Raw genomic sequence first — 288,358 nt, forward strand, 5'->3', positions numbered from 1 at the left:
AAGATCACAGAGACACATTGACTGGCACACAGACATTGTGGAGCCAAGAGATACACGCTTGACCTCTCCCCTCTCTCCGGCCCAAATAACTTAGTCTTGACAGAGAACAGATACTGCAACCCTGCCACAGTATTATACAAACACATTCTGATGAGAAGTAACTTGCAAACATATGATGAATATAAAACATCTTACCTATGTTACCAACTAATTCTGATTATTCCCCAACATCCTGTTTGTGGGTGAGTACCAGAAAGAAGGCCAATTATCTACAAATTCTATCTTTTGGGAGGTGCAGAAAACAGTTATCAAACAGCGATTGAGTTGTGAGACTCTGCTGTAGAGCTCATCACTCTCCCTAACTGGGACGGGGCCAGAGACAATTACTTGACGCCGACACATCTTTTTAGCTGATTTACACGCTGAAGCTATGCTGCGCTTGGTGACCTCTGACTGTTTCATCCTAACATCGTTGGTGCCGATGTGGATAACAATATCTCTATACTCTCTACACTCACCAGTTTTAGCTTTAGCCAGCACCATCTTCAGATTAGCCTTAACGTCAGTAGCCCTGCCCCTGGTAAACAGTGTATGATCGCTGGATGATTAGTTTTAAATCTAATGCTGAGGGGACAAAGATCATACTTTTGGAGAAATGTCCTCTGTTCTGATGAAACAAAAATATAATTGTTTGGCCATAATGACCATCGTTATGTTTGGAGGAGAAATGGGGAGGCTTGCAAGCCAAAGAACACTATACCAACCGTTAAGCATGGGAGTGGAAGCATCATGTTGTGGGGGTGCTTTGTTGCAGGGGGGACTGATGCACTTCACAAAATAGATGGCATCATGAGGGAGGTAAATTATGTGGATATATTGAAGCAACATTTCTAGACATCAGTCACGTAGTTAAAGCTTGGTCGCAAATGGCTCTTCCAAATGGACAATGACTCCAAGCATATTTCCAAAGTTGTGGAAAAATGGCTTAAGGACAACAAAGTCAAGGTTTTGGAGTGGCCATCACAAAGCCCTTACCTCAATCCCATAGAAAATGTGTGGGCAGAACTGAAAAAGTGTGTGCGAGCAAGGAGGCCTACCAACCTGACACAGTTACACCATGCAAACCCGGGTGGCAGTGTGTTTTGGTCCGAGCAGACACTTTTCCGGCTTACAGACATCGCCAACTTATTTCTATGGTACTACCCATTCTAGGGTTAGGACTGTACCACTAGAGGACTTGAAAATGAGACGGAGCTGAGAGGATCACCAAAACTTGGTTTCAGTGCATTTTCTTAAAAACAAAAATGTATGTAGCCGATCAATATGTAGGCATACTTTGTAATAAAATCGACAATTGTGTACTATAAATGTGAATGTGTTTTTGCACAGCATACAACCATGCCGACAACCATCCGTGGAGATCAGGGGACAAAGAGCTAGACAACAGGCCGCAGCAAAAAAAATGCATGGTTCCACAGAATACCAATTGGGATGGATCCCGAGACAAATGTGGCTTACCAGTGAACCTACGGGTGTTCATCATTAATACTGTGTCTCAGAAGTTTCTGTCCATGACTGATACAACCCGAAAAAGCATTAAACCTCTTCAGGATTGGTATCTCATCCACTGGATGGTTGAGCTAATGTGCGCTATTATGATTAGCATGAGGTTGTATGTAACAAGAACATTTCCCAGGACATAGACATATCTGATATGGGAAGAAAGCTTAAATTATTCTTAATTTAACTGTGCTGTCCAATTTACAGTAGGTATTACAGTGAAAGAATAGGTCCTGAGCTACAGACAGTTAGATTTGGGTATGTCATTGAGGTCACTTGGAAAGTCTGGACATAGCCTGCTCTCCCTTATGTAAGGAATTAGGCACTTTACCATATTTACTACATAATGTAGGCTATGTTTACTTGTCAGACTGCACAGTTGCCTAATAAATGTATGCAGGCAGTTTCCATCTTCAATATGCTTTAAATGCTTTATTATCCAAATGTTTAAAGTGCGTGTGGGTCGACCTCATGCAACCGCAAAATGTCGGATAAAGCATATACTGTATAGTATTTCTTCATCAACATCTTTATGTTTTCGTTAATAAAATAAATAAAAAACTTTGAAAATGCAGATGTTTATGAGGTTGGGAATAAATATCACTGAATGACAGAAATATTGGAACAAAGTAGGCTAATGAAGGTAAACAAATTGTTGCTTACTGGAAAACCGAAGTCAAACTAGCACTAACAAGCATTAATTGTAACAATGGCTGACACTTAAATAACGTGCCATAACGTGCCATAGAATTATGCTGCAGCCCAGTTTCTCCCATTCTTCTCTGCAGATCCTCACATGCTCTGTCAGGTTGGATGGCGAGCGTTGCTGCACAGCTATTTTCAGGTCTCTCTAGAGATGCTCGATCGGCTTCAAGTCCGGGCTCTGGCTGGGCCACTCAAAGACTTGTCTCGAAGCCACTCCTGCGTTGTCATGGCAGTGTGCTTAGGGTCGTTGTCCTGTTGGAAGGTGAACCTTCGCCTCAGTCTGAAGTCCTGTGCACTCTGGAGCAGGTTTTAATCAAGGATCTCACTGCACTTTGTCACATTCATTTTCCCTCGATCCAGACTCGTCTCCCAGTCCCTGCCGCTGAAAAACATCCAGACAGCGTGATACTGCCCCCACCATGCTTCACATGTAGGGATGGAGCCAGGCTTCCTCCTTGACATTCAGGCCAAATAGTTCAATCTTGGTCTGAGAGGCTTTTAGGTGCCTTTTGGCAAACTCCAAGCGGGCTGTCATGTGCCTTTTACTGCGGAGTGGCATCCGTCTGGTTACTTTACCATAAAGGCCTAATTGGTGGAGTGCTGCAGAGATGGTTGTCCTTCTGGAAGGTTCGCCCATCTCCAGAGAGGAACTCTAGAGCTCTGTCAGAGTGACCATCGGCTTCTTGGCCACCTCCCTGTCCAAGGCCCTTCTCCCCCGATTGCTCAGTTTGGCTGGGTGCCCAGCTCTAGGAAGAGTCTTGGTGGTTCCAAATTTCTTCCATTTAAGAAGTATGGAGGCCACGGTGTTCTTGGGGACCTTCAATGCTGCAGAAATGTTTTGGTACCTTTCCACAGATCTGTGCCTCGGCACAATCCTGTCTCGGAGCTCTGCCATGCACTGTCAACTGTGGGACGTTATATAGACAGGTGTGTGCCTTTCCAAATTATATCCAATCAATTTAATTTACCACAGGTGGACTCCAGTCATGTTGTAGAAACATCTCATGGATGATTGATGGAAACAGGATGCACCTGAGCTAAATTTCAAGTATCATAGCAAAGGGTCTGAATACTGAATAATTCTGTTTTTTATTTTTTATAAATTTGCTAAAACTTTTAACAACCTGCTTTTGTTTCGTCATTACAGTGTATTGTGTGTAGATTGAGGCTCTCAAAAAAATATTCAATCAATTTTAGAATAAGGCTGTAACGTAAAAGAATTTGGAAAAAGTCAAGGGGTCTGATTACTTTCCGAATGCACTGTAAGGAATGAAAATAGCTGTAAGCAGCAGTAGAAGACATACTGTTGTCCGTTAGTTTATTCTAATCAGGGAAGGATGGTAGGGTTGGGGGAAAAATGTAATAAGGGGGTTGAGAATTACGCACACAACTCATTTGATTGAACCCAAAATGTATCTGCAATATTAAAGTTGAGAAATATCTCTCGCTATATTTTTTAAAATATTTTATGAATTATTGCTTGAAGCATCTATTCTGATAACAACAATATTCTAGGGTGGATTTATATTTATTTATTTAAAGAAAGCTAATCTCAACAAGTCCAATCTTTACTTACAGGAACCAGTAATCACATATCACTTGAGAGCAAGGACATATTCAAGATATGACATTTAAATAATACCTGTATCAACACACCCAAAATGGTAAATCAACCCAAAATGGTTTTGGTCTGTGGCATTTCACAACATTCTCATTTTGTGTAAAACAAAGAGACACATTTCAACTTGACTGTCCATGACGACCAAGGAGAAGGATGATTTGAATTCACTTTTATTTAAGCAGGGTAAAAAACACGTTGAGACCTATGTCTCATTTGCAAATGTGCCCTGGGAACAATACAGAAAATAAAATTGCACAATATAAAACACCAAATTAAATAAATAGCAAATATTATATACACAATAAACAATCAAACAATACAAACACATTCATGATTATAAAAAACCTGAGCCTTTCTCCTAAACTGACTCAGAGACAACAACACATTCAAATTAAACGTTACTTGGAGATTATTCTACATGATAGGGGCCTGGTAGATTTAACCAACTCTGGTGATACACGTAGAATCTCCAGCATTAACCAACCCTGTGATCTATTGTTGTAATCAGAGTTTCTATATTTCAACAGTGATGTTAAGTAAATTGGTAGTTTATTGAGTACGGCTTTATGACAAACTTAATGATAAAGGATGCAGTGGTGAGTGTCAAAACTGTCAGATGTTATAAAATGAAGTGTGCTATGATAAATTGTGTCCATGGGCTTCAAAAGACTGGGTGCTGCATTCATGTGTATAATATCATCATAATCTATAACAGTAATAAATGTAGACTGAATTATCTGTTTCTACTATTTAATGAAAGGCAAGCTCTATTGCCATTTAACTTCTTAGAGATAGGGGGCAGCATTTCCACTTTTGGATAAATAGCGTGCACAATTTCAACTTCCTGCTACTCATGCCAGGAATATATTATATGCATATGATTAGTAGGTGTGGATAGAAAACAGTCTGTAGTTTCTAAAACTGGTTCAATCATGTCTGTGACCATAACAGCACTTATGTAGCAGGCAAAACCCCAAGGAAAAACTGTTCAGAATTTAAAAAAATTCCTCTGACAGTTCCCTCGGTTGTCTTTGCCAAGGGAAATTAGATAGCGCCCATTTTACAGTTCCTACGACTTCCACATAATGTCACCAGTCTTTGGAATTAGGTTGAAGTTAATCATTGGTGAAACGAAGAAGAGGCACATCCTGGAACAACGTTACACTGTCGATAGTTACGCAAGAGGGAAAATGGTGCATGTTTTGTTTGATTGCCGCGTAAACAATTTGATCGATTAATTAACGTTTAAAAATACCTAAAGTTGTATTATAAAAGTAGTTTGAAATATTTTGGCAAAGTTTATACGCAACTTTTGAAATGTTTTGTAGTGACGGTGTGTTTTGGAAAGCTGTTTTTTTTCGGATCAAACCTGCTTCATAAATGGACATTTTGGGTATACATGGACGGAATTAATCGGAAAAAAAGGACCAATTGTGATGTTTATGGGACATATTGGAGTGCCAACAAAGAAGCTCGTCAAAGGTAATGCATGTTTTATATTTTATTTCAGAGTTTTGTGTAGCGCCGGCTACGCTAATTCTTTTGTTTACAACTCGTTCAGGTGGTTCAGGGGGGGAGCATGCTATCAGATAATAGCTTCTCATGCTTTCGCCGAAAAGCATTTTAAAAATATGACATGTTGGCTGTTGGCTGGATTCACAACTATCCCTACGAGGTTTTAATAACCTCTTGCGACAAGCAATCCTGGATCCGGGATCGTAATCATAGCCTCAAACAAATTAGCATAACGCAGCGGACATAAATACCCCTAGAAACGTTTCCTATTCATGAAAATCGCAAATGAAATTAAATAAATATATTCAAACACAAGCTTAGCCTTTTGTTAACAACACTGTCAAAATATGCGTTACAGCCAACGCTAGATAAGCATTTGTGTAAGTTTATCATGGCATAATGCTATGCTAGGCTCTGCTGGCAGCAGGCAACATTTTCACGAAAATAAGAAAAGCAACCAAATTAAATCATTTACCTTTGAAGAACTTCAGATGCTTTCACTCAGGAAACTCCCAGTTAGATAGCAAATGTTCCTTTTTTCCAAAAATATTATTTTTGTAGGCGAAATAGCTCCCGTTTCTTCATCATGCTTGGCTGAGAAATCAACCGGAAAATGCTACAACTATAACGCCAAACTGTTTTCAAAATTTGCTCCATAATATTGACAGAATCCATCCTCAAGGTGTTTTTAAGGTGTTTTAACATATATATTCAATAATATATCCGTTGAGGCAATTGGTTTCTCATAAAAAGCGATTGGAAAAATGGCTACCTCAGTATTTTACGCAAGATTCTCTGCGGGAAACACCATGTGACCACTTGCTATATATGGTCCCTTAATAAGGCTATTCTTCAATGGAATCGCGTAACAAGACGTCACAATGCTGTAGACACCTTGGGGAATACGTGGAAATGTAAGCTCATTCGTAGCTCATTCACAGCCATATAAGGAGACATTGGCATGAGGCGGTTTCAAAAAATGCTGCACTTCCTGGTTGGATTTTTATCTGGGTTTCGCCTGTAATATCAGTTCTGTGGCACTCACAGACAATATCTTTGCAGTTTTGGAAACGTCAGTGTGTTTTCTATCCAAAGCTGTCAATTATATGCATAGTCAAACATCTTTTCGTGACAAAATATCTTGTTTAAAACGGGAACGTTTTTCATCCCAAAAATGTAATAGCGCCCCCTAATGCATAACTGGTTTTAAGAAGACCACCTTAATTCTTAGTTTTTTTGACTAACTTGTCAAGATGCTTTTTAAAAGATAGCTTTTCATCAATCCAGATGCCCAGATATTTATAGGCGGGGACACGATCAATAAGGGCACCATCTAACGTACTTATTCACAAATCATCAGTTACATTATTACATGATTTGGAAAGTAACATGTACTTGGTTTTCCCAGCATTTAGTACCAACTTCAGGTCAACCAAGGCTTTCTGCAAGGTAGTAAAAGCAGATTGAAGAGTCAACAGAGCCTGAGCTGCCGTAGGGGCAGTAGCATATACAACAGTGTCATCTGCAGACAGATGACAGTTACAGTTTTGTACAGATAGACCAATGCTGTTATTATAAATAGTGAAAAAAACTGGACCAAGAATCAAACCCTGTGGGACACCATTTGTTAAGTCGAGAAATCCTGATTTAACGCCATCAGTAAGTACACACTGTGTTCTGTTTTTTAAATAATTATCAAACCAGCTACAAACAGGCTGATATAAGCCAATCGAAGAGTTTCTGAATAAATAAGGTGTGATCCACAGTGTCGAATGCCTTGGACAGGTCAACAAAGAGGGCAGCACAGTATGTCTTCTTATGTAAACAATTTATTACAATTTAAAACCATAGAAGTAGCAGAGATGATGCTATGACCTGGTCTTAACCCTGACTGTTCTACATTCAGAAAATATGTAGCAATTAAAAGGGATCTTTGCTGAGTATTAATCAATGATTCCAGGAATTTTGCTAGGCAAGAGTTTGGAAACGGGATGATATTTATTTAGATAACTCGGGTTGCCACCTTTATGTAGATGAAGTACATCGGCCGCCTTCCAAACTCTACGGATGCTACTTGATATAATTGTCAAGTTAAAAATATGTGTTAATGCTTCTGCAATCAATGGAGCAGAAAGCTGTAATAAGAAGGGATCAAGCATATCAGCCCCAGTAGTTGTTGTTCGAATGCTTCAAATGTAATTGGATTTGTCACATGTGCCGAATACAACAGGTGTAGGCCTTACAGTGAACTACTTGCTTACATTCCCTTAACCAACAATGCAGTTTTAAGAAAAATATGTGTTAATTATGGAAGTTGAGAATTCATGCAGCTTTTCGCAGCTTTTTGTTAAAAATCGCGCAACATTTCAGCGCCCTGCTATTCATGCCAGGAATATAGTACATGCATATGATTAGTATGTGTGGATAGAAAACACTCAGACGTTTCCAAAACTGTTTAAATCACGTCTATGGCATTTACAGAACGGGCATTTCATCCAAAAGTGCATGGAAATCTGTTCACTGGAAATGGAAAAATATATCCTTCCGCGACTACAGGCAATTGTTAAAAGTGAACCGAATTAAATAGAGCCAAGTTTGATTCTTGGTCTACCCCAAACAAGGGACATCTTCCCTGATGGCTCCGCCCTGATTTTTGGTCGACCTCTGGTCAGACATGTTTTTCTACACGGACAAGATACAGATTTAACATCGTCTCCTGATCAATTTTATCGCCTATTAACGTGTACTAATACCTAAAGTTGCATTACAAAAGTATTTCGAAGTGTTTTGTGAAAGTTTATCGTCGACTTTTTGAATTTTAAAAAAATTACGTTACGTTATGAAATTTACTGGCAACGTAATTCTTAGCTCGATATCTAGGCTATATATGGACCGATTTAATCAAAAAAAGACCCTAAATGATGTTTATGGGACATTTAGGAGTGCCAAGAAAGAAGCTCGTAATGAATGTTTTATATTTTATTTCAGCGTTTTCGTTTGCGACGGCTAACGCAAAATCTGTCGTTTTAGGTGACGGTGCAGTATTTTGAGGGTGCATGGTATCAGATAATAGCTTCTCATGCTTTCCCCGAAAAGCATTTTACAAATCTGACTTGGTGGATAGATTCACAACGCGTGTAGCTTTAATTCAGTATATTGTATGTCAATTTTAATGAAAGTTTGAGGTTTATCAACCTCTATGGTGGCGCTCTTGAGCATTTCTGCTGATTGTGGTCCCCACTTCGGTACCACGTCCTTAACAAGTTAAGTAAAACATAGGGAAGTAAAAAATAAAAATAACAAATAGTTAAAGAGCAGCAGTAAAATAACAGTAGCAAGACTATATACAGGGAGTACCGGTAAAGAGTCAATGTGAAGGGGCACAGGTTAGTCGAGGTAATTGAGGTAATATGCATACAGTACGTAGGTAGAGTTAAAGTGACTATGAATAGATAATAACCAGAGAGTAGCAGCAGTGTAAAAGAGGGGGTTGAGTGGGGTGGGCAATGCAAATAGTCTGGGTAGCCATTTGATTAGCTGTACAGGAGTCTTATGGCTTGGAGGAATAAGCTCTTAAGAAGTATTTTGGACCTAGACTTGGCGCTCCGGTACCGCTTGCCATGAGGTAGCAGAGAGAACAGTCTATGACTAGGGTGGCTGGAGTCTTTGACAATTTTTTGGGCCTTCCCCTGACAGCACCTGGGATATAGGTCCTGGATGGCAGGAAGCTTGGCCCCACTGATGTACTGGGCTATTCGACTACCCTCTGTAGTGTCTTGAAGTCAGACGCTGAACAGTTGCCATGCCAGGCAACCATGCTCTCAATGATGCAGCTGTATAACTGTTTTAGGATCTGAGGACCCATGCCAAATCTTTTCAGTCTCCGAGGGGGAATATGCTTTGTCGTGCCCTCTTTACGACTGTCTTGGCGTGTTTGGACCATGATAGTTTGTTGCCGATGTGGACACCAAGGAACTTGAAGCTCTCAACATGCTCTACTACAGCCCCGTCGATGAGAATTGGGGCATGCTCGGTGCTCCTTTTCCTGTAGTCTACAATCATCTCCTTTGTCTTGATCACGTTGAGGGAGAGGTTGTTATCCTGGTCTCTGACCTCCTCCCTATAGGTTGTCTCATCGTTGTTGGTGATCAGGCCTACCACTGTTGTGTCGTCGGCAAACTTAACAATGGGGTTGGAGTCATCACTGGCCATGCAGTCATGGGTGAACAGGGAATACAGGATGGGACTGAGGATGCACCCCAGTGGGGCCCACATGTTGAGGATCAGCATGGCAGATGTGTTGTTACCTACTCTTACCACCTGGGGGCGGCCTGTCAGGAAATCCAGGATCAATTGCAGAGAGAGGTGTTGAGTCCCAGGGTCCTTAGCTTAGTGATGAGCTTTGAAGGTACAATGGTGTTGAACGCTGAGCTGTAGTCATTGAATAGCATTCTCAAGTAGGTGTTCCTTTTGTCCAGGTAGGAAAGGACAGTGTGGAATATAATAGAGATTGCATCATCTGGGATAATGATGTTGATGTGAACCATGACCAGCCTTTCAAAGCACTTCATGGCTACAGACGTCAGTGCTACGGGTCAGTAATAATTTAGGCAGGTTACTTTGAGTTCTTTTGAGTACAGGGACTATAGTGGTCTAATTAAAACATGCTGGTATTACAGACTCAGTCAGGGACAGGTTGAAAATGTCAGTGAAGACACTTGCCAGTTGGTCAGCGCATGCTCGGAGTGCACGTCCTGGTAATCCATCTGGCCCAGCGGCCTTGTGAATATTGGCCTGTTTAAAGGTCTTACTCACATCGGCTACGGAGAGCGTGATCACATAGTCGTCTGGAACAGCTGATGCTCTCAAGCATGGTTCAGTGTTGCTTGCCTCCATCGCGAGCATAGAAGTAATTTAGCTCGTCTGGTAGGCTCATTTCACTGCGCAGTTCACGGCTGTGCTTCCCTTTCTAGTCTGTAATTGTTTGCAAGCCCTGCCACATCCGACGAGCATCGGAGCCGGTGTAGGACAATTCAATCTTAGTCCTGTATTGATGCTTGCCTGTTTGATGGTTTGTCTAAGGGCATAGCGGGATTTCTTATAAGCGTCCGGGTGAGAGTCCCGCTCATTGAAAGCGGCAGCTCTACCCTTTAGCTCAGCGCGTACGTTGTCTGTAATCTATGGCTTCTAGTTGGGGTATGTAATTACGGTCACTGTGAGGACGATGCCATCGATACACTTATTGATTAAGCCAGTGACTTATGTGATGTACTCCTCAAGGCCATCGGAAGAATCCCAGAACATATTCTAGTCTGTGCAAGCAAAACAGTCCTGTAGCTTAGCATCTGCGTCATCTGACCACTTCTTTATTTACAGAGTCACTGGTGCTTCCTGCTTTAGTTTTTGCTTATAAGCAGGAATCAGGAGGATATAATTATGGTCACATTTGCCAAATGGAGGGCCAGGGAGAGCTTTGTACGCATCTCTGTGTGTGGAGTAAAGGTGGTCTAGAGTTATTTTTCCTCTGGTTGCACATTTAACATGCTAGTAGAAATTTGGTAAAATGGATTTATATTTCCCTGCATTATACCCCGGCCACTAGGAGCACCGCCTCTGGATGAGCATTTTCCTGTTTGTTTATGGACTTATACAGCTCATTGAGTGCAGACTTAGTGCCAATATCGGTTTGTGGTGGTAAATAGACAGCTATGAAAAATATAGATGAAAACCCCCTTGGTAAATAGTTTGGCCTACATTGAGACTTCCAAATATTAGACTTTGTGCACCAGCTGTTGATTACAAATATACACAGACTGCCACCCCTTGTCTTACCGGAGGCAGCTGACCCATCTTGCTGATGCAGCGTAAACCCCGCCAGCTGTATTTTATCCATGTCGTCGTTCAGCAACTACTCGATGAAACATAACATAAGATATTACCATTTTGAATGTCCAGTTAGTAGGATTTTCGTCAATGTAGCTTGTCTATTTTGTTATCCAATGATTGTACGTTGGCTAATAGGACTGATGGTAGAGGCAGATTACCCACTCGCGTTGGATCCTTACAAGGCACCCAGACCTACGTCCCCAATATCTCCGACTCTTTCTCCTGCGAATGACGGGGATGTGGGCTTTGTCATGTGTCTGAAGTAAATCCTTTGCGTCCGACACGAGAAAAAAAATCTTTGTCCAGTACGAGGTGAGTAATCGCTGTCCTGATATCCAGAAGCTCTTTTCGGTCATAAGAGACGGTGGCAGAAACATTATGTACAAAAATAAGTGACAAATGATGGGAAAAAACACACACAATAGCACAATTGATTAAGAGCCCGTAAAACGACAGCCAACTCCTCCTGGCGCCTTTCATCTTCACAAGGTAGACAGTTGATCCAGAGAGTACAAGGATTCACTGGGGGTTGTCTGGTCCTCTATCAAGTTGATTAGCATCTGAGAGAGGGACGAGCAGTTTACTGACTGACCCAGGTCTATTAAACCAACATTTCTTTCAAACAAAAAAAGTGGACAGAAAATGTTGATAAAAAGCATGACCTATCTCATTTTTTCAGTAATGATGTCAGAGTTCAGTATAACCTTCTTGGGTAGGGAAGCATTTAAAAGGAGCGTGTTTATCTGCAAGTGATATAAAAATAGATGAGAAATGCTCAATTGCTAATTCAGGGTCAGGTATACACTTGATGGTACAAGTCATGCATAAAAGCATGGGCAGAAAAGTTTTTAAAATGTATCTTCCTAATAATACAGGGATCAGAATTATGTTGTCTAGTATCTCCAAAACAGGCTATAGGACAATGATCACTAAGTTTGCAAACACACCAAAAGACACATACTTATGTGGGTTATTTGTGAAAATGTAATTCAATCATGAGGCTCTATCTAGATTTTTCACATTTAACTGAGTGGGTTTTGTGATCAGCTGGGTTATATTAAGATCAAAAGAAATGTTCTTAAAGTTATCCGAGATCGGTGTCAGCCAGTCCGGGTTAAACTCACCTAAGACCACCAGTTCAGATGATAGAAAAGGTTGTAAATGCTCAGCTAGGATACTAATCCCATGAATTAAAGCAGCAGGGGGCCTATACTGTACACTCCAGCAACAAATACATTCACATTTTGTCTCCTGCTCATATCTAAAACCAGGATTTCACATTTCTGAGGTATAAGAGCACATGATGCTACAAAAGTGGATTTTAATTACATCGCCACCCCTCCACATTTTCTCTGAAAAGATCAAAAAATCTTGTAATTAGCAATGTCAATATCAATGTCCTTATCCATGATCAAATCATTTAACCAAAACAAGAATGTCTGTGTTCATGTCATGCATCCAGTTATTGATAAAGTCAATCTTTTACATCATACTTTGCACAATTAAATGTCACAAACCCAGCCCTTCGCCAGACTTAAAAACAGCAGGGGTATCCATATTTACCGTAACCAGGTCGTTATAAACTTGATCATTAAGTAAGTCAGGAAATTTCATAGGAATAGAAATGAGATTATCAAAGCTTGCCCCGACGGGCCTGCGGCTGCATCTATTTGGTGGCTGTTGAAATGAAGACAGGGATAATGTACATTTCCTTGACTTGACTAGAGTATTTCAACGTGAGGCATCCTCATTCAAAATTAGAAACTCATCCAGATGTTTAATTTCCTCAAGTAAAGTAATGATCCTCTTCTTGGCAGCATTTAGTTTGTGGCATTTGACACAGGTGAAGTTTTCATAAAAGTCCTTCACTGGGATTACTGTGAACATGTCACATAAAAAGCATTTAATTGCCTTATGGTCAGCGATAGAGTCAAAGGAGTTTTCACTGCTTTGTGCTGATTGAACACCCTTTACCCAATTCAGCCATTTTGCTTACCAGCCAATAGGCTGCTAAAAGGTTACTAAAATGATCCAGGGACAAATATAGCGGTCCCAGCACTGTGGCTATCTGCGTCGCTGGATCCAAAATAAATAATAAAAACTGGATATAAAATACTAGATATAAAATAAAATGATATAATAATCATATAATTCAAAGTATTCACTAAAACTGTTTGTCAGAGAACCACCATGGCAGCATTCATCAGCTGTTTCCGTTGATAAACCGAGAATGTGAGAAACCCGAGAATTCGCAGTTAATAAATTGTCCCTCTGATAATTGCGACAATATCTCACACTCAGTTATAACAAAAGCAACATCAACAAAGTTTATGCAACTTAAGAGTATAGTTCCCCGAAATTGAAGTCATTCATTTGTAATTTGGGTGAACTGTCCCTTTAATGTGAACTTCCTCTGACAGTGAGAGCGTCTTGGCGGTGCAGATCCTGAGTCATTTCCTTCAATGGCAAATGATAAACAATGTAATTTCCAGATTCCCTGCAGTGAGCTGTCATCCTGCTCTAACCAGTGGCTTATTTACACTATTAGAATGTGTCATAAATTAGCAATACCTGAGGCATTAACCAAGGACTGACTTTTGTCCTCAGCGGGAGAGGGCATTAATTGGTGCAAATATGTGTCATAAATAAGACATATTTACTGTGATTACTGTATTTCTCCAAACCGCCTCTAACTATAACAGCGACCCTTGTAAAGCATCAGACTCATTTCCACTTACATATTATTAGTTACAGAATTGCATCACCTAGATTTTAATGGTGTCTGGTGAAGTGCTCAATAATATACTAATATACGGACAATGTTATGAACCGGTGTAATTTTCGAACTTTTATTGGAGTGTTACAACCACACAGAGGAACATTTACAATGTAATTTTCCTACCTGAGTTTCTCATAATTGAATCACATGGAAAGATTTGGCTTATCAACACATAAGGTGAAATGAGCTTGACTAATAGGCAAAGTCTTTGATAGAAAACAAAAGCAAAGCAATCCCTCTGAAAATATATCACTGATAACCTTCCAAGGTGCTTGGGATGTACTCATGACTTGAGTCAAAAGTGTATTTTGTCCATAGCAAAATAATCAAGCCTAAAACTTCTCCAATGGTACAAAAACACAAAACATTAATAAAACTGTCATTTTACAAAAAAATCTCACATTTATTTATTTGTTAAACAAGTGTTGAACTTTACATTTGTCTTTATTGATGGGCCCCTTAATAGCATGTTTACATAAAAAGAAGGACTATGTATACCAGTGCTGGAAAATATTACATTTTCCAATGTATAATCTTTTGAAAATATTTCAATAAATAAATGTCCATACCCAGGCAGAAGAAATACATGTATAATGAATAAAAATGTTATGGTAAATGTTTTATCTCGAGTGGATGTTCGTCTTGAGTGGCCCATTTCTATGTCATGATTGTTTTTCCAATTAGATTATTTGAATCAAATTCACCCCCCAGAAAATGGTATTGCATGACTTTCATAGGGCACTGTTGTATTCCCACTTTACTAAAATAACGACCTTTTAGCAATATAAAATCATATAAATTTCAAATGGACAACATACTGTATATGAATTCAGTATGGAAAAACACTTCACAAGTGGAAAAAATTAGTATGCACTAACCTTGTTCTTTGTAGACTTATTTTGTTTTCATCTGCTTTTTTTGTTTAAACATACGATCATGAATGATGTGTAAGAACTATAAACACATTTTATAACATATGTGCAACTTTTACACAATATTCTCTTCAAATGTTACATTTTCAATTAAAAGGTTTCTTTATATTTACGGGTTTCCATGAATTGTATTTTACACTAGCAAAATATATATTAATTTTGCCATTTCCCTTGACAACAGCTCAATTGAGAAAATATAAGGCCTGGGGCTTGATTGCTAGTGGTTAATCCAACCTTCACGGTGATGGGGACAACTCTAGGATCCAGGACCTTATATTCCTAATTAATAGTCTGATCAGGAACACCATCAAACAAATAAGTCCTTATCCTGGTCCGAGAGCTTCATTTTGTATGTAATTCGAAACAGGCTTGACAAGGATGGTGGGAGTGTATGTACAACCTTTTGCCAGAAAAAACTGCTGAACTGGATTGGCCGATAACATTTTTTAAATAGTTTTTATATCCTTTTTAAAATGCAACAGCAGCAGAATAATTAAATACAGAAATGGCATGTGTCTTAAATTGAACTCTGCATTTTATATACAGTCTGTTTAAAACTCCACTCCAGCGGTCGGGGTAATGTCGCACTGCCATCGCGGTGCACTTAAGTCTGTTGGTTTGTGAGGAGGATGGGGTGTGGCGAGTCTGGGGGGAGAGGAGTGACTGTGTGTGTGTGTGTGTGTGTGTGTGTGTGTGTGTGTGTGTGTGTGTGTGTGTGTGTGTGTGTGTGTGTGTGTGTGTGTGTGTGTGTGTGTGTGTGTGTGTGTGTGTGTGTGTGTGTGTGTGTGTGTGTGTGCGTGCGTGCATGTTGGGGGCTCTAAGGCTCTTCGAAAAAAAACTTCCCCAGCATCTCTCAGAGTACAGTACTGTTTGTCCTCGAGGATGTCGGGACTGCGGACAGGGGACGATGATTTAAATATATTTTAAAGGCTTGTCACTAACTGCATCTGTCCTTCCCGTACATCTCCTTCAGGGATGCAGCCCTCTTTAGTAATAGGGATGATGTAACCGTCACTGTTTCCTCTACTTATCTGGTAGTACGCTTGGAGCTGGTGTCCTGCTCCTAAGTTAGGCATGCTCTTGTAGTAAACGTCCTCGTTCTCGCTCCTCTTAGAGGGGCTCGAGAGGTCCTCCAGCTCCTCCGCATCAGGGCTGCTCTCGGGGTATGGAGAGTCCCTTAGGGTGGGCATACTAGTGTACAAAGAGTCTCTGTTTGGGGACTGTAGGCTGTCCCCGTGCTCGTTGGTCGTGAGCTGGCTGACGTAGCTCTCCAAGCCCCCCTCAGTGGTCTTCACTCTCTTCTGCGGCTGGTACAGAAGTGAGTGAGTCCGCTGGGGGATGAGCGGGGCCTCCAGCTCCCGGTGGTGCAGCTCTATGCCCAGGCCCACCGGTGTGTTGATATTGTGGCCGTGCACCAAAGATGAGGTGTCAGCCACGATGACGTCATCTTCGCTGCTGCTCCCGCCCACCACGTGCACCTTCTTGGACGATGGAGGAAGAGGAGCCCCCCGCTCCACATGGTGGTTGTGGCTCTTGTTGCAAGCCCGGAGGTTATTGTGCACCAGCTCCGATATTAGCATTTTTTCAAAGGCTGCGTCATCCAGGCTGAGTCCACAATCCACCACCTGCACACTGTTGCCGTAATCCCCGTTGCGAAGCGAGTAGCTATTGTTAAAGTTACCATTTAGCGGTAGAGTATCCATTGCACTGGTGTCCCTGGGATGGTTCAGTGTGTGTGAGTGTCCTGGAATGAGAAAACATATGAGGGGATTTAAATTAGTCACAACCATTCTTCTGAAAGCAATATGAAAAAAATGAGAAAAATGGTTTAATGCTGTTCAGGACGCTGGAGATAATTTGGCACAAGACTACGATTCAGCTGTACCATGTTACTAATTAGACAATCTGTAAGGAGAATGTGTATGTATGCATATACACAATGAACAATAATGTTACATTCTCAGTTATGGGGTAATTTGGAAAATGTTTGTATATCATGAACTAATATTTTCTCTAAAAGCCTTTCCAATTCACTAAAATATTCTGCCTTTGACTCTCTAGTAACAAAGGGACAGAAGTGATCCCAAACAACATTAAAAAACGTAAAGAAATCATGAAGATCACAACACACATGTCAGAGGTAAATGTACAGGGCCCGGTTTCCCAAAAGCATCTTAAGGCTACGTTCATCATTAAAACCTTTGTATGAGCATAGTTAAATCTCTGAGCTGTTTCCCAAAACCATCGTTACTAAAGATGATCTTGAAAACGTTTGGTATTTAACGACTGCTTCAGACCACTTGTAGAATAGCTAAGTACATCGTTAGATTGTTTTCCCCCTTCCGTGTCACTTTATACACAGAAGGTCTCAGCTAAACACAAAATCAAGATGTTTATCTGTCTTTCTGTGACCGCTGAAAGCTTCAGAACGACGTGACAGTGACGACAAATACAAAGTTGCCCATTTCTTTGGCTAACAAGCAAATGATATAAAGACGCTTCAAATGAAAACTAAGAACTGTATTAAAAGATAAATACAGTATAGGCTACATAGATCTATATATTTGAATGACATGTAAATACATTTTCATGTTAATTCAATTGAGTTTTATTTAGCTATTTGTACGATACTGTCTGTAATTTTTGCCTCAATATATTTCATGATGTGTAACGTGCGCAATGATGTGAAAAATCTTGATTTAGTGCATTATTATAGGGTAAGCATTAGAATAAGCCACCTCAATATTTACAGTCATATGTGATAATATATCTCTAGGAAATGATCCGTCGTCAGTATTGTGGAATAATTCTAATGTTAAGGTATGTTTTGAAAGGGAGGAACGCTGATCTGAGAGCAGTGCTTCCTTTTTTTTCTCTCAATCTTTTCAGTTTCGACAAATGCCTCAACGATGCACTTAGCGAACATTCTCTCTGCGTGGTGTTTTGGGAAATGCATGTTACATTTTCGTCCGTTGTAGGAAAGATGCATCGTTAAAACACTCGTAAGCCTAAGTTCCATCACTATCAGAAAACCGGGCCTTGGTATGTAGCCACAAATGGGCAAGCTACGACATAGACAAGAAGTTGTCTAGCAACTCTTTGTTGGAGGTGACAGGGAAAAATAATGGGAAAATATGAATGTATACAGAAAGGAGAGTCATGGTCAACACGGACAGCCATCTTTCTCACTTCAGGGCCCACAAGCACCATCCGACATCACGACAGACAGCAGGTGGAGAGACTCACTTTGGACAACTCACATCATGTTTGTCTGTTCAGGCTATCTGGCCTAAGAGTAGCTGATGTACAAAAGAAAGTAAAATGATTTATTGTAACATGAAGAATCACTGAAAGGAAAAAAATTAAAACATAGCAACTTAGTTAGAGCAAGGGTTCAGCAAATTTGATTAACAAGCAATCAAAGCTTTTTTTTAAAGATTAAATGCCACCAATTTTTATTTAAATTGTTTTAATAATTGTAATTTATTTTGGCTGTATTTGTTTAATTGAGTGGTGTCTGAGTTGTGTTTTTTTTTGTATTTTCTCTCAGGCAAGGTCAGAGTTAGCCGGCAGCCCTGCGGTTCACATCAGTCAAAATGACAGTCCCCAGTGTACGCCCGGTCTCTACAAGAACAGACCAAGAAAAAACACAGCTGGGAAGGTCAGATGCAGTCATGTTATGAATTTCTGTATGCACAGGGCCATGGAAATCAGGCGGCGATAGAATAAATATTAGTGGGGTGTGATTGGAGAGAGAGGTTGTGTATCTGCCGTGGCTAACACGGCTTTGGCACAGAAAGAAATTGCGAAAAACATTTCTATAAATTCCTGCCGCAGATAGAAGAGAGAGATTAAGAGGAATGGGTATTTTATGGTGACATGCTGTTGTTCAGATAAGGGGATAGACCATTTTTGCAGACCAGTGGAGGCTGCTGAGGGGAGGACGGCTTATAATAATGGCTGGAACGGAGCAAATGGAATGGCATCAAACCATGTATTTGATGTATTTGATACCATTCCACCCCAGCCATTACCATGAGCCCGTCCTCCCCAATTAAGGTGCCACCAACCTCCTGTGTTCCAGACACACTGACATGTAAAACAGACATCACAGAGTTTAGCGGAGATGAGAGGAGAGAAATGACAAGAAAGGAAAGAGTGAAAGAGGACAACAAAAAAAAGGATTACAGCTGCTACCATGACGTTTGTACATTTTGTTTATGCCTCACTAGGAGAACAATTTTCCCCACACAGGTGATGTCTGGAGAATAGGGGAGAGATGTGAGGGGAATGTAACTGGACACAGAATGCTGAGTGCCACAGGGAACGGCATTCACGTAGGAAGCCTCTCTTCTCTCAATTCACCCAGGAAATATTCTTTGCCACCCCAGTAACAAAGCTACAGTTGATGTCTGCAGATCACAAACTACTTATACACATCCAAGAGAAAGAAGAAGAGTATCTGAGGTATAACAAAACCATTCTTTCTCAGCTGTCTTAGATAGCTGTTGGATCCCAAAGGAATGCAATATTGGAAAGTAGTAATTTTCCTATTGGTGGAATATAATTTGGTTGGTATAGTTTGTGAACCACTTGCCCACTGAGTAAATGCCAATGACCATTGATGTACCAGGGAGTTGTTGTTTTTAATAAGCATGCTTAAATAAATTTACATTTGATAGGCAAAGTTAAGTTTTACTCCCATACTTGTCTCTCTGTAGGTCACTAGAGGGAAGCGTAAGGAGAAAGCAAAAAAACATGACAAAATATACAATGTAATTAAAAATTAATTAAAATTGCATTGCATTGCATTGTAACATAATAATCCCTGCACACAAATTGAAATACTGGACTAACTAACACGTAATATCTCATGATCATTTTGCTAAATGAACTGTTTGTTTATCAAACAGTGTCTAGTGACAGTTGTCAGAACTGGTATCTGTTTATACCTGAAAAACTTATCATTGATCAAAATCAAATGTTGATCTAAATCATGGTGTGTCACATTCATGAATACACAAATATTCAAGTACAAACTGATGTTCATACTGTCTTTTCATGGCAGTACATGGCAGTACACCGAATCACTTTATCTCATTCAAGAGAAACTTTAAAATATCTCAATGTGAAACTGCACACCAGAGGTCTCTTAATAAATCACAAACCAAGTCATACACACGGTGCTTTCTTACTACAACCCCCGATTTCAGCAACCGATGTCTGTTACCCATTTGGGGATCCTGCTGAGATCCAGATTGGAAGTTGATACTCGATAATGTTCTGATCTTGATAAGGCCACAATAACTCATAAAAAAAACTAGTCAAAGTATAAAAAAATGAAGAGAGAAGAAGAAGTTAACTGTACGTCAAGAAGTGTTAAGTAAGCACACCTGGAGAGTTAAACACTGGAGCCCTGGGAGCGTTACATACGACTGTTTCAGCCAGTAAGGTGTTATAAGGGTTGTTAGTGCCTTGTGGTCGAAGAAGAGGGTTTGTTAGAAGATAATTGCCCGTCATTCCTGGAGGCGGTAAGACAGAAGAAGACATATCAGTTTTTGGCATTGGTACAATGAGTGCTTTTTGGGGTGATTTATGGAACAAAATGTCAAGTACATCTAAAACTGGGCTATTATTTTCAGAGTAAATATTGAATTTTTGATTTTTTTTTGGGAGGACAGGATATTAATATTATCTCTAGATGTCACTTGAGCAAAGTGTACATGCATTTTGTGGAAGCAAGGATTAGGATACAGAGGGGATATAGAACATCTAAACAGTCACTACCACAAAATGCACTTTTGTTCACCTCATTCTAATTCTACTACAATCTGCTATGTAAATGAGAAGCAATGTAACAAACAGAACAAAATTATAAAGTCAGCCTTTTTGTGTTTTTGTTATTTGACAAGAAAGGTAACTGGTGAAAAAACTATCCTCTCATTTAGCCTTCTATTGCTGTGGATATTAATGAATTGTTAAAACTGCATTATCAGGTATTTTCTGCATGGCAACGCTTTTTTTGTCCATTGCTCCTGCTAGGCCACAGTTTTAAGTTGAAGTCCTATGATGCAATTGCTTGAAACGTGTACACAACAAATGACCACACCCTTGTATCCTTAGTAAAATATCACACTAACACTAACTTCACCTGGATGCCAATACTTTACAATGTCAGATCTTTTCTTCAAATACTCAATTCACCCCGATTATAATGTTATAATGGATTTCTTGCATCACGTTTAAAAACTAGACATTTCCAGTCACATTTTTATAAGCTGTGTACTAGAGAACCCCATCACTCTTGTAGGGTATTCTCTGAGGATGTTATAATGACAAGGAGTGGTTTCTGAAGAGCGGGCCATCCTCAGTACAGTGTACTCAAGTGTAACTAGGGTAGTACACTGGAGCATGATAGATAAATATAACCTTAAAATCTAATATACAGCTTATCAGGACAGAAAAAGATTGACAAGATGAAATTCAAACTACTGTTCGTAACATTTTACCTCAAGGAAATTGAAGTGTGAAAAATAATAAGGGGGAGTTTGGGAGGGGGAAGTCAGACTACCTCATGCTAACCTCTTTCCTTGCATACTTGGAAAGCCATTTTAGAGCCATGCCGAGCCGTAAAGGCTGAACAACACACTAAGCACTCAGGGTCACCCAGAGTTGAACATCTTCTCATCGTCATACTTGTGCTCTGGCTAAATAATAAATGACAAGGTTGTTTTCCTCCCTCCTGAATCCTTGAAATAGCAGAGGTCCCCTTACATACCGACCAAAAAATGTGCCCCTGCGTGTCAAGCAAACATAGGTTTAAAAATAAAAACAAAACTTTATTTAGAGTTTGTTGGCATTTCCTTCTTCTTCTTCCTCTTCTTTTTTTAATGGACTGAGCCACGTGAACTTTGGACTTAGGACAAACAGTACAGTGGCTGCCCCAATTCGTGTTCGACATTACTGCCCAAAATGACAGCACAAAGTATTTGAGGAAGGATTTCTGTAATCCTCAGTTGGCAGAACAGAACAGGGAGACTATCCTTGCTATCCCTTTTAGCACAGTGCCGCAAATCTTATCAAGCCCAAACCATTCACTACAATTTCTCAGGATGTTAGCCCCTCTGTATGAAATCATTGGTACTTGAAAATGTATTTTATGTCTCGATGATGGTGAATGGTGTGTGAAGAAGAGATGAGGTGTGTGACTGACCTTGGTTAAGGGTGGAGGTGCTGTTGATGTCACCTGAGATAAAGGAGGACTCAGATTGCTTTCTTACGGTGTCATTCCACATTCTCCTGATACGGCTCTGTCAGATTAACAAGGGACAGTTATTAGGACTTAAAGAAGCCTGTTCACTGTTGAGATCAACTTTCATTATGTTTGCTGTATGTAGCGTTCCTGCATCGGTGAACCGACCCCTCACACAAAGTGCAACAAGTGCAACGTCTGGCCTCCACACATTATATTAACTCAGGCTTTGAGTGACTACTTTTATACTTCCTGTCAAAAGTAGTGGATGTAATAGGCGGGTTCTCCATAAGTTTAATGAGCCATTAAGATGGGAATGTCTTGTGACGGTTGTCTTTCTATTGCCACTGTGACAGTGGTTAGAGCATTGTCTGCTATCAAAACATTTATTTAAAAAAGTGGTTCAATAGCAAAGGAACAACAAAGGAATTAACATAAAATGGTATTTGCATTCTTGTTTTTCAAAGGGTAAAAGTGACTGCAATGCTCTCAAATAGCGCAAATAGTTCCATGCACAGTGGCGTTAGTGAGAAAAGAGATAAAGCGAGTGCTAAGGGGTAGAGTGGATAAAGGTGCACATGCAATACAGTAGATACTGCGTGAAACAGTTAGCTTAATTTAAAGTATACATGTCACTGTTTAACTACGGTCCGTGTTTCCGGTACAATTACATTGGCCAGCGGTCTTGAAAAATATAACGTTTACTGATGGATTCAATGGATTCAGAAGTCATTGGAGACTCTCCTAGTTAACTATTATAGGTGATACTTTGCGGTAAACTGGGTTTATGCCAATCTACCCTGACATAAAGATCAGAATCCCCGGTATAGTACCTGTGTGCCCGAGGAGTAGCGTGCACTTGTCCTTGTGGTGGAGGTCTTTGTTGAGCTGTGTGAGCTCTCAGTTGGTAAGCCACCACAGCAATATGTGTGGCGGAAACATTTGATGTACTCTTTACGGACCTGTGGAAGCAAAAAGAAGGGGGCGCTAAGTCAGTGGCTATGTTTATTTAGTGTGTACCTTTTGTTTGTGCTTACAGTGCTTTCAGAAAGTTTTCACACCCCTTTACTTTTTCCATATTTTGCTTTGTTACAGCCTGAATTTAAAATATATTAAATTGAGATTTTGTGTCACTGGCCTACACACAATACCCCATGATGTCAAAGTGGAATTATGATTTATAAATTCATAAAAAATAAAGTGTTCAACCCTTTTTGTTATGGAAAGCCTGAATAAGTTCAGGAGTAAACATTTGCTTAAAAAGTGACATAATAAGTTGCTTGAACTCACTCTGTGTGCAATAATAGTGCTTAACATGATTTTAAATGACTGCCACATGTCTGTACCCCACATACAATTATCTGTAAGGTCACTCAGTCAAGCAGTGAATTTCAAAGAGATTCAACCACAAAGACCAGGGATATTTTTTAATGCCTCGCAAAGAAGGGCATCTAATGTTAGATGGGTAAAACATGTAAAAATCAGATATAGAAAACGCCTTTGAGTATGGTGAAGTTATTAATTACGCTTGGATTGGTGTATCAACACACTCAGTCACTAGGGTCCAAACACATTAAGCCACTTACTTTACATATAAAACAAAGATAAAACAGTACATCATACAACATTATTACACCAATACATATCTACAATACCACCATACAACAATATTACAATGTACGTGTGTGTAGAGTGCGTGTGCTTTAGGTTGTTTGCGTATGGGTGTCTGTTCTTTTGTTTGTGTCTCTTCACAGTCCCAGCTGTTCCATAAGGTGTACTTTACCTGTTTTTCAAAATCTGATTCTACTTCTTGCATCAGTTACCTGATGTAAAATTATGGACAGACTTCTCCCCATCTTAGCTTCTGTTGTATTAATATGTTTTGACCATGACAGTTTACAATCCAGGGGTACTCCCAAGAGTTTATTCATCTCAACTTGCTTAATTTCCACATTACTCATTCCAAGATGTAGTTGAGGTTTAGGGTTTAGTGAATGATTTTTCCCAAATACAATGCTTTTAGTTTTGAAATATTTAGAACTTATTCCTTGCCACCCATTCTGAAACTAACTGCAGCTATTTGTTAAGTATTGCAGTCATGTCAGTTGCTGTAGTAGCTGATGTGTATAGTGTTTAGTCATCTGCATACATAGACACACTGACTTTACTCAAAGCCCATGGCATGTCATTAGTAAAGTAGAAAGGGGCCTAAACGGCTGCCCTGAGGAATTCCTGATTCTACCTGGATTATGTTGGAGAGGCTTCCATTAAAGAACACATTCTGTGTTCTGTTAGACAGGTAAATCTTTATAGACAATATGGCAGGGGGTGTAAAGCCACAACACATATGTTTTTCCAGCAGCAGACTATGATTGATAATGTCAAAAGCCGCACTAAAGTCTAAAATAACAGCCTCCACAATCTTTTTATCATCAATTTCTCTCAGCCAAGTCATTTGTGCTGTGCTTGTTGAATGTACTTCCCTATAAGCGTGCTGAAAGTATGTGGTCAATTTGTTTACTGTAAATAGGCATTGTATCTGGTCAAACACATTTCTTTCCAAAAGCTTACTAAGGGTTGGTAACAGTCTAATTGGTCATGTAATGGCTGTGATAGGAGAAAACTGAGGATGGATCAGCAACATTGTAGTTTCTCCACAATACTAACCTAATTCACAGAGTGAAAAGAAGGAAGTCTGTACAGAATAAACATGTTCCAAAACATTTATCCTGTTTACAATAAGACACTAAAGTAAAACTGCAAAAAATCTGGCAACTTCATGTCCTTAATTCAAAGCGTTATGCTTGGGGCAAATCCAACACAACACATCACTGAGTAACACTCTTCATATTTTCAAGCATGGTGGTGGCTGCATCATGTTATGGGTATGCTTGTCATCGGCAAGGACTAGGGAGTTTTTACTGGATAAAACAATAACAGAATAGCACTAAGCATAGGAAAAATCCTAGAGGAAAACCTGGTTTAGTCTGCTTTCCAACAGACACTGGGAGACAAATTCACCTTTCAGCAGAACAATAACCTATAACACAAGGCCAAATATACACTGGAGTTAATAACCAAGATGCCATTGAATGTTCCTGAGCGGTCTAGTTACAGTTTTGACTTAAGCTTTTACTGCAGTGGGCTAAATCATGGTCACAACGAGTGTTTCTTGGTAAGTCTTAAGCAAATCTAGTTTGAAACAAATCTATACACCTCACACACATGGTTATGGGTTTAAAAAAAAGAAGACACCTGTACCATGCCAGATATAGAGTTGAAATGTATTCAATGTTGATTTTGTATCCCAGAAATACACTTTAAATAGATCACAGAAGACTGAAATATAACACAACTGTTTGCCATAGAAACACCGGATTTTCAGGGTTTAAAAATGTTTAGTAATTATGAAAAATATTAATAACATTCAACCCATGAGGACACTCGGTCATCTGACTGCAGGAAAGGGCTACATTGGTTTGAAAATCTATGGAAAGACTTGAAAATGGCTGTCTAACAATGATCAACAACCTGCTTGACAGAGCTTGAATAATTTTTTAATAATATAATAATATAATATATGCCATTTAGCAGACGCTTTTATCCAAAGCGACTTACAGTCATGTGTGCATACATTCTACGTATGGGTGGTCCCGGGAATCGAACCCACTATCCTGGCATTACAAGCGCCATGCTCTACCAACTGAGCTACAGAAGGACCCTTTTAAAGAATGATGTGTAAATATTGCACAATCCAGGTGTGCATTGCTCTTAGCAACTTACCCAGAAAGACTCACAGCTGTAATCGCTGCCCAAGGTGATTGTAACATGTATTAACTTAAGGGTGTGAATACTTATCTAAATGAGATATTTCTGTATTAAATTTTCAATAAACGTGCAAACATATCTAAAAACATTGTGGTATTGTGTGTAGATTTGTGGGTAAAAAATCTATTTAATACATTTTTAATTCAGGCTGTAACACAACCACATGTGGAATAAGTCAAGCGGTATGAATACCTTCTGAAAGCACTGTAAACCTAGTCCCAAAAGCCCTTGGAATATACCGTACCATTCGAAAGCCTGAGGAAGTTTTTGTCAGCTAAAAGATGCTGGATGATATATCCAAGCCATTTGACCCTCCCAACAATTGAAATAGGCACATTCAAACAGGCAGATATTCAAAACCAAACTGCAAAATATTTTCACCCCCAAATTATCTAGATTTTGTCATTACAACAAAATTACATTTAATAGAAATTATTTCTGAATGTTAATTCTCTAAAAGATAACATGCTAGCAATGCTTGGACCATACATTAGCTTACTCTGGATACATTTTGTTTCTGAAGAGTGATTGAAAGGGTGGTTGTTTAAAAAGAAAAGTATATTCATAGCAAATCAGCCAGCATCTGATGGCAATCAACACTCCACTCATATTCTTCCAACATAACCTTCCCCAGGCTTTTGAGAACAACGTGATACAGGAGTCATGAACAAAGGATGGTTCATTATGCTCAAAACTACATTGAAATATGTTTAGCGGAGAGTGGAGTATGTTGAGACAATTTTTTACATTCAGCATCACTACGTCTAGGGGAAGATAATATTCTATAACATATAAGATAATAAGATATCTAAGTACAGTGCCTTCGGAAAGTATTCACACCCCTAGACTTTTTCCACATTTCATTTTGTTACATTATGACTTTAGTCTGTTTTCTTTTTTATTAAAAAGGTTTTACAATTTTTATTAAAAATGTAAAACAGAAATACGTTATTTAGATAAGTAGGTGAATCCTGTTTCCATTGATCATCCGTGAGATGTTTATACATCTTGATTGGAGTCACCCTGTGGTAAATCCACTTGATTGGACATCATTTGGAAAGGCACACGCCTCTCTATATAAGGTCCCACAGTTGACAGTGTGTGTCAGAGCAAAAACCAAGCCATGAGGTCAAAGGAATTGTCCGTACAGCTCCAAGGCAGGATTGTGTCGAGGCACAGATCTGGGGAAGGGTACCAAAACATTTCTGCAGCATTGAAGGTCCCCAAGACCACAGTGGCCTCCATCATTCTTAAATGTAAGAAGTTTGGAATCACCAATACTCTTCCTAGAGCTGGCCACCTTGCCAAACTGAGCAATCGGCAGAGAAGGGCCTTGGTCAGGGAGGTGTCCAAGAAGCCGATGGTCACTCTGACAGAGCTCTAGAGAACCTTCTAGAAGGACAACCATCTCTGCAGCGAAAGCCCAGACATGAACCCAATCTGACATCTCTGGAGATACCTGAAAATAGCTGTGCAGCAACTCTCCCCATCCAACCTGACAGAGCTTGAGAGGATCTGTAGAGAAGAATGGGAGAACCTCCCCAAATACAGGTGTGCCAAACTTGTAGCTTCATACCCAAGAAGACTCGAGGCTGTAACCGCTGCCAAAGGTACTTCTACAAAGTACTGAGTAAAGGCTCTGAATACTTATGTAAATGTGTAATTTTAAATTTTTGGGAATTAGCAAAAAATTCTAAAAACCTGATTTTGCTTTGTCATTATGGGGTATTGTGTGTAGATTGATGAGAAAAAAAATAAAATTGAATCCATTTTAGAATAAGCCTGTAACCTAACACAATTTGGAAAAAGTCAAGGGGTCTGAATACTTTCCCTGTATCCCTGAAATTAGCCAGAATTAATGTAAACACAATAGTTTTGAAAACATAGCTTGTCCAAAAATAGTGGTCTCGGTATGGGGTAAATTGAGCATAGGAATTTGGTAAGTTGAGCCGCCTTGGGGTGTGGGTAATAGTGCTGGTAGGTCAAAGTTGAATTCAAGGAATGGGGGTTTGGTATATTGTGTATCTTAAATGTATGCCTACATTCAGATATAGATCTGTCTTCAATATGACTTACCCTTCCATTTATTGACCAGTTGTCTGGGACACGGATGTTGTTTCGATGTGCTAATTCGTAGGCAAGTTCTCTACATTTGAGGCTACTAAGCCCATGAAACTGGTCTGCAAGATTCTTGATATCGGTAGCAACCTCAACCTTCATTTCATCAGATAAGAAGTTGCGCACCTCTGCTGCTCTGTTATAGACTCTCTTTCGGACAGGTACATGTTTGTTTTCTTTTTTGTCAATGTACCTCTTCAATGTTATTCAGACTATATTTCATCACTTGCTGCTGCTCAAATGGACTTCTTCCATTCTCTCACTTCCTTGGCTTCTCAAGAACCTCAAGGGGGGCTAGACCCCTGCTTGTTTACGGTGCATGATGATGTCTGCTCTGTAACAAAAATCTTGAGTTCATATGCATGACACATTGCACAAATACTATGCATATTATGGATAAAACTGACAAAATGTAATAATAATTTATATGGGATATTGTGGCCATCATCTCAATTTGCCCCAAGGCAAAATGTTGACTTTATTAGCCCACACAGGTACAAGGATGCACTTTCATGCAAGGTTTAGGACCTCATATTGTAGCTTATAGAGACCCCAATTGATATACAAAACAATCTTAAAACTTTTGTTTAGATACAATTATCATGAAACTCATAACACAATAAATACATTTGACTTTTCTTTGGTTTCTTCTTTTACCGACTCCATGAAATGATGACCTCTTCCTAAATATTTGGTTACCTGATTAATTTTGTGTATGGTCTCCTAGAAACAAAGGGTGACTCAACCAAACCTTTGGCTCAACTTACCCCACTCACCCCTCAATTGTTTAATGTGACAATTGATTCAGTCTCACGTAGTGTTTGTGCAGCATTATAGTACAAACTTATAAAGGAAGCAAACATACTTTTTTCTGGAGAAGGCAGTGGAAAATGAAGATGAACATTCCTTGGAAGGTGTTGAATATTGTGAAGAGGTATGCCATCACGACAGAGGACTCGTTGATAAAGAACAAGCCGAACGACCACGTCAGTCCCATCAGGCAAAGCAGTGCAAACGCCCCCAGGACCCAGGATCTGAACAAACAAATACATTTTTTTTAAAGGAAATCCAGAGTGAGGGGGATATTGTGTTCTCTTGGAATAACGATCAATCTGTGCTAGCTAGACCATGACAGGTGGACAGACTGGACATCTACACCGGCAGATTCAGCCAAGGAGTCCAAAAACTCAGACCACATTCACACAATGTTTATGGGACACGCGAGCTTGACTACAGATACTGTTCTTTTGGTATCATATCATATCTGGGGAGGGGGGGGGGGGGGAGATCAATCTCCATAAAAATTATTACCTGCGTTTTGTCTCTCTTTCAACAAGTCTTTAATATATTTATTATTTCTATAGGAAAGCCTGGAGCCGGTTGTGTGAAGGTCCTATGGAGCCTTCAAACACCTTCACAGGTGAAGACACACAACAGCAAACTGGATAAAGACACGACGGACGGATGGGCGAAGAGACATGGGGATGTGAACAGTAAGGAAAGAAAATGAGGAGCACCTTGGAGTGATCAGAGAGAGAGTGAGAGAGAGAGAGAGAGAGAGAGAGAGAGAGAGAGAGAGAGAGAGAGAGAGAGAGAGAGAGAGAGAGAGAGAGAGAGAGAGAGAGGCAGAATGGTGAGAAAAATCAACTACAGGCTGAAGAACAGTCTCAGACTTCTGAGGCTAATGTCCTTACTTGATAAATGGTTTATTATCTTCATAGCTAGAGAGCATGATAAGCGGGAAAGAGAAACACAAATTAGATCAGACGCATCACAGCGTGGTTAGTTGGCATTTTGAGGCAGAGATCTTCACCTTTGATTTTAGGAAAATTACGAGGGAATGAAATTAGGAGGCTAACAAGTAGCGAGAGTGTGTGTGTGTGTATTTGGCTGTTGATGAAATTACAAAATGTGTAAACTGGTCAGTTCAAACCACTTGCGTGCCGTTCAATTTGTGTTTATATCACTATGTCCGCTCTGCGATGAAGACAATTTGGGGGAAATGTATGGTGAAAGCTTACCCAGGCAAATCGGTATTATAGTAGCCGTCACAAACGCGATAATTACTGGTGTGGAAGACAGGACAGAGAGAAAAGAAGAAACGCAACAGGAAGAGAAACGAGAGACGCTGCAGATTAGCTTTCCCGTTGACATGCAACATGCAATGACACTGGTGCTATGCTGATTCCCATCTATGTGGTTGACTAACCAAAGTCCTTGAGGATTGGTGCAGACAACATAAGACCACAAGAAGACAACAGAAAATACAGTAATACTTATACGTGTACAAATATTGCTTGGAGGAAACATGTTATGCGGTGTAGTTTCATTACGCACCAAAAAGACAATATCCACTAGTGATTCAACTGCAATGTGAATAGAACACATGCAGAAATAGAATGTGAGCAAATGTGCACATTTAAAACACATAATCACCTAATGCATTTCATTAAACATTGCAGAGGTGAACTGGATATCTATTGGCACTACTTATGGTTGTGTTTTTTAAAATTTCTAATAGTAGTAATTAGACCACTAAAAATTAATGCCTCAATGTTCCTACACACAGTGGGATGGAGCTGAGATGATGTTGTAATGTCATGGTGTGAATTGGTTAGGGTTAGGCTATGCAACCAAGCCATGGCATCGAAAATAACACTCCCTAACCAACAAACCAAAATGCCCATGTCTTTCAGGAGCCCCTGTATTCTGCTCACTTATTTCAAGCACAATATATAGTTTTTTTGTCAATGATAAACAATCAAGACTTTGGAAAACATTTACTTTCCCCAAAGCAAAACACGTAGCAAATGCAGAGGTGACTGAGAAAACCACACTCGTTAAGGGATGGGGAGGGAGTGGAGTTAAGGGAGGGTGGACTTCTTTTCTAGGACTCAAATTGTTTTTGTTGTCCCATGGGAATCACATGACAGTGCTTCCACTCACCCCACCCTGAAGCCCTAACAGCGTATACAATGAGCCAGAAGCTTACGAATGGTTTGTGCCATGCCAACACAATCCAGTGGTCGCTGACACAGAGGAATACAACAAAGACTAAAGACCATTCACAAAGTAAACGTTGTCATCATTGCAGGACGGTCACGCCATAATCCCCCACCCGAAACCACCAGTCTCTGTGTAAAATATGATCTCCCTGGAGATCAATTGGAATTCCTCTGGTCAATTTTCTGTATGGACGATTTAAATGTGTACCAGATATAGATACATTAATGCTACCGATAAGGACACAAATTTGACTTATCAAAAACATTACCTCTACAGTACATAGAACATTTTACCATGCCATACAGTACTATTGTCTTTATGGGTTTGTGGAAATATCTGTTTATTGCCAAGAATATTGGAAAATGTGCATTTACCCAGAATCTCTACTTACTTGATGTTCTCCAATCTGCTGGAGTCTGGTTTCAGAGTAGTGGAGTGCTTCCCCATTTTGTACATGGTGATGACCAGGAAGATGAGATTGAGCTGTCAAAACAGAGTAATGGCTTTGTTAATTGATGGAGATTAATGGCATGGTGAAGGAGAAAAAACTGTTAATTTGTCTATAACTATTAAAATAGGAGTGCCTTCCCGAGCTTCTCTCATCCACTGCCCTAATGTAATAGACATCTATCGTCCTGCAAGACTCAGACAAGCAGACTGGCGCCAAATGTTGTGTCATTCTATATCAATAAGACCATGAACATGCATTATAATCCATCGCAGTCCAGCCAAAAAACACAGCTACAGTCTGGCAACTATAAAACGCTATATGGTACGCAGTATATTTCTTCAATTCCTGTGCAGGAAAATAGACAGACAGGCAGGGAGGGAGAGATTCCCATCACTTTCACTTCCTTGTTTTAATACCAGATGAAATCCTGAGAAAGCCAGTGGTACATATCAAGTTCAGAGTGGTATACTGTGTGCTGTATCTTTCAGCCCTTAAAAATATATCAATACCATGATTTAGAGACACTGAGGGAGCTGCATGGGCCAATCAGGAGCAGCTCCAAATTATTTACTCCTAAAACTATCTATTCTGAGACAGAACCGGTTCTCTGACTCTTGAACGCACGCACATACGCATAGCCTACTGTCTACACTACCGTTCAAAAGTTTGGGGTCACTCAGATTTCCTTGTGTTTGAAAGAAAATCAAATGTTTTGTTCATTAAAATAACATCAAACTGATCAGAAATACAGTGTAGACATTGTTAATGTTGTAAATAATTATTGTTGCTGGAAACAGCATATTTTTTTATGGACTATCTACATAGGAGTACAGAGGCCAATTATCAGCAACCATCACCCCTGTGTTCCAATGGCACATTGTGTTAGCTAATCCAAGTTCATAATTTTAAAAGGCTAATTGATCATTACAAAACCCTTTTGCAATTATGTTAGCACAGCTGAAAACTGTTGTACTGATTAAAGAAGCAATAAAACTGTCCTTCTTTAGACTAGTTGAAAATCTGGAGCATCAGCATTTGTGGGTTCTATTACAAGCCCAAAATGGCTAGAAACAAAGACCTTTCTTCTGAAATGAAGGCTATTCCATGCGAGAAATTGCCAAGAAACTGAAGATCTCGTACAACGCTGTGTACTACTCCCTTCACAGAACAGCGCAAACTGGCACTAACCAGAATAGAAAGAGGAGTGGAAGGCCCCGGTGAACAACTGAGCAAGATGACAAGTACATTAGAGTGTCTAGTTTGAGAAACAGATACCTCACAAGTCCTTAACTGGCAGCTTCTTTAAATAGTACCCGCAAAACACCAGTCTCAACATCAACAGTGAAGAGGCGACTTGATGCTGACCTTCTAGGCAGAGTTCTTCTGTCCAGTGTCTGTGTTCTTTTGCCCATTAATATTTAATTTGTATTGGCGAGTCTGAAATATGGCTTTTTTTTCCAACTCTGCCTAGAAGGCCAGAATCCCGGAGTCACCTCTTCACTGTTGACGTTGAGACTGGTGTTTTGCGGGTACTATTTAATGAAACTGCCAGTTGAGGAATTGTGAGGAGTCTGTTTCTCAAACCAGCCATTTCCAATTACAATAGTCATTTACAACATTCACAATGTCTACACTGTATTTTTCATCAATTTGATGTTATTTAATGAACAAAAATGTTGCATTTCTTTCAAAAACAAGGACAAGTGACCCCAAACTTTTGAATGATATTGTATGTTATAAACAGGGTTCGTACAGACATTGGCAAGTCAAATTCAAGGACTCAAGGAATTCTTCAAGCACTAAATTGCCATTTTCAAGGGCCTCGATTTTATATTTAAAATTATAGAAAAAAACTCTCGCCCAAAAGCATGCAAAAAGTGTCAAAAAAGTATACATTACAACTAATGCATTTTATAGTTCTTCCTAATGGCACTATGCATTTCCATTCAAATTATGATGACATTCGAAGTATGACAGGATAATATGGACATTGCCTGACTAAATAGATTGCATGCGTGATGATTTGTAATGCCTACCCGTGGAGGTGTTGGCGATACAAGCACACTGATAACGCCTGTCCACGTAGGCTAGCAGTAGCATTATGCTCACCCTCGCCATTTGAGATGTTCTAGGGGTTTGTGTCATGGTTTTGAAATGAGAAATCTCAACCCCCAAAATGTTTCACTTTGTATTGGAACGCTTTGTATGGAAAGCCAAGTTGAAGCCAACATTGTCGTCCTCACAATAACTGCACATGGTTTTACCGCAAAAAAATTAACAGACGAGCGCAATCCATGTCAATTGAAACGACGGAAACAAACAAAAGTGTCTCCCTCTCACAACAATTGATCAGAAATAACATTTCTGGATAATTATATTGAGCAGTCCGAGCATATAAATCAGCTCCAATCATTTCAAGGACTATTCAAGGACAAAATAGAGGAAATGTCAGATTTTCAAGGTATTCCATCACTTGATTTTCTGAGCTCCAAATTCAAGTACTTCAAGCACTCTGTGTGAACCCTGGACGAATGTAGAAAGACTGCTAATAAATTATAGAAACAAACAAACAACCAACAACAAAACATGTTTGTTCTACTAATATTAACCTTCCACATCTTGATTTCAGAAATTACAGAAATTCTGGTGAGGGGTGATTTAACTATATTAATTTTAAATAGTTTACTTAGTTGAACATGAACAAAGCTCAATTGTCTCAGGTTATCTTCTGAAAGCTGCAAGAGCAAATGAAAGAGAAAAAGAGCGTGAAAACACCAATGTGAAGGAATGAGACAAATGGAGGTGCTTTGTGAGCTCCATAATGTACTGGACATGTCTGGCTGTTCATTCACGCTCCCCTTGCGCTCTACTGCACTCTGCTATGAAAGGAGTAGCTAGGTGATCAATATCTCCCCCTCCCCCGCCTAATCAACCAGTGGAGTCACAGAACAATAAGCAGAGCATAACAAGCGAAGGCGAGAAAAAACAAACAGAAATGGAGCAGCTCCTTTATATCATGGACTTTCATAGTGATGCAGCGTTTTGTTTATGCCGCCATCAGACAAATCATTTTTGTCACTTCGCTTGCATGAGTCGGGCACTTGGAAATGCCTTTCACACACCCTGGAGTGGTGACATGGATCCAATGAGACAGAGGATGGAGACAACAGTACTTTAAAGGACCCTAGCTAGCATAGCACATGTTCACTACCCCCACCAACATGCTTTCTCTGCCTTCCCCAGGGCCCAGTCTACCTAGTGAGAGTGGCAGCCTGCAAGCTACTAGGCCTGGGCCTCTCTCTCTCTGCTCTGAATCATCACCGCTAGCCAAGCAGAAGCATCTCTGCCACACTGGGACCGAGGAGAAAGCTTTTTCCTGAGCGAGTATGTGTCGAGTGTGTGCTACAACCCTGAACTCCTTGTGAACTGGGGATAAAATATTAAAGGTGCAGATGGAGCTGTCCGGATGATAGGAACTGCTTGCGACGTGTCATGATCCAAAGTCTTGCTGTTAAAGCATCTCAGGCATACTAATGGTTTCCCCCCACCACTCATTACTTCCATGTTCCTTCTTCATGGAGCTAATACCCTCTGTGCCCGGAGACAGGGCCAACTAACCTCTTGCCTGAGAACAGGGCTGAACAGAGTGCTTCTTCAAGCTTCACTTCAAGTCTGGGCTTTAAGACGGCTTTCGGGGAGGTGGGGGGAGTAAAAAAAAAATAGGGAGGAAGAGGAAAAACAACATTTTTGTGAGTGCTTTTCACTGAGCCTGACCAACTCGGGTTAGACCAAAAGTTACACAGCGGGAGAGTATGGTGTTCGAAGACAGGAGCTGTGGCTGCTGCAGCTAGCCACTGAATGTGAGATTGGATGCTTTTTTTGTCTGTCTGTGTCTTCCTCTCTCCTATCTCATTGACAAGGACAAAGCCAATTTGTTGAGGAACCAGGGTCACAGGTTGTGGAAAACCTTGCTCCCACACATTCCCTTGAGATCCCCTACCCTTGTGCTTCACCGTTTGTTGTCAATTTCTGCAAAAAGTAAAAAAAGCAGCATTACGATACCTCCCTCCGCTAGAACTGCAAATCCACATTCCTGTCCGACATTAGCACTGCAACAATATATCAGTTTTGTCAGGGTCACCGTTTTATCATGCAGGTCACTGGGACCGGGATTCCGGATTATCATCTCAACAGCCAACACATTTTTTCATGCAAATAATTCTGAAACCAAAGAGAAGAAGAAAAAAAAAACATGTCCAATTTAGAGAATAACTATCTCACGCAGTTGGCAGAGCATTTGCTGACACGGGGATAAATATTTGACATACTCCCTTTTAATTTGCAATTTAAGGGAATTGTATTATATTTCTCTACTGAACGGGTAAGTCGTTCGTGTGTTACAAAGCCTCGCTGGCCAGCCGTTGTCATAAAGCAACAAAGCACCGCAATAAAATGCGGCAAAGAGGAAGCCCTCCTTCTGGCAGCTGTGTTCTCACTCAGGGAGATCAGCGCGTCTGTAAATCCAGCCATTACGCCTGATAATGAACACAGCGCTGAGCAAATATTGCTCTTCCTCCCTCTTCACGGGAGACAGTTTGGAGACTGTTACCATTCACCTGGTGTGAAAGAGGCCAAAACAATAGACAGTCAAAAGGGCTCTGACATCCGATGAATGCCACCAGCAATTTCTTATTTCTTTTTTTTCCAAATGGGAAAATAATACTCCCCCGGGCCTCTTCCCTGGAAGCCACCGAACCTCCATTGATCGAGTTGGAGATAATAATGTCATGACCAGTAAATAACGCTTGAACAGCACATACATTGAGTGAACAAAACAGTAGGAACATTTGCTCTCAGAACAGCCTCAATTCGTCAGGGCATACAGGGTGTTGAAATTCTTCCCATGGTGACTCCAATACTTCCCACAGTTATGTCAAGTTGGCTGGATGTCCTTTGGATGGTGGAACATTCTTGACACACACAGGAAACTGTTTGAAAATGTGTGAAAAACCCAGCAGCATTGCAGTTCTTGACACACTCAAACCGGTGCGCCTGGCAGCTACTACCATACCCCGTTCAAAGGCACTTTAATATTTTGTCTTGCCCATTCACTCTCTGAATGGCACACATAAACAATCCATGTCTCAAAGCTTAAAAATCCTTCTTTAACCGGTTTCCTCCCCTTCATCTACACAGATTGAAGTTGATTTAAAAAGGGATATCAATAAGGAATCATAGCATTCCCCTGGACTCACCTGGTCGGTGATGTTTTTTTTTGTAAGGACTCACGGTCAAAACATATAGACAAAGCAGGAAGAGGTCTGTCCATGATAAGGCATTGCTCTGCTTTCTTCACATCTCAGTCAACCAGACAGGTCCTACAGGCTCTAGTTTAGTCGCACCTGGACTATTGGCCAGTTGTGTAGCCATACAAAGAGGGACAGGTAAATTGCAGTTGATCCAGAACAGAGCAGCACATATTGCACTTAGATGTACACAGAGGGTGAATGTCAGGAACATGCATGTCAATCTCTCTCGGCACAACGTTGAGGAGAGATTGACTGCATCACTAATGGTCTTTGTGCAAAGGTACTGAACTGTTTGTTCAAGCAGTTAGCACACAGTTCGGCCACTCTTGCTGGATCGAATTCCCGAGCTGACAAGGTAAAAATCTGTCGTTCTGCCCCTGAGCAAGGTAGTTAACCCACCGTTCCCCGGGTGCCGAAGACGTCTTCACCTCTCTGATTCAGAGGGGTTGGGTTAAATGCGGAAGACGTATTTCAGTTGAAGGCATTCAGTTGTACAACTGACTAGGTATCCCCCTTTCCCTTATCAGTACAACACAAGACATGCATTCCGAGGTCTCTTCACAGTCCCCAGGTCCAGAACACAGGCTAGGGAAATGCACAGTATTACATAGAGCCATGACTACATCAAACTATCTGCCACCAAAGGAAACTCATGCTAGCAGATAAAAGAACACCTTATGGCACCATGGGGACTGTGAAGACACAGACATGTTTTATATATTTTGTATTGTATTTGGCACTGTATTATTTATTGTATTATGTAGGTGGGTGACCTTGCACAAATCCTTGGCTTGTGCGAGCTGCAACGGCATAAAGGGCAGGAGCCATCTCTTGTTTCTGAAGCGTGGGGCAGAGGCAGGATATTATCTAGTGTATATTATGTGTATTATGTATATTATGACTATTATATTATGTATATTATTTGTTGTGTTTAGTTTCCTGTTTGGACCCCAGGAAGTGGTTAATTCTGAATCCCAATAAATACTACTAATACTACCATATACTACAGCATGGAGGCATGAAAAGAACTGAAATGTTTTGTATTTTGTGTCCTCTTTGTTCAACAAATGGATTTGAGCAGGAAACGTTGGGTTTCACAACAACAACAAAAAATTCAAAGATACTATTTGACCTTATGTCTTTTCACACTGTGGTTGTTGTACATCTCATCGGTCCTTGATAGAGACAATTGCGAGTAACTATGAACATACTGTATCAGTGTGGCCAATCACTGAGGAACATTTTTCTCTCTCTCTTTTCCTATCTCTCTCCCTCTGCCTCTCAGGAAAAGAAAACTAACTTACCATGATGATGAAGGTGACAGGTCCTAAAAAGCTCCATATGAAGTGATTGTCCACTCTTAGCCAGCAACTACGATGGAAGATAAAACACATTTTAGGAATCCGTAAAACAACAACACACACGTAAGAGGAAAAACTAAACCTAGTCTATCAACAGCCTCCTTAGGCCAAATATTAATGCACGGGCATGAAATATGAGGACAAAAACGTACCCTGCCCCTGTTAACACATGGTAGTTAGTTTATTGTCAATAATCAATGGAAAAGCCACCTAAAAAAGCCATCTAAAAACAAAGTCCCATGTTGCAGTTACATGGTTACACAAGACAAAAGTGAGGACTCTAGCCTCAACCCTGAAGCTTAGCTAAAATACTATCATTAATCTATGTAAAAGCCTTTTTCCAGACAGCACTCCTCTCTTTAAGAGAGCATTTAAAAACAAGAGGTCGCAGGAGGGTCTTTGAACAGAAAGGCATTAATGTTGCCATGCCCCCCTAGAAACCACAGTGTTGCGTCTGTCAGGCTCTTTAAAATGACATAAAAAATGGATCAGTCCATTCCAGGAAGGGGTCCCAGGTACAGACAAAAGCAACGACAGAAAAGATAGTTCTTAGTCACAGGGCTGCGTATACACACGGACTAAATGGACTAAGACAGTTTTTTAGAGAACACAATAGCGGAATTTAATTTTTTTTACGTACGCTTTCTTTGTCCCGTAGCTCCTGTAGTCGATAGCAGCAGAGACACCCACCACAATGGCTGGGAGAAGGTATCCAGATACATAGTAGTACTTCTTCCTTGAATGTTCACTCTCGAAAACTTCCACCATCATCAGGTACAACTGAACGCCCTCCAAACACATCCAGGAAAACGAGGCCAGGAAGAAGAAATGCAAAATCCCAGCGACGATGGAACAGCCAACCTATAGTGGATGGATTCATCATTTCAATTGATCAAAATACTATAGATAATAACTTGAAATAAAGTAACAACTTATGAGGAATTAACTGAGCAACAACATTCCATGTTAATCTTCTCAAATCCCAGTGAAAATGATGTCATTTAATTGAGTGCGATTGTTATTATACAGTGGTTATGTGCATTTCAATGTAAGTAATGAACAGAAGTAAAAGTTATCACGCTTCCCTTTGAAAGACAAGAAAATATTCAAACACACTATGCTCCGTACAGGTTCGCTCAAGTTCGACCTTGCAGCTGGCTGCTTAAAATGACAGTTGTCTTGAAAGGCTAAGTGCTGCAGGCTCCATGGTCAACCTATTTGAATGACTTCTGGTTTTGTCCTTTCATTGAGCCTTGGTTGTACAGTGAATACTGACTGTGTGGAGGTGGAAGGTACTATGACTACACAAAGGCCATGGAGAGAAGAAGAACTAAAAGAGAATACAGAGGAAATTAAAGAACTAAAAAGCGTGCAGAGGCTGTATTGAGTGTTTCAGAACGTTCTAAACGAAAGCTTTCAGTGACGAAGAAAAAGGTGGAAAGTACTGCATGACATCCCTCCTCTGTAATCCATATTAATGGTGCTGTCTGTCTGACCCATGCCATGCAGAGGACAAGTACTGAAGGTTAAACACAACTATGTTTGAAAGTCACATGACTTTCACATTGAAGTGTTTTTAGTTTGGGGTGCAATAGAAAAACATACATAAAATAATATATTCACAAAAAAGTGGTCAATCTGTGCTGCTTACCTTGGGTTCGGTCATATCAATACCGATTAGGAATATTAACTCGGCAATGAAGAGATTGATGCACAGGTTCTTGTGGATGGTGTTGCGATCGCTCTGCAGGCCCCGGAAGAAGCAGAAGGTGAAAATGCTGATGGCCAAGCACACCAGCGAGACAACGATGCCCACCCGGGTGATGACAGTCAAGAGTAATTCGTGCACTCCAACTTGGCCCTACGGGGATAACGGATGGGGCATATTAATATGCCTGTTTTTGTCAATAAAAAATAGAGGACGGCCAATGCTTCCATACTTCATTTCGGCAAGAGCCATGGGAAAATTACTTTTCTATTGCATAGGAGACATGAGGAAATAAATGCTCAGCAGCCATCAATCATGGACAGAGCCCTTCAGATGAGTACAATTAGCATCTGATAGAGGACAACTGACTGGGTGGAATTTAAAGCAAGGCGCTGTAGTTAGGCCACGTCCTATTAACTCCTACAGAGGCTTTTTTAATTCCTACAACCTGCATACACCTGAAAAACATGATATTTTAAACATGGAGTATTAGGCCTATAGACCCTCATGAAATACACTTTGTGGTACAATAAACTCATTGAAATGAATGGGCTTTAGGAAAATGAATTAATCTAATGAATAGAGGGAAATAAAGATGAAAGATGATACTGCAAATATACCAAAATGTACATTAGAAATAAGTGTATTTAACTATTTCATGTGTTATCATCTGTGATTAATTTGTACTTTTAAATTGGTTTAAACTATACAAATTGTTTTACCCAAGAATAAATCAATTAATCAATATACCAAAACAGGAGCTGCTTACCGAGATTTCTCGATGTGCCATGAGAACTGCAAAGTTGGTGAGATGACTGCAGGAGCAGGTGGTGTGGGTCTTATTGGAGCCCAGGAGCTTGCAGCCCTGGGTGGACCAGTATCCCATCATGCTCCGCTCCGAATAATTCCAAAAGGAGCAATTGGAGTTGAAGTAGTGGTCCATCTGATGATAAGATTAAGTGTTGAAATAACTGACTGTCCAAATCATAATTTGTACAGAACCTATGAACTTTTTTCCACTCGCATAAAGATACTGAACTGATAAAGGGGAGGTGCATAATGCATTTTCTTAATTTATTTAATAAAACAATATCTAATTTGGTTGTCTACTTACTAAATCTACCAAGGGAATACCAACAGGACCCTGAACAGCTTCTACCCCCAAGCCATAACACCACTAAATAGTTAACCAAATAGCTACACAGACTATCTGCATTGACCCTCCCTGTACAAAATTTTTAACTAATCACATACACTGCTATATGTACATATTTACCTAAATTACCTCGTACACCAGCGGCAGGTAGCCTAGTGGTTAGAGCATTGGGCCAGTAACTGAAAGGTTGCTAGATCGAATCCCTGAGCTAACACGGTACAAATCTGTCATTCTTCCCCTGAACAAGGCAGTTAACCCACTGTTCCTAAGACATCATTGTAAATAAGAACTTGTTCTTAACTGACTATCCTAGTTTAAAAAATAAACATCAACTTGGTATTTGTACCCTGTGATAAGTGATAAGGCCGGTGTTTGGAGGATGTGTTGTAGGCCAGACATGAAATCCCGACACAAATCCAGGGTTGCAACCCAAGCCGGCAAAGATGTTAAGACGAGGTTCCTTTTGGCAAACTCCAAGCGGTCTGTCATGTGCCTTTATGGTAGAGTGGCTTCCATCTGGCCACTCTACCATAAAGGCCTGATTGGTGGAGTGCTGCAGAGATATTTGTTCTTCTGGAAGGTTTTCCCATCTCCACAGAGGAACTCTGGAGCTCTGTCAGAGTGACAACTGGGTTCTTGGTCACATTCCTGACCAAGGCCCTTCTCCCCCAATTGCTCAGTTTGGTGGCCAGCTCTAGGGAGTCTTGGTGGTTCCAAACTTCTTCAATTCAATAATATTTTTAAAGCTTTTCTTTAATTGAACCTTTATTTAACTAGGCAAGCCAGTTAAGTCTGAATACTTAGTTGAAGTTGGAAGTTTACATACCCTTAGTACCTGTGGATGTATTTCAAGGCCTACCTTCAAACTCAGTGCCTCTTTGCTTATGTAAATAAGGTATTTCTGTTTTTCATTTTTAATATGTTTTCTAAAATGTCGAAAAACCTGTTTTTGCTTTGTCATAATGGGGACATTCCAGAAGATATAGTCCCGACACAAATCTAGAGTTGCTACCCAAGCCGACTGGTCGTTTGTTCTATTGGTTCAGTTGCTAGAGACGAGACCCAGTCGTTCAGTCTTTTAATTCAGTATCAATGGATGCAACCCAGTCTTTGTTCTAAATTGTTCTTTTCCCCTGCTTGCTAGCTAGCCAACTACGGCTAACTTACAAAAAGTGCAACCAAAATAACAGCAAAGTAGACAAATTTGCATTTGTTTAAGCTGTTTTCTAGTACATTTATTTGGATAAATCAAGAATGCACTAATGAGGAGCGATTTCGCATGGCATAGAAAATGTGCCCACTCATCAGGACAATGTTGTTCAGAGGAGCTAGCCAACAACACAGCTAAAACAATCACTTCAAACTGAAGCTGGAAAGACTGCAAACTCGCTGCTTTTTTTAGGTTTACACTTTTTCAATTGACATTTCTTTGTATATATATATCCATATGATCCCAGCTGATTCATGATTTCAACTGGTTGAGAAACCCTGCCTGCCTGTTTGTTCCTCATGTTATTATTGTTTCTTTATACAATTGGCTTGTCTTTGGAAATGAACAATTTCCTGGATAAAGAACGGACTCATGCGTAGCCCTCTGGGAGTCCATCTTGACAACTTTAAAAGACAAAGTTTCGTCTGACATTGTATGTCTAATCTATGAGTTAATTTGTTCCTCTATAAAATAAATGGGAATAATTTATATCCTAAAGTTGATATAGACAGTGCCTTCAAAAACTATTCATATCGCTTGACTTATTCCAAATTTAGTTGTGTTACAGCCTGAATTCAACAGGGATTACATTTATTATTTTTCTCACCCATCTACACACAATACCCCATAATGACAAAGTGAAAACAGGTTTTTAGAACATTTTGCAAATTTATTGAAAATGAAATGCATTACTCATTTACATAAGTAATCACACCACAGAGTCAATACTTTGTTAGAAGCACTTTTGGTGGCGATTACAGCTTTGAGTCGTCTTTGGGATGTCTGTATCAGATTTGCACATCTGGATTTGGGGATTTTCTCCCATTCTTCCTTGCAGATTGTCTCAAGTTCTGTTGAGTTAGATGGGAGTGGCAGTGAACAGCAATCTTGAAGTCTTTCCATATATTTTCAATGGTATTCAAGCCTGGGCTTTGGCTGGGCTACTCAAGGACTTTCACATTTTTGTTCTGAAGCCATTCCATTTTCATACCACAGAATCTTTTCATTAACTTTCACATGCCATTTTGCAAACTCCAGGCATGCTGTTGTGTACCTTTTTCTCAGGAGTGGCTTCCATCTGGCAACTCTCCCATAAAGCCCAGCTTGGTGAAGAGTTGTAGATACTGTTGTCCCATCTCAGCCAAATAAACTATGTAGTTCCTTCAAGTGGTCATTAGGTTCTTGATCACCATGCTGACCAAGGTCTTTCTTGCCCGGTTGCTCAGTTTGGTCGGACGGCCAGCTCTAGGCAGAGTCTGGTAAGTTCCATATTTTTTTTATTTCCCAATGATGGAGAACACTGTGCTCTTTGAAACTTTGAACACTCGAGAAACTGTTCTATACCCTTCCCCAGATACAGTTGAAGTCGGAGGTTTACATACACCTTAGCCAAAACCATGTAAACTCAGTTTTTCACAATTCATGACTTTTAATCCTCGTAAAGATTCCCTGTCTTAGGTCAGTTAGGATCACCACTTTATTTTAAAACTGTGAAATGTCAGAATAATAGTAGAGAGAATTATTTATTTCAGCTTTTTTTCTTCCACAATAAACTTCCCACAATAAGTTGGGTGAATTTTGGCCCATTCCTTCTGACAGAGCTGGTGTAACTGAGTCAGGTTTGTCGGCCTCCTTGCTCGCAAACACTTTTTCAGTCCTGCTCACACATTTTCTATAGGATTGAGGTCAGGGCTATTTTGTCAATATATCCACATAATTATCCTCCCTCACGATGCTATCTATTTTGGAAGTGCACCAGTCCCTCCTGCAGCAAAGCACCCCCACAACATGATGCTGCCACCCCTGTGCTTCACAGCTGGTATGGTTTTCTTTGGCTTGCAAGCGTCCCCCTTTTTCCTTCAAACATAACAATGGTCATTATGGCCAAACAGTTCTATTTCTGTTTCATCAGACCAGAGAACATTTCTCCAAAAAGTACGATCTTTGTCCCCATGTGCAGTTGCAAACCGTAGTCTGGCTTTTTTATGGCGGTTTGGGAGCAGTGGCTTCTTCCTTGCTGAGCGCCCTTTCAGGTTATGTTGATATAGGACTTGTTTTACTGTGGATATAGATACTTTTGTACCTGTTTCCTCCAGCATCTTCACAAGATCCTTTGCTGTTGTTCTGGGATTTTTTCAACACCAAAGTACATTCATCTCTAGGAGACAGAACGCATCTCCTTCCTGAGCAGTATGACGGCTATGTGGTCCCATGTTGTTTATACTTGGTTACTATTGTTTGTACAGATGAACATGGCTTGTGGAGGCCTTCAATTTTTATCAGAGGTCTTGGCTGATTTCTTTTGATTTTCCCATGATGTCAAGCAAAGAGGCACTGACTTTGAAGGTAGGTCTTGAAATACATACACATGTACACCTCCAATTGACTCAAACTATGTCAATTAGCCTATCAGAAGCTTCTAAAGCCATGAAATAATTTTCTGGTATTTTCCAAGCTGTTTAAAGGCAGCCAAGTTAGTGTATGTAAACTTCTGACCCACTGTGATTGTGATACAGTGAATTATAAGTGAAATAATCTTTCTGTAAACAATTGTTGGGAAAAATACTTGTGTCATGCACAAAGTAGATGTCCTAACAGACTTGCCAAAACTATAGTTTGTTAATAAGACATTTGCGGAGTAGTTGAAAAACGAGTTTTAATGACTCCAACCTAAGTGTACGTAAACCGGAAGTTTACATACAGTTGAGTTTTAATGACTCCAACCTCAAGTGTATATTCCTCATCACAATTCTATTTCAAAGATCTATAGTCAGTTCCTACTCTGACATGCAATGTCAACTGTGGGACCTCATATAGACAGGTGTGTTTCCTTCTAAATCATGTACAAACAATTGAGTTGGCCACAGGTGGACTCCAATGAAGTTCTCAAGGACGATCAAAGGCAATTGGATGCACCTAGGCTCAACACTCTATTTAGTCAATTTTGAATTCAGTCTGTAATACAACCAAATGTGGAATTTAAAAAAATATATATTTATATACAGGTAACTGACAAAATAAAGGAAACACCAATATAAAGTATCTTAATAGGACGTTTGGCCACCACGAGCTGTCTGAACAGCTTCAATGCACCTTGGGATAGATCCTACAAGTGTCTGGAACTCTATTGGAGAAATGTGACACAATTCTTACACAACTAATTCCATCACTTGGTGTTTAGTTGGTGGTTGTGGAAACGGTGTCCCAGGCACCACCCCAGAATCTCTGAAAAGTGTTCTATTGGGTTGAGATCTGGAGACTGAGACATACACACACACCCTTTAAACTGTGTGTGTATCGGTCTGTCTCAGTCACCAGATCTCAATTCAATTGAAGACCTACTCGTCTCAGTCACACACACAATACAGTGGGGCAAAAAAAGTATTTAGTCAGCCACCAATTGTGCAAGTTCTCCCACTTAAAAAGATGAGAGAGGCCTATAATGTTCATCATAGGAACACTTCAACTATGACAGACAAAATGAGACAAAAAAAATCCAGAAAATCACATTGTAGGATTTTTAATGAATTTATTTGCAAACTATGGTGGAAAAGTATTTGGTCACCTACAAACAAGCAAGATTTCTGGCTCTCACAGACCTGTAACTTATTATTTAAGAGGCTCCTCTGTCCTCCACTCGTTACCTGTATTAATAGCACCTGTTTGAACTTGTTATCAGTATAAAAGACCCCTGTCCACAACCTCAAACAGTCACACTCCAAACTACATTATGGCCAAGACCAAAGAGCTGTCAAAGGACACCAGAAACAAAATTGTAGACCGGCTGGGAAGACTGAATCTGCAATAGTTAAGCAGCTTGGTTTGAAGAAATCAACTGTGGGAGCAATTATTAAGAAATGGAAGACATAAAAGACCCCTGATAATCTCCCTCGATCTGGGGCTCCACGCAAGATCTCACCCCGTGGGGTCAAAATGATCACAAGAACGGTGAGCAAAAGAACCACACAGGGGGACCTAGTGAATGACCTGCAGAGAGCTGGGACCAAAGTAACAAAGCCTACCATCAGTAACACACTACGCCGCCAGGGACTCAAATCCTGCAGTGCCAGACGTGTCCCCCTGCTTAAACCAGGTACATGTCCAGGCCCGTCTGAAGATTGCTAGAGAGCTTTTGGATGATCCAGAAGAAGATTGGGAGAATGTCATATGGTCAGATGAAACCAAAATATAAAACTTTTGGTAAAAACTCAACTCGTCGTGTTTGGAGGACAAAGAATGCTGAGTTGCATCCAAAGAACACCATGCCTACTGTGAAGCATGGGGGTGGAAACATCATGCTTTGGGGCTGTTTTTCTGCAAAGGGACCAGGACGACTGATCCGTGTAAAGGAAAGAATGAATGGGGCCATGTATCGTGAGATTTTGAGTGAAAACCTCATTCTATCAGCAAGGGCATTGAAGATAAAACGTGGCTGGGTCTTTCAGCATGACAATGATCCCAAACAGACTGCCCGGGCAACGAAGGAGTGGCTTTGTAAGAAGCATTTCAAGGTCCTGGAGTGGCCTGCATGGAGGAATGGGTCAAAATACCAGCAACAGTGTGTAAAACCTTGTGAAGACTTACAGAAAACGTTTGACCTCTGTCATTGCCAACAAAGGGTATATAACAAAGTATTGAGATAAACATTTGTAATTGACCAAATACTTATTTTCCATCATAATTTGCAAATAAATTCATTAAAATTCCTACAATGTGATTTTCTGGATTTTTGTGTCTCATTTTGTCTGTCATAGTTGAAGTGTACCTATGATGAAAATTACAGGCCTCTCTCATCTTTTTAAGTGGGAGAACTTGCACAATTGGTGGCTTACTAAATACTTTTTCCCCCACTGTATACCAACGTGATCGCGATTGTCTATACCGATCTAAAACAACACATACATCTGTGACGATTTAGGCTAGAAACAAGTGGTAAAATGCAAGAGGAAGACACAAATCTGATACGCATGGTAAGATCTTTACTCTATGACATTCAGAAGCTGACATACGACCTTCTAAAGTTGAGGACTCAAAGAAATTGGACTTTGCTTGGGAAGTAATCTTATACAATGTGTGATTCTGTTGGTATAACTTTCTGTGAAACAGAATATGTATAATTCAATTGAAGGTTCATGTAAATTATCATAAAACATATTTGGTAGCGGAATAACATTTTGGAAAATCGGGTCTAACCTTTATTTTCCTTATTCATTAATATTATTATCATCATTAAAATAGTAATAAGTCTTGTTAAGACTATGTAGAAGTGCAGGAAATGAGCTTCAAAACAACATTTCCTAGGTCCCTCAAATTAAACAAAATGATGGTGTATTTAATATAGGCTCTCTCAATAAACAATGATCTAAACCAATTTAAATGTAAATAAGGGTGCCCTGGGGATTTCTTTTTGGAAACCACTGCTTTAAACCCCTTATTGTTTTATATTTAACTAGGCAAGTCATTTAAGAACAAATTCTTATTTACAATGATGGCCTACCCCGGACAAACCTGGACCAATTGTCTGCCGCCCTATGGGACTCCCAATCACGGCTGGATGTGATACAGCCTGGATTCAAACCAGTGTCTGTAGTGATGCCTCTTGCACTGAGATGCAGTGCCTTAGATCGCTATCGCTATATCTCTTCTTTGAGCCATGTAGCTACAATAATGGCCAACTGGGTATTTTTATACATGACCCTAAGCATGATGGGCTGTTTTAATTGCTTAATTAATTCAGGAACCACACCTGTGTGGAAGCACCTTCTTTCAATATACTTTGTATTCGTCATTTACTCAAGTGTTTCCTTTATTTTGGCAGTTACCTGTGTATGCCATTTAGACTATGCTTTTATCCAAAGCAACTTACTTTGTACTTTTACATTTTACCTAGCCAGGCATTTATAATGAATTAAACGATTTCTGCCTGCCAGGCTCTTCTCTTTCCCAGCGGTTTTATGACCTCTCCATTCATTTAGCTTGGGAAGACTTACGTCAATGTGTTCCAGGGTGAAAATCACAGGGTCCGTGATGAACACACGACTGGACTCTTTGTTGATGGAGGCGGCGATGATGTCTGAATTTACGGCCACCGACACATTCCGCCCATAAGCATCGTTGGACATTTTGATCGTGGCGTTGTCAGTGCTGAGAAACTGCCCAAGGTTTTTGTACATAACAAACACCAGCTTGGCAACACCTGAAGAAAGGAAAAACAGAATAGGTAACATGTTCCTTCCAAATAAAAGCAGCAGTAACTGTAGTGTTAAAATAAAACTAAGGGCTGAGAATAAAAAAAAACGGATTAGACCATCGGGGAACATAAGTGGGCCTTGTCAGTTATCTTCAGAAAATATCATGGTGCTGGGTTTTAGGGTTCAAATCCTTAGTGGTCGCTCCTATCTAACAGTCCCACTGAGTAATCACTGTGCATTGTCAGTTTTGACAAGCTGCATTGACAGACCGGTTCGTCAGACTCTTCACCTTTTCATAGACACTGGAATGGAACAAAAAGTCTGAGCTAACACTCACACTCGGGATAAACACCCGCATGCAGCTCTGCCTGTGAATGAAGTGAGATTTCTGAGAGGGAAGTGTATGGGGTTTACCATTCCGACTGTTGAGCTTGACAGTATTGGAGGACAGCTGGATAGAAACACCACCCTTGCTGGCCTGTGGAAATTTGAAATCTTGAACCTGGCCGTCCGTGCTGAGCACATACACATCCAGGACTGGGGTTTTGTTGATGAAGGGGGAAAAAAGAGACAAGAAAAGAGAGAGACCGGGAGAGAGATACCAGACGTTACAGTGTGTTTTGAGTAAGACGAGGGCAATAAAAAAGAAAAATGTTGATGCCCAGGACGTGGTTGCTTACATTCCTAAGGCGAAGCAAGAGTGCGGGGGTGTTAGGTACTACAGCCACTGAAGACATTGTTCAAGGGATTCTATGCAACAACAATGTTGCTGCCGAGTTAAAATGTCAGAACCAAGGTGATCCTTTAGCTCCTGTTGAGTCCCTTTGTGGGATACAGTACACTTGTGAAAATCCGGTGAAAGACTGGATGTACAAGATAAAACTGCAGCATTTGAATAATAAAAAAAAGAAATGTTGTTGCAATGCACAGTGAACATTTTACATTCATTCCCTCTCATGTCCCGAGAGCTTTGAGGTGAAAGGAGGAGACAGGGTCTAAACACTGTTTTTACTAGGTCTCCGCAGTAGGGTAATGTTCACATTAATGTATAGAATTACATTGGGCCGACCTACGCATTTATAAACCAAGTCATCCCAATCTATTAACCTGGAAATTGTCTGAAATTCATCACTTTGTTTTACATGTACATTGTGACTGAACTCATTGAACAGACTCATTTTCTTTCTCGACATGAGTAGTTGAAATATGCATAAAGCATCAAAAACGACTGATTGCGTTCAAATCACTGGCCGTGCTTTATTATTTGTTTTCCCGGGAATTCAATTACTTACTTATATTATCAGCGGGTACTTTCACAATAGCCGGCTCCATTAGGTTGTCGGCAAGGACGAACGCTCCTTCCTCTAGGGTATCCAGTAACATAGTAGCAGCGTGTGTCTGTTCCGTGCTGTTCATATCATGCCAGGACTTCAGAGCCTCTGGTCTTAGAAGGTTGTCAACTGTGTCTACAATGGCCTGTGTCCATCAGAAAAAGAGATGTGTAAGCAATTCTGAAAACATTCGACTACAGTAATTGTCATAAGCAAAAACAAAAGAGGGGAGTCATATGAATAGCTTTGATAATGCATGGCGAAGCAATCCCATTGACATATTATGGACGATCATAAAAAAAATGTTTTGGGTTTTGAGTAAGTGCTAAACAAATGCTCCACACAGGTATCTTCTCTGTATCGATGTGGTGTAAATTCTTGTGATTTGCTGTGCATTCAAGCAGATAATTGAATGTGTTTAAAACTGAGGGGTGTTTCAATGTTTCTTGGACACATTTTTTTTTAATCAGCTAATCTTTATAATGTATTGTATAATAAACATTTAACACTATTAAACATCTCAAATCATTGAGAAAACCAAAACATTATGCATTTTGAAATAATAAATCCAAGCTGTTTAGCCAGTCGCTAGAACTCCACAGGCAGTAGATAAAGTACATACAGACGCTAGTGGGATCTCCTAAAGAAATGATCAAATCAATCAGACTAATCAGGTAATCAATGGGGGCCCGATTCCTCTAGCTAGCACGGATGGCTAATGTGACTTCCCATCAACTATATTGTATGTCAAATACTGCCGACACAGCATCCCACTCACACACACTGTCATCTAGTCACATACATATTTCAAATCTTCTCTCACTAACAAAAAATAGACCCATGTGCCACAGAAACACAGAAACATGCAATGCACTGGAAATTTGCAACAAAAAAAATAATAATAATATGAATGAGATGACGATAATGAGACATTTGGGGAGAAAGGATAGTAGCTATTAGCTAAAATTCTTCTTTTTAACAAGTATGGCCATCTAATGACTAATTAACCTGATCACTTTTAACACCGTCCCTGAGGATCGATCTGGATGTCAGAGAGCTTGACTTTGGAGGCAGGTGGAGAAGGATGTTGAGAAGTCCCTAATGGCCAGAGGAGCGATATGGCCAAAATACTTAGAGCGGCAGGCCACTGGAACTATTAAATGGAGAAGGACACAATTTGGTTTGCCCCCACCAGCCTTATTAGTCCAATGGAAAGCGCAGATTTGTGCCTCAAATATATGACACAAATTAAAATCTGTGCCCTGATGAATGAACAGTCATGAATTAACTTAGCTAAAGGTCAGTGTGGCCGAGGAAGACAAAGGTTTGGATACATCACAGGTGGAAAGAGAGTCTTAAGTACAGCTATCCTTAGCACTGTAGCACTGTAATGGGCTTTTCTATTGAGGAGACTCGCAGAATAGGAGGTGACTGTAAAAAGGAATGTGTGCCTTAAAAGACACACAGGCTAACTTTATATAGGAAATTACCCATATTTTAGCCATGAAATGCAGTTTGTGAATCACTGTGTTACATATTTAGGCATGTACATTCTTAAAGCAAAAAGAGAAAGGACCATTCAATGGAAGACAAAGATAAGCGAAAAACAAAAACAAATCCTCCTGTAAATATAAGAGACAAAATAAGTTACATTGGTAACTGCCAATGATGTCTCGGCCACTTAGCGTGCACCTTTGGCACAATTATGGCTGTGTGGAAGCAATTACTCCAAAATGCAGGAAGCACAGAGAGAGGGGGGAGAGGCTACATGACAATACCGAGGGTACATGCTGCTGAGCAGGGGAGTGGAGGGGAGGGAGGGAGGTGCAGAGAAGCAGAGTGTGGTACATTAGCATAGATCAGATACCTTCATGTATGCCCTGCATGTCCTTTCTCGTTTTTGAAGCTTTTTCATTAGGTAGAAAAAAAGATAAAACAAAGAAACACACAATTAGCAAAATGTAGAAACTTGAGAACAAGTGTTAAAGGCTTCGATTATTTTCTGACTGATCACTCCCCCCCTTTCAGCTGGCTTTCTCCTTCCTCATGCTTTAGGCTACGCAACCTGCAGGTTCCAGACAAAAGAGCCCTCACTTCAATTTGTGGCATGATGTATTTCTCTCAAATACACCGGAGACTTCACAGAACAAGCCTTGGTTGAGGCAATTACAGCAATTACTTCAGGTGTACAAATATGTCAGGGAATAACATGATCTTATTGCATTTCAGTAGATATAATTTAATATCCTAATTGGTTTGCTGTTTCTTTATTTGCTTGAGTACATTTGTCTGACTTTGAAAGAAAGGGAGAGAGGAACAGACATAATATGAGGAATATTAATAAAATAGAACCACTAATTTCACTGACTAGAAGGAATCACATTTCTCCTAACTTGAAGCGGGAGACTGCTCAGAAGAGCATCACAAAACGTCTAGCGGTGACTCAGATCCAGAGAGATTGCTGGTGGGGAGAAATGGCAGTGCTATTTATCTCCATAAAGCACAGTACGTGATAGGGGAATGAAGATGTCAAGTGGCAGCCATTTTGAAAGGGTGGAAAATCAGTTACCTTGTTAAAACTGCGGCCCGCAGAGTCTTTCTCGCTGGGTCTCAGCTCCTGAAGCTGAGCATCCAGGATGTCGACCAGCTGTTCCATCAGTCGGACTGATGAACTCACGTCGCCGGCAAAGATGGGTCCTTTGGTGTGCTTCGCCAGCTCATTGGCCAGGTTAGCTGCGTTCTCGCCACTACGGATCTGGAGCGATAAAAAATATATTTGTAACACTGAACCTGGTTCCTCTCTAGGTGTTTTCTCAGGCTACTTCTAAGGAGTAGTTTTTCTTTGGCCTCTGTGCTTTTGCCTCTGCAATGCTAGCTATTTGGGATTTTAGAAATGGTATTGAATTTGATATTCTTACAGCCATGTTATAGGCTTAAGACTTGTTATAAGAATGAAAAAAACGTTATACTAAGGTATTTGTTATGTCTTTTCGATGTTTTAAAGTGGACAGCAGAAATGGCTGGTAGTATCAACTTTGCTAAGGCCTGTACCCAGATCTGTTTGTGGTCCTCTGAATATGATTATTATGATATTGGCTTAATCACATACAGATCTGGGACCAGACTAAGGGAATATTCCACCAGACTATGAGGCTCTCTCCCTCCCGTTCTGACGTGAGGTCATTCTAGGATGAGCTGCCCCATATAACGCCAGTCTGGGTAGATGGGTGACTAATTGCACTTAATAACACTCCTCGGGGTGCTGTATTTCTCATTTGATGGAAGTGAACACAAGAGTACAAAATGATGAAGGGTTGTCCGTCGTGCTTAAATTACTACACATTCTATGTCTGAGTCACTTATCAGAACAAACAGCAGACAGCGCAACCTAGTGGATGGCCTGGGGCTATTTTGACTCTTTAATCATCATAAATGGTGGAAAATGAAAGGAAAGAGGTGCCATATAAGGGAAAGAGGAATATACAATTATTAGAGCGCAGTGCTTGAATTGAGCCAGTTCAAACTGGTAGAGATTACCGGTACCTCTTATCAACTATAAAATATGAGCACCACTACTGTAAGATTAAAATGATTACAGGCACCATTTTCATTCCACTTCAAGTACCGTAGTACCTACAGTATTTTAAGGGAATTAGTACATTTACTTACAGTTGAAGTCAGAAGTTTACATACATCTTAGCCAAATACATTTAAACTCATGTTTTCACAATTCCTGACATTTAATCCTTGTAAAAATTCCCTGTTTTATGTCAGTTAGGATCACCACTTTATTTTAAGAATGTGAAATGGCCGAATAATAATAGATTGAATGATTTATTTCAGCTTTTATTTATTTTATCACATTGATCACATCTGAAGTTTACATTACCTCAATTAGTATTTGGTAGCATTGCCTTTAAATTGTTTAATTTGAGTCAAACGTTTCGGGTAGCCTTCCACAAGATTCCCACAATGAATTGGGTGAATTTTGGCCCAATCCTCCAGACAGAGCTGGTGTAACTGAGTCAGGTTTGTAGGCCTCCTTATTCGCACACGCTTTTTCAGTTCTGCCCACACATTTTCTATAGGACTGGGGTCAGAGCTTTGTGATGACCACTCCAATACCTTGACTTTGTTGTCCTTAAGCCATTTTGCCACAACTTTGGAAGTATGCTTGGGGTCATTGTCCATTTGGAAGACCCACGCTTAAACTTACTGACTGATGTCTTGAGACGTTGCTTCAATATAGTCCCATAATTTTCCTCCCTCATGATGCCATCTATTTTGTGAAGTGCACCAGTCCTTCCTGCAGCAAAGCACCCCCACAACATGATGCTTCCACCCCTGTGCTTCACTGTTGGAATGTTGTTCTTCGGCTTGCAAGCCTCCCCCTATTTCCTCCAAACATAACGATGGTCATTACGGCCAAACAGTTCTCGTTTTGATTCACAAAGTACAATCTTTGTCCCCATGTGCAGTTGCAAACCGTAGTCTGGCTTTTTTATGGCAGTTTTTAAGCAGTGGCTTCTTCCTTGCTGAGCGGCCTTTCAGGTTATGTCGATATAGGACTCGTTTTACTGTGGATATAGATACATTTGTCCTTTGCCGTTGTTCTGGGAATGATTTGCACTTTTCACAACAAAGTACGTTAATCTCTAGGAAACAGAACGCATCTCCTTCCTCAGCGGTATAACGGCTGTGTGGTCCAATGGTGTTTATAATAGCGTACAATTGTTTGTACATATGAACGTGGTACCTTCATGCACCTTCAGGCATTTGAAAATTGCTCTCAAGGATGAACCAGACTTGTAGAGGTCTACAATGTTTTTCTGAGGTCTTGGCTGATTTCTTTAGATTTTCCCATGATGTCAAGCAAAGAGGCACTGAGTTTGAAGGTAGGCCTTGAAATACATCCACAGGTACACCTCCAACTGATTCAAATGATGTCAATTAGCCTATCAGAAGCTTCTAAAGACATGACATAATTTTCTGGAATTGTCCAAGCTGTTTAAAGGCACAGTCCACTTAGTGTATGTACAATTCTAAGCCACTGTAAAAATAATCTTTCTGTAAACCATTGTTGGAAAAATGACTTGTGTCATGCATGAAGTAGATATCCTAACCGATTTGCCAAAACTATAGTTGGTTAACAATACCTTTGTGGAGTGGTTGAAAAACAAGTTTGAATGACTCCAACCTAAGTGTATGTAAACTTCCGACTGTATACTGTAGCTCAAAACATTGAGGTAGTACCGCTCATACATACCTTCTGCGCTACTTGGTTGACCCAGTGGGAAGTGCAGTTGCTGAGATCAGGGCCCTTTGGGTGCCAGGCCCCCGTGGCAAGTACACATAAATAAGAGGCAGTGCCTGTCAGGAAAATACATTTACAATAGCTCAGTTATATAAGATATATATATTAGAAACTACATTGGATTAGCCATATACCTCATCGTGTTAAACCAACCTAACCTCCAAAATCCTACATACACTGCATTTAATTGTTGTCTCTACATCAATAGCTGGTAATTTACCATAAATACTGACTATATTCTCCCAGTGCCAGTTTCACTACAAATTAAGTAATAATAAGACTTTTCCTTCCGTTCCAATTACACCAACGTCTAATGAACCCTGAATGATAACACAATTTCACACACAATCCAATAAGGCCTGAACATCTTCAATCAAGCTTGGGGAAACAGCTGAGCCAGTTCCCTTCAACACACTGGCTGCACATTGCCAAATACTATTTTGACCTATAACAATGCAGTGAATTATTTACACAACTGTAAAAATAAAAAATCTTGTTGATTCCCTATACAGTCCTGCACGAATTGAATCTATCAATAAATGATTGTCAGAAACAATAACATACTGTGCAGGTAACAAAAACACACAAGCGATCTCATCTCTCCAACCACTCATCATGGTGATAAACAGTAGCTAATGCCCTAAGGTAAACCCTCTGCTTACCTCGGGTCCCCTTGGGGCAAGGCCTCTCTACTAACATGCCCCTCTGGGTCTGAGGCCACACTATGTCCCTCTTTTCCGTGGTCTCACAGAAGCGCTCTGGTAGGGGGAAGGACTCCAGAGGCGGCTGGGCGGTGGTCTGGGGAACCTCCAGAGGGGGTTTGGGCCCTCCTCTGTTGTTACCCTCCTTGGGCCCTGTTGTGGTCATGGTGTTTGCTACGCCTTTGTTGCGTGCTGCTGTGGTGGTTGTTGTGGTGGTTGTCGTTCGGAGAGGCTCAGCCGGCGCTGAGGTCGCTTCGGAGAGAGGTGGAGCTGGGGAGAAAATGATAACGTCGTCTCATTTTAGCTCGATCAAGTCTTTCTGTTCTCGTTCTTTCAAAACACACCTGGTAAAAAGCTGGCTACACACAATGGTGGCTACACACAAATGGGGAGCTGGGAGTGCTTTGTGCAAATATATTTGCTTTCCCCTGGACTATATCTTATTCAAGGCACTCAGCCTGCACCGAACAAGACAATAATTACTGTAACATCTTCCTGCCTGGCAGTCACTCTTGCCTGAGAGACTATGAGGCACGGCTGATTACATTTTGACAGAGAAACAAGGAGCCCGTGTGTGTCGGTTTGTTGTCCGAACATTCATTCGGTGGTTGTTTTCCTTACTCGCCCCACATTTTGATAAAGCCGGCATGTGTTATGTGCCAAGGGCAAAAACAATAAGTTTCAGTCAGGAGAGAAAAGGAAACACCACATTCAAATACATCCCTCCTTGCCTTCTGAAGTAATCACAGCTCGGAATTGGTTGGATTGTTGAAAGCAATAGGTTGGTGACCTTCTTACACCTATCCATCACTTGTAGATCTGTGCTTACCTCAAGGAAACAAGGATGAAATGATACATTTCTGAAGTATTACAACAGGGCTTATGGCTGACATTTATTTTGTTGTACCAGTACTATTGTAACTGTATTTCCTGTAAGTGGATGAGTGTTTCATCCAGTGAAACGTTGATAACCATAAACCAGTCATTTGCTATACATCTGTTCACATCTCAAGGTACTGAAGCCAGAGTTTAGCAATATAATACAATTTTGAACACAAAATTATGTGCGAGGAATTTTATCCCTTTTATTATCCCATTAAGTTGTCCGTAACATGGAGGACTTTAAAGTGGTATTTGCTGTTGCCATTTTATCCCCGTAAATTTACGCAAATTCACTTAAACAACTACTGAGCTCACTGAGTGAGAGTGCGAAGCTCTCGCTTCCAGGCTTGCAGGGAAGACAGACATCACCACCATATCTATCGCTTCAATTGGATAATGGGACTGGGCTGATGGAAATAGTTTGCCTGGCAGCGCCCCCATGGTGTGGATGGAAGACTTCAGCACAGCCCAGGCTGAAGGGATCCCTCTTTGAGGTTGGCTGGTTAGCTTGCTACCTGCTGCGAGTTAGTCTCTATTGACCATTGGAGACAAGGCAATCCGCTTCCTGCCTAGCGGGAGCCCAGGCGGGTCCGCAATAGCACTCTACTCCCAACATAGTTCAATACATTTGACCAGGGCCCTATAGGCCCTGGTCAAAATGATATACACTATATAGAGAATAGGGTGCCATTTGGAAAGCACCCCAGTCTTGGCTTCAGTAACTGCCTGTACATGATGCTTCCTGACTGAGACACAGACCTCAGACCTGAAATGGTGACATGGAGAAGTTCTCAGCTGACTGGATGTTTTGATACGGAGCTTGATGGTAAAGTTGGCTGTAATATATATGCATCCTTTTAAAGCCCAGGTAAACTACTGAAAATAACTATTCAATCCTTTGTATTTCACATATACTGGCCACATGTAGACAAGCTACCTCTGCAGATTATGCAGGTCTACTAGTTGAACATCGCTTGACACATAATAAGTGTATTATCAACAGTATTTACATCATGTTAGGCCACGAGGTAGTTTGAGAAAAGTCATGAATGATTTAAGTTCTCTCTATACTGTTTTCTCCTTCGGACAGAAGTCAGATTGATGTGATAACACAACATGAATCCTTGATGTTTGGAGTTATATAAGATGAGGGGTTCACTCCCCAATACATCAAGATGCATGTGCAGTGCTATGATTCAAATACATTCCTTGAGCATGTTAGCTAATGATATTATGTCCACACCTCTCTTCAGAGAGCAGATCCTTGTACAGGCTTGATGCAGCACTACTTGCTCTAGTTATGGTCATTTTCATGTAAAAGGACCCTTAAGCACCAACATTTGAAGTTCACAGGAGCATGTTAAATCTAGTGTCAAATGAAAGCGAAGGGCCTAGATTTTTGAGAAATTAAAGCAGATGTACATTTTTCATTAATATTAAATATGAGGAATAAGCCAAGGCTTCGATTTCTGGTCAAACAGACGGAAAAGGGGTATTCTACCATCTATCATAAAAAGTCTTAAAAAGGTAGTATAAATACAACAACAACAATCATGTTGAATTAAAGGGGGGGGGTTAAAAATGTACTAAAAACTAAAAATTCTGTTACAGATTTTCCCTAAAGCTGTTACAATTCGCAACAGAATTGTTGCAATTGAATTGCTTACAATAGCAAATCATAATAGTCATAAACCACAGTTGGATCACCTGTACAGGCCTCCCTTCCGCTTGCATACTGTTATGTTCAGCTCATAACTGTTTTCTTTCTCTTTCTGTCGTCTGGTGGTCAAAGCAAATGTAAAAACAGTCTGTAAAACCCCTCCCACTCACTCTTCCCCCCCTCCCCCTCTTCTCTCTCCAGTGAATGTCACTTCTCCTGTCTGCAGGCTCAGCGTTGTTCCGTTACCTTGGAATTGCCCTTTTGCTAAAAGACGTCCAATTGCATCTAATTGAAGTCTGTTCCTACAATCTGTCGCGTGGGTTATCAGCACAATAACAGTGAGGCAATTCAATGAGGCTAGGCTAACTGACTGTAGAGTGGAGCAAAATAGACAAAAATCCATATCACAATAAATTGACTGAATCAATACGATAACTATACATAGAACAATAAGTTAATAATAATGTGCACAGTTTGTATTTATTACCCTTCAAACTACTAGTGCTAGATTGAATGTTGTAGCTATCAATTTTCCCAACAATCACCCATATTAGCAAACATTTTAAACTCCACATTTCTCTATTAAAGGCTTATTATCATAATGAACAATATCAGTAAAATGTTGAGGATAATTGGACGGTGTCGATAATTTTTGGTTTATTGTCCCAGCTCCAAAATTGAGTAGCATTCTTTCTCCTCTAGAGCTCTCCATTAGGTACACAATATATACAAAAGTAATCTAAAAATTTCACAACTACGAAAGTATTCGGCCCCCTTGAACTTTGCGACCTTTTGCCACATTTCAGGCTTCAAACATAAAGATATAAAACTGTATTTTTTTGTGAAGAATCAACAACAAGTGGGACACAATCATGAAGTGGAACGACATTTATGGGATATTTCAAACTTTTTTAACAAATCAAAAAACGGAAAAATTGGGCGTGAGGCCCTTGTGAGGCCCCAGTGTTGAGGATAAGCGGGGTGGAGATGTTGTTACCTACCCTCATCACCTGGGGGCGGCCTATCAGGAAGTCCAGGACCCAGTTGCACAGGGCAGGGTCGAGACCCAGGGTCGCGAGCTTGATGATGAGTTTGGAGGGTACTATGGTGTTAAATGCTGAGCTGTCATCGATGAACAACATTCTTACGTAGGTATTCCTCTTGGCCAGATGGGTTAGGGCAGTGTGCAGTGTGATTGTGATTGCGTCGTCTGTGGACCTATTGGGGCGGTAAGCAAATTGGAGTGGGTCTAGGGTGTCAGGTAGGATGGAGGTGATATGATCCTTGACTACTCTCTCAAAGCACATCGTGATGATAGAAGTGAGTGCTACAGGGCGATAGTCATTTAGTTCCTTTTTGGGTACAGGAACAATGGCGGTCATCTTGAAGCATGTGGGAAAAGCAAATTGGGATAGGGATTGATTGAATATGTCCATAAACACACCAGCCAGCTGGTCTGTGCATGCTCTGAGGACGCGGCTAGGGATGCCGTCTGGGGCGGCAGCCTTGCGATGGTTAACACGTTTAATTGTTTCACTCACGTTGGCTGCAGTGAAGGAGAGTCTGCAGGTTTTGGTAGCGGGCTGTGTCGGTGGCACTTTACTGTCCTCAAAGCGAGCAAAGAAGTTGTTTAGTTTGTCTGGGAGCAAGTAATCGGGTCCGCGACGAGGCAGGTTTTCTTTTTGTAGTCCGTGATTGACTGTAGACCCTGCCATATACCTCTTGTGCCTGAGCCGTTGAATTGCGACTCTACTTTGTCTCTATACTGACACTTAGCTTGTTTGATTGCCTTGTGGAGGGAATAGCTACACTGTTTGTATTCGTTCATGTTTACGATCGCCTTGCCCTGATTAAAAGCAGTGGTTTGCGCTTTCAGTTTCGCCCGAATGCTGCCAGATTCGTCGTACCAGCGTTGAACAGACCTGAGCACGGGCATTTCCTGCTTTAGTTTCTGTCTATAGGCTGGGAGCAACAAAATGGAGTTGTTGTCAGATTTGCCAAAAGGAGTGTGAGGGAGGGCTTTGTATGCGTCGAGGAAGTTGAACAATGATCCAGAATGCTGCCAGCCCAGGTTGCGCATTCGATATGCTGATAAAATTTAGGGGGGCTTGTTTTCAGATTAGCCTTGATAAAGTACCCAGCTACAATAAATGCAGCCTCAGGATATGTGGATTCCAGTTTACATAGAGTCCAATGAAGTTATTTCAGGGCCGTCTAGGTAGATAATGCGGTCGGCATTTGATTGTAAGGAATTCTAGGTCAGATGAACAAAAAGACTTGAGTTCCTGTATGTTGTTATAATCACGCCACGACTCATTAATCATAAGGCATACACCTCCGCCCTTCTTCTTACCAGAGAGATGCTTGTTTCTGTCGGCGTGATGCGTGAAGAAACCAGGTGGCTGTACTGACTGATAACGTATACCGAGTGAGCCATGTTTCCGTGAAACAGAGAATGTTACAATCTCTGATGTCTCTCTGGAAGGCAAACCTTGCTCGGATTTCGTCTACCTTGTTGTCAAGAGACTTGATATTGGCTAGTAGTATACTCGGGAGTGGTGGGCGACGTGCCCGTCTACGGAGAGAAGACCGCTCCGTCTGCCCCTTCCGCGGTGGTTTTGGGTCGCCTGCTGGGATCTAATCCATTGTCCTGGGTGCTGGACCAAACAGTGGATCCGCTTCGGGAAAGTCGTATTGCTGGTCATAATGTTGGTAAGTTGAGGTTGCTCTTATATCCAATAGTTCCTCCCAACTGTATGTAATAAGACTTCCTGGGGTAAAAGTGTAAGAAATACTACATAAAAAACTAAATACTGCCTAGTTTCCTAAGAACGCGAAGCGAGGCGGCCATCTCTGTCGGGGCCATAGAAATGGCAGTAGAATGGCCTTACCGAAAATCTCATTGACTTCCAACGTGGCACCATCATGGGATGCCACCTTTCCAACAAGTCAATTCGTAAAATTTCTGTCCTGCTAGATCTTCCCTGCTCAACTGTAAGTGCTGTTATTGTGAAATGGAAACATCTAGGAGCAACAACGGCTCAGCCGCGAACAGTTATTGTGCTTCCAAAGGCAGTTTGGAACTCAGTAGTGAGTGTTGCAACCAAGGACTCACAGGATGGGATTGCCGAGGGCTGAAACGCGTAGCGTGTAAAAATTGTCTGTCCTTAGTTGCAACACTCACTACCGAGTTCCAAACTGCCTCTGGAAGCACAATAACTGTTCGTTGGGAGCTTCATGAAATGGATTTCCATGACCGAGCAACCGCACACAAGCCTAAGATCATCGTGCGCAATGCCAATGTGGTGTAAACCCATCCGCCATTGGACTCTGGAGCAGTGGAAACGCACTCTCTGGAGTGATGAATCACGCTTCACGATCTGGCAGTCCGGACGAATCTGGGTTTGGCGGATGCCAGGAGAATGCTACCTGCCCCTTAGTTCCAGTGAAGGAACATCTTAACGCTACAGCAATGGCATTCTAGACCATTCTGTGCTTCCAACTTTGTGGCAACAGTTTGGGGAAGGCCATTTCCTGTTTCAGCATAATGCCCCGGTGCACAAAGCGAGGTCCATACAGAAATGGTTTGTCGAGATCGGTGTGGAAGAACTTGACTGGCACGCACAGAGCCCTGACCTCAACCCCATCAAACACCTTTGGGATTAATTGGAATGCCGACTGCGAGCCAGGCCTAATCGCCCAACATCAGTGCCTGACCTCACTAATGCTATTGCGCCTGAATGGAAGCAAGTCCCTGCAGCAATGTTCCAACGTCTAGTGGAAAGCCTTCCCAGAAGAGTGGAGGCTGTTATAACAGCAAAGGGGTGACCAACTCCATATTAATGTCCATGATCTTGGAAAGAGATGTTTGACGAGAAGGTGTCCACATACTCTACATGACCAAAAGTATCTCTTGTTTGATGTAGGCTCCTGTTTTGCTGATTCTCACTGGTTTTTGCTCTGTAGAACAGGGGATTGTTTTACGAGCAGCGCAAAAAAAAGGGAAATGAATTCACTTAGGCAATAACAAATGTTTCAGAAGGCTGTGCTGTTACTTTTCCTTGATAATTCAACAGAATTGCTGCCAATATGCAAGTCCTAAAAGATATGTATACATGGATGACACTTGTTATGGAAAAGGCCCTTGATGATCCTATTTGTGAGTTTTGCATTCAGGTTTCTAAAGGGATTAGAGATTAGCCTTCTTATGAAATTGATGACCATTTGAATTAAACTGCACATAACTTAAAGATGCTCCAGATCTTTGGCAACTACACATTATTTTTGAAACCTCCCGCTTTGGGCTGGACGTGTCAATGTGTAATTCATACATGCATGATCTATGAGCATAATTACCTCAATTAGCTATCAAATCCTTAATTTGAAAGTAACTGCTTTTCTGGAAACTGTGCTACCCCATTTTCTCTAAATTTTCCCCCACTTGGGCCAGTCCCCTAGAAATTAGAGTTAAACCAATGAGCTTCACCCCCTCACCATATGAGCAAAAGGCACATGATGCACCCACAGCAGAACGAGAGAGAGAGCAATGATTTGGTGCACAAATCTCCACGTATGCAAAACATAGTCCGCAATTTCAGGATACACTTTTGGCTTATGAGCAATACTTTTTGAACTACTGGCTAAAAACTATACAAAACTACCGGAGAATCTCTTTAACCTCTTGCTCCTACCTGACACGCAGGCGTCCCATCTAGACATCTGGAAATGCAAATGCACTACGCTAAATGCTAATAGCACTCGTTAAAACTCAAACGTTCATTAAAATACACAAGCAGGGTATTGAATTAAAGCTACACTCGTTGTGAATCCAGGCAACAAGTCAGATTTTTAAAATGCTTTTCGGCGAAAGCATGAGAAGCTATTATCTGATAGCATGTAACACCCCAAAAGACCCGCAGGGGACGTAAACAAAATAATTAGCATAGTCGGCGCTACACAAAACGCACAAATAAAATATAAAACATTTATTACCTTTGACCATCTTCTTTGTTGGCACTCCTAGATGTCCCATAAACACTATTGGGTCTTTCGATTAAATCGGTCCATATATAGCCTAGATATCGATCTATGAAGACTGTGTGATCAACAAAAAAAATAGTGTTTTATAACGTAACGTCATTTTTTTAAATTAAAAAAGTCGACGATAAACTTTCACAAAGCACTTCGAAATACTTTTGTAATGCAACTTTAGGTATTAGTAAACGTTAATAAGCGATCAAATTGATCACGAGGCGATGTATATTCTATAGCTGTACGTCTGGAAATAATGTCAATCTCAACCAAAATATCCGGTCGGAGACCTGAAGAAATGGGCTGTCTCTTCTTCGTTTGACCAAGAAACAAAGCTTAGGCAAATGACAAGACTGTTGACATCGTGTGGAAGCTGTAGGTATTGCAACCTCGGCCCCATTTAATGTGGATCATCTTTATCAATCGGTTGAAGTGGCGCATGGATATATTTTTCCATTTTCAGTGATCAGATTTTCCTGCACTTTTTGATGAAACGCACGTTCTGTTATAGTCACAGCCGTGATTTAACCAGTTTTATAAACGTCTGAGTGTTTTCTATCCACACATACTAATCATATGCATATACTATATTCCTGGCATGAGTAGCAGGGCGCTGAAATGTTGCGCGATTTTTAACAGAATGTTCAAAAAAGTAGGGGGTAGGAGTAACAGGTTAATAAAGTTGGATACAAATAGGCCTACACAATGTTTGCGTTTCTCTAACCCTTATTCAAATGTTGTGCTATTCAAGTTGATGCAGTTTGTTGGTCTGTAATTCTAAGAGCTATATAATATCTTTACCTTGATGCCGAAGATTCCTTTAATACAATGAAAACTGGGAAGAATTAACGCTACAGTTATTCAAATGGACACTCCTACCATGCTGTTGCTGGTTTGCAGTATACAGTGATGGCTATCTTTGGATAGGCAGCGGTTCGTCCCAAATTTTTATAGTGCACTTCTTTCGACCTGGGCCCAAATGGCTCTGGTCAAAAATAGTGTACTCTATAGGGAATAGGGTGCCATTTGGAATACATACACACTCTTAGGGGTTCCATTTATTGTTTGTTCTGCTGTGGCAGCAGATTCCTCCTGCCTCACATCTGTAACATATGCAGATGAAATACATGTTTTGTTCACCTGTGAATCCCTCCTGTACAATTTCCTTTTGATTACAACTCAAGCAAATCTATCTCAGATTGGAGAAACCAGAGAGGATCCCCCCAATTAATGTCTGTCTAGCACTCAAGCCCAAGAGGGACCTTCAATTAACTGTCATGGAGTTATGAGTGTAAGGTAGAGATATCCTCCAAAGTGCTGAGAATTGTCAAACATGGACACATTCATAACCTCTTTATGTGATCGCCGCCCACGTCTTTTTGCCTGGAAACATATTTTCACCGCTCCGTTATTACTACTTTGGGTATAGGGCATGGGTTTCATCTGAGATGATATGACAATAATCCAGGAGAGGAAGGAGAGGAGAGAGAGAGGAGAGGAGGGGGGAAGTGCTGTCTCGTGTTGTCAGAGCTGCATCGAGCATAGATTGGACTTCTCCAGGCCTCACCAGTCTTGGCGGAGTTGAAAAATGAAAACTGACAGCGAGTGTGTCTTTTATATTATGCTTAATGGCCGCACTTACGATGTGCACCGCATGGTTGTTCACATGAGTAATGCTTCATACACGTTATCAGGGGCTGTTTATCTGGAGAGAAAAAAAGGGAGGAAAACCTATAGGGAAGGTTTGTGAGACCAATGTTTCAGATAATTCGCACATAAGGGGTAAAATAGTATTTAATTTAATTTGTACCAACTATTGCTTGTCACTGAAGAAAAACCAACAACATTGTGTCGAATAAACCTCTCTGAGATTCTCCCTCTGCCTTTCTGGTGCAAAACTAAAGGGGTCCTTTAAACACAGGCTTTTATCAGTTGTGAAATATGGGTCCCAGGTGGTAATCAGCTCCTAATAGAAGAGTAAAAGCAAACAGAAGAAGTCAACAGAGGCTCAAATAATTAAAACCCTGTTTCGCAGATCAAAAAGGAGCCAAGTTCAGCCTTTGTGAAAGGGCCAAGAAAATTATACCAGGAAAATAAACTAATAAGCCATCTACTTCACAAGTAATTTGAAAAGAATAATTAACCCCTTATCGGCTACAGTGAACTGCACAGGGTTCCGTTTACCTGAGCTATAAAGATGAAAGTGATAACCTCATAACCAATCCTTGCAACCAAGTGTCACATTTTTGCTAAAGTGCACACATTAACATCGTCCTATGTATTCATTAATTTCCCTGGGCTTTCAGTGAAAGATACACCTGGAAATGATACTTGCTGATTGTTGTGATAATATGTCTGCAGTAAATTCCAATATCCTCCTATCATAACAATAACACACATGAAAAAATTAAATAACATTGTTTGCTTCAGAGATATCAGCAATATAAGCAATTCCTTAAGATGTATTTCCTAAGAGTAATGTACTTGTATTTATAGGTCCATGTCTGTGTCTAAGCGAACAAAACCTAATAGCTGTTAGAGGTTGTCTCGAATGGAACACATACATTTAAGTACAGAGAGCAGACACACACACAGCAGCTGCCAGACTAGAGACTGCTTTTTTTTCTCTCAGCTTTCTCTACTGTACGTGCCTCACATTTCAAGCATTAACTCAGAGTGCAAAGAACTAGCCTACATTTGGTGCCATACACACTGGGTGTCTATTTCAGAACATCCCCAAACACACAGACATACAGACAGGCAAACAAACCACCCAGCAGAACATCCATCCACACACACATGCACACGCACACACACACACAGCCCAATCCCAGAACAAATATTCTCAAAGGCACAATAACTGTTAGTGGACTGTATAGATGTCTCAATAATAATAGTGACTTCAATATGCATTGTTTAAACCGTAATCAAACATGAGACTGAGCTGATCCTTTCAGCCATACCTCAGAGAAACAGTAATCATCCTCTTATGTAAAACAACTCTGTGACATTGTGAAACGTAACCCAAGGCTGAGGGTTGCCCACATATGCTGTCATCACACATCATTTTGCAGTAGTTTGTTTGGACTATATGACACAGTAGAGGTCTAGTTCAACATCATGTAACCCAAACTGTTAAAGCATATTACCTTCAGTGTTGGAATTCAACATATCATACATGTGGATGCTTGGAAGTGCACAAATTGTTCCATGTCTTTTTTATTTTATTTATTTTACCTTTATTTAACCAGGCAAGTCAGTTAAGAACACATTCTTATTTTCAACGACGGCCTGGGAACAGTGGGTTAACTGCCTGTTCAGGGGCAGAACGACAGATTTGTACCTTGTCAGCTCGGGGGTTTGAACTCACAACCTTCCGGTTACTAGTCCAACGCTCTAACCACTAGGCTACGCTGCCGCCTTACAATGCCATCTTACAATGAGTGCAATAATAGCACCGTTTGGGAATGTGCGGAGAGAAAAACTTGAAATCGATCACATTTTCGAGAAATATCTGACATCCAACCCTGTGTATCAAAAAATACACTTCTCAGAATTGAGAATTTTCAGAATTGAAAAACCTATAAATCTTCAACCAGGTACATCCCTACTGTATATTAATAAATAGGATCCAATGGAAACACATTGTGAAATCCCAGTACATCTGGGAATGAGCCTGCTAGAATAGCCCTTGTCGGATGAATCACGACTGAATACAGAAATAATATAAAAAGATATGGACTCATTTGGAGGAAGAAGTGAGGAGAATCCTGAGAGGGAGAGGAAAAAGCCTCAGAGCGGGTGCCGCGCAGGGGCCGGGGATCCGTCATTGAATTAGCATGTTCCTCCTATCATCAGTGCAGATTGCGGAGGTAATTCATTCCTCCATTGCTAATGCAGAGGAGGGGAGGCGGTGTGGACGCTGCCGGCACTGGCAGGGATGTGAGTCTGGAGAGTAACGGGAGTATAGAAACGCTGCCTCTGGGCAACAGATTGGCTTGCTGAAGTCTAACGCTGATCCTGGCCAGCAGACTAAGCCAGACACAGGCCCTGTTCAAATCATAATTCATAATAATAGAATCCACCCTTCCATTCTTGTTTCCTTCAGGTAATCACAGATCTATAAGTGATTGGATAGGTGAAAGCAAGTTCGCCACCCAATTTTTCCCCCCAATCCAACCAATTCTGGTTATGTGATTACTTCAAGGAAGGGAGGTAGGAATGATGCATTTTCTACAGGGCCCATGGCAAGGCTGCTCATCTACAGGGACATGGGGCTATTGACTATGGAGAACAATGGCTCTCGCTATCAGCAGCCGCAGTAAGACAGGCGACAGGCCCATCGACGTGTGTCCACACCAGAGAGAGAGAATGTGGGAGGAATAAAAATGGCAATTTTCCACATCAATACGCTCTCCCTTTCAAGTGATGTCCACTCGGACGCCGAGGACATGGGGTTGGTTTTGTCAAAACAAGCAGTGTCATCTTTTGCACATTTTTCCTCAGCACCTTGATCTCTGATCCGGGATAAGTCTGGAGCATGTAGAGAGGGGCCTTCGCTGTTACCATGCAGAGCACCTTGGCTCACTGCGAGGCTGTGCCTTACACATTCAATCCCCTCTCTCCCATGGTGTTCTAGGTATGTGCACACATGTAGCACCCATTTCCATCCATTCTGTGAGCAGACCTGCATAGAATGGTAGAATGGCCTACATTTAAGAGGTACAGGAAATTATGAGATTATAGAGTTGGAAAGCTGTGAATTCACCTGAAATGTGGGGTGAACTTACTTGGCCATTTGCTTATGTGTTACAGTTAATGTATTAGCACGGTTTTCTTGTATTGTGCTGTGCACTAATAAAATAACGCAACAGCAGGCCAACGTTCGGCCACATAGAGATACTGGTGAGCTAATTGGTAAATTGTGTCACTGGCGGCATGGCGCGCACCTTATAATTTACAATAAATTGGGTCATTTGAAGCCGTAAGAGCAGCACTTGCAATTTGAGGCTCGCCAGATGAAATTGCATACCAATGTATTGACATCTAAACAATTAAGAAGCCGGTAGTGAGTTGTGTGGGTCTTAATTGGCGCTCAGGGGGATTTATTTTCATGAAAGCAATCAGCAATTTAATTTTACAACTCAGGATAAATAAAGGGGTTCCCCAGCTAGGACCGACCTGTGTCCCATTGAGCTTCTAGACCGAGGCCCAATGTTCATCTCTCAGTCAAAAAGCAGCTTTTTAGATGCTTACTCAGAGAATTTAGACAATCTATCTGTGCTTTGGATGCATAAACAGGCCTTATAATTGTGTGCCCGATGAGACTCCCAGTGTAATGTCTTATTTAATGTAATCATCTCACTAACAGGAGCTGATGGAGGAATACCTCTTTTTATGAGCTGCTACATGAAATCTGTAGTGGTTTAAAAAGAGCTGTGACGCCATGTGATGTAACATTGGATTAGAGTTCATACGTGAGACACATCTGGGTGTGATTGGTCATGAAAAGGTGGCTGACCCATTTAACTTTAGGGCTGTGATGGTCATGGTATTTTTACACTTTGTAGTTAATGTTGACACTGGATTAAATGTTTCTGACTCATATATTAATGGCACATAGGCCGTTTCCAAAACGAGAAGTTGTTTTCTAGGGGTGGTCGCTCTTTATAAGGTTATAGGGTAATTGTGCCAGCCCTATTTAACATACACTTCCAGTCACTGCGTGTTAGATTCAACCCCATCCACTCCCACCTGTCAGCGTGATCCCACAGGCTGATTCTCTTGCGTTGACATAAACAGCATTCACACTAGACAAGGCCCCGATCTACCAGGGTCTTAAAAGAAATGTCCTTTACACAACTTCATGTGATTGAATTCTATGTGTTAACAAAATCTGTGATATAGTTATGTTGTAACTTTAATTTAGACACCAATAGTGAGTAATGACTTTCTAAACAGGTACATTTTATTTGATGTTGTAAGAATAGTCTAACTAGTAGGGCTGTCAAACAATAAAAAAATGTAATATAGTTAATCGCAGGATTTGCTTGCGATTACTCACAAATTCTGAATTTGCTCAATTTAAGCTGTAATTTAAGATTTTTTATACAAAGAACATTACAGGAATATTGACTGTCTAAAGTATTGGTTAGCAAAATTAGGTAAATTGAGAAAGCACAATCTTCTCTAACCTCAATGTCAAATAGTTTTACATTGCAATGTAGACTTTAGCTGTATAGATTATGTATTTTGGATGTTCAATCATGATTGCGATTAATCATGATAAAAAATTGTGTACCCCAAAAAATGTCAAAACAAAACTCTGACAGCCCTAAACATTGCCTGAAATTACACAGTAACAATAGTTTTTTACTGAGTTACAGTTTATATAAGGAAATCAGTCAATTACAATAAATTCATTAAACCCTAACCTATGGATTTCACACATTTCGCACAGCCATGGATTGGCCTGGGAGAGCATAGGTCCACCAACTGGGAAGCCAGGCCCAGCCAATCAAAATGAGATTTTCCCCACAAAAGGGCTTTATTACAGAAATAAATACTCCTCAGTTTCATCGGCTGTTCAGGTAACTAGTCTCAGATGATCCCGCAGGTAAATAAGACGGATGTGGAGGTCCTGGGCCTGGCGTGGTTACACTTGGTCTGTGGTTGTGAGGCTGATTGGACATACTGCCAAATGCTCTAAAAAGACGTTGGAGGTGGCTTATGGTAGAGAATTATCATAGAATTCTCTGGCAACAGCTCTGGGGGATATTCCTGCAGTCAGCATGCCAGACATCTGAAGGCATTGTGCTATGTGACAAAACTGCACATTTTAGAGTGGCTATATTGTCCCCAGCATAAGGTGCACCTGTGTAATGATCATGTTGTTTAATCAGCTTCTTGATATGCTACACCTGTCAGGTGGATGGATTATCTTGGCAAAGGAGAAACGCTCACTAACAGGGATGTAAACAAATGTTTGCACAGAATTTGAGAGAAATAAGCTTTTTGTGCATATGTTTCATTTTTGTGATTTTTTATTTCAGATCATGAAACATGGGACCAACACTTTATATGTTGGATTTATATTTTTTGTTCAGTGTAGTTAGTGTTTAGGCCTAAGGGTATAATGTAGGTATCTTGAATCCCAGACGAGCCCCTAAATAGGCACTATGTTACAGCCCAGGTTCTCTGTGCTGTGTGAAGAGTTAAGGATGCTTGTTGGACACACGTTTGACTGAAACCCAGTCTTATTTTGTACAGCACCTTTAAAGTGCTTTCATTTCTAAATTGGCATTCAATGTGCATTCAACATATGTGTTAATCAACTGAGCATTGCAACTCTATTCCATGAATCTGCAAAAATGGTATTGAAACCATATGTGTTTCAGTTCAATGTCTGGCTTTTATAGTCGTATAACTTGGAACTGTAACAAAAATATTGTAATACTTCTTAGATTTAACGAGGTGACAAGTGTTTTTGCTACTACCATTACCATAGCTGTATGTAAACAGAAATGTAATATACTAGCTGCCTTTCTGCTGATTGTCACCTATTTGTATTTGAGAGCCTGTTAATGACAATCTATTTGCCAAATGGGAAATCGGAAAAGAAAAAGACATTTTGCTTGTAATGCTGCAAATATTCAATCAAAATCCACAAATACCTCGTTATTGGCTAAAGAGACACTTCAAACAAGTTGCTCATGGACAGCAATAAAGGGAAATGAGTGCATTTTCATCTTCCTCCCCTTGATGACTTCACTTCAATCCAGTGCACCCACTGCATACTAATTTCCCCCTAAGGGTCTGTATCTAAACTTAGGAGATGTTATTTTGTTACACTAAAGCCTGTCTGGCTCTTACTATAGTGGGCATGTTCCACTGGTTGAACCCAATTTAGCCTCCTCAGCCCTATCAATACAAAAGTGGGCTAGCAAATACATTAATAAATATTGAGCTGTGGTAATCTGGAGGAAAGTTGCTTGACCTCCACGCTCATCGCCGACTGTATGGAGTATTACATGGATTTAGGACATCGGGGTGAGGAGGGGATTAGGGTAATTACAGTTATTATATGCTCAATGTAAAGACTATCTGGGGCCTAAGCGGCCTCATGTCAATTTTTGACAGTTAAATTAAAAACATATTCATCTGACATGACCCGAGTGATTGATCCCTTCCCCGTGTTCTCTGCCTCCTTGTCTTCCAGAAGACACACTGTTCCTCATACTAGCCTGATAGGGTGAACTTTTTTTTTGTCATTTAGCAGACGCTCTGATCCAGAGTGACGTACAGGACAAATTAGGGTCAAGGACCTTGATCAAGCGAACTTCAACAGATTTTTCACCCCGTCAGCTCAGGGGTTTGAACCAGCAACCTTTCGGTTACTGACCCAATGCTATTAAACACTAGACTATTTGCTACCTGAACGGTGCCCGATGGGGATTAAGGGTTTCTGTACCAGGGGGAATAACACTTTGTACCTGTCCAGGAAGGTATGATTCCAGTGGTGGGGGTAAAAATCCTCTCTCTCTGGGAGAAGAGCTGGTGGCAGCAGCTACCCCCATGGGCCTTCCTTTGCACTGGGGACGTGGGGGAACGCCCGCACTGTAAACCCAAGTAAATCCCACGATACTGATCCCTTATGAGATGGTAAGTGGGTGATGTTGTTTACTGCTGAGCAAGACGACTTCACCCCGAGAAGCTTCATGCACTCCAAAGCTTCCGTAACATATCTAACACATATTCAATTCTAAATAAACAAATCTGCCACCCGTGACACTTGACACGCAGGCCGTGGAATACCAACACACTTAGTAGTAGATAAATTCGCAATGTCACAAAATGCAATTTACCAGTATTGTGTGCTGAAGAAATGAGATGCTGCTTACCGTGAGCGGGATCGGGTGGTCCGAACTCCAGATTATATCTCAGGATGTAAAAATTATTCCACACGTATAGCTGGTTATCTCTGGGATTGTAATCCACAGCTGCGATATACTGGTACTGGTTGGGAAAGTGGATATCTACATACTCTCCACGGTTCTGTTTGGTATTGTAAACATAATCTATTAAGCTTTTGCTGACTTCACTCTCGTTATCTTCATATGTGGACCTCACTACGTAGAGTACTCCACAGATCATGAAGGCATTTGAGGCCGATCGCTTGTCATACGTCGTCTCCCAGGTGGCCTCGAAGCGCAGTGTGTAAGGGTTCAACTGGCTGATGACCATCATGCCATTGTTCTGCTCTGTGGCGTAGATCACCCACAGGCCGTTCTCATCCACGGCCAGGTCAATGTCCGTTTTCCCACCCCACTTGTAGGGTGACGTGTCATGATAGTTGGCGTTATTGATGATGGCCTCGCCACTTTTGATTCGGGTCCGTATGTCAAACTTTACAATGTTGCGGGTTCTCTCCTTGTTGAAAAACACGGCCCCATCGTAGACCACAAATCCAGTGCCGTCCACCCGGTGGGGGAGCTTGTACGTGATGGTTTGCCGGGCGTTTTGGAAGTCGTCGAGGGAAGAGTACTCAATGAGTGTGTCTGTCCGGTAAGGAGTCCAAGGCATGAAGTAGATTTTGTCACCGGCTTGTAGAGGGTCTTTGCACCATGACCCGGCTTGCTGCTCCGCTTCAAAGAGAAAGGAAGGATCACCGACAGCTTTCAGGGTCCCAGGACAAACAAAAACTAGTGGTGGGGGAAGAGTAAAATAAGAAACAGATTTAAGTCAACAAATCCAAGTGAAACGTATCAAAATAGCAGAAGACAATGTCAAGATATCTCTAATTTCTCCATTTTGTTTTACGGGTTGTCCAAAAAGAGAGTGGGGACAAACACACATTAAAGTGCCCAAAAGACAACTACAGCTATAACCAATGTTCACAAGCAGTATGGGGAGTTTGGTTTTGTGCATAGAAAGAAAAAAAGGAATAGGAAAGTTGTTAAGCAAATGTATAGTATATGAAGTAATAACATAACTTTCTGAAACAAAAGAAGCCTTGTCTCTTAGACATCTACTGTAGGGGAATAGAAAACAAACGAGGGGGAGAATAGAACAGAACGAAAACCAAACAAAATTCCTGTAAACAAAAAAGCAGGCAACTAAAGTCATTTGGCAACAGACTGCAGGTTTCAATCGAGAGCAGGATTCAGCAGGTCTGAAAATGTGTATTCTGAGACATTTGCCACTTACACCACTCGTTTTACCATATACCTGAGAGGTTTGTTGTGACAAAATGTTGCAAATTTCCTAACCATACAAGTGAGCGTGTTCTTGAGTTGTTTTTGTTGTTGCTCTGAGTATGTGCATGAATCAAAGGAAAGAAGAGCAGCAAGTGGCAGGATAAGGGATGAGGAGGAAGAGGGAAGGGATAAAGAGGAGAGGGAAGGGATAAGGGATAAGGGGGAGAGGGAAGGGATAAGGGATAAGGGGGAGAGGGAAGGCATAAGGGATAAGGGGGAGAGGGAAGGCATAAGGGATAAGGGGGGAGAGGGTGCTAAGAGAGAACAGGACATTAGAACCAGTAGATTTCAAAGGGCCAGAAAACACTGTTACCATGGCATGCTATGTAGAGGGGTTTGGAAGCCAGGCAAATATGAGATTGGGCTGAGTAGCAAAAGCACCCAGGAGGATGGGGGAAGAAACCCCTATGGACTCCAGCTACTACACTCTGCACTTACAGCTGTACTGCTGCTAGTGTTTTATCATCTTTTTTCTATAAATCAGTCTCACTCTCATCGTTGCAGTTTACTGACTACTGTTATATGGGGAATGTGTTTGTTGCTACTGCCTGCTATGGGGTTGGCACACCGTAGTGGGGATAGGAAGATTTACAACCATATGCCACAAAACAAGGATCTAGGGTTTGGATTGTGTCAGTTATTTACCTTTTTGCTCCACTTCTATTTTAAGCATTGGAAGAGAGAATGAAAGGGGTGCAAGGAAAAAAAGAGATTAATATGAATTAACTGTCATCTCTATGGTTACATAAGCAGTAACATATAATGACACATGGACAAAGATAGGCAGACCTATTTTGAGGAAAGGAAAGAGAAACAGGAGATACAGTAAACACCATCAGACAGTGCAGACGACCCCCTATCTCGAGGGAAAGATTAAGGTTAGGACACCCAGAGAGGTCCAAATGGACAATGTATGGAGCTTTGACCAAGTGTTAAGCTTGGTTTATAGAAGGTTGGTCAACCACAGTTGGCCATAACATTGTTCATTTTATATTCAGGTCAACAGTCTGTAGGCTGCTAGTGTGATTACTGTTGTCACTTTTGATAACATATACACTATTTTGAGTTTTGATATATCTGGATGTAACCGTTGAACATCAGACGATAAAATAATGTTAATGATATTGCTGTGATTTTTGATGGACGGCAATTGACCAGCAAACTATAAACCAAGTAACTCTGCTGCTAACAGAGTAAATTATTAAAATCATATGTCTATCAAATATTTCCACAACAAAAACTCCAAACTCAATTTACAGATTAACACTATTGAAAGGGAGCTGAGTCCCATAAAAGAGGAATCTGTACATTGTCCTTTTAAAAACAATCTGATCACCAGGGTCGTGTTCATTAGGCAGAAACTGGAGATTTATTTTTACTGAAACAGTAAACTTGGACTTGAGTAACAAGTCCAAGAAATATAAAGGTATAAAATATAAAGGTTCGTTTATAAAAATATAAAGGTTCGTTTTCCGTTTTAAAAAAAATTCAGTTGCATGCCGTAAATGGACACGACCCAGGTAAATAACACAATTGCCAAACACAACACCTTATTTGTGCTGGCAACAAATAACACAGTACTAGTTAAATAATTTGTGTCATGAAACCAGAGGACTAAAAGAGAGTTAAAGAGTATGGTTCAAAAATAGGGCCTGCAGTTCACAGTTTACTGTACAATATTGCAGTGATCCAACCTTCATAGAGGCCTATTTCATTACTAACAGATTGATATAGAACCTATGATACACTGTAAGTTGGTGATTTAATATTCTTGCACCAAGGCTTCCGGGACCTGCTGAGTATGACTTTAGGCAAAACAGGTGCAAACAAAAACAAACCCTGAAGCATTTGCTGACATTTGTGGTTTATTTCCCCTCTCTCCATTGAGGAAGTAGATAATCAGTTAAAATATCTACTAAAAGTAGTGTGTTATAGTTGTAGAACAAAAACAATAATGTAGCAATGTTATGACAGTCACCATGCATTCAGTTGCAAAGTAAACATTGCACTTAATTAGTTGTGTAAGTTGAGGTTAACGATAATAGTGCCATTTTGACTTTTGGATTGATGGTGGATTGACTCGTTTGCTAGTTCATCGATCTGAAAATCGTATTGAATGAAACACAAGAATGCTAACCAAAAGGTGTAAATAGCATTAAGTGTTACATACGGTGATCTGTTTTCATATAAAGACAGCCTATTAGTACTCTAAATCAAGAATATAATGCAAATTCAATGAGCTGTTAGTTTATCACAATGGGACATTGAGTAGAAAAACCAATCAATGTCAATAGCAGAGATTTCATGAGCCCGTCAATTTAATCAGATAGAGTATAAAGATGCTTTTATAGTGCAATACATACTATTTTACTGTTCTAAAATATATCCCTCGAGTGTGTGGAAAAAGAGTGAAAAGAGAAAGAAAGAAAAAGGAGAGAAAGAGGGAGAGGGATAAGCATGCCCTCCACTCTGCAAAAATGTAAGTGATTCAAGTGCGAGGAAGGCATGGTTAAGAAGGAGCAGAGTTCTGGCTACCTACAAGATTAAATGGCAGAGATGCAAACAAATTAACAGACAGCAGAAATTCTCAGACACAGCCAGCCAGATACAAATTGAAGAAGACGGAAATCTGAAAAAGGAGAGGAGACAAGATGGAAGACCTGAGCAGACATTAGTGTAAAACTAAAAAGGTCACCAGAAACTGGTCAGTAGAGGAACATAATAAGAGTCAGGGAGCCAAGGAATTCTCCTGCAGATTGCACAAGGGAAGAAGAGAAGTGAATAACATTTAAAAGAGCAGCATTACAAAAACAAGATAACACCAAAACCCTGTCCTCATTATCACCAAACATAGCAGTAAAGGGGTCCCTGTTAACTTATTTTAAGGTATACACCTATAAATAACATGAATGTTCTGTCTTTATATAGTCATTACTCTACTTTAACCTTGCCTAAGAACAAACCTCTCTATTTGCTGCAGACAGAAGCTCCTTTGATTTGCATGTAATGTACTTTCTGGAGTGACTAGACTGGTGTATTGGCTGCAATCCATGGCCTCAGAAGCCTGCTGACCACTATGTAGACTCAATCAGTGGCTCCAGTCTCGTCCAGAGGGCAAGACATTCAATTGGATTAAATTGGGGAATAATGCAAATTCGAAATAATATAATTGAGCAAAGCAAACTACGCTACTAATGTCAGCAAATGTAAAGAGTAAAGTTCTCAAATGTAAATGTGATGGAACATAAGCTGAAGCATTATGCCTATTTTCTTTGCCTGAATAAAATACTTATGTCTGTTTCTATATTGTACAGTTTTGGAGGATAGCTATGATAGCAGACGATGACATAAAACAAAATGAGGTCTGACTGCTTTGGAATCCTGTTAACATATGTTTGCATGCCTCTGCATTTTTACAAGGTGCCGTAGAAACAGTCGTGGCAGATTTTGTCTCGCTGCTTCGATGCAGAATGCAAAGAATGATGTTAATGAAGACTTGTATGTCACTTTTATATCATCCTGGCAATTAACACAGGCAATTCAGAGGGCTACAAGATGCCAGGTGAAGGCCCAACCCACATCCACAGACTAGACACAGAGATAATGGGGCCTAATGAGGATAGCTCTTGACATGAACCAAATAAGAACAAGAGGTAGATTTATGGAAATAGAGGTTATACAGACCCAGGTATTTTAACCATGTATATGGTGGAAATATAGGTTTTTGTTGGTATGTGCTACTTTGAAAGATCCACGATCTATCGAAGATGGACCAGTTCGATTTGAAGGCTTGAAAAATAAATAAATTATACAGCATTACATCAAACCAGTGGTAAAGGTCAAATGTGTTGGATATATTCTGAAGTAAGATTGTCAGTTATGTTGCAGAGGCTCTAGAAGCCTTGCTTTAGTCTAGAATGATGATGCATATGTCTACTGGTCTTCTTCACTCATCTCACTTGTGGATTGGCTTATTTGGGGTTTAATATGTTGACTTGAAAAATATCTTTCCTAGGACCTCTCTAAGGGCCATATTTATTAATAGTTTGAACAAGGTCAATGTTTTTAATCAAAATATCTTCATGTTCTCCATATGATTTGCTCCCTCTGGTAAAAGTGGTAATATCTCTGCACATATGCAGAAGCTTACTAAATATTTCCCAATGAAGGCAACTCTTGGCTCGAGACAAATGTGATACTTCAGAGTTTAAAGACAGTCTTAAGGGTAGTCACTGGTCACTGGTCACTGGTTGGGTGCTTGTGTGAGGAAAGACAAGGGGTTGGTGGGGGAAACAAAACCAAACACAGCAATGCCCCATGGGACACAGTCTACAACAGCACTGGGTGGTCTAGCTGGGTGGGGGAACACTAAAAAAAGGTCTGTACTGGGGTGGAGGGGGGGGGGACACACACTAAGAACTTACCAGGGCAGTTGATATACGACACATTCTGTATCCTCGGTCCTATTTTGGGCGGACATGGACCTTTACGGAAATTAAGAAGCAAAAAGATGGCGCTACATGCATGGACTATGGATCAACCAAAGAGTATAGAGAGGTTTGCTTGGGATCTTTTACAAAAATCTACCTATAGCTGGGATTCAACAACCTCGTAGTTCCTTTGACATGTTCCTAGGGAAGTTTGTCTGCTTCCTTAGCACAAGAAGGGACAGGAACCCCCCCCAAAAAAATATTGAGGGTGTCTAGGTGGACCTTGGGGCTAATCCTATGATTAAGGTCTCAAGCAAAACAGCAAGAGATGGATCGATAGTTTCCTTATAACTTTGAGACAAGCAGAGAAAGATCCTGGAAAACAATACTGGGAGAGGGATTTTCAGCTAAAAATAATGAATTATGGTGTGGTTTCGTACTTTAATCCTATTTCTCATTATTACATAGTTCATTGATAATCTCGGGTCTTAAAACCTTGGAGAGGTCAAACTTGAACTTGTAATGAGGTTCATATTCTAATGTTGTTCACTTAGCTATTCGTATGAACATTCTACAGAGAATGGTTAGAGCAGGAACCCTGGCTTTGGGTCGTATAGACTATAATTATTACAGATGCTCTCAGACGCTCTGAAATCATTTGATTAAATGGTCAAATCTACACGATGTACATGTTAGTAGGTTGAGCTCACAAACATATTAACAGCTAAAATAGAATTGTAAAGCAGCTAGTAGAGCTGGATCATGCTCAAATCATTGAAAAGGAAAATCCACTCAAAAACTATCTTTTAAGTATTTTTTTCATTAGTCCACTGTTGATACAGTCCCAAAAACGTTTTGTATGTCAACAGTCAAGTTTTTAAGATATTGGACTTTCAAGAAGCAAAGTATCACCAGCCACATCATCATGACTATATCAACAGTGGAGTAATGAAAAAAATGACAAATATTGTTGAGTGGATTTTCCCTTTCTTTTGAATTCCTGGCAATTCATTGTACTTGCATATCAACAACATTATTAGGACAATGTTTCAGACAAGGGGTATCTATAGATTATTTTGGAGCTAAGCCACAATTAATATTTTAGCATCCAAGTGACAAGAGACGAATGTTAATCCTATAATTTTGTGTGATACATCACCTTGTTGAATTATCTAACTGGAGACATTCTGTTTTCCTTCATACGAAACATCTGTTGACAGATCTCAACACCTGTTGTTCAGAAACTACATAGAACCATTGCAATGAGCAGTGGTGATTATTTTGCTGATATCAGTCCTAGTTATGCATCCCAAAGTGCACCCTATTCCCTATATACTGTAGTGCACGACTTTTGACCAGTGCCCTATGGAGCCCTGGTCAAAAGTAGTGTACAAAAAAGGGAATAGGGTGTTGTATCTGAGGGATGACTAGATCACACCTTTAATTGTATTACTTTAATATAGCCCTCCACTAACATCGTCATATATTTAAAACTTACCTCAGCACGGTCCATTGACAAATGGTGTAGAGATAAAACATTGTATATAGATCCTCCCTAGGAACCCATACTTATGCAAATAATTTGAATTGATCTTGCATTAGAGTGTAAAGAGAGATACGTTATCAGAGTATATAGAGGGATACAGGGAGGGATCAAGAAAGTGAGAAAAATTATAGAAAGAGAGCCAGAGAAGAGGACAGAGAACTGGTAAATGCATGATGGAAAGTTCATACTTACTGTAGGGAACACACTCATACTGGACCTCCAGATATTTGTAGGTCCCTGGACAGGGGTCTGGGAAGACATCAGAACCTGTGATCACTATGCACTGGGTTCGATTGTTGCACCTGGAGGAAAACAAGAGAGAAGCCATTAATAAAAGGCAGCTTTCCTTAACAATCTTCACACTAGTAATACAGTACAGTTATTGTTGTTTTAATAATCAATAAGTGCAGACAAAGAAAATGGCATCCTATGCTAGGAGCAAATGCATCGTTACGTTCCTTGTCAATAGTTCAAACTTGACTTTAAAAGAGGCAAGAAAAAAAACAATGCGTGCGGCAATTGCAAAAATCGCTGAAGTTGGAGACTGACATCTCCCTCAATAACTGTAAGCATCAGCTATCTGAGCAGCTAACCGTTCGCTGAAGCTGTACATAGCCCATCTGTAAATAGCCCACCCAACTACCTACCTCATCCCATATTGTTTTTATTTTTTTGCACACCAGTATTTCTACTTGCACATCATCATCTGCTCATCTACCAATTCAGTGTTAATTTACTCAATTGTAATTACTTCGCTACTATGGCCTATTTATTGCCTTACCTCCTTACTCCATTTGCACACACTGTATATAGATTGTTCTATTGTGTTATTGCCTGCACGTTTGTTTATCCCATGTGTAACTCTGTGTTGTTTTTGTCGCACTGCTTTGCTTCATCTTGGCCAGGTCGCAGTTGTAAATGAGAACTTGTTCTCAACTGGCCTACCTGGTTAAATAAAGGTAAACAATTAAAAATAAAAATACAACTGTAGCCCTTAAAACATAAAAACACTGATAAATAATGTAATGACCTCCATTCGAAACCACAGACACATACACTGTACATTTACAACCATGAAGCAATAATTGCATTTTTATGAATATAATGAGATTTTATTAATCCATTTAGCGCTGCTATTCAGTTATAACAATGTTATACTCAAGGTCAATACATTCTGTTTTGATGCTTGGGCATTGTATCCATTACTCAATAACATTGTGTGTTTCTATAAGCAGGGGTGGTTGACAATGTAATTGTGTTCACAGTAAAGGGCATATGCAGTGCATATATATCTCTCTCCAAAAAATCTTGATATTTAACAAAAATCGTGTTTGTTTCATCTGAGTGAATACACTGATCGACAGATACCCAGCAAAAATAATGACAAAATCTCTAGTTTCACGTAACATTTCCTCTGCAGAATGTACTGTATGTGTCATTGTGCCGCAGTATCATTTGTGTTGGCCACACCGTGACTTTTAAGGAGACAATTTTGACAACAGTATCTTCCCTCCCTATTTTCTGAACAGATATACGTTACAAACATTTTAATTGAACAATAAGTGTTTTGTGGTTCCAGGGAATTGCAGGTGGCCCCTTGCTACCTACGAATCATGATAAATACATCAATACCCCGAGTTGGCCATCTTGCCGATGGAGACTATCTGCAGCGCATAGTTCTTAAATCAATAGACCTGTTCTGCTGATTTAGCAATAACATTTGTTTCTCTTTTCACAAACCAGTGCCCACATTTACAATAGATCATTGGAAATATATGACAGTTTGTTGGGTAAATATTTATTTATTTTGTTTTGACTCTTCCTGCCTCGTTTTAAAAAGGCATCCTCAGTGCCCTGTCATTGATTCTAAGTCGTTAGCATAGTCATGCTAGCCTATGGTTACCATAGATATGCAGTGCATATGTGGACAGGCCTTTTAGATAAAACTTGACAAAATCTTTGTCTAAAGGATCTTTTCCAACTTTCTGCAGTGTAAAATCCACTGACTTGTAAAACAATCCAGTGTTAAAATGAAAAGCCCACTAAATCATGATAACATTAGGGAGCTGAATTAGCCATTAGATGTTTCCTGACCGGGCCTGAAGGCAATTAATAAGTCCCCTTTCTTTTTTTCCACCTTCCCCAGTCAGCATCTATGACAATTAATATAATTCACTACTCTATTTTCTTCAAATACATACAAGGAGCAAATGTTTACTTTGTCAAAAGGAAAATGTAATTTGTTATGCTTTTGGCATTAGTAAAAGCAGTTGTAGCTCAGTGTAAAATCCAATTTAGACAGTGTCACGAAACAAAATGCTAGCTGTATATTCCCAATGGTCACATGCACGAGAGTGAGAGAGAGAGAGAGAGAGAGAGAGAGAGAGAGAGAGAGAGAGAGAGAGAGAGAGAGAGAGAGAGAGAGAGAGAGAGAGAGAGAGAGAGAGAGAGAGAGAGAGAGAGAGAGAGGGGAGAGAGAACGACCAGAGAGGTGTCTCATAAGGGACTTTACTTTATTAACGACCTTCATGTGTGATAACAGATGAGAAAATCAGCATATTTGTTCATATAAATTAGTTACAGCCTCCCGAGTGGCGCAGTGGTCTAAGGCACTGCATCGCAGTGCTAGCTGTGCCACTAACATTTAACATAACATTTAAGTCATTTAGCAGACGCTCTTATCCAGAGCGACTTACAAATTGGTGCATTCACCTTATAGAGATTCCGGGTTCGAGTCCAGGCTCTGTCGCAGCCGGCCGCGACCGGGACACCCATGGGGCGGAGCGCAATTGGCCCAGCGTCATACAGGTTGGGGTGTTTTGACCGACAGGGATATCCTTGTCCCATCGCGCACTAGCGACTCCTGTGGCGGGCCGGGTGTAGTGCACGCTGACACGGTCACCAGGTGTATAGTGTTTCCTCTGACACATTGGCACGGCTGGCTTACAGGTTAAGTGGGCATTGTGTCAAGAAGCAGCTTGGTTGGGTTGTGTTTTGTAGGACACACGGTTCACGACCTTCTCCTCTCCCGAGTCGGTACGGGAGTTGCAGCAATGAGACAAGACTAACTACCAATTGGGGAGAAGAAAGGGTAAAAAAAAATATATAATAATAAAAGGAATGAATTAAGATTCTGGAAACACACCTCATTCTGAGCCCTTAATGTAGTGCTCTGCTGTCTTGCAGGTTGTATTTCTTGAGTCTGCAGTGTGTCAACATTTTCCATATTTTATGTGGTGACTTTGATAATCCCGTTTTTTCATGCATAAACATATCATGCAAAACTAATATGAATTACAGCTGGCTCCAACTCAAAAGAAATTGCTGAAAGAATGGAGAATTAACATCTGGCTTGTTACGTGTATAACTAAATAACCACTACAAAGATTAATGAATCTAACAATAATCTAGGTGTATCATGTAGGAAGGAAAGCATAAGACAAAGAAAATGTTCCCAAATATCCCTAACCATATCTCTCAATGTTAGCATTTGCATTGATGGGACATTGAGATATCCAGGATTGCCCTAATTTTACAGCTGGAGAGTAGGACCTTGCTCTATAGGAGTATCTATGGGAGTCTGTGACTTTGTCTCATTTGTGAGTCGGTGAACACTTTTAAAAAATATATATATATATTTTTTCACCTTTATTTAACCAGGTTAGCTAGTTGAGAACAAATTCTCATTTACAACTGTGACCTGGCCAAGATAAAGCAAAGCAGTGCGACACAAACAACAACACAGAGTTACACATGGAATAAACAAGCGTACAGTCAATAACACAATAGAAAAAAAGAAAGTCTATATACAGTGTGTGCAAATGGTGTGAGGAGGTAAGGCAATAAATAGGCCATAGTAACGAAGTAATTACAGTTTATCAGATTAACACTGGAGTGATAGATGAGCAGATGATGATGTGCAAGTAGAGATACTGGTGTGCAAAAGAGCAGAAAAGTAAATAAAAACAGTAACATGGGAAGAAATTAAACTCCCTTCTACTTTCACATCCTCAGTCTTCAACATAGTGGCTTTTCAATCAGAGCGATAACATTCCAACTCTAATCCCTTCACATCCCTGACCTTTTGGGACAGCCAGACATCAGCACAATTAGATCGCCGTAGAACACTGCATGGATCTGATGCAAATCTACTTTTGAAATGAGCACTTGGGCTGACAGCAGGAAGTGTCTGATAAGATGCCAACAAAGTGTAACTGATAGCACTCGTAATACCATGTACCCACATGAAATTTAACCTTTCACATTTTGATCATAAAGCATGTCAAAGGAATAATTGGACAAAGAGATAAGGGGCTAATTGAATAATAAATGAAAAGGATCATGTAATTCCCATTTCCACAAAGAAATACAGTGGGGTCCGAAATGATTGACACCCTTGATAAAGATGACCAATAATGATTGTATCAAATATAAATAATAACAATACTGAGCTATATTGTATGCTAAAAAAAAAATTGTAAATTAAATATTTTTTTATAATAATATATATTTTCTTTCTCAAAAAGTTAGGGGGCAAAATTATTGACACTCCTAAATTCTTATAAAGTTGTCAAAAGTATAGTATTTGGTTCCATATTCCTAACACGCAATGACTAAATCAAGCTTGCGACTCTACAAACTTGGATGCATTTGCAGGTAATTTTGATTGTGTTACAGATTATATCACGTTTATTATCATGTTTATTACAGAAACAGGGGCAGGCAAACGACAGAAAACAGGAGACAAAGGGCTGTGAGACTTGGGTTTACATCTAGAAGTATACAGAGGGTACGGGGCAACAGAGAACAAACAGCAGAAGGGCTAATGACTTTGGAGCAGGAGGGGAAAGGTCTCAGTTTCCAGGGGTGTAGCAGCGGGGCTATAGCGGCGTGCCAGCACATCCGGCTTAACATCCTTGGGTACAGGTCGGTGTTGCGGAAGCGAAGTGGCCCGGGCCTGAACCCATCCCAGAGGTCGTGGCACTTCACGGGAATGCCACAGAGGTTCGGGGCAATTCCCAAGCCCCCAGGAAGACGTCCTGGGGCTGGCAGAGCCGATTTCAAGCAATGAGCATGGCACAACAGGCTCCAGCCGACGATGGCACCAGTAGACCAGTCAATCGAGGGATTGTGTCGCTGGAGCCAAGAGAATCCCAATACCGCAGGTACCTGCGCAGACTCAATTAGCAGGAATTGGATCGCCGTGCTGTGGTTCCGCGACACACATAGGTCGATGGGGGTGGGTGATCCGGCCTATAGAGCGGTCGTCCAACGCTCTGACATTCATGGGAATGGAGTTGAGCTCGGACGCCAGAGTAACATCCATAAGAGTCTTATCGGCCCCCAAGTCGATGAGTATCTGGAGAGACTTTGACTGGTCGCTCCCACTACAGGGTGGCATGGAGAGGGGGGCGAGTAAGGGGAGAAGCAAAATGATCCTGAGGACCAACCAGAGTACTCATTCCTACCAATGAGACCTCAGACCTCTTCTCCCTCCTACGTTCCCGTAGCCGACCATCAATCCGGACGGTTAAAGTGATGAGTGAGTCAAGATCCGAACATGTCGAACAGCGCTTCCGGGCTCCAGGCACCCTCCGCTCCTAGCTCGCGGAAATCAACTGCATCGTCTGTCACACTGAGGGAGCCCTGCCGAAGCTGGAGTAACTTCCGGGCAGCCGCTCTCCCGGACACCGGAGCCTCGAAAACTTCTCACCTCCGCCACAAATACCTCCAGACTGAGACTGGGAGGTTACTGTTGTTGTAGCCTGCCTAGTAGGCAACCCACATAATTGCTCCCGCAATGGTCCAATTCTGGGTCGTGACGTTTGGCCACGTCCTGGAACCCTTCCATCAGACCATGAAGCAACTCCTTGTGCTTACCAATGATGGCTCATTGGGAGAAGATGGCGTTGCGGAGCTGGTCCAAGTCTGCTGGATCAGTCATGGCCAGTTCGTACTATCACGTTTCAGGTAAGACCCAAGTGCAGACTGTGTTGAAGTAACAATGTTTATTACAGCAACAGGGGCAGGCAAAAGACAGGGCAAGGAAGATAATCCAGAGTAGTGGCAAAGGCACAGGACGACAGGCAGGCTCAGGGTCAGAATCAGGCAGAGTGGTCAGACAGGCGGGCTCAGAGTTAGGACAGGCAAAGGTCAAAACCAGGAGAGCGAGAAAAAGAGACTGAGGAAAAGCAGGAGCTGAGACAAAACGCTGGTTGACTTGACAAACAAGACGAACTGGCAACAGACAAACAGAGAACACAGGTATAAGTACCCAGGGGATAATGGGGAAGATGGGTGACACTTGAAGGGGGGGTGGAGACAAACACAAGGACAGGCAAAACAGATCAGGACATGACATATTATTTGATCAATTAAATTAATTAAATTCTAAATAATGTATTCTGTCATTTTGGAGTCATTTTTATTTTAACTAAGAATAGAATAACACTTCTAAATTAATGAGGATGCTACCATGATTACGGATAATCCTGATTGAATCGTGAATAAAGATGAGTGAGACAGTAACAGAGGGTAAAAGTTCATACTCTTAAGACATGCTAACCTCTCAGCATTACCAATAACAGTGGAGGTTAGCATGTAGTAGCTTCCATTAGCGAGTTTATGAGCAAACAACTGACAATGAGACCACAGACAATAACTTTCATTTAGCCCATAAGAGAAAGGCGATGTGACTGAGTGAAGCGTCGCGTAAAAGAGGACAATTTACTTCGCGGAACTTCCACTTTCAATTACTTCCACATTTATTTAGAGTGTTAAACTCTGAGTGACACGTCTAGCTCCATTTAATCTGAAATGCTGATCAGGATCGCAGCGCAATTATCAAGGCAGACATGCCACTCCAGGGGGTGTGGCCATTTACAAAATCAAAAGAATTCACCGCCACAAAAATGCAGAAAGGGTAGCATTGGAAAACAAAAACAGCACACTCAGTCATCCCTGATACCAGGAAATGTTGACCTATTTTCAACTGCCAAGGTTGGTTTACTGGTTTAACAAGTTTTTATGTGAAATAGGTTGTTAAAAATGAACTGTTAGCGGTGGGTGGGGGTGGAGTGGGGGATATCTAAATCAGTATGTTGCCTTGCAATCTAAACATACTGTCGTCAAACTGGCATCCTGGCTACAGATTACTGTATCTAGGGCTTTCAGAAGAACAAAATGAGAGGCCTCGTATCAAGCAGCACTCTCCTCCAATAGTCGATATTGACAATCAATTCTTCCAGAGGCCATCATATATTCATACTGGTCCAGCTGAATGATAAATTTGTACCGATCCAGCTGAATTCAAAAGGAACATTTATCTGACCATTTGAGTTCAATCAGTCATTACAGCAAATATCTCTCTCTCTTTCTCTCTCTTTCGTTTCATTTGAATAGTTAAGTCTAGTTGAAGCTATTGAATTGAGGTCCATTTCCTGGTTTTGGAGGCATATGAAATCTTAATCTAGACTTCTTTAAATAAATACTAACACCATATGTACAGAAGGGGAAGTACAAGGCTGTGTGCTGTCAGGCGGCAGAGATGGAGGTCCTTGGAGAGCCCTGCAAGCACTTCTGTCACTGATATAAATAGTGTAAGCACAGAGCATTATTCAATGCTCAGGATCAAAACCTGATGGACATTTTTCCTTTGGCCTTGTTTGCCTTTCTAAGAACCTAATGGCTACTTGAAACATTATTATGATTACATTATGCTGAAAAATTACAAGTGATAGTTTGTAAAAATGTTCACAGCAGTAACAGGGCTGGTTGAAAAGTAAAATCCAGACAAAAACATATGCTACAATTTGATACAATTATCCCAGCCCTCATTAGAGACCCATTTACATTGATCATTCTCGCTATTGATACGTTCACCCAAAACACATGATCCACAGACCAGACAGGACTAGCCCTTGTCATGTTACAGTGATCAATGACCCTGTTATTGAAATCTTACAATAAACCTCATTAGTCTAAAAGAAATCCATACAAATGTGGGCCATTTAGTCATCTTTCATTTCAGAATCGGGTGAACACAGCGGATTGATACAGTCATAATGTACCAGGCAGGGCCGGATTAATGCAGGGGCTTACCCTTCAAGTTAGTGGATTCGGCTATTTCAGCCACACCCGTTGCTCACAGCCATGCAATCTCCCTAGAGAAACATTAGCAGAAGAACGGCCCGTACTGAAGAGCTCAGTGCTTTCAACGTGGCATCGTCATAGAATGCCACTTTCCCAACAAGTCAGTTTGTCAAATTTCTGCCCTGCTAGAGCAGCCCTGGTCAACTGTAAGTGCTGTTATTGTGAAGTGGAAACGTCTAGAAGTAACAATGGCTCAGCAAAGAAGTCGTAGGCCACACAAGCTCACAGAACGGGACCGCGGCGTGCTGAAGTGGGTAGTGCGTAAAAATTGTCTGTAATCTTTGTAACAAGTACTATCGAGTTCCAAACTACCTCTGAAAGCAACGTCAACACAATAACTGTTCGTCGGGAGCTTCATGAAATGGTTTCCATGACCGAGCAGCCGCAAACAACCCTAAGATCACCATGCGCAATGCCAAGCGTCGGCTGGAGTGGTGTAAAGCTAGCCAACATTGGACTCTTGAGCACGTTCTCTGGAGTGATGAATCACACCACACCATCTTGCAGTCCGACGAACAAATCTGGGTTTGGCAGATGCCAGGAGAACACTAGCCTGCCTAAATTCAGAGTGCCAACTGTAAAGTTTGGTGGAGGATAAATAATGGTCTGGGGTTGTTTTTCAAGGTTTGGGCTAGGCCCCTTAGATCAGCTTTAATACTGCAGATATATGTGGCTTCCAACAATGTAATTGTCTGCATAATTTCCAATCCACCATATTTTGTTGTAAATATACACTAACGTTCAAAAGTTTGAAGTCACTTAGAAATGTCCGTGTTTTTGAAAGAAAAGCTCACTTAGAAATGTCCGTGTTTTTGAAAGAAAAGCTCATTTTTGTCCATTAAAATAACATCAAATTGATCAGAAATACAGTGTAGACATTGTTAATGATGTAAATTACTATTGTAGCTGGAAATGTTTTTATGAAATATCTACATATGTGTAAAGAGGCACACTTTCAGCAACCATCAATGGCCATCAATGGCACGTGTTCCAATGGCACGTTGTGTTAGCTAATCCAAGTTTATCATTTTAAAAGGCTAATTGACAATTAGAAAACCCTTTTGCAATTATGTAAGCACAACTAAAAACTGTTAAGCAATAAATAAGCAATAAAACTGGCCTTCTTTAGACTAGTCGAGTATCTGGAGCATCAGCATTTATTAGGATCGATTACAGGCCAGAAAATGGCCAGAAACCTTTCTTCTGAAACTCGTCAGTCTATTTTTTGTCTGAGAAAGGCTATTCCATGCAATAAATTGCCAAGAATCTGAAGATCTCGTACAGTGCTGTGTATTACTCCCTTCACAGAATAGCACAAACTGGTTCTAACCAGAATATAAGGAGAAGTGGGAGGCCACGGTGCACAACTGAGCAAGAGGACAAGTACATTAGAGGTCTAGTTTGAGAAACAGACACCTCACAAGTCCTCAACTGGCAGCTTCATTAAATAGTGCCTGCAAAACACCAGTCTCAACGTCAACAGTGAAGAGGTGACTCCGGGATGCTGGCATTCTAGGCAGAGTTGCAAAGAAAAAGCCATAACTCAGACTGACAATTAAAATAAAAGATTAAGATGGGCAAAAGAACACAGACACTGGACAGAGGAAGATTGGAAAATAGTGTTATGGACAGACAAATCTAAGTTTGAGGTGTTTGGATCACAAAGAAGAACATTCGTGAGATGCAGAACAAATTAAAAGATGCTGGAGGAGTGCTTGATGCCATCAGTCAAGCATGGTGGAAGCAATGTGATGGTCTGGGGGGTGCTTTGGTGGTGGTAAAGTGGGCAATTTGTACAGGGTAAAAGGGATCTTGAAGAAGGAAGGCTATCACTACATTTTGCAACACCATGCCATACCCTGTTTACAGCGCTTAATTTGAGCCAATTTCCTCCTACAACAGGACAATTAAAAAATATATATATATCTATATATATCCAGTGGGGAGAACAAGTATTTGATACACTGCCGATTTTGCAGGTTTTCATACTTACAAAGCATGTAGAGGTCTGTAATTTGTTATCATAGGTACACTTCAACTGTGAGAGACGGAATCTAAAACAAAAATCCAGAAAATTACATTTTGAGTTGAGAACAAGTTATCATTTACAACTGCGACCTGGCCAAGATAAAGCAAAGCAGTGTGACAAAAACAACACAGAGTTACAGTCAACATACAGTCAATAACACAATAGAAAAAACAATAAATAGGCCATACAGGTGAAATAATAACAACTTAGCATTAACACTCGAGTGATAGATGTGCAGATGGTAATGTGCAAATAGAGATACTGGGGTGCAAAAGAGCAAGAGGATAAATAACAATATGGGGATAAGGTAGTTGGGTGTGCTATTTACAGATGGGCTGTGTACAGGTACAGTGACCGGTAAGCTGCTCTGACAGCTGATGCTTAAAGTTAGAGAGGGAGATATAAGGTATTTGTAGTTGTCCACATATTCTAAGTCAGGCGGGCGGGTTCGGGCAGCAATCGGTTGAATAGCATGCACTTAGATTTACTAGCATTAAAGCAGTTGGAGGCCACAGAAGGCGTGTTGTATGGCATTGAAGCTTGTTTAGAGGTTTGTTAGCCCAAGAAGGGCCAGAGGTATACAGAATGGTGTCGTCTGCGTAGAGGCGAATCAGAGAATCACCAGCAGCATGAGCGACATCATTGACATACAGTGGGGAGAAGAAGTATTTGATACACTGCTGATTTTGCAGGTTTTCCTACTTACAAAGCATGTAGAAGTCTGTCATTTTTTATCATAGGTACACTTCAACTGTGAGAGACGGAATCTAAAACAAAAATCCAGAAAATCACATTGTATGATTTGTAAGTAATTAATTTGCATTTTATTGCATGACATAATGTAAGTATTTGATACATCCGAAAAGCAGAACTTTGTTTGCAATTACAGAGATCATACGTTTCCTGTAGTTCTTGACCAGGTTTGCACACTGCAGCAGGGATTTTGGCCCACTCCAGCCTAACTGGTGCTTTCATCGGGACAGAGATGTTAGCCAGGAGTAGCCACTCGGATAGCAGCTAGCTAGCTGCGATGATCTGGTGTAAAGGTTCAGAGCTTGCGGTAGGAATCTGGACATGTGGTAGAGAAAAAGCAGTCCGATATGCTCTGGGTTGATATCACGATGTGCAGACTGGCAGGAATCGACTGGACTGAGGCTGGCTGATGTCCGAGTTAACGGTGATGACCGGTGATAGAAATTGAGATTAAAAATATATACAAAGAAAACGATATATACACAGGATAGAAAGGGACAAGACATAACAGACATCCAACTGCTACGCCATCTTGGAGACCATCCAAGTACTATCATTGTACTGTTTACACCTTCTGTATCCTGTGCATGTGACAAATAAACTACCACATGTGAATCATTAAAGAGATGGGTAAGGCTTAAGAGGGTATGAACGACGCTGAATGGGTGCAGACAAAGAACAGCTCTCCAATAAGTGTACCAAAATATTCAAGGACCATTTTCTCAAAAGTGGGGTCACAAGTTTATCAACTTTCAAAGCAGAATTACTTTCCCATTGTTCCTCAACTGCAGTGTATGATATACCATTTTCTAGCTCTCAAATGTTCCCCATGTTCACCACTTGAGCTTATGCCACATCGCAAATGTTATTATCGGTTTATTATGACCCCTCTTGTCTTAGCCTCCAGTATATATGCTGCAGTAGTTTATGTGTTGGGGGGCTAGGGTCAGTTTGTTATGTCTGGAGTACTTCTCCTGTCCTATTCGGTGTCCTGTGTGAATTGAAGTGTGCTCTCTCTAATTCTCTCCTTTTCTCTTTCTTTCTCTCTCTTGGAGGACCTGAGCCCTAGGACCATGCCTCAGGACTACCTGACATGATGACTCCTTGCTGTCCCCAGTCCACCTGGCCGTGCTGCTGCTCCAGTTTCAACTGTTCTGCCTTATTATTATTGGACCACGCTGGTCATTTATGAACATTTGAACATCTTGGCCATGTTCTGTTATAATCTCCACCCGGCACAGCCAGAAGAGGACTGGACACCCCACATAGCCTGGTTCCTCTCTAGGTTTCTTCCTAGTTTTTGTCCTTTCTAGGCAGTTTTTCCTAGCCACCATGCTTCTACACCTGCATTGCTTGCTGTTTGGGGTTTTAGGCTGGATTTCTGTACAGCACTTTGAGATATCAGCTGATGTTCGAAGGGCTATATAAATAAATTTGATTTGATATAAAAGGGCCTTTTTCTTCAACAGTAAATTTACCCAACATCCAATTGCATCTTGGTTGAAGGATTTGTTCACAGAAAATGATGGTGATTGGGGTAATACAAAACAAAGCCCTGGGGCCTATTCCGGCCCTGATACTAGGAAACAATGTATTACTAGTACAATTTTAAATATTAAAATAATAATAATATAAATTTGTATTTAAAATCTGTACTAAAACTCTATATCCTTGCAGGTCCAACAATGTTGGGGAGGGGTCTCAGTTAAACATTTCTGTACAGACAATCACCCACTTGAGCTGCCTAATTGCTTGCAGCTGGCCATTCTAATTGAGCTACAGCAGTCCTAGGGCTATTTTCATAAAATCATGGTGCTCATATAAAACCCGATATAAAAATAACTCCTAGTGCCAACAAGATCCATCAAAGTCATTGCGTCTATGTGATACTACAAGACAGCAGTTCATTATGTTGCGAACCATTTTCGATTACAGGAGGGTTTACTTAGATGATGTGCTTTCTTATCTCAGATTAGTTGTGGAAAAATATTAAAGAAAGTAATGCCCGCTGTGGGTCCTAAACATATGATTGCGAAATTATAAGAGAGAACATAAACATATATAATTGTATGCCAATTGTCCCACATATGGAGTTTTTCAGCTCATTTCAGCTCAAAAAGGGCAAAGAACAGTACCCCATTTTGACTTGTGGAAATGCAGAAGATCATATCTCCTGGCTATAACACTGACTTTGCATTCTAATACCCAGTGAAAATCATCATATGTTTTGAAGATAATTGATGTTGGTTGCTTAGGCATTGTTTCATTGGATTTTCTTTCCATATTTCCTAAAAATGTGATATAACACTAAAAGCTTCATTTTTAAAATTTGGATCATGAGTAAAATCATGCAGTATATGATTTGTTTTATTACAATTTTGAACCAAACGTGACCTTTGTCCTAAGGTTATGGGACATTGGCTTTAAGTAAATTTATTAAATAAATATTTTACTTCCCTTCACCTACTCTTGTAGTTATAACACATCAGTTTATTTCAAGAAACAATAGTCCCCAAGTCTACCAGTTCTGACTACATTTTGTCCCTAAACGCAATATCCACTTGATGTGACATAATTCTGGGATTAAACAAAGAGTCAGCATTTGGGCACTATTGCGCTGAGAAGGGTTCCCTTGCAATGAGGAAGTACAGAAGGCATGGCTGGAGCACATGGCCTGAACAGATTGTAAACCTCATCAGAAATATTTTGCAAAATATTCAATTTCTCTGCCATTGAAATTAAAGGGGTCAGTTTCTTAGTCATTTGAGGCATTTGGTGTAACGCCTTTTGAACTTATATATGAAAATAATTCATATATTTTGAAACAATTTAAGTATAAAATAAAATGAAAACATGTTGTGGTGAAATCATATGGAAGGCTTACTGTTAAAAATAAGGCCCCAAATAGACCATACAGCCTGGGATTTCTGTGTGACAGCTTACTTTTTCCTTGCTGTGACATGAAAATGGTGTCACACCTGAGGAAATACAGTAGCTGTCACTCCAGGGGACATAACCAATTAATAAACTTCTATAATTAACTTTTAAAAATCTATTTTTCATCAAATAACACATATTGGCATTAGATTTATTTGTATCCTGTTGCAATTTTGTTCCTTTTATGTGTTTATGAGTTCAATATTTATATACTGTATTAATTCTCCCACACATGGTTTCTCGCTCTTGGCAGTTGACCATTCCTCTCGTGACCTCTGAGTCAGTCTCTGCCCTCTGGGGGGGGTCAAATTTGTCTTTACCTCTCTGTAGTGATGATGCAGGTAGATACAGTGCCTTCAGAAAGTATTTACATCCCTTGAATCTTTCCACATTTGATTGTGTTACAGCCTGATTTTATGTCACTGACCTACACAATTTCCCCATAATGTGGAATTACTATATGGTTTTAGAAATGTTTAGAAATTAATGAAAAATGAAAAGTTGAAATGTCTCCAGTCGATTAGTATTCAACCCCTTTGTAATGGCAAAACTACAATTATTTTTATTTGTATTACCTTTATTTAACTAGTTAAGAACAAATTCTTATTTATAATGACGGCCTACCTTGCCAGACGCTGGGTCAATTGTGCGCCTGCCCTATGTGACGCCCAATCACGGCCGAATGTGACTCAGCCTGGATTCGAACCAGGGACTGTAGTGACGCCTCTTGCACTGAGATGCTGCGCCACTCGGGAGCCCAAATAAGTTCAAGAGTAAAAATGATGTAACAAGTCACATAATAAGTTGCATGGACTCACTCTGTGTGCAATAACAGTGTTTAACACGACTACCTCATCTCTGTACCCCACACATACAGATAATTGTAAGGTCCCTCAGTCGAGCAATGAATTTCAACCACAGATTCAACCACAAAAAAACAGGGAGGTTTTCCTATGCCTCATAAAGAAGGGCACCTACTGATAGATGGGTAAAAGAACAGACATTGAATATCATTTTGAGCATGGTGACGTTATTATTTACACTTTGGAAGGTGTATCAATACACCCAGTTACAACAAAGATACAGGAATCCTTCCTAACTCAGTTGCTAGAGAGAAAGAAAATTGAGGATGGATAAACAACATTGTAGTTACTCCACAATGCTAACATAGAGTGAAAAGAAGGAAGCCTGTGCAGAAAAAAACTAAGCTAAAACATGCATTCTGTTTGCAATAAGACACTAAATTAAAACTGCAAAACATGGGCCAAGAAATCAACTTTATGTCCTGAATACAAAGCATTACGTTAGGGTAAAAGCAACATAACACATCACTGAGTACCACTTAATATTTTTAAGCATGGTGGTGGCTGCATCATGTTATGGGTATGCTTGTTGTCGGAAAGGCCTGGGGAGTTATTTTTGGTGATAAACAGACACTGGGAGACAAATTCACCTTTCAGCAGGACAATAACCTAAAACACAAGGCCAAATATACACTGGAGTTGCTTACCAAGATGACATGGAATGTTCATGAGTGGCTTGGTTACAGTTTTGACTTAAATCAGCTTTAGAATCTATGGCAAGACCAGAAAATGGCTGTCAAGCAAATATCAACAACCAACTTGACGGAGCTTGAATAATTTTTTAAGAATAATGTACAAATATTCTATAATCCAAGTGTGTAAAAGCTCTTAGAGACTTACCCAAAAAGACTCACTGCTGTAATCACTGCCAAAGTTGATTCTAACATATATTGACTCACAGGGTGTGAATAGCTATGTAAATGACACATTTCTGCGTTTAATTTTCAATACATTTGCAGAAATGTCAAAAAACATGTTTTCACTTTGTCATTATGTGGTATTGTGTGTAGATGGGTGGGAGAAAAACATATTTAATCCATTTTGAATTCAGGCTGTAACAAAACAAAATGTGGAATAAGTCAAGGGGTTTGAATACTTTCTGAAGGCACTGTATTAGGGGGGGCTGTGTTGCTCCCATTCCTGGTCCTCACTCCCTGCATTAGACCATCCATCCCCTTGGTCCCTCTCTGTCTGTCTAAACAGTTTCACTCCTCCTGACCGATTGTTACGTGATCCACCCTGGGAGGGCCCCCATCAGCCGTGCATCTTTTAGAGATTTCCCCACTGCTCTCCAACACGCTCGGCCTCACGCCGAGCGAGACCCAGCGTCCATCTCAGTGGTCCTCCCATAGCGTTCCGATTCAGGGCATGGCACACCTAGGCAGCGTGCCTGGGGGGAGGGGGAGGAACCATCCTATTATGCACTGACGCCAGAGAACCATTACGTTTCTCAAACCCTGTTGTTGACTGTTATGTTCTATACTCCAAAACCCCTCCAATAGAACACCTCTCGAGCAGCTTCGGCTGTGGGTAGGTCAGGGCCTCCCACTCGGTGCCCACAAGTGTGCTTGGGTCTCATCAATCACTGGAGGACTGGGTCCCTGTGCTTCGCTGTGTGCCCAGGTAAACCTCAATGTTGCAGGGTTGATCCTGGTTGATCCTGCCAGCATTTTCTTCAGGTATAGATATTTCAGTGAAATGCTTAATTACAAGCCCTTAACCAACAATGCAGTTTTAAGAAAATGATTACTAAATAAACTAAAGTTTTAAAAAAGTAACAAAAAAAATACCAATAACGAGGATATAAACAGAGGGTACCGAATCAATGTGCAGGGGTACAGGTTAGTCAAGGTAATTGAGGTAACATGTACATGTACAGTAGTTAGGGTTAGCATGACTACGCATAGATAATAAACAGCGAGTAGCAGAAGTGTAAACAAATGCAAATAGTTCAGGTAGCCATTTGATTAATTGTTCAGCAGTCTTTTGGACCTAGACTTGGTGCTCCGGTACCACTTGCCGTGCGGTAGCAGAGTGAACAGTCTATGACTTGCGTGATTGGAGTCTTTGGCAATTTTTTGTGCCTTCCTCTGACACCGCTTAGTATAGAGGCCCTGGATGGCAGGAAGCTTGGCCCCAGTGATGTACTGGGCCATACGCACTACCCTCTGTAGAACCCTACGGTCGGATGCCGAGCAGTTGCCATACAAGACGGTGATGCAACCGTTCAGGATGCTCTTGATGGTGCAGCTGTATAACTTTGAGGATCTGGGGACCCATGCCAAATCTTTTCAGAGGGGGAATAGGTGTTGCCTTCTTCACATACCAAACATTAAGCTATGCAAGTCCAAAGATTAAGCCGGTCTGTACAGTGAAAGTGTGAATGGGTCATTATATCAGCTATGGTTCGATTAATCGCTCTAATGTTACTTGGATAACTGTGGCAATTCTAGATGTGAGATACTGTGCTGAACTTTGGGAATGCATACATTTAGCAGAGCCAAAACCTATTTTTACATTGAAAGAGCAGGTCATTTCCATGTAAAAGGACCCATCAAATCAAATAAAAGATTTGGGAATTTATACCAAATTTAACCATTATCCATCCTAAAAATGTGAAATAAACAAAGGCTTAGATTTCTTGTCAAACAGATGGAAAATGTTTGACCAGAAAAAGTCTTAAAAAGTATTAGAAATGCATCAAAACACAATAATGTTGAAGTAAAGATCCCTGCCAACTATTATCAGCACCTATTTAGTTTTGGATCCATTTTTCTGCCTTCTGTAAGTTTAAGAAACATTGCCTTATGCCTTGAAATTCCATTACCAAAAACCCACATATGTTAAAGATATTTTCTAAGGATAATGAAAGTTCACAGAAGTAACAAGTAAAGGTAGACCTATCAATTAGTTGGAGTGTTTTTGTTTATGAATTATTAAGTGATTAAAACTCAAATTTCCCCCCAAAATCGGTAACTGAATTTCTGCAATTGAATTTGCTACAGTAAGAAATCATAGTAGTCACAAACATTTACATTTACATTTTTACATTTAAGTCATTTAGCAGACGCTCTTATCCAGAGCGACTTACAAATTGGTGCATTCACCTTATGACATCCAGTGGAACAGCCACTTTACAATAGTGCATCTAAATATTTTAAGGGGGGGGGGGGGTGAGAAGGATTACTTTATCCTATCCTAAGTATTCCTTAAAGAGGTGGGGTTTCAGGTGTCTCCGGAAGGTGGTGATTGACTCCGCTGTCCTGGCGTCGTGAGGGAGTTTGTTCCACCATTGGGGAGCCAGAGCAGCGAACAGTTTTGACTGGGCTGAGCGGGAACTGTACTTCCTCAGTGGTAGGGAGACGAGCAGGCCAGAGGTGGATGAACGCAGTGCCCTTATTTGGGTGTAGGGCCTGATCAGAGCCTGGAGGTACTGAGGTGCCGTTCCCCTCACAGCTCCGTAGGCAAGCACCATGGTCTTGTAGCGGATGCGAGCGTCAACTGGAAGCCAGTGGAGAGAGCGGAGGAGCGGGGTGACGTGAGAGAACTTGGGAAGGTTGAACACTAGACGGGCTGCGGCGTTCTGGATGAGTTGTAGGGGTTTAATGGCACAGGCAGGGAGCCCAGCCAACAGCGAGTTGCAGTAATCCAGACGGGAGATGACAAGTGCCTGGATTAGGACCTGCGCCGCTTCCTGTGTGAGGCAAGGTCGTACTCTGCGGACAAACCACAGCTGAGTACATAGGTTTGGACAGTACTGCACAGCACAGTAAAGAAAGTAGAGTATAATTCAGTTTTTTTCGTAAAATGTTCAGTGTAATTCGTTAAAAGTAGTCCTAATGCATATAGTTGTGTGGTTTGTTAAACTTTTAAATCAATGGTTTTGTTTAGCATACATTTTAAGTGAAGTGAGTCTCTGTTACTGTGGAATTGCCCCGCATTTCATTAATGCCTTGTGATCTTGGGTGCTAATTCAAGCTGTCCCTAATGATAGAATTATGAAAATGATTTGTTTTGCATTCACCCATTAATAAGTTATGCAGCAAACAATATGTTATTATAGTGTGAAGACTAGATCAAAGAAAACATACCACTAAATCCTAACTTCAAATACATTTATTTTCCGTTGCTTTCACATAAAGAATGTATTGATGTCAATGGAAGATTTTCACAAAATATGATGTTATCCAGTGTTAGTATTTGGCTCAGCGTGATACAGTTGTGCGAATGGTGAAAATATTATTATTATTTTTTTCCATTAATTGTCTCTGACTGGCATAAGCTGGTTTTAAACATACAAGAACCATTTCATCCCCAAAATGCTACACTTTTATGGACAAGCTGTGCATTAAAAACAAAGCAAGATAGATAAATTATAACGTCAATGCAACCAAAAGCAGCCACTCGCTAATACAGTATACTCGTTGATGGAAGCCAGCTAGTTTATTCAACACAATCACAATGGAGGGTCATATTCTCATAGACACCTTTGTAAAGTCTGCGGAACCATTGCCTTTGTTCCAACGAGATACACCCTTTTCACATTATTGTGCCGACCCCATGTGTACTCTGCTAGCTCGGAGATGCTATTTTCATACGGCCCATTCCAGCAACGATGGTGGATGTTTAACCAGGACCATGCAGTCAGAGGAGTTTGGCTTGGTTTGGCCGGCGTGAAAAGGCTATTAGAGGCTTGGGTGAAAATATGTTGGAGAATGTCTAAGGACAATGTTTGATCCAGTGGGCAATTTCTCTGGGACTATATGTCTGAGCCTGTGTACTACTCAGCAGGGTCAAACACATGGGGTATTAGAAACCTCTCAGGCCGGATCAACCGTGGGAGTCAGCTATCTGACTTCATCAAATACGACTTGACAATAACCCCCCTGAATACAACGGCAACTCTGTTTTATTTCATTATTTCTTATTTCCCCAGACAGATTTGCCAGAGTTGCTGACAGCCTCAAATGATCCAATATCTTGGGTTGTGGCGCTCGTACGTCATGCCATCCCATGCACTTTGTCTCACTGCAACCCTGTGTGACAGGACCTTGTGTATTAAGATGCACAACTATACTACAGATTGTTTACTGAGGTGTGCAGGTGTTCATATCTATTCCAGCCACATGCAAGCAATGCTTTGTGTAGTCAGAGAAAGTGCTTACTATTAGAATATTAGTCCATTTTTTATTATGAAAATCAGTGTATTGCTAAAAAGACTATCCTGAGCCCTATACTACGAATATAGTTTGAGAAATTAGCGAGGAAACTTTGGTCAACTCAGAGTTCAAACTGGGATAACCGGTACCACGAATGTGGCTCACCTTTTAGCCAGGAAAATGTATATGGCAACAAATCCTGCTCCAGGGTAGGCTAACTCGGGGCTAACTACATTCATCCCGAATGAAGAATCTAAACAGCAAGGTGAAGAACAATTAAATCAGATTCTCTCTCTCAGTTTTTCACAATTCCTGACATTTAATCCTCGTAAAAATTCCCTGTTTTAGGTGAGTTAGGATCACCACTTTATTTAAAGAACGTAAAATGTCAGAATAATAGTAGAGATAATTTATTTAAACTTATGTTACTTTCATCACATTCCCAGTGGGTCAGAAGTTTACATACACTCAATTAGTATTTGGTAGCATTGCCTTTAAATTGTTTAACTTGGGTCAAACATTTCGGGTAGCCTTCAACGAGCTACCCACAATAAGGTGGGTGAATTTTGGCCCATTCCTCCTGACTGTAACGCTCGTCGTCGGTGGAAGGAAGAGTGGACCAAAGCGCAGTGTGGAAATTGTTCATGATATTTATTTTCAAGAAACACTCAAAATAACAAATCAAAAAACGAAAGCGAACAGTTCCGTCAGGCACAAACACTGGACAGAAAATAACACCCCACAAAACCCAAACGGAAAATCACAACTTTATGTATGATCCCCAATCAGAGACAACAATAGACAGCTGCCTCAGATTGGGAACCACACTTGGCAAAACAACAAGGAAATAGAAAACATAGATTTTCCCACCCGAGTCACACCCTGACCTAACCAAACATAGAGAATAAATAAGGATCTCCAAGGTCAGGGCGTGACACTGACTGAGCTGGTGTAACTGAGTCAGGTTTGTAGGCCTCCTTGCTCGCACACGCTTTTTCAGTTCTGCCTACAGATTTCTATAGGATTGAGATCAGGGCTTTGTGATGGCCACTCCAATACCTTCACTTTGCTGTCCTTAAGCCATTTTGCCACAACTTTAGAAGTATGCTTGTGTAACGGATGTGAAACGGCTAGCTTAGTTAGCGGTGTGCGCTAAATAGCGTTTCAATCGGTTACGTCACTTGCTCTGAGACCTTGAAGTAGTGTTTCCCCTTGCTCTGCAAGGGCCGCGGCTTTTGTGGAGCGATGGGTAACGATGCTTCGTGGGTGACTGTTGTTGATGTGTGCAGAAGGTCCCTGGTTCGCGCCCGGGTATGGGCGAGGGGATGGACGTAAAGTTGTACTGTTACATTGATGCTGTTGACCCGGATTACTGGTTGCTGTGGAAAAAGGAGGAAGGTCAAAAGGGGGGTGAGTGTAACGGATGTGAAACGGCTAGCTTAGTTAGCGGTGTGCACTAAATAGCGTTTCAATCGGTTACGTCACTTGCTCTGAGACCTTGAAGTAGTGTTTCCCCTTGCTCTGCAAGGGCTGCGGCTTTTGTGGAGCGATGGGTAACGATGCTTCGAGGGTGACTGTTGTCGTTGTGTGCAGAAGGTCCCTGGTTCGCGCCCGGGTATGGGCGAGGGGACGGTTTAAAATTATACTGTTACACTTGGGGTCATTGTCCATTTGGAAGACCCATTTGCAACCAAGCTTTAACTTCCTGACTGATGTCTTGAGATGTTGCTTCAATATATCCCATAAGTTTCCTCCCTCATGACGCCATCTATTTTGAAAAGTGCACCAGTCCCTCCTGCAGCCAAGCACTCCCACAACATGATGCTGCCACCCCCGTGCTTCACGTTTGGGATGATGTTCTTCGGGTTGCAAGCCTCCCCCTATTTCCTCCAAACATAATGATGGTTATTATAGGCAAACAGTTCTATTTTTGCTTCATCAGATCAGAGGACATTTCTCCAAAAAGTACGATCTTTGTCCCCATGTACAGTTGCAAACTGTCGTCTGTCTTTTGTATGGCGGTTTTGAAGCAGTGGCTTCTTCCTTGCTGAGCTGCCTTCCAGGTTATGTCGATATAGGACTCGTTTTACTGTGGATATAGATACTTTTGTACCTGTTTCCACCAGCATCTTCACAAGGTACTTTGCTGTCGTTCTGGGATTGATTTGCATTTTTTTTTAAAGTACGTTCATCTCGAAGAGACAGAACAGAACGCGTCTCCTTCCTGAGAGGTATGACGGCTGCCTGGTCCCATGGTGTTTCTATTTGCTTACTATTGTTTGTACAGATGAACGTGGTACCTTCAGGGATTTGGAAATTGCTCCCAAAGATGAACCAGACTTGTGTCTACAATTTTTTTCTGGGGTCTTGGCTGATTTCTTTTGATATTCCCATGTTAAGCAAAGAGGCACTGGGTTTGAAGGTAGGCCTTGAAATACATCCCCAGGTACACCTCCAATTTACTCAAATAATTAGCCTATCGGAAGCTTCTAAAGCCATGACATCATTTTTGTGATACAGTGAATTATAAGTGAAATAATCTGTCTGTAAACAATTGTTGGAAAAAGGACATGTGTCATGCACAAAGTAGATGTCCTAACCGACTTGCCAAAACTATAGTTTGTTAATAAACACGTTTTAATGACTCCAACATAAGTGTATGTAATCTTCCGACTTCAACTGTATGTATCCTATTCTACTGTATCTTAGTCTATGCCGCTCTGACATTACTCGTCCATAAATGTATATATTCTTAATTCCATTCCTTTACTTAGACTTGTGTGTATTGTGCATATGTTGTGAAATTGTGAGATGTTACGTATTAGATATTACTGCACTGTTGGAGCTAGAAACACAAGCATTTCGATACACCCACAATAACATCTGCTAAACACGTTTATGTGACCAATAAAATTGGATTTGATTTACAATAATTGTATCAATAGGAGAGGGAAAAAGGTGCTTGTGCATTGATAACCACACCAATGCACACCACAGTAATAAAATAAAGATGCCACTTCTAAAAGTCTATTTCACACGATAGCCTGCTGAATTTGCAATATAACTTTTCTTTCATTTTGATTTTGGCACAAATTAAAATGTGGCACTGACTTGCGCATGGATTGATGTTTCAGCAGTGTCTCAATGAACACCCATACAGAAAACGAATGTATTATAATACACACTGAGTATACCAAACATTAGGAACACCTTCCTAATATTGAGTTATATATGTCTTAATTGTCTCAAGGTTTACAAATCCTTCTTTAATCTGTCTCCTCCCCCTCGTCTACACTGATTGAAGTGGATTTAACAAGTGACATCAATAGGGGATCATAACTTTCACCAGCATTCGCCTACAGTATGTCATGGAAAGAGCAGGTGTTCATAATGATTTGTACACTCAGTGTATGTCACTATATTAGGGTTTGGTATGGACAGTTCGGCATTCGACTAGCCATGTGTGACATGTATGCGCAGTTACAAGCCTGCAAGAGTTAGGGGCAGGTGGACTAGCAATATCCACTGTCATAGTATGGATGAAGCCTGAGCTGGAGTAGCAAGCTAACTGAAGCCGAGTAGATCTAGCTTGCTTCATAGTATACCCCTCTGTAGTGTGTAGTCCAAAGACACCTGTCTGTACAAAAACAGGTGTAAAAACAACAGTTCCCATCAGGAATTACAGGGGGTTTACCTTTGTGACATGATCTTGTAGGCGTCTGGGAGATAACAGTTTATGTTCTCCATCTGGAAGGGGTCAGCGTCGCAGATCTTGTCGTCAGTTCGGCCGTAGTTGGCACTTTCAATCATGATGACATCACTTCCTGGACAGCGTAGGTCGATCGGATAACCCTCACAAGACAGCTCTCTCCTCACTAAGCCGAACGGCAGGGCAGCCCGGATAAACCCTGAGGGAATAGAAGTGTCTTCTATCAGTACAAAAGAAAATCAAAGAGAAATGTAGCCACTCTGAAAAAGACTCACCAAGGCTGTAGCCTGGAAAATTACTAAGAATTACAAAACGTGCTTGGCAGGGATATGAGATGACAGAACTTTCATCTCACAAGTACATTTCTGAAGAAATGTTACATCACTAAGTGTTTGAAAATAGTTAATTGTTTTGGATCCTGGAATTACTGTACTGTTTATCAATGACGAATGTGAAACCTCTCCTTTAAAAATGTTACTATTTTGATGAACAGTTTCGGACTCTCCTTTTTAACTGAAATGCTGTGTATCAATTATCTTTATCGACACCATTTGAAGCACTGCATTTAAGTTTCCCTTATTCTCTCCATGGAAATTTAGAGAGGTGGGGCCTTGTGTTCACGGCCAAATAGCTGTGCTTATGGCTGGGTAAAGTTAACTATTTTGCTCCGTTTTCCTCTCTCTCAATTAATGATCAATTAATGACAGCTTTCCTTCCATTCCAGCTATGAACTGTCACATCTTCAGAATATTAAAGGAACTGTGGCTAATACATCATTCTCTAGAAATAGACTGAACTCTCTAAAACTTGTCCATGACAATGGTTTCACCGAGTTACAATTTAGTACAGACACAGACTTCTGGCATTTGCACTGCTGAGGAGAACTCTTACCACATATTGCCCTGTATATAATAACGTTGTTAACTGTAACTTTTCTGTCTTGGTTGAAGCACATGTCATTAAGTGTTTACTGACTTCTTCCTCTCTAATGAGTCTGTGTTCACAGTCTGGTGGCTTGAAAAAATGTCATTACTCCATTTCATACACTCATTTGTTGTGTAAGACTGGCAATGGCAACCGGGACAGATCCTGTCTGTGCTATCCTTGATAATTACCCAGGGCCTTTGCATTTCATAAATTAAATAGTTTATACTCACCAAGAATGAGCGCAGTGTGCTCAAAGCAATTCACTTGAACTCTGCTAAATTGGCCCGCGAGGCTAAGTTTTTTTTTCTCCCATCGAATGCTTCATCAATTAACAACCAATAAGATTACTTTGCACAATGTAACGCTGTACTACTGTTGTTAGAGACAATCAACATTCCGGGTTTTGTCCCTCTCTAGAAGTGCGTATTCCCAAACTGCCTGCACCAACCCATTACAGGTACAGAAGCCAGGGATTGGCTCAAACCGAGTATGTATAAATAGTTGTGTGAACGTTGCTTATCCCTTATCCCTATTTGTGAAACTTTGTGTTTAACAGACTTACAACTACTCTATTCAAAAGGCACCGGTGAACTCTGCATATTTCTACATTTGGTGGGGAGACCAAAATTAGGTAGGTTTAGTCTGACCTGTTCAAACTACAACATAGAATATATAATATGATACATGAAATATGATATATATTTTTTATTATTTCATTGTATGCTATTAGTCAACAGGGCGAGGGAGAAACCCTGTGTATTACGTACAATGTTGTTTGTTCTACATGGACCTGTTACTAAATGTGGAAGTTATCCAAACACCTAGTTTAGAATATCTACATAAGTTCATCAATTGCACTCTTATTTCTCTGTAGGCTACTAACCGATTCAAAGCTTCCTCTGGCATCTAACCATACATCTATCTGCCTGTAGTTATTGGACTCAACCTGCAGGACCCATGGGTTGAGGCAAACTCCCTTATACCCAGGATGGAGTGTCATGCACGTTACTCCTCCTGCCACCTGAATGCACAGATCCATAACCTGTAATGCCTAAACACCCACTGGAGACTTGAGACAGCACAGCTTTGCCTAGAGAGCTGTGCAATGTGCATGTCAGTGTGTAGACAGTCAAATCCTGTCCCTGTGGTGAGGGGGTGTAAGAAAGCTACTATACACAACTTATTTTGATGCTAGGTAAAGTGTATGCATACTCTCTTCATATAAGCACATCAGTATGTATTTTTTTACAGTAGAAAAGTTTGGTCTGTGTAGCACCACCACACACACAGAATTAGAGTTGATAAATCAACATAATACACAACATACCTCTGCAACCTCCTTAGAGCACAAGTGCTGAAGCTTGGAGAGATTTGTGCAATGTTCATAAGTGAACCCAAAGGGGATATTTATATGAGGAGTTCTGGGATTAGTCACCCTCTACATATCTAACAGCAGCCATAAGGTTGCTAGCTACTTTTGTAGCAAGGTGTGGTAGCAAACGAGTGTCATGACACACATGCAGAAAATGGCTCTTGCCGTCGTCTGCATAACTGGATTTTAATGGAGAAATATCAGCTAGCATGTCTAGCTATCTGCAGATATGGCTAGCTCACGGGAGGTTGGTGGCACCTTAATTGGGGAGGACGGGCTCATGGTAATGGTTGGATGTATCAAATACGTATCATGTGTTTGATGCCATTCCATCTGCTCTGTTCCAGGCATTATTATGAGTCGTCCCCCCCTCAGCAGCCTACACTGGGCTAGCTAGCCATCAGCTTGGCTAAACATAGAACGTCAGCCCAGGCGTTAGCATACAGAACAGAATAATAGCTACCATCGCTTGTTCTGATTTAGGGCTAGCTAGCAGGCAGAAAAGCCAGGCAAAATCAGTTTAGCATCAGCAACAACAGATAACATTAGCTAGCTAGCAACACTGAACCTCCCATTTCAAGAATATGTATTACTAGCCCAGGTCATTCTTCGGAGGTGGAACATAAACAAGCATTTCCTCTCTGCCCTCTGGTGGGCGCATTTAAAAACAGTCAAATTGAACCCTTCACTGTCTCTGACCATGAAACTGACATAAAACTTCAAAAGTAGCCAGTATGCTACTAATCTTATGACCGCTAGGCGTGTGTAGTTTCTGCTTGTGCTGCAGCAGCAAGAAGACAAGTGCAGTGTATGCTCGCATGGGTGTAGAGAAGCAGGGAGGGGACATTTTCCCAGATTCAAAAATGAGAAATTACCTACTTTGATGGTCAATTCTTCACAGAACTGGAGAGAAAAGAGACTAAAAATAAAATAAAACATTTAGTAATAAATACAAAAATGCTACCAATCTAAAAGTGCACCCCTAGAGGCCTATCTGTGCACGTGCCTATTGCCAACCAATGTCATCATACTAATTTATTAAATAAGCAACTGCATGATAGCGCAGGAATTGAAAGGGATCAATAATCTTAAAGCACAAACATTTTGGAAAACTGACTGGATGTAACGAATGTAAAATGTTACTTGATGTTTAAACTGCCATTTTTTTCATTGTTATGTTTAAACATAAACCAAAAAAATTATAAAATTATGTGAAATCACAATCCAGATATGGTTATGCGTATGACCACTAGGGGCAATACAGTTCAATCTACCGCAGTCCTGGCTACCTACCTACCAGTTCTCACTAGTTACCACAACCACAAACTCACAAAAGCCTGCCTATTTCTACAACTGATATTCTTGAAATGTGATTTTAAACCTACTGGACTTGTTAATGTGTGAAAGTTACATATTTCTAAAACATATTTTTGAATTTCGCTCGCTGCCCTTTCAGCGGAATGTTGTCGAGGGGTTCCGCTAGCTATTACTATGTAGAGGGTTGTTGCCGATTGTTTTAGCACTTGAAACCATGTTTTTTTCTCCAATGGTCTACATTGGGCTGCATTCCTGTTTGACTCAATTTACTTCACATGGATCAAATAGGTTGCAGTCGTGTAAATCTGAATGAGATATAATAGCTTGCGCTGCCCTACTTTGTGACTGGAAAATATCTGGTTCTTGAGCCAAAAATGCATGCCGTCAGAGTTTGATCCTCTGCATGTGTGATGCCAAACCACCCATGCTCTGCATCCCAACAACACTGTTAAAACACTTAAGTCACTCTGCAGTGCCTCTAAAAATTCAGATTTTGGTTTTATGACTGAATCCTGGTGCAGTTATTATGCTTTAGGTACAAAAATAAACCAGCACGACATAATTAAAGTAAAATGTTAACTTAACAGCAAAGAGTCATGATCAACTCTCGATAGATTTCATTTTCTATCATGACACATCTTTAATGTCATCATGTTCTTGTTAAAAATCCCGGGACAATAAACAGAAACATGTCAACAACAAAATGAATGCAGCAAAGTTGACATGTTTCTGATTCATGTCCAGAAATCTTGAACATCCAAATAGTTCATACATCATAGAATCAAAGCGTTGTTCGTAAACAACATCCAAAAAGCCTCTCAATTGATTAGGCCAGGGATTGAACTAGTTTCTAACCCTGGTGGTGTGTGATGCTCCAGGACAAGGGGATGACTGACACAGACAAATCAATACAATGATGGGTAGCTATATCTGGTCAGGCAAACTACCTTATTTCAGACTAACGGTATGGTGTACATGTTAGGACATTCTCAGTCTTTAGGCTTCCCTACTATTTTATTTCAGACCAATGGTACATTTTACATGTTAGGACACCCTCAATTTCAAACCCAAACCCACTAGTTTATTTCAGACCAATAGTATGGTGTCGATTTTAGTACACCCTCAGCACTCTGAATCAGGTGATTGAAGTTATGTTTCTATCACACCTAGAGTACTGTCCAGTCATGTGGTCATCTGCAGCAAAAAATAGAAACAATCTCCAACTCACTCAAAACAGGGGTGCCAGATCAGCAGTTCATTGCTCTATCCGTATGAATGTAAACAAACTGAATGCATCTTAATCTCTCATGGCTTCCCATTGAAAGCAAATTAGTATCCAGTCTAGATATTGTTTAGGAATGTAGTAATTTTAAAGACACCAAATATTTTTGAAGACCACAAGCAATGAACAAACCACTAAACCAGACAGGCAAATTCAGGACAGCTGATACCCCCCAGACCAAGGACAAATCTCCTCAAATAAACAGAACCATCACTAAATATAATTATTTACCAAATCACATTTCTCTGGCAAAAAGTAAACCCACCTTCAAGAAAAAAAAAATAGCATCTAATGTGATCGGTCATATGACTGGACAGATACTAATCCCATTGAAATTAAATGTATCACAGCAAATCACATTTTATTAGTCACATGCACTGAATACAACAGGTGTAGACCTTACAGTGAAATGCTTACTTAAGGGCCCCTAACCAACAATGCAGTTTAAAAAATAATAAATAAGGATAAGAATAAGAAATAAAAGTAAGATGTAATTAAAGTGCAGCAGTAAAATAACAATAGCGAGACTGGACAGAGGGGGGTACCGGTACAGAGTCAAAGTGTGGGGGCACCAGGTAGTAGAGGTAATAGGCACATGCAGGTAGCGTTATTGAAATGACAATGCATAGATGATAACAACAGGAGTCTTATGGCTTGGGGGTAGAAGATGTTTAGAAGCCTCTTGGGCCAAGACTTGGTGCTAAGGTACCGCTTGCCTTGCTGTAGCAGAGAGAACAGTCTTTGACTAGGGTGGTTGGAGTCTTTGACAACTTTTAGAGCCTTCCTCTGACACCACCTGGTATAGAGGTCCTGGATGGCAGGAAGGTCCTGGATGGCAGGTCTAGGGTTTCTGGAATAATGTTGTTGATGTGAGCCATGACCAGCCTTTCAAAGAACTTCATGGATACAGACGTGAGTGCTACGGGTCGGTAGTTGTTTAGGCAGGTTATCTTAGTGTTCTTGGGCACAGACACTATGGTGTTCTGCTTAAAACATGTTGGTATTATAGACTCGGCCAGGGAGAGGTTGAAAATGTCAGTGAAGACACTTGCCAGTTGGTCAGCACATGCTCGCAGAACATGTCCTGGTAATCCGTCTGGCCCTACAGCCTTGTGAATGTTGACCTGTTTAAAGGTCTTACTCACATTGGCTGAGGAGAGCGTGATCACACAGTTGTCCGGAACAGCTGATGCTCTCATGCATGTTTCTGTGTTATTTGCCTCGAGGGCGAGCATAGAAGTAGTTTAGCTCGTCTGGTAGGCTTGTGTCACTGGGCAGCACTCAGCTGTGCTTCCCTTTGTAGTCTAATGGTTTGCAAGCCCTGCCACATCTGACAAGCATCAGATCCAGTGTAGTACGATTCGATCTTAGTCCTGCATTGACGCTTTGCCTGTTTGATGGTTCATTGGACGGCAAAGTGGGATTTCTTATAAGGAGTCCCACTCCTTGAAAACGGCAGCTCTAGCCTTTAGCTCAGTGCGGATGTTACCTGTAATACATGGTTTCTGGTTGGGGTATGTATGTACGGTCACTATGGGGACGATGTCATCAATGTACTTATTGAGGAGGCCAATGACTGATGTGGTGTACTCCTCAATACCATCGGAGGAATCTCAGAACATATTCCAGTCTGTGCTAGCAAAACAGTCCTGCAGCTTAGTATCTGCTTCATCTGACCACTTTCTTATTGATCTAGTCACTGTTGCTTGCTGCTTTGATTTTTGCTTGTAAGCAGGAATAAGGAGAGTAGAATTATGGTCAGATTTGCCAAATGGAAGGCGAGGGAGAGCATTGTACGCATCTCTGTATGTGGAGTAAAGGTGGTCCAGATTTTTTTCCCTTTGGTTGCACATTAAAAGTCCCTGGCTACTACGAGCGCCGCCTCTGGGAGAGCTTTTTCTTGTTTGCTTTTGGCAGAAAACAGCTCATTCAATGCTGTCTTAGTGCCAGCCTCTGACTGTGGTGATATGTATACAGCTACGAAAAATACAGACTGTGGTCTACAGTTTTTCATGAGATACTCTACCTCAGGTGAGCAATAGCTCGAGACTTCCTTAGATATCGTGCACCAGCTGTTATTTACAAAAATACATAGTCCGCCGCCCCTTGTCTTACCAGACGTCGCTGTTCTATCCTGCCGGTGCAGTGTATAACCAGCCAGCTATATGTTGATAGTGTCGTCATTCAGCCATGTCTCCGTGAAGCATAAGATATTACAGTTTTGAATGTGCCGTTGGTAGTTTAATCTTCCGCGTAGGTCATATATTTTATTGTCCAAAAATTGCACGTTTGCTAGCAGAATGGAAGGAAGTGGTGTTTTATTTGATCGCCTACGAATTCTCAGAAGGCAGCCCGCCCTCCGGAACCTTTTTCTCAACCTCTTCACGCAAATCACGGGGACCTGGGCCTATTCCCGAGAAAGCAGTATATCGTTTGCATCGGCCTCGTCAGACTCATTGAAGGAAAAAAAATGATTCTGCCAATCCATGGTGAGTAATCGCAGTCCTGATGTCCAGAAGTTATTTTAGGTCATATGAGACGGTAGCGGCAACATTATGTTCAAAACAAGTTAACTTTTTTTTTTACAAACAACGCAAATAAACAAACAAATAAACTATCGGTTGGGGGCACGTAAAACATCTGCCTTCTTCTGAGGCGCCATCTTACACGTAAGGTATTTTAATTGTCTGTTTTTGTACATTTTTGTAGTTGCTTAACCTCTTGATTCTAGCCATCCCGGATCCGGGATCGTGAATACAGCCTCAAGCTCATTACCATAACGCAACGTTAACTATTCATGAAAATCGCAAATGAAATTAAATAAATATGCTAGTTCTCAAGATTAGCGTTTTGTTAACAACACTGTCATCTCAGATTTTCAAAATATGCATTTCAACCATAGCAAAACAAGCATTTGTGTAAGATTATTGATAGCTAGCATAGCATTTAGCGTAGCATTCAGAATGCAACGTTTTCACAAAAACAAGAAAAGCATTCAAATAAAATCATTTACCTTTGAAGAACTTCAGATGTTTTCAATGAGGAGACTCTCAGTTAGATAGCAAATGTTCAGTTTTTACAAAAATATTATTGTGTAGGACTAATCGCTCCGTTTTGTTCATCACGTTTGGCTACGAAAAAAACCTGTATTCAGGAGTGTAATTCTCTAGGCAAGCACATTAGCATAACGCAACGTTAACTATTCATGAAAATCGCAACTGAAATGAAATAAATATATTTGCTCTCAAGCTTAGCCTTTTGTTAACAACATTGTCATCTCAGATTTTCAAAATATGCTTTTGAACAATAGCTAAACAAGCATTTGTGTAACAGTATTGATAGCCTAGTAGAGGATTAAACCTGTCATTCAGCATGCAACATTTTCACAAAAAAAAGAAAAGCATTCAAATAAAATAATTTACCTTTGAAGAACTTCAGATGTTTTCAATGAGGAGACTCTCAGTTAGATAGCAAATGTTCAGTTTTTACAAAAATATTATTTGTGTAGACAAATCGCTCCGTTTTCTTCATCACGTTTGGGTAAGAAGAAAAACCAAAATGAAGTAATTAAAACGCAAACTTTTTTCCAAATCAACTCCATAATATCGACAGAAACATGGCAAACGTTGTTTAGAATCAATCCTCAAGGTGTTTTTCACATATCTATTCGATGATAAGTCATTCGTGGCAGTTTGGTTTCTCCTCTGAAGCAAATGGTAAAATGCACACAGCTCTGGAGTTTACGCAATAATTGCAACGGAGGACACCAACGAATAAGTCATTCGTGGCAGTTTAGTTAATCCCCTGAAGAAATGGAACGCGCATGGACGTGGAGATTACGCAATAATTTCGACGCAGGACACCGGGCGGACACCTGGTAAATGTAGTCTCTTATGGTCAATCTTCCAATGATATGCCTACAAATATGTCACAATGCTGCAGACACCTTGGGTAAACGACAGAAAGGGCAGGCTCATTCCTGGCGCATTCATAGCCATATAAGGAGACATTGGAACACAGCGCCTTCAGAATCTGGGTAATTTCCTGTATGAAACTTAATCTTGGTTTCGCCTGTAGCATTAGTTCTGGGGCACTCACAGATAATATCTTTGCAGTTTTGGAAACGTCAGAGTTTTATTTTTCCAAAGCTGTCAATTACATGCATAGTCGAGCATCTTTTCATTACAAAATATCTTGTTTAAAACGGGAACGTTTTTTATCCAAAAATTAAAAGATCGCCCCCTATCTCGAAGTAGTTCATGTAAATTGTATTGTAATATATTTTAAGTTCTGTGTTGGGTTCCAGGAAGATTACATTTTGCCGCCAGCTATTGGGAATCCTAATAAAAATTCAAATTCAAGCCTCAACCTACTAGTTTATTTCAGACCAAAGGTACGGTGTCCAATGTCTATTTTAACACTCTCAGTCACAAGCCTGAGTCACCATCATCATCACCATCTGTATTGTGTTTGTTGAGTACAATCCAGTTTTATTCTCTATGACAAGACCTCACAGCAAATATCTCTGAAATATCTCGAAATTATGAAAAGATGGCTTGCCAAATCAGTTTCTGAGATTGACAATCAAGAAGGATGCCTGTGATCCTCACTCAAAATGTATGCACTTCAAATATTTCTGTCAACATCAAACTGGATTTAGTGGATGCATGAGAGGCAATTACTAATCAGATAAGGCAATGCTTCTCCTAGCTTTTCCTATCCAGAGATGATTTTCACTGGGTAGACAGGGAAAGCGAAATGAAAGTTGATCTGAAATATCTTAATGACATAAACTAAACCTTGTCCTCACTATAGCAGTCAATAACTTAATAATGGGCTGCTGTTTCATTTTTTGTTCAGACTTGAGGAGAGAAAGGAACCAAAGCACAATTGATCATGGCCTCGTACCACAAAACACTGCAATTAAGCAAGAAGAATATAATTTTTGCACATCTAAAAATTACAAATAAAAATACTGATTGTGCCAGGCTCGCTCTTTTCAAGTAATTATCACATCATCCAAAAAGTGAGAGAAAGTACATTTTATTTAGATCATGGAGCTAATAGCTTAATAATGCAGCAAGATTTACACCGATCTTATTTACTACTTATGTATCTCTGCAGTTTAGGCTAGAGGATATGCTGCCACACACACACGAACGCACACACGCACACACACAGTTGTACAAAATAGTAAATGTAAACTATAAAGGTCGTTCCGCGAATAGAGTACATTTTGCGTAGTGTAACTTAGTAAAAAAACAACTATTAATTTCACCTAAATGTAACATTCTGTTATGAAGAGCACATGATCAACTTAATAAAAAACATGTTTCAACATCTCAAGTGGTTGAATAATATTTTCTGCTACAGTAAGTGTCATTAAAGTAACATGGTTGACCGTAACAGGATGGAGGTTTTCATCTTAAATCAGCCATGAATCCCCTTGTGACAGGGGGAATAAAATTAAATAAAAATGTATTCGTCACATACACATGTTTAGCAGATGTTATTGTGAGTGGTGTGAAATACTTGAGCTTCTAGTTCCAACAGTGCAGCAATGTCTAACATGAAATCTTACAATTCCACAACAACTACCAAATACACACACATTTAAGTAAATGAAAGGAATAAGAATATATACATATAAATATATGGATAGAAGAGCAGCATAGCCAAGATGCAATAGATTGTATAAAATACAGTATAAACATATGAGATAAGTGATGCATGATATGTAAACATTATTAAAGTGGCATTAAAGTGGCCAATGATTTCAAGACTGTATGTATGTAGGTAGCAGCCTTTCTGTGTTAGTGATGGCTATTTAACAGTCTGATGGCCTTGAGATAGAAGCTGTTTTTCAGTCTCTCGGTCCCAGCTTTGATGCACCTGTGCTGACCTACCCTTCTGGATGGCGAACAGGCAGTGGCTCGGGTGGTTGTTGTCCTGGATTATCTTTTTGGCCTTCCTGTGACATTGGGTGGTGTAGGTGTCCTGGAGGGCAGGTAGTTTGCCCCCGGTGATGCATTGTGCAAACCGCACCACCCTCTGGAGAGCCTTGCGGTTGTGTGCAGTGCAGTTGCCATACCAGGCGGTGATACAGCCCAACAGGATGCTCTCAATTGTGCATCTGTAAAAGTTTGTGAGGGTTTTAGGTGGCAAGCCAAATTTCTTCAGCCTCCTGAGGTTGAAGAGGTTCTGTTGAACCTTCTTCACCACACTGTCTGTGTGGATGGACCATTTCAGTTTGTCCATGATGTGTACACAGAGAAACTTAAAATGTTCCACCTTCTCCACTGTTGTCCCATCGATGTGGATAGGGGGGTGCTTCCTCAGCTGTTTCGCGAAGTCCACGATCATCTCCTTTGTTTTGTTGATGTTGAGTGAGAGGTTGTTTTCCTGACACCACACTCCGAGTGCCCTCACCTCCCCATATCGTCGTTGTTGATAATAAAGCCTACTACTGTTGAAAACTTGATGATTGAGCAGGAGGTGTGCATGGCCAAGCAGTCATGGGTAAAAATGGAGTACAGGAGGGGGCTGAACACGCACCCTTGTGGGGCCACAGTGTTGAGGATCAGGGAAGTAGAGATGCTGTTTCCTACCTTCACTACCAGGGGGCGGCCAGTCAGCATGTCCAGGACCCAATTGCACAGGGTGGGGTTGAGACCAAGGGCCACAAGCTTATGGATGAGTTCGGAGGGTACTAATGGTGTTGAATGCTGAGCTATTGACAATGAACAGCATTCTTACGCAGGTATTCCTCTTGTCCATATGGGATAGGGCAGTGTGCAGTGTGATGGCGATTGTATCGTCTGTGGACCTATTTGGGCGGTAAGGAAATTGAAGTGGGTCTAGGGTGACAGGTAAGGTGGAGGTGATATGACCCTTGACTACTCTCAAAGCACATTGTGATGATAGAAGTGAGTGCGACGGGGCGATAGTCATTTAGTTCATTTCCCTTTGCCTTTTTGGGTACAGGAACAATGGTGGTCATCTTGAAGCCTGTGGGAACAGCAGACTGGGATAGGGCGAGATTGAATATAAACACACCAGCCAGCTAGTCTGCGCATGCTCTGAGGATGTTGTTAGGGATGCTGTCTGGACAGGCAGCCTTGCTAGGGTTAACACGTTTAAATGTCTTACCCACTTTGGCGAAGGAGAGCCCACAGTCCTTGGTAGTGAGCCGTGTCAGTGGCACTTTATTATCCTCAAAGCGAGCAAAGAAGGTGTTTAGTTTGTCTGGAAGCAAGATGTCAGTGTCTGTGACGTGGCTGGTTTTCCTTTTGTAGTCGTGATTGTCTGTACCCTGCCACATATGTCTTGTGTCTGAGCCGTTGAATTGCGAATCCACTTTGTCTCTATACTGACATTTCACTTGTATGATTGCCTTGCGGAGGGAATAACTACACCGTTTGTATTTCAGCCATATTCCCAGTTACCTTTCCATGGTTAAATGCGGTTGTTCGCACTTTCAGTTTTGTGCGAATGCCACCATCTTAACACGGTTTCTCGTTAGGGTAGGTTTTAATAGTCACAGTAGGTACAACATCTCCTATATACTTCCTATAAACTCACTCACCGAATCAGTGTATATATGTCTAAATTATTCTCTGAGGCTACCCGGAACATGTCCCAGTCCGCATGATCAAAACAATCTTGAAGAGTGGATTCCAATTGGTCAGATCAGCCAATTTGCCAAAAGGAGGGTGGTGGAGGGCCTATACATTGTGGAAGATAGAGTAGCAGTGATCCAGTGTTTTACCAGAGCGAGTGCTACAGTCAATATCCTGATAAAATTTAAGTAGCCTTGTTCTCAAATTCCCTTTGTTCAAATCCCCAGCTACAATAAATGCAGCCTCGGGATATATGGTTTCCAGTTTGCAGAAAGTCCAGTGAAGTTCCTTGAGAGCCGTTGTGGTATCGGCTTGAGGGGGGATATACACGGCTGTGACAAAAACGGAGGAGAATTCTCTTTGGAGATAATATGGTCGGCATTTGATTGTGAGGAATTCTTGGTCAGGATAACAAAAAGACTTGAATTTGTGTATGTTGTTACAATTAGACCATGAGTAATTAATCATGAAACATACACCCACTCTTCTTCCTGGAGAGATGTTTATTCCTGTCGGCACAAAGCACAACGTATCCAGGTGGCTGTACCGACTCCGACAGCAAATCCTGAGAGAGCCATGTTTCCATTAAACAGAGTATGTTTAATCCCTGATGTCTCTCTGGAAAGCAACCCTTGCCCTCATTTGTTCTACCTTGTTAACTAGAGACTGGGTATTATCGAGTAAAATACTCAGAAGCGGCGGATGGTGTGTGCGCCTTCCGAAGTCTGACCAGAAGACCGCTCCGTCTACCTCTTCTCTGGCGCCGTTGTTTTGGGTCAGCCTATGAAATCAGTTCAAATGCCCTGGGTGGTTCGGACAAAGGATCTGCTTCGGGAAAGTTGTATTCCTGGTCGTAGTGCTGGTAGGTTGATGTCGCTCTGATATCCAATATTTCTTCCCTGCTGTATGTAATAACACTTCAGATTTTCTGGGCAAACAATGTATGAAATAATACATTTAAAAAAATGAATACTGCAAATTTTACTAAGGACTAGAAGAAGCAAGGCAGTCCTCTCTGTCGGCACAATCATCTCTTCTGGAAGCTTGTGTCCAACAGAAAGGGGCAATTGAATGTAAGCTTCACAAAAAAAACGACGTTGTAAAATAAATGATAGCCTAGCTATCTATGGGTAAGATGGTGGTGGTATGCTCGACACATTCACTTTTCCACCACAAAACACCAGAAGATTGCCAAAATGAGTAGAACCAGCTCACCAGCGTTTGCACTATGATTGGACTATTACCAATGTTTCTTTAGAAAAATGTTGTTTTAAGAAATAGTTTCACCAAATGTTCGACCTTAAAATCAATGAATCACTAATCACATTAAATAAATAATAACCTTCCGAAATTACTTAATTAAAGCAAGAACATAACTAGGGGTTTACAATTATGGTGAAAACTTGAAGAAATGTTGTGGTAAAGAGGTTTAAATCTTCCTATAAGTCATAAAAACATGACAAGGGACATGTGAAAATTCAGATTTATGGCACCTAAGCAAGTCTTTATTTATTTAAAAAAACAGATGTAATTCATTTTACATGTGGTCTATATTAAAGAGTACTTATAACAAGTTTTTTTAAATGCAATATTGCTGCACAATATCTGCTTAAAATATCAAAGGGTTGCTAAATGTACTCTATTTGTGTAAGGACCTGTATGCACATAATTTGCTCATTGTTCAAAAGGCTATTACATGCACACATGCTGTAGGTCTAAAGCTCTATATCATTTCCCTGTGTTATTTTTGATGGCCTTTGTGGTTGTGTCATGAAACGCATCGAGGGGATCTCAACAGCGTATTAGTATTTGAGACCACTTGTTGCTATATTGGGTTTCAGAGGCCTTTCTAATACCATGCATTGTGCCATGGAGAGGTGCTGTAGGGACCAACAAAATGAGCAAACAGGTTCCTCTGCTCTTCAATGATCACAAAGTGGGGCACAAATGCACTTGGATAAACTTAGAGAGAGAGAGAGAGAGAGAGAGAGAGAGAGAGAGAGAGAGAGAGAGAGAGAGAGAGAGAGAGAGAGAGAGAGAGAGAGAGAGAGAGAGAGAGAGAGAGAGAGAGAGAGAGAGAGAGAGAGACATTTAATATGTGTGTTCTTTAAATTATCATCAGGCACACCTATCAGCCTTTTCAACACTTGTGTCTCACTTCAATGTGATAGTAGTAAAAAACAACAGAAACATATTTACTAAAAGAGAAAGGCGCATCTCAATCAAGACATATAAAGGTGACAGATACTCAAATATCTGCCTCCGCTTCTAATTAAATGATGGGAGTGTGGAACAGAGGTAGTCAATAATATATTACAAGGAATGCTCAATCCTGTGTCCATGGCAATCGGTGGTCCACCAGTGCCGTAATTGCAGAGATCCTCCTTGTTGACATGGCACCTTATCAGCTTATCAGGCATTCTGGTCAGTCACTCGGTGAGTAGCTTTTCAATTCCTCTCAGGCAGCGATGTAGCCAGCGTTGAACTCAAGTGTGTGTGTGTGTGTGTGTGTGTGTGTGTGTGTGTGTGTGTGTGTGTGTGTGTGTGTGTGTGTGTGTGTGTGTGTGTGTGTGTGTGTGTGTGTGTGTGTGTGTGTGTGTGTGTGTGTGTGTGTGAGCAGGCCCATGCCACGCAGCACAATGTTGTGCATTCAGCGAGGCCCCTTCACTCAGTAATTAACTTGTAAATAACACTGTAGAGCCTTGATTTGAGATCAACATGCAACAGAGTTGGGACCAATTCAAATTCGAATCCAGTCAATTGAGAAAGTAAGCCAAATTCCAATTTCAAATTTTCTCATAGAAAAGCAGAGCTGGTTCGGCTGTTTTATGTTATCCAGATAGTTAGTGACTGCAACTGTGCTGCTGGCAAAAATGTTATTTCGCTTATTTGCCAACGTTTACTGACACCGGCCATATTCAATGGGTGTTGAGCATTCGTAAAGTCGTCAGTTATTCTGCGCTCTGGCACACTCAGACGAGAGTGCTCTGAAATCGGAGAAAATAGCCAGAGCGAAATACCTGTAACGTCTATCGACAGTTGTCGCAGTGACATCATAAACATTATATTGAAATCGTTACTTGCATAGTGGAGTCTTTTGTTTTGACATGTAGCTAGCTAGCTAATCAATTAACCATAATCCCAAATCATAACGTTACTACCCTGCATGAATCTGCAGGTGGCTAACCATCCAGGTTCAATGTTAGCTAGCTAACATTAGGCTATAACTAGCAATGCAAATGGCTCTGAGATACAAATAATATTATTACGCAGATCATACATGTAATGTTAGCTAGCTAGCTAAGAGTACACTTTAACTTGAAATGAAAACGACTGACAAAATTAGAAACGTGTAATATCTGAAAATGTATCTCGCTAGACTCTCTTACCCGTATATGGATGCTTCTCCCTCTCTGTCACGGATGCCATGGTTGCCCTTAGTTTGAAAAGGTAATCTGGTGACAGGTGTTTTATACAACAGCCATCTGTGTGTTCTCTTTTTGACTCCGTCTGCATATTTGCAATCAAACGGCAGAATTTTCTCCATCTCCTTAGCTATCATAATCTAATTCCATTGATTTCAAAACTCGGTCCTCCAGAAAGTGGAGAGCAACACTTATGCCGTTGTACTATGTGATATCTTTCAAAAAATCAGTGTTAAAAAGGATTACCTGCACATACTGACAAGCTTATATTATAGACAGATACGTGCTACATGGCAGACCAATCCAAACTCATCTCTCGTGCTTCTAGACCTATCGGCTGCCTTCGATACTGTGAACCATCAGATCCTCCTCTCCACCCTCTCCGAGTTGGGCATCTCCGGCGCGGCCCACGCTTGGATTGCGTCCTACCTGACAGGTCGCTCCTACCAGGTGGCGTGGAGAGAATCTGTCTCCTCACCACGCGCTCTCACCACTGGTGTCCCCCAGGGCTCTGTTCTAGGCCCTCTCCTATTCTCGCTATACACCAAGTCACTTGGCTCTGTCATAACCTCACATGGTCTCTCCTATCATTGCTATGCAGACGACACACAATTAATCTTCTCCTTTCCCCCTTCTGATGACCAGGTGGCGAATCGCATCTCTGCATGTCTGGCAGACATATCAGTGTGGATGACGGATCACCACCTCAAGCTGAACTTCGGCAAGACGGAGCTGCTCTTCCTCCCGGGGAAGGACTGCCCGTTCCATGATCTCGCCATCACGGTTGACAACTCCATTGTGTCCTCCTCCCAGAGCGCTAAGAACCTTGGCGTGATCCTGGACAACACCCTGTCGTTCTCAACTAACATCAAGGCGGTGGCCCGTTCCTGTAGGTTCATGCTCTACAACATCCGCAGAGTACGACCCTGCCTCACACAGGAAGCGGCGCAGGTCCTAATCCAGGCACTTGTCATCTCCCGTCTGGATTACTGCAACTCGCTGTTGGCTGGGCTCCCTGCCTGTGCCATTAAACCCCTACAACTCATCCAGAACGCCGCAGCCCGTCTAGTGTTCAACCTTCCCAAGTTCTCTCACGTCACCCCGCTCCTCCGCTCTCTCCACTGGCTTCCAGTTGAAGCTCGCATCCGCTACAAGACCATGGTGCTTGCCTACGGAGCTGTGAGGGGAACGGCACCTCAGTACCTCCAGGCTCTGATCAGGCCCTACACCCAAATAAGGGCACTGCGTTCATCCACCTCTGGCCTGCTCGCCTCCCTACCACTGAGAAAGTACAGTTCCCGCTCAGCCCAGTCAAAACTGTTCGCTGCTCTGGCTCCCCAATGGTGGAACAAACTCCCTCACGACGCCAGGACAGCGGAGTCAATCACCACCTTCCGGAGACACCTGAAACCCCACCTCTTTAAGGAATACCTAGGATAGGATAAAGTAATCCTTCTCACCCCCCTTAAAATATTTAGATGCACTATTGTAAAGTGGTTGTTCCACTGGATGTCATAAGGTGAATGCACCAATTTGTAAGTCGCTCTGGATAAGAGCGTCTGCTAAATGACTTAAATGTAAAATGTAAATCTCTCAGCATGTCCAGCCCACTCCTTACCTCAGCCAATCATGGTTAGCGGGAAGGTTGCTGCCTTTTTCCATGGCTAAACCAACTAGGCTCATAATTTAACAATTGTATTTGTATTTAAATGGCATACACATTAGTTATTAAGGCACATGAAAATTCACATGTTCCAGAAGGCATTTCTGCCCAAAAACACATGCAGATTTTTAAAAAAAAGTTTACGTTCAAATGGTGCTCCTGTGAAGTAGGGATGTGCGACATATGCTTAGTTTCCTGAAATGAGTCACATATTAAACACCATCTCTCTGGTGCTATAAAAGTTTTGAAAAAAATATTCTGCAAGACAAATCAATTGGAATGTAACCATCTGCCAGGATATGAGTGTCACTGAAGCGGGGGTAATGAACAAAATGTTTCCTATTTCACACAAACAGAGAGTCGTTAGGATGTGTCCTACGCCACAATCCTAAACTGCTGAGGGGATATTGCTATTAGCAAACAGACGTGGGGCATAGTGTAGCATCACACACAAACATACACACAGAGACACATGCACCGACGCAGGCAGGCTTGCAGACATGCACAGGCATGCACACACACACTAAACTGAGGAATACAAACCATATGGAATATGGAATGTTGGGGAAAACTAACATTGATTTTTCAGAGCTAAATTGCTGACAAACTATGGCACTCTCATCATCAGCAACTGATATCGCAGATTGGAGAAGCTTTGTTTTCATTCATCAGTGACCATTATGCCTACAGTAGACTATTTTCATATTAAAATGGCATTGGATAAAGTTTCCAAAGTACAGTCAGAGGCAAGGGGAACCTGATCAAAAGGCCCATTCACCCTCTCATACTGTGCCCATTGTGGCCACAGCACAAAGGCACCTCTGGATTATTTTGACATGAAACCAGATAATTTCTCTCTTCAATGGGAATGAGAAGTGTGACGACGACTCTCCAGACGCTTGTCGTCTACTGTTAACACAGCTTTTGTTTCTCCTTTGTTTCTGACAGTTAGCATGCTAACATCTCTTCTCTGGCCGCCATTATTCCACACTCTCCGTCGACAAGGTCGCTTGCTGAGGGGATTTGGTGCCAGAAAGGAGAGTGTGGCCTATAGCATTAGTCATGGCCACAGGAAACCCAGCTTGAGTCCTCTAGGTTTCACTTTCTCCCCCCTAAGGCACAGCACAACGGAAGTCCATGGAGCAAAATAAACCTTTAAGTCAAGTTTCTTCCCACAGTGCTGATTCAACTTAATCCGCAGATATCCTTTACATCAGCGTGTATTCTTAAGAAGTCAGGTTCACACAGGGGAGGAAGAGAGAGGAAATATTGTATATTTCTGAGAAGAAAGTGAATGTGTTAGCTTGAACAGCAGGCTACAATGTACAGTAGGCTACAGCCTTCAAGTAGTAATTGAATTTATTTATTTTTTATTAAAAAATGCAAAATATTATTTTCCAGAAATGTTCGAAAACTGACATTAATATAAAACACAGCGTGAAAGAGAGAGAGCTATACTTTGTTCTTCTTACCATGACATGGGCTAGTGAAAAGACATTTTGTTTGAAATATAGTGCAAGGAAATTGTATTCTGATTGGCTGGGCCTGGCTCCCCAGTGGGTTGGCCTAGCTCCCAAGTGGGTGGGGCTATGCCCTCCCAGGCCCACCCATGGCTGTGCCCCTGCCCAGTCATGTGAAATCCATAGATTAGAACCTAATGAATATATTTAAATTGACTGATTTCCTTATATAAACTGTAACTCTGTAAAATTGTTGAAATTGTTGCATGTTGTTATTATTTTTTTGTTCAGTATGTATTGGAGTAAAGCAAGCTTATACGTTGGGTTCTGATGAGGTATGACAGTTGAAATGTGTAAGTCAAAAAATGTATTTTTTTGTTTTATCACATACACTTTACGGAAGGATTTTAGGACTAATAAGGACGTTGGAATTCATTTTCCGGTCAAGGATGGATTGATTCTTATAGTTTGCATTGATTCTGTTTGCAGTCTCCGTATGTGTTTGTAGCCATATTATTGTTTCCCTTCACTTGAGTGGTGCTGGATCTTGGCTCCCTCATTTTCATGAGCTTGTTTAGAAAGTTTCCCTCTTTCAGCCAACAGGAACAGATATCACAGGCTCCAATAAACTGTTTAAGAGATCCATTATCATAAAGGTCAATGACACACAAGAGCTCAAAGCTAACGTAACTCTAGGTAGCCAGTGCGCAAACAGCTGAGAGTGACAGCTGTCCAACACTGCATCTGACTGACGAAACCAGGGGTTAGACAAATTGCTAAGATAAGGTTCTGAAACCTAACTTACGACTGAACAGTCAAATACTGTATAACGGAAACAATTATCTAATTGACTCACTTTTGCACCAGCGCCGAAAACTATTTGGAAGATTTTGTCCATCGGGACAGTCAATGTATCCAGAGCCATATATTTAGAGAGTTGGGTTAATGTTTAAAATTTAGAGTTTAGAATGTTTACATTTTTTCTAAATTCTAGACATTCAGTTACATAGCATTATTTATACAACGGGTGGGTCGAATCTTGGATGCTAAAATCGCATTCCAGACGTCTTTTATTTATTTATTTTTTCTTTCACCTTTATTTAACCAGGTAGGCTAGTTGAGAACAAGTTCTAATTGGCAACTGCGACCTGGCCAAGATAAAGCGTAGCAATTCGACACATACAACAACACAGAGTTACACATGGAATAAACAAAACATACAGTCAATAATACAGTAGAACAAAAGAAAACAAAAAGTCTATATACAGTGAGTGCAAATGAGATAAGTTAAGGAAATAAATAGGCCATGGTGGCAAAGTAATTACAATATAGCAATTAAACACTGTAATGGTAGATCGGCAGAAGATGAATGTGCAGGTAGAAATACTGGGGTGCAAAGGAGTAAAATAAATAAATAAATAAATACCAGTATTAGGATGAGGTAGGTAGATAGATGGGCTGTTTACAGATAGGCTAAGTACAGGTGCAGTGATCTGTAAACTGCTCTGACAGCTAGTGCTTAAAGCTAGTGAGGGAGATGTGAGTCTCCAGCTTTAGAGATTTTTGCAATTCGTTCCAGTCATGGGCAGCAGAGAACTGGAAGGAAAGACAACCAAAGGAGGAATTGGCTTTGGGGGTGACCAGTGAGACATACCTGCTGGGGCACGTGCTACGAGTGGGTGCTGCTATGGTGACCAGTGAGCTGAGATAAGGCGGGGCTTTACCTAGCAGAGACTTGTAGATAACCTGTAGCCAGTGGGTTTGGCGATGAGTATGAAGCGAGGGCCAACCAACGAGAGCGTACAGGTCCCAATGGTGGGTAGTGTATGGGGCTTTGGGGACAAAATGGATGGCACTGTGATAGACTGCATCCAGTTTGTTGAGTAGAATGTTGGAGGCTATTTTATAGATGACATCACCGAAGTCGAGGATCGGTAGGATGGTCAGTTTTACGAGTGTATGTTTGGCAGCATGAGTGAAGGATGCTTTGTTGCGATATAGGAAGCCGATTCTAGATTCAATTTTGGATTGGAGATGCTTAATGTGATTCTGGAAGGAGAGTTTACAGTCTAACCAGACACCAAGGTATTTGTAGTTGTCCACGAAGCCGTCCAGAGTAGTGATGCTGGACAGGTTAGCAGGTGCGGGCAGCGATCGGTTGAAAAGCATGCATTTAGTTTTACTTGCGTTTAAGAGCAGTTGGAGGCCACGGAAAGAGAGTTGTATGGCATTGAAGCTCGTCTGGAGGTTCGTTAACACAGTGTCCAAGGAGGGGCCAGAAGTATACAGAATACAAACACGTCAAAGACGGTGTTTGGAGAATATATTGGCATGGTTTGCCTAACACCACCCAAGCCAATATATCCTCCAAACACCGGCTTTTTGGGCATTATCACTTAACCTCTTAAGCCTAGCCCTGTTTACTGCCACTAATGGAGGAATTGGGTACCCATATAAAACAGGATACATTTTTGTCAAAAGTTGCTAATATATGCATATAAAAAATATTATTGAATATAAAACACTCTAAAGCTTCTAAAACCGTTTAAATTTTGTCTCTATGTAAAGCAGAAGTCTCAGGGCATGAAGTCTCAGGGCATCCCAAAATCTCTCTTGTCATGGAAAAAGTTGGCCCAACTTTGACGTCATCTTAAACGCCTTCCCAAACAACTACCGCTCTGGGAACAGTTCCTATGTGTTCAGCGCGAAGCCTGCTTTCAATGGGGCTTCTCATTGTATGAATCGCTCGCTCACGAGACGTTGAGCGTGCCGAAAGGTCTCGGTCACGCGAAAAAATAGTGTACGTTTATGCGCGCTCTGCTCCCGCTCTCTCTTTTCTTCAGGATCAATTACAAGACGTGTGTGTTTCGCTTTGTCCTCACAATTGCTGTACACCTTTATAACATGTTAAAGCTTAATTATGAACATAGTTTGACAAGTTTACTCGACATATAATATATAATTTCGACGTTTTGGTGCGCATCCACTTGAATTTTGCCTACATTTCGACCGAAAAGTGGCTATTTTGAGAACCGAAAGACGCAGACTTGAAAACTAAACGCTGTTTTGGTAAGTATAATCCCTTCCAGGTCTTTTGATGGAAGAACAGCAAAGGTAAGGGAATATTTATGTGTTAATTTTGGGTTTCTGTCGACTCCAAGATGTAGGAGGCATAATGATACATTTGGAGCGCCAACTCCTAGTATAGCCTAGTAAACGCAAACTGTAACGTTAAAAATAAATGTAACACAGCGTTTGCATTTAGAAGAAGTGTATCTTCCTATACATATGTAAAACATGCATATTTAGTCAAAGTTTATGATGTGTATTCCTTGTTAGCTGACGTTATCTGCCGGAGCTATTTAATTTCTGCTGACATTTTAGTAGCATTTTTTGAACGATGCGTCATGGTAAACAGAGATTTATGGATATATATTGCAGATTATTGAAAAAAATGAATGTACTGTGTAACATGTTATATTACTGTCATCTGATGAAGATTTCAAAAGGTTAGTGAAATGATTTTTTTTTTATCCTGCGTTTGTTGATTGCATATTTTTTCCTACTTGGCTATGCTAATGAGCTATGTCTGCGGTGGTGGTTTGACTTAAATATGTGCTATGTTTTCGCCGTAAAACATTTTAGAAATCTGACTTGTTGCCTGGATTCACAACGAGTGTAGCTTTAATTCAATACCCTGCATGTGTATTTTAATGAACGTTTGAGTTTTAACTAATACTATTAGCATTTAGCGTAGCGCATTTGCATTTCCAGAGCTCTAGATGGGACGCCTGCATGCCAGGTAGAAGCAAGAGGTTAATTAAACATTCCCCATGTAATGTTAATGGGGTGCTAACATGGTTGCCATATAATTTTTAAGGGTCATGTAAATGCATCATAATGCTCATTCTAGACATTATGTTCCCTATGTAATGTTAAAGGACACTAACGTGGCTGCCAATGATTATTGTAGTGCCATGTAAATGCATCGTAAATGCAGCAACTTCAATTGCCCAACTTTCTAAACACATGACTCTGGATTAAGGCTCTAAATTAACTTCTTGACGCTACCCATCCCTTTAGCTGGATAATTGTCATCAACAACTGCTGAATTGTAGAGCGCCGCATTCAAACAATATGGTTCTCAATCAGAGGCAGGTGTCGTTAGTTGTCTCTGATTGAGAATCATACTTAGGTAGCCTTTTCCTACGAGTGTTTCGTGGGTGATTGTTTTCTGTGTCTGTGTTCCACACGGAACTGTTTCAGTTTTCGTTTCTGTCTTTCTATTTGTTATTTTGTATTTTCGCATTCAGGGATTTTGTTAATTAAAACATGATGAACACGTACCACGCTTATATTGCATATTGGTCCGATCTCTCATACTCCTCGTCAGAGTTATACAAACGTTACACAAACGTTTTTTATCATCAAACCTCAGGTTGTTTTTAAAATATATAATCGATAATATATCAAACGCAACTGTCTTTTTCAGTAGGAAAGGGAAAGGCATTGGCTGCCCAAACTCTGTTGCGCGAGCAAAACTCATGCGAACACCTGACGCAATGTTATCTTTCTCGCTAATTTTTCCAAATAAAATCCTGAAACTATGCCTGAAGACTGTTGACACCTTGAGGAAGCGATAGGAAATGGAATCTGGTTGACCTCCCTTTAAATGGAGCAAAGGCAGGCTATGGAACATGGAGTTTTCAAAATATAAGGCACATCCTGGTGGGATTTTCCTCAGGGTTTTGCATGCAGTATCAGTTCTGTTATACTCACAGACAATACTGTGACAGTTTTGGAAACTTTAGAGTGTTTTCTATCCAAATCTGTCAAGTATATGCATATTCTAGCATCTGGTCCTGAGAAATAGGCCGTTTACTTTGGGAACATTATTTTTCCAAACATAAAAATAGTGCCCCCTAGCTTCAAGAGGTTAACATTTTTAATTGATAGCACTGGTGCTCAATAGTTTAAAAAGGTTAGGAGCACCACATGAAATTTAGGGGCACCAGAAAAATATATTTTGGAATGATACAGCCTATTGTCATGAAGTTGGCCCCCCCCGCCCCAAAAATACCTTTCTCCCTTTCCGCTCTCTTGACTCTACAGAAGGACTCTTGAAAATCCTTTGTTAAACATAGAGAGTCTGGGAACATCAAAAGGTGGGGGGAAAGGAGCCAAATTTCGGTAATCCAACTAGCTGAAAATATGCATTGGTACTAAATGAATATGATGCCAGATCAGTTGGTGTCTGAGACATTATTACTGATGATAGGATGACAAACTGTATCTTGGAAAGTCTACACATTATGGTTATCAGATTCACATGGAATTGTTGTGCAATTTAAATGTTTAAATATGAAACTATTTGTGAAAAGATTAAATGTAATTTAGCTTCTTAACGAGAGAACGGTTTGTCATAGAGTAAACTATGCTCAACTCATTGGCCCTGCCCATGTGAACAGACATTGGTTATAAAAAAAAATAATCATGGCCTCTAAACCTTCAAGCTGCATACTGGACCCTATTCCAACTAAACTACTGAAAGAGCTGCTTCCTGTGCTTGGCCCTCCTATGTTAAACATAATAAACGGCTCTCTATCAACTGGATGTGTACCAAACTCACTAAAAGTGGCAGTAATAAAGCCTCTCTTGAAAAAGCCAAACCTTGACCCAGAAAATATAAAAAACTTTCGGCCTATATCGAATCTTCCATTCCTCTCAAAAATTTTAGAGAAGGCTGTTGCGCAGCAACTCACTGCCTTCTTGAAGACAAACAATGTATACGAAATGCTTCAGTCTGGTTTTAGACCCCATCAGAGCACTGAGACGGCACTTGTGAAGGGGGTAAATTACATTTTAATGGCATCGGACCGAGGCTCTGCATCTGTCCTCGTGCTCCTAGACCTTAGTGCTGCTTTTGATACCATCGATCACCACATTCTTTTGGAGAGATTGGAAACCCAAATTGGTCTACACGGACATGTTCTGGCCTGGTTTAGATCTTATCTGTCGGAAAGATATCAGTTTGTCTCTGTGAATGGTTTGTCCTCTGACAAATCAACTGTAAATTTCGGTGTTCCTCAAGGTTCCGTTTTAGGACGACTATTGTTTTCACTATACATTTTACCCCTTGGGGATGTTATTTGAAAACATAATGTTAACTTTCACTGCTATGCGGATGACACACAGCTGTACATTTCAAAGAAACATGGTGAAGCCCCAAAATTGCCCTCGCTAGAAGCATGTGTTTCAGACATAAGGAAGTGGATGGCTACAAACTTTCTACTATTAAACTCGGACAAAACAGAGATGCTTGTTCTAGGTCCCAAGAAACAAAGATCTTCTGTTGAATCTGACAATTAATCTTAATGGTTGTACAGTCGTCTCAAATAAAACTGTGAAGGACCTCGGCGTTACTCTGGACCCTGATCTCTCTTTTGAAGAACATATCAAGACCATTTAGAGGACAGCTTTTTTCCATCTACGTAATATTGCAAAAATCTGAAACTTTCTGTCCAAAAATGATGCAGAAAAATTAATCCATGCTTTTGTCACTTCTAGGTTAGACTACTGCAATGCTCTACTTTCCGGCTACCCGGATAAAGCACTAAATAAACTTCAGTTAGTGCTAAATACGGCTGCTAGAATCCTGACTAGAACCAAAAAAATGTATCATATTACTCCAGTGCTAGCCTCTCTACACTGGCTTCCTGTCAAAGCAAGATCTGATTTCAAGGTTTTACTGCTAACCTACAAAGCATTACATGGGCTTGCTCCTACCTATCTCTCTGATTTGGTCCTGCCGTACATACCTACACGTACGCTACGGTCACAAGACGCAGGCCTCCTAATTGTCCCTAGAATTTCTAAGCAAACAGCTGGAGGCAGGGCTTTCTCCTATAGAGCTCCATTTTTATGGAACGGTCTGCCTACCCATGTCAGAGACGCAAACTCGGTCTCAACCTTTAAGTCTTTACTGAAGACTCATCTCTTCAGTGGGTCATATGATTGAGTGTAGTCTGGCCCAGGAGTGGGAAGGTGAACGGAAAGGCTCTGGAGCAACGAACCGCCCTTGCTGTCTCTGCCTGGCCGGTTCCCCTCTTTCCACTGGGATTCTCTGCCTCTAACCCTATTACAGGGGCGGAGTCACTGGCTTACTGGGGCTCTCTCATTGCGGTCCCTGCAGGGGGTGCGTTACCTGAGTGGGTTGATTCACTGTTATGGTCATCCTGTCTGGGTTGGCGCCCCCCCCCCCTTGGGTTGTGCCATGGCGGAGATCTTTATGGGCTATACTCAGCCTTGTCTCAGGATCGTAAGTTGGTGGTTGAAGATATCCCTCTAGTGGTGTGGGGGCTGTGCTTTGGCAAAGTGGGTGGGGTTATATCCTTCCTGTTTGGCCCTGTCCGGGGGTGTCCTCGGATGGGGCCACAGTGTCTCCTGTCCCCTCCTGTCTCAGCCTCCAGTATTTATGCTGCAGTAGTTTTTGTGTCGGGGGGCTAGGGTCAGTTTGTTATATGTGGAGTACTTCTCCTGTCCTATTCGGTGTCCTGTGTGAATCTAATTGTGCGTTCTCTAATTCTCTCTTTCTTTCTCTCTCTTGGAGGACCTGAGCCCTAGGACCGTGCCCCAGGACTACCTGACTTGATGACTCCTTGCTGTCCCCAGTCCACCTGACTGTGCTGCTGCTCCAGTTTCAACTGTTCTGCCTTATTATTATTTGACCATAATGGTCATTTATGAACATTTGAACATCTTGGCCATGTTCTGTTATAATCTCCACCCGGCACAGCCAGAAGAGGACTGGCCACCCCACATAGCCTGGTTCCTCTCTAGGTTTCTTCCTAGGTTTTGGCCTTTCTAGGGAGTTTTAGCCACCGTGCTTCTACACCTGCATTGCTTGCTGTTTGGGGTTTTTGGCTGGGTTTCTGTACAGCACTTTGAGATATCAGCTGATGTACGAAGGGCTATATAAATACATTTGATTTGATTTGATAAACTAACACGTCCATCTCTCCCCTCCTAAATAAAGCCCTTGATGAAAATGTAACTTTCTGTTCCGAGGGCATTAGGGCAACAGACCCACGTTTAAAAGGGCTCAGATAATAAGCTGTTCCAAGGACGTGTGGACTTGAGGTCCCCACGTTGAAAGGACAAAGACCACCGACAGAACTAAGCCAACCTTAGAGAACCTAATGAAATTAGCATCGAATTTCAATGTGACCTACACCCCGGGAAGGATGAATTATATTTGACTATACCAGCCAGAATATAGCATGAGCTTAAAAGTATGGCAACTTGGTATGAACTTTGAACTCTTATTCACTCCAGAAGTGATACCTCCTAGCCGTTGAGTTAGCAGCAGTTGCTAAACGTGGGCAAGAAGAGGACGGGCAGAGTATTCATTTTACCATGCTCCAGTTCACCACTAGACATTCTTCAGAGGACCAGAGATCCATTAAGGACAAACCGGCAACCCATCGACAGCCAATCTACCGAAGCGCAGCTCAGAGTAAATATTTATTGCATTCTCCTTTTTCAAATGGACGGTTATTTAGAATGCATAAGATTCTGTATTTATGATAACATAGCTTCTCCCTTTGTTACTTAGTCTTCCCTCTCTTTCACTCAAACCCAACCCCCTCTCTGTGTAACCAGACGTCGTATCTGTTCCGTCCACCAGGGACGTTTTCTTTATGACATAATAGGTCCATCAATGTATGATTCATTCTGTTTATATGATTCATTCTGGGTATATGCAATTCTGTGTGATTAGTTAGGTATTTAGTAAATCAATAATTAAACCCAATTTTGTATTGCTGATTCCACTTGTTAGCCAGGGTTTGTGAAGATAACCAAGAATTTACCACTTTCAGATTAGACTAAACAAGGTGACGATTAAATATTGACTGCTATTGATGTAAAAGATTACTAGAGTTAAGAGTTTATTCAGAAGATAACAGCCCTATAAACATTCTATCGTGGTGCCCCCACTTTCTAGTTAATTATCTACCTGATTAGCTTAATCAGGTAATATTAATTACAGATAAATGATTTTATAGAATAGCATGTCATATCACTTAATCTGGCATAGCTAAAGACACGACACTATATAGGGCTTAAATACATTATTGGTACTTTTGAAGCACATGTTGTGCCCTAGAAATTAATATGTAAGACTGTAAAAACAATAGTTTATTATAAAAGCTAAAATATTGATGTGAATACCTATCAATGAAATTATAGAGTAATTTGTGGAATATTAGGTGTAAAAAGCACTATTTTCCTGTTGAGATGAATCACATAAAAAATGTCAGGTTTGTGCTGATGACATGTCATTCATTCATTGCTATGCTATGATCACTGATCTCCTGAAGAAGCTATCCCTTTCCCTTTCCTTCTGTGCCCCCAAATGTTTACATATACTGGGAAAGTTAGCTAGCTAGCCAATTTGGTGACAAGACATTTAAAAAGTGTAAACAAATAGTGAGCAGTTTTATAACGGCCCACAACATAGTGTATGAATTTAAAATGTGGTCCTGGTGATTCGATAAAATATAAAAACGTTGAGCTGAAAATATGGGTCAGATATTTTTACCTGTGTGTGCTAGAAGCAAGCCGTTAGTAATGGTGCAACCATCTAATCACTTTTTCTCTAGGGCACTCGGAAACAACGGTACAACGAAGCCTTATAATTACAACAATTATTATATGGGAGATGTTTTTCATAGTCGCACAGTGCTCCCAAAATAAAACTCCTGGTAGCACAGTAAAATATTTTCCTGCATATCCGTCCAAATTAGGGTTGCATAATTCGGTGAACTTTCAATAATTTTGTGCGTTTTGGCATGAAACAAGTACTGTATGTCGGGTATAGGATTTATAAAAAATAAAAATAAACTAATTTTAAAGCACATCTAAAGTAAATGTTTTAAAAGCAGCTATAATTCATATGCACAGAAAGTGACCATTAGAATTAATTTCAGATAAACGTAGGAACAGTGGGTTAACTGCCTTTTTCAGGGGCAGAAAGACAGATGTTCACCTTGTCAACTCAGGGATTCGATCTAGCAACCTTTCGGTAATTGGCCCAACACTCTAACCACTAGGCTACCTGTAGCCACAATGTAAGCTTAATTAACTCAGGAACCACATTTGTGTGGAAGCAACTTCTTTCAATATACTTTGTATCCCTCACTTACTCGTGTTTCCTTTATATTGGCAGTTACCAGTAGGTACATGACTCTGAGATGTACCCTGTCAGTGGTTCCTTAGATTGCACCTCCTACCCAACGCCCACTTGTAGATGGATAACATAGATACACCAGCCCACACAGGGACAAATGTGTGCTTGTCCTCAATGTCACTGCATTTGCATAGTTTTCTTAACAAAGGTTGAATATGTTTATTGTAGGTATTACTTTTTGTGTGTTAGGACAAACTACTTTGCAGTGTAGATGTAAAGCCACATCACAAGCAATATACTACATGGAGATTTCCATTTCAAAATGTTTTTTGGAAAGAAAAATAATTGTAAAGAAAAAAAAGAGAGCCCAGAAATGGATGTGTATTGTGCCATCGGGAAATGTACTCTCATCAGATTCTATGTACACTTGTACGTAAATGAACCTTTAAGCCTAATTAAGAACTATTGGCCTCCTCAAGGTAATAAATTCCTCTTGTATAATGCAATATTGACTACACAGCATCTGCACATGGCTATATTGGATATCCATGGGGGTACTCTGTACATTAGGTCACCAAAAAAAAACAAGCACATCTTCACGTAATGAAATAGCCTCGATGACCGGCGGATACATTCAGTGAAACTTTTTGATTTACTTCCCAAAAAAACTCACGGTTTGCTAGGTATTTAGCACACAATAAATTAGACTACACTGTTTAGACAAGAAGACAAACATGCTGCATGGTTAGTTACTAATCTAATGAGTCATTCCTGGAAGGAAATTCTTTATTCGACAGTTCCTGTTTTGAGGTGTGGTAATCTACTAAAAACATGGACTTTGCACTGCATTTGTCATTCTTATCATCGACATACTTCAGGCATTACTACCAAACAAACCCATCTATAGTTTTACCGCCGTAACAAATATACTATCAACCTAAACAATGATTGATATGACTATTATGACCACTATAAAATGTTACGTTTTCATGTTTGACTTGGTTTGCTGTGCCCTCATATCCTCCATTGTGCCAAACACAAAAGCAAGACAAAAGCAAGGCAATGGATAAAAGCAGATAAAAACTCAGTTGTACAGTGTCCATATTGGGGCAGAGCACACTTCCCTCTCTGCCCCAATGAGCCATTGTATGCCTCTCCATTCAATAAAGAAATAATATTCAACATGGGTCAACAGTGGCACCTCACGCAAACCAGAAGGGTCCTTATGCTCAGTTTGTGTTTCCACATGTAGCTACTTCCACATGGACCACAATCTTCCGCACAGAGCAGGGCGACTGCGTGCGCTCTCATGTGTAAACATTTGTGCCACATTATTCAGACTGCTTCCGACTGACCCCCACCTAGCATTTAAATTCCCAGACCAACAGGATAGTCATGCCCGATGACACTAGCTGCTCGAGCTGTTCTTTATGAAATCTTATTCATTGTGACACTTCAGTGGATCAGCTCGTGGTTTGGCCAATTCTTATGTGCCAGTGCCACAATCATTTTTTATTCAGTGATGCTTTGGTCCAGCCTGGGCTCTGGCCCAGGCTTTTGTTTCCTGACAGAAGCTCACTCAAGGTTAGGTGCAAGCTCTGAAATAACCCAAGATTTATAAGCACAGCTTATTTAGCTTGTACTGGGAAATATAACCAATGCTATTTGTCAAAAGGTGCCATTCAATAAGTAAATGGAAACACAACACACGTATGATAGAACAAACCAAATGATCACCAGCCATTTGACAAATGTAGCTCATAATACTGAAATAGAAGAAACTATACTTATGCATATTGGATTGCATACTTGGATTGAAAAAATTATATTGTTCTGTGTAACCTCTGTCACGTTGTCATGCCCTAATTCTGTTGATCCCCTTTCCCATACATATACAAAAAATGTATGATAAAATTGCTATGGCTTTAGAAAGAGCCCTCTACAGGTTTTTTCGATAAGAAAATTCAAATTTGGATTAACCTCTTTGAATCAAGTCCACTGACTTATCATGCCGCCTACTTTTCCCATTCTTCCCTTCATTTTTTTGCACTCAAACAGACACAGCAGGAAGACTTTTATGTTCCCACTTAAGAGTTTATCAGATGTCTCTCATGCTTATCAGTCTCAATTATTGCTAGTTGGCTACTTAAAAAAGAATGTAGGAAATCTGGAAAAAAATGTGTGGAAATTATGTTACAAGGCAACAATTAATGGAGCGTAGTGTTCCTGCAGTCAACATCATAAAGGTTGCTTGACATACTATGGGGCTTGATTTGAAATTACGTTTTGCTTTGATATTGATTGATAATGACTTTCCGCTGCATATCCTCCTTAAGGATTGTTTGTTAGCCATCATTTACTCCAGACCGGTGCCAAAGTGCTACACACAGAGGTACTCAGAGGTCAAATAACTCAACCAAGGTCACGATGTGACTCAAGGTGAGGTAATACTGATTACTCTGGTATATAAAGGGCCTCAGTTGGCGTGCGTTCTGTTTCCCGGGAAGTAAGTCAAGTCTTGCTGAGCTTTCAACTCCAAATGACAACCGCCGATGCTGACTTACTGATAAAATACCTGAATAAATTATGACATATTTAGTACAACAAATAGGATCGCTATTTCAGGGGCACTTCTGAATGCAGGTAAAGGGGCAAATACAGTATGACAGAGCAAAACATTGCAGTGAGTGGACACTCCATGAGTGCCTTCAGAAAGCCTTGCTCCTAAATCCTTTATATTTATGGGAGTACCCTCACCACCTCAGGTTTACAGGACCCTCTTTAGGATGTATGACAGTTCACTGAGGGCAAGGCAGAACATCCACCATTTTATTTTCTTGGAAAGAAATTGATCTGTGAAAAGATGCCACCATTTGTTACTCTATTGCACTGAGATGGATTTGTGTTTATCTCCTATTTTGAGCCTTTTATACACTGCAAAGATCTCTCAGCAGGAATTGTGTCCATGATGTAGGTGATTTTAACATATAATTGTTTATTCTAGACTGTGGGTTATAATCAATGCCATGCATGTCTCAGCTTCAGTACACATGCCTCTCAACTGCCCCGATCGCCATTAAAAGCCATGATTACATAGCTTTGAAAACCCGCAGTTTGTCAACGTTTAGATGTATTCCAACTGATATAAGACATGTCATGTCCAGAAGTTGATAGTCACACAAACAGCACTTCACACAAGCACCCCATCCCCCCTCGCTAGTCACCAGCGATGGCCTGGTGTTTTGAGGAGCTAAAACCTTACTGGAAAACTGGAATAGGATTTACTAATGACTTGTAATAGGGGACAAACAAATGACCATTGGACTTTTCCAGCATCAACTATTAATTTATCAGTGGGATGTAACGATGTAAAGAGCCCTTAGTGGGTGTTTTTCTAATTGACGGGTAAAACGCTCTAGCCCAAATAAATCAACCTTGGCAAGAACAAAACGAGACAAAGCAAGAAAGTAGGAAGTCAAAAACAGATAGGATGTGGATAGATGACTAATCTAGGTGCTGAGTCTCCACCCAGTAAGGGACCCCTGGGCCCAATGTGAGCAGTGCTTATCCACTGATATAATTGTTTAATGATAGAATTGATGTCTTTTCCTTCTACGCTGAATGTGAAGCACTGTCAACTGTGGGAGATGAGGTTGAAACCTACTTAAGGGAATATGTTAAAGGTTGAATAACACGTCAAGTAACACAAGTCGTGTTGTTGTTTTTACTGAAGACCACTATGGTCGACTCGTCGGTACTTAATTAAACTACCTTGAACTCCCTTAAGAAATGCCCTTTGCCTCAGTTTATACAGGAAAAAACATGGGTCAGGAAATCTGAAAGGAGCACCAACTACAGAATGAAAAGAAAAATAGATGCATAAATTACTGTTGACCAACCCTCTACACTGAAAGTCTTCACTTTGACTGAGTGTGACTGCCGTTTTAAAAGGCATTGTATCCGCTGTCTGTGCTGCCAAATCGGTGTGACGGGGGAAATCGCAGAATGAGTTATGGAAGGTGACAGCAAACAGAAAACTAATGATGCTTCTCAAGGTTATCCCTGTATAAATAAACATCAAGAGGAATGCTGACGCAGGAGCCCAAACTCAAAGAACCTGACATGGGCCACTAAAACAAGCTTACAACCAAGGGCAGTGGGCTCAAAATAATTTGTTTCCTATAGTATTCAACTTTAGCTCCAAATACACCAAACTAGGAACACTGTTTGTACCTGGTTTTGCTCTCAGTGAATTTAGGTCTTCTCTGGTGTTTGGGGGTATTTCACATCACCAAAAATGTCTGTCAAATCCGCATCTGATAGGAGAATGTTAGCATGCCACAGCCACCCTCCATGCTCTTGCATGACAAACACCAACCTGGAGCCAGCTGTGACAAAGCATAATCCATTAAATCCCTCCTTCCTTTGCTGATACTACCTAATGAGGATTTAAATTGCTCGGCAGGAGTGGGGACCAGAGGCTGCAGTCACACCTTGCCACCATTGTCCTCTTATCTCCTTATCTGTAAGGGCTGAAAGAGTCAAGCAGCATGGGCCCAAGCACAGGGCCTACCGCCCCCTGCACTGGCCGCCTGAGTGTTTTACAATAGATTTTAAGATTTTTCCATTGGTTTTTTAAAACAATGCACATTTGGGCACCCCGATGCATGTCAGACATGCTTTTAAGTTATGTACCCAGTAGGTCCCTCAGGTCCTCTGGCACTGGCCTTTTAACTATCCCAAAGCCTAGGACCAAGAGGCATGGAGAGACAGCCTTTAGTTATTATGCCCAAAGCCTCTGGAATATGCCAGAGAACCTGAGGGGGCAAAAACTGTTGACATATTTAAAATACATCTTAAAACGCATCTTTTTAGCTTTGCTTTTCCTCAGGGTGATTTTTAGTCATTCAGTTTTTGTTATTCTTTAGATTGTTATCTTATGTTTATTGTGTAGTAAATATTTCAGATTTTATTTTATTGCTTTTAATTAGTTGCATTCCATGTCTGAAATGTGCTGTATAAATAAAGCTTGATTTAAAAAGTTGATTTCTACGGCCATGCGGAAATGTAATTACCATAACAATAACAAATCTCAATAAAATTCTGTCAGTTTAAGACAGTGATATGTTTTTTTGCTTTGAATACGTCTCAATCCACCGATGTCGCACTTCTGCATCTGCGGTGAAAGGGGACAGTGGTGTTTGTCAGACCATGAGACATCTCGAAAATTGGTCTTCTCACAAAAATAATCTGTAGCTGTCACATTCATCATAACGAGGAGACCAAGGGGCAGTGTGATATGAATACCTTCTTCTTTATTTAAATGAAGAACACTAAACAAACTAACAAAATATCAACACGAACGTGACGCTATAACATGAGTGCTGACATGCAATTACACATAGACAATAACCCACAAAAACCAAAATGGAAAATGGCAACCTAAATAGGATCCCCAATCAGAGACAACGATAAACAGCTGTCTCTGATTGGGAACCAATTCAGGCCACCATAGACCTACATATACCTAGACATACAAAAAAAAACATAGATATACAAAAACCCTAGACAGGGTCAAACACCTAGACAATACAAAAACTAAACCGACCACCCTTGTCACACCCTGACCTAACCAAAATAATAAAGAAAACAAAGATAACTAAGGTGACTTAAATGTAATGTAATGTAAGGTCTGGGCGTGACAGTTGTCATGTTTTGTCATTTATTATCTTGTCTTGTCCCTGTGCTTCCCATTCTATTCGTTTCCCTCTGCTGGTCTTATTAGGTTCTTTCCCTCTTTCTATCCCTCTCTCTCCCCCTCCCTCTCTCACTCTCTCGCTCTCTCTTCTCTCTATCGTTCCGTTCCTGCTCCCAGCTGTTCCTATTCCCCTAATCAATCATTTAGTCTTCCCACACCTGTTCCCGATCCTTTCCCCTGATTAGAGTCCCTATTTCTTCCTTTGTGTTCCGTTCCTGTCCTGTCGGTTCCTTGTTTAGAATTCACCGTGCTGTGATTGTGTATCGCCCTGTCGTGTCGTGTTTTCCTCAGATGCTGCGTGGTGAGCAGGTGTCTGAGTCAGTCTGGTTCGAGTGCCTTCCCGAGGCAACCTGCTGTTCACCTGCTGTTCAAGATCGAGTCTCCAGTTAGTCCTCGTCATTTCGAGTGAAAGTTGTGTTTTTTTGTTTGTATTCACTTTACTGGATTAAAGACTCTGTTTTCGCCAAGTCGCTTTTGGGTCCTCTCTCACCTCCATGACAGAAGGAACCGACCAAGGAATGGACCCAGCGACTTCAGACGCTCGTTACACTGCCGTCAAGATCCAAGGAGCCATGCTCGGCAGACACGAGCAGGAATTGTCTGCTGCTCGCCATGCCGTGGAGAACCTGGCCGCTCAGGTTTCCGACCTCACTGGACAGTTCCAGAGTCTACGTCTCGTGCCACCTGTTACTTCCTGGCCTGCCGAGCCTCCAGAACCTAGGGTTAATAACCCACCTTGCTACTCCGGGCAGCCCACTGAGTGCCGCTCCTTTCTCACGCAGTGTGAGATTGTGTTCTCTCTCCAACCCAACACATACTCTAGAGAGAGAGCTCGGGTTGCTTACGTCATTTCACTCCTTACTGGCCGGGCTCGAGAATGGGGCACAGCTATCTGGGAGGCAAGGGCTGATTGCTCTAACAAGTTCCAGAACTTTAAAGAGGAGATGATTCGGGTTTTTGACCGTTCAGTTTTTGGTAGGGAGGCTTCTAGGGCCCTGGCTTCCTTATGCCAAGGTGAACGGTCCATAACGGATTATTCTATTGAGTTTCGCACTCTTGCTGCCTCTAGTGAGTGGAACGAGCCGGCGCTGCTCGCTCGTTTTCTGGAGGGACTCCACGCAGTGGTTAAGGATGAGATTCTCTCCCGGGAGGTTCCTTCAGATGTGGACTCTTTGATTGCTCTCGCCATCCGCATAGAACGACGGGTAGATCTTCGTCACCGGGCTCGTGGAAGAGAGCTCGCATCAACGGTGTTTCCCTGCTCCGCATCGCAACCATCTCCCTCCTCTGGCTCAGAGACTGAGCCCATGCAGTTGGGAGGGATTCGCATCTCGACTAAGGAGAGGGAACGGAGGATCACCAACCGCCTGTGCCTCTATTGCGGAGTTGCTGGACATTTTGTTAATTCATGTCCAGTAAAAGCCAGAGCTCATCTGTAAGCGGAGGGCTACAGGTGAGCGCAACTACTCAAGTCTCTCCATCTAAATCCTGTACTACTTTGTCGGTCCATCTACGCTGGACCGGTTCGGGTGCTACATGTAGTGCCTTGATAGACTCTGGGGCTGAGGGTTGTTTCATGGACGAAGCATGGGTTCGGAAACATGACATTCCTTTCAGAGAGTTAGAGAAGCCTACGCCCATGTTCGCCTTAGATGGTAGTCATCTTCCCAGTATCAGATTTGAGACACTACCGTTAACCCTCACAGTATCTGGTAACCACAGTGAGACTATTTCTTTTTTGATTTTTCGTTCACCGTTTACACCTGTTGTTTTGGGTCATCCCTGGCTAGTATGTCATAATCCTTCTATTAATTGGTCTAGTAATTCTATCCTATCCTGGAACGTTTCTTGTCATGTGAAGTGTTTAATGTCTGCCATCCCTCCCGTTTCTTCTGTCCCTACTTCTCAGGAGGAACCTGGCGATTTGACAGGAGTGCCGGAGGAATATCATGATCTGCGCACGGTCTTCAGTCGGTCCCGAGCCAACTCCCTTCCTCCTCACCGGTCGTATGATTGTAGTATTGATCTCCTTCCGGGGACCACTCCTCCTCGGGGTAGACTTTACTCTCTGTCGGCTCCCGAACGTAAGGCTCTCGAGGATTATTTGTCTGTGTCTCTTGACGCCGGTACCATAGTGCCTTCTTCCTCTCCGGCCGGGGCGGGGTTCTTTTTTGTTAAGAAGAAGGACGGTACTCTGCGCCCCTGCGTGGATTATCGAGGGCTGAATGACATAACGGTTAAGAATCGTTATCCGCTTCCCCTTATGTCGTCAGCCTTCGAGATTCTGCAGGGAGCCAGGTGCTTTACTAAGTTGGACCTTCGTAACGCTTACCATCTCGTGCACATCAGAGGGGGACGAGTGGAAAACGGCGTTTAACACTCCGTTAGGGCATTTTGAGTACCGGGTTCTGCCGTTTGGTCTCGCCAATGCGCCAGCTGTTTTTCAGGCATTAGTTAATGATGTTCTGAGAGACATGCTGAACATCTTTGTTTTTGTCTATCTTGACGATATCCTGATTTTTTCTCCGTCACTCGAGATTCATGTTCAGCACGTTCGACGTGTTCTACAGCGCCTTTTAGAGAATTGTCTCTACGTAAAGGCTGAGAAGTGCTCTTTTCATGTCTCCTCCGTTACTTTTCTCGGTTCCGTTATTTCCGCTGAAGGCATTCAGATGGATTCCGCTAAGGTCCAAGCTGTCAGTGATTGGCCCGTTCCAAGGTCACGTGTCGAGTTGCAGCGCTTTTTAGGTTTCGCTAATTTCTATCGGCGTTTCATTCGTAATTTCGGTCAAGTTGCTGCCCCTCTCACAGCTCTTACTTCTGTCAAGACGTGTTTTAAGTGGTCCGGTTCCGCCCAGGGAGCTTTTGATCTTCTAAAAGAACGTTTTACGTCCGCTCCTATCCTCGTTACTCCTGACGTCACTAGACAATTCATTGTCGAGGTTGACGCTTCAGAGGTAGGCGTGGGAGCCATTCTATCCCAGCGCTTCCAGTCTGACGATAAGGTTCATCCTTGCGCTTATTTTTCTCATCGCCTGTCGCCATCTGAGCGCAACTATGATGTGGGTAACCGTGAACTGCTCGCCATCCGCTTAGCCCTAGGCGAATGGCGACAGTGGTTGGAGGGGGCGACCGTTCCTTTTGTCGTTTGGACAGACCATAAGAACCTTGAGTACATCCGTTCTGCCAAACGACTTAATGCCCGTCAAGCTCGTTGGGCGTTGTTTTTCGCTCGTTTCGAGTTTGTGATTTCTTACCGTCCGGGTAGCAAGAACACCAAGCCTGATGCCTTATCCCGTCTGTTTAGTTCTTCTGTGGCTTCTACTGATCCCGAGGGGATTCTTCCTTATGGGCGTGTTGTCGGGTTAACAGTCTGGGGAATTGAAAGACAGGTTAAGCAAGCACTCACGCACACTGCGTCGCCGCGCGCTTGTCCTAGTAACCTCCTTTTCGTTCCTGTTTCCACTCGTCTGGCTGTTCTTCAGTGGGCTCACTCTGCCAAGTTAGCTGGTCATCCCGGTGTTCGAGGCACTCTTGCGTCTATTCGCCAGCGCTTTTGGTGGCCGACTCAGGAGCGTGACACGCGCCGTTTCGTGGCTGCTTGTTCGGACTGCGCGCAGACTAAGTCGGGTAACTCTCCTCCTGCCGGTCATCTCAGACCGCTCCCCATTCCTTCTCGACCATGGTCTCACATCGCCCTAGACTTCATTACCGGTCTGCCTTTGTCTGCGGGGAAGACTGTGATTCTTACGGTTGTCGATAGGTTCTCTAAGGCGGCACATTTCATTCCCCTCGCTAAACTTCCTTCCGCTAAGGAGACGGCACAAATCATTATCGAGAATGTATTCAGAATTCATGGCCTCCCGTTAGACGCCGTTTCAGACAGAGGCCCGCAATTCACGTCACAGTTTTGGAGGGAGTTCTGTCGTTTGATTGGTGCGTCCGTCAGTCTCTCTTCCGGGTTTCATCCCCAGTCTAACGGTCAAGCAGAGAGGGCCAATCAGACGATTGGTCGCATACTACGCAGCCTTTCTTTCAGAAACCCTGCGTCTTGGGCAGAACAGCTCCCCTGGGCAGAATACGCTCACAATTCGCTTCCTTCGTCTGCTACCGGGTTATCTCCGTTTCAGAGTAGTCTGGGTTACCAGCCTCCTCTGTTCTCATCCCAGCTTGCCGAGTCCAGCGTTCCCTCCGCTCAAGCGTTTGTCCAACGTTGTGAGCGCACCTGGAGGAGGGTGAGGTCTGCACTTTGCCGTTACAGGGCACAGACTGTGAGAGCCGCCAATAAACGCAGGATTAAGAGTCCAAGGTATTGTTGCGGCCAGAGAGTGTGGCTTTCCACTCGCAACCTTCCTCTTACGACAGCTTCTCGTAAGTTGACTCCGCGGTTCATTGGTCCGTTCCGTGTCTCCCAGGTCGTCAATCCTGTCGCTGTGCGACTGCTTCTTCCGCGACATCTTCGTCGCGTCCATCCTGTCTTCCATGTCTCCTGTGTCAAGCCCTTTCTTCGCACCCCGTTCGTCTTCCCTCCCCCTCCCGTCCTTGTCGAGAGCGCACCTATTTACAAGGTACATAAGATCATGGACATGCGTTCTCGGGGACGGGGTCACCAATACTTAGTGGATTGGGAGGGTTACGGTCCTGAGGAGAGGAGTTGGGTTCCGTCTCGGGACGTGCTGGACCGTTCACTCATCGATGATTTCCTCCGTTGCCGCCAGGATTCCTCCTCGAGTGCGCCAGGAGGCGCTCGGTGAGTGGGGGGTACTGTCATGTTTTGTCATTTATTATCTTGTCTTGTCCCTGTGCTTCCCATTCTATTCGTTTCCCTCTGCTGGTCTTATTAGGTTCTTTCCCTCTTTCTATCCTCTCTCTCCCCCTCCCTCTCTCACTCTCTCGCTCTCTCTTCTCTCTATCGTTCCGTTCCTGCTCCCAGCTGTTCCTATTCCCCTAATCAATCATTTAGTCTTCCCACACCTGTTTCCGATCCTTTCCCCTGATTAGAGTCCCTATTTCTTCCTTTGTGTTCCGTTCCTGTCCTGTCGGTTCCTTGTTTAGAATTCACCGTGCTGTGATTGTGTATCGCCCTGTCGTGTCGTGTTTTCCTCAGATGCTGCGTGGTGAGCAGGTGTCTGAGTCAGTCTGGTTCGAGTGCCTTCCCGAGGCAACCTGCTGTTCACCTGCTGTTCAAGATCGAGTCTCCAGTTAGTCCTCGTCATTTAGAGTGAAAGTTGTGTTTTTTTGTTTGTATTCACTTTACTGGATTAAAGACTCTGTTTTCGCCAAGTCGCTTTTGGGTCCTCTCTCACCTCCATGACAACAGTAGCGTCCAAACGGTTTGGCCTACAAACTTTCCCATTATGGAAAGATGAGACAATCATGAACACGATGGTGTTCTCCGTTTTGCTCAATGGTTCACACAAGCGTCTTGGGACTTGTCTCAAGTCAGTACTTTCATTCTGTATGCACCCGAACAGTTTGTGCTACAAATTAATATGTAAAGGTGAGACTCTCACAAACACGTACATGTTGGTAGTTTTGCTCTAGGACACCCACAGGCCTCAGAGTGTGCAAGGATGTCATTAAGGCGGGTGGGTATTTTAAGGGTGGCAGTTTTAAGAATATCAAATATAAAATAAATTTTGATTTGTTTAACACTTTTTTGGTTACTACATGATTCCATATGTGCTATTTCATAAAGAAAAACCCTTTAATGAGTAGGTGTTCGCAAACTTTTGACCAGTAGTGTACGTTTTTCCATGTAGTGAATCTGTTATTCAATGTGTTCGTATGGGCTAATAGCAAGCCAAATACATATTTCATCAAACAATTGTTTTGTATATTTTGTTGATACTTCTAGGGGTCTTAAAATTCTAAATCAAAAAGCTAACTGAGTATGTACTTAGTATGAACTTCTTAAAACAATTCCATATAGTTTAGTAGATTACAAGGTTTGCAAAACACTTATCTTTGCCAAATCACTCAAAATTGAAGAGAAAAGCTCACTTTTTCCAAGAATAACTGCTATTCGCACTCCAACGTGAGCAGGAAGCAACAGCTCACCTACAGTAACATAAACTAATGAAAATGCTATTGAGTTATTTACATTAAAAAATATATATTCTAATGTTACCCAAGACCTTCATAAACACAATCAGAATTTTTCCGATAGCATATATAAAATGTATTAATTAGACTGTTAGAATGTTGCAGTGAAAATGGCTGCTTATTGGCATAGTAAGGGGGTAGTGAGGCCCGGCAGTTTAGCCATCATAAACATGTCTACCATTTACCATCAATTCTTAGACAGACCAGAGCCTTAGATAATGTAGTTTTAGAAACTGTACTTTGTTCTGTATGCATTACATATTGGACTGAGGGCCAGAAGGTTGTGGGTTCGCAGACCACCGTGGACAAGAGTAGGGGTGGAAAGAATGAATCTACAGTAGCGGTGCGTGACAAAAAAAAGCCTTATTGCAAAAAAAGCCATATTACAACCTACTCTGTATGTGGTGATAATTACGTTGTTTCCTGTTAATTCATATGTCTTGCAACCATGATATGTAGGCCTAAAGGTAGAGACAATAAGGAGACAGTAAGATAACAAGGAACCAAACCTTTGCTTTCTCACAAAACCGGATAGCAACCTCTGTCCGATGAAGTCCATGACTCATATTGCATGTAACAGACAGTTATATGACCTACAGCATGGTTAAGCAAGTTAATGTTTCCAACATTTTTGAACCACTAAACAACTATTGATTTAGAACTACAGAGAGTTACCGCAAGTCTCAAAGAAAACAGGAGCTGCCTCCACTGTTACAGCACCATTTCAACATCATCAAATCACCACTACTTTGTCTAATACAGTGACAACTAAAACATACCAAAAACAATTTAGTCCAATCAACATAAGCTAAATATGATGTGGCTGTCCATGGTTTTGATTTCTGTTTGTGTTTGTGCAAGTAGAAAAACGTGTTGACTCACCCTACTTGTAGAGAAATGCCAATGCCATCCTCCTCTCTTTCATGACCGAAACAGTCTATCATTGTGTCACTCAGCACACACTTTTATGTATTGTTGACATTAGTCTTCCATATGTAGCTACTGTACATATTGAACTTCCATCCTCTCAGGCCAGGGACACAACAATGGATGAACTAATGGTTGGATCAGAATCGCCGTTATAATCACTGGCCTGTGCGGAGAATTAAGTAAAACCACAAGTCCAAATCCCTATCTCCAGGCATGGCTAATTTAGGAAAGGGACAATTTTAGCTAGCTAGCTAGCCACCGTAGGACAACAACACAAAGAGATGCAACAATTCAAGTTGCTTCTGTTAAAGTATGCTCTCAAAGCGGTTTGATAGGAGAGACGCCAAATCCAAGCTGGCTTCCTTTTTTTTCCCAAACCAGGACTATTCACAGCTGAGCTCGCTTAAACGCTCGTTCAACGCAGATTGTAAAATTGTTATACTTTTTTGTCAAAAAGAGGCCAAATGCTCACTTAGCTTCCCTTGCATTCAATGCCAGGGGTGGCGGCAACAATGTCATACTAGTTTCGACCAGACAGTATCAGATGAAAAGCATGCCCAAAGTAAACTGCCTGTTACTCGGGCCCAGAAGCTAGGATATGCATGTAATTGGTAGATTTGGATAGAAAACACTAAAAGGTTTTTAAAACTGTTAAAAACATGTCTGTGAGAAAAACATAATTGATAAGGCAGGCGAAACCCTGAGGACAAACCATCCCCCCCAAAATTAATTTCAGCCAACCACTATCTTCAATGGCTGTCACTTTTATTATAAGGTGACTTCCTCCCAGATTGCAGTTCCTAGGGCTTCCACTAGATGTCAAAAGTTTTTAGAAAGAGTTTCAAGCTGGTTTTTGGAAAAATAAGCCAGAAATTGTAGTTTTTATAGATGGCTTCCATTGTGGCTGTAGTGTTTCCAAGCGTGTGAATGAGAGCGTATTCTTTGGTATTTCTCTCCGGTAAAGACAATAACGATTCTCCGTCTTACATTTTATCATTTATTTACGCCTTAGGGTATCTAAGGTTTCATTATAAACATTGTTTGACTTGTTTGGAAAAATGTATTAGTAACGTTTGGGATTCATTTTGTATGCATTTTGATGGAGGGAAACTGGGTGGACTGAAGCGCGCCAGCTAAATTTAGTTTTTATGGTTATAAAGAAGGACATTATCGAACAAAAGGCCCATTTGTGATGTAACTGGGACCTTTTGGAGTGCCAACAAAAGAAGGTCAAAGGTAAGGCATTTGTTATATCGCTGTTTCGTGTCTCACCTGCCTGGTTGAAAAATGTTTTTCATGGTTTTGTATGCGGGGCGCTGTCCTCAGATAATAGCATGGTGTGCTTTCGCCGTAAAGCCTTTTTGAAATCTGCCACAGCAGCTGGATTAACAAGAAGGTAAGCTTTATTTTGATGTATTACACTTGTGATTTTATGAGAGTTAAATATTTATAATTCTTTAGTTTGAATTTCGCACGCTGCAATTTCACCGGATGTTGGCCAGGTCGGACGCTGCAATGCCAAATCAGTGTGTCTTGTTTGCAACAAAACTGTCCCTGTTTGCAAATAATCTGAGACGTCATTAAGAATCTGAGCAAGGTACTTTCAAAAGTTATGCCTACCTTTCCAATCCAGACAGAGCAGGCCTCCCGATGTAGAAAAATGTAAGCTTTAACTGCTGGCTACTCATCTTCCATGGCTTAACCCAATGAGATAAGGTCACAGATGTTTCCCTAAAAGTTGTCTGGGTTTAAACATATTCTATTGTACTGAAAGTGAATAGTTTAATCGATAGTGACATAATTAGATTATTTCCCAAACAAAGTCTGTGTTTTGTCTCCTCAGCTACAGAAGGTTGTTGCTCAGCCTCTGAATGTTAAAGAAACTCAACAATGATATTCCCATATGCATTGGAGTCACGTCTTTCCCAGGTATTTTACAGCTTGTTTCTAGCATAAAGCATAGCGGACCAAAGCCCTGTTATAGATCACTTTGTATAATCAGATTAATTTCATTTACCACAAAATCATAAGCATACAAGAGGTAGGCACGTGCTTTTTTGCCATTTAAATGGCATACCTTCTCATACCCACTCAATTTGAGTCTTGGTTTTAACTTAACAGCCCTTAAGTGACACAGAGGTAGGCTATTTAAAGAGTGCATGGTGGGTTGAGGAATTTTCTGAAAAAGCTTTTGACTCTCCTCCTGAACTGCCAACTACGCCTAGTCGGCACAGCCATCGGTTAGGCAGCACACACCAAAAATATTTTGATCATATCAGACTGGGTCTCAGGGTTGGAATATCCATTGCCGTTTGTAATGCAGCCTAGTTGTATTTACACCATCCCAGCAGCTCTCTTTGACATATAACTTTGCTCTGTGCATCTCATAGCATGGATTTCATAGCCTATAGCCTATTGGCTATGGATCATTTGATTGAAACCCCAATAAATAGCCTATAGGCACACTTGATATTGCGTACCGAGCAGAGAATCAGAGATGAGGGGCAGCATCGGGCACATCAATATACACTGAGTATACCAAACATTAGGAACACCTTCCTAATATTGAGTTGCACCCCAACATTGGGAGTTGACCCCAACGCTGAAGAAGAGCACAAGTAAAGATCATTCTTACGCTTTATGGCTTTTTCTTATTTCCAATAAATACACATTAGACAAGGTGCTTTGTGGGCCTATTTCATAAAATTTACATTACAGTAGCCTGCACACAAAAAGTTTATATTTATTTTACAAACAGCAAAGGGGATGTTTGAGGAGCCCTTGTGTGTCGACCTTGAGAAATCTGAAGTACTTCAAACATTGCAGGCTTTGAGAAGGAACAATACAGTGAGTTCAGGGTATGTGGAGGGGAGGAAACAGAATTTCTTCATGACAGACATGTCTACACAAGTTCTGCCATTGAAAGAGTTGGAAATTGCTTTCATATCACAGCCTAATCTTGTTTAACCTCACAAAGATAACCGCTACACGCTCCTCAGCTACAGAACGTATGTCTTCCAATGCCCTTATACAAAAACAAACACAAACAAAACAATGCCCCAGGAGAGAATGGCTGCCGTCTCTTAACCAATTGTGCTATTGTGTGTGTTTTTTCGCGTTATTTGTAACTTATTTTGTAAATAATGTTTCTGCCACCGTCTCTTATGACCGAAACAAAGCATCTAGAAATCGGGACGGGGATGACTCACCTTGTATTGAGAGACTATATTTTCTTTAACGAGTTGGACGAGAGGGATTTACTTCAGACTCCTGACAAGGCCCTCATCCCCGTCATTCGAAGGAGAAAGAGAGAGTTCGAGGACGAAGGTCGGGTTGCTTTGTGAGGATCCGTCAGCGAGTGGGTCCTTTGCCTTTACCATTGGCCCTATTAGCCAACGAACAAGCATTCGATAAGCATTGGATAATAAAATAGATGAACTACAGATATCTTATGTTTCACCAAGTTGTGGCAGAACGACAACATAAATAACATACAGCTGTCGGGTAATACACTGTATCACAGGATAGAACAGAAGCCTCTGGTGAGACAAGGGGTGACAGTCTACATATATTTGTTTAAAAAAACAGCTGCTGCAAGATATCTAAGGAAGCCTCGAGGTTTTGCTTGCCTGAGGTAGAGTATCTCACGATAAGCTATAGACCACACTATTTACCAAGAGAGTTTTTATCAATATTCTTTGTAGCTGTCTATCTACCACCACAAACTGATGCTGACACAAAGACCGCTCTCGAAAAGCTGTATACGGCCATAAGCAAACAGGAAAACCCTCATCCAGGGGCGGCGCTCCTAGTGGCCGGGGACTTTAATGCAGGGAAATTTACAGTTGAAGTCGGAAGCTCACATACACCTGAAACTGAGTTGAAATGTATTTGGTTTTCATAATTCCTGACATTTAATCCTAGTAAAAATTCCCTGTCTTAGGATCACCACTTTATTTTAAGAATGTGAAATGTCAGAATAATAGCAGAGAAAATGATTTACTTCAGCTTTTATTTATTTTATCACATTCTCAGTGGGTCAGAAGTTAACATACACTCAATTAGTATTTGGTAGCATTGTCTTTAAATTGTTCAATTTGGGTTAACCTGTTGCGACGAGCAATCCCGTATCCGGGATCATAATTATAGCCTCAAGCTCATTACCATTAAGTATGGTAATTATTCATGAAAATCGCAAATGAAATGAAATAAATATATTGGCTCTCAAGCTTAGCCTTTTGTTAACAACACTGTCATCTCAGATTTTCAAAATATGCATTTCAACCATAGCAAAACAAGCATTTGTGTAAGAGTAGCTTACAGATAGCTAGCATAGCTAGCATAGCATTAAGAGTAGCTGTGTAAGAGTAGCTTACAGATAGCTAGCATAGCTAGCATAGCATTAAGCTAGATAGCTAGCATAGCATTAAGCATAGCATTCAGCAGGCAACATTTTCACAAAAACAAGAAAAGCATTCAAATAAAATAATTTACCTTTGAAGAACTTCAGATGTTTTCAATGAGGAGACTCTCATTTAGATAGCAAATGTTCAGTTTTTCCAAAAAGATTATTTGTGTAGGAGAAATTGCTCCGTTTTGTTCATCACATTTGGCTAAGAAAAAAACCCATATCCGGGAGTGTAATTATAGCCTCAAGCTCATTACCATAATGCAACGTTAACTATTCATGAAAATCGCAAATGAAATTAAATAAATATATTGGCTCTCAAGCTTAGCCTTTTGTTAACAACACTGTCATCTCAGATTTTCAAAATATGCTTTTCAACCATAGCAAAACAAGCATTTGTATAAGAGTATTGATAGCTAGCATAGCATTAAGCCTAGCATTCAGCAGGCAACATTTTCACAAAAACAAGAAAAGCATTCAAATAAAATCATTTACCTTTGAAGAACTTCGGATGTTTTCAATGAGGAGACTCTCAATTAGATAGCAAATGTTCAGTTTTTCCAAAAATATTATTTGTGTAGGAGAAATCGCTCCATTTTGTTCATCACGTTTGGCTGAGAAAAACCACCGAAAATTCAGTCATCAAAACGGCAAACTTTTTTCCAAATTAACTCCATAATATCGACAGAAACATGGCAAACGTTGTTTAGAATCAATCCTCAAGTTGATTTTCACATATCTATTCGATGATAAGTCATTCGTGGCAGTTTTGTTTCTCCTCTGAATAACATGGGAAAATACATGCAGCTGGAGATTACGACGGAGGACACCAGGCGGACACCTGGTAAATGTAGTCTCTTATGGTCAATCTTCCAATGATATGCCTACAAATACGTCACAATGCTGCAGACACCTTGGGGAAACGACAGAAAGTGTAGGCTCGTTCCTGGCGCATTCACAGCCATATAAGGAGACATTGGAACACAGCGCCTCAAATGGAGGAGGTCAGAGACCTGTCCATGTGGTGCCAGGACAACAACCTCTCCCTCAACGTAATCAAGACAAAGGAGATGATTGTGGACTACAGGAAAAGGAGGACCGACCACGCCCACATTGTCATCGACGGGCTGTAGTGGAGCAGGTTGAGAGTTTCAAGTTCCTTGGTGTCCACATCAACAACAAACTATCATGGTCCAAGTTCGGCCCAGTACATCACTGGGGCCAAGCTTCCTGCCATCCAGGACCTCTATAACAGGCGGTGTCAGAGGAAGGCCCTAAAAATTGGCAAAGACTCCAACCACCCTAGTCATAGACTGTTCTCTCTGCTTCGCACGGCAAGCGGTACTGGAGGGCCAAGTCTAGGTCCAAAAGGCTTCTCAACAGCTTCTACCCCCAAGCCATAAGACTAATCAAATTGTTACCCAGACTATTTGCATTGCTCCCCGCACACTATTTTACGCTGCTGCTATTCTCTGTTTATTATCTATGCATAGTCACTTTAACCTTACCTACATGTACATATTACCTCAATTGCCTCGACTAAATGGTGCCCCCGCACATTGACTCTGCACCGGTACCCCCTGTATACAGCCTCGCTATTGTCATTATACTGCTGCTCTTTAATTATTTGTTACTTTTATTTCTTATTCTTTTCATGTATATTTTTTACTTACCACATATTTTTCATAAAACTAAGCATTTCACTGTAAGGTCTACGACACCTGTTGTATTCGGCGCATGTGACAAATACAATTTGATTTGATTACATTTGTTTTGAGAGGGCACATTTTCTAGTAGTAGAACCTGTTGCAATCCATAGGAGCCATTAGGCTAAGGCGTCAGTACCATAATGCACTCAGGCACTCAATATTGCACTTTCATAACATGTTTTTCTGGCACCACATAGCAAAATTTGCAAATCCTATCTCTGACATGAGTCTTACACACTTTTTACATAGGATTTACAGTATGTTGCCAGTAAAATGAATTGGGCAATGTTTACATGACCCCCTTTCATACCTACTATGTGCATGCCGGCACCAGTGACGAGTAGCAGTAGTAAAATAAATCTATTGATTTCCTGAGTGGCGCAGCTGTCTTAGGCACTGCATCTCAGTGCTAAAGGTGTCACTACAGACCCTGGTTCGATTCCAGGCTGTATCACAACCGGTCGTCATTGGAAGTCCCATTGGGCGGCACACAATTGGGCCAGCATCGTTAGGGTTTGGCCAGGGTAGGCCATCATTGAAAATTAGAATTTGCTCTTAACTGACTTCCCTAGTTAAATAATATGTTTTTAAATAAATACAGTCACAAAAAAAATCCAACATTACTTTGTTTAGGCAGGTCCTCAGAAAAAAAATAACACTAATAAAATGTATTTCAAAAGAATAGAATAGCATATACAGTATATTGAGTTGAATTATGTTACTGGTCTGTGCAGCCTATACTTTGTTATTTTGTTCATTAAAACCGACAAGACACACTTACATTCACCTGCCCTGATCACAGTCAACAGATGTATTTTCGAGTAGGAATATAATGGAATATAACAGAATAAAATTGAGAAAAAAATTCCCACACAACTTGAGTGTCACGGGAACGTGTGGAACAGCTGTCATAACAAAAATGTTGTTATGTTATTTTTTTTAATGGATTAAATATATTTTTTCCCTCATCAATCTAAACACAAATCTCATCTGTGCAAATATATTACAAATACAAAACAAAAATAACTATTTACTTAAGTATTCAGACTCTTTGCTATGAGAATGGAAATTGATCTCAGGTGCATCCTGTTTCAATTGATCATCCTTGAGATGTTTCTACAACCTGATTAGAGTCAACCTGTGGTAAATTCAATTGATTTGACATGATTTGAAAAGGCACACACCTGTGTGGTAAGGTTCCACAGTTGACAGTGCATGTCAGAGCAAAAACTAAGCCATGGGATCGAAGGAATTGTCTGTAGAGCTCCGAGATAGGATTGTGTCGAGTTACAGATCTGGAAAAGAGTACCACAACATTTCTGCAGCATTGAAGGTCCCTCAATCATTTTTAAATGGAACAAGATTGGAACCACCAAGACTCTTTTTAGAGCAGGTCGCCCGGCCAAGCTGAGCTATTGGGAGAGAATGGTCTTGGTCTGGGAGGTGACCAAGAACACAACGGTCACATTGAAAGAGCTCCAGAGTTCCTCTGTGGAGATTGGAGAACCTTCCAGAAAGGCAACCATCTCGGGAGCACTCCACAAATCAGGCCTTTAAGGTAGTGGCCAGACAGAAGCCACTCCTCAGTAAAAGGCACATGACAGTCCCTTTGGAGTTTGCCAAAAGGCATCTAAAGAACTCTCAGACCATGAGAAACCATATTCTCTGGTCTGAGGAAACCAAGATTAAACTCTTTGGCCTGAATGCCAAGCGTCACATCTGGAGGAAACCTGGCACCATGCTTACAGTGAAGCATGGTGGTGGCAGCATCATGCTGTGGGGATGTTTTTCATCGGCAGGGACTGGGAGACATGTCAGGATAGAGGGAAAGATGAAAGGAGCAAAGTACATAGAGATCCCTGATGAAAATCTGCTCCAGAGCGCTCAGGACCTCAGACTGGGGCAAAGATTAACCTTCCAATAGAAAAATGACCGTAAGCACACAGCCAAGACAATGCATGAGTGGCTTCAACACAAGTCTCTGAATGTCCAGCCAGAGCCCGGAATTGAACCTGATCGAACATCTCTGGAGAGACCTGAAAATACCTGTGCAACAACACTCCCCATCCAACCTGACAGGGTCTGCACAGAAGAATTGGAAACTCCCCAAATACAGGTGTACAGGCTGGAATCGTTGCCAACGGTGCGTCAACAAAGAAAAGGGTCTGAATACTTATGTAAATGTCATATTTTAAAAATATATACAGTGGGGCAAAAAAGTATTTAGTCAGCCACCAATTATGCAAGTTCTCCCACTTAAAAAGATGTGAGAGGCCTGTAATTTTCATCATAGGTACACTTCAACTATGACAGACATAATCAGAAAAACAATCCAGAAAATCACATTGTAGGATTTTTAATGAATTTATTTGCAAATTATGGTGGAAAATAAGTATTGCCTCAAGAGGCGGGTGGACAAACTAAAAACCCACAAATTCTGACAAACTCCAAGCATTGATTATGCAAGAATAGGCTACCATCAGTCAGGATGTGGCCCAGAAGTTAAATTGACAGCATGCCAGGGCGGATTGCAGAAGTCTTGAAAAAGAAGGGTCAACACTGCAAATATTGACTCTTTGCATCATCTTCACGTAATTGTCAATAAATGCATTTGACACTGCTTGTAATTATACTTCAGTATTCCATAGTAACACCTGAAACAAATATCTAAAAACTCTGAAACAGCAAACTTTGTGGAAATTAATATTTGTGTCATTCTCCACAACTGTACACATGCTGAAGGTTATTCCATGCGTGTAACTACTGATGTTTTTACACATTTTCTTGTTCCACTATGTAACTATTGTTTTGTAATTACATGTGTGAAAGTCACCTGTGAATTACCATGTTGATAACTCAAACAAAAATTTGACCTTGTTACAAGGTGACACTACCATGAAATCCACATGTAATACCAAGTTTGATAAATATGCTAGGACCTGGTAACAACAACTGTAACAATGCACACCGTGTCATTAACTACCAGTCATTTTCAATTAGACCGTAGAAAATGTGTTAACCCTTTTAGTTCAATTGTACTTTATTGTAACAATCTGTATATTGTTCTCCTGTCTTCTAATTGATCCTGATTAGCCTATTGTCTGCAAAGGTTGTTATATTGTAACTGGATAGTAATTATAAATGTTATACCCTACTGGGTTTCAATTTAAATTAAGTTGCGTGCTCCTGGATAGGTACATGATAATTACTAGTATATCCTATGTAACTGCATTGTTCTTACATTACACTTGATTCGGTATAGTCTTTGAGGCAGGTCATAACATATAATTAAACTATTTGATAATGATATAGTTAATGACCGGGACCACAGTATGAAGGAAAATCAGCCTTCAAGTGCCCAGCATATGTGGGAACTCCTTGGAAAAGCATTCCTCCTGAAGCTGGTTGAGAGAATGCCAAGAGTGTGCAAAGCTGTCATCAAGGCAAAGGATGGCTAATTTGAAGAATCTAAAATATATTTTGATTTGTTTAACACTTTTGGTTACTACATGATTCCATATGTGTTATTTCATAGTTTTGATGTCTTCACTATTATTCTACAATGTAGAAAATAGTAAAAATAAAGAAAAAACCCTGGAATGAGTAGGTGTGTCCAAACCTTTGACTGCTACTGTATGTTGACCTAAGAGTTGTGCAGAGTTAGTAGAATCTTATTCAACATTATTTACATCTGTAATTGCTGCCAAAGGTACTTCCACTAAGTATTAGGCCTAACTCTGGACTGTGAAGACATACACAATCAAGACATTTTCGTTTTTATTGATTTTTAATTTGGAAAAAGTTCTTAACTTTTTCTTTCACTTTGAAAATGTGGAGCAGGTTGTGTAGATTTGTTTGAAAAAAACGAATTTAATCCCTTTTATATTTGAATTTTAAGGCAGCAAAATGTGACAACTGTGCAAGGGGTGTTGTTGCTAACTTGTTGCTAAGCAGTTGCTAGGGACTCTCCTGGAAGAAGCTAGCTAGCTTACAAAGAATAACAACAAAAAATATCTAGTTAACAGAAGAAAGGAAGACAAAATAAGGACAAAAGAAGGACAGAAGAAAAAGGAAAAGAAAGAGGACAACAAAGTGAAACAGTCAGCACTTCTATTGCAACTTCGTATTTCGTCGTCCTAACGTAGTCTACACTGCTATCTGCCCAGCAGCTAGCCAGCTAGCAAACGTCCACCGTCTACCGAATAGCAGCACTGTAGAAACTATTACACTCAACTGAACGACTTGATTAGTGTAGTGTTAGCTAGCTACATAGTTGTCTTTCCTGTCTTCGTATCCAAGATAATTGTGTAGTTTAGAGCGTGTAGTCTTAGAGTGATTATCTTAATTTACCGAGGTTAGCTAGCCAGCTATTTGTCTTCCTTAACGTAGGAGACACTGCTAGCTAGCCAACAGCTAGCCAACGTCTACTGAATAGAACTTCCGCACTCAACAACCCGGTCGCATTCCGCTTCGCTCCACAGGTAGTATCACATTTTTCATTTCATTTCATTACAGCACAAACGGTTTGATTTGTTTGATCGTAGCTAGCTACATAGCTAGCTACATAGCCGTCTGTGTATCAAAGATAATTGTGTAGTCTAGAGCGATTTTCTAGGTTAGCTAGCCAGCTATTGTCGTTCTTTTAACGCAACGTAACGTAATCAACACTGCTAGCTAGCCAGCTAGCCCCGAATAGCAGCACTGTAGAAACTACTACACTCAACGGAACGACTTGATTAGTGTAGTGTCAACAACGCAGCCACTGTCAGCTAGCCTACAAAGTCAACAACGCAGCCACTGCCAGCTAGCCTACTTCAGCAGTACTGTATCATTTTTAATAATTTTAGTCAATAAGATTCTTGCTACGTAAGCTTAACTTTCTGAACATTCGAGACGTGTAGTCCACTTGTCATTCCAATCTCCTTGCATTAGCGTAGCCTCTTCTGTAGCCTGTCAACTATGTGTCTGTCTATCCCTGTTCTCTCCTCTCTGCACAGACCATACAAACGCTCCACACCGCGTGGCCGCTGCCACCCTAATCTGGTGGTCCCAGCGCGCACGACCCACGTGGAGTTCCAGGTCTCCGGTAGCCTCTGGAACTGCCGATCTGCAGCCAACAAGGCAGAGTTCATCTCAGCCTATGCCTCCCTCCAGTCCCTCGACTTCTTGGCACTGACAGAAACATGGATCACCACAGATAACACTGCTACTCCTACTGCTCTCTCTTCGTCCGCCCACGTGTTCTCGCACACCCCGAGAGCTTCTGGTCAGCGGGGTGGTGGCATAGGGATCCTTATCTCTCCCATGTGGTCATTCTCTCTTTCTCCCCTTACCCATCTGTCTATCGCCTCCTTTGAATTTCATGCTGTCACAGTTACCAGCCCTTTCAAGCTTAACATCCTTATCATTTATCGCCCTCCAGGTCCCCTCGGAGAGTTCATCAATGAGCTTGATGCCTTGATAAGCTCCTTTCCTGAGGACGGCTCACCTCTCACAGTTCTGGGCGACTTTAACCTCCCCACGTCTACCTTTGACTCATTCCTCTCTGCCTCCTTCTTTCCACTCCTCTCCTCTTTTGACCTCACCCTCTCACCTTCCCCCCTACTCACAAGGCAGGCAATACGCTCGACCTCATCTTTACTAGATGCTGTTCTTCCACTAACCTCATTGCAACTCCCCTCCAAGTCTCCGACCACTACCTTGTATCCTTTTCCCTCTCGCTCTCATCCAACACTTCCCACACTGCCCCTACTCGGATGGTATCGCGCCGTCCCAACCTTCGCTCTCTCTCCCCCGCTACTCTCTCCTCTTCCATCCTATCATCTCTTCCCTCTGCTCAAACCTTCTCCAACCTATCTCCTGATTCTGCCTCCTCAACCCTCCTCTCCTCCCTTTCTGCATCCTTTGACTCTCTATGTCCCCTATCTTCCAGGCCGGCTCGGTCCTCCCCTCCCGCTCCGTGGCTTGACGACTCAATGCGAGCTCACAGAACAGGGCTCCGGAAGGCCGAGCGGAAATGGAGGAAAACTCGCCTCCCTGCGGACCTGGCATCCTTTCACTCCCTCCTCTCTACATTTTCCTCCTCTGTCTCTGCTGCTAAAGCCACTTTCTACCACTCTAAATTCCAAGCATCTGCCTCTAACCCTAGGAAGCTCTTTGCCACATTCTCCTCCCTCCTGAATCCTCCTCCCCTCCCCCCTCCTCCCTCTCTGCAGATGACTTCGTCAACCATTTTGAAAAGAAGATCGACGACATCCGATCCTCGTTTGCTAAGTCAAACAACACCGCTGGTTCTGCTCACACTGCCCTACCCTGTGCTCTGACCTCTTTCTCCCCTCTCTCTCCAGATGAAATCTCGCGTCTTGTGACGGCCGGCCGCCCAACAACCTGCCCGCTCGACCCTATCCCCTCCTCTCTTCTCCAGACCATTTCCGGAGACCTTCTCCCTTACCTCACCTCGCTCATCAACTTATCCCTGACCGCTGGCTACGTCCCTTCCGTCTTCAAGAGAGCGAGAGTTGCACCCCTTCTGAAAAAACCTACACTCGATCCCTCCGATGTCAACAACTACAGACCAGTATCCCTTCTTTCTTTTCTCTCCAAAACTCTTGAACGTGCCGTCCTTGGTCAGCTCTCCCGCTATCTCTCTCAGAATGACCTTCTTGATCCAAATCAGTCAGGTTTCAAGACTAGTCATTCAACTGAGACTGCTCTTCTCTGTATCACGGAGGCGCTCCGCACCGCTAAAGCTAACTCTCTCTCCTCTGCTCTCATCCTTCTAGACCTATCGGCTGCCTTCGATACTGTGAACCATCAGATCCTCCTCTCCACCCTCTCCGAGTTGGGCATCTCCGGCGCGGCCCACGCTTGGATTGCGTCCTACCTGACAGGTCGCTCTTACCAGGTGGCGTGGCGAGAATCTGTCTCCTCACCACGCGCTCTCACCACTGGTGTCCCCCAGGGCTCTGTTCTAGGCCCTCTCCTATTCTCGCTATACACCAAGTCACTTGGCTCTGTCATAACCTCACATGGTCTCTCCTATCATTGCTATGCAGACGACACACAATTAATCTTCTCCTTTCCCCCTTCTGATGACCGGGTGGCGAATCGCATCTCTGCATGTCTGGCAGACATATCAGTGTGGATGACGGATCACCACCTCAAGCTGAACTTCGGCAAGACGGAGCTGCTCTTCCTCCCGGGAAGGACTGCCCGTTCCATGATCTCGCCATCACGGTTGACAACTCCATTGTGTCCTCCTCCCAGAGCGCTAAGAACCTTGGCGTGATCCTGGACAACAAACTGTCGTTCTCAACTAACATCAAGGCGGTGGCCCGTTCCTGTAGGTTCATGCTCTACAACATCCGCAGAGTACGACCCTGCCTCACACAGGAAGCGGCGAAGGTCCTAATCCAGGCACTTGTCATCTCCCGTCTGGATTACTGCAACTCGCTGTTGGCTGGGCTCCCTGCCTGTGCCATTAAACCCCTACAACTCATCCAGAACGCCGCAGCCCGTCTAGTGTTCAACCTTCCCAAGTTTTCTCACGTCACCCCGCTCCTCCGCTCTCTCCACTGGCTTCCAGTTGAAGCTCGCATCCGCTACAAGACCATGGTGCTTGCCTACGGAGCTGTGAGGGGAACGGCACCTCAGTACCTCCAGGCTCTGATCAGGCCCTACACCCAAATAAGGGCACTGCGTTCATCCACCTCTGGCCTGCTCGCCTCCCTACCACTGAGGAAGTACAGGTCCCGCTCAGCTCAGTCAAAACTGTTCGCTGCTCTGGCTCCCCAATGGTGGAACAAACTCCCTCACGACGCCAGGACAGCGGAGTCAATCACCACCTTCCGGAGACACCTGAAACCCCACCTCTTTAAGGAATACCTAGGATAGGATAAAGTAATCCTTCTCACCCCCCCCCCCCTTAAAATATTTAGATGCACTATTGTAAAGTGGTTGTTCCACTGGATGTCATAAGGTGAATGCACCAATTTGTAAGTCGCTCTGGATAAGAGCGTCTGCTAAATGACTTAAATGTAAATGTAAATGGTGTGTAGACTTTCACTAGGCACTGTAGATTGCATTTATTTCCTATGGGGAGGACATCAAGTATCACAGGATATGTATGTGGCTGATTCCACATGGTTGGTTGATTGGCTGCAGGCTAAAGAATGCTTGGATCGGTACAGTATGCCACATTTAGCTTCATTAAAGTAATAATGATTACCAAGTACATGAGGTATAGTCACTGACATGGTCAGTTCAAATAACAGAAATAAACTGTACATCTCAGAGATAATATTGTACATCTCAGAGTGTACTGGAAGAAGATAATAAAGAGGAATGATGAGGAGTAAAGGTCTTGTAGGGAGAGAAGAGCTCTGTGAATACAGATGAAGGATGTGAACACTTGGTGAAAGATCCACTTGCGGCTAAATTTCAGCATCCTAGCAGAGGTTTTTGGCTAAAATGTCCTGGTACTGGGTGAAGTTCATGATTTGTATTTGTATTTATTATGGCTCCCCATTAACTGCTGCCAAGGCAGCACCTACTCTTTCTGGGGTCCAGCTAAATTAAGGCAGTTATAATGATGACGTTGACCTTAACAAGGGCCCCAGGCCCAGTGGAAGCAAAATAGCCCCATAACATCAAAGATCCACCACCATATTTTAGAGTAGGTAATGGGGTTATTTTCTGCTTATGTATTTTCAATTCGATGCCAAACCCACCACGGGTGTGAGCTCTATTTTCATGCATCTGAGCAAAGCACTGGTTCCAATACAAGTGGCAATTACGTTTAGCAAATTCCAGGAGCCTCATGTATCAGTGTTGCGTACGAACAGAAATGTTGGTGAACAATGCATGCAATCATTTCTAAGCAAAGTCTGGGAATTATCCATTTGTACTGATACTTGAGAATGTGTTGGATTTATCAATTTGTACTGACACTTGAGAATGTGTTGGATTTATCAATTTGTACTGGTAGTTGAGAATGTGTTGGATTTCTGAATTTGTACTGATACTTGAGAATGTGTTGGATTTATCCATTTGTACTGATACATGAGAATGTGTTGGATTTATCCATTTCTACTGACACTTGAGAATGTGTTGGATTTATCAATTTGTACTGATACTTGAGAATATTTCATTGGCATCTTGTGCCAATGAAATACCATCCACCAAATGGAGAAAGGATTGACATACAGTACTGGACCAAATCATAAACTATGAAGAAACAAATAAAATACATGAATAGTTTATTCATGTATTCATTTTATAGAAACTTAAGCTTCTAATCGTTTTTTCAGGGTGCTATTGAATTCATAAACATGAAACCATTTAAGCCTAATTGAAAAATAAAGTAAATTAGAAATAGAGTGGAATGTAAGGTTGGAGGCAATTGAGTTAAACCAGTTAAATAATATAAAAGGCAAACACTGAGGCATTGTGACTTGTCCAAAATGGCAAATCTTGCATTGCTGGAGGATCTGGCACAAGCTGCATTACGCAAGGAGCGTGTTTTCAATGAGGGTGCAGATCGTTTTGCTGAGAGCGACGCTTGGCTTATTAGTAGATTTCGTTTTCCAAGGCATATTTTATTGTATCCATGCAACCAACTCTCTCCATTATTAGAAATTGGAGACGAAACGCCCCAATGCCACCCCAGTGCATACCCAAGCCCTTTCCACCCTAGGACTTTTGGCCACTGGAACATTCCAACGGGAGATTGCGGATCGGTCTGGCATTTCACAACCAACCATGAGCCAGATATTGCCTGCAGTCCTCCCTGGCATAATTTTATTGACCCCACAATACACACAGTTTCCGTACACTGCTGTGCAACAGGGCAGAGTGAAAAGGGATTTCCATACCATAGCTGGATGTCATTGTCATTGGAGCAGTTGACTGCACCCACATCGCAATGAAAGCACCATCATTGAACGAATTCAACTTCGTCAACAGAAAAGGCTTCCATTCTGTCAATGTGCAGGTCATCTGTGATTCACATTTGTCTTAAATGTAGTGGCCAAATGGCCATGTGGGACACATTATCATCCATTGTGCAGAACAGATCAGTCGGCCTTAACCTCCAGGAAGGAGCTGTTGAGGATGGATGGCTTATTGGTAAGTGACTTATGTTTTATTTACAAGGTTTTATTTGCCATGTCGGACCTCTACTAGGAAACAATATCTGACTGTTGTGCTCATAACTGCAGGAGACAGGGGGCTACCCATTAAAAACATGGCTGATGACTCCGCTCACAAACCCCTCAAACCAACAAGAGGCAAGCTACAACCAAGCCCACGCATACACAAGAACAGTGGAGCGCACCATAGACCTGCTGAAAGGGCGTTGGCTGTGCTTGTCTGGGACAGGAGGAAGACTGCAACACCAGCCTAGCAAGGTTTGCCTCTGAAATGACATTCCTTCAAATGCCATTACATGAATGTAATACAATGTGCAAATTCCTTTTTAGGTTTGCTACATTGTCAAGGCTTGCAGTGTGCTCCACAACATTGCAATCAAAAATGGCATTCCACTGAATGATCCACCCAGACCCGATGAGCCCATGCCTGACAGGGAGTGTTTCCCACCACCCATAGCCCTGGCACTGAGGACAAGAGTAAATATCATACAACGGTTTTAGATATTTGTTCTTCCAAATATAGTAATCAAATCGACAAGGAAAACACATTTACATTGCACAATAATTTATTGTCTTACATGTTTGACACAATCAACAAGTTCTTTCAATGATTGATTTCTCTCTCTCAGGCCGTTGCATACATCCTCCAGCTGCTGTTTGAGTCCAATAATTGATGTGTTGATCTCTTCTTGTTGTCCCCCCCCCCCCCTGTGAGTCTGGCCAAAATTATGGATCGCGGGAAAAGAGCAGGAATTGGCTTTTGTAGGCTACAGTCCAAGATATGTCTTCCAATGGTGTGACTACTGTTGGCATCCAAAGGTTATCCAACTTGTATACATGCTTGGAGGTAAGGATGACAGCACTTACTATTGATATCTACAGTTGAAGTTGTAAATTTACATACACTTAGGTTGGAGTCATTAAAACTCATTTTTCAACCACTCCACAAATGTTTTGTTAACAAACTATAGTTTTGGCAAGTCGTTTAGGACATCTACTTTGTGCATGACACAAGTCATTTTTCCAACAATTGTTTACAGACAGATTATTTCACTTGTAATTCACTGCATTACAATTCCAGTGGGTCAGACGTTTACATACATTAAGTTGACTGTGCCTTTAAACAGCATGGAAAACTCCAGAAAATTATGTCAAGGCTTAGAAGCTTCTGACAGGCTAATTGACATCATTTGTGTCAATTGTAGGTGTGCCTGTGGATGTATTTCAAGTCCTACCTTTAACTTCAGTGCCTTTTGGATTGACATTTTCGGAAAATCAAAAGAAATCAGCCACGACCCCAGAAAAAACATTGTCGATCTCCACAAGTCTGGTTCATCCTTGGGAGCAATTTCCAAATGCCTGAAGGTACTACGTTCATCTGTCAAACAATAGTTCGCAAGTATAAACACCATGGGACCAGGCAGCCGTCATTCCTCTCAGGAAGGCAACAATGTAAAGGCAACGCTACCAAATACTAATTGAGTGTATGTAAACGTCTTACCCACTGGGAATGTGATGAAATAAATAAAAGCTTAAATAAATAATTTTCTCTACTGTTACTCTGACATTTCACATTCTTAAAATAAAGTGGTGATCCTAACTGACCTAAGACATGGAATTTTTATGAGGATTAAATGTCATGAATTGTGAAAAACTGAGTTTAAATGTATTTGGCTAAGGTGTATGTAAACTTGACTTCAACTGTAGATAGCGCATTGATGTGAATAAATACTACTGCTCTCTCATTTAGCTATTGGCGCCTTATGGATTGTGGTTGTTGTGGATGGCTGTTCACAAATCTAAATGTGTATTTGAACCCAATAATGGTTGAATTGAAGAAGTTTAAGCTGCCTATCAATCATTGTATTTGAAACCGGTGGACAGCCAGTGAAAAATTAGCTCTTGCAACAGCTGCATGGTGTGGATCCAAGCCTATGGAATACAAGTGGGGATTTTTTTTTCATCAGTAGTGCTCAAAGCATGCCATTTCATGAGTGCAGCATTTATTTTTCAACTCTAATCAATGAGCCCAATTAGTTCTCCATGACAACAAATTCATAAACAACAGAGTAGGGCTGGTAAATAAGTCCTTAGTTTTGGGGTCATGCTCAGGTAAACAATTTGGCTAATCTATACGTCCAAGTCATATTCTTGAAAATTAAGGGCTAAACATTTTTTTGGAATGACTGGAATTCTGATAGACTTTGGTTTTTAATGTCAGAATATAATTTAATCGTATTATTATATGTAGTAGGAAGCGATGGGTTAGAAGAAGCCTACATAACCAATCGATAAAGTAAATGTTTACATCCTTATATTGCCAGCTATGTTAACTTGTAACATTGATTCATCCTGCAATCGATGTCGTTCAATTGGTAATATACATTTTTGTGTTTTTCTAATGCCTCTGAAGGGGAAAGTAATCTAAAAGTAACCGAATGTAATCAGATTATGTTACTGAGTTTGGGTAATCCAAAATTTACGTTACTTATTACAATTTTGGACAGGTAACTAGTAACTGTAACAGATTACATTTAGAAAGTAACCTACCCAACCCTGGAAATGAGAATAAATGGGAGCTCAACCTCTCTAAATGTAACCTCAAGTCTCTCTCCCAATCCTCCTCTAACTGGGACACATGCGCCCTATACCAGCTCCTACCTCACAATACTTTAATAGATCCAAGACTTTCTCAAGCCTTCACAGTCTGGTTGGGTTACCAACACATCTCCAAACTCCTGGGCCACACCCACCATTAGGATCCCAGGGTGCCCAGCCTCTCAGCCTTCAACTCATCAACTGGCGGTGGTGGAGCACCCTAACCCCTTTCTCCCCCTATTGCTACCTCTGCCGGACAATGGGGCCAACATGATGGAGCTCCTCGTCACCTCTACTTATGTAATACCCAGACCTAAGCTGCCTCATTTTGAAATTGGGCAAGAGAGTGATTTCACCCTCTTGAACATGGCCTTAGACAGTATCCTATGTAACCATGGCCACCTCTCAGAACAGTGCAAGTTTCAAGTGCTCCTGGATCATCTGAAAATGCCAAGTGCACAGCAACTGGCAAAGTAATACATGTACGACACTAGGCCATACACCTCAGCTCTCAATGCCCTAAATGTCAAGTATGGACAGCCCCGTCAGCTCGTCCAGTGTGATATTGGCAACATTCTCAATGCGTCACGTGAAGGTAAGAATTTGCTTTCTCCATCCAATCCTTTATAGGCATGCTGCAGACATTGGAAGGTCACCAGGGTGCTGAGTTCAAATGTGCAAAAGCAACTGGTTAAATTGTCACCTGAATACCGTGATTGGGTTTATTAAGAGCTGCTTGACTCATGGTCTCTTAGAGTAGGACAAACCTATACCCTCCAGACCCTGTCTGGCTGGTTGCAGGTGTAAGCAAGGGCCGGAAGACTCTCACAGAGCCTCTGTTCTCTACCAGGACAAGCGGGTGGTTAACCGGAAAGAATCATGGTGCCTGGGTACCACCATGTTCCTGACCAGTGAACATGAACACACACAAGCCAGTTACAGATCTCCTCGTGGTAAGCAGCAACAATCGAATCAAAACAAGCCCAAGTTTGAATTCCATTGTCCTTACTGTGAAGGGGAAGAACACTTCTCAGGCTCATGAAGGAATGCACCCTAAAAAACCTATGCAACACCAGCATGGAGGTAAACCTCACTGTGCTACATGAGGTCATACCGCAAGAGAACAGGAGCGTCCTTATGGTCAGCACCGACAAAGCCGAGACTGGTGTCCTCTACCTTGACTGCCCAAACCGCTCAGCATTAGTAATGTTAAAACTGGTCAGACTAATCTTAAATCATGGTTAAGAGGCGATGGAGACCTTTCCCATCTTTACTACGGCTCTGAACGTTCCTTCATTCTCCCTGCTGCTGTCTACTGCTTTGGGTTAGAGGGTGAATCAGAGGTACTGAGCCTTCAAACTATTCGTCAAGATGTACTCCAAGAAAGCAGAGCTTCTGTGTCATTCACCATATCCCCTGAAGGAGACAGGGGCACCTGGCATCAAGTCCACAGTGCAGTCACAGCAGACAGTATCTGCCTAGTGGAGCACACCTCCCCTTCTGACATGCTTCAGAGGAAGTTCCCACAACTGAAGGTCATGCCGCTGCCAAAGATCCACAGGCCACGGCCTCTATTGCTCATAATCTATACCTGCTGGTCCCCATTGAGCCAGTCCATACTGGCCTTGTGGGAGGCCCTGTCGCTGTCCACACCTTGCTAGGTTGGGCTGTGCAGGGCCCAGCAAGCCTGATGTCACACACATGTCCAGCAATGCCTATTCGCTACCATTGCTTCCCCAGCCACTGAATTCCTTAAGAATGTACAGAAGCTATTTTAGATGTACACATTCCCTCATTGGAAAGGAAGTCACATGTTCCAAACAAGATCAGTGTGTCTTGAATCTCCTGGAGGAAAAGACCACAATAATCTTGGTGGATGTGCTCCAGAGATATGCAATGCCTCTACTCTGGGCCCCCATGAGCCCACAGCTGCATGTTACAAAACAACCAGTGATGCCTTCCATTCATGGCACTGAGCGTCGGTTGCTAAAGAACCCAAGGCTGGCCAAAGTCCACCATTAGGAGATACAGAAGCTGGTAACCTCAGGCTGTCGCCAAACTTACTCTTGATCCGGAGTAACGATCCCTGGAATCATGTTACCTGCCACGCCACCTCTTTGAGCAACACAGCGGAAAATTCAGACTAGTGTTCAACCTAGCTCCTGGTGAAGGGGACACTGCAAGACACCTTCCTGTGAAGTGCAAGCCAACTCCACCTCATCCCCCAGTGACAGGAGTCCGATCCTCAGTGTTCCAACAGCATGCAGCTGTGGGCTCATGGGGGCCCAGAGTAGAGGCATTGCATACCTCCTTCCTGCAATTGCTATTCATGCACGCCACCCTCCAACAGAACCACCACCCATGGTGCTCCATGCGGCGGCAGTACCACTCCCATTCATCATCCGCCTACCTGACCTGGACCCAGTCACGGCAACATAGCCAAATCCTGGCTGACCCTTTCTGGGCAAACATCAAACCCTACTTCAGACTGGTGGCCTGTTTGATTAACTTGCCTGAGGTTGACCTAGATCAAAGCATGGCCTAGATCAAACCAGGCCCGTTTGCAGAGCCCCTGAGGAGTAAGAGCAAAATCAGCAGAGACCACTTTTAGCTGTAGAAAAGGCTAACGTTAACCGTCTCTTTTTAATTGCACTAACTATCCCTTTAATTGCAGTTACCTCTGAGCCATAGATCGTAACGTATCAGTCCTCAATGGCACTGCCCATGTTATACAGGCTTTTGGACACTAGAAACTAGAGGTTGACCGATTAAATCGGAATGGCCGATTAATTAAGGCCGATTTCAAGTTTTCATAACAATCGGAAATCGGTGTTTTTGGGCGCCGATTTGCCGATTTAAAAAAAAGAAAAAAGAAAAAGTTATACCTTTATTTAACTAGGCAAGTCAGTTAAGAACACATTCTCATTTTCAATGACGACCTAGGAACGGTGGGTTAACTGCCTTGTTCATTGGCAGAACAACAGATTTTCACCTTGTCAGCTCGGGGGATCCAATCTTGCAACTTTACGGTTAACTAGTTCAACGCAATAACGACCTGCCTCTATCTCGTTGCACTCCACAAGGAGACTGCCTGTTACGCGAATGCAGTAAGCCAAGGTAAGTTGCTAGCTAGCATTAAACTTATCTTATAAAAAAACAATCAATCATAATCACTAGTTAACTACACATGGTTGATGAAATTACTAGATATTATCTAGCGTGTCCTGCGTTGCATATAATCTGACTGAGCATACAAGCATACAAGTATCTGACTGAGCGGTGGTAGGCAGAATCAGGCGCATAAACATTCATTCAAACAGCACTTTCGTGAGTTTTTCCAGCTGCTCTTCATTGTGCGTCAAGCATTGCGCTGTTTATGACTTCAAGCCTATCAACTCCCGAGATCAGGCTGGTGTTACCCGAAGTTAAATGGCTAGCTAGTTAGCGCGCGCTAACTAGAGGGACGGAAGCTATACTGTTACACTGGCAATACTAAAGTGCCTATAAGAACATCCAATAGTCAAAGGTTAATGAAATACAAATGGTATAGAGGGAAATAGTCCTATAATTCATATAACTACAACCTAAAACTTTTTTCCTGACTCATGTTAAAAGGAACCACCAGCTTTCATATGTTCTCATGTTCTGAGCAAGGAACTGAAACGTTAGCTTTCTTACATGGCACATATTGATTGCACTTTTACCAATATGTGCCAATATGTTAATTGGTCTTATTAGTTTAGTGCCAAGCCACCCAAGCAGTAGTAAAAAACCTCTCCAGGATTTATCATTTTATTTCTGTTATCTGTGTATCCAATACCCAACTGTGAGTAACCCACAATACTGTTTACATTTTCCTTTCTGTTTGATGTTTCAGTTAATGTGCATCTAAAGATGCACTGTTGGGAATAGTGGTAGAATGTTTGATGTTATACGGAAAGTAATGTTGGGTATGCCTTAAAATGTATCTATTTGTAAATGCTTTGGGGAAAATGATGGTTTATGATTTGACTACTGGCTCTGAGATTTTGTTGGAATGCTGATGACAGGGAATAATATTATTGTGTTTATTATATATGGTCATGTGGAATATTCATATTATTTTTTAAATGTACAATCTACTTGCAGAGAAGCCACTCAACATTTTACATTACATTCAGTCACTTAACAGACTCCCATCCAGAGCGACCCACAGAAGCAACCAGGGTCAATGCCCTGGCACAGACAGATCTCGCACAAGCTAAAAAACAGGAACCCAAACCAGCCCAATCTCCCAACTGCCAGGTCACCAACACTCCGAGACCAACCGCCAGGACACCAGCCCTCCCACAGTTCTTGAGAGCTTCCCCTCAACCATCAGAAACCGTCCCCCTGCCCCCAAAATCATGATAAAATGATTCCATTGTATAATTATTCCATTCCATGCATGTGTACAAAAACCTGTGCGGCATCAAGCAAACAGGCATTAGCTGTAACAAAGTTGCCCCTCAGTGTCATTCAAACATACTTTTTGCTTTGTTTTATTTTGACTTTATTTTTGTACTTTTATGTTTGACCATCATTCTATCCCCCACCCAGCAACTCCACTCCCACTTCCACAATTCCAATTCCACATCCCAACGCTCAGCCCATCCCACCCATCTCTGCTGGCCACCTCTTCGGATTACACGCCATATATCTTTCAACTATGCTATGTTTAACATACAATTTGAATCTATCTAATTAAATAAAATCCACAGATTGCAAGTTGAAGATAAATACTTTTACTAAGAGTATTAGTAATTGACTGACCAGGTCTCTCCAGATCTCCTAACAACGCTATTTCCAAACTCAATTTTAGATGAATGTTTTTCTACCTCATTCAGTGCACTAGTTAAATAGGCAATCTGCCTTAACAGTAGTGTTTGCTCATCTTTATCATGGTGTCAATAATTTCGGGCCCAACTGTACGTCTGCCCACAGAGTCAAATGGGGACGATGAGATGTGAATTTTCGAAGGAATGTAAAGGAAAGAAGAGCGGGAGAACCCTCAGAGCAATCAATCTTGCAGTCTCTTAAATCAAAACTTCTAGCCATTTATAGCACGGCAGTATCCCATTTTAATTCAATTATAAAAATGCATTAAAAATATATTACAGGCAGGATGCAGTTTAATGAACCATGTTTACTTGGGAATATTATTTAATGAAACTCCTGCAAGGCCGAGCCCCATTGTTAGAATGGGACTTGGGAAGAGGGGCTCACGAGAAACCAAATGAAAAGGTTTCATATGGATTAGTGAATAGGTGCATCTATTAACGCAGGCTGAAAACGGTGACCACCTTCTTTGGCTTGTTTTCAGGACAATATCTCTCAGTTCAGGCAAAAGATTACTGTCATCATTCTTCAAACTTCACATTTCTCTAGTATCTGCTACTTATCGTGATGAACGATATCAGAGAAGTGTCCACGATAAGTGCTCGGTTTGGTCGGTGTTGATAATTTTTGTTTTATCGTTTCACCTCTCGTCAGCATTCACCTTGGTCCTCTACTACGTAAATCCCTTCCAGCCCACAGGCTACACTACACCAGACAAGCAGCAACAGGCCATTGTAGCAAAGACTGTGGCTGTTTTTCCAAGTGGCACCCTATTCCGTACATAGTGCAATACTGTTGACCAGAGCCCATAGAAAGTAGTGCACTAAGTAGTGAATAGGGTGCCATTTGGGACAAACTCTGTTGTGAGTCCACCTCAGTGTTAGATGGGATCATAATATGCACAGGATTGGGCATCTATATTTCATGAACAAATTATGAAATCATGACAATGTGCATCATTTTTTGTTTGATTCACCCATATAGGATAACCGCTCCTTGTGAATCCAACCATTAGAAGAAAGAAACGTGAACAGTTGGCACAAATAAACCCCCCAAACAGTGCCTTTACTGATTCCTTGCATTGTAAAGATGCTACATTTGGCATAAAGCCTAAATTTGAAATATTGAAAGATCCTAATACATTTGTGGGTGTACTATTCCTGCCATTATGCATATTATGTTGGCCTGAATGGTTATGAGATAGTTCAGGCATGATTCTAATCTATTTTAGTCTATTAATCAAAGCCCAATTTTTCTGTGATTAAAAACATTTATGGTTTAGATTTCTAGATTAAGATGTACAGTATATGCAAGGGAATATCAGTGCAAAATTAAACATGTATCCAGTAGAAGCTTTGATTGCACCAGGGACAACTGATGCTTTGAAGCAGAAAATCTCAAACCAATCACAATTCACCAACTAATGAAACCACTCAATATTATCCCGCATCCTCTGAGGCCACTGTATTCATACAACTACTGCATGTAGTCAGAGGCGCTACTCTGGCAAAAGTGACCATTTTATTTCAGAGCCTAAATGGTAAACTTGAGGAAGACAATGAGAAGAACAGGCCCTTGACACATTCCCTATCTAATTGTTTTAAAAAAAAACATTGATATTAATATATCATTTTCTAACTTCAAAGGATTTCAATATTAGGTTATTGCACATAACAGGACTGTGTACTTACCCTCTGAAGACTGTATTAGGGCCATTGCAATAAGCCAGCAGAAGGTTGGTAGTTTCCACAGAGAGCATGCCATAGTGCCTTGTGTAGATGGTTTCTGCATGATTTGGTAGCGATGACTGGGGGTTAAAGTCCAGGCAAACAGCTCTCAAAGATGTTCATCCTTGGTCCTCTCACCTGAAAGGCAAAGGAAGGGATACATTCTTCTCATATTCAAAAGTCCAGTGGTGTCAGTCAGTCTTGAATTTCACACAATATGTACCATCCTCATTTAACATCCTCCTCAAAACTTCAGTTCTGATGCTGCTCTGTGTGCTTTAGTTTGTTCGTTGTGACATTTTTGAAAACCAAACTGTAAAATGCTACAAATCCAGACCAGCTAGTAAAAAAAAAGCCACAAAGTCAATAATCCAGAGGAGGGAAATCCCTTAATGGAAGCTAAGTGCTGAGTGACCATTCAATAGGGGTGGGCCTAGTTGCTGCTACTACTCAGAGGTCCCGCTTTCACCTCCACATGACCAAGAGCTAGCAGTGCTCACAGAGTTATCTGCTGCCCCAAACAAACAAACAAGCTAGCCAAATGGTGTCTCTCCACACAGTTGTTCTGAGTGAACACAACCAAGTTATCATGAGTAACTCCTCCCACCCCAAAATCCCTCACCGGTCACTCACATAGGCTGAATTTGTTGGTTTGTTTTCTTGCTACTACAAAGGAAAATAGCAAGCTGTCATGGATACAGCGCACAACCGACTGGGGGGCTTGCTGGGTGAAACCAAAATGCCTTACCTGGAAGCTCATGCGTGGTGCGTGCACTCCTAATGGATCCCCTTTGTCTGCATGTTTACACTCACTAGCTGCACCCGTCCTCATCTCCCCTCAACCATTATCACATTCACCCAGGGACCCACCATCACTCGGGTAACAAGGCACACAGGACCCCAGTAGAACCTTTTCTTTTCTTTTGCCTTTTGAGAAGTCAAAAACAACTCCACTCTTATTTTTCTGTTTGCTACACTGCCCCAAAGGCCAGAATCACAATATTCTTCTAGATGCTGTAAGTACTTGTAGTTGCATTCTTGTCAGCCAGTCACAATAACACTACAGAAACATTTATGGTGATGAAATCTATTTGTAAAATATTGCACAAATCTGATACAAAACCTATCTGTGTGCATTCGCTTGCATAAAGTTACTGGTCATTGCATGCGGCATCAAAACAGATATATCAAGGAATGTGATTATAGTTAGTGAATTCTTAAGACCACTGTAAACCAGATCTGAGTCTGAACAATATTACAGTACATTGTGTGTGTAACCGGGGTGAAATGGCTAGTTAGTTAGCGGTGCATGCTAGTAGCGTTTCAATCGGTGACGTCACCCACTCTGAGACCTTGAAGTACTTTTTTGCCTTGCTCTGCAAGGGCTGCAGCTTTTGTGGGGCAATAGTTTCTTTTTATTTTATTTTCTTACAGGTAATTTGACTGTGAACACATTGTCATTTACAGCAATGACCTGGGGAATAGTTACAGGGGATGAATGAACCAGTTGGAATCTGGGGATGATTAGGTAGCCATGGTGGTATGAGGGCCAGATTGGAATTTAGCCAGGACACCGGGGTTAACACCCCACCGATAAGTGCCATGGGATATTTAAAGACACAGAGAGTCAGGACACCTGTTTACCGTCCCATCCAAAAGACAGTACCCTACACAGGGCAATGTCCCCAATCACTGCCCTGGGGCATTGGTACCATATGCAGGGTACAGTCTTTCGGGTGGGACGGTAAATAGGTGTCATTGAATCTCTGTGTCATTAAATATCCGATGGCACTTATCGTAGGAGTGTGTTCAGAGGGTCCCTGGTTTGAGCCCAGGTTGGGGCAAGGAAAGGGATGGAAGCAAGCCTGTTAGTTTGATTCTATTGACACGGATCACACTGCTGGAGTTGCTGCAGAGAAGAAGGTCAAAGGGGGATGAGTGTAACCACTGTGAATTGGCTAGCTAGCGGTGCACGCTTTGTAGCACTTCAATCGGTGAAATCAGTCGCTCTGAGACATTTAAGTAGGCCCTTGTGCTTCATTTATAAATGTTACATACTCAATATGCCCCAAAATATGCTCCACTTTTCACGCAAAAGTTGCCACTTGTGACTCGTTTCAGGAAACTAGTCATATGTCGCACATCACTACTTCACAGGAGAGGCATTTGAAAGTAAACATATATTGTTTATCGAAATGCATTTTTGGGGACAGAAATGCCTTCTGGAACATGAACTTTCATGTGCCATAAATAACAAACGTGTATTACATCTGTAAATACAAATAACATTGTTAAATAACGAGCCTAGTAGTTTAGCCACGGAAAGGAGGAACCTTCCTGCTAGCCATGATTGGCTGAACTAATAGATGGGCTGGACATGCAGGGCGATGAGTTTGGATTGGTCTGCTATGTAGCATGCTTCTGTTTATAACGTGAGCTGCTCAGTATGTGTTGATAGTCACTTCTACCGCGCTGTTTTTTAAATATATAACTTTAGCCATCGAGAACTACAAAAGTTTTGCTACTTTTCTCAACATTGATGCCCTAATTTAGCAGGCACTATCGACAGATCAGTTGGAAAAAGTGACTTGCTACTGACCATGGTCAGTCTGAACCGGAGTGACTTGACACAATTCTGGCCAAACAAGATGTAGTTATAAATAAAACTTAGTTAAATAGTTCCAGTCTCCTGTGAAGCGTTCATCCATGTTTATGGGTAAGAGGCTATCTACATTTTCAGATATTATACGTTTCTAATTTTGTCAAAGTTGTTTTCATTACAAGTTAAAGCATACTGTTAGCTAGATAGCGAAACCTTATTCAAATCAGAAATCAATTTGCATTCTTAGTTAGAGCCTAATGTTAGCTAGATAACATTGAACCTGGTTGGTTAGCTTTAGCTACCTGGAGATATATACTACAGCTACGACAATGTTTGTATTGGTTGGTAGTAGTATGAGTTGGGATTATGCCGGTCCATGTGTTTAGCTAGCTAGCTAGCTACATGTCTACACAAAACACTTCACCCAAGATGATTCCATGACCCATCAAGCTAGCCAGGTGTGTCTGGGGGTGATTACTGCCATCAATTGTATTTCATGAACATGTGTACATGTCTAGATAATAGTGACCCATCCACTTAGCTAGATGTGTCTGGGGGCTCTTTATAGCATTTTCTTCACATGACCCATCAAAGTGTGTCAGAAAAGCGTAATCTAATAATTATAATCTAATATATCTAATATATATCTAATATATATAAAATGTTTTATCTGCACACTCTGTTTTTTATATTGCTACAATGCAAGTAACCATTTCACTGTACATTATTTTAATTTTTGGAAAAATAACGTTCACAAAGTAAACGGGCTATTTCTTAGAACCAGATGCTAGAATATGCATACAATTGACAGCTTAGAAAAGAAAACACTCTAAAGTTTCCAAAACTGTACAAATATTGTCTGTGAGTATAACAGAACTGATATTGCAGGCGAAAGCCTGAGAAAAATCCAGTCAGGAAGTGACTCTTATTTTGAAACCCCTGTGTTCCTGTGCATCCCTATTGCTCATTGAAAGGGATATCAACCAGATTCATTTTTCTATGGTTTCCCTAATGTGTCTACAGCCACTAGACATAGTTTCAGGGTTTTTAAAAAATGAGTGTGAATGACAACATTGCGTCAGTGGTCAGGTGGTGGCTTTCAGAGTGATTTGTGCGTAATAGACAAAGGCAGCCATTGTTCCTCTCGCTCCTACTGAAAAGCCAATTGTCCCAGTTGATATATTATCGAATAGATATTTGAAAAACACCTTGAGGATTGATTATAAAAAACGTTTGCCATGTTTCTGTTGTCGTGACTGCAATTTCCGGTGGATTTCTCAACAAAACGTGGACAAGAAACGGAGGTATTTCGGCTATAAAAATAATCTTTATGGAACAAAAGGAACATTTGCTGTCTAACTGGGAGTCTCGTGAGTGAAAACATCCAAAGCTCATCAAAGGTAAACGATTGAATTTGATTGCTTTTCTGATTTTCGTGACCAAGCTTCCTGCTGCTAGCTGGACATAATGGTATGTTAGGCTATTGATAAATTTACACAAATGCTTGTCTTGCTTTGGCTGTAAAGCATAATTTCAAAATCTGAGATGACAGGGTGATTAACAAAAGGCTAAGCTGTGTTTCACTATATTTCACTTGTGATTTAATGAATATGAATATTTTCTAGGAATATTTTTTGTCCGTTGCGTTATGCTAATTAGTGTAGTTGATGACAATTCTCCCGGATCCGGGAGGGGTAGTTTCAAGAGGTTAACTTAAGAGACGGTGTACGATGCTGAATGGGTGTAGACAAAGAAGACCTCTCCAGTAAGTGTACCAAAACATTCAAGGCCCATTTTCTCAAAAGTTGAGTTTATCAACTATCAAAGCAGAATTACTTTCCCAATGTTCTTCAACTGCAGTGTATGATATACCATTTTCTAGCTCTGAGTCTCTACTTTTATCCAATGTAAAAAACACAATAAAAATGTTTTCTACATAAGACCGAATCTAGGCGGCCGGTCACATTTATAAAACTGAACTTGACTTCACATGAGAATGTGCTTATCCTCCCACAAACTTTAGACCATGCGTACACACAGTTTGTTGTGGTTACAAAAGTTGTCTAGTAGTAGCCTTGTACAAATGAGGAATATATGATAACACATATTCATAACAAAAAATTGGGTAGGCCTAGTTAAATATAATAACAAGATGCAATAATTTGCCATTAGTGAGAAAAGCGAAAAGCGATTTATCTTTGCATACTACAATAATTAGAAATAGGAATATATATATAATTTTTAATGTCCATGATCATTGCAGAATAAATTCCTCACCTTTTCTCACTGTGATGGTTTCATAGGCTCCTCGCGAAATAGCTTATAGGCCTATAACAAGTTAGGATAACTACCATTCACCCCATCTCTCATTGAATTGGACCCGCTTCACAATTGTAAATAGATAAGCTATTTCAAGTAGCCTATTTTACTCTATGCGAGTTTGATGGTAGATCAGACGGTTCACCTTTTCCATTGACTTTTGTAGGCAATGTCTGAGTACTGTAATGTGACATTTCTAACATAGAAAATATTCCATTTATAAACATAATACACATCATAACCACTGCAGAATAAATTCCTCACCTTTTCTGGTCATGATGAGTTTATATTCCCATAGTAGCCATATACCAAATTGCAATGCGCACCTCCCATTTAATTGGCGTAGGATATTGTAAGTAAACCTTTTTTTTCTCTATGTAACCGACAGCATGTGCGGTTTATAAGATACAGTAGAATTTAATAGGTGAGCAGACAGTTGATATTTTGCATTGAAGTGTTTAGACTCCCGCCTACTATAGTTTAAAAAAAATCAAAATAGACAATGTTTCAAAATTCCCAGGCAGTGGCATATTTATGTTTGAGGAAAATGTGAATACAAAATATTATTGCATTTAAACAATCTATTTACAGGTCCACAACAATTTGCAATTGCTTTCATCTTTCAGAAACAGTTAGATTACACAAACTCCTCCAAAGACATTTGATCAAGTTCGCCATTGCAATTCCTTTCGATACTGTCTTGGCCTAATTCCAATACTTCCAAACTATACAGTAAATAAGGATGTATTGTCACCATAAAAGGTGAGTGATGGGAGTTTTTCAGGTGGTATTATAATACTCATCCACGTGTGCAATTTTATGACAGGTCCGATTTAGAATGGGAAACATGGGTGTGTAGTTTATAAATCTTTAGCAGATATTTAGTGTTACATTTACACAACGGGGGGGGGGGGGTGATAGGGACTGTATGGGACAGAAATGGTCATATTTTCCTACACCAAATCATTTTAGCTACTATGAATGGTATGTTAATCTGTGCAACTATGGTTACTATTTTTGTAGCTAATAGTATTATTATTTTAATGTTAATACTACAGTTGGTATTATTATCATTATTGGTATTATCATGATTATTGAATTAAATTCATGTATTATGATAAGTATAACTGAAACTTGTATCTCATTATGGTAAGTGGTAAAATAAGTATAGCTAATTATCATTTGTAATAGTTTAGCAGATTATAAAAAGATGATCAATCTTTACCTAGCCAAAAGACAAGGAATGTAATACCTATTGTTTACAGTAAACTCACTCTACAACTATAGATGATGTTGTGTGGAAAATGGACTGAGAGGGACAAATTTATTTCTGTGGGAGAAAAAAAAAGATGAGAGAGGTTGAGGGAATATATATATTTATGATGTCCATCCCGTTTTATTTCTATTGCCATATCTTTCAAAAGGTTGTAAGATCAAATCTCTGAGCTGACAAGGCAAAAAACTGTTGTTTTACCCCTGAACAAGGCAGTTAACCCATTGTTCCTAGGCCTTCATTGAAAATAAGAGTTTGTTCTTAACTAACTTGCCTAGTTAAAAAAAAGGGTGATGCTTTGCAGCCACAGAACCTAGACAACATGCCCTAGAGGGAACCATGAATTCTGCTCCGATAATTCTACAGGAGAATGTCAGGCCATCCATCTGTGAGCTGAAGTGCATCTGGGTCATGCAGCAAGACAATGATCTAAAACACACAATCAAGTCTACATGAATAGTTTTCTAATGTCAAAGTCCAGACCTAATCCCAATTGAAACGTTGTGGCAGGGATCGAAACGAGCAGTTCATGTGTGAAAACCCACAAATGTCGCTGAGTTAGTTCTGCACGTGGGCCAGAATTCCTCCACAGCGATGTGATAAACAACTACAGGAATCATTTGGCTGCAGTCATTGCAGCTAAAGGTGGCACAACCAGTAATTTAGTGAAAGGAGGCTTTTACTTTTTCACACAAGGGAATAGGGTGTTGCATAACTTTGTTAGTTAAATAAATAAAACAACCATAATTTTTGTTTATTTGTAAACTCCGGTTCCTTTTATCTTATATTAGGTTTTGGTTGAAGATCTGATAACATTCGGTATAAAGACGTGCAAAAATAGAGAAAATCAGATAGGGGGTCAATTATTTTTCACAGCCCTGTACGTTGTGTCAAGCTGGTTAAAGGGCAAACTGGGAATAGTTATATCTGTGATAGTTTGGAGAAGAGGAATTGTTTAGATTATTTGTGCATCCTCCGCCCAGAGGAAGCTTCGCGGCTCAGGCTCAACCTGTGGCGTGCTTTGCTCTCCGGAAGACGGCGCCGCTCAAAGGCATTATCAGTGGGGTAGCATTGAGGCTAGAGGTAGATCGAATGGAAAATAAAATTCCTGGTGTTTGTGACGCAAGGTGTTTGGTGAGACGTAGACCCAGTGGCAATGGCGAGTTTCTACATGATAAATTCAGGTTAGATTATATTTGCTATTCTGTGAAGGCCTATGTTCCGAACCCACTACGGCACTTAAGGTGCCAAGGATTCGGACATACTGCAGCAGTGTGAAGAAGGAGATCCCATGATGTGAGAAATGTGTATGAGTGTGTCACAGGTTAGAGGTCATCATGGAGTATTATCCCTGAGGGTGCCACTGGAGGGCACCCTTATGTTTCCAGTGTCCAGGCGAGCCTGATAGGGATTATTGGGTTCACCTGGTTTAGGACTATTTTGGGGCCTCTATGGAACTGGGCCGGTTGCTCAGGTCTCTTGTCTTGTTTTGTATTGTACTCATGTGCACTTGTTTTTCCTGTGAATACTTCAGTAATCATTCTGGATTTACCCTCACCTCTGCCTGCTGTGTTTCTCTGTTCCTGGGTCCGAGTTCGTACTAGAGTTATTGTCACAGGAGGGCATAGTCAGAAGGAGTGTACAGTTGGGATAGAGAGAGCACTGTGGGTCAACTGTGGGGGTGCCCATGCAGCTGGGGATCTGAAGTCCCCTGTGAGAGAGAGACAGGTTGAGATTGCCAGAGTTTGAGTTGGGCAGAAAGTTTCCTATGCAGAGGCAGAGAAGAGAGTGGATAATAGCTGAAAGGTGGGCGATTAGACTGGGAGCCAGATCCAGAGAAGATGAGTAAGGTTGGTGGTAAACTGCAATTATGTTAGCACAGCTATAAACTGCTGTTCTGCTTAAAGACGGAATAAAACTGGCCTTCTTTAGACTAGTTGAGTATCTGGAGCATCAGCATTTGTGGGTTTGATTACAGGCTCAAAATGGCTAGAAACAAAGACCTTTATTCTGAAACGTGTTAGTCTATTCTTGTTCGGAGAAATGGAGGCTCTTCCATGTGAGAAATTGCCAAGAAACTGAAGATCTCGTACAAATGTGTACTACTCCCTTCACAGCACTGCGCAAACTGGCGCTAACCAGAACAGAAAGAGGATTGGGGGGGCCCGGTGCACAACTGAGCAAGAGGACAAGTACATTAGTGTCTAGTTTGAGAAACAAACGCGTCAAGTTCTCAACTGGCAGCTTCATTAAATAGAACCCACAAAACACCAGTCTCAACATCAATAGAGAAGAGGCGACTCTGGGATGCTGGCCTTCTAGGCAGAGTTCCTCTGTCCAGTGTCTGTGTTCTTTTGCCCATATTAATATTTTATTTTTATTGGCCAGTCTGAGACATGGCTTTTTCTTTGCAACTCTGCCTAGGAATGCCAGCATCCCGGAGTCGCCTCTTCACTGCCGATAGTGGACAACCTTGTTTTACTCCTCTTGACATTTTAAATCTTTCTGAGAAATAGCCATATTTTACCTTTTTACTCCTAGGGTTACTATACATTCTTTTAACACATTTTACAAGAGATACTCCAACATGTAAATGTTTCAGGCATTTATATATAAAGTCAGTCATACTTTATCAAAATAATAACTAATAACAATATAACTAATGTAAAACATACTGTGCCTGTAAAACGTATATAGGTTAAATACTTTTTTGAAAGAGCACAGTTTGAAAGATATGGCAATAGAAATTAAACGGGATGGACATCATAAATATATTGGAGAGGTTGAGGGAAGAGTTAAAACAAACAACATAAAACTGTTGAAAAATACTGTCCATAAAAAGTTTATAGTATGTATAAGATGGAAATACAGGACTAAATGTTGTTCACTAGTTTACTCCAATTGGGGGAGTAAAGCGTCCCACAATAAGTTGGATAAATTTTGGCCCATTCCTCCTGACAGAGCTGGTGTAACTGAGTCAGGTTTGTAGGCCTCCTTGCTCGCACAAGCTTTCTCAGGTCTGCCCACAAATGTTCTATAGGGTTGAGGTCGGCTTTGTGATGGCCACTCCAATACCTTGACTTTGTTGTCCTTAAGCCATTTTGTCACAACTTTGGAAGTATGCTTGGGGTCATTGGCCATTTGGAAGACCCATTTGCGAACAAGCTTTAACTTCCTGACTGATGTCTTGAGGTGTTGCTTCAACATATCCACATATTTTTCTGCCTTGTGAAGTCATCTATTTTGTGAAGTGCACCAGTCCCTCCTGCAACAAAGCAGCCCAAACAACATAATGCTGCCACCCCCGTGCTTCACGGTTGGGATGGTGTTCTTCAGCTCGCAATCATCCCGCTTTTTCCTCCAAACATAATGATGGTCATTATGGCCAAACAGTTCTATTTTTCCTTCATCAGACCAGAGGACATTTCTCCAAAAAGTACAATCTTTGTCCCCATGTGCAGTTGCAAACCATAGTCTGGCTTTTTTTATGGCGGTTTTCGAGCAGTGGCTTCTTCCTTGCTGAGCGGCCTTTCAGGTTATGTCAATATAGGACTCGTTATACTGTGGATACTTTTGTACCTGTTTCAACCAGCATCTTCACAAGGTCCTTTGCTATTGTTCTGGGATTGATTTGCACTTTTTGCACCAAAGTACGTTCATCTCTTGGAGACAGAATGAGTCTCCTTTCTGAGAGGTATGACGCCTGCCTGGTCCCATTGTGTTCATACTTGCATACTATTGATGGTACAGATGAACGTTGTTCCTTCAGGCGTTTGAAAATTGCTCCCAAGGATGAACCAGACTTGTGAACGTCTACAAAAAAAATTCCTGAGGTCTTGGCTGATTTCTATTCATTTTCCCATGATGTCGAGCAAAGATTCACTGAGTTTCAAGGTAGGCCTTGAAATACATCCACAGGTACACCTCCAATTAACTCAAATGATGTCAATTATCCTATCAGAAGCTTCTATGACATGACATAATTTCCTGGAATTTTCCAAGCTGTTTAAAGTGAAATAATCTGTCTAATAATTGTTGGAAAAATGACTTGAGTCATACACAAAGTAGAAGTCCTGACTGACTTGCCAAAACTATAGTTTGTTACCAAGAAATTTGTGGAGTGGTTGAAAAACGAGTTTTAATGACTCCAACCTAAGTGTATGTAAACTTCCGACTTCAACTGTGTGTGTGTGTGTGTGTGTGTGTGTGTGTGTGTGTGTGTGTGTGTGTGTGTGTGTGTGTGTGTGTGTGTGTGTGTGTGTGTGTGTGTGTGTGTGTGTGTGTGTGTGTGTGTGTGTGTGTGTGTGTGTGTGTGTGTGTGTGTGTGTGTGTGTGTGTGTGTGTGTGTGTGTGTGTGTGTGTATATGGGGATTGGAAGTGATGTAGACAATTACATTGATGGAAGCTACAATCTCTCTGCAACATTAAAGCCCCTACAAAATATATATGTTATTATTATTATTTTTAAGTGGAGCACACCTGAGAAATGCACGGAGCGCTCACACTATAAGGGGACATCGGCTGCGCTGATATACTGATTGAGAAAGGATCAAGTTTTTCTAAGACATGAGACACATTTGATAGAAGTACCGAAACTAACACAAATGCTAGTACCAAACCATTTTTCATGTTATAGTATCGAAAAAGTACAGGAGTTTCACTATACTGTGCAACACTAGCATCCATAGCAGATTGCTAAAACGGTAGCCTACTTTATATGAGTAATATTAATGTAGGTAGACTACTTTCTGGTCACTAATCTGTATATATGCACCTGCCTTTGCACACCAATGCTGATGACTGGTCATTGGTCAACAGTCAAGACGTGAAACTTTTTGGTTCTGAGGCACAGATTAGATTTGTTTTAAACAAGAATTTGTTGCAATGCCATAGGCCTATGTTTGTGACCATATCAAATAAGCAAAAGTATGACTATATAATACAAATGGTAGGCTAGCCTATACACCATGTGTACAAAACATTAAGGACACCTGCTCTTTCCATGACATAGACTGACCAGGTGAATCCAGGTGAAGGCTATGATCCCTGATTGCAGTCACTTGTTAAATCCATTAAATCCAGTTTAGATGAAGGGGAGGGGACAGGATAAAGAAAGATTTTTAAGCCTTGAGACAATTGAGACATGAATTGTGTATATGTGCCATTCAGAGACAAAAGATCATGACTATGATGGACACATTAGAACTTGTGGATATATGGAGGCTTAAAATCTCTGACCTAGTGAAATATACAGTACATGTAGGAGGCTTAATCAAGCTAGCCATCTTGACTACTTTGTTGTTTCCTTTTTTGCTGGCACCTAAAGTTTAAAAAAAAGTGTTGTATAGCGGACAGAATGCGATCACACCACCACCTAATTGGCATCCACATTACTCTTACAGATTTTCCACGTGGTCGGGGATATTGGAAATTGAATCAAAGCCTACTGGATGAAAATGTGTTCTTCACCAAGACAAAATTATTTATAACTGACTTTTTCTTGCATAACACAGGAACTGCAGTAGAGGTCGACCGATTCATTGGAATGGACCTGAGCCGATTTCAAGTTTTGATAACAATCGGAAATCAGTATTTTTGGACACCGATTTGGAAGATTTGTTTTTATAATATACTTTTTTACACCTTTATTTAATCTTTATTTAACTTGGCAAGTCAGTTAAGAACGCATTATTATTTTCAATGATGGCCTAGGAATGGTGGGTTAGCTGCCTCGTTCATGGGCAGAACGACAGATTTTCACATTGTCCACTCGGGGGATTCAATCTTGCAACCTTACAGTTAACTAGTCCAACGCTCTAACCACCTGCCTCTCATTGCACTCCACGAGGAGACTTCCTGTTACGCGAATTCAGTAAGTCAAGGTAAGTTGCAAGCTAGCATTAAAATTATCTTATAAACAACAATCAATCAATCAATCAATCAATCAATCAATCATAATCACTAGTTAACTACACATGGTTGATGATATTACTAGTTTATCTAGTGTGTCCTGCAATGCATTTAATCGATGCGGTGCGTATCGTTGCTCTAATGCGTACCTAACCATGAACATCAATGCCTTTCTTAAAATCAATACACAGAAGTATATATTTTTAAACCTGCATATTTAGTTAAAAGAAATCCAGGTTAGCAGGCAATATTAACCAGGTGAAATTGTGTCACTTCTCTTGCGTTCATTGCACGCAGAGTCAGCGTATATGCAACAGTTTGGGCCGCCTAATTTGCCAGAATTTTACATGAATATGACATAACATTGAAGGTTGTGCAATGTAACAGGAATATTTAGACTAATGGATGCCACCCGTTAGATAAAATACGGAACTTAAACGTGAGCTTCCTTACATGGCACATATTGCACTTTTACTTTCTTCTCCAACACTTTGTTTTTGCATTATTTAAACCAAATTGATTTTATTGATGTATTATATTAAGTTAAAATAAGTGTTCATTCAGTATTGTTGTAATTGTCATAATTACAATTATGATATATTTTTTAATCTGACTATTAATCGATATCAGCTTTTTTGGCCCTCCAATAATCGGCATCGGTATCGGCGTTGAAAAATCATAATCGGTCGACCTCTAAACTGCAGATCCCCTTATTGTATGGTACACTTTCAAATGTGCCTTCAGTGGCCATGCAATTCTCTATTCATCTTTAAAACAAACAATTTCAGCCAAAAGAGATTAGACTAGCAAAGGAAATACAGGAACTAACTTCACAGGTGGATGGCAATAAAAGCTGTACCATAGAGGCACAGAATAACGAAGAAAAACTAAAAGAACTGGAGAAACGTATTCAAGAAAGATTTAGTGTAATATTATACAAATATAGAGAACTGGATGGAAAATTGTGAAAAATGAAGCAAATTCTTTTGACTATTCAACATAAAAATGCTACGAAGAATAATTTACAGAAACTCTGGAGAAAAAAATGGAGTCATCCATGATTCACCGATTTGATACATTATCTTGAAAGAAGCAAAAGATTTTAAGCATACAGCGCCTTCAAAGTATTCACACCCCTTTACTTTTTCCACTTTTTCCACATTTTCTTGTGTTACAGCCTGAATTTAAAATGGATTAAATAGTGGTTTTGTGTCATAAATAGAGATTTTGTATCACTGATCTACACACAATGCCCCATCATGTCAGTGTAATTTTGTTGGTAGAACATTTTTTAAATTTAAAGCTGAAATGTCTTGAGTTAATAAGTAATCAACCTCTTTGTTATGGCAAGCCTACAGTTCAGGAGAAAAATGTGCTTAACAAATTGCATAATACGTTGCATGGACTCATTCCATGTTCAATAATAGTGGTTAACATGATTTTTCAATGACTACCCCGTCCCTCAACCGAGTAGTGAATTTCAGCCACAGATTCAACCACAAAGACAAGGGAAATTTTTTGATGCATCGCAAAGAAGAGCACCAATTTGGTAGATGTGTAAAAATAAAAAAGCAGATGCTGAATATCCCTTTTTTGCATGGTGAAGTTATTAATTAGGCTTTGGATGGTGTATCAATAAACCCAGTCACTACAAAGATACAGGCATCCTTCCAGTTGCCGGAGAGGAACCATTACAGAGTGTAATGGTTGTGATATGAGAAAACTGAGGATGGATCAACAAAATTGTAGTAACTCCACAATACTAATCTAAATGACAGTGTGAAAAGAATGAAGCCTGTAGAGGATAAAAATATTCCACAAGTATTCCTGTTTGCAACAAGGCACTTAAATAATACTGCAGAAAATATGGAAAAAAAATAACTTTTTGTCCTGACTACAAAGAATTTTCTTTGGTGCAAACACAACACATCACCGAGTACAACTTTTCATATGACAGAGCATGAAGAATTGTAGAAAGAATAATGGGCAAATATTGTACAATCCAGGTGCAAAGCTCTTAGAGTTATCCCAAAAGACTCACAGCTGTAATCACTACCAAATGTGCTTCTACAAAGTGTTGACTCAGGGGTGTGAATATTTATGTAAATTTGATATTTCTGTATTTCATTTTCAGTATGTTCTCTTTTTAGTTACCTCCATCTTTACCGAATGATAGTAACTGTAAGGACATTTTTCCTAATAATAGTGTAAAATTCACAAATGTACAAAAATATTTGTGTGAAGGCCAAATTACAGGGGAGGAACTTCATGACAATATTACATATTTTCAGTTCGGAAAAACTCCAGGGCTTGATGGCATATCAGTAGACTTATACAAAAACTTGTTTTATGTACTAAAAGATCCACTATTAGCATGTTGTCACTACTCCTATTAAAATGGTTGACTATCAGATACTCAGCAAGAAGGTCTGATTTCACTATTACTGAAACAGGACCCGGGTGGTAAGTATAAAGATCGAGTCCACTTAAAAAACTGGAGGCCCATTACAACTTCAATGTTGTGATGCAAAAACCCTGGAAAAATGCATAGCAGGTAGAATTAAACAAGGTTTTACCGGATATTATTCATCCTGATCAGACAGGTTTTTTTACGCAAACAATACATTGGAGATAATATAAGTCAATTACTTAAAACAATAGAACACTATGAAACATCGAAGAAACCAGGCCTGGTCTTCATAGCAGATTTTGAAAAGGCCTTTGATCAATTCTAGTCATACTTTATATATAAATGCCTGCACTATTTTAATTGTCAGTCTCTTATGCAATGGCTTAAAGATATGTATAGCAACCCCAGATGTAAAATAGTAAATAATAGTTACTTCTCAGAAAATATTGATTTGTCAAGAGGAGTTTAACAAGGTTGTCCACTGTTTCCATATATGTTTGTTATGGCTATCGGAATGTTAGTTATTAAAATCAAGGGGTTAGAAATCCAGGGTTTAAAAACAAAAATTTCAGTGCATGCCGATGGATCTAATTCTCTTAAGTCCTCAATCTGGATCCCCGCACAGTCTCATTGGCGACATAGATCATTTCTCTAGCCTCTCTGGACTAAAACCTAATTATATGAGTAAGAAATATTTCACTTTATTTGGAAAAGTAAGCCAGGCAAAATTAAGTGTTCTTATTTATATAATGAATACGAGTTTGGGGGGCTAAAATGATGAAATGTTAAAGCATTAAACGTCTCACTAAAAGTTGCAGTCATACAAAAGTTATACTACATCCAAACTCGTTCTGCAGCAGATTAGTAAGAATAGCTCTTCCTCCTGCTGTTCAAAGATGACCTTCTTGCCTTTACCCAAATTACAACCTTTCATTTTTGGTTCATTGAAAATTAAACAAGCAATACGAAGCTGGTTACAATTTACATTTCATCCTCCTGAAAAGCCAGACCAAATATTATGGTTAAACTAAAAATATACTGATTGATGAAAAAAACATTATTTTGGATTTAAAAAAAAGCTAATTGTATTATATTTACTATGAATAAGAATGGGGAAGTTATGTCACACATGCAGCTTTCAAAAATATATTAGAATGTTTGCTCTTTCCAAAATTATAACCAACTGTTTGCAGCATTACCACAGAAATGGAGGAGGCAAGGGAAAAGGGGAGATAGTCAGGAACATTTATTAGAAAATTTATTCTGATATTGTGCCCATGTGGCTTGTTTCTGGTCACAGGTTCAGGAATGGCTGAAAATTCACAAAATTCACAAATTCACAACATAGTATTACAATCTGTGGATACTATGAGATTAGAAAGGTTCAGAATTAATGTAAGACATCACAGCAAAGTTGAAAAATATATGGCACATGGAAAACAAGAGCGGGTGGTTTGCGGAGATAGGTGGGATGGGCTGAGAGTAGCTGAGGGATAAGATTAAAAACTCTTGATCTGTAGTGGCTGGGGCCGAGAGCGCCAGGAATCATGTGTGCCGCATGTGTCTGAATGTGGTGTGTATACTGAACTGTATTTTTGTCATGTAATCCTGTAATACTGTGTGGAAAAGTTCCATATATGTGAAATGTATGTTGCAAAATATCTGTATAAACAAGAGTGTAAAACAAGGTTGCCTTTGTCCTCCGAAGGGGTGGGAGGTGGTGGGGGGATGGGTTTGAAATAAAAAAACAAATAAATAAATAGAGAGGTACGGAATCAATACTGTTACATGTGTATGGGCTAAGATATTTCCTTTTCACAAGCAAGGTGCCATCCCATACAAAATTGAGATGACCTTGAAAGACCACAAACATATTCAGACTTTACTTTTCACAATTGCCTCATGAGGAGCAGGGACGGCTCTCATAGCTTTTTCAATATAGGACAAAATCGTCATAACAGGCACCTAGTTTCCTTTATCTTGAAAATTAAACTACAGTACAACCGAAGAGCACTCAAAAAAGAGAGTTGCACTGAAATCCTTTATGACCTAAAAACACATTTATGCACGATTGTAGTTTTCGTGAAAAACCCATTCTGGAGCAGATACAGAGAGACAAGAAAACGTTTCCTTTGCTTGAGGCCATGGTACTGTATCAGTATGACTAGGCTTCTATATCAGCATCATATATGTAGGGATGTAGCAGCTGCAGCAGACAAAGACAGAATGTCTTCAACAGCACTGCGCTGTCTGCCTCAGAGGCAGCACGCTCCCCCACATCGAAAATAAATAAATAAAAGAGACGGCAGATCCCTACTACATGGAGAATGGGTGTTCTGTAAATGGATGATAACAGTTCTATACTTTAATAATCTTTGTATCATGCTGAGAGTGTTTAGCATGCTGAGACACCAAAGGCGAATGGGGGAGTCTGCCTGCCTGCCATTCTCATCATTAAACGTGCCGAGGTCTCCCTTCTCTGCTGGAGACCTTTTTTACCCTGTAGCTAGAGCCGAAACCACCGGTGATCATATCCTGACTGTTTTCTTAACCAACTCTTGACTCTGATTTGATCTGAGATGGGCCTTAAAAGCGCCAACTGTCATATTGAAAGTTGTCAGAGGAATCATCATCCTAGGCTACGTTCAATTTCACAAGAAGCATGATAGGAGGTCAATGTACTGTGAATGGTAAGAACAGATTGTGAAATGTCAACAGGCACAGCATTGTCTTTGCTAAATACGAGGCAAATGCAGACATATGCACTCGGAGAGATAGAGAAGCCACAGAGGTGTTGGCCCAAAGGCTTTCAACATATGTGCACATGCTGTATCCAACCAAAGCACCGGCAGACAGCTTTATAATCAAATCGACGTAAGAGTGACAAACGTGAATTGCGGAGCCCATTTGTTCTTTTGATTAAAAAGCAACAAAAGCTAAGTATTCGGGAGGAAGGGAGCTATTAAAAAGGAAGAGTTTGAAATTTGAATGACGGGCCCCGAGAACAAGTGGCAGATGTGAAAGAATGCTAAGTCCTTTGGACAAAGATCTGTTGTCCCTCTCAAGCTGCTGAAGGGGGCCAAAAGAGAATAGAGGAAGAGCTGGCCATTATATGAAACGAGGTCTGGAAGAATGGGGAGGAGACAGGATAAAGCGACATAGGGGGATGGGTCTAGGTTACAATAAAAGATTGACAGCCTGCAGGTGTTTCTTGACCTTTGCATTAGCCCCCAGGCTTCAAGAAAGAGTAGGGATGTTAATTGTCAGGGAACATCCCAACAATGTAAAAAAGGGGGCCAGTGATTCACCAAAATGTAAATCGCATCCAACGATTTGGTGTGCTGGTTCAGCACATGTTGAATGAAAATATAGCTGCTCCCATTTGGTTAAAAAATATATATAATCATACAATCACACTATAGTCCTTTCCACATTTGTCCAAACTCTCCTTATCCTCATGTCTTACCAAGTAAAAAATTATAATCTTTGAAGGCATAAAATACCTAGGGACCTGTGGCTCAGTTATGGAGTAACCTAGCCTGGCTCGTTGAGGAAATATATTCCTTAAAGAGATTGCATTTCTTCTCTGACACTGCTGCAGATGTACAATTTGCAAGCGTAAATCAGAAAATTCTCCCTCCGGTGGGGAAGAGATTGAGCCAGTGATCAGATGACTTGTGGAGTCCCACTGAGTTCGAAATGGCGGGGAGTGGAATCAAGTCGCTGACCCCTCGGTGGCGGAATGATTGAGAGCAGCATGGAGCAGAGTCAGAACAAGGAGCATGACTGACACCACAACCAAACATAGTGCGACTGCTGTTGCCCCTGAACACAGCCCCATGACCCTGACAGAGATCATCATGGCGAAATACTAGGTCAAACACACACTGCTCACCAGAACAGCTTTGCTACAGCTATTCTGGGAGGGATGAGAAGGGAAGGGGGCACACAAAGCAAAACCAAAAAATCATACTTTTCTGAAGTAGCAGTGGTAAATTGGGTCACTCCACTATTTTAGGAAAATGAAATGTCGCAACAGATGGCGTACAATCTCTTATATAAATGTTGTGCGTGTACATTCTCACTAGTCTAGTAAAAAATGATTAGCTAACAATTCATTACGCCCCTCTTCCTTGTCCAAAACATATTGCAGTAGTCAGAGCTGTCTTTTCAGGACAAAAATAAAATACTGCTCCTCCATTTTGCTTCTAAAACAATGACAATTCGCACTCCCATGCAATGGTAGACACAAATCTACAACTCAGAGATCTGAGTCAGGTAAGTATTTTCCCATTCTCAGTTATTAACTAGCTGTACTTAATCATCTCAGAGTATATGAACACAGTTTTTTCAGAATATAACTAAATATTGGGATTTTTCTCTGAATGTAGCAAAGAGTAACCGTTCAGTTTTGCTACACCTCCACTGTAGAGAATTATACAGTAGTGTAGACTACACAGTGAATACATCTCTAAGGTTGGAACTGTACCGCCCATTGCTCTTTCTGTTCTCTCCATAAATCATTTTTACTGGCCATTCAATTAATCGATTAGCGCATTCCCCATTGGCCAGGACATATGGCTACTAAATAAAACAATCATGACCTAAGATAGGTCATTAATAAAACATTGGAGGAGAAAAAGGAAAAAGGCCACTAACCAAAATATGTCTTGGATGAGTAAGACATATAACTAAGTACGAATTCGCTTAGTTAATACAAGTCAACAATACACCAGGAATAAACATATTGGTGGGAAATCTACACCATCTCTATTACATACAGTATCATATGTCTACATTCTGATCCCAAACAGTGGTTCAAATATCTTCTCTGGTTCAGCATGGAAATGTGTCTATTTTTTTGTATTTAGGAATGTGAAAATATTATTGGGCTGTACCAATACATGGTTTGTGTTGTTTTGCCCTTTCTCCCACTAGTATGGAATCCATAACCACATAATCATTTTAGCAATGCAACAGAAAACCCTATCAGTTCTGAGAGAAGCCTATACCCGTCTCTCCATGTAGATTATAGCTAGATGATTTCAGATGGTAACAAGTTCTAATACAGGTTCCATACATTATTAGTGGTCATGTTGATGTTTATAGTGGAAATGAAGTGGATTATAGCAAATTTGAAAATGTAATTTCCATTTACTGATAGCACAAAACTATTCCTTTCGAGACAAAGGAGATAAGAATTGTTCTGCCGTAGCTGTTAGATGGTGCCATTGTCAATGCTTCTCAGCTCAGGAATTAATAGGCTGACATTAATACAGGAAGATAAATAAGGAGGTCAGAAATGTGAGACCCACCATTATATAGGTGTCTCATGCCGATAGTACCTGCCAATCAACTCCAATAAGTCCTTGATACTATACATTTATCCTTGAAAAAGACAGATAGTGCATGGACTACTCTCAGCATAACATTGCATGCAGGGAGACAGACAACCCAATGTGGATATATTTAGTAGGATTTCTGTTCAGAGAGCATTTCATGAGCACAACAGAGGCGTTTGTCCTATGATCCATTGTGCCATGATGCTGTGCCTAAATTAGTCATAACAAATCAGGGATCACAAAATGAAGCTCGGCAGTTGGCCCAGCCAAGTTCTCCTTAGCTCATCTTCTCAATTTCAGCTGAATGCATCAGTGTTGCGCTCATTAAAAAATGATACAATGCGGTATTGGTGAAGACAAAGTCAGACAGGCACTTGGCACAAAATACTGGGTGTCGGGTCAATGTTGTCCACTTCATCTGTGCTGACGTATTCCCGAATCAAACTTCCACATCTAATAACAACCCGGTCAGAGAGAGAACTTCCAAGGCTATGGCAAATCGCCAAGGCTGTCTGAGCTTTAATTTGCCACGCGGATACAACACATTAGTTGTATACAGTACACAGAGAGAACACATAATACTTATGTGTTGATACTGAAAAAGTATACCGTTAGGTTCACAATACTTGTTTTTTTCCTCCGTGCAAGTGGAAGTGTGGTTACCTTTACCATGAATTGCACCAGTGAGCAGCTTTAATCTCTCTGTACAACAGGATGAAAATAAGCAGATGAATGGGTAAAAAGCCTGCTCTTTCCCTCTATTAAGGACCAGGCCCATCAATAATTCACCATGATCGTGAGGCATTATTCAACAGGAAGTTTAATTTTTAAGATGGTGGGTGGCAACACTAAACATGAAAAACTTAACACAGACGATGACTCGTAAAAGCAACATCTAGAATGGATGTGGAGCAAGTAGGTAAGCAGCCAATTTATCTCCATTTAGACAAATCGTTGCTATCACTGGAAGACAAAAAAAGAAAAGGGGTATGATAGGAGACACTATAGAGTGATATGATTGTATATATAAAGTATATATAAAGTGCACAGAAGTGTGGTGTACAGTATAGGCAAAACAATAGTTTAGGAAGGTGTGCTAATTCTTTAAGATGACACATTATACTCCAGTTTTCCTGTCCTGGCACACTATCTAATTGAGGCTTTGATCCTTCCTATGGCTCCGAGGAAGGACAAACGAAAGCAAAATGAGGGATGCTATAATCTCAGCCCTTACTAAAATAGACAGCAGAGCAAGGACCTTTCCCTTAGAGCAGATACACAAACACATTGAGCCAGCACTGGAGCAGACACGTCAAACTTCACCCTCTACATTTTCTCGCTGCTGTAGCATCTATTTTCAATCTCAAAAGACGACATGAATGCCTTCGTGAGACAAGGGAAGTGTTGTATGTCATTGCATGCTAAACAAGGTAGAATAACACTGGTTGGCTCTCATCAGTAAACCAGGAAGCAAAAAGAAGTTGGTGTAGTATTTCTTGAGAGCAATCAGTTGTCAGCCCTAAATATTGACTAACAGGTAATGCAACTTGTTAAACCTTGTTTCGTATATTTAGCTTTTTTAAGATACTGTTGCTTGCAAATGAATGGTTTGTCTCTCCAATGCACCGTACAACATGAAGTACAGTACATTATATTAAGTATAACTATTATAACAGATTTTAGGCACTGTAATATCATAAATACTCATTCATTCAATGCAGTCATTTTAAACTGGTTTGGTTGTGGAGCTATATGAATGAATTTATATCATATTTCAGGCCATGTTCGATCAGTATCAGTGCTTGTTGCCCTCTGCCTTGGGTTGTGACAGAGAGCAGCTTTTGGACTGAGCTTTCATCTGTGCAGTTACATGTTCATTAACATGTGTTCACCCGGTGTTATACGAACGATTGTGATGCAAACGTCCTTGGATTGGCTCATTGAGCACGCCCGTCTGCATAACTGTAACAGAGTGGAGCCCAGGTGTGTGTCTAGGCCTACTGTAGACTGACTGGGTTGCAACAACTCATCGTCTTTAAACAACGAGGAAGTCATAAAATGTTGCAATAGTTTCGGCTGTGTTATCTTCAAGGTGTAAACATTGTGGGCTTTTCCATAAAATTATAGTGAGAATTGATTGTTTTTTCCACATGCATAAAACTTAAACAGAATACATTGTCAGTGCTCTATGAAACGGAAAACAATTTACTATAATTGCTATATTACATGTTGCTATATAACCAAAGGGCTGAACAATAAACAAACATGACACATATTGCAACCTACGGTATTAAACAGCCACATCTCCATTTCATTGATATATATTACTTCAATATAACAGATATATATTGAGTGTTAGCATCTTATTTCCAATCCCTTTTGTTAAAGCTACAACGTCAGACGTGCAAAAATATGTCCTTTCAAAAGGACGTGCCTCCCTTCAATGGACAATAATCTTTCCAAGAATCAGTCTTGGCGTGATAAAAAATGATTCTAATGTAAATGGCTTACTGGCAACGTTATCGCCCTCTACCACCCACAGCAGGACAACCGATACAGCAATCACTGCTTCTGCACCTTGTGCATGTTTAAGATGTGTTTGCTCTTTTGTGATAACAAAGGAGGGAAAACAAACGACTCAGAGTAACTGGACCAAAGTCGGCAAATCCAAAGACACAGAGGATGATACAGCAAACTGTAAGCGAATTGGAGATAAAATATTCACTGGGAAAATTATCTTTCCTGTCATAAACCCTCTCCTTTTGAATACCAAAGGAATTCAAATTCCCAAACAAATCCTGAAAGGTTGACCCATTCTGTGTTATACAAACTGATAAAATTTCAGTCTAGGTCATACCTTTGAACTGCTATGCCGAGCCAACATGAGGTATAGATTGCCATCTCTGGTATCTCTGCACAGGTAATCCACTGAAGTGTAATTACCACAGCTCTAAATTATACAAAATTATAATAGGGAGTTAAAAACTCCATATGAATATGGAGGACGTGTGATAACAGAGCACCATGCTGTGAAAGAGGGTAATATCTCGAGAATGGCCCTTGTTTAGTGGTGGAAATCTCCTCACAAGACAACAGGCTCCCTGTGAGATATCTACTTAAATGTTTCTTGACACGGGCGAGGCATTCACAGAACAACAAAATGTACTAAGCCACAGCGACAGAAGATAATCTAATTACAGGACTAATGTGGCTTTGACAAAGGCAATTGCTTAAATAGGACCCAACCCAAGATTCCCCACAAACACAAGACTTGAATTGTCGTTGTTGACATGTTCCACAATGCTTTCTCTTTGTCTACTTGGTTCCTAATGGTATGACTTGAACATGGTGTGATGGTTTAATAAAATTGAGAACTCATGACACCAGATTGCAAACATTGAGAAATTCCACACTGATTCAATGTCCAATCATAACTTCAGTTAACCATCCTTAGTGCAGACCAGTGACCCCTATAGGTATTAGTTGTGAACCTAACGTGAATTAAAACCTCTTCTATCTGGCAAAAAACAGAGATGGAATGGTATGGAAGTAAAAAATGAATATTGACAAGAAGGCCAGCATCCCAGAGTCCTCTCTTCACTGTTGATGTTGAGACTGGTGTTTTGCGGGTACTATTTAATGAAGCTGCCAGTTGAGGACTTGTGAGGCATATGTTTCTCAAGCTAGACACTCAAATGTACTTGTCCTCTTGCTCAGTTGTGCACCAGGGCCTCCCACTCCTTTTTCTATTCTGGTTAGAGCCAGTTTGCGCTGTTCTGTGAAGGGAGTAGTACACAGCTTGTGCGAGATCTTTAGTTTCTTGGCAATTTCTCATATGGAATAGCCTTCATTTCTCAGAACAAGAATAGACTGATGATTTTCAGAAGGAAGGTTTTGTTTCTAGCCATTTTGAGCCTGTAATTAAACCCACAAATGCTGATGCTCCAGATACTCAACTAGTCTAAAGAAGGCCAGTTTTATTCCTTCTTTAATCAGAACAACAGTTTACAGCTGCGCTAACATAATGTAACACAGGAGTTGTCACAGATCCCTCCGGAACTTTCATTACACACACCTGTCCCCGATTCCCACTGATTATTACTTGTATCAGTGTGCCCTTTGGTTTCCATTGGGCTGTCGATTATTGTTACAATGTCGGTAGATGCGTGTGAGTACCTGTGTTGTGTGTTTTGGCTTTCGTGCCATTGTGGATTCCGCAAATGATTACGGGTCTTGCCCTGTGTGTTAATCAGTGTGCGCGCGCGTTATTTATTCGAGGTACTCCTCGCTCTTTTGTTTTAGGTTTCTACCCTGTGTTTTGTTACGTGTTTGTTTGATCTTCGTCCCCACTTGGCACGCCGTAATTTGGGCTCAATAAAAAACACTATTATGCATTCCTGCGCCTGTCTCCCGAATAATTAATGCGAACGTGACAGGAGTGACGGTTACTGATAATGGGCCTCTGTACGCCTATGTAGATATTCCATAATAAATCTGCCGTTTCCTGCTGCAATAGTCATTTACAACATTAACAATGTCTACACTGTATTTCTGAACAATTTGATGTTATTTTAAGGGATAAAAAAGTGCTTTTCTTTAAAAAACAAGGATATTTCTAAGTGAACCCAAACTTTTGAACGGTAGTGTATGTAACATCAAATGGCATTTTGTTTCAGGCTACTGGTGCATGCTCCAGTTGTGAATCATGCAAATATCAACACCTTATTGGAACATTTCTCTGAGAAATCTGAAAGTCCACTAATGTCAAGGAAATAAATAGGCTACACTACATTATTTTATCCCTGGCCTACAATGTAAATCGGAAAAACAACAATGTAAAAAATACAAAGTTTGACAAATGTCCCCTTTTTGGCTAATGCACTTAGGTATGTAGGACTTGTGTAGCATGTCTTAGATACAAAATGTTTACAATTTTTGCTAATGGTCAGATTAATCAAGTTCTCGAGGCTACGTTTCCACAACGCCGTTCATTTAGTAAAGGCTACAGGGTTAACAACAGGAGGATCTCTCAGGCAATGCAAAAAAAAGGTGCCTGTGCCAATCCTAGATGTTATCAGGCACAACAAAGCCAACTTTTTAGAGACTTTGAACAGGCTCCCTTTTGGAGCTGTGGCTCCTTGGCTGCCCTGGGGCCTGCTGGACCTATTTCTGATGGTAATGGGGGCTGGATGCATCCTGTCAGCTCGCTCCAGACTTGCTAGTTATCAGCTCGAGGTGATGAATGATGGAAATGCCACGAGCGGCAACCAGTGCAGCTCTGCAAGGACAAAAATACACCCCTGCTTCCCCTCTTTTTGTCTCTCTTTTTTTAAATAGTATTTTATTCCATCAACTACCCAATTGCATAGCTTACACCAGTTGCTGACAATAGCCTATATATTTTAATTCAGTGCTCACTCAAGTGTAACAAATCCTTTGCGCACAATAAGCATTCATATATACAACTAAACCTAATTTAGTGTAAAAGTTTCATATTTATGGTAATCTCCAATTTCCTAACTGAAAGAAGTGCAAAAAAATAAAAATAAAGAGCACATTGTTTATTCCATGTCTTAAAGGATGTTAATGGTAATACCAACTCAGGCATGAGACATGTGGCTCAGTTCAGATGATAATGCCAGGTGTGTGGTGGTAGGGGTTATATTTCTCATACCATATTTAATTACAACCAACCTAGTAGGAGGTGAATCACTATTCAGCAAACAAGTCCCCTGAATGGTAAAAGATGTCATAGTTTGTGTGATTTTGTGACAGAAATGCCACCTACTAATGTTCCACACTTTATTTGGAGGGAGGCATAGATTCTGAGTGTAGTTTCATCACGTCATTTTTTAAATACACTTTTGGAACATACAAGAAGCTCTGTACATTTTGATATTCTAACTGATGCAAAAAAATGTTTTTATAAAACTGAAAATCTAACTGTCAGACAGATAAACCCAAATATATCCCATTCTGGGCAAGCGTCAGTACGATGCCAGGCCTGGTGCAGCTGTACAAGCAAAGCTGTACAGGAAAGTCACCACGGCCACAATCGCTCAATCTTCCCCGTGTTAATCCGACACAATCTGCATTCAATGCAGCCCTGCTCCTTGGGTCTCTGTGTTTCTTTTCACACCCCGAACTAGGGATTTAGACCTGGCAGGATAGTGGGCATATTGTAGAGCCAGTCCACTTTCTTACTGCTTAATCACACTGGGGTGTCGCAATGCTGTAACATTTGTCGCTAATGTGGCACTTTATTTCAGTTGTTTAATACGAACCATAACCTCACTACTGTCCATTGTTTTGTTACAACATTAGATTCATTGTATTATGCTACAACAGAGAAATGACGGTCGTTATAGTCTCTAACTGCGTTTCTTTTTAGTAAAAATGATTTAAATATGGCTAGCTAGCAAATGTGAGGCCACAACAAATTACAGTGGATTTAAAAATGGTTACATTTTCTTGTTTAAAGTGCCTTCAGAAAGTATTCATACCCATTGACTTATTCCACATTTTGTTATGTAACAGCCTGAATTAAAAATATGTATCTCCCATCTACACACAATACCCCATAATGACAAAGTGAAAACATGTATTTTGACATTTGTGCAAATATGTTGAAAATGAAACACAGAAATATCTAATTTGCACAAGTATTCACACCCTTGAGTCAATTCATGTTCGAATCAACTTTGGCAGCGATTACAGCTGTGAGTCATTTCACACCTGGATTGTACAATATTTGCACATTATTCTTAAACTTCTTCAAGCTCTATCAAGTTGGTTGTTGATCATTGCTAGACAGCCATAGATTTTCAAGACAATTTAAGTCAAAACTGCAACTAGGCCACCCAGAAACATTCAATGTCATCTTGGTATGCAACTCCAGTGTATATTTGGCATTGTGTTTTAGGTTATTTCCTGCTGAAAGGTGAATGTGTCTTTTGGAAAGCATACTGAACAATGGTTGCCTCTAGGATTTTACCTTTGCTTAGCCCTTTTTATAATAAAAAAAACTCCCTAGTCCTTGTTGCAGCCACCACCATGCTTGAAGATTTGAATAGTGGTACTCTTGCCCTAAACATAATGCTTTGTATTCAGTACATAAAGTTTATTTCTTTGCCATATTTTTTTGCGGTTTTACTTTAGTGCCTTATTGCAAACAGGATGCATGTTTTTGAATATTTTTATTCTGTACTGGCTTCCTTCTTTTCACTATGTAATTTAGGTTAGTATTGTGGAGTAACTACAATGTTAATGATCCATCCTCACTTCTCTCCTATCACAGCCATTCAACTCTTTAATTGTTTTAATGTCACCATTGGCCTCTTGGAGAAATCCCTAGGCGGATTCCTTCCTCTTCGGCAACTGAGTTAAGAAAGACACCCGTATCATGGTAGTGACTGGGTGTATTGATAACCCATCCAAAGTGTAATTATTAACTTCACCATGCTGAAAGGGATATTCAATATCTGTTTTTCATTTTTACCCATTGAGAGGCATTGGAAAACCTCCCTGGTCTTTGCGGTTGAATCTGTGTTTGAAATTCACTGCTCGACAGAGCGACCTTACAGATAATTGTATGTGTGAGGTATAGAGATGTAGTCATTCAAAAATGATGTGAAACAATTATTGTGCACAGAGTGAGTCCATGCATCTTATTAAGTACAGTTTTGCTCATTAACGTATTAAGACTTGCCATAAGAAAGGGGATGAATACTTTTGACTAGACATTTCACGTTTCCATTTTTTATTAATTTCTAAACATTTCTAAAAACATAAATCCACTTTGACATTATGGGATATTGTGTGTAAGCCAGTTACACAAAATCTCAATTTAATCCACTTTAAATTCAGGCTGAAACACAACAAAATGTGGGAAAAGTCTAGGGGTGTGAATTCTTTCTGAAGGCACTGTAGAAATCACATCATTGCTAAATCATCCAGGCTTCATCTCTCAGGCTGGATACCCTCAGCACCCAAGCAGGGTGTTTGCTGTAAGGACGGACTAGCAACATGTTGTTAGGTTGTGCCACAAACAGTATTAGAGTAAATCATCAACACCAAATATATTGAGGTACAGGACAGAACAAATAGTTCAGTCCAATGAAGGTCAGTTTTTACTTCACAGTCTCATTGCCAGACTAAAGCTATGTTCTGCAGAGGGAAGAATTACATTCAGGCTCAAATGGAACTAAATCTCACCTCCCCAAGGGGCGATATTTCACTTAAAGGCCCAGTGCAGTCAAAAACGTTATTCGCCTGTGTTTTGTATATATTTCAACATTATGAGGTTGGAATAATACTGTGAAATTGAGAAAATTATAATAATGCCCTTTTTTGTCTAAGAGCTGTTTGAAAAGGCAGGCAGAACTTTCAGCCTGTTTTTATGGGATGGAGTTTTGGCCTGCCTGGTGACATCACCAGGTGGTAAATTAGTTAATAGACCAATAAGAAAGAGAATTCCAAACCTCTGCCAACAACAGCTAGTTTTCCATTTTCCCTTCTCCACTCAGACCACTCCCAGACAGTCTAAAATTGTTGCTTGAGAAAATGTTCATTTGCTAAGAAGCTATTTTTGTTTGTTTTAAATTGAAATTGTAAAACATAATCACAGTAAGGTACTTAATCGTTATCCAGAAAATATTTAATATTGAGATTTTTTTTAAACGGCTTCAGTTGGACGTTTACGCATCTCTGTTGGGAGTGGCATTTGTCCTCTGTTTTTCAGCATTTCCCCTGGAAATTCCTCTTGAGTTGACCCACCGTCTATATAGCTTCTGTTTTGTCAACAGAGAGACAGAGTGCCTCTGCAGGTCTAGCTGTGACAGTTGTCGCCTTGTTACAAGCTCCCTCACTGTAGTCAAGATGAGCTTCGTACATGTAGCCACTCAGTGCAGTGGGTTATAGGCTAACCTCAACAATGCATCTTTGTCAAGAGCAGCTTTTCCAAGGACCGTCTCTGTTTGAGGGCACAGTACTGAGTGTGCTGTATGATCCAGGGCATCGGAAACCCCTTCTGATCACATAAGGTGCAATTCCGAAATATGGTTGTGCATCAGCAGTTTTTCTCTTGTTATGTCAGTCACTGTCAGTCACTCAATTAGCCCATGTCAGTAAAAAAAAAGATGTGTAAATTAGTCTTGCCAGCTATCTAAACTTCTACTAATCACTCTCTCGTCACTCCCTCAAAATCATATGAAAACCGGCAAACATTTCTTTACATCCTATAGTAAAATATGTAGAATTTCAGGAAGTTATCTGTAAAACTGCTAATTTTGCCTCCAACCCATGGCAAAATTATTAGAATTGCAGTAAACTTGCTTTACAACTGCAACATTTTCTTTACACCCATAGCAATTGCAGGAAATTAACTCTAAAACATACATTTTTTCTCTCCGCTGTCAAGGGGGAGCCGCTGAACTCTTTTGTTCGTTAGGTGGGTGAGGGCACCCAACCACATTTAACTTATGTGTGGGTATGGATGTGGGTAGACAGACCCGCGAGCCACTGCGGCCCCTCATGATGAGTTCAGATTTTGTGGCCACCTTTTTACCCCATCAAAGTTGCCCATCCCTGATCTAGCTAGGGTAATGACGACTCTGAGCATGAAATGTAACACTGTCGCTATCCTCTGTTTGTCATACCGCATTTCTCAGTAATTAAATACAATCTTGTATCTAAAAGGTAGCTGTTTACAAGGTCCAGCAAGGCGCGTTAGCAGGGCAGTCATAGGGTGTATTTTGTTAGGATGTATGGGTGTTAACAGATGCCATTGGAATATGGGCTTCTCCTGATACTGCAATGCCCTGCCTGTCGTATTCTTGTGGATCATCATTCTCCTGAGTGCACTCCAGCCTATTCATATCACTATTCGAAACATTTCAATCATCAGAAAAATACATTTCATCATCAGTTTTATCAAATTTCCCTGGCCCAACCATTATTGGAATCCTGGTGCCATTAGTGGCTGCTGCAGCTGAGAGAGCCGTAGTAGGTTAAAAGGTGCACAGACACGCACTGTTTTTTTATTTCTTAACACAGCACGGCAAACCCGAAACCCAACTGTGTGGTCAGGCTCGGGCTGAGAATAAGAACTTTAGTGCATGTACCACCAAAAGTGAGGTGTGTGTGTGTGTGTGTGTGTGTGTGTGTGTGTGTGTGTGTGTGTGTGTGTGTGTGTGTGTGTGTGTGTGTGTGTGTGTGTGTGTGTGTGTGTGTGTGTGTGTGTGTGTGTGTGTGTGTGTGTGTGTGTGTGTGTGTGTGTGTGTGTGTGCGTGCGCGTGTGTGTGTGTACGCACATATATTTACAGACATATTTTATTTTGCGTCTATATTCAGTCTTCATTATTATTTAATTAAAAACAAATACAAAATAACTTTTTCTATTTAGTTGTACTTCTTTTAAGTGTATAATATATTTAATAATAACAGTAATTCATATGATTATTTTCATCATTTGTTGATAATGACATAGTTAATTAAGTTACATGTTTGTCAGAACATTTTTGAATTATTTATGTCAAAGCTGACAAAAGTCTGTCAATATACGGCACAAGAGAAAATATAACTGTCTCATTGGTTACACTTATGCCTGCCGCTTATGACACACTACATGTTCTATTCAAGAAAAAGAGATGCCTAAACGTATGCAATATGGTTCTGTAAAATATATATAGTTGGCCACAACCAGTAACAAAAACATATTGGTTTAGCTTTAGCGCTGTTTTATGACACGAGCCATGAGTTTTACAGCTATGCTTTGAAGTTCTTTGTGTTTCCGTTTTATTTCCAGAATCCTATTCAGAGGAGCACCAAAAGGGGCAAACTAATGAAAAATAGATGCTAGATAAGCTAAGGATGGCTACCACTGGACCAGTGGAAGAACAATATAGAAGCCATAGAAAAAGAACCTCACTATTTCTTTCACGGGTCTAAATTGACCCTTGTTTATTGTCACCATTGTACATGCTGTCATGTCCCTGGAAGGAAATTAAAAAGGCAAGCAGAAAGTTTTACCTGCCATTTCAGAAGGTAAATAATTATCCACTGCTACAGAAGCCTTTGGCAAGTGGAAACAAATGTTTCATAAAATAGCAGGGAGGGGAACACCCTGGCTCATAGTGTTTTACCGATTGCCAATATTAAAATAAAATCAAAATGGGGTGGTATTTTGGCCCAAAGACCTGCGCATTACCTACATTTTGCCTTAGCCCTTTTTACAGCCTTGTTTTTTCCATTTAATGGGAAGTGATTATCCGCACAGTAGGGCTCCATAAAGGGGAAACACCAACAGAAATGATTGTGTCCGAAAACGGCTCTTTGTACAAGACAGATAACATATTAACCATAATTAAGTGTCCGTTGAAGGGCTCATTGTGTGTCATTTTATTTGCGAAGGAAGTCACTTTAACTCTGTGAATGCATGTACTCTTGACCTGTGTCAATCTGGTGTTCCTTACATTGTGAATAAAAGCAAAAGCACAGCTCCGGGCCATTCTGGACAGCATTCGTAAAAAGCACAACGGCACTTTCACACCACTTTATTTGGAGGAGCCTAGTCAAACAAAGCCCCAATGTGACTACGGTCACATTCTGAATGTGGGTTCAGTTCAGTAAGAATTATTTTTTTTTGCCAGTGTGCACAAAGGGGTCACAGTATAAATACAACTCCAAAATCAATAGTGCATTGCCTCAATACAGTCATAACAGATTAGGCTATCTAGTATGGTTGTGTAGCTTCAAAACTGTAGGAGACGCAAAATAATCTACATGATCCCATTGAAGTGGAGGAGATGCTCTAGCATGCCACTCAATCATACCTGAGCAGACTTCTCTTGGCATTTAGTGTTATCTATTCACAAATATTAAATATAAACATTAATAGTGGTTCTTGATTTTTCTGGCCTATACAATATGATATTTTACAGTATGTGCTACTTCTCCTCAAATACACGGTCTCTATAAGGTTAAAATTAACACTTTACTATTTTTGCTTGATCACAATAATGTAGGCTACAGCTGCAATCAAGAATAGAGAGCTAATGATAATACGTACCAGTTTGGTCCCCTAAATCCATAGAGAACTACACTGAGTCTATTGATCTGTGAGTGGAAATGAACAGAGAGGCAGAGGAGCAACCCGGGCTCTGGTACATCAACAGCTGCAGTTCTTTGAAACAGGACGCACTCCCTCTGACACAAGACTGGGTCGAAAAAGCGACTGTTGGTTTGAATTAAACAATACCGCGCTTATAAAGGCATATTGGCTCAGGAAAGTGTGATTGCATAGAGCTAAAAGACATTAAATAGACCAACACATGAGAACCCACTGAGAAGCCTATAAATGGCCTAAGCTATACATGGGTGTATGATTCACAACAGCTTGAAATGTATCTAATGGTACTCTTTTCAACAAGCTTCTGACAGTTAACCAGATACTCTCTCTGTTCATAAAATGTACATGCCTATACCTATTCTGCAGATGTATTACATTCATAATCCTCAACTAATACACATTAGTATATAAAAAATTTAGAATATCAAAACAACCAGTATTGCAGTTGAGTGGAAATAAAACTGGAAAGACATTATTACATGTTCCCGTGAAAATATCATTCAACTGGCAAACAAAAAGGCAGGGAGATTGTGTTTTCACATAGAAACACAATAAAAGGGGTAGAGACGGGCTACAAGTTCACCTCCCATTTTACTAACTCACACTCCCCCTACCCTTTCGGCATCAGCTAACCCTATTGGTTACAAGGCTAGAGTTCTCTCCATTGAGCAAGAGTTGTGACCTCTGTCATTTGCTAAACTATTCCTTCAAACATTTTGTGCAGAAACATGTGAAATGGCATCCCCTTTATCAAAGGCAATGAGTAGCAATGTGCCTCAACAAATCTAAGAGTGCAGACTCTGTTCAAACAACTTCACAGTTGAGTTAGAATATTAGTTGCATCATTTGACCTAACCTGTTTGCAGCCAAAATTAAAGTTACATTTTACCCTATGGGACTGATGAGATAGATGGACTAGAGTCTATTTGCAAGGGACTAAAGTATTATTCCATGTATATATTATTCCATTTATAAACTAAGACAATAAAATACAGTTAGCCATTCTAGATTATCAGCTATAGCCTATAGCTTCATTTGAGGTAGGTTTATTCATATTTGTATAAATTAATATATATTGAGACGTTGAATTACTGACATATTTTTATGAATATAAACTTTTTTATCTTGTGAGTAAGCCTACTTATTATGCTAATGACTAACCTTTATTCTGTCATTGCCATATCTAACGCTGGCTGATCGCACGCAGAAACAAGTGTATATAATTGATCAAACCCAGTCAGGAACTTTCATTAGCCTTTCACATCAGGCGTAACGTCTAACAAAATATGACAGAATCGAGAATCGTGCTGGTAGTTTAGTGGCGGAAAAGGGAATGCTGGACTGGAGTAAAATGTATGCTGTACAATGAATGATCGATATTTGTTTTTTCTCCTCTGTTCCACTGCTTCACACACAGCCGTTAGGACGCTGAGTTGGCCGGGGTAATATATGAGCTCCGCTCCGCATATTAGCTTTTTCTCCGGTCGTTAACACATGCAGGTTGACAAGATGGTTTTGTTATTGGTAAAAAATGCATATGCAGTAAAATTATCTAATTTACTGCCACTGTGCGCAACTGTGTGTTTCAAATGGGACAGAGATAGATGATATCTCGTCGTTTCCTTGTAATTTTTATTTTTAACCAATTATTTCACATTTTCAACATCAAGTTTCTGCCTGTCGTATTAGGCTACCTATTGTTCTTCAGTTCAATGCATTGCAGTTTAATTAACTCGTTTTACACGTAATATTATCTGTCTACCATGATGCAAAGACAGGCTATTCTAGAGTTTTCCCTTCTCAAAATATAGCAGTCAAGGCCCTGGCTAGACTGAAAGAGCCTCATTGCTCTCCAGAATCACAGCCACATTGATCTTAGATCACTACTAACATACAGCCCTATTCAAGCAAGGAACCCATTGATAGGCTACATGAAAAAAAACAGCAAGGAGCACAACTCTATCTACAACTTTAAAGGCATAAATTAAATTCCAATTAAATGGTGCTTTACATGTTCTGGTTCATATAAACGTGTCCCCCCTCATTTTAATAGTTTCCATTCACTCAAACTGAGAGGGAGGCAGCTGAGCAAATCAATCCACATCTGGTTGTTTTTATTAACCATTTTTCAATTAACCATGGTATCCCTTGGATAATTTTAATTTGTCTACTTCAAACAGTTCTGTTCTTTAAAAGTTGACCTGATTCAATGGCAAACCTGCACTTTGGTTTTTCATAACTCAAGATTTCAAGCAGCCTACAGATGGTTTGTTTGTGGTCTGGGAAAGTAAAATATACAACTGTAGTGTGTGATTAATGACTTGATATCCTCACATATGTGAGTTGGAAAGTGTATCTCTGAACTTGACAAACAATTCCCCTAATAAAGTGACACAAGAAAGTTACAGACAGAGACTTTTCAAGAGATTAAACCACTCTTGGATATGGTTGGTAAAGTGATAGTAGGCCTAAGTAATAGGGAAATTCAGTTCTCTTAAAGGCAATCCTTACCTTTCTGAGAAAACAGTCACGATAAATGCGATGAAGTCAGAGGCAGAAAAAAAATCTGTTGGACAATAGCTGTGTGTAGAAAGCAGGCAGTATTGTAACAGGAACTCCTCTGCAGATCAGAACACAGCAGCGTTGAGAGAATCTCTGCAGTTCTGATGCATGCTCCACTTATCTGGGACAGATAGGGCTTTATCAGGCAGCTGGTTCGTCTTTCAACCCATACATTCCCCCAGACCGGACATACTCTTCCATGGCAAGGTGCTGCTCAGTCTTAACTCATCAACAGTTCTGTTTGAGCATTTAATCTCTGCTCCCCTGTTCGCCTGGAGTCAAAGCAACAATCCACAGAGTAGAAACCCGAAGAGACAACAGAGGGGAGAAGAGCGAACAGGCAGTGAAACCTGTTCTCTGCAGAAATAAAAGGAGACTGCAGTTGATGTCAATCCACGCCGAGTTCCCCTGGATGAGAGAATGAGGTTCAATGGTACTGCAAAGTTAAAGCGGCTCGCGTTTGGGAAAAGATACCGCTCACAGCATTGAGATACTTGCTTGATTCACCGGAGCAGGCTTCCAGTAAACAGAGCCAGTGCCCAGTGCCGTGAGTCGCAGCAGGGCAGGCTGCCTTCTGCAAGAGTCGTCTGTGAATGGACTGCTGTCAAAACCTGACACGGAGTCCCAATCCACACGGACTCGGAGTCGACACACACACATCCAATAGGAACGAATCATATAAACATATTATCATGTCCAGCAAGAAGACTAATGCTCGGCCGTTTAGCCCTGACTGTCGCAAAGAAGATTACAGTGAACAGAGTACAAATGTGAAGTAGATTATCTATAAATATATGCCACTATTTTACTTCTCCATTTTATTTTTGTGTAGGAGAGGCTCAATCCCCTCACAATAGGCAGTCCAGCCTATTCAACCAATGACTGAGGACTTATTCTTACTTGAACACTACCTAGCATCAAAAAGGAAGGAGCAGAAAAGTGCAGAGAGACTTTTTTTCTCCAACTGGCCTCAATAAAAGACAGAACGACCATTGCAACAGTCCAAGGGGGAAGGTGATCTTCTACTGTAGAGAGAGGTGGGCAAAGCTGACCAATGACTAAACAATGTATCTTGTGTGATTGTGAATGTTGCATAATGGTGACAAATTGAATAGTATGACTGGAAATCTAAAATTATGTTTTATTTTTGAGCTACCATGGAATAAAGGGCTAATTGTTAAAATATGTTTTTGTTTTTTTCAGAATCCTATACATCAACGAATGCAATACCTGGCTATTTCATAATTTTTCAAACGTTATCTTAGTATTAATTTGCTTATTTTGGATTTAACTTCAGTGAAGATCAGTATTCTCAGGCAAAACTGCTAAGTGGCAACCATCAGACGGAGGTGATGCTGTGGAAAATGTTAGGATCTGCTTGAGGAATGCAGTCTGGGAACATTATCAGGCACCAAGAGACTGGTATACACCTGGCTTCAATAAAAACGTCCTTTCAACTGTTGTGGGGAAATGTGAAATTGAGTCATATTCACCAGGTGAAGGTGAACGGATGAGACTGGAATATTCGTGTTTTCATAGGCATTTTACACAATTATACAACCGTTTTTAAGGGACAAAAAGAGAAAGCAGATGTTATAAAGGTCATCCAAAGGCAGACATTCATATTTGAAGGAATACTGTTTCTGTATAACTAGAGAGAGTAGATCATGACAGTCTAAAATGGCTAAAAAAGCCATTTTGTATGCATGTACTTTTGCATTTCACTTTCTTGGATATATGAGACATATAGGCCTACATACATTCTACCATGTTACATTGTAGCTATACTTGTTTAGTTACATCTGAATTGTTACACATATATTAACACATTGTATTAATTAACTACTTTGTTATTGATAAGGGTGAACACTGTTAATTACAATGTTACAATGATGATACCATCACACATTGAAGTGAGATCACCAACTTTCAGTATGTGGTCCCTGTTTATTGTTCAGTGCATTGAGCCATTAAGATTGTACAGAAATGGTATTTGTGTTTATGATGAACGTATTTGTATTTTTTAATTGACCTTTTATTTAACAAGGCAAGTCAGACTGCTTTGATACCAGTGATATCTCGCATGTGGTATGCTGGTTGCAAGTAATCACTTGCCAGACAGAAATGTTTTAAATGGTGCGTGCTTGGGGCACCTCGGGTTAAAGTATAACTTTTTCCAGACCTGATTGCTTGGCCCACCTAGCTTGCAGACAGGGAAATGAGGGAGGGAAACAGAGAAATCAGAGTTGCAAGATACTTTGTTTCTGAATTAAAGCACCAATGTTGAATCAAGCCTTAATGAAGGCTACCAAAAGGAGGCTACCAGGTAACCTAGTGGTTAAGGGAATTGGGCCAGTAACCGAAAGGTAAGGTTGCTGGTTCTGAGCCGACTAGTTGAAAACTCTGTCAATGTTTCCTTGAGCAAGGCACTTAACCCTAATTGTTCCTGTAAACCACTCTGGATTAGAACATCTAGTAAATGAAAAATGTTTTGTTAGTGATAATGTCAATAAAGTGTATCTATCTGTTTTTATATTGGTTATATGTGTTGGGGCACACTTTGGAGGAAATTTAGTCAACCATGAGGAGAATAAATATGGCTCCCTTGTTCCGAACCGTCAATTGTTCTTTGAACAATTTTTATAGTTTTTCCCAAAAAATATTTGCACACAAAAAGTCTGTGTCTCTCCATGGACTACTTGATAATGATGGCTAATGATTTGTAGAGGTTGTGTGCCCCATAGATAGTTCACACCTTAGTTAACAGATACTTGTGTATAATTCTGATTCTTTTTAACAAGTTTATAAGTTATCTGACTACATTGCCCTCTTGTTTCTTTGTTGTTGGCTTCCAATTCATATTGCAGCTAGCATATCTTAGCAGAGTTTTAAAAAAATACTTTAATATATTTTTTATTTAATAATTAAATTACATTTATATTGATTTATATTGATTTCCTTTATTAACCTTTATTAACCTCCCCTTTATTCCTAACCTCACCACCCTTCCCCTAATTGGAGTAAACTAATGGACAACAACACTTAGGCTTCTACTTCCAGCGTATACATACTATATACATTTTAATCTCTGAACACCATCCAGTTTTGATTTCTATTTGTCATATATTTGTCAACTGTGCACTGATGTTTCAAAAAAGTTCTGAAGTTTCTACAGACTGTAAATAACTGTAGAGTTTTTTGCTAAGAGTATTATTATATTTTTGATCAATAGACTATGACTTTTTAAATCACACAGCAGTGCTATTTGCAGAGTTAGCTCCAGGTAAATATTGCAATTATTCAGTCTTTTCTGAACCTGTGACCAAAAACAAGCTACATATGGACAGTATCAAAACAAATGATCTAATGATTGTCTCTTTGCCGCAAAATCTGCAGAGCTGGTATGGTTGTACCCCCATATATATAACATTCTATTGGTTGCAAGAATGTATAATAATTTAAATGGAAAACTCAAAGTTTTGAATCCAGCGTTGTTTTGTGTATCAGTTCATAGACCATGTGCCATGGAATCAGAACATTGAAAATCTCTTTCCAACTATTTTGCAATCTATATGGCACAACTGTCAATTGTTTGGTCCTTAAATGAAACGGAAGAGGTATTACATATGATAACTATTGATGCAGTTAACAATTGTTTTTGACATTGTGAAAAGTTCTGAGTCTGGAAAGCCCATGAAATAAACTTGAAAAACTCTCAATTCAATAGAGTTGTCATTCTATCTGTAAACTAAATGGTTTGAAAGTTTAATCTATGAAGGACCCTTTGAGGATAGAATTTCACCGAGTAAAAGTAAAATACCTCGGGCAAACCTCCAAATATGTGTTCCACCGTGGAACAGGAACAAACTATCTAGCCTACAAGTATGCTATTTCTCTCTTCAACATATTTGCATAGAACTAACTACTGGCTTTTTTTGACCCGTTAACCAAATGCAACACCTCTCTATATTAATTTGTTTCCATCAAACCAAGTTTTGTCAGATGCCTGCTGTACTCTCAGTGGATAGCGAAACCTCAGAGGAGATTCACAATCAAAGAAGCCCTCTCCAAACAGTGGAGGCTCAGTTAATATTTATGTAGCCATGGGCAACCCAGCAGCTTAGAGCTTTGACCTCCCTTCTTGTGCACCTTGTGGAGCTGCCCTCACACTGCAGAGAGTGAACTATGCACAGCGCTCATTTCAGAGTGGCAACAGTGCATAATGTTGTCTCCCTTGGTAAATCCTTTCCCATTACGGCAGGGTTAATCCGGCATTTTTACCCATCAGTTTCACTGAATGTGCCTGTCACAATCCTCGCTAAACATGTGTTTTCAGTCCATTGGTGAGTGAGGCAGGTTGACTCCAACTTCCTGGCTGACGCCCACGAGAGGAGTTACTACCAATGAAACTAAATGTTAAACAAACTCACTAGACTTTGTACTCCATATTTGTCCTTCATAGTTTTCCTTCGCGTGGTTGTCGTTACAATGGAATAAAGAGAGCTTGGGAGAGCTTAGCGTTGAGAGCTCCTTTTCTTTTCACCAGTGTGCAGTATGTCTCATGCATTGTTGAGTGTGCTGTATAAGGCTCAGTCTCACCAGGTCATTTCTAAGAAAGTTAGCCTTTATGTGTTATCCCTGCGGTATTCTTTAACAGTTTTAAATTGTCTTATTCATTGCTTCACGCATCTATCTTCACCTCAAAGTATTACCTGTAAATTTGATGGAATACTTGCAGATTAAGACATTGAAACGTTATTAATCACTTATCACTTAACTTATCTCAGCAATAAGGCAGAAAGAGAAACGTGAAGATTTTGTCCAAATAATGAAAAAAAAAATATTACCATGGTAGTTATTTTGAGATATGTTTCCAGAAATAAATAACTAATACAATCTTGATAAATAACTCCTAACACCCCATTTGCATTGCAATTGCCACTAACATAATGCTGATAGTCTTTTTTTTTTAAAGTTAACCAACATATCACACACAGTTCACCTGACCCAAAATCAATAATAGATAATAAAGTCAGACTGACTTAAGCTTTTCTCAATCAATACAGAGTTGTTTTTTTCTTCCATCTTTCATTATACCGGCCAAACAAAAGCAGCTTAGGTGCCCAACCAGCATCTAAACTGGAATCGACATGTGTATACTAAGAGCTGACAAAAACCAAGTAAAATATGATCAAATCAAGACCCAACTAATGAGCTCATCATTTGGTTTGAATTTCAGTTATTTACACATTTTTCCATTTAAAATGTTGTTAATGCATTTTTTCCCAAAGAATCCTGTACTTATAATTGGTTCGGCAGACAGGAAACAATTAAAAAGAAGTCAAACACAGGGAAGGCTTTGAGATCAAATTTGAAAAGCCACAGTCCAGCATGGACACGTTAGGCTCTGGCTTGCACAACTGTCAAATAAATTAACTGTTAAATGTCCAAAACGCAATATAAGCAAATAATTCCCCAAAATATATCATGGCATAAACACACAGAAGAATCCCAGAGTTTATTTGGCTGTTTTTGACATTGAATTTGTCATATAACACAAAACCACCTTTTTCTTTCATAAAACAACCTAGACTAAATGGTTTATATGTGTCGAATGAAGGGTACAATGAAGGGTAAAATCCCTATTCAAATGTTGTGTGGAAATAGATGTGGTTCACTTGTGACCAGTGTTGGAGTCATTACTCCAAAAAACTAATATATTACCTATTACTCATTAATTATTAACAGTAAAAAAATGTGTTTACTTATTACTCCCTGGGCAAAGTAATTAGTTACACTAATCATTGCATTACTTTTGCATTATACCACAAAACGTTGCATGTCCTCACTCAATGTAAACAATTTCAATGTTACCTATGCACATACACATTCATCAGTATTTTTGAGGGGGATTCTACCGTGGATAAGGGCAGCATTTACTCTACTACATAACCAGTTACAAGCTTGTTCAGCTCTCCCTGGGTTACAGCCTGTCCTCCTGACTGATTCAAATCAAGCCTTGGTAGAAAGAATGAGGTAGGCCAACAGTCATCTTTAGCAGCAGTGGTCATGCTTTTGGTCTTTCGCTACGAGTTTTGTCTTGGCATGTTGCTTTTGCAGGCAATCCAAGATATTGGAGTTTGTGTTCCTAGCAGTGGAGAGGTGTTTCTCTCTTGGGCACAGTTTACATTTTTCAGTTATATTCTTGTCATTTTGTCCTCCTACCAAATCAAAATAACGGGACTACTTCCACCCTGAGAAACTCAATGTTTTAGACACTTCTGGCATTTTTCATCTCCCTCACAAATGCGGTTAGTAGCAGTGCGTGCATAAACTGCAACTTGGTGAGAGGATGACACTCTGGACAAAAACAATTACAATCTGGGGCGGGAGGATTTTTAAAATATTGCACCAACAGAGAAGGAATAATAATAATCACAAATATGTATTTAAATCAAGAACTGTAATAGGAAGTGAATTATAACAAAAGTAACAAAAGTAAGAAAGTAACGGCGACCTATCTGTGATCGGTAACTCAAATAGTATTACTCAAATTGGAACAGTACTCCGTTATATTACTTGTTACCGCAAATAAATATTATTGTAACGTGTTACTTTGTAACTCAAAACCTCCAACACTGCTTGTGACCCATCAAAAAATGATATACGGTGGCCAGTAATGGTTCAGCAGAGACCAACAGCTCTAATTTGCTTCACTTTGCATCAACCTGCTCTGGTTTGTATGAATGTGGACATATTTTTAAACAAAAGAAGTGGTATACCTATGCTAACTGAAGTTTCAGTATGCGTTGTAATGCATGGAATGAAAATAAATATGTATTTGCTCAATGTCAGGATTTTATGAATATGAATTTGTAAACAAAGCTTTTTGTAAAGAATTGTGTACACTCTGTCTCAGACTTTGGGCCATTCACCGCTTCGGAAGAAGTATGATTGGTTTGTTTTCTAACGACAGTGATCACCTATCATCCCAAACAACAGCCTAGTGGTTTTGTAACTACCCATCTCTCAAATACATACTTGTCTAGAATGAAAAATATTGTTTGTTCAATGTTATGAGGCATTTTATGGTGTTATCTAGGAATCTGGTTGTGGTTTCTTTCAATAAGAAAGTCTCTCAGATTGATTTATCTCAAGATTGCAGGCTTCATTGACAGACACAAATTCTTTGTAAGAGCATAATACTGATAACATGCACATGCCATGCACGAGTGGCAAACGGTTGGAAAAGTATGGGAATAACAAATAATACAAAAGAAGACGATTCTTTTGTGCAAAATGAACATGTTTGAATTGATGAGGAAATGTGCATCATACTGTAAATGCTAGTATCTATTAGCACTATATTTCTGTGTGTAAGTGGTCTCCCTTTATTGCTTTCAACACATAAGGTGAGTGGGTGGATCAATATTTTATAAATTTCCAGTGACTTAGTGAATATAACCCATACTATTTACTCTATGAGCTGTATGAGACTTTGTCCTTGTCCATTCCAAAGAGCCTCATCTGAAATATTGTCACCCTTTGAGTTATCACCGTTTGTAAGGACATGCATATTTGATCCTTGAAAGAAGGACCCCCCCCCCAAAAAAAATAACTGCTCGGTCAAAGTTGTCAAAATACCAAGAAACTCAAAAGGTCATATCTGACAATGATGAAGAATAGGTCTCTAGGATGAGGACAGTGGTTTCTAACCTCCCCCACCAGAACAATAATAAAAATCTAATGTATTAGTGCACTAATCTGTCCAAGTTAATACACTCTTGTACTAATTAAGATGAATACTCTACCAAGGACAGAGATGAGCAAATGTGTGACATCACAAGTCCCCTTAGAGGTCAATAATCTTTTAGAATAATTGCCTGCAGTTTTAATTGAGGGAAAAAATAATTATTTCTTACATATTCATCATTGTAAATGCACATTCCTCCCTCCAATTGTGTATTCTTATTCATTTGACTAATTTAAAAGTAACTTCTTTGTGCTGGTATAAAGGATTGCAATTATAAAAGTTTTAAATACATATAACTGATTTCCATAAAACATTATTGTTCTAAATACATTTGAGTGGACTGCTCAGCAATGCATAAAAAGTGGCCAAAATGAATGCTTAGTAGTACCGCAGAAGTGCAGGAGGGGAAAATGTTTGTGAACATTTATTTCATGAATGTCTCTGGCTGCTACAGAATACCATCGTAAGTACCATTTGTATGTCTCTGTGTCCAGTATGAAGGAAATGCGAGGTAGTTTCACGAGCCAATGCCAACAAGCATTAGCGCTATGACTGAAAGTCTACAGGAACAGTTAGCATGCTAGCCGTTCTTGTTCATCCGTCTCTGGGGAAGTAGATAGCCTAAAACGCTTCATTGCCAAAATCTCTAACTATCCCTTTAATATGGAGGAAATTACAGTCATTGGAGCTAATTACAGGGTTTTTGGTGTATAGAAAATTCTTAGTCGAAGTGGTAATTTTCGGGGTGGAAAACATGCAGAAAAGATATTGAACTATATCTGTTGTTAAATAATACCATCTTCGAGAACTAACAATCCAATTAAATCTAGACATTCAGGGAGAATTGAAAATGTATGGCATATATCCATTGATTTTGTTATAATGTTTGAGCAAAGGAACACAGCATTAGCCATGACAAAATGCATAGAATTGCAGTAAATTAACGTTAAAATTGCAAAATTGTCTCTACACTACATGCTAAACTGTATAGAATTGCAGAAAATTTGCTTAACAACAGGAGCATTTTCTCTACAAGATACCTTTCTATCTTATAGACTATGCGAACAATAAACTGCGGGGAGGTCAGAATAATGAAACTGTCAAACTTCCAAATCTCCTCATTTTAAAATGTTGATTACAGGTTTTACTTCTACTTGCCATTGTCATTCACCCGATGATAAGACAAGATGTGACTTTTTTGTGATAACATATAATGGGGCCGCTGGGTCGCCAGTTTTCCTGGGCGGGGGTCCCTGGGCAAGAAACATTTGGAAACCCCTGGCCTAGGCTATTCTGTATGTACCAGGGTTGGTGGCACTATCGCCTGGACCACATTGTTAAGGTTAGTGAACAGAGCCCTACAGTAGGTCCCTGGAAACATCAGCTGAGGAAGCTTTATTTGTGAAAAGCATGTATAGTATGTACATTTTTTCAATATACAGTTGAAGTCGGAAGTTTACATACACCTTACATTTAAACTCAGATTTTCACAATTCCTGACATTTAATCCCCGTAAAAATTCCCTGTTTTAGGTCACTTACGATCACCACTTTAATTTTAAGAATGTGTAATGTCAGAATAATAACAAAGAGAATGATTTACTTCAGCTTTTATTTCTTTAATCACATTCCCAGTGGGTCAGACGTTTACATACACTCAATTAGTACTTGGTAGCATTGCCTTTAAATTGTTTAACTTGGGTCAAACTTTTCAGGTAGCCTTCCACAAGCTTCCCACAATTAGTTGGATGAATTTTGGCCCATTCCTCCTGATATAGCTGGTGTAACTGAGTCAGGTTTGTAGGCCTCCTTGCTCGCACATGCTTTTTCAGTTCTGACCACCAATGTTCTATAGGATTGAGGTCAGGCGTTTGTGATGGCTACTCCAATACCTTGACTTTGTTGTCCTTAAGCCATTTTGTCATAACTTTGGAAGTATGCTTGGGTTCATTGGCCATTTGGAAGACCCATTTGCGATCAAGCTTTGACTTCCTGACTGATGTCTTGAGATGTTGCTTCAATATATCCACATAATTTTCCTCCCTCAATATTCCATATATTTTGTGAAGTGCACTAGTCCCACCTGCAGCAAAGCACCCCCACAACATGATGCTGCCACCCCCGTGCTTCACGGTTGGGATGGTGTTCTTCGGGTTGCAAGCCTCCCCCTTTTTCCTCCAAATATAATGATGGTCATTATGGCTGAATAGTTATATTTTTGTTTCTTCAGACCAGAGTACATTTATCATCTTTGACCCCATGTGCAGTTGCAAACCGTAGTCTGGCTTTTTTTATGGTGAATTTGGAGCAGTAGCTTCTTCCTTGCTGAGCGCCGTTTCATGTTACGTCGATATAGGACTCGTTTCAGTGTGGATATAGATACTTTTGTACCTGTTTCCTACAGCATCTTTACAAGGTCCTTTGCTATTGTTCTGGGATTGATTTGCACCAAAGTACTTTCTGAGCGGTATGACAGCTGCGTAGTCACATGGTGTTCATACTTGCATACTATTGTTTGTACAGATGAACGTGGTACCTTCAGGCGTTTGGAAATTGCCCCCAACGATGAACCAGCCTTGTGGAGGTCTACAATTTATTTTCTGAGGTCTTTCTATTGATTTTCCCACAATGTCAGGCAAAGAGGCACTGAATTTGAAGGTAGGCCTTGAAATACATCCAAAGGTACACCTCCAATTGACTCAAATTATGTCAATTAGCCTATCAGAATCTTCTAAAGCCATGACATCATTTTCTGGAATTTTCCAAGCTGTTTAAAGGCACAGTCAATTTAGTGTATGTTAACTTCTGACCCACTGGAATTGAAAAATGACTTGTGCCATGCACCAAATAGATGTCAAAACTGTAGTTTGTTTACAAAAAACGTGTGTGGTGGTTGAAAAACAAGTTTTAATGACTCCTACCTAAGTGTATGTCAACGTCTGACTTCAACTGTTATTAAAAAAAAAATTCTGGAGTACCAGAATGGCATACATCCCAAATCTATTACTCAACATTTTATCACGCCAATTTAGCCTGAAATAAATCTTTCCAATATCCAATCAAAAGTTTTGGTTGATTATAAACTGAGTTTACCAATCATTAGGAAAACCTCCCTCATATTGAGTCATTTGTGTAGTGGACCATTCTTGGTACACATGGGAAACTGTTGAGCGTGAAAAATCCTGCAGCTTTGCAGTTCTTGACACAAACTGGTGTGCCTTGCACCTACTGACATACCCTGTTCACATGCATTGAAATATGTTGTTTTACCCATTCACCCTCTGAATGGCACACATACACAATCCATGTTTACGTTGTCTTTTTTGAAATGTATTTATCTGTTAATTTACCAGGTAAGTTGACTGAGTACAGGTTCTCATTTACGGCAACGACCTGGGGAATAGTTACAGGGGAGAGGAGGGGGGTGAATGAGCCAATCATAAACTGGAGATTATTAGGTGACCGTGATGGTTTGAGGGCCAGATTGGGAATTTAGCCAGGACACCGGGGTTAACACCCCTACTCTTACGGTAAGTGCCATGGGTTCTTTAATGACCTCATAGAGTCAGGACACCGTTTAACGTCCTATCCGAAAGACGGCACCCTCCACAGGGCAGTGTCCCCAATCAATGTCCTGGGGCATTGGGATATTTTTTTAGACCAGAGGAAAGAGTGCCTCCTACTGGCCCTCCAACATCACTTCCAGCAGCATTTGGTCTCCCATCCAGGGACTGACCAGGACCTACCCTGCTTATCTTCAGAAGCAAGCCAGCAGTGATATGCAGGCTTTATGCTTAAAATCCTTCTTTAATCTATCTCCTCACCTTCATCTACACTTATTGAAGTGAAATCAATAAGGAATCATAGTTTTCACCTGGATTCACCTGGTCAGTCTATGTCGTGGAATGAGCAGGTGTGCTTAATGTTTGGTATTTATAGACCAGATACCATATATGTGATGGAAAAAAACATGGAAAAATAACTTTAATTTGCGAAGAAAATGAATGGAATGGTTCGGTCCCAGTTTCTGAAGAGATACTTTGTAATCGTACTTAATTACTCAAGCATGTGAAAGTTGGTATAAAGTGCTTACACAGGTGTGCAAAATGGGATAATATTTTAAAAACTGGTCCCAGGGACTCCCACACTGTAAAAATGGAAAGACTCAAAACATCATGATTGTGTAATGAAACCATGACAAAGTAGAACATCTAAGCTGAGATCTGGTGTTAAGAGGGAGTTTGATGTAAGTGTTATGACATAGGAAGTGTTTAAAAACAGAATTGAAGCACCCTGAAACACCCAAAGTGGTTATTCAATATCAATATTGAATGGGATTTTATTTGATTTTCTAAGAGTGCTGTGAAAACACTTTTGGGGGAGTTCAGTGAATTTCAGTGAAGGCAGCATCAAAACACCATATTTATTTTTTGCAGATTGTGTCTCTCAAACAATCAATCGAATCATTAAGAAATGCAAATGGTTTATAGCCAAAATATTCCTCTCGGTGATGCATTTTCTTCTCTAATGAACCTTATGTCTAAACTTTGTCATGTATTGTATTGTCATGTCTTGTCCCTGTGCTTTCTCTTCTCTTCGTTTCCCCCTGCTGGTCTTATTAGGTTTCTTTCTCTCTCTCTATTCCTCTCTCTCTCTATCGTTCCGTTCCTGCTCCCAGCTGTTCCTCATTCTCCTAACGACCTCGTTTACTCTTTCACACCTGTCCCCTATTTTGCCCTCTGATTAAGTCTCTATTTCTATCTCTGTTTCTGCTTCTGTCCTTGTCGGATTCTTGTTTGCTGTTTGCCGTACCCTTGTTCCGTTCTGTTGTATTCTGCCTCGTCTTCAGATACTGCGTGTGAGCAGGTGTCTCTATCCTCTACGGCCCGCGTCTACCCGAAGGGACCTGCAGTCTGTTGCCGCAAGCCCTGCAACTCTCCCCAACTAAGAGGATTTATGTTTTCCCTGTTTGGACATTTCCTGTTAAGGATTGAGGATTATGTTTTCTCTGTTTGGACTTTAATAAACTCAGTTTCTGTTAAGTCTCTTTTGGGTCCTCACTCACCTGCATAACAAACTTCTTCACAGTGAAATGATCTTGACTGGTGATCTCAACTGGTGTTGATTAAAACCTCTTGCTCCTACCTGGCACGCAGGCGTCCCATCTAGAGCTCTGGAAATGCAAATGCGCTACGCTAAATGCTAATAGTATTAGTTAAAACTCAAATGTTCATTAAAATACACATGCAGGGGATTGAATTAAAGCTACACTCGTTGTGAATCCAGGCAACAAGTCAGAGTTTTAAAATGCTTTTCGGCGAAAGCATGAGAAGCTATTATCTGATAGCATGTAACACCCCAAAAGACCCGCATGGGACGTAAACAAAAATAATTAGCATAGTCGGCGCTACACAAACCGCACAAATAAAATATAAAACATTCATTACCTTTGACCATCTTCTTTGTTGGCACTCCTAGATGTCCCATAATCACTATTGGGTCTTTTTTGAGATTAAATCGGTCCATATATAGCCTAGATATCGATCTATGAAGACTGTGTGATAAACGGAAAAAAATAGCGTTTCATAACGTAACGTCATATTTTAAAATTCAAAAAGTTGACGATAAACTTTCACAAAACACTTCGAAATACTTTTGTAATGCAACTTTAGGTATTAGTAAACGTTAATAAGCGATCAAATTAATCACGAGACTAAGTGTTTTCTATAGGGGTCCGTCTTGAAATACTGTCCGTGTATTTCTCAACCAAAATATCCGGTCGGAGACCTGAAGAAAAAGCCTGTCGCTTGTTCGTTTGACCAAGAAACAAAGAATTGGCAAATGACAAGACTGTTGACATCGTGTGGAAGCTGTAGGTACTGCAACCTCAGCCCTATTTAATGTCTTTCGCCCATAACAATGGGTTGAAGCGGCGGATGGATATATTTTTCCACTTTCAGTGATCAGATTTTTTTCTGCACTTTTCAATGAAACGCACGTTCTGTTAAAGTCACAGCCGTGATTCAACCAGTTTTATAAACGTCTGAGTGTTTTCTATCCACACATACTAATCATATGCATATACTATATTCCTTGCATGAGTAGCAGGGTGCTGAAATGTTGCACGATTTTTAACAGAATGTTCAAAAAAGTAGAGGGTCGACTGAAGAGGTTAAATGATATCACTGAAGCCCTTGACAAAAACCAGCACTGTGTCTCACTTTTTATTGATCTCTCTAACGCTTTTGATAAAGTTGATCATGCTATACTAAGGCAGAGATTGTCGAGTGTAGGTCTTTCGGAGCATGCAGTTGCATGGTTTGCTAACTATCTGTCTGATAGAACTCAGTGCACTCAATTTGATGGGTTCATGTCTGTTAAATTGTCTGTCTGTAATGGTGTGCCCCAAGGCTCTGCACTTGGTCCTCTCTAATTCACTATTTATATAAATCATTTAGACAGAAATGTCCAAAATAAGCAACTTCATTTTTATGCTGATGATACTGTTATTTACTGTTGTGCCTCATCTCTTACAAAAGCTTTCCAGAACTTGCAAAATGCTTTTTATACTGTTCAACATACTTTGTGTCAATTGAAGCTTATCCTCAATACTGACTAAACTAAACTAATGGTGTTTTCTAAAGCAAGAAATAGACCTCTGAACTTTTCACCTATTATTACCTGTCAGGGCATTGAGATTGAGACTGTAACCTCATATAAATATCTTGGGATTTTAATTGATGACGGCCTCTATTTTAAATTGCATATTCAACAACTTACAAAAAAAATTGAAGTTGAAATTTGGATTTTATTTTAGGAAAAAGGCCTGTTTTTCTTTTGAAGCCAGAAGGAGGCTCGTATCAGCTACATTTATGCCTTTACTAGACTATGGGGATATTTTATATATGAATGCTTCCGCTCAGTGTTTGAGATCAATTGACATCCTTTACCATGGCACTTTGAATTTTATTTTAAACTGCAAAACACTTACGCACCACTGCACTTTGTATATCAGGGTTTGCTGGCCTTTTCTTGTCACTCGTATGCTTAGTCACTGGTATACTTTTATTTACAAAGCCATTTTGGGTTTACTACCTTTTATTTGGGCATTTTTATTGTTCAGAAATATGCTGGGTACTCTCATCTTTCGCTGGACTTTATCCTGCTAACTGTTCCAAATGTTGGAACTGAATTTGGTAAAAGGACTTTTATGTACTCTGCGTCATCGTCTTGGAACGACTTACAAAATACTTTTACACTGGAAGAAGTTGTCTCGATTGGTATTTTTAAGTCACTGATGAATGATATTGAGACTGATTCCCTGACCTGTCAATATTTTTAATTAGCTGTTTTTGATCTTGATCTATTTTTGTAAATACTTGGTGCTGCCTATCTTGGCCAGGACGCTCTTGAAAAATAGATTTAATAAATCTCAATGAGCCCTTTCTGGTTAAATAAAGGTTTAATAATAATAATAATAATAATAATAATAATAGTATTGATTGATGGGCCTATGGAGAATACTTTGGGGGGGAATTCCACCTACATGTTTTGATTGCTTTATTTAGACAGATTAGAAACAGGAGACAGAGAATGAGTGAAAGTGGGACAGACGGAAGCAGGAATTGGACCCCCAAAGTATTCTCCATAGGTGGCAGGGAAGTCCGGCGCAGGAGAATCGAACTGAGTGTAATGGAGTTATTTAATAACAATAAACGAAACATACTCCAAACACTAAAAAAAAGGGTACGAAGACCCGACGCACACCAATACAAAAAGAAATACAACACTGAAATACATCTCTGACAAAGACATGAGGGGAAACGGAGGGTTAAATACACAACAGGTAATGAATGGGATTGAAACCAGGTGTGTAGGAAGACAAGCCAAAACCAATGGAAAATGAAAAATGGATCAATGATGGCTAGAAGACCGGTGATGTCGTCCGCCGAGCACCGCCCGAACAAGGAGGCTTCGACTTCGGTAGAAGTCGTGACAATTTCATTGGAATTTCAATGGACTTTTACATACTCAAACACACAGCCACACTGTAAAAAATTATTCTGGATTGAATTGAAATCGACTCAAAAAAAGTCATTATAATGATTTGTTAATTTAATTTAACCAAAACATTTAATAATAAATCAAACGTAATGTTTCTCGAAATGTAAGTGTATTTTATATGAGCATAACCAAAAATGGAACTAATTAGAAGTCTGGTTTTAATCTCCTTGCATATGGCTCTGTTGTTATAGGATTGTGTTTTTTATTTTATACAATGTTGTATGCACGTTGGAAGAAATAAAAATATACTTCTATATTAGTATTAAGCAGCTTGTTGTGCCATGAGATGTAATGAATCATGATGAACGTATATAAAAACCATCAGGCAAAATTACATTCACTGAGACAATCCATTCCCACATTTCCAACTTTTAACGGAATAGGAAAATATAGTATCCTGCAATGCCGGCTGCATCCTCCAGTTACTGCTGTTGGAGAGCAGAGGTGCTACTCAACATACAGTAGACTGCCAAAATGGGTTAAACTGGAAACTGATCAGATACATTAATAAATACAGAAGAAGTGATCTAATTCTGCACTAGACAGGATGTTAAACTCCACAGTAGTGTTTAGAAGATATAGAGAGACTAAATGACAACAAAGGAGAAGGTATCTAATTCTGCACTAAACAGAACTTGAAACACCAAAATACTGTTTTCAACTTATTCCGGTAGTGCTCCCAGTGTTTGGCAAGGGGTTGCACAACACTTCATTAAGTGGTGTTACATCACACTGTCATGTCTCAAAACTTCTCAGGGTGATGTGTTTCAATACTCCAGGGAAGTTAAGGTTTTGTCTCCTTTGCGCTGGTGGCAGCTCGGTTGCCACTCGTTTTGGTGTTACAAAGCACTTCATTTTAACAGTGCATGGTGAAAAAGCAGAAATTCACTACTTTCATTCATCTGCTTGCTCTGCCCTCATATTCATCCTCACATTGAAGTGTTCTACCATTTTCTTTTCAGGACAACCAGGGCTAGAATCCAACCATTTTGACATAAACAGTTGCTTTCATGAGTTTTATTGACAAATGTCAATAAAAGAATAAGGTCCTCCAAGCAAAAACCTGAATAAAAAGTTATGAGAATACTGTAAGTACAGAAATTGTATGCTCAGTCAGAAATTAATATCCAACTAATAGTGACAACTTTGTTGTAGTTTGTGACAGAAACTATGTTAGCTTATTACATTATTAAAGATACTCCTGGTATTTCTTATTATCTGTGTAGAAAAAAACCTTACCTTCTAATGACTATTGTGTGGCTTGTGAGCATGTTCATGAGAGACTGCTTTTCATAAGCAAAGTAAGTAACTATCCTTGCATGAGCCTTGGCTTGTACGGGCCATACTGGGTTACCTTTTCATAGTGGGGTCATAATAGTTTGTTGCTCAAAATGTTCCAACTTTACAGACGTTTTTGTGAGAAGAATTGTTTTTGGGATCTGACCTTGTCTCAGAAACAACGCTCTCGCTCAGCCACCGTTAATTGCACAGCCTAATGGTTAGTATCAGCGTGTGCAGAATAAATAGACGAATCCAATGCAACAACCCCAGAAGTCTGTAGCTTAAACACATCATGTTTAAAAGGGGTTAGAAAAGCTCTAAATCAGATGTAATTGTGGGAAGCAAAGTGTTTAATCAAAAAGGATCCATGATCTTAGCAGTACCCCTTCATCCAACCTCATTAAACCCTACAATATATTATCATTTCTATAGACATGATTCTTAGCTTTGGTCCACTAATTCATTCCAATCAATGCATTTATAAAGCCCCTTTCACATAAGCAGTTGCCACAAAGTGCTTTTACAGTGCACTGTCAGTGGACAGTCACAAAGTGTTTTTACATTCCGCTAGGTTTTAGTCACTCTCGATGTAGTCAGCACTTTAGTGTAGCTTGGTTTTTCCCTACTAGTTGAACCTTTTGTCGTAAATAACTTCCTGAAACCAAGCAGAAGATGATATTTGGTGCAGAATGCAGGAATTCCATATTGTTAGCAATATATTGGCCTTTGGTTCAACTCTACTCAAAACAGAGGTCTTAAACATGGCCTAAGTACGTATGTTGATTGAATTGAAGATCTCTCAATGCACTTGAACATGTTCTCATAACCTAGCAAGCTTTGTGACAGAAGTTTAACCAGGACAATCACCTTTCCTATTGCAAATTTCATTTGATTATCTTTAGAAAAAGTTTCAGAACCCAAGCTCTGCTGTCAAGCTAAATAAAAAGGGTGCATGGAAGGAACATATAATGTATTTTCAATTTGATTAGCTTTTGCTTTCTTTCCTCTCACATTTTGCAATGTTTTAATCTCATAGTTCTTCTCAGAAGTTTTCAGAATTAAACCCACAACCTTGGAGATGCTAGCACCACCACACTCTTATCAACTGAGTCACACAGGACCAGTTTATTGGTTGTAAAAATTAAGTAAAAAATGCTCAGATCAAATGAATTGCAATACGTCTTTTACAAGAAAAGCACATGAAATAATTGTGATATGTGCTGGATATCATGCATATCAGATACCGGATAGGCTTGTCACGTAATGGTTGAGCTAATACTTGGATGGTTGATTAACACTATAATAATTCTGCACATGCTCATGCACAGGCTTTGATTAAATTCTGACCATTCTTGCAATGTTCATTACGTGTACTTGAAGAATAATTGACTGATTGCAGGCATAGAAAACAAGTATAAGCTCTTCAATCTGATGAGGAAGATCTTGAATATCATGTCATGCATTTTGCATGGCACTTCTTCTCAGAGAGGCGGGAGACTCAGCGCTACAGCCTGACCCATGAGGGGAAAGGTTATCACAAAATTAGCACATGTGGTTTTCAACAGGCCTTATCACACAGGGTTAATATCTTGGGTCAAACACAATGACTTGTCCGACTCTGCTCTGAATCTTGAGTGAGGACTATGCATAGAGGAAACATGACTGGATTTCAAGATGCAGTTGTCTGTATTCAAACAATAATACAGCAACTATCTCTATACAGAATGCAAATTGAGTTTCACTGAATCGATCCTATTAATACTTTTTTTCAAACTAGTAATATTTTTGAGACATGAAAAGTGGCAAGGATACATTTATGATTGCAACAACAAAATGTATAGTCTTGAGATAATGTTATAATGTATAGTCTTGAGATAATGTGATAAAAGGTATCTTTTAGTTGCAGCCCATTGTACATCAGAATTTATAAAAATACAGAAATACCTTGTTTACATACTGTAAGTATTCAGACCCTTTGCTATGAGACTCTAAATTGAGCTCAGGTGCATCCTGTTTCCGTTGATCATCCTTGAGATGTATCTACAACTTGATTGGAGTCCTGCGGTAAATTCAATTGATATTACATGATTTGAATCGGCACACACCTGTTTATATAAGGTCCCACAGTTGTCAATGCATGCCAGAGCAAAAACCAAGCCATGAGTTCGAAGGAATTATCTGTAGAGCTCCGACACAGGACTGTGTCGAGGCACAGGTCCCCAAGAACAGTGGCCTCCATCATTCTTAAATGGAAGAAGTTTGGAACCACCAAGACTCTTCCTCGAGATGGCCTCCGGCCAAACTGAGAAGGGCCTTGATCAGGGAGGTGTGCAAGAATCCGATGGTCACTCTGACAGAGCTCCAGAGAACCGCTGTAGAGGTGGGAAAAATCTCCAGAAGGGCAACCCTCTCTGCAGCACTCCTCCAAGCAGGAGGAGTTTATGGTAAAGTGGCCAGACGGAAGCTAATCCTCAGTAAAAGGCACATGACAGCCTGCATGGAATTTTCAGAATGGCACCTAAAGGACTCTCAGACCATGAGAAATAAGATTCTCTGGTCTGATGAAACCAAGATTGACCACTTTGGCCTGAATGCCAAGCGTCACATCTGGAAGAAAGCTGCCACCATCCCTACGGTGAAGCATGGTGGTGGCGGCATCATGTTGTGGGGATGTTTTTCAGGGTCAGGGACCGGGAGACTAGTCAGGGTCGAGGGAAAGATGAACAGAGCAAAGTACATAGAGATCCTTGATTAAAACCTGCTCCAGAGCACTCAAGAGCTCAGATTGGTGCGAAGGTTCACCTTCCAATAGGACAACAATGCTAAACACACTGCCAAGACAATGCAGGAGTGTCTCCGAATCTTTGAGTGGCCCAGCCAGAGCCTGAACTTGAACGGGATTGAACATCTCTGGAGAGACCTGAAAATAGCTGTGCAGCGATGCTTCCCATCCAAGCTGACAGAGCTTGAGAAGCTTTGCAGAGAAGAATGCAAGAAACTCCCCAAATACAGAAGTGCCAAGCTTGTAGTGTCATACCCAAGAAGAATCAAGTCTGTAATCGCTGCCAAAAGATCTGAATTCTTATGTAAATGGGACATTTAATTTATTATAATAAAAACAGTTTTTGCTTTGTTGTTATGGTGTGCTGTGTGTAGATTGATTAGGAAAAAAACAATTGAATCCATTTTAGTATAAGGTTGTAACATAACAAATTGTGGAAAAGGACAAGGGGTCTGAATACTTTCTGAATGCGCTGTATTGTTGTCCTACAGAGGCTTGTTTTTGTTGTTGGTCTTGTTGGTAAAAAATACTAGATAAATGCAGCAGCAATTATGGTGACCAGCAAAAATGTAGTATACTGCACACCACAGGTGCTATTTAATTTAACTAGCCAAGTCAGTTAAGAACAAATTCTTATTTACAATGACGGCCTACCCCGGCCAAACCCTAACCCAGATGACACTGGGCCAATTGTGCATCGCCCTATGGGACTCCCAATCACGGGTGGTTGTGATAAAGACTGGATTCGAACCAGGGTCTGTAGTGACACCTCTACCACTGAGATGTAGTACCTTGGACCGTTTCAGCATTCGGGAGCCCAATTGATGTGCTAAAGTCACATCAATTGACAATTTTGCCACCTTTGTTTATAATTTTCAGAAGACATTATTGAGCTATCATTGGACCACAATGGGCTATTACGCTTTCACTTTTTGTTTACCAAATTTCATAATGGTAGTTCACAAATATCAAAAGCAATTACTGATCAAAGCATCAAAAATAAAACCACTAAACAGAAAGCATGTATTCAAAATGTCAAATGTGACTTGGTCAAAATGTCAAAAACAAAAGAAAACAACCTATTTTACACTGAACAAAAATATAAACATTTCATGTAAAAATTTCAAAGATTGTACAGAGTTACAGTTCATAAAAGGAAATCAGTCAATTGAAATACATTTATTAGGCCATAATCTACGGATTTCACATGAATGGGAATACAGATATGCAGCTATTGGTCAAAGATACATTTTAAAAATGTAGGGGCGTGGATCAGAAGACCTGTCAGTATCTGTGTGATCACCATTTTAGTCGAGTAGTGTGACACATCTCCTTCGCATAGAGTTATCAGGCTGTTGATTTTGGCCTGTGGAATGTTCTCCCACTCCTCTTCAATGTCTCTGCTGGACATTTGCGGGAACTGGAACATGCAGTCGTACACATCGATCCAGAGCATCCCAAACATGCTCGATGGGTGACATGTCTGGTGAGTTTGCAGGCCATGGAAGAAATGGGCCATTTAAAGCTAGCAGGGATTGTGTACAGATCCTTGTGACATGGGGCAATGCATTATAATGATGTAACATGATGTGATGGCAGCAGATGAATGACATGGCAATGGGCCTCAGGATCTTGTAACGGTATCTCTTAGCATTTCAATTGTCATCGATAAAATGTAATTGTTTTCATTTTCCGTAGCTTATGCCTTCCCATGCCATAATCCCAAAGCCACCATGGGGCACTCTGTTCCCAACGTTGACATCAGAAAATCGCTCGCACAAATGACGCCATACACTCGGTCTGCCATCTGCCCGGTACAGTTGAAACTGGAATTATTCTTCAGCATGCCAGAGGCCATTGAAGATTAACATTTACCTACTGAATTCGGTTACAACGCCAAACTGCAGTCATTTCAAAACTCTGGTGAGGACGATGAACACACAGATGAGCTTCCCTGAGACAGTTTTTGACAATTTGTGCAGAAATTCTTCGGTTGCGTCAGGTGTCCGGGTGACTGGTCCCAGACGATGATGCAGATGAAGAAGCCGGATGTGAGGTCCTGGCATGGCTACACATAGTCTGTAGTTGTGAGGCTGGTTGGACGTACTACCAAATTCTCTAAAACGATGTTGGAGGTGGCTTATGTTTGAGAAATTAACATTTAATTATTTCGCAACCGCTCTGGTGTACAATATCCCAGTGATCCATATGCAGACAAAGGTTTTTTCTCTCAAATTTTGTGAAAAAATGTGTTTACATCCCTGTTGGTGAGCATTCATCTTTGGCCAAGATAATCCATCCACCTGACAGGTGTGGCATACCAAGAAGCTGATTAACCTCACTAGGGTATGTGGGACTAGCGTCCCACCTCGTCAACAGCCAGTGAAACTGCAGCGCGCCAAATTCAAAACAACAGATATCCCATAATGAAAATTCCTCAAACATACAAGTATTTTACACATTTACATTTAAGTCACTGAACATTACACCATTTTAAAGATACATTTGTAAATCCAGCCACAGTGTCTGATTTCAAAAAGGCTTTAAGACAAAAGCACACCAAACGATTATGTTAGGTCAGAGCCAAGTTACAGAAAAATACAGCCATTTTTCCAGCCAAAGAGAGGAGTCACAAAAAGCATAAATTGAGATAACATTCATCACTAACCTTTGATGATTTTCAGCAGATGACACTCATAGGACTTCATGTTACACAATACATGTACGTTTTGTTCTGTAAAGTTCATATTTATATCCAAAAATCTGAGTTTACATTGGCACGTTATGTTCAGTAGTTCCAAAACATCCTGTGATTTTGCAGAGAGCCACATCAATTTACAGGAATACTCATAATAAACATTGCTAAAAGATTCAAGTAGTATGCATGGAATTATAGATATACTTCTCCTTAATGCAACCGCTGTGTCAGATTTTTAAAAAAGCTTTAAGGCAGAATTACTGCCCACTTTGGAGGAATTGCGTGCCCATTGTAAACAGAAATAAATCTGTCCAAAATTGCTAATATATGCATATAATAATTATTATTGAATAGAAAACACTCTAAAGCTTCTAAAAGTGTTCAAATTATGTCTGTATTTAAAGCAGAACTCTCAGGGCAGCCATTCTCCCAAACTCTCTCTTGTCATCAGGAAAGTTGGGCCAACTTTGACGTCATCGCCCCCACCCTCCCCAACCAGATCTCGCGTCTGGATATCCCTTTGTTCCAGGATTCACTACACGATGTCAGTTTGTCTGTTCGAGTTGAGAATTGTTTTGCACGTTTAGAACATCCTAAAGCTTGATTCTGCACTTAGTTTGACCAGTTTAGTCGACATATAATATGTAATTTTGAATTTTTGATGCTCAACCCCTAGAATTTTGGCTGTATTTCAGCCGGAATTTGTCGCGTTTGATAACCCAAAGACACAGACTTGAAAGCCAAACGCTGTTTTTGTAAGTATGACTCCTTCCACGACTTCTGATCGAAGACCATCAAAGGTAGGGGAATATTTATGTGGTAATTTTGTGTTTCTGTTGACTCCAACTTAGCGGAGAAATATTGCTATTGTCTGAGCGCCGTCTCAGATTATTGCCTAGTGAACGAATTCTGTAATGTTAAAAATAAATGTAACACAGCGGTTGCAATAAGAAGAAGTGTATCTTTCTAACTATATGTAGAACATGTATATTTAGTCAAAGTTTATGATGTGTATTGCTTGTTATCTGGCGTTATCTGGTGGAGCTATCATAATGTCTCCGGCATTTTAGTAGCATTTTTTGAATATGGCCTCATTGTAAACAGATTTATGGATATAAATTTCATATTATTGAAAAAAACATAAATGTACTGTGTAACATGTCCTATTACTGTCATCTGATGTCCTTCTGTAGCTCAGTTGGTAGAGCATGGCGCTTGTAATGCCAGGTTAGTGGGTTCGATCCCCAGGACCACCCATACGTAAAATGTATGCACACATGACTGTAAGTCGCTTTGGATAAAAGCGTCTGCTAAATGGCATATATTATTATTATTATTATTATTATGAAGCTTTTCAAAGGGTTAGTGAATAGTTAGTTCTTTTAATCCTGCTTTTGTGATTGCATCTTTTGTTAAAAATGGCTATTTAAATTAGCTGTGTCTTTGGTGGTGGTTTGACATAAATATGTGCTATGTTTTTGCCTTAAAACATTTTAGAAATCTGACTTGCTGGGTAGATGAACAAGGTGTTTATCTTTCATTTGAGCTATTGGACTTGTTAATGTGTGGAGGTTAAATATTTCTAAAAATATTTTTGCATTCTGTGCGCCACCTTTTGAGTTGAGTGTGGGGGGGGGTGCCCTTGGGGAACGTGGTAGCGTGATGTCCTTAAGGGAATATCACCATACAATAATCTGAGTAGAGCGCTCAGACACAAAAACAAGCCATATAGATACGCGCCATGTTTTGGAGTAAACAGAAGTCAGAAATAGCATTATAAATATTCACTTACTGTCACGCCCTGGCCTTAGTTATCTTTGTTTTCTTTATTATTTTGGTTAGGTCAGGGTGTGACATGGGGGATTTATTTGTTTTTCCTGGTCTAGGGTTTTTTGTATGTTTATGTGGCTGTGTCCTTTCTAGGTAGTTTGTATGTCTATGGTTGCCTATACTGGTCTCAATTAGAGGCAGCTGTCTATCGTTGTCTCTGATTGGGAACCGTATTTAGGCAGCCATATTCTGTGGGTATTTTGTGGGTGGTTGTTTTTTGTCTTTGTGTCTTTGCACCAGATAGGACTGTTTCGGTTTTCACATTTGTTATTTTGGTATTTTGTAGTGTTCAGGTGTATGGTCTTTATTAAACATGTTGAACTCTAACCACGCTGCATTTTGGTCCTCCTCTCCTTCAAAGGAAGAAAACCGTTACACTTACCTTTGATGATCTTCATCAGAATTCACTCCCAGGAATCCTAGTTTCACATAAATGTTGTTTTTTTCCGATAAAGTCCACCATTTATGTTCAAATACCTCCTTTTTGTTTGCGCGATTAGTTCACAAATCCAAATTCATGTGGCGTGAGCACTAGGTCCAGACAAAGTCAAAAAGTTACGTTACAGTTCATAGAAACATGTCAAACGATGTATAGAATCAATCTTTAGGATGTTTTTAACATAAATCTTCAATAATGTTCCAACCAGACAATTCCTTTGTCTTTAGAAATGCAATGGAACGCAGGACGCTCTCACGGTCACACGCGTGACCAGAACATGGCCTTCTGCCAGACCCCTTAGTCAAACAGCTCTCATTCTCTCCCACTTCACAGTAGAAGCCTGAAACAAGGTTCGAAAAACTGTTGACATCTAGTGGAAGCCTTAGGAAGTGCAATCTGACCAAATGTACACTGTTCTTGGAAACGCAAGAGAAACTACAAATCTCAGATTTCCCACTTCCTGGTTGGATTTTTTCTCAGGTTTTTGCCTGCCATATAAATTCTGGTTTACTCACAGATATCATTCAAACTGTTTTAGAAACTCCAGAGTGTTTTCTATCCAAATCTAATAATAATATGCATATCTTAGCTTCGGGACCTTAGTAGCTGGCAGTTTACTCTGGGCACCTTATTCCACCAAGCTACTCAATACTGCCCCCAGCCATAAGAAGCCAACAGAAGTTCATATTGTAATTAATTATCGTTTATATTTCATAGAACTCTTAAAAACACTGGACAGTTACTTTAAGGATCTACACACTGATGCCCCAACGGAAGATGTGATGTGGAGTGGGGAAAGACCACAATGGCTGTGTATCTGAGAGTGAGCATTTGTCTCCAAACTTTGCTTTGAGGTTTGTAAATATTAACACTAGGAGAAATGGGTCAATATCAGGGGATATCTTTATTTATATATATCCGGATATCTGACATTTTATTAGATATAAGGAGTAGACATTTTCCAGATAGACGTCCTTAATTTCATATAAGGAGCTAGGATATTCTCCGTAATGGGACAGTTTTTACATGCATCCAATCCAGACCTACAAACTCTCCCCACTACAGTATGAATCCAGGGAGATATCTGAGGTGGTACTTACATATTTGGAGAATTTTCTAACTGCAAAGGGTTTGTGTCAACATGCTGACATATTGTATCTAAACATTTATACTCAGGCATGAACAAATCCAAATATTTTCAGAAATGTATCATCTGTCATTACTTGATAATTTATGTATCCGTATATATAAAAAAGCAGAATTTAATTTGACATCCTTACATGATATGTGAATCATCGAAAATGGGCTCAATCCGACTCATGACATGTCCAGCAACCAAATTATTTTTCCTGATCAGGCTTCGAACATCATTGTGCTTCTTCTTTGCATGAAGGTGACATATCTGAGCTTACATTTGCACCATGTTCAGAAATAGGCTACAGGGCACGGAAACGCAAACATTGTCATATTTAATCAAAGTTGCTATTTCCAATGCACATTTCTGCTATTTCCATATTAAAAAATGCAGCACAGCAAATCCAGATCCCAACACTTGTTTACTGGAAAGATGCAAACATAGGCCAATCTTTGTGAAAATTGTATTACATTTGCTTAACAGAAAATACAAGTTGCACACCCTTAATACCCCTGCCTGCCTGTTTTTAGTATGGATGATGCAATGAATACAGATTGGGTCATCAGCTGTACCTCGCAGTACCTCGCAGTACAGACCCAACATGGTGGTAGAGTGATGTTCTGTGATCCACTCTAGTCTGTCAGTGCATAAATCATGAATCAAAATTGTTGATAATGCAAGAAAATATTGTCATTTCAAATAACTCTACCTAGTTACTAAGATGATAAAATGTATGTCAAATTAGCTACTCGCTTTACCATGAACTTCTTTGAAGAATTTTCTGATGAGCTTCTCACCTCTTTCTTTCTCCAGTTGTCAGTTCGCCCACACCGTTTACACACTAATTTGTGCCGCCCAAACAAAAAAAGGAGAGTTGGAACCCCACAGCAGAAAAATACGTGATTCTTGTTGCTAGGCTACCAGTTACAGCACTTTTGGCTTATGGCTTGCACTTACCTTTATTCAGAGGGAATACAAAAATTATAGTGTTTGAAAGAATTATATGGATTTAATATTTGTCAAATTATTGAACATGTCTTCAAAGAGTATATGCATTATATGTGCTGATATACTATGTAGGCCTATTGTAGGCCTATTGTCAGTATTTGTCAACATGTAGAGAAAATAAGATGTCCACATAAGCCACACATCTCAAGACATCGATAGGCCGTCATTATAAATAAGAATTTGTTCTAACTGACTTGTTCAACCTTTATTTATCTATTGAGACCCTATCTGGCCATAAGATATATAATATCCAGAGGGAATCCAGAGGGAATCAAAAAATGGTATGTGCATGAAAGTACTTCATTGAGGATGTGCTGAAAAATCAGAAATGCATCAGAAATCCTTCTTGTTTTCGTAATATCAAAAAGCATATCAAGATCCAGATGTGGACCTCAGCCAAGAAATGCATATCTGGGCTCAATATATCTTCCTAACTTGATTGTGCTGAGAAAACACAGATATAAACACAGGTTCTCGAGTGGTGCAGCAATCTAAGATGCTGCATCTCAGTGCAAGATGTGTCACTACAGTCCCTGGTTCAATTCCAGGCAACGGTGCCATGCAAAAGCATTCATCCCCTTTGCATTTTTCCCATTTTGTTGCATTAAAACCAGTAATTTATATTGATTTTTAATTTGATTTCATTTAATGGACATACACAAAATAGTCCAAATTGGTGAAGTGAAATGAAAAAAATAACTTTGACTAACTGAAAAGTGGCGTATGAAGCTTCATGCTATGAAGCTCCTAAATAAGATCTGGTGCAAACAGTTACTTTCAGAAGTCACATAATTAGCTACTCCCATCTCTGCTGTGGAGCTTTGCAGCTCATTCAGGGTTATATTTGGTCTCTTTGTTGCCTCTCCGATTACTGCCCTCCTTGCCTGGTCCGTGAGTTTTGGTGGGCGGCCCTCTTTTGGTAGGTTTGTTGTGGTGCCATATTATTTCCCTTTTTAATATAATGGTGCTCCGTGGGATGTTCAAAGTTTCAGATATTTTTTCTAACCCAACCCTGACCTGTACCTCTCCACAACTTTGTCCCTGACCTGTTTGAAGAGCTCCTTGGTCTTCATGGTGCCGCTTGCTTGGTGGTGCCCCTTGCTTAGTGGTGTTGCAGACTCTGGGGCCATTCAGAACAGGTGTATATATACTGGTAGATGTGATAGATCATGTGACACTTATTTAACTAGTTATGTGACTTCTGAAGGTAATTGGTAGAATTAGATCTTATTTAAGGGCTTCATAGCAAAGGCGGTGAATACAAATGCACGCACCAATTTTCCATTTCTATTTGTATTTTTGAAACAAGTAATTTCATTCATTTCACTTTAACAATTTGGACTATTTTGTGTATGTCCATTACATGAAATCCAAATAAAAAATCTAATTGAATGACAGGTTGTAATCCAAAAAAATAGGAAAAATGTGAAGGGGGAAGAATATTTTTGCAAGGCACTGTAGATACTGTCTGCCTACCTACCTAGGTACATTTGTACGGTCTGGTATATTAGGCTAGATATTGTTCTGTATGTAATCTCTGTGGTTATGCACATACTTGCATGTTCAACTAATCTACCCTAATTTTGTTATGCTATCACAGTTCAAATGTAATTCAAACTGTGCAATGGAGTATAATTTATTATATATTTTTGGTCTTACAGACGATATCGTGTGGTGCCTGGGCTTCTTCCTGGAGTGGATTCTTGGAGAGAAACAGAGTTCCTTTGCCTGTGTGTGTCTTTGTAGCAAAACTGTATCCAATTAACTTTATCCACCTTTATGGATTGGAAATTATGCTGGAATCCAACCAGAAGATGACTCAAGAGTAGTTAAATGGCACTTTTATTATGATAACACTCCTCCCACATCTATACAAATGTCCCCTGAACTTACTCAATGTTTCTATGAAATGGCAATGTCATCATGACTATGTCTCCCATCATCTGCTGATCACAAGTTTGTTTAGCCACAGTTTGTTACTCGAGTTAATGTAATTTAACCAAATATTTTTGGTATTCATTACTGGGAGTTACAGGATAGTTTTTAACCAACCTTATCTTGGCGATGCTGTCTTCATCCTCGATTCGTGGAAACAAGCGAGTGTCATAAAACGTCTGTGTCCAGTTGCAGGGGGTTTGTTTCGAGTTTAGAAACTTTTATTTTATTTTTATTCTCCCTGAAGTAATCCAACAATGTCTATAACACCATCTAGTCTATTTCAAATCTTCTCTCATTGATCGAGACAGGTGTCTTTATTTCATTTTATTTAAAAAAATAGTTTCACCCCTTTTTCTCCTCAATTTTATGATATCCAATTGGTAGTTACCGGCTTGCCCCATTGCTACAACTCCTGTACGGACTCGGGAGAGGTGAAGGTTGAGAGCCATGCGTCCTCCGAAATACGACCCTGTCAAGCCGCACTGCTTCTTGACACACTGCTCACTAAACCCGGAAGCCAGCCACACCGATGTGCCAGAGGAAACACCGTACAACTGGCAGTCATGTCAGCGTGCATGCGCCCGACCTGCCACAGGAGTCATTAGAGCGGGATGGGATAAGGACATCCCTGGCGGCCAAACCCTCCCCCAACGTGGAAGACGCTTGGCCAATTGTGAGTCATGTGTTTCCCGGTCGTGGCTGATTGTGACACAGCTCGGGACCCAAATCTGTAGTGACCCATCATACTGTGCCACTCGGGAGGCCCGAGACATGTGTCTTGCGACACTTTGGAGTGGACACTCACCTGTCTTGATCAATGAGAGAAAACTTGAAATAGATAACATGGTGGCGTACAATGTTGGATTAGTTATTAAAACAAATGCTTTATTGTTTCATTAATGGAGCATTTTCTAAATTCAAAATGGACCCTGGCAACTGGACATGGACATTTTGAGACTCCTGTTTTAAGGACTAAGGCACCATCGCCAAGCTAAGGTTGGTCAACAATTATCTGTGCTACACCAAACAGTATCTTTCCTCTTATTCCAAGTAATTGATACCAAAAAGCTTTGCTTGAATCACATCTGTTATAAGAATCTGTAGCTACAGTTCTCTGCACTTTGTTACCTCTGAGACACCTCCCACTGTTCTTACTTTTGTTACTTTTACCATATAACATTATTTTTTAATACCTAGCTATTTTTGAATTAGCATTATATATTTTTCACTTCCCTGTATTTTAGATTTTGACAAATGAATATTGTTTGGATATATCTGAATGTCTAAAATCAGGTTGATGCTACAAAGCCCTGTACAGCTTGTTTAAATATCTTCTGTGAATCTATAAAGCCAGACAAATTTTGAGGAAAAATCCATATTTATTTTATGGCCCTTTATCCGGCTTCGGTACACTGGCAATGGTGTTTGGCATGGTGGGCTGTGGAAGCCGAGTGTTTGTGGCGATGGTTTTGACCCATCTGCGGTGTATGGCCAGCTGGATAAGACTGTCGGAAGTGGTGTAGGGCTCATAGACCAACCACCAACTGTTTGGACCTCTTGCAGAAGATTTGCTGGTACTGCATGTCTCCTGGAAAGACATGACTGTGGTGTTACCATTTTACACTTGTGGAAGGCACGTAGAGTAACATGACATTGTTGGTAAAGGTGTCAAACCAATTGGGACCTAAGTGTTTAGAGACAGACTAGTGTACTGTTTAGGGACAATGAGGGACATTGGAAGCAGCTTTTGAGCAGAGAGATCAGTCAACAATGTGAATGGGCTGGGGGCAGCAGAAGGTGTGAAAAGTCTTTTACATAGTACGTATTGTTGTGTAAGTGAGCTTGAGGAGAAATGGCACCTTTCAAACATTTTCATACACAACAATACATTTACTGTATCTCTAAGCACAACTAAACCCCCTTCCTCATCTCAAAGACCTATCTGTAAAACTCCCCCAGTCCATTGACTTTGACAGATCATTCTTGTCAATAGTAGCAGGGGATTTTTGTTGATGTCTCTTTGTATTGTGTTTTGGAAATCTGCAGAGAGAAGAATGAGGTGGTTGTGTCTACTGTTGTGTCATTACCTTTCAGTGTCCCTTGCTTGTTCTTGTCCTACAATCTTGTTGTGTTCCATTACCACAAGGTGTGGTCCCTCCCTCATACCAAAAATGTCGTTCCCTTGGGGTATTTTTCAGCAGGGCTCTGGAATGAGATTTACAAAGAGAAAAGGGTAGATTAAATTGATTACACGGTCTGGAAGGTACTCTGTGGTTCTGAGGCTACATCTAACCACCTGTAACCCCATAACACAAACACAAACCCATACAAACACTACCAATTCATGTTTATGCCATGCTTACTGTAAATTGAGCTATGTTAGCTGTCAATGGGGGCGGCAGCGTAGCCTAGTGGTTGGACTAGTAACCAGAAGGTTGCGAGTTCAAACCCCCGAGCCGACATGGTACAAATCTGTCGTTCTGCCCCTGAACAGGCAGTTAACCCACTGTTCCCAGGCTGTCATTGAAAATAAGAATATGTTCTTAACTGACTTGCCTGGTTAAATAAAGGTAAAATAAAAATAAAAAATGTGTAAATATTTTTACCAATTTACCTTCACCTAGTGCAGAGCTAGGGGTTGGAAACACATGTTGGTGGAATCAGATTGTGTACAGTAACACCTACAACAAAACACACAACAATACATAATTTAACCACCCCACTAACTGTATTGATTTCTATTAGACTGGCTAGCTGAGCACATCTAACATTGACATTTTAATATTTTCAGCTTGGTGTTAGTTAGTTAGCATCACTAAATAGGGAGCAAGATTGTTAGTCAAGTGAGAATCAACTAACCAACCATAGACACTTTTTACACCTTCATCATTACTACCAACACACCGAGAGTGAGTTCACTATATCGACAATTCCATTTTTAGTATTTTCCAGACAAGGGTGGAATAGATGGCTACCAGATTGAGTTGCTCTTATTTGCTAACGTTAGCTTGCTTAGGTTAGCTAACTGTAATCAAAGATAGAACAAATAGACAAATGTTTACTCTGCTGAAGATAGCTACCAGTCTAGTTGTGACTACCATGGCATATGCGAAATTGATAGACAGTGAGTGTCCAAACTATAGCTAGCTATATGATTTAGCTAACGGCTATTCCATTAGCTTGCAAATGTACCTAGTCTAGGTAATGCTATGTTACCTCTAATTGAGAATCTTACATTTTAAATGTTTTATTTTATTTAACCTTTCTTTATACAGGTTTTTCTCATAGAGATACAATTGCTTTTGCAAGAAAGACCTGGTCCAACAGCAACAGGGAGAACAAGGTCTCAGACAAAACAAATGACATACACTAACAAAACATTAAACAAAACTATAAACACACATACAGTACAACAATTACATATTACGTAAAGAAACAAAAATGTCATAACTAAAAAACAGCTGACCAAAAGACAATTACTTGCTTCTATGGTATTTACATCGATCAAGTGTATAAACTCCACCAACGTGAGAATGGGACTGTAATTTCTATTTATTTACTGATCTGATTAAAAAAGAACAGAGATAAAGTGGCATTTTACCCAGTATGACCTTATAAATCAGTGTATAGCAGTGTTTAAGCTTATGCAAGGTCAATGACGACTAGCCAACGGCACTGTAGAGATCACAATGTGTTAGAAGTTTTTGATTGGTAATGACGCTGAGGGCCACATGAAATGCTGAATCAAGAGCTCTCAGGGTAGTGGTTGATGCTATATATATATATATATATATATATATATATATATATATATATATATATATATATATATATATATATATATATATATATATAACACATTTTGTTAATGGAGAAAACGATGGTATCACATCACTTCTCAGCTGTCGTCTAAATGGATTCCCCATCCATTCAGTCTGAAATCCCTCTGATAATCTTTGGTCACCGTAAGCATCATTCTTGATAGCCCCAAACATCTGGAAGCATCAGGGTAAATCTCTGGTAGGTAGAATGGTGAAAGCTAACTCCTGTCTTTCTCTGCTAATTACAAACATAACACCCCACAGGCATGATGACAAATGTTAGTGGAAAAACAAACATAAAAAATGTGCCGAGAGAAGAGCTGAGATTGATGAGTGTTGGTCATTAGAAGTAAACAATGCCACCCACAAAGTTTGTGTGCAAGCCCCATCTGCCAATTAACTATGAATGCTGGACTTTGGTTCACTATGAGCAGACAAATACACAGGAAGTCAAAAGTTCCCTATTCTGCCAGTGAAATGAAAATGCGCTCATTCTAGCTTGTGGTTTGGATAATGTTAATGTTTATGTTAAAAACATAATGTAATAATGACTATATGTTGTGGCAGAGACAGGGTTTTATGTCACAATTTTTTTTTCTAAATCTCTGAAGACTCCAAGCATGAGAAAGGGTTTAAACATATATATTTAATACATTTTGGTGAATGTATCCATATTCCCCCTTCCCCCGTATCCATATTCCCCCTTTATATCTTAATGTATATACAGTGGGGCAAAAAAGTATTCAGTCAGCCACCAATTGTGCAAGTTCTCCCACTTAAAAAGATGAGAGGCCTGTAATTTTCATCATAAGTACACTTCAACTATGACAGACAAAATGAGAAAAAAAATCCAGAAAATCACATTGTAGGATTTTTAATGAATTTATTTGCAAATTATGGTGGTAAATAAGCATTTGGTCACCTACAAACAAGCAAGATTTCTGGCTCTCACAGACCTGTAACTTCTTCTTTAACCTCTTGAAGCTATGGGGGCGCTATTTCATTTTATTGGATAAAAGAAACGTGCCCGTTTTAACCGCAATATTTTGTCACGAAAAGATGCTCGACCATGCATATAATTGAAATTGACAGCTTTGGAAAGAAAACACTCTGACGTTTCCAAATCTGCAAAGATATTGTCTGTGAGTGCCCCAGAACTGATGCTACAGGCGAAACCAAGATGAAACTTCAAACCGGAAGTGAGCAAAATTTGAGGCGCTGTTTTTCATTGTCTCCTTATATGGCTGTGAATGCGCCAGGAACGAGCCTACACTTCTTGCCGTTTCCTCAAGGTCTCTGCAAGCATTGTGACGTATTTGTAGGCATATCATTGGAAGATTGGCCATAAGAGACTACCAGACTGTCCGCCCGGTGTCCTTTGTTGAAATTGGTGCGTAATCTTCAGCTGCAAACATTTTTCCATGGGATTCAGAGGAGAAAGCACACTTCCACAAACGATATATCATCGAAGAGATATGTGAAAAACACCTTGAGGATTGATTCTAAACGACATATTATTTTTGATGACAAAATTTTTGTTTTTTTTTGGTAGCCAAACGTGATGTACAAAACTCCTACACAAAGAATATTTTTGGAAAAACGGAACATTTGCTATCTAACTGAGAGTCTCCTCATTGAAAACATCTGAAGTTCTTCAAAGGTAAATTATTTTATTTGAATGCTTTTCTTGTTTTTGTGAAAATGTTGCATGCTGAATGCTACGCTAAATGCTACGCTAAATGCTACGCTAAAATGCTATGCTAGGCTATCAATACTCTTACACAAATGCTTGTTTAGCTATGGTTTAAAAGTATATTTTGAAAATCTGAGATGACAGTGTTGTTAACAAAAGGCTAAGCTTGTGAGCCAATATATTTATTTCATTTCATTTGCGATTTTCATGAATAGTTAATGTTGCGTTGTGGTAATGAGCTTGAGGCTATAATTACGATCCCGGATACGGGATTGCTCGTCGCAAGAGGTTAAATAATTAAACTATAAAGCGATTAAATTCACAAATGAATTTACTGTTTTTAATTTTGGCCATCAACCAAAACAAAGCATCTACAATGGTATTCCATTTCCAGGAAACCTCGACTCATGATGGTGGAAGATGAGTGTTCAGTAAAGGCAATTTGGAATCTGCTGGCATCACCACGCAACATTAACATCGCTCTAATCACAGTGAGAAGACAGTTTAAGAAACTTGAGTGGACTTATAATATTTTTTCCCAAGAACATTAACCATGTGTGTTCTCTTGTTTTGTATTGTTCTGTAGTTTCGACCCAATGATTTGTCTGGCAAACAAAGACCTTTGCATGCTGCAAAACTGTTAAATACAACTTTTGTATAACTAACACCTTTAGTGAGAGGTCTAATGCATTCATATTTAATAATTTCTGCCCTCCAAATTCGTATTGATTATATAAATAGGCCCATGTGCACCTTCATCAGATGAACCACAACATGTCGGCTAAAACGATTGTATTCATGATGTATTCACAATTTTCTTTAACCTTTTGAAGCGAGGGGGCACTATTTTTATGTTTGGAAAAATAACATTCCCAAAGTAAACGGCCTATTTCTCATGACCAGATGCTAGAATATGCATATAATTGACAGATTAGGATAGAAAACACAGTTTCCAGAACTGTCAAAATATTGTCTGTGAGTATAACAGAACTGATATTGCAGGCGAAACCATGAGGAAAATCCAATCAGGAAGTGCCTCTTATTTAGAAACCCTTTCGTTCCTATGCATGCCTATCCTCCATTTAAAGACATATCAACCAGATTCCTTTTTCTCTGGCTTCCCCAAGGTGTCAAGTCTTTAGACATAGTTTCAGGCTTTTATTTTGAAAAATGAGCGTGAAAGATCACATTGCGTAAGTGGATAGGTGGGGGCTCTCAGAGTGAGTTTTTGCGCTACAGAGTAAAGCTGTTAGTGAAAAACCTACACACTCGGTTGATATAATATCGAATATCTATTTTAAAAACTACCTGAGGAATGATTATAAAAACGTTTGACATAATATAATAATAATAATATATGCCATTTGCTTTTTCTTACAGTCATGTGCATACATTTTGGTCCCGGGGATCGAACCCACTACCCTGGCGTGTTTCTGTGGACATTTTGAAGACTATTTGGAATTTCCGTCTGCGTTGTCGTGGATTTCTGAACATAACGCGACAAACAAACGTCGGTATTTTGGGTATAAAAATAATATTTTTGGAACAAAAGGAACATTCGTTGTGTAACTAGGAGTCTCCTGAGTGAAAACATCCCAAGATCATCAAAGGTAAACGGTTAATTTGATTACTTTTCTGATTTTCCTGACCAAGCTTCCTGTCTCATCTTCTTCTGTCTGTGCTTTTTGCCATTATTATCCTTATCCTATGTTGATAAATTCCTCCCGTTAATCTTTCCTAGAATTTTACAATAATTATTTGTATGAATCCTGATATATCATTTAGATCTCACACTTCATACGACTACAAGTTCTACTTATTTTAGTTCCTTATGACTTCTGACTGATAAATATATATCTCCTTATTCTATGTGTTTGCTTTTAAAATTCTGATTAAATTACTACTATGTGTCTCACTATTGATGTGTATGTCATTACTCCCCATGTGTGGAAATCGGATCTTTGGCTAATTCCCTTTTGTTAACTGACCATTTGAGTTATCTTGTTCGCATAGAATTACCGTCCTCTCTAACAGCACCTATTTATATCCCTTGCTAATAACCTCTCGGCCATCCCTCAAATAACCTTTCGGCCATTCCTCACCGACCTCAATTATTAAGCTATTTTTATTTATGGTAGTGCACATGTACCTCAGGTCATTGCGGACCTGTTCCCTCAGTTGATCTCACTTTACTTTATTTCGCCTTCTATATTATGTTTTACGGCTACTGTACTTCAACCAGTTTTACTTTTAGGTCTTCCTGTTAGATATTGTACTTCAATCAGTTTTACTTTTAGGTCTTACTGTTAGATACTGTAGTTCAAAATGTCTTAATTAGATCTGTGACCCAGTGCCGCCAACACTAACATAGATACTTTTGTCTTAACATTTCTCTACATTAGATTATATGGACGGTATACCCGATACAAATCTTACTTACTGTTTTACAGTTAAAATCCTCCCTCACATTTATCTTGCTTAAATTTTTTGTAAGTTTAGAATTTAACCCCAAACTAATGAATAAAGATCACCGAACTTATCTTGCAGCTGAGAATTCAATGTTGGTTGGATTTTGTCACCTTTTTCTGTCGTGTACCAGTTTGCCACTGGCCTGAAATGGAACCTCAATTTCCAGAGGCCAGGTCTTTAACTTACGGAATACCGATCCGTCCGTGTACGGTTTTCGGTGCTCCCATTGTACGACAGAAAACAGGTATTGAAATCTGGTTCGAAGGACCAAGTTGTCACAATAATTTTCTATCCCAATGATAATAACTGACAATCAATAGCTCTGACCAATCCCCGAGGTTTGTAAGACCATGGGTATAATAATAATTAGTCAAAGACTCAGCTTTTGCAAAAGGTTAGTACAGTTTATTCAGAAAACGTTCTAAAGTCAAGATTACAAAGACATCCATTTTATAGCAACGCACATACATACACACACAAATAGTAGGTATGCTACGCACATACTGTCCTCCTACCCAGCCGAGAAAGATTAGGGGAGTCCGTGAAAATCCATCCCTGTCCTGCCTCAAGGTAGTGAGACCCTGGGAAGTACTCTGTGGCTCCCAGCCAAGGTCGACACCGAATCTTGCTCAGACAGTCTGTTTTTAAGATATTATAATACAGATATATTGTTATACTCTAATTCTAACAAAAACCTACACTCACATATATATATAATTCTACTGACTGAAATCACACACATCATTAGAATAATCTCATGATTCTAATCAATTTCATACAATCATATGGTTTCAGGGTCGAATATTCTAATCATTCTTATGTACATATAAATCCCATTAACAGTTACACTCGTAACCACGAGCCTGCTGAACCAGGAGACCGAAAGGGGTAGGGAGATGGTGACACAAAGCGGTATCCAACCGTATGGACCACCATCGTGACGCCACAAGGGAGCTGCCAGATGATGGTGGCTGCAATGCCCGAGCTGCTGGTACCTCTCCTAGTGGGACGGGAATGTCCTCTGTTCACGGCCCAATGGGGGCACGAGTTGAGGAAGAAGGTACGAGCCGGCCAAAGAAGAGAGCGGGGACGACCAATAGCATGGGTCTACGGCTCTGAAGTCGGAGGGGGCGCCAGAACCCGAACCCCGTGGGGAATCCCTGGAGGAGGAGCCCATCCTCCCCCTCTTCGATTTCGAGGGGGAAAGTCGAGACCCCCCTGGGGGCCAACTGAGGGGACAATTCGGGACGGCCCAGTGGGAGGATCCGAACTTGAAAACCGCCGCAGCCCAAGTGATAGCGGTGAATGGACAGCTACTTCCGGGATTGAGTGACTGGCGATACCCCCATTTCCAAATCAAGAATAACTTTTTGTATCAGGTGTCATGTCAACAGGGGGAACTTCGAGAAGTATTGTTGCTGCCCCGACGCGATGTGGGATCCGTTCTTCAGCTGGCCCACACCCACCTGTTGAGGGCGCACATGGGAATGGGGAAGACCTGGGAACGGATTGCCGCCCGGTTCCACTGGCCCGTGTTGAGGAGGGCCGTGGAAGACTACTGTCGCAGCTTTCCGGAGTGTCAACTCACGGCCCCGAAAGCCCACTTCTGAAGCCCATTGTTCCCCTTACCGATCATCGGGGTTTCCTTTGAACGCATCACCATGGACATAGTGGGACCCCTGGTAAAAATTGCATGAGGACACTGGTACATCCTGGCGACATCCTGGCAGATTATGCCAATCGGTATCCCTAGGTCATTCCACTACGGGTGGCGGTATCCAAGGGAATCGCCCGGGAGCTGTTCCATCTCTTTAGCCGGGTGGGCATCCCGAACGAGATCTTGACAAACCAAGGTACAGAGTTTATGTTATGCTGGTGAATGAGGACCCAAAAGCGACTTAACGGAAACAGAGTCTTTATTCCAGTTTTAAACAAAAGCGATAATCCTGGATATTATCTAGGTAAAAGCAAAACAGGAAAACTGAAATCCACTCGTCAGTAGAGAGGAATGACTGGAGACGCGACCACAGACTGCAGGTCGCTTCGGGAAGGCACCGGCCGTAGCTGACATTGACACCTGCTCACACGCAGCATCTGAAGAAGGTAAAACACGACAGGGCGGAACAAGGACACAGAACAGCGAACATCAAGCAAGGATCCGACAAGGACAGAAGCGGAAAACAGAGGGAGAAATAGGGACTCTAATCAGAGGGCAAAATAGGGGACAGGTGTGAAAAGAGTAAATGAGGTAGTTAGGAGAATGAGGAACAGCTGGGAGCAGGAACGGAACGATAGAGAGAGAGAGCGAGAGAGGGAGAGAGGGAGGGGGAGAGAGAGGGATAGAAAGAGGGAAATAACCTAATAAGACCAGCAGAGGGAAACGAATAGAAGGGAAGCACAGAGACAAGACATGATAATAAATGACAAAACATGACAGTACACCCCCACTCACCGAGCGCCTCCTGGCGCACTCGAGGAGGAACCCTGGCGGCAACGGAGGAAATCATCAATCAACGAACGGTCCAGCACGTCCCGAGATGGAACCCAACTCCTCTCCTCAGGACCGTAACCCTCCCAATCCACTAAGTACTGGTGACCACGTCCCCGAGAACACATGTCCATGATCTTCCGTACCTTGTAAATAGGTGCGCCCTCGACAAGGACGGGGGGGGGAGGGAAGACGAACGGGAGCGCGAAGAAAAGGTTTGACACAGGAGACATGGAAGACAGGGTGGACGCGACGAAGATGTCGCGGAAGAAGCAGTCGCACAGCGACAGGATTGACGACCTGAGAGACACGGAACGGACCAATGAACCGCGGAGTCAACTTGCGAGAAGCTGTCGTAAGGGGAAGGTTACGAGTGGAAAGCCACACTCTCTGACCGCGACAATACCTAGGACTCTTAATCCTACGTTTATTGGCGGCTCTCACAGTCTGCGCCCTGTAACGGCAAAGTGCAGACCTGACCCTCCTCCAGGTGCGCTCACAACGTTGGACAAAAGCCTGAGCGGAGGGAACGCTGGACTCGGCGAGCTGGGATGAGAACAGAGGAGGCTGGTACCCCAGACTACTCTGAAACGGAGATAGCCCGGTAGCAGACGAAGGAAGCGAGTTGTGAGCGTATTCTGCTCAGGGGAGCTGTTCTGCCCAAGACGCAGGGTTTCGAAAAGAAAGGCTGCGTAATATGCGACCAATCGTCTGATTGGCCCTTTCTGCTTGACTGTTAGACTGGGGATGAAAACCGGAAGAGAGACTGACGGAAGCACCGATCAAACGACAGAACTCCCTCCAAAACTGTGACGTGAATTGCGGGCCTCTGTCTGAAACGGCGTCTAACGGGAGGCCATGAATTCTGAACACATTCTCAATGATGATTTGTGCCGTCTCCTTAGCGGAAGGAAGCTTAGCTAGGGGAATGAAATGTGCCGCCTTAGAGAACCTATCGACAACCGTAAGAATCACAGTCTTCCCCGCAGACGAAGGCAGACCGGTAATAAAGTCTAAGGCGATGTGAGACCATGGTCGAGAAGGAATGGGAAGCGGTCTGAGACGACCGGCAGGAGGAGAGTTACCTGACTTAGTCTGCGCGCAGTCCGAACAAGCAGCCACGAAACGGCGCGTGTCACGCTCCTGAGTAGGCCACCAAAACCGCTGGCGAATAGAAGCAAGCGTACCCCGAACGCCGGGGTGGCCAGCTAACTTGGCAGAGTGAGCCCACTGAAGAACAGCCAGACGAGTAGAGACAGGAACGAAAAGAAGGTTACTAGGACAAGCGCCTGGCGACGCAGTGTGAGTGAGTGCTTGCTTTACCTGTGTCTTAATTCCCCAGACAGTCAACCCGACAACACGCCCTTCAGGGAGAATCCCCTCGGGGTCGGTAGAAGCCACAGAAGAACTAAAGAGACGGGATAAGGCATCAGGCTTGGTGTTCTTATTACCCGGGCGATAAGAAATCACGAACTCGAAACGAGCGAAAAACAACGCCCAACGAGCTTGACGTGCATTAAGTCGTTTGGCAGAACGGATGTACTCAAGGTTCTTATGGTCAGTCCAAACGACAAAAGGAACGGTCGCCCCCTCCAACCACTGTCGCCATTCGCCTAGGGCTAAGCGGATGGCGAGCAGTTCGCGGTTACCCACATCATAGTTGCGTTCTGATGGCGACAGGCGATGAGAAAAATAAGCGCAAGGATGGAACTTATCGTCAGAATGGAAGCGCTGGGATAGAATGGCTCCCACGCCCACCTCTGAAGCGTCAACCTCGACAATGAATTGTTTAGTGACGTCAGGAGTAACAAGGATAGGAGCGGATGTAAAACGCTTCTTGAGGAGATCAAAAGCTCCCTGGGCGGAACCGGACCACTTAAAGCACGTCTTGACAGAAGTAAGAGCTGTGAGAGGGGCAGCAACTTGACCGAAATTACGAATGAAACGCCGATAGAAATGAGCGAAACCTAGAAAGCGCTGCAACTCGACACGTGACTTAGGAACGGGCCAATCACTGACAGCCTGGACCTTAGCGGGATCCATCTGAATGCCTTCAGCGGAAATAACAGAACCGAGAAATGTGACAGAGGAGACATGAAAGGCGCACTTCTCAGCCTTCACGTAGAGACAATTCTCTAAAAGGCGCTGGAGTACACGTCGAACGTGCTGAACATGAATCTCGAGTGACGGTGAAAAAATCAGGATATCGTCAAGGTAGACGAAAACAAAGATGTTCAGCATGTCTCTCAGTACATCATTAACTAATGCCTGAAAGACAGCTGGAGCATTAGACCGAACGGCAGGACCCGGTATTCAAAATGCCCTAACGGAGTGTTAAATGCCGTTTTCCACTCGTCCCCCTCTCTGATGCGCACGAGATGGTAAGCGTTACGAAGGTCAAACTTAGTAAAGAACCTGGCTCCCTGCAGAATCTCGAAGGCTGACGACATAAGGGGAAGCGGATAACGATTCTTAACTGTTATGTCATTCAGCCCTCGATAATCCACGCAGGGGCGCAGAGTACCGTCCTTCTTCTTAACAAAAAAAACCCCGCTCCGGCGGGAGAGGAAGAAGGCACCACGGTACCGGCGTCGAGAGAAACAGACAAATAATCCTCGAGAGCCTTACGTTCGGGAGCCGACAGAGAGTATAGTCTACCCCGAGGGGGAGTGGTCCCCGGAAGGAGATCAATACAACAATCATACGACCGGTGAGGAGGAAGGGAGGTGGCTCTGGACCGACTGAAGACCGTGCGCAGATCATGATATTCCTCCGGCACTCCTGTCAAATCACCAGGTTCCTCCTGAGAAGAGGGGACAGAAGAAACAGGAGGGATTGGAGACATTAAACACTTCACATGACAAGAAACGTTCCAGGATAGGATAGAATTACTAGACCAATTAATAGAAGGATTATGACATACTAGCCAGGGATGACCCAAAACAACAGGTGTAAAAGGTGAACGAAAAATCAAAAAGGAAATGGTCTCACTGTGGTTACCAGATACTGTGAGGGTTAAAGGTAGTGTCTCACAATTGATACTGGGGAGAAGACTACCATCTAAGGCGAACATGGGCGTGGGCTTCCCTAACTGTCTGAAAGGAATGTCATGTTTCCGAGCCCATGCTTCGTCCATAAAACAACCCTCAGCCCCAGAGTCTATCAAGGCACTGCAGGAAGCAGCCGAACCGGTCCAGCGTAGATGGACCGACAAAGTAGTACAGGATCTTGATGGAGAGACCTGAGTAGTAGCGCTCACCAGTAGCCCTCCGCTTACTGATGAGCTCTGGCTTTTACTGGACATGAAATGACAAAATGTCCAGCAGAACCGCAATAGAGGCAAAGGCGGTTGGTGATCCTCCGTTCCCTCTCCTTAGTCAAGATGCGAATACCTCCCAGCTGCATGGGCTCAGTCTCTGAGCCGGAGGGAGGAGATGGTTGAGATGCGGAGAGGGGGAACACCGTTAACGCGAGCTCTCTTCCACGAGCTCGGTGACGAAGATCTACCCGTCGTTCTATGCGGATGGCGAGTGCAATCAAAGAGTCCACGCTGGAAGGAACCTCCCGGGAGAGAATCTCATCTTTAACCTCAGCGTGGAGTCCCTCCAGAAAACGAGCGAGCAACGCCGGCTCGTTCCAGTCACTGGAGGCAGCAAGAGTGCGAAACTCTATAGAGTAATCCGTTATGGATCGATCACCTTGACATAGGGAAGCCAGGGCCCTGGAAGCCTCCTTACCAAAAACTGAACGATCAAAAACCCGTATCATCTCCTCTTTAAAGTTCAGATAATTGTTAGAACACTCAGCCCTTGCCTCCCAGATAGCTGTGCCCCACTCCCGAGCCCGACCAGTAAGGAGTGAAATGACGTAAGCGATCCGAGCTCTCTCTCTTGAGTATGTTTTGGGTTGGAGAGAGAACACAATATCACACTGGGTGAGAAAGGAGCGGCACTCAGTGGGCTGCCCAGAGTAACATGGTGGGTTATTAACCCTAGGTTCCGGAGACTCGGAAGACCAGGAAGTAGCTGGTGGCACGAGACGAAGACTCTGAAACTGTCCTGAGAGGTCGGAAACCTGAGCGGCCAGGGTCTCAACGGCATGACGAGCAGCAGACAATTCCTGCTCGTGTCTGCCGAGCATTGCTCCCTGGATCTCGACGGCAGTGTTGCGAGAATCCGTAGTCGCTGGGTCCATTCTTGGTCGGATCCTTCTGTTATGCTGGTGAATGAGGACCCAAAAGCGACTTAACGGAAACAGAGTCTTTATTCCAGTTTTAAACAAAAGCGATAATCCTGGATATTATCTAGGTAAAAGCAAAACAGGAAAACTGAAATCCACTCGTCAGTAGAGAGGAATGACTGGAGACGCGACCACAGACTGCAGGTCGCTTCGGGAAGGCACCGGCCGTAGCTGACATTGACACCTGCTCACACGCAGCATCTGAAGAAGGTAAAACACGATAGGGCGGAACAAGGACACAGAACAGCGAACATCAAGCAAGGATCCGACAAGGACAGAAGCGGAAAACAGAGGGAGAAATAGGGACTCTAATCAGAGGGCAAAATAGGGGACAGGTGTGAAAAGAGTAAATGAGGTAGTTAGGAGAATGAGGAACAGCTGGGAGCAGGAACGGAACGATAGAGAGAGAGAGCGAGAGAGGGAGAGAGGGAGGGGGAGAGAGAGGGATAGAAAGAGGGAAAGAACCTAATAAGACCAGCAGAGGGAAACGAATAGAAGGGAAGCACAGAGATAAGACATGATAATAAATGACAAAACATGACAGTTTATGTCCCGCCTCAAGAAAGAGTTGTGCCCTCCTGCAGATCAAGTAGATCCGGATCTCTGTTTTTCACCCTGCAGATGGAGGGGCTCGTCGAGCGCTTTAATAAAATGCTCAAACAGATGCTGCGGAAGGTCATCGAGCAGGACGGGAAGAACTGGGACCAGCTACTACTCCACCTAATGTTCTCAATCCCAGAAGTACCCCAATCTTCCACTGGCTTTTCCTCGTTCTAGGAGGCAATGCGGCCTACTGGTCCTCGCAAAGGAGGTGTGGGAAGCCCAACCGACCCCATTACGCAGCGTGGCAGAGCACATGGAGACAATGAGGGAGCAGATGACAGCCATATGGCCCATCGTGAGGGAACATATGGAGAAGGCCCAACGCGCCCAAGCCCAGGTCTACAATCGGGGAGCCCAGCCCCAAGAATTCCAGGTGGGAGACAGGGTGACGGTCTTGATCCCCACAGCCGAAAGTAAATTCCTGGCAACATGGCATGGACCATACGAGGTGGTCGAGAAGATGGAACCTATCAATTACTGTGTACGGCAACCGGAGAGACGGAAACCTCAACAAATTTACCACGTGAACCTGTTGAAGAAGTGGCATATAAGGACAGCGTTGTCCATGTTGTGGTCGGGACCCAGAACGCCAACGGGACCAATGGTGGTCCTGAGCAATGAGGACTTCGACCCGGTCCAGAAGCAAGAGCTCAGGGACCTTGACAATCGGAACACGGCCGTGTTCTCCGAGAAGAAGGGCCTCACGACCCTCACTGAACACAACATCCGTACCCGGCCCGGCGAAACAGTAAGAAAGAGGCCATATCAGATTCCTGAGGCCTGAAGGAAGGCCGTGAAGCAGGAAATGGAATGTATGCTGAGGATGGGGGTCGTTGAAGAGTCCCTCAGTGCATGGTGCAGCCCCATCGTGTTGGTGCCCAAACCAGACAGTAGCCTCTGCTTCTGTAATGATTTCTGGGGGGTGAACGACATCAGCTTGTTTGACGCATATCCTATGTCGAGGGTGGACGAGCTCATCCACCGATTGGGAAAGGCCCGGTACATCAACACCCTTGACCTTGGACCTTTGGATATTGGCAGGTACCGTTTGCAGCCTCCTCCAGGGAGAAGATGGCGTTGTCGACAACAGACTGGTGGTATCAGTTTGGTCACCATGGTCACCACGGAGCCACACCCACATTCCAACAGCTGATGAACAAAGTACTTCGACCCCAAGGTTGGGAAGAGCACTCGACATGCCTCCAGGCGGTGCTGTATTCGCTCAGACAAGCCGGGTTGACGGCAAACCCCAAGAAGTGCAAACTAGGTTTCGAGGAGATGTAGTATCTGGGGTCTTTGATCAGACTGGGGAACGTCAAGCCACAGGAGAGGAAGGTTCACGTGGTGCATGAATGGCCCGTTCCACACACCAAGACACAGGACAAGTCCTTCCTGGGACTGGCAGGATACTATAGCCAATTTATCCCCAACTTTGCGGCTGTAGCTTCCCGCCTCACTGATCTAACCAGGGCCCGCCTCCCGAAAACAGTGAAATGGACGAACGTGTAAACTAACAAATCCACCAACAACATAGCCTGACAAGACTGGACACTCTTTGTTGCTCCTTATGAAAAATCTTACTGGCTGGGCAATTAGCTCAAATGGTAGATTGCTTCCTTAGCATGCGAGAGGTAGTGGGATCGATTCCCCCATTCTCCAAAAATACATTGTTTTTGTGGATCCAAGAAAACTCCAGTTCACACTTCATGCAACCTTGTCTTACGAACAACATCTAATCTCGAAACTCAGGATCGAACCAGGGACCTTTATATTTTAAAGTCTAACGCTCTCCCAACTGAGCTATTTAGGAAACCTACTAAAAACACTTATTTGGCACCGTTGACGATACACACGCATGTGACTCACAATTTTGACACTCAAAATGTACCCCATCATGTACATCAGCAGAAAGCTGGTTCCCAGAGAGAAAAAGTACTTCATTGTGGAGAAAGAGTGTCTTGTGGTGAAGTGGTCGCTAAACACTCAAGTATTACCTGTTGGGTACCCACTTCACTCTGGTCATGGACCATGCTCCCTTGGTCTGGATGGCCAGGGGAAAGGACACAAATGATTGGGTAGGTGGTTCTTGTCCCTTCAACGCTTCTCTTTTTCTGTTGTGCACAGGTCAGGGGCGAAGCGCGGAAATTTGGATGCCCTATCGAGAAGGGAGCCGTACGTCGCACTGACAGCAGTCCCCTCTCTGACAGAGCTAAGGGGGAGGGGTGTGTGGCGTACAGCAGGTCTGCCACCAGAGGGAGACTCGTCGAGGCCTGGTGACAGACGGAGTATACATCATGAGGCGATGGCTCCATCTGCTGGACGTGCCAGGTCTCGACAGGCTCTCCGCCCAGAACTAATTGGGGAGTTGGTGAGTAATCAAGGGCTGATTGCTCACCAGCTGTACAAGCCCCATAAAGCTGCCAGAAGGGCAGCACACAGGGGGAAGATTGGGGGAAGTAAGGTGACCTCCGTGTAGTTTGAGACGGTGCCCGGGAAAAGACGTTTGAGTTTGTGTGCCCGACAGGATACAGCAAGACCCGGAGCCCAGAAGATGACATCGCGGAAAGGGTCTCATTGGGAGTCCTATACTTTTCTTTTGATTTATTATTTAATAAACACTCTTGAAACTGAGCTAATCATACTCTGTCTGTGTCTGATCTGTGTAAACGTCTTGACCCAACCCCCTGGTCTGCCACAGACATATTACCTCAACTAAACGGTGCCCTCACACATTGACTCTGTATCGGTACCCCCTGTATATAGTCTCACTATTGTTATTTTACTGCTGCTCTTTAATTACTCATTACTTTTATTTCATATTCTTATCCTTATTTTTATTAAACTGCATTTTTGATTCTCCTCGAAGAGAGAAGTTTGTCCGGCTCAGTAAAGCTTCCAACATAAATTGTCCACAACAGTGAATTGGGCTACTTCTATATGAATTAATGAGGAGGTGGAACACACCTCAATTCAAACTGTTAGAAAATAAAACTTGTTAGAAAATCCTTTTGGAACATAGCCAAGTCTATAGATAATTAACCTGTTGCGACGAGCAATCCCGTATCCGGGATCCTATTTATAGCCTCAAGCTCATTACCATAACGCAACGTTAACTATTCATGAAAATCGCAAATGAAATGAAATAAATATATTTGCTCTCAAGCTTAGCCTTTTGTTAACACTGTCATCTCAGATTTTCAAAATATGCTTTTGAACCATAGCTAAACAAGCATTTGTGTAAGAGTATTGATAGCCTAGCATAGCATTAAGCCTAGCATTCAGCATGCAACATTTTCACAAAAACAAGAAAAGCATTCAAATCAAATAATTTACCTATGAAGAACTTCAGATGTTTTCAATGAGGAGACTCTCAGTGAGATAGCAAATGTTCAGTTTTTCCAAAAATATTATTTGTGTAGGACAAATCGCTCCATTTTGTTCATCACGTTTGGGTAAGAAAACCCCCGAAAACAGTTTTGAACAGTTTTGACTGGGCTGAGCGGGAACTGTACTTCCTCAGTGGTAGGGAGGCGAAGTCATTACAACGCAAACTTTTTTCCAAATTAACTCTATAATATCGACAGAAACATGGCAAACATTGTTTAGAATCAATCCTCAAGGTGTTTTTCACATATCTATCGATGATAAATCATTCGTGGCAGTTTGGTTTCTCCTCTGAAGAAAATGGAACGCGCATGGACCTGGAGATTATGCAATAATTTCGACGGAGGACACCGGGTGGACACCTGGTAAATGTAGTCTCTTATGGTCAACCTTCCAATGATATGCCTACAAATACGTCACAATGCTGCAGACACCTTGGGGAAACGACAGAAAGTGCAGGCTCATTCCTGGCGCATTCACAGCCATATAAGGAGACATTGGAACACAGGGCATTCAGGGCATTCTGGACCATTTCCTGTATGAAATTTCATCTTGGTTTCGCCTGTAGCATTAGTTCTGGGGCACTCAGAGATAATATCTTTGCAGTTTTGGAAACGTCAGAGTTTTTCTTTCCAAAGCTGTCAATTACATGCATAGTCGAGCATCGTTTCATGACAAAATATATTGTTTAAAACGGGAACCTTTTTTATCCAAAAATTAAAAGAGCGCCCCCTGTCTCGAAGAAGTTAACCTCTTGCTCCTACCCGACACGCAGGCGTCCCATCTAGACATCTGGAAATGCAAATGCGCTACGCTAAATGCTAATAGCACTCGTTAAAACTCAAACGTTCATTAAAATACACATGCAGGGTACTGAATTAAAGCTACACTCGTTGTGAATACAGGCAATAAGTCAGATTTTTAAAATGCTTTTCGGCGAAAGCATGAGAAGCTATTATCTGATAGCATGTAACACCCCAAAAGACCCGCAGGGGACGTAAACAAAATAATTTGCATAGTCGGCGCTACACAAACCGCACAAATAAAATATAAAACATTCATTACCTTTGACCATCTTCTTTGTTGGCACTCCTAGATGTCCCATAAACATCACTATTGGGTCTTTTTTTCGATTAAATCGGTCCATATATAGCCTAGATATCGATCTATGAAGACTGTGTGATCAAGGAAAAAAATAGCGTTTTATAACGTAACGTCATTTTTTTAAATTAAAAAAGTAGACGATAAACTTTCACAAAACACTTTGAAATACTTTTGTAATGCAACTTTAGGTATTAGTAAATGTTAATAAGCGATCAAATTGATCACGAAGCGATGTATATTCTATAGCTGTACGTCTGGAAATAATGTCCGGGTAAATCTCAACCAAAATATCCGGTCAGAGACCGGAAGAAAGGCGCTACCTTGTGTCCGTTTGACCAAGAAATAAATGACGTAGGCAAATGACAAGACTGTTGACATTGTGTGGAAGCTGTAGGTATTGCAACCTCGGCCCCATTTAATGTGAACCACATTCAACAATGGGTCCTAGTGGCGCATGGATATATTTTCCCATTTTCAGTGATCAGATTTTCCTACGCTTTTCGATGAAACGCACGTTCTGTTATAGTCACAGCCGTGATTTAACCAGTTTTATAAACGTCTGAGTGTTTTCTATCCACACCTACTAATCATATGCATATACTATATTCCTGGCATGAGTAGCAGGGTGCTGAATTGTTATGATATTTCAGAAAAGATCCAGATGTCAAAGAAACCGATATCCATTTTTACTGGGCTCCACTCACATACAATACACACACCAAAGTATTTGGGACAATAAATCGGCTCCACAGGGAACTTCAACCTGGCTATGAATGAACTGAAAGACAAAGCAAGGAGGGCTTTCTTTTTTATAACAAACATACATACAAACAACAATTTACAGAAACAATGACTACATCTCATCTGCCTAGACTCGCATGCTCACACCCCCATCTCTAGTGCCTGCATTATTGTTTGCCACTTGGCCTTAAATTGTACCAATTTGTTTTTCTCGGTCGCTCATGCTATTTTAATATTTCAATAATATAAATAATTAGATTTTTCCATTAAGTCAATGATGGCAGATTGATTGACTTCCAAGTATTTTCAAGATGAGTGATGATAAAAGAATCATCCAGCTCATTGAGTATATCACTACACCCCCATTTGCCATGTCTTGAAATATTCAGACAGACGGATTAAACGTTAGTTCACATTGTAATACTTCTGACAGCCAACATTCTAGCTCCGCCCACAACTTCAGGACTTCATAGCATTCCCAGAAAACATGGATTATTGAGTCACTATTTGTTTTACACTTGAGACATGAATCTGCCGTTGTGCTGTAGAATTTGTGAATTGTCTCTTGTATCATACATTCTATACATTAATTTATACTGCATTAAGCATGCATTTTAATTAACTGTAATTCCAATAGTTATGCCCCGACCTTCCCTCCATCTTGTGCCAACATCAGTTATTTTTAAATGTTTACATTTTATATTTTTTTCTAAGAGATTGTCAGTTGGATACTCTGCAATGCCATTAAAATATATATCAAATTAGACATACCAATTAGGATCTGGATCAAAATATTCAAATAAATACTAGAACCAATAGCATAATATGGCAATGAAATGTGGGGTCCGCTTACAAAACAAGAATTTGACAAATGGGACAAACACCCGCATTGAAAACATGAGGAATTCTGTAAGAGCATCCTCAGCGTAAACAGAAAAACTCCAAACAACACATGCAGAGCCGAATTAGGCCAGTTCCTTCTTCTGATTAATATCCAAAAAAGAGAGACCAAATTTGATAATAATTTAAAAACAAGTGAACCCCTACTATTACAAAGCCCTCAACTGCCAACTGCCTGAGGCACAATTCACTAACCACTACCAACCGAACAAAGCCTCAGGACAGCACTCAGAATATCTGGCCTATCCAGATTATCACAAAGCAAAAATAGAAATATAAACCCTATTGGAAAGAAATCACAAACAAACTGTGATTGACAGAAAACTTAAGAATGCACTAACTATGTACAGACTCTGAACACAGCCTGGCCTAAGAGACCAGTCATCACAGGAAAACCTGGCAGCCTAGAGAGGACAGGCTGTGCTCATTCTGCCCCAAGGAAGAGATAGAGACATGTGTATTTTCTGTAAAACTGTGACAGATATTTTGACAATAGAAATCCATTTTTCCCCCAAATTAAAAATCAATACGAAGAATTTGAAAACTTAAATGATGAAGACAAACAAATACTGCCATGCCCTGATCTGTTGTCACCTGTCCTTGTGCTTGTGTCCCCCCCCCCCCGAGGTATTGCTCACCTTTCCCACTTATCCTCTGGGTATTTACCTGTTTCTGTCTGTGCCAGTTTGTCTTTGTTCAAGTCAACCAGCGTTTTGTCTCAGTTCCTGTTTTTCTCCAGGTTCTCTTTTTCTCATTCTCCTGGTTTTGGACCCTTGTCTGTCCTGACCCCGTACCTGCCCGCCCGACCACTCTGCCTGTCCCTGAGCCTGGCTGCCATCCTGTACCTTTGCTCCACATTTACATTTACATTTAAGTCATTTAGCAGACGCTCTTATCCAGAGCGACTTACAAATTGGTGCATTCACCTTATGACATCCAGTGGAACAGTCACTTAACAATAGTGCATCTAAATCTTAAAGGGGGGGGGGTGAGAAGGATTACTTATCCTATCCTAGGTATTCCTTAAAGAGGTGGGGTTTCAGGTGTCTCCGGAAGGTGGTGATTGACTCCGCTTTCCTGGCGTCGTGAGGGAGTTTGTTCCACCATTGGGGAGCCAGAGCAGCGAACAGTTTTGACTGGGCTGAGCGGGAACTGTACTTCCTCAGTGGTAGGGAGGCGAGCAGGCCAGAGGTGGATGAACGCAGTGCCCTTGTTTGGGTGTAGGGCCTGATCAGAGCCTGGAGGTACTGAGGTGCCGTTCCCCTCACAGCTCCGTAGGCAAGCACCATGGTCTTGTAGCGGATGCGAGCTTCAACTGGAAGCCAGTGGAGAGAGCGGAGGAGCGGGGTTCCGGTTTGGAGCGAGTGGTCGCATCGGCGCTTGCTCCCGCAGGTAGTATAACTTTTTACATTTAATTTCATTATATTTCATTATAGCACAACGGTTTGATTTGTCTAATCTTAGCAATTTCTTCTCAGCTAGCTACATAGCCGTCTTTGTATCAAAGATAATTGCGTAATTATCGTATTTCGCCGTCCTAACGTAGTCTTCACTAGCCAGCTAACTAACGTCCACTGATTAGCTGCACTGGGAAAACTATTACACTCAACTGAACGACTCGATCAGTGTAGTGTTAGCTAGCTACATAGCTGTCTTTGCTGTCTTCGTATCTTCGTTCCAAGATAATTGTGTTGTTTAGGTTTAGAGTGTGTAGTCTTAGAGTGATTATCTTAATTTACCGAGGTTAGCTAGCCAGCTATTTGTCGTCCTTAACGTAGGAGACTCTGCTAGCTAGCCAACAGCTAGCCAACGCTAGCCAACGTCTTCTGAATAGAACTCAACAACCCGGTCGCATTCACAGGTAGTATCACATTTTAATTTCATTTCATTACAGTACAACGGTTTGATTTGTTTGATCGTAGCTAGCTACATAGCTAGCTACATAGCTGTCTTTGTATCAAAGATAATTGTGTAGCCTAGAGCGATTTTCTAGGTTAGCTAGCCAGCTATTGTCGTTCTTTTAACGCAACGTAACGTAAACAACACTACTAGCTAGCCAGCTAGCCCCCGAATAGCAGCACTGTAGAAACTATTACACTCAACGGAACGACTTGATTAGTGTAGTGTCAACAACGCACCCACTGCCAGCTAGCCTACTTCAGCAGTACTGTATCATTTTAATCATTTTAGTCAATAAGATTCTTGCTACGTAGCTTAACTTTCTGAACATTCGAGACGTGTAGTCCACTTGTCATTCCAATCTCCTTTGCATTAGCGTAGCCTCTTCTGTAGCCTGTTAACTATGTGTCTGTTTATCCCTGTTCTCTCCTCTCTGCACAGACCATACAAACGCTCCACACCGCGTGGCCGCGGCCACCCTAATCTGGTGGTCCCAGCGCGCACGACCCACGTGGAGTTCCAGGTCTCCGGTAGCCTCTGGAATTGCCGATCTGCGGTCAACAAGGCAGAGTTCATCTCAGCCTATGCCTCCCTCCAGTCCCTCGACTTCTTGGCACTAACGGAAACATGGATCACCACAGACAACACTGCTACTCCTACTGCTCTCTCTTCGTCCGCCCACGTGTTCTCGCACACCCCGAGAGCTTCTGGTCAGCGGGGTGGTGGCACCGGGATCCTCATCTCTCCCAAGTGGTCATTCTCTCTTTCTCCCCTTACCCATCTGTCTATCGCCTCCTTTGAATTCCATGCTGTCACAGTTACCAGCCCTTTCAAGCTTAACATCCTTATCATTTATCGCCCTCCAGGTTCCCTCGGAGAGTTCATCAATGAGCTTGATGCCTTGATAAGCTCCTTTCCTGAGGACGGCTCACCTCTCACAGTTCTGGGCGACTTTAACCTCCCCACGTCTACCTTTGACTCATTCCTCTCTGCCTCCTTCTTTCCACTCCTCTCCTCTTTTGACCTCACCCTCTCACCCTCCCCCTACTCACAAGGCAGGCAATACGCTCGACCTCATCTTTACTAGATGCTGTTCTTCCACTAACCTCATTGCAACTCCCCTCCAAGTCTCCGACCACTACCTTGTATCCTTTTCCCTCTCGCTCTCATCCAACACCTCCCACACTGCCCCTACTCGGATGGTATCGCGCCGTCCCAACCTTCGCTCTCTCTCCCCCGCTACTCTCTCCTCTTCCATCCTATCATCTCTTCCCTCCGCTCAAACCTTCTCCAACCTATCTCCTGATTCTGCCTCCTCAACCCTCCTCTCCTCCCTCTCTGCATCCTTTGACTCTCTATGTCCCCTATCCTCCAGGCCGGCTCGGTCCTCCCCTCCCGCTCCGTGGCTCGATGACTCATTGCGAGCTCACAGAACAGGGCTCCGGGCAGCCGAGCGGAAATGGAGGAAAACTCGCCTCCCTGCGGACCTGGCATCCTTTCACTCCCTCCTCTCTACATTTTCCTCCTCTGTCTCTGCTGCTAAAGCCACTTTCTACCACGCTAAATTCCAAGCATCTGCCTCTAACCCTAGGAAGCTCTTTGCCACCTTCTCCTCCCTCCTGAATCCTCCTCCTCCCCCCCCTCCTCCCTCTCTGCAGACGACTTCGTCAACCATTTTGAAAAGAAGGTCGACGACATCCGATCCTCGTTTGCTAAGTCAAACGACACCGCTGGTTCTGCTCACACTGCCCTACCCTGTGCTCTGACCTCTTTCTCCCCTCTCTCTCCGGATGAAATCTCGCGTCTTGTGACGGCCGGCCGCCCAACAACCTGCCCGCTTGACCCTATCCCCTCCCCTCTTCTCCAGACCATTTCCGGAGACCTTCTCCCTTACCTCACCTCGCTCATCAACTCATCACTGACCGCTGGCTACGTCCCTTCCGTCTTCAAGAGAACGAGAGTTGCACCCCTTCTGAAAAAACCTACACTCGATCCCTCCGATGTCAACAATTACAGACCAGTATCCCTTCTTTCTTTTCTCTCCAAAACTCTTGAACGTGCCGTCCTTGGCCAGCTCTCCCGCTATCTCTCTCTGAATGACCTTCTTGATCCAAATCAGTCAGGTTTCAAGACTAGTCATTCAACTGAGACTGCTCTCCTCTGTATCACGGAGGCGCTCCGCACTGCTAAAGCTAACTCTCTCTCCTCTGCTCTCATCCTTCTAGATCTATCGGCTGCCTTCGATACTGTGAACCATCAGATCCTCCTCTCCACCCTCTCCGAGTTGGGCATCTCCGGCGCGGCTCACGCTTGGATTGCGTTGCGCTCCTACCTGACAGGTCGCTCCTACCAGGTGGCGTGGCGAGAATCTGTCTCCTCACCACGCGCTCTCACCACTGGTGTCCCCCAGGGCTCTGTTCTAGGCCCTCTCCTATTCTCGCTATACACCAAGTCACTTGGCTCTGTCATAACCTCACATGGTCTCTCCTATCATTGCTATGCAGACGACACACAACTAATCTTCTCCTTTCCCCCTTCTGACGACCAGGTGGCGAATCGCATCTCTGCATGTCTGGCAGACATATCAGTGTGGATGACGGATCACCACCTCAAGCTGAACCTCGGCAAGACGGAGCTGCTCTTCCTCCCGGGAAGGACTGCCCGTTCCATGATCTCGCCATCACGGTTGACAACTCCATTGTGTCCTCCTCCCAGAGCGCTAAGAACCTTGGTGTGATCCTGGACAACACCCTGTCGTTCTCAACCAACATCAAGGCGGTGGCCCATTCCTGTAGGTTCATGCTCTACAACATCCGCAGAGTACGACCCTGCCTCACACAGGAAGCGGCGCAGGTCCTAATCCAGGCACTTGTCATCTCCCGTCGGATTACTGCAACTCGCTGTTGGCTGGGCTCCCTGCCTGTGCCATTAAACCCCTTCAACTCATCCAGAACGCAGCAGCCCGTCTGGTGTTCAACCTTCCCAAGTTCTCTCACGTCACCCCGCTCCTCCGTTCTCTCCACTGGCTTCCAGTTGAAGCTCGCATCCGCTACAAGACCATGGTGCTTGCCTACGGAGCTGTGAGGGGAACGGCACCTCAGTACCTCCAGGCTCTGATCAGGCCCTACACCCAAACAAGGGCACTGCGTTCATCCACCTCTGGCCTGCTCGCCTCCCTAACACTGAGGAAGTACAGCTCCCGCTCAGCCCAGTCAAAACTGTTCGCTGCTCTGGCCCCCCCAATGGTGGAACAAACTCCCTCACGACGCCAGGACAGCGGAGTCAATCACCACCTTCCGGAGACACCTGAAACCCCACCTCTTTAAGGAATACCTAGGATAGGATAAGTATTCCCCCCCCCCCCCCTTTAAGATTTAGATGCACTATTGTAAAGTGACTGTTCCACTGGATGTCATAAGGTGAATGCACCAATTTGTAAGTCGCTCTGGATAAGAGCGTCTGCTAAATGACTTAAATGTAATGTAAATGTAAACACCAGACGGGCTGCGGCGTTCTGGATGAGTTGTAGGGGTTTGATGGCACAGGCAGGGAGCCCAGCCAACAGCGAGTTGCAGTAATCCAGACGGGAGATGACAAGTGCCTGGATTAGGACCTGCGCCTCTTCCTGTGTGAGGCAGGGTCGTACTCTGCGGATGTTGTAGAGCATGAACCTACAGGAACGGGCCTCTGGATTACTGACCTTTGCCTGAACTGACCCTGTATGTACCTTGACCTCTACTCTGGATTATCGACCCCTGCCTGCCTTGACCTGTGTTTTGCCTTCCCCTGTTTTTACAATAAACATTGTTACTTCACACAGTCTGCACTTGGGTCTTACCTTGATTCCTAATAAATACATACTTGGTAAAAAACCTAAATATTGTGTTTTAAGCAGCCAAATGTGTGGCATCCTGCCACAACCTGAGGGAAAGTCAGTGATAAGTATTGTGTGATTATTCATATTAGCCATTTATTTATTTTTTTATTGTTTATTGTTAGTGCTGTTAATATGCTTATCACTATCATTATCATTGCTTAATTACAAACAGTCTAGAATATTCCAGTCTATGACCATCGTCGCTATATGTTTACTTTGACAATATAAGTGTTTACTTTCCATGTCAATAAAGTATACTGAAGGCCAGCATCCCAGAGTCACCTCTTCATTTTTGACGTTGAGACTGGTGTTTTGCAGGTACCCTTTAATGAAGCTGCCAGTTGAGGACTTGTGAGACGTCTGTTTCTCAAACTAGACACTTCAATGTACTTGTCCTCTTGCTCAGTTGTGCACTGGGGCCTCCCAGTCCTCTTTCTATTCTGGTTAGAGCCAGTTTGTGCTGTTCTGTGAAGGGAGTAGTACACAGCACTGTACGACATCTTCAGTTTCTTGGCTATTCCATGCAAGAAATTGCCTTTCTCAGAACAAGAATAGACTGACGAGTTTCAGAAGAAAGGTCTTTGTTCCTGACCATTTTTTTGCCTTTAATCGAACCCCACAAATGCTGGTGCTCCAGATTCTAAACTAGCCTAAAAAAGGACAGTTTTATTGCTTCTTTAATCAGAACAGTTTTCAGATGTGCTAACATAATTGCAAAAGGGTTTTCTAATAATCTATTAGCCTTTTAAAATTATAAACTTGGATTAGCTAACACAACATGTCATTGGAACACAGGGGTGATGGTTGCTGATAATGGGCCTCTGTACACCTATGGAGATATTCCATAAAACATGTAACCTTTCCAGCTACAATAGTCATTTATAACATTAACTATGTTTACACTGTATTTCTGATCTCAGCTAAATGTTTCATTGTTTGTGATAATGCCACTTACCACACACTTATGTCAACACAGCATAAGGAGGTAGCCCGGGAAGTAAAGCCAGTGACCTCTGCATGTTTTTGGGTCTCCGAGTACATACAGATCGTACTTTCCTCCAACAAAGGGGTTCCCCGCTGCTGAGGTCTCGCTACTGCCATACCAACAACAAGATTGGATTAGAGAGAGAGCTGACTGTGCGATGGAGCCTGGACTCACCAGTCCGATTGTCATGTAAATGCCAATACAGTTGGTGCCCGACAAAATATAATGGTTTAACATAGTAAAAGGTTTCCCTGTCAGCAAAATTACAAACGGAAACATCAGCTCTAGGATCTTAAAAAAAAAATGTATTTCCTATTTGGGGCTCATTTTAACACTCAGGGGTAGCGCATGGGAAATAACCACAGCGTAAGTCCCCACCCTCTGTCATAATGTATTACTCCCACCAAGGTTTTCTTGGAGAAATTACCTCTGGATTTGTTCACTGTTTTCCTTATGTTCCTGGAGGCAGTTTGTTTAGTTTGGAACTGATGGTTGACGTTTCAGGATTCCGGAAGCAGACCCACCAGCGGGACGGAAAATGTAACCTGGAATAACAAAGTCAGGGAACCTGGCATCACTGCATTGGCAACAATGACCACATTACCCAGAAATCCTCATAACATGATTGTTCCACACTCTATCCAGCCAGTAAAGGTGGATGTTAGCATTGGTTCAAATAAACTTTTGAACAGACTTTCTCACATAGGGTTGATATAACTTTGTTCTATTGTATGGAAAGTATATGAATAAACAACTAATCCAAAATAAATATGTGCTTAGAGCCCACGTACCTTCTTAGGAAACACACTGAAGCTAGAAAAGCAGAAGAGAACAGGCATGCACAGGTGATGATATCAGAGTCAAGCTTTTACATATTGTCATTTCACATGACCAGAGCAAAAGAAGCATGGTCTCCAGATGACAGAAACCTGGCACTTAAATATGTATTTGGGGTGGCAGCGTGGCCTAGTGGTTAGAGCGTTAGACTAGTAACTGGAAGGTTGCGAGTTCAAACCCCCGAGCTGACAAGGTTCAAATCTGTCGTTCTGCCTCTGAACAGGCAGTTAACCCACTGTTCCTAGGCCGTCAGTTAACCCACTGTTAACCCACTGTTCCTAGGCTGTCATTGAAAATAAGAATGTGTTCTTAACTGACTTGCCTGGTTAAATAAAGGTAAAATAAAAAAAATAAAAAATAAATTTACGTATAGGTGTCTGTAAAGGAGTGTGAGGTCATGAATGCTCAACGTCAACAAAACAAAGGAGCTGATCGTGGACTTCAGGAAACAGCAGAGGGAGCACCCCCCATCTACTTCGACAGGACCGCAGAGGAGATGGTGGAAAGCTTCAAGTTCCTCGGCGAATACATCACTGACAAATTGAAATTGTCCACCCACACATAAAGTGCAACGGCACCTCTTCAACCTCAGGAGGCTGAAGAAATTTGGCTTGGCACCTAAAACCTTTACAGATGCACAATTGAGAGCATTCTGTCGGGCTGTATCACCGCCTGGTACATCAACTGCGCCATCCGCAATCGCAGGGCTCTCCAGAGGGTGGTGCGGTCTACCCAACGTATCACCGGGGGCAAACCACCTGCCCTCCAGAACACCTACAGCACCCAATGTCACATGAAGATCAAAAAGATAATCGAGGACAACAACCACCCGAGCCACTGCCAGATCACCCCGATATCATCCAGAAGGCGAGGTCAGTACAGGTGAATCAACGCTGGGACAGAGAGACTGAAAAACAGCTTCTATCTCAAGACCATCAGACTGCTAAACATCCATCACTAGCATATTATAGGCTGCTGCCTATATACATAGACTTGAAATCACTGGCCACTTTAATAATGGAATTTAATAATGTTTACATATTTTGCATTACTCATCTCATATGTGTACACTTCACTCTGTCCTGTTCTACTGTATCTTTGTCTATTCCACTCTGACATTGCTCGCCCAAATATTTATATATTCTTAATTCCATTACTTTACTTTAGATTTGTGTGTATTGTTTGTATTGTTGTGGAATTGTTAGATATTACTTGTGAGAAATTACTGCACTGTTGGAGCTACACACACACAAGCATTTTGCTATACCCACAATAACATCTGCTAAACATGTGCATGTGACAATTAAAATTGGATTTGATTTGATACATTTCTTCATATAGCCAGTGTCATTCAATACCTTTTTCGCATTCTCATAATGTTTCCCACTTGGATTTCATCACAGAGCCAGACACAAGTGGTTTCTCTGGGTAATCTGGATTTAGTGGATTTAGTGGATTTAGGAAAATATTTTGAACCATAAAGTTCAGATCCCAATCATCAGTGACATAGTATTAGTTAACAGAAGGATAATACAATGTTGTCACTACTGTAGTTACATGTTTTATTACACAGTTAATGCAGTAAATTAGCAATTTAAAGTGTTACCTAATATTATTGCAAAAGATTACCAGTTACACATCAACTAAAAATAATATGATCAAAGATTAAATCCTGGAGCACACTAATCCAATGTTTACAGGTGTTCAATCTTTCATTGTTAACCAGTGTACGATAAGCATTTTAGAAGCAGTGGGAGTCAGCTGCTTCCCCTTCTCAATTAAATTCAGTGGTGTGTAGTGGTTAAACTGGTGTTGTCCATCTCAAGTTTTCCCCTCGATGTCAGATGAGCATACACCCCCGATTCCCCCTGACTCCACCCTCTCTCTAACACCCCCCCACACACACACACAGCTGTCCACATTCTCAGGGAAGCTGTGAAGGCCAAGCGTGCAGCCACCGAAATGAGCTGCTAATCCCAGTACAAGCTCCCAAAGATATTACAATACCAAGGCCATCAGTCCATCAGCCACTGGGCACACACACACACACACGCACGCACGCACGCACGCACGCACGCACGCACGCACGCACGCACGCACGCACGCACGCACGCACGCACGCACGCACGCACGCACACACACACACACACACACACACACACACACACACACACACACACACACACACACACACACACACACACACACACACATATGTATGTATATGTTTGAGTGCCAGTTGTGTATGGCTAATTGTTTGGCCATGTGTTTTCCCAAGTCCAATTGGTGCAGCAGAGAAGATTCCCACTTTACCAAACAAGTGTTTTGGGACTCTGTTTCCCCACTCACTGGAGCGAGGTCATTGCGGGCGCTTATGAAAGTGAAATTAATTAGAGCTGATCTCCATGAATGAGAGGTCATGCCCTGTGTCTCTGGTTGAGTGTGGACATCACCTGGGACACCTCCACCACTATTGCTATCACCATATTCACCACCATGGCTGCTTCCCAAATAGTACGCTATTCGTAGTATAGTGCCCATTGAGCTCTGGTCAAAAGTAGTGCACTATAAAGGGAATAGGATGCTATTTGGGACACATCCAAATTTACCATTCCAGACACCTAGGATAGGATAAGTAATCCCTCTCACCCCCCCCTTAAGTTTTAGATGCACTATTGTAAAGTGACTGTTCCACTGGATGTCATAAGGTGAATGCACCAATTTGTAAGTCGCTCTGGATAAGAGCATCTGCTAAATGACTTAAATGTAAATGTAAACTGCAACACAGGATGACACAAAGGCCCAAGGAAAAAAAATTCACTCAAGCCAGGTTCACAAACATCCATAAATAACTCATTTGAAGACAACTCACTGAAATCAAGACAATAACGAAACGGAAACGTTGATAATATGTACAATAATAAGGTTGCTGATTAGTTTAATTGCAAAGGTAAGTTTTTGTTTGAATATGACTATCATGCATCATGCAAATATTAATCACTGTCACAGAGTTGGCTTTTGGATGTCATAATTTAACCAATGTTTGGAGGAATTGTCATCAATAACCACTTTTGGACAACTTACTCCTATTTTTATTCAAAACAATTAATAAATACTTAATATACTGTCAAGTCATGGCTGTCGTTAAATGCTGTTCAGTTGGACTAATGGGTGAAATTAAGCTATCGTGTTCATGTCATCATTTAAAGGAAGAATAATATTTTAAAAAATTCTAGATCATGTATTACCTGTTTATCTTCACCTATTTTCTATACGTATTATATTATGTCCACTGTAGAAATACCAAATGGAAAAACCATATGTACCTTTGAGGAGAGAAACGTCAACATCCTTTTCACCAGCATGTGCAGACGATATTGGGTTGAAGTGAGGCATGCATGTGGTCAGATTGTAATAAACCCCACAGAGGGTCTCCATGAAGCCTCAATTTCTTTTGAATTCCACAGATACCTTAGCTGTCTACAAGCATAACAAGAGTGATTTTTCACAGCTACATGCCTGTGACACATTTTCCACTTATCCATCAGCAGGCCTCCAAATGAAAGCAATTGCTTCATCTGTCCCTGTGATGTATGGACAGTCACGTGTAAGAGTGCGTGTATCCAAGCTAAATATAAACGTGCACATATGACTAACAAAGGAGAATTGGACAAATTAACAACGATGCATAACATGGAAATACTTTCATTTTCCCACCTTTTCTTTCTTTGCTGCTGAAATTTGCTTTAATCCAGTGGATGTAGTGATCACAGTATAGTAGCCTTATCTAGGAAAATCAAAGTTCCACAGGCTGGGCCTAATATAGTGAAAAAGAGGTCAAACAAGGAATTTTGTAGTGATTCCTATGTTGATGATGTTAAGAATATTTGCTGGTCTGTGGTGTGTAATGATGAGCAATCAGACACTGCACTTGACATGTTTATGAAATTGCTTATTCCAGTTACTAATAAGCATGCACCAATTAAGAAAAGTATTTAAAAAAAATGGTAAATCCCCTTAGATTGATGAGGAATTGAAAAATGGTATGGTTGAAAACCACTGATATTGCCAAAAACTTTAATGTTTTTTTAATTGGCAAGATTAGCAAACTTAGGCACGACATGCCAGCAACAAATGCTGACACTACACATCCAAGTATAATTGATACAATTATGAAAGACAAGCATTGTCATTTTGAATTCCGTAAAGTGAGTTTGGAAGAAGTGAAAAACGTATTGATGTCTATCAACAGTGAGAAGCCACCAGGGTCTGACAACTTAGATTGAAAATTAGTGAGGATAATAGTGGACTGTATTGCCACAATTATTTGCCATATCTTCAATCTAATCCTACTAGAAAGTGTGTGCCCTCAGTCCTGGAGGGAAGCAAAAGTAATTCTGCTACCCAAGAATAGTAAAGTGCCACTTTACTGGCTCAAATGGCTGACCAATAAACCTGTTACCAACCCTTAGTAAACTTTTGGGAAAAATTGTGTTTGACCAGATACAATGCTATTTTACTATAAACAAATTGACAACAGACATCCAGCACGCTTATAGGGAAGGGCATTCAACAAGCACGGCACTTACAGAAATTACTGATGAGTGACTGCGAGAAATTGATAATACAAATGTTATACTTCAGTGAGGCTTTGACATTATTGATCATAGTCTGCTGATGGGAAAAATATGTGTTAAGGCTTCACACCCCCTGCTAAAGTGTATTCGGAAAATATTCAGACCCCTTCACTTTTTGCACATGTTATTACCTTACAGCCTTATTCCTCATCAATCTACACACAATACCCCATACTGACAAAGTAAAAACAGGTTTTTAGAATTTTTGCAGATTTATTAAATATAAAAAACGTTAATAATACATTTACAAAAGTACTCAGACCCTTTACTCAGTACATTGTTGAAGTACCTTTGGCAGCAATTACAGCCTCAAGTCTTCTTGGGTATGACGCTAAAAGCTTGGCATACCAGTATTTGGGGAGTTTCTGTATTTGCTTTTTTCAGGTCTCTCCAGAGATGTTCGATCAGGTTCACTCTGGCTGGGCCACTCAAGGACATTCAGAGACTTGTCCCTAAGCCACTCTTGTGTTGTCCTGGCTGTGTGCCAGGTTTTCCTGTTGGAAGGTGAACCTTCGCCCCAGTCTGAGTTCCTGAGCACTATGAAGCAGGTTTTCATCAAGGATCTCTTTATTACTTTGACCGTTCATCTTTCCCTCAATCCTGACTAGTCTCCCAGTCCCTGCCACTGAAAAACATCCCCACAGTATGATGCTGCCACCACCATGCTTCATCGTAGCGATGGTGCAAGGTTTCCTCCAGACTTGATGCTTGGCATTCAGGCCAAAGAGTTCAATCTTGGTTTCCACAAACCAGAGAGTCCTTTACATACCTTTTGGCAAACTCCAAGTGGGCTGTCATGGGCCTTTTACTGAGGAGTGGCTTTGGTCTGGCCACTCTACCATAAAGGCCTGATTAGTATAGTGCTGCAGAGATGATTGTCCTCCTGGAAGGTTCTCCCATCTCCACAGAGGAACTATGGAGCTCTGTCAGAATGACCATCGAGTTCTTGCTCTCCTCCCTGACCAAATCCCTTCTATCCTGATTGCTCAGTTTGGCCAGGCTGTGGTTCCAAACTTCTTCCATTTACAAATGACAGAGGCTACTGTGTTTTTGGGGACCTTCAAAGCTACGGAAATGTTTTGGTACACTTCCCAGATCTGTGCCTCGACACAGTCCTGTCTCAGAGCTTTATGGACAAATCCTTCGACGTCATGACTTGATTTTTGTCAACAGTGTGACCTTATATAGACAGGTGTTTGCCTTTCCAAATTAATTTATTTTACGAAAGGACAACAATCAAGTTGTAGAAACATCTCAAGTAAATCAATGGAGCTCAATTTCGAGTCTCACAGTAAAGGGCCTGAATACTTATGTTAATTCTGTTTTTATTTTTAATAAATGTGCCAAAAATTCTAAAACCCTTTGTTTTGTGTGTAGATTAATGAGGATTTTTATTTATTTAATCCATTTTAGAATAAGGATGTAATGTAACACGATGTGAAAAAATGGAAGCGGTCTGAAAACTCTCCGAATGCACTGTATATTGTGATTAAAGAGTTACCTGTCTAACAGAACACAGAGTGTGTTCTTTTAATGGAAGCCTATCCAACATAATCCAGGTAGAATCAGGAACTCCCCAGGGCAGCTGTCTAGGCCCCTTCATTTTTCAATCTTTACTGATGACATGTCACTGGCTTTGTGTCTATGTATGTGGATGACTCAACACTATACACGTCAGCTACTACAGCAAGTCAAATCACTGCAACACTTATCAAAGAGCTGAGGTTAGTTTCAGAATGGGTGGCAAGGAATGAGTTAGTCCTAAACATTTCAAAAACAAAAAGCATTGTATTTGGGACAAATCATCCACTAAACCCTAAACCTCAACGAAATCTTGTAATAAATAACGTGGAAAATTAGCAAATTGAGGTGGATACACTGCTTTGCGTAACCCCGGATTGTAAACTGTCATGGTCAAAACATGTTGATACAAAAGTACCTAAGATGGGGAGAAGTCTGTCATTAATAAAGCGCAACTCTGCCTTCTTTTTTATTTGATTCTTTATTTTTAATTCACCTTTATTTAACCGGGTAGGCCAGTTGAGAACAAGTTATTATTTACAACTGCAACCTGGCCAAGAAAAAGCAAAGCAGTGTGGCAAAAACAACAACACAGAGTTACACATAAACAAACATACAGTCAATAACACTACAGAAATATTTATGCACAGTGTGTGAAAATGTAGGGAGGTAAGGCAATAAAGGAGGTGAAATAATTACAATTTAGCATTAACACTGGAGTGATAGATGCAGATGAAGATGTGCAAGTACAGATACTGTGGTGCAAAATAGCAACAGGATAAATAACAATATGGGGGTGAGGTAGTTGGGTGTGCTATTTACAGATTGGCTGTGTACAGGTACAGTGATCGGTAAGCTGCTCTGACATCTGATGCTTAAAGTTACAGAGGGAGATATAAGACTCCAGCTTCAGTGATTTTTGCAATTTGTTCCAGTCATTGGCAGCAGAGAACTGGAAGGAAAGGCGGCCAAAGGAAGTGCTGGCATTGGGGATGACCAGTGAAATGTACCTGCTGGAGCGTGTGCTACGGGTGGGTGTTGCTATGGTGACCAGTGAGCTGAAATAAGGCAAGGCTTTACCTGGCATAGATTTATAGATGACTTGGAGCCAGTGGGTTTGGCAACAAATATGTAGTGAGGGTCAGCCAACGAGAGCATACAGGTCGCAGTGGTGGGTAGTACATTTGTCTTTGGTGACAAAATGGATGGCACTGTGATAGACTACATCCAGTTTGCTGAGTAGAGTGTTGGAGGCTATTTTGTAAATGACATCGCCGAAGTCAAGGATCGGTAGGAAAGTCAGTTTTACGAGTGTATGTTTGGGAAGGAGGCTTTGTTGCGAAATAGGAAGCCGATTCTAAATGTAATAAGCCTAATGTGAGTCTGGAAGGAGAGTTTACAGTCTAGGTATTTGTAGTTGTCGACATATTCTAAGTCAGAACCGTCCAGAGTAGTGATGCTGGTCGGGCGGGTGGATGCGGGCAGCAATCGGTTGAAGAGCATGCACTTAATTTTACTAGCATTTAAAAGCAGTTGGAGGCCACGGAAGAAGTGTTGTATGGCATTGAAGCTCGTTTGGAGGTTTGTTAGCACAGTGTCAAAAGAAGGGTCAGATGTATACAGAATGGTGTTCTCTGCATAGAGGTGGATCAGAGAATCACCAGCAGCACGAGCAAAATAATTGATATATACAGAGAAAAAAGTTTGCCAGAGAATTTAACCCTGGGGAACCCCAATAGAGACTGCCAGAGGTCCGGACAACAGGCCCTCCGATTGTACACACTGAACTCTCTGAGAAGCAGTTGGTGAACCAGGCCAGGCAGTCATTTCAGAAGCCAAGGCTATTGAGTCTGCTGATAAGATCACTGTGATTGACCGAGTTGAAAGCCTTGGCCAGGTCGATGAAGACGGCTGCACAGTACTGTCATTTATCGATGGTGGTTATGATATCGTTTAAGACCTTGAGCATGGCAAAGGTGCACCCATGACCAAATTGCATAGTGGAGAAGGTACGGTGGGGTTCAAAATGGTCAGTGATCTGTTTGTTAACTTGGCTTTAAAAAGACTTTAGAAAGGCAGGGCAGGATGGATTTCGGTCTATAACAGTTTGGGTCTAGAGTGTCTCCCCTTTTGAAGAGGTTGATGACCGCGGCAGCTTTCCAACCTTTGGGGATCTCAGACGAGAGAGAGGTTGAATAGGCTAGTAATAGGGGTTGCAACAATTTTGTGGACAATTTTAGAAAGAGAGGGTCCAGATTGTCAAGCCCAGCGGATTTGTAGGGATCCAGATTTTTCAGATCTTTCAGAACATCAGCTGTCCTGATTTGGGTGAAGGAGAAGTGGGGGAGGGGACTTGGGCAAGTTGCTACAGGGGTTTCTGAGATGTTGGCAAGGTTAGGTGTAGCCAGGTGGAAAGCATGGCCAGCCGTAGAAAAATTCAATTACCGATTATCGTAGATTTATCGGTGGTGACAATGTTTTTTTATTTACCTTTATTTATCCTCAGTGCAGTGGGAAGCTGGGAGGAGGTGCTCTTATTCTCCATGGACTTTACAGTGTCCCAAAACTTTTAGAAATTAATGCTACAGGATGCAAATTTCTGTTTGAAAAAGATAGTCTTAGCTTTCCTAAATGACTGAGTATATGCTCTGGATAAGAGCGTCTGCTAAATGACTTAAATGTAAATGTAAATGTATATTGGTTCCTGACTTGAAAAAACTGACTGAAAAGTTTCATTTGTTTTGAATGGGGCATGTTTATTTAAGATGGTGAGGAAAGCACTTTTAAAGAGCAACCAGGGATCCTCTACTGACGGGATGAGGTCAATATCCTTCCAGGATACCAGGGCCAGGTCGATTAGAAAGGCCTGCTTGCTGAAGTGTTTTAGGGAGTGCTGACAGTGATGAGGGGTGGTCGTTTGACTGCGGACCCATTACGCATGCAGGCAATGAGGCAGTGATCGCTGAGATCCTGTTTGAAGACAGCAGTGTATTTAGAGGGCAAGTTGGTCAGGATGTTATCTAAGAGGGTGCTAACGGATTTAGGGTTGTACCTGGTAGGTTACTTGATAATTTTTGTGAGATTGAGGGCATCTAGCTTAGATTGTAGGACGGGTATTAACTAGGGGGCAGCATTTTCATTTTTGGATAAAAAACGCTCCCGTTTTAAACGGGATATTTTGTCACGACAAGATGCTCGACTATGCATATAATTGACAGCTTTGGATAGAAAACACTCTGACGTTTCCAAAACTGCAAAGATATTGTCTGTGAGTGCAACAGAACTGATGTTACAGGCGAAACCCAGATAAAAGTCCAACCAGGAAGTGCCATATTTTTTGAAAGCTCTGCATGCCAATGACTCATTATATGGCTGTGAATGAGCTAAAAATGAGCTTACATTTTCTACGTATTCCCCAAGGTGTCTACAACATTGTGACGTATTTCTACGCATTTATGTTGACGAATAGCCGTAAGGGACCACATTTAGCAAGTGATCACATGATGGCTCCCGCAGAAAATCTTGCGTAAAGTACACAAGTAGCCATTTTTCCAATCGCTTCTTATGAGAAGCCAATTGTCTCAGTGGATATTTTATCGAATAGATATGTGAAAAACACCTTGAGGACTGATTCTAAACAACGTTTGCCATGTTTCTGTCGATATTATGGAGCTAATTTGGAAAAAACGTTTGGGGTTGTAGTGACTGCATTTTCCGGTCGATTTCTCAGCCAAACGTGAAGAAAAAACGGAGCTATTTCGCCTACAAAAATAATATTTTTGGAAAAAAGGAACATTTGCTATCTAACTGGGAGTCTCCTGAGTGAAAACATACGAAGTTCTTCAAAGGTAAATTATTTAATTTGATTGCTTTACTTATTTTCGTGAAAATGTTGCCTGCTGGTAGCAGAGCCTAGCATAGCATTATGCCATGATAAACTTACACAAATGGTTGTCTAGCTTTGGCTGTAAAGCATATTTTGAAAATCTGAGATGACAGTGTGATTAACAAAAGGCTAAGCCGTGTCTCACTATATTTCATTTGTGATTTTCATGAGTAGGAAAATGTTCTAGGAAGATTTATGTCTGCTGCGTTATGCTAATTAGTTTGAGGCTATGATTACGCTCCCACATGCAGGATGGGTAGTAATCAAGAAGTTTTAAGCATGTCCCAATTTAAGTCACCTAAACAAGAACTCTGAAGATAGATGTGGGGCAGTCAATTCACATATGGTTTCCAGGGCACAGCTGGGGGCTGAAGTGGTTATATAACAAGCAGCAATGGTGAGAGACTTATTTCTGGGAAGGTGGATATTTAAAAGTAGAATCTCGAATTGTTTGGGCACAGACCTGGATAGTATGACAGAACTCTGCTGGCTATCTCTACAGTAGATTGCAACTCCGCCCCCTTTGGCAGTTGTCAGGATTTGGCCAGGGTTGTTCCGGTTTTTGGTCACTAGATGCCCCCATTGTGCCTTTTGACATTTTTGTTTTACCTTGATCCCCATTATTATTTGCACCTGTGCCTCATTTCCCCTGATTGTATTTAAACCCTTGTTCTTTGCTCTGTGTTTGTATGTTAGCACCCAGCCCTAGTACTCTGAGAACTCTTGTTGATCCCGATGGACTCTCTTGTGGAATTCAGTTTTTTGTTCTTGTTTGTTTGTTTTTTGAGTATCTTTTGAGGCTTTTTGTGCTTTACCTTCCACCTTGTGGATTTACCTTTTTTGTCTTGGAGGATTACCTTTGTTCTTGTAGGATTCCTTTTGAGGTTGTGGAGTTACATGTTTTCCTGAAGAACTTCACTTTTTACTTCATTAAATACACCGTCTCAAGTACTGCTGTGTCTGCCTCATCTTCTGGGTTCTGCCGACTATTCGTGGCTCAGTTGGTTAAGTGACTGTTTCTCACTCCAGAGACCCGGGTTCATAACCGGGTCCTGACAGCAGTTCTATCTTGTCGGAAAATATTATAGTTAAGGATGAATATTTCAGGATTTTTGGTGGTTTTCCTAGGCCAGGATTCAGACACAACTAAGAAATTTGGGTTGGCGGAGTGTGCTAAAGCATTCAATAAAACAAACTTAGGGAGGAGGCTTATAATGTTAAAATGCATGAAACCAAGGCTTTTATAGTTACATAATTCAACAAATGACAGCGCTTGGGGAATGGGAGTGGAGCTAGGTACTGCAGGGCCTGGATTAACCTCTACATCACCAGAGGAACATAGGAGGAATAGGATAAGGGTACGGCTAAATTATTTAAGAACTGGTTGTCAAGTGCGTTCAGAACAGAGAGTAAAAGGTGCAGATTTCTTGGCATGGAAGCATAGATTCAAGGCATAATGTACAGACAAGGGTATGGTAGAATGTGAATACAGTGGAGGTAAACCTAGGCATTGAGTGATGATGAGAGAGGTTTTGTCTCTAGAAGCACCATTTAAGCCAGTTGAGGTCAATACATGTGTGGGGGGTGGAACAAAGGGGCTAGCTAAGGCATATTGAGTAGTGCTGGAGGCTCTACGGTAAAACAAGACAATAAGGACACATGTCGGACACCCATGCCACCAGAGGCCTCTTCACAATCCCCAAGTCAAGAACAGACTATGGGAGGCGCACAGTACTACAAAGAGCCATGGCTACATAGATCTCTATTCCACATCAGTTAACTCATGCAAGCAGTAGAATCAGATACTCAAACCCATTTACAAATACACCTTATGGAACAGCGTGTGAAGACACATACACAAATATGCACACACACGCTCGTGCACTCACTTTACTCGCACATACATTGTAATATTGTTGTTTGGTGGTATTATACACTTTGTATTGTAGATATGTAGTGGTGTAATAACATTATATGGGCTTCTGAGTGGGGCAGCGGTCTAAGGCACTGCATCTCAGTGCAAGAGGCGTCAGTGTAGAACCTGGTTCGATTCCCATAGGGCGTTGCACAATTTGCCCAGGTTTGGCTGGGGTAGGCCATTATTGTAAATAAGTTAAATACCTTGCCTAGTTTATTAAAGGTTAAATTAAAAAATATTATGCACAGTTTTATCTTTTGTTTTTTTTGTGATGTAAGTGCCTTAATGTGTTTGGACCCCAGGAAGAGTGGCTTCTGTCTTGGCAGCATAATGGGGATCCTAAGAAATACAAATATAAATGATCAGCTTCAGTTATACATCCATGTGAAACATACACATAATAAAATAAAAAATAAGTAATTATTCTACACCTGTAACATAATTTCAGGAGTTTGAAGGCTTTTTAAAATGCAAACTACCCATCTTAAATGCAAGGAAATCTTTAAACCCATCCACTTAGATGTTAAGTCCCCCATATGGTCTGTGACTGCTGTAGGGTCCTGTGCCTTATAATGCCAACAATCCCCATCTGTCTGCTCTCTGTTTCTACTCTCTAAGCGGAGTTGACTTGAAGTGTCAGGTTTCGGACCCCACATTTGCATATGGAGTGGCGTGTCACATTCTCTGGCAAGTGAGCCCAACTTGAGAGACAGCAAATTAACAGCGACAGTCTAGCGAGTCCAGCTCTCACTGTGATGTTCCTAGATGGATTTAGAGCACTTAACATGAAAATATACTAAATAATTTCAAATAATTTAAAGAACACTAGAATACCTGCTAGATTACAGACACGTAATATAGATCGGCAGGTAAGGGCACTCTCGGCCTCCCCGAGTGGCGCGGTGGTCTAAGGCAATGCATCACAGTTCTAGCTGTGCCGCTAGAGATTCTGGGTTTGAGTCCAGGCTCTGTCACAACTGGCCGCAACCAGGAGACCCATGGGGTGGCGCACAATTGGCCCAGCATCGTCCGGGTTAGGGGAAAGTTTGACTGGCAGGGATGTCCTTGTCCCATCGCGCTCATGACTCCTGTGGCAGGCCGGGCGCAGTACACGGTCGCCAGGCGTATGGTGTTTCCTCTGATACATTGGTGCGGCTGGCTTCTGGGTTAAGTGGGCATTGTGTTAAAATGCAGTGTGGCTTGGTTGGGTTGTGTTTAGGAGGATGCACAGCTCTCAACCTTCACCTCTCCCAAGTCCGTACGGGAGTTGCAACGATGAGACAAGACTGTAACTATCAATTGTATTCCACGAAATAGGGGTAAAAAAAAGGTAAGGGTGCTCTTGAGCGGCTAGATGTTCTTTATCATTCGGTCATCAGATTTGCCACCAATGCTCCTTATAGGACACATCACTACACTCTCTATACTCCTCCTTAGCTGATCATCTCTGTATACCTGTCGCAAGACCCACTGGTTGATGCTTATTTCTAAAACCCTCTTAGGCCTCACTCCCCCCATCTGACCTACCTACTGCAGCCCTCATCCTCCACACATAACACGCATTCTGCCAGTCACATTCTGTTAAAAGTCCCCAAAGCACACACATCCCTGCGTCACTCCTCTTTTCAGTTCCCTGCAGCTAGTGACTGAAACGAGCTGCAACAAACACTCTAACTGGACAGTTTTCACTCTATCGCTTCATTCAAAGACTCAATCATGGACACTTTTACTGACAGTTCGCTTGTCTCTATCTTCTTGCCTTTGTGCTGTTATCTGTGCCCAATAATGTTTGTACCATGTTTTGTGCTGCTACCATGTTGTGTCATTGCCATGTTGTGATGCTACCATGCTGTGTTGCTGTGTTGTCATGTGCTGCTGCCATGCTTTGTTATTGTCTTAGGTCTCACTTTATGCAGTCTTGTGGTGTGTTTTGTCTTATATTTTTTATTTTTAATCCCAACCCCAGGAGGCCTTTAGCTTTTGGTAGGCCAGTCATTGTAAATAAGAATTTGTTTTTAACTGACGTGCCTAGTTAAATAAAGGTTAAACAAAATATAAATCAAATAAAAATAGCACTTTCTCTTGGTCACAGATGGATGAAATCACTTTGTGCTTAAATATAAAGTTGTAACGAACCTGCACACATTTGAATGGTGTCTCTGCACTGCTCAGTGGACATTTAGTAGAAAATTATCTGTCGACGGTTATATGAAATATATATGGCACTGTCACTAAGTATGATCATATTTATGTTACGGTTATAAGAAATATGAAATATTATAGTAAATTCTTTATAATTTGACTGTTACTATATTTATAAAGCATTTCAGTAATTTCTAGTCCTATTGCCATACTTTTGTTGAATAGGAAAAACTTTTTTCTCATAAAATCTTTACTATGTACTTGAGCTTGTATTCTCAAAAGGGAGTATGACTCCAATTTGCAATTTATAACAATTTTTACTAGAAAGGTGAGTTCTAGACTTTCCTAAAAATATGCAACATGACCAGTTATTCTTTATGGCCATCTCATGAAAAATAGTTACTTTTGGGGATGTCTATTTTAACGGAAATCTAAATGTTGCCCTATCATTCAACTGGTTTTAAGGAAATCCCATAGATTGGGGTTGAGAGGATTGTGTAGAGAATCAGCAAATGCCCTAATGACAGCGCTGACATACAGTGTGCTGCCCCCATTTGTGGGGCTACGTGGTGTGTCAGGGGCTTGTGGAGGGGCTGCTGAAAGACCGGCTGGAGCCTGAGTGATCGGTTGTCAGCAAGCCACTCTAGTTTCAGACGGAGTCCAGGCTCAGGTGACTCGTAGGGTTATGGACCTCCATATAGTTTCAGTACGGGCCTCTGGGAGCCCAACCACTTTTCCATGCCGCACTCCTGCTGGAGGCTAGAGTCTTTTACGTTTACTCACCGTCCTAAAAAATATATATGCCGTCCAATTGCAACTGCCACAGCTGACGAAGGCAAAGGGCAAAGTGCATGGCCTGAAGGTTTTGTGAAACCACAACATGTTGGCTGTAGACTATTTTTTGGCCTTGTTTTTATGTTTCTTTCATGAAGATGCCAATTTCATAAAGGTTTTTAACTTCAACTACTTGGATGGTCTATGTCAAACTGCCTAAAATTTTTATGTCAATGCCACAGCCACTATAAGAGTTTTGATTGTAAATATAATAATAAGCCCTGCATTACTTTTCACAAATCATACATTGATTCACAACTCTGATAGATAACTGTCAGTCATCGCCTTAATTTTTAACACAATACAACGTCGAGAGTGACAGCAATGGACAGTAGAGGGCCAGGTTTCCTGATAGCGATGGTTGTTAATTCTTACCAAATAAAAATGCATTTGGCACATCATTGCGTATATGTTAGGCTACACATCATGAACTATAATGAGACAAATTACAGACAGTAGCCTACAAGTAGCAACATATAACTAAATGGAGTTATCATGAAATGTATTTCAATAATATTTAAATAGGCCTATAGCCTACTGTTGATATTTGAATATAGTCATGTCGGTTTTCATTTTAAGAATATTTTTATAGGTTGCTTGTTTGTATCAATTGCAAAGACATTGTCAACTTTATATTTGTAGTCAACTTTGTTCTGAAGTTGTCAGAGGTCAGAGAGATGGATAAACCATGTGATTCTGTGTTTAGCGGAGATCTTCTGTGTATAAAGTGACGCTGGCCCAGGTCAAAACAATGGAAATGTCTTCCAAATTATTTCCAGTTGACAGCGTTCAGTGTAACTATTATCATACCAAAGCATGTGGTACAGTCACTCCAATTAATACATGTAAATAAAATACACTAATAACCTAAATTAATTATTCAGTTTTAACACTGATGTCAGATACATTTTTCATACCTTGAGTTGAAATAAAAGGCCTCTTCATTACATCTAACCACAATATGATTAATTTGTGTCACTATCCACGGAGACAAAGAGAGTGATGTACATTTCAGCATGTAATTGCTCATCCAATCTATTCTACAGAGTAGGATTGTCTGTCTGTAGCTTATTTGTTTAATTTCCACACAACAGGCATTTGAATATCAAACATCAGCCCACCTTGCTACTTGCTAGACTCTCAGACCAAAAGCTGCTACCTGGAACCATAATGGGTTCTTTAGCTTGTCCCTGCAGGATAACCTTTTTTTGGTCAAGGTAGAGACACTAATGTAATTTGTTTTTTTCAATCAAAAAGGGTTCTTCAGATGAATGTTCAATAGAGAACCCTCAAAGAACCATTTTAGAACGATTTTTTTCTAAGAATGTACAAGGTACACAATGTTCCTTGTTTAAAGTAAACTAACCCTATATCATGCATCTTGTTCTCTGTATGCAGGGATGCTTCAACTAACGAGGACATGCTGATGTTGTTTATATTGTTTTATGCTGATTTCATCCTCATATTGCATTTGGCCCACTGAGTTGGAACCCATTCAAAAATGCAGTATGTATAATGAGAAGGTATTAACCCAGCCTAATGTGCATGCATTGTACTGTCCTCCTTGAGGTGTTTCTAACCCGTTTTCGAAATTAGGCATATGTCGCAAGTCGAGGACTTAATTTTATTTTGATCAAAATGCATTTCAAACTATATTTTTTTTGTTCCTTCTGGAACATGTGAACTTTCATGTGCTTTAATTAATAACAAATGTGTATGCCATCTGTAAATAAGAATAAAATAGTTAAATTCCAAGCCTTGTTGGTTATTAACCTCTTACTCCTACCCCCTACTTTTTCAATCATTCTGTTAAAAATCGCGCAACATTTCAGCGCCCTGCTGCTCATGCCAGGAATATAGTATATGCATATGATTAGTATGTGTGGATAGAAAACACACATACGTTTATAAAACTGGTTAAATCACTGCTGTGACTATAACAGAACGTGCGTTTCATCGAAAAGTGCAGGAAAATCTGATCACTGAAAATGGAAATAAATATCCATGTGCCACTTCCAGGAATTGTTCAAAGTGAACCGAATTACATGAGGCCGAGCTTGCAGTGCCTACAGCTTCCACACGATGTTTAGAGTCTTGTCATTTGATTCGGCTTTGATTCTTGGTCAAACCGAATCAAGGGAACCGATTCCCTCCGGTCTCCGACCGGATGTTTTGGTCGAGCTCTCTCCAGAATTTACATCGCCTCCTGATTAATTTTATCGCTTATTAACGTGTACTAATACCTAAAGTTGCATTACAAAAGTATTTCGAAGTGTTTTGTGAAAGTTTATCGTCGACTTTTTGAATTTTAAAAAATGACGTTACGTTATGAAACGCAATTTTTTTCCGTTTATCACACAGTCTTCATAGATCGATATCTAGGCTATATATGGACCGATTTAATCGAATATTTTATTTGTGCGGTTTGTGTAGCGACGACTATGCTAATTATTTTGTTTACGTCCCCTGTGGGTCTTTTGGGGTGTTACATGCTATCAGATAATAGCTTCTCATGCTTTCGCCGAAAAGCATTTTAAAAATCTGACTTGTTGCCTGGATTCAAAATGAGTGTAGCTTTAATTCGATACCCTGCATGTGTATTTTAATGAACGTTTGAGTTTTAACTAATACTATTAGCATTTAGCGTAGCGCATTTGCATTTCCAGATCTCTAGATGGGACGCCTGCGTGCCAGGTAGGAGCAAGAGGTTAAGCCACAGAAAAACACTGCTTTAAAAAAAATGCATTGTGGAGTGGAGCTGCAAAAGTGTTGCTCTCCACTTTCTGGAGGAACGAGTTTTGAAATCAGTGGAATTAGAGTATGATAGCTACATCTTCAAACTAAGGGCAAACGTGGCATGGCATCTGTGACAGGGAGACGCATCCATCATGCATGATGATGTATACGGTTAAGATAGTCTAGATAGCTACATTTTCAGATATTAGACGTTTCAAATTTTGACAGAAAGTTGTTTAAATTCAAGCTAAACTGTACTGTTAGCTTGCTAGCTAATGGTAGCTGGCTGGCTCCCTAGCTAACGTTTTTTGTATGACGTTATTATTCGTATCCCAGAAATACTTGCTTTGCTAGTTAGAGTCTAATGTTAGCTATCTAGCTTTGAACCTGGTTGGTTAGCTCCCAGCAGATTCATGCAGGGTAGTAACAACATGATATGGTACTATGTTCATTGTTTTTTAACTTGCTAACATTAGCTGGCTATCTCGTTAGCTAACTTTACGTGACATGTTTGATCTGTTGTTTACCTAGCTAGGTTTGTCATGTTTTGTCTTATATTGTCTTGTCATTTTGCTTTTCCCTCTGTTCGTTTTCCCCCTGCTGGTCTTTTTAGGTTCGTTCCCCTTTTTCTCTCTCCCTTCCTCTCTCTCTTCTCTCTATCGTTCCGTTCCTGCTCCCAGCTGTTCCTATTCCCCTAATCAATCATTTAGTCTTCCCACACCTGTTCCCTATCTTTTTCCCTGATTAGAGTCCCTATTTCTCCCCTTGTTTTCCGTTTCTGCCCTGTCGGATCCTTGTCTATTGTTCACCGTGCTGTGTCTGTGTATCGCCCTGTCGTGTCGTGTTTCCCTCAGATGCTGCGTGGTGAGCAGGTGTCTGAGTCTGCTACGTTCAAGTGCCTTCCCGAGGCAACCTGCAGTTCATGATCGAGTCTCCAGTCTGTTCTCGTCATTACGAGTGGAATTGTGCTTTATGATTGTATATTTACTTTACTGGATTAAAGACTCTGTTTTCGCCAAGTCGCTTTTGGGTCCTCATTCACCTGCATAACAAGGTTAATTGTTTACCTAGTTAGCTACATGTCTTAAGCTAAAGTGTACAACACCTGTTGAATATGGCCGGTGTCAGTAAACATCAGCAATATTCCGTAATGAAATTGTTGATGGCAGAGCTGGTTAGGCTGTTTTCATGTTACCCAGAGGTAAACAAATCATTGGCTAGAGCTTCAAGTGTGCGCCCTGAACGCTCCGAGAGCTAAACGAGATGGTTGGGGCTAAAGCTTAAGAGGATGTGAAAGATGCTGAATGGGTGTAGACAAAGAGGAGCTCTTCACTAGATCCCACAACATTCAAAGGCCATTTTCTCAAAAGTGAGTTTACAAGTTTATCAACATTCAAAGCAGAATTACTTTCCCATTGTTCCTCAAAGATGCAATGCATGATATACCATTTTGTAGCTCTGAGTCTCTACTTTTATCTAATGTAAAAAACACTATTTTGAATTTTGCCACATAAGACCAAATCCAGGTGGTGAGTCACATATTACTGACAAGTTATCAATACATAGGAATGACTGCCTAACAACAATTGCCACTACCGTAAGATAGAAAAGCATAGCTGACAGCTGTGTTCTATACAGATGCAAAAATAAATGTTAAATGTTAAATGCTTCCAGATATAGTTAAATTAACTATTATTTAAACATTTGAATACTCAAAAGCAATGCTTATGCAGGCATAACAAAGGGATGGCAGCATATCATCATGAATACATTACTGACCTTTTCTCTTTTGGAAAAAAGTTTGTCCTCCGTCCTCTCTGCTCCATGACCCAGAAACTGATAAGGGGTAGAGTGGGTGAGGAGTGTGGCAATTTGTTAGTAGACAAATGGAAGATGGTCCTCCCCTCCTTGATAGACTCCTTTTGGCTAGGAAGCACAAGTGTTTCCTATCGCGGTAGAGTTTTGATATCTGCCACACCCCCTTTGCATCAGCTGTTGCCTTGTCGGAGGAGAAAAACATGCACACATTTAAAAATGAAATGCTATTTATCCTTTTATCTATAACATGTCTAGAACAACTTTAATCTGTTTTTATCACTTTACACAAAACAGATTAAGTTACATAAGAAAGAACTTCTCATTTCATGCATTTCCGTCCATGTTCACTCTCCTTGCTGCCTCTCCTCGATTACCTTTGACCTTTTTCTAAAGGACACAAGAGAGGACGGAGAGAGGATGCAGTTGTTTAATGGCACCGGAGGGGACAGCTCGCGGTTTAAGGGCTCCTAACTGACTGGGCTATTTTGTCATTTTTGAGGGGATTGTTTGTAACTCATTTTGTACATAATGTTGCTGCTACCGTATCTTATGACCAAAAAGAGCTTCTGGACATCAGAACAGAACAGCAATTACTCACCTCGAACTGGATGAAGTGTTTATCCGATGTGTCTGATGAGTCCGATGTGAAGGATATACTGCTTTGTCGAGACAATGCCCACATCTCCATCATCAACGTGAAGAAAAGAAGGAGAAAAAGGGGGAGGAGGGCAGGGACCACTACCCTCTGTATTATTGACCAACGTGCAATCACTGGAAAACAAACTGAACGATCTACGATTAAGACTATCCTGCCAACAAGATATTAAAAACTGTAATATTTTATGTTTCACTGAGACTTGGCTGAATGACGACACAGCTAATGTAGAGCTGGCTGGCTTCTCCATTTTTCGACAGAGCAGCTATGTCTGGTAAGGCGAGAGCCGAGGGTGTGTGTCTATTTGTCAATAACTGCTGTTGTGCAATGTCTAATAGTATTGCTCATCTGAGGTAGAATACCTCATGAAAAGCTGTAGACCACACTGTTTACCAAGAGTTCTCATCTATGTTATTTGAATCTGTCTATTTACCACCACAAAATGATGCTGGCACTAAGACTGCACTCAACGAGCTGTATAAGGCCATACGCAAACAAGAAAAAGCTAATCCAGAAGCAGCGCTCCTAGTGGCTGGGGACTTTAATGCAGGCAAACTTAAATCTGTTTTACCTCATTTCTACCAGCATGTCACATGTGCAACCAGAAAAAAAACTCTAGACAAACTTTACTCCACACACAGAGACGCATACAAAGCTCTCCCTCGCCCTCCAAGCAAAAACTAAAGCAGGTATACCAGTGACTCGCTCAATACAGAAGTGGTAAGATGATGCAGACGCTACGCTACAATACGTTTTTGCTAGCACACACAGGAATATGTTCTGGAATTCAGCCAATAGCATTGAGGAGTACACCACCTCAGTCACGGCTTCATCAATAAGTGCATCGACGACATCATCCCCACAGTGACCGTACGCACATTTCCCGACCAGAAGCCATGGATTACAGGCAAAATCCACACCGAGCTAAAGGCTAAAGCTGCAGCTTTCAAGGAGGGCGCTAAAAATATATCCCACTATGCCCTCAGACAAACCATCAAAAAGGCAAAGTGTCAATTCAGGAATAAAAAACAAGTGCTTGAAAACTATTACGGACAACAAAGGAAAACCTGGCCGTGAGCTGCCCATTGACTACCAGATGGCTAAATGCCTTTTATGATCACTTCGAGGCAAGCAACACTGATAAAATGAATCACTAACCTTGAATTATCTTCATCAGATGACACTCATAGGACTTCATGTTACACAATACATGCATGTTTTGTTTGATAAAGATCATATTTATATAAAAAAAATCTGAGTTTACATTGGCGCGTTAGATTCACTAGTTTCAAAAACATCAAGTGATTTTGCATAGCCACATCATTCAACAGAAATACTCACCATAAATGTAGATTATAATACAAGTTATACACATGGAATTATATATATACCTCTCCTTAATGCAACCGCTGTGTCATATTTCAAAAAAACTTTACGGAAAAAGAAATGCATGCAATAATTTGAGACGGAGCTCAAAAGTAAAAACATCACAGCCGCAAAGATGGTGACAACATAAACAAAAAATGACATGATAAATATTCCCTTACCTTTGATGATCTACATCAGAAAGCACTCCAGGAATGCCAGGTCCACAATAAATGTTTGTTTTGTTCAAAAATGTCCGTTATCATGCCCAAATACCTTCTTTTGTTAACGCGTTTGGTATACTTATCAAGCTCAGATTTCTGACATCCTGTTTTGATTTCAACTCAGAATTTTGCCTGTAATACTCACAGACATTATTCAAACAGTTTTAGAAACGTCAGAGTGTTTTCTTTCCAATGCTAATAGTAATATGCAAATATTAGCAACTATGACTGAGGAGCAGGCCGTATGAATTGGGCACCTTTCATCCAAGCTACTCAATACTGCCCCTGCAGCCATAAAAAAAGTGAATTTGCTGTCTTGCATGTGTGATTTAATGAACAATTAATTTTTATAGGAATTTTATTTGAATTAGCAATTTATTTGCAACCTGCTTTTGGCCAGGTGGGACACTAGCGTCCCACATATCCCAGGCAGGTTAAACAGGTCAACATTCACAAAGCTTCGGGGACAGGACATGTACTCAAAGCATGCGCGGACCAACTGGCAAGTGTCTTCACTCACATTTTTAACCTCTCCCTGGCCGAGCCTGTAATACCTACATGTTTCAAACAGACCACCATAGTCCTTGTGACCAAGAAAGCAAAGGTGACCTGCCTAAATGATTACCGCCCATAGCACTGACGTCGGTAGCCATGAAGTGTTTTGAAAGACTGGGCATGGATCACATCCACATCGCCTCCAATACCCTACCCTACTCAACAAATTGTATGCAGTCTATCACAGTGCAATCCGTTTTGTCACCAAAGCCCCATATACTACTCTCCATTGCGTTCTGTACGCTCTCATTGGCTGGCCGTCGCCAAACCCATTGGCTCCATGTCATCTACAAGACCCTGCTAGGTAAAGTCCCCCCTTATCTCTGCTTGCTGGTCACCATAGCATCTCCCACCTGTAGCACACGCTACAGCAGGTATATCTCTCTAGTCACCCCCAAAACCAATTATTTCTTTGGCCGCCTCTCCTTCCAGTTCTCTGCTGCCAATGGCTGGAACAAACTACAAAAATCTCTGAAACTGGAAACACTTATCTCCCTCACTAGCTTTAAGCACCAACTGTCAGAGCAGCTCACAGATTACTGCACCTGTACATAGCCCACCTGTAATTTAGCCCCAACAACTGTCTCTTTCCCTACTGTTTTTAATTTATTTTGCTCCTTTGCACCCCATTATTTGTTTTTCTACATTGCACATTCTACCATTGCAAATCTACCATTCCAGTGTTTTACTTGCTATATCGTATTTACTTTGGCACCATGGCCTTTTTTTGCCTTTACCTCCCTTATCTCACCTCATTTGCTCACATCGTATATAGACTTGTTTATACTGTATTATTGACTGTATGTTTGTTTTACTCCATGTGTAACTCTGTGTCGTTGTATGTGTCGAACTGCTTTGCTTTATCTTGACCAGGTCGCAATTGTAAATGAGAACTTGTTCTCAACTTGCCTAGCTGGTTAAATAAAGGTGAAATAAATAAATAAACATCAACACCATCATACCAGAAACCCTAGACCCACTCTAATTCACATACTGCCCCAAAAGATCCACAGATGATGCAACCTCTATTGCATTTCACACTGCCCTTTCCCACCTGGTCAAAAAGAACACCATAGTGAGAATGCTGTTCATTGACTGCAGCTCAGGGCTTCAACACCATAGTTCCCACAAAGCTCATTACTAAGATAAGGACCCTGGTACTATTCACCTCCATCTGCACCTGGATCCTGGACTTCCTGACAGACCGTCCCCAGGTGGTAAGGGTAGGCAACAACCTCTCCCTCAATGTGAGCAATACGAAGGAACTGATCATGGACTATGGGAAAAGTAGGGCCGAACAGGCCCCAATTAACATCGACGGGACTGAAATGGAGCTGGTCGAAAGTTTTAAGTCCCTAGGTGTCCACACCACCAACAAACTATCGTGGTCCAAACACACCAAGACAGTTGTGAAGAGGGCACGACAACACCTTTTCCCCCTCAGGAGACTGAAAAGATTTGGCATGGGTCCCCAGATCCTCAAAAAGTTCTACAGCTGCACCATCGAGAGCATCTGACCGAATGGCACTACATCCAATACCTATATACTAGGCGATGTCAGAGGAAAGCCCCAAAAATTGTCAAATACTCCAGTCACGCAAGTCATAGACTGTTCTCTCTGCTACCACATGGCACGCGTTACTGGAGCGCCAAGTCTTGGACGAATATTCTCCTTACCAGCTATTATCCCCAAGCCATAAGACTGCTGAACAACTAATCCAATGGCCTCCCAGACTATTTACATTGACCCCCCCTCTGTTTTTACACTGCTGCTACTCGCTGTTTATTATCTATGCCACTTTAAAATTACATCGACTAACCTGTACCCCCACACATTGACTCGGTAGTGGTATTGTTATGTACATTTCTTCTGTTACTTTTTGATTGATTCAATTTTTTAAACATTTATTTAGTTATTTAGTAAATGTTTTACTAACTCTATTTCTTGAACTGCATTGTTGGTTAAGGGTTTGTAAGTAAGCATTTCACGGAACATGTGACAAATATAATTTGATTTGATTTGAGTAAATCTAATTGCAAAAAGGCCACTGTCCTGAGAAATTAGCTTAATCAATTGAAACACTTCCTGCTTCTTGTTTACAGCACCACAGAAGAAAGTACAATAGAAGAAAAATTAAATTAACTAGGTGCCAAACATGATATGGCCTTCATGAAGTGCATACAAAACCCAAATGAGAGGCAGAACATGTACTGTAAACCACTTCACAGTGGAACTCTTTAGTTGGATAACATCACTCCACTGTTGTAGTAACACAGATGGGTACCTTCTCCAAGGTTCTCAATCAAAAACAATCATTTTAAAGACACTTTCAGCTAAAGAGCAAGGAATTTATTTTACTGGATTCCTTTTACATACTTGATGAAAATTAGTTATGCATCTTAAATGCCGTACAACATTCATGAAAACAACTGTATGAAATGGCTTTTAGTGCAATAGTCATGACAACATGTCATTTTTGCAGAAAGGAAAATACAACAGTGCACAGAGGAAGGGAAAACATTCCTCAAGTTGTGACTGCAACAGAATTAAATAACAGATTTGGTTGACCTAATTATGGTTGTCTCTGCATCAGCATGGCATGCACTGAAAAAGCCAAATGATGAATTAGCAGTTGTCTGGGAAAGAGAGTGCCTGAAGGGGGGACGAATAGCCTACCTGCAACTGTATTTGATTAAAAAATACACAAGCAGGTGTAATAG

The 288,358-nt window shown here is 41.0% G+C and overlaps 1 protein-coding gene and 1 long non-coding RNA gene across 20 annotated transcripts; both read right to left on the reverse strand.

Moving 5' to 3' along the window:
- Positions 1-14,122: 14,122 nt before the first annotated feature.
- Positions 14,123-205,973, reverse strand: adgrl2a (adhesion G protein-coupled receptor L2a). Of its 19 annotated transcripts, none has more exons than XR_006831762.1 (28): positions 205,329-205,973; positions 170,799-170,972; positions 103,326-103,539; positions 79,932-80,041; positions 78,188-78,247; positions 74,409-74,423; positions 72,408-73,208; positions 55,896-56,204; positions 55,186-55,289; positions 52,489-52,674; positions 51,787-51,825; positions 49,881-50,064; positions 49,003-49,125; positions 48,388-48,593; positions 40,801-40,974; positions 39,975-40,184; positions 38,964-39,184; positions 38,267-38,333; positions 31,594-31,685; positions 30,218-30,262; positions 29,891-29,917; positions 29,062-29,230; positions 23,084-23,212; positions 22,212-22,308; positions 20,392-20,520; positions 19,706-19,723; positions 18,188-18,297; positions 16,604-16,742 (listed from the first exon to the last, which is right to left on the reverse strand). XR_006831762.1 is itself a non-coding variant. In XM_046298135.1 (28 exons), the coding sequence occupies exons 2-27, from the start codon at positions 170,896-170,898 to the stop codon at positions 18,260-18,262; spliced, it is 3,867 nt and encodes a 1,288-aa protein (XP_046154091.1). In that variant the 5' UTR covers positions 170,899-170,972; positions 205,329-205,973; the 3' UTR covers positions 16,605-16,742; position 18,259. The 19 variants fall into 19 exon arrangements, 18 of the variants coding, with proteins under 18 accessions (XP_046154078.1, XP_046154080.1, XP_046154079.1 ...); XM_046298135.1 differs by having other exon boundaries at positions 16,605-16,742; positions 18,259-18,297; XM_046298136.1 differs by having other exon boundaries at positions 16,616-16,742; positions 18,245-18,297.
- Positions 205,974-235,601: 29,628 nt separating this feature from the next.
- Positions 235,602-263,048, reverse strand: LOC123995587. Its single transcript, XR_006831860.1, has 4 exons — positions 262,937-263,048; positions 262,480-262,618; positions 236,394-236,511; positions 235,602-235,894 (listed from the first exon to the last, which is right to left on the reverse strand). It is a non-coding gene; the product is annotated as an uncharacterized LOC123995587 (long non-coding RNA).
- Positions 263,049-288,358: the final 25,310 nt, after the last annotated feature.

The sequence above is a fragment of the Oncorhynchus gorbuscha genome, linkage group LG14 (assembly GCF_021184085.1).
Source record: "Oncorhynchus gorbuscha isolate QuinsamMale2020 ecotype Even-year linkage group LG14, OgorEven_v1.0, whole genome shotgun sequence".
NCBI lineage: Eukaryota > Metazoa > Chordata > Actinopteri > Salmoniformes > Salmonidae > Oncorhynchus > Oncorhynchus gorbuscha.

Coding starts and splice junctions, on each gene's coding strand:
- adgrl2a (XM_046298122.1), bottom strand. CDS start 170,898: ATGCAGAAACCATCTACACAAGGCACTATGGCATGCTCTCTGTGGAAA. Junction 49,126..49,880: donor AGTACCCGCTGATAATATAA/GTAAGTAATTGA, acceptor ACAAAACCCCAG/TCCTGGATGTGTATGTGCTC. Junction 38,334..38,963: donor AGCTACGGGACAAAGAAAGC/GTACGTAAAAAA, acceptor CTTCCATCGTAG/TTGCTGGCTAAGAGTGGACA.